Source organism: Spermophilus citellus, assembly GCF_964194105.1.
Source record: "Spermophilus citellus genome assembly, chromosome: 13".
Taxonomy (NCBI): domain Eukaryota; kingdom Metazoa; phylum Chordata; class Mammalia; order Rodentia; family Sciuridae; genus Spermophilus; species Spermophilus citellus.
Genome location: NC_138193.1, coordinates 90595568 through 90849868, shown reverse-complemented (window position 1 = coordinate 90849868; position 254301 = coordinate 90595568). Strand labels below are relative to the sequence as shown.

General features: G+C 38.5%; 2 protein-coding genes across 3 annotated transcripts; one reads left to right on the top strand and one right to left on the bottom strand.

Moving 5' to 3' along the window:
• The first annotated feature begins 11355 nt into the window (after positions 1 to 11355).
• Positions 11356 to 171528, top strand: TTC27 (tetratricopeptide repeat domain 27). Of its 2 annotated transcripts, XM_081264908.1 has the most exons (20): positions 11356 to 11640; positions 12923 to 13100; positions 15802 to 15931; positions 21628 to 21768; positions 26814 to 26916; positions 41253 to 41417; positions 43644 to 43777; positions 50176 to 50288; positions 52359 to 52425; positions 67010 to 67123; positions 90216 to 90311; positions 92533 to 92655; positions 111329 to 111556; positions 136405 to 136503; positions 141494 to 141546; positions 145308 to 145473; positions 161241 to 161438; positions 162702 to 162813; positions 166974 to 167074; positions 170466 to 171527. In XM_081264908.1, the coding sequence occupies exons 1-20, from the start codon at positions 11541 to 11543 to the stop codon at positions 170586 to 170588; spliced, it is 2544 nt and encodes an 847-aa protein (XP_081121034.1). In that variant the 5' UTR covers positions 11356 to 11540; the 3' UTR covers positions 170589 to 171527. The 2 variants fall into 2 exon arrangements, with proteins under 2 accessions (XP_081121034.1, XP_081121035.1); XM_081264909.1 differs by lacking the exon at positions 12923 to 13100 and having other exon boundaries at positions 170466 to 171528.
• Positions 35784 to 36405, bottom strand: LOC308633013 (DNA damage-inducible transcript 3 protein-like). Its single transcript, XM_081265452.1, has one exon. It carries the CDS (start codon positions 36289 to 36291, stop codon positions 35872 to 35874), a length of 420 nt encoding a protein of 139 aa, XP_081121578.1. The 5' UTR covers positions 36292 to 36405; the 3' UTR covers positions 35784 to 35871.
• Positions 171529 to 254301: the final 82773 nt, after the last annotated feature.

Here is a 254301-nt window from a genome sequence, read left to right as displayed (position 1 = left end):
GAACAGTCTGGGCCTCTCAGAACACACACTGAGCCCTGATCGGCTGAATTCAAGCTCCCGTTCGCCTGCTTCCCGCAGACAAACATCTGTGACTCAGCACTAATCCATCCGGCTGAAACAACTGGTCAGCCCTTCTGATCCTACGGAGGTAAATGCCTACCGAGCCTTCATAGGTAGTGGCCACAGGTTTGAAACGGGGCTTGGGAGAGACAGTAAGGACCCACCCGTTGCATTGGTCGCCCGGCAAAGGGAAAAGAACTGTCGCCATTTGCAAGAGACACCACCATGGCAGAGAACTGATGTCATCAGACTGCTGCGGAGGAGATAACTTCATTGAAACCTGCAGCTACAGGTGTGTAATTCCCTAGCCTTCCCTCTCCACACATCAGGGAACCTTAAGGGCCCCTCCCAGCTCTCCCGTAAGGGCCCCTCCCAGCTCTCCCGTGAGCGCGATAGCCAGCCCGAGGGAATCAGAGGTGGCGCCGGACCCGCGGCGTGGAACTACCGCTCCCACCAGGGCTGACTGCTGAGGTCTCTTGCACCAGCTACCGGGGGCGTGGCTACCGGAGGGCAAGTAAAATTCGCTGAGGATTCTCAGCCCCAAGCTCTACAAACTTAGGGTCTGAGGGAATGGCAAACTGGAAGAGTGTGCCCAGTCGTTCATGAAAACAGGGCTCCCGGGAGCAGCAGACCTGGCGTGTAGCCAGTATTGTGGTGAGCGGCACCCGTGAGAGGGGCCTGGCTAGAGGAAAAGTGGGAAGTGACTAGACACAAGAGGAGGCCCTAGGCACTCAGGGTTGGAGACTCGCCCAGTCTGGGAGGAGCTGCTGCACAGTGATTGGTTCCCGCGTATTGACAGGAGAAACTTGGCCTGGTGGACACAGCGCCACCTACTGGAAGAGAAGTTAATCAAACTCTAAGACTGCATTTATTAGTTTTTTTTTTCCTTTTTTTCTTTTCTCTTTTTTTTTTTTTTGATTTGGGTTTTTCTTTCATTTTCATTTTTCTTTCTTGTTGTTTTTTAAAATTTTTTTTTACAATTTTCTTTTAAATTTTTTTTCTTCTAATTTTAATTTTAATTTTTTTAATTATTTTTTTTTAAATTTTTTTCTTTCCTATTTTTCTCTTCTTTTGTATTTTCATTTCTCTTATCCCCCCTTCCTTGAATTCTACCTGCTTACTCTCATTCTATTTAGTGACTTCTTCCCTTCCCTTCTAATACCTTTCCTCCCAAGCATCAAATAAATTTATAGGAGTAAACAGTAACTCAGCAGTCAAACAGAACAAGAAGTAACATGAGCAGCTTCAAAAAGCAAGGAAGAAAAGGAGTACAAACAATGCAGGACAGCCTAAATATTCAGGAGGACCTAGAGTCATCAGAAAAATGGTCATATAAAGAACTCAAGGAACACCTTAGACAGATGGAATGGAACCTTAAAGAGGATACAAGACAGCAAATTCAAGCAGCGAAAAAACACATTGAGAATGAATTACATAAACAGATAAAAGAAGAAGTTAAGCATCTTTATCAGGAGATAGAGATTATAAAAAATAATCAAACAATAATTCTAGAAATGAAGGAAACGATAAACCAAATTAAAAACTCAATTGAGAGTATCACTAACAGAGTGGAGCAAGTAGAAGCCAGAACGTCAGATAATGAAGACAAAATATATCATCTTGAAAAGAGTCTAGCCAACTCAGAAAGGCTGGTAAAAATCACGAGAAAAACATCCAAGAGTTATGGAATAACATAAAAAAACCAAACTTACGAGTCATTGGGATAGAAGAAGGTACAGAGATTCAAACCAAGGGAATGAGTAACCTGCTGAATGAAATAATTACAGAAAACTTTCCAGAAATAAAAAAGGAAACAGATATACAAATTGAAGATGCATACAGGACACCGAGCACACAAAATCACAGTAGACCAACGCCAAGACACATTGTTATGAAGATATCCAATATACAGAACAAAGAGAAAATATTAAAAGCTACAAGAGAAAGGAGACAGATTACATTCAGTGGTAAACCAATAAGGTTAACAACGGATTTTTCATCACAGACACTGAAAGCAAGAAGGTCATGGAACAATGTATTTCAAACACTGAAAGACAATGGATGCCAACCAAGAATTCTGTATCCAGCAAAATTAAGCTTCAGGTATGACAACGAAATAAAAATCTTTCATGATGAACAAAAGTTAAAAGAATTTGCAGCCAGAAAACCAGCATTGCAAAGCATTTTGAGCAAAACACTACACGAGGAAGAAATGAAAAACAATAACCAAAACCATCAGTGGGAAGTGCCTCAGTAAAGACAGAGGGCGAGGGAAAAGATAATCATGGAGAAACAAACTAAGTTTTTTAAAAAAAGGATAAATAATCAAACATGGATGGAAGTACAAACCATATATCAATAGTAACTCTGAATGTTAATGGCTTAAACTCTCCAATAAAGCGACATAGGCTGGTATCATGGATTAAAAAAACAAATCCAACAATATGCTGCCTCCAGGAGACACATCTGATTGGAAAAGACATACACAGGCTGAAGGTGAAAGGATGGGAAAAAATATACCACGCACACGGTCCTCGTAAGCAAGCAGGAGTGGCCATCCTCATATCGAATAAAATCGACTTCAAGACTAAGTTAATCAAAAGGGATAAAGAAGGTCATTATATACTGTTAAAAGGAACCATTCACCAACAAGACATAACAATTATCAATATTTATGCACCAAATAATGGTGCTGCGACATTCATAAAACAAATTCTCCTCAAGTTCAAGAATCAAATAGACCACAACACAATAATTATGGGTGACTTCAACACACCTCTCTCACCATTGGACAGATCCTCCAAACAAAAGTTGAATAAAGAAACTATAGAACTCAATACCACAATCAATAACCTAGACTTAACTGACATATATAGAATATATCAACCATCATCAAATGGATAAACTTTTTTCTCAGCAGCACATGGATCCTTCTCAAAAATAGACCATATATTATGCCATAGGGCAACCCTCAGTAAATATAAAGGGGTGGAGATAATACCATGCATTTTATCTGATCATAATGGAATGAAACTGGAAATCAATGATAAAAGAAGGAAGGAAAAATCCTACATCACATGGAAAATGAACAATATGTTACTGAATGATCAATGGATTACAGAAGACATAAAGGAGGAAATCAAAAAATTCTTAGAGATAAATGAAAATACAGACACAACATATCGGAATCTATGGGACACAATGAAAGCAGTTTTAAGAGGAAAATTCATCGCCTGGTGGTCATTCCTCAAAAAAAGAAAAAACCAACAAATAAATGAGGTCACACTTCATCTCAAAGCCCTAGAAAAGGAAGAGCAAAACAACAGCAAATGTAGCAGAAGGTAAGAAATAATTAAAATCAGAGCGGAAATCAATGAAATTGAAACAAAAGAAACTATTGAAAAAATTAACAAAACTAAAAGTTGGTTCTTCGAAAAAATAAATAAGATCGACAGACCTTTAGCCATGATAACGAAGAGAAGAAGAGAGAGAACTCAAATTACCAACATACGGGATGAAAAAGGCAATATCACAACAGATGCTACAGAAATACAGAAGACAATTAGAAATTATTTTGAAAACCTATATTCCAATAAAATAGAAGATAGTGAAGACATCGATAAATTTCTTAAGTCATATGATTTGCCCAGACTGAGTCAGGAGGATACACACAATTTGAACAGACCAATATCAATGGATGAAATTGAAGAAGCCATGAAAAACTACCAACCAAGAAAAGCCCAGGACCGGATGGGTATACAGTGGAGTTTTACAAAACATTTAAAGAAGAATTAATACCAATACTTTTCAAGTTATTTCAGGAACTAGAAAAAGAGGGAGCTCTTCCAAATTCATTCTATGAGGCCAACATCACCCTGATTCCGAAACCAGACAAAGACACCTCAAAGAAAGAAAACTACAGACCAATATCTCTAATGAACCTAGATGCAAAAATCCTCAATAAAATTCTGGCGAATCGAATACAAAAACACATCAAAAAAATTGTGCACCATGATCAAGTAGGATTCATCCCTGGGATGCAAGGATGGTTCAATATACGGAAATCAATAAATGTTATTCACCACATCAGTAGACTTAAAGATAAGAACCATATGATCATCTCAATAGACGCAGAGAAAGCATTTGACAAAGTACAGCATCCCTTTATGTTCAAAACATTAGAAAAACTAGGGATAACAGGAACTTACCTTGACATTGTAAAAGCTATCTATGCTAAGCCTCAGGCTAGCATCATTCTGAATGGACAAAAGTTAAAGGCATTCCCTCTAAAATCCGGAACAAGACAGGGATGCCCTCTATCACCACTTCTATTCAATATAGTTCTCAAAACACTGGCCAGAGCAATTAGACAGACGAAAGAAATTAAAGGCATAAAAATTGGAAAAGAAGAACTTAAATTATCACTATTTGCAGATGACATGATTCTATACCTAGAAGACCCAAAAGGGTCTACAAAGAAACTACTAGAACTAATAAATGAATTCAGCAAAGTGGCAGGATATAAAATCAACACGCATAAATCAAAGGCATTTCTGTATATCAGCGACAAAACTTCTGAAACGGAAATGAGGAAAAACACTCCATTCACGATATCCTCAAAAAAAATAAAATACTTGGGAATCAACCTAACAAAAGAGGTGAAAGATTTATACAATGAAAACTACAGAACCCTAAAGAGAGAAGTAGAAGAAGATCTTAGAAGATGGAAAAATATACCCTGTTCATGGATAGGCAGAACTAACATTATCAAAATGACGATATTACCAAAAGTTCTCTATAGGTTTAATGCAATGCCAATCAAAATCCCAACGGCATTTCTTGTAGAAATAGATAAAGCAATCATGAAATTCATATGGAAAAATAAAAGACCCAGAATAGCAAATGCAATTCTAAGCAGGAAGTGTGAATCAGGCGGTATAGTGATACCAGATTTCAAACTATATTACAGAGCAATAGTGACAAAAACAGCAAATACCAAATGTCTTCTTTGATATAATGAGAGCATCTATGAACAGAGCAGGGAGGAAGAGCAGGAAGAAAAGATTAACATTAAACAGAGACATGAGATGGGAGGGAAAGGGAGAGAAAAGGGAAATTGCATGGAATTGAAGGGAAACCCTCATTGCTATACAAAATTACATATAAGAGGTTGTGAGGGGAATGGGAAAATAAACAAGGAGAGAAATGAATTACAGTAGATGGGGTAGAGAGAGAAGATGGGAGGGGAGGGGAGGGGGGATAGTAGGGGATAGGAAAGGTAGCAGAATGCAATTACTAATAGGATATTATGTAAAATTGTGGATGTGTAACTGACGTGATTCTGCAATCTGCATTTGGGGTAAAATTGGGGGTTCATAACCCACTTCAATCTAATGTATGAAATATGATATGTCAAGAGCTTTGTAATGTTGTGAACAACCAATAAAAAAAAAAAGAGTTGTAGTCCCCAAAGCAGTAGATCCAGCCAGAAGGGGAACTAAAATGGGGGTAGCCAGTCTATGTTGATAAGTCAGTGGGGCCTGGCCTTTTAGTAAGTCCAGGTGTTCTTTTCCTTTTACTCCATCAAAATAGTAAGTTACATAGTTCAGAGTTATTGACAGTTTGGAGATTTAGTCAAGTTGGGTTGTGGAAGCAAGTGTCTCTTTCTGGGAGATCACCCAGTGTAATCTTGGGAGTAGTTTCCCAGGTACATCTTTCTGAGCTAGACATATTGGCGAACATCTATATTGACCGTAATTTTTTTCTCGAATATTAGGGACCTCCTATTGCTGTAAGGGAAAAGGGCGATGACCGTTCTTGCTACTTCTAGCTGAAAGGGGAGCAATGTGCAGTGGGCAAGCAGTTTGGAGTCCCTTTTTAGAAACTGAGTGGGTCAAGGAGTCCATGGTAAAAATCTGGTTCAGGAAGAACAGGATGTAAATTCACCTGGGGTGGGCACTTCTATGAGAGAAACAAAAAGACATGAGTGCTGAAATAAGATTAATACAAAATAGCAGTTGTAGTGTCTGTAACCTGTCCATGAATATCATGAAAATGACAGAAATTAATAATTGTTTACCAAGAGGTGGAAGACCTGAGAAATCGTCCCCATAACAAGGCCTAACAAAGCCTAATTAAGGCACTTTTTTTTTTTTAGGGAACATAAATCTTTATGCTTAGTAGGAAAGCAACCCTGGGTTCAATCCCTGGTATTGAAATAAAAGGAAAAAAAGCCCCCTCTGGTCCAACACTCATGAATTCAGTCTTACTTAGGAAAAATATGTGAGCTATGCATTTGTCTGAATATGCATAGGCAAGGGAACATGTCTTTTTCACCTGTCCTAAATTATCCCTCATAGCTGATTTCTTTTTCTTTCTTTCTTTCTTTCTTTTGAGAGAGAGAATTTTTTAATATTTATTTTTTAGTTTTCGGCGGACACAACATCTTTGTATGTGGTGCTGAGCATCGAACCCGGGCCGCATGCATGCCAGACGAGCATGCTACCGCTTGAGCCATATCCCCAGCCCCCTCATAGCTGATTTCTAACAAATTAGGAAAATAGATCACTTTCTATTTAATGGGAAGGTAGATAGGAAGGGTATCATCAAATACAATTTTTTTTTAAAAAAGCAGAAGTCTTTTTTAATTACACTGACATGCTACTCATCTTTCTGTGACAGTTTTAGTCAGGTCCTGGTATAAACCGAATTGACATCATAGTGACTTCATATTTCATTTACACACATACTAGGAAATTAACCACATTGGAAGAATTTGTGGTGATATTAATGGGTTACTTTGCACAAATGCCCAGAGCAATCAAAACCATGGAACTGCAGTGTCTTTGCCCAACCATTCAATAGACCATGTGGAGGGGGGACAAACCTGCTAGGAGTAGACATTCCTGCCACTTACCTAGGCATATGGTGGACACTTATACTTCCCAAACTCCTAGTATGGGATGAACAAATAGTCTGATTTATTAGAACCAGAGAAGGCCTAAGAATGTGTATTTTAATGAGTTCCACGGGTAATTCTTATTCTGGGGGGTTAGGAGAATCCCTAGGTTACCCAGTCTGGCTTAAAACTTATTGGTTTAAGAAATTCTACTTCAGGGCTGCAGTTGTGGCTCAGCAGTAGCATGCTCGCCTAGCAGGTGCAAGGACTTGGGTTCAATCTTCAGCACTACATAAAAATAAATAAAATAAAAGTATTGTGTTCAACTACAACTAAGAAATAATTTTTTTAAAAATAAGAAATTCTACTTCAGCCTGACCACCATGCATGGCTCATAATAATTCTGATTCTAGTGGTCTCTGAACTTTGAGAAACCTTAGTACAGAAGACAGAATAAGGGCTTTGGTGTCTTACTGACTTGTTTGATTTCCAGCTGTATCATTTATTCACTTATTTACCAGAAGTCTTACTCTCTTTGCTTCTAAAATGAGATAATACTATGAGTAGCCTCAGAATTATAGTATTAAATAACACATCGGATGAAAACTAACTCATAGCTGACACACTGCTGGAGCAAGGTCAGCCACAGCTGGATCTTCTTACCTGGACTTTTCTTTTACCTTTTGTGTTGACACCACTCAGCTTCCTCTCAAACATTAGTACCCTCTTCTGTCTATGTCTGCTGTTAGTGTCTAAGGGAATAAAAGCATTCCTTCTCTTCGGGCTGCAAAGAGGCATGAAGCCTAGAAACACTCTCCTAAAACTTTCTCACATACTGCAGTCCTCTTTGTGGGGCCTCATGAGTATATCAAACCCCATCTCCACACAGTGCCAGTAGAGATGATTGACCCATCACAGAGAGCCTCATCACAAATGTCCAGTCCCATATGGTGTGATATATTGTCCAAGAATAATAAGACCCTATTCAATACCTGAAAGAAAAAAAAAAGCTGAATTTATTGCGTATTGTAGGAAGGGAAAGTTATGTAGGTCTATCTCAGTCTCTTCAGCACAGGGAGCACTCATCTTAGGCAAGGCTTTCAGAGTTCAAGTACTGGTAAACGTAGAGGCCTAAGCATTTGACATCATCTATTAAATTCGAAGCCATTGTGGACGGGGTGATATTCAGAGCCTTTTCAGCTGAGTGAATCTATCCCTGACTTTTATAAACAACGAGGCCATGGTTGGTTGACTTGCAAAAATATGTTTACTTCCAGCAAGTTATTCAATGACTGAACAGGTCTATAACTAGTTCTAGTCACTGTTTATCACCATGGCTTCAGAACATCAGTCTTTTCCCCAAGCTTATGGGAAGTTTTCAACATTAAGTCCCTCACATTGGTCTTCATTCAGCCACATCTGCAGGAAATACTGTCGAGGATGGTCCAGGTTTTAACTACCGTGATGATCCTCCGACAATGAGGGTTTGCCTGTGAGAGCTGATTTTCAGTGTATGTGTTGACCAGCATGATTCATCCTGGTTTTGTTTTGAGTCATTTGCTGAATCATCTGTCAGGACAGTGACTGCATGGAAGTGGTAGAGATTTGGACAGCAGCTATGAAACAAATGGGAAACAAATACACTGGAGTTTTGAGTGACTGGAAGAACACTGGAACCCACTGCCCATGATTTTCCAGGTTTAATCAAGAAAGAGTAAGTGACCCACTGCATCTACTTTAGATAACCAGTTTGCTTTTTTCTTTAGCTTAGATACAGTTTTAAGTCACCTGTGGAATAAATTCAGGCACAGCTTGAAATGCTAACCATATCACAGTTGGCCAAAAGGAAACTGAAGGCAAATTATTGGTCATATGCTATCCATTAAGTCTGTTATCCATAAATCCTTGTGTTAGGAAATCTGAATCCTTATGTCCCCAGGGCTTGCGTCATTCTATTTGCTACATCAGCCAAAGTGAGGAAACAAAATTTTGATGATCATCTCGAATCATTTAACTTCTATGTATAGGGACATTATCCTCAGGGGTCTTCCCGCAGCTATGGTTATATACCCTTTGTGATCTTTTAAAGAAGACACAGTCCACTGGGAGCTCATGCTTTTGGAATGACTTGAATAATAGACCTGCAGAACAGTTAATTTTGGCTTGGGATTAGCAATGAAGAGCTTTATTTTCCCGGAGGAGGAGAAAAAATCTCGGAGTAGCATAGGCGATGTGATCAGACTCAGTGGAGCTGTAGGTATTATTGTCTCTGGTTGATTTTGTGGCAAATAGTTATATCCTAAGTATAGTTACATCCACTTTTCTGGCATAAGGGCTTTAAAAAAAAACCCACATTGTTGTGGTTTGGATCTTGAATGTTCTCCAAAGTCTCTTCTGTTCAGAGGTTGGGGTTTGGGGGTAATGATTAGATCACAAGGACTGACCTCATCAGTGAATGAATCCATGGAATGCTGAATGGACTTCTGGGAAAGTGGGACCTAGCTGAAGGAAGCAGGTCACTAGGGGCATGCCCAGTAGGGTTCATCTTCTCTCAGCCCCTTCCTTCTTCCTCTCCTTCTCATTTTTCTCTCTTTCTCCTTTCTGTCTTCCATGGACTCAGCAGCAGTCCCCTCTGCCATGCCTTTCTCCTATTATGGTCCACCTCACCCCAGACCCAAACCAGTGGAGCCAGCTAACTATGGACTGAAACCTCTGTAACCATTTGCCAAAATACATTCTTCTGTAAGATATCTGTGTCAGCTATTTTGGCAATAATGATGTAATGATGAAAAGCTAACACTCACATATTATTAATTATTTTGTGGTGCAGGGAATTGAACCCAGGTTTTCTACAAGCTACACATGTGTTATACCACTGAGCTATGCTCCCCCTGCAGCCCCTATTAATTATTGTATGCAAAGATTATAATTTTTAAATTTTTTTTTTTTTTTTTTTTTTTTTACAAATTTTACTCTCCATAAACTGAGAACTTATTTATAGAACTTGTGTAATGATTGTCTCCAGAGAAGGCTGGATTTTGAGAAATAAGATTCTTTACTAATGGGAATGTGATAGGGTACATCAAAAGTCATACGTTTGAGAGCTTGTTTGGAGGTTCTAGCAGGGGAGCGCAGCTACTCGTATACCCTTGACCGAAGACCGGTCCTCCTCCATCCGGGAAGGTCCTCCTCTTAGACCGAGCGCGCAGCTTCGGGAGGGACGCACGCACATGGAGTGGTGAGGGAGGAAGGGGACACCCGCCTAGCCAGCCAGATCAGCCGAATCAACCCTGGCGATCAATGGGGTGACAGATGTCGCAGCCAGATCGCCCTCACATCCAAAAGTCATACGTTTGAATAAGTAAAAAAAAAAAAAAAAAATGTTTTGCTGGTGTGGTGGCACATGCCTGTGATCCCAGAGACTCTGAAGGCTGTGGTAGGAGGATTCTGAGTTCAAAGCCAGCCTCAGCAAAAGCCAGGCACTAAGCAACTCAGTGAGACCCTGTCTCTAAATAAAATACAAAATAGGGCTGGAGATGTGACTCTGTGGTCAAGTGCCCCGGAGTTCAATCCCCAGCACCTCCCCAGCCAAAAAAAAAAAGGTTTATTAGCCAGGCATGGTGGCACACATATGTTTCCACAGCAGATCAGGAGGTTGAGGCAGGAGGATATCAAGTTTGAGGCCAGCTTGACCAATTTAGTGAGACCCTCAGGAAATTAGCTAGACAGTATCAAAAAATAAAAATAGGGCTGGGGATGTGGCTCAAAAGGTAGTGCGCTCGCCTGGCATGTGTGCGGCCTGGCTTCGATCCTCAGCACCACATACAAACAAAGATGTTGTGTCCCCTGAGAACTAAAAAATTAATATTTTAAAATTCTCTCTCTCTCACTCTCTCTTAAAAAAAATAAAAATAAATAAAAGCGTTGGAGCTGGAGTTTTGGCTCAGTGGTAGAATGCTCGCCTGGCATGCATGAGGCACTGAGTAGGATCTTGAGCACCACATAAAAATCTTGTGTACACTTATAACTAAAAAATAAATATTAAAAAAAAATAAAAGGGCTGGGGCTACGGATGTAGTTCAATGGTAAAGTGGCATCAGGTAGTGAAGAGAGTTCTCACGCAAAAGCATTTAGAAGCACAGCTCTTGCCTCGCCTATGAAATCACTGTTGGCCAAGATCTCCGTTGTGAGTTGCTGTTTTACTTGTATTTTTTGCCAGTAGTGGGAATCGAATAAACACCCCTCCCACCCCACACCAACGCCACCCACCTAGGGGCGTGACTGAGCTCATCCCCGCCCCCACGCCTCGGGGCGGGACATCCCACCGGGCATGCTCAGTACCCAGACTCTGGTTGGTTTCCTACGCGGAAACTGGGTTAGAGAGCGCGTGTGTTTTTCCCAGGGTGCTCTGCGCTGCTGTCATGGCCGCCTCCTTAGGTCAATATCCACACATGGAGTTATAGCTCTGTGGGTGTCTTTATGATAATTGTTACTACTTGACTTCGGAGATTTTGGATCCGCTTTCTTTCATTATTCGTTCACTGCTGTGTGATCCTCATAGGAACGCATTTTGGCTGCAGCGATGTCCGGGCTGATACGGACCCCGGAGTTGGCAGTTCTGAGGGGCTTCCCCACCGAGGCTGAGCGGCAGCAATGGAAGCAGGAGGGGGTCTTCGGCTCTGGTGAGAGGCGCACCTTCAGGGTCTTAGGCCAGCATGGGAGCTGTGAGGATGTGGGATGCCAGCTCTGGATCTCATCCCTCCTTGTCTCCTCCAACCCCACACCAAGATCCAGGCTTTGAGGCTTGTGAGCCCTTGTCGTGGTGAGCGGGTCTTGGGATTAGGTGCGTCTGAACCCCAAACTGCTCAGCTCCCAGGCTCAGAATGATAACAGTGGCAACTTCCGTTGCGTTTTTCTTTTACTGGCTAGAACCCAGGGGCACTGTACTACCGAGTTCCATACTTAGCCCTTTATTTTTTATTTTAAGGCAGGGTCTCGGTAAGTTGCGAAGGCTGGACTCCTATTAACAGGATCCTCTTGCTTCAGCCTACCAAGTCGCTGGGATATAGGTTTAAAGGCAAAAGCTGCCTGCTGCTTTTGTAAGCCCTTAACATTATTCATTTATTTATTCCCTGTAATAGACATGTAAGGTAGATACTATCTTAATACCATTTTGCAAATGAAGACATCTGAATATAAATGCGTTATTTATCCAAAGTCACACAGCTAGTAAGTAGAAAAACCGAAATAAGGCGGTAAAGATGTAATTTTTATAAGCAATGCACATTTACCAGGGAGGTACAGAGTTAATTAAAATGGACATTTACTAGTGGCGTATAGTGTTTAAGTGTGTGTGTGTGTGTTTTCACACGTGCACGTGTGTACATACACAGGAGATCCCAGGAGGGAGGAAATCGATATCTAGTTGTGTCAAATATGGTATAGAATAAAGTTTCATGGGACATCAGACAAGCTGAATTTTAGTTTATGACTGGCACGTGTAGAAAAGTTCAGCAGGAAAAAAATCACAAATAGGAAAGCATTGAGGCAGAAATGTGCCTAGGAATATCAGGAGAACAATTAGTGAACCAGTATGTTTGGAGTGACTTCATGAGGGAGAATAGTGGGTGAATAAATGAGCCAGAGTGTAAAAAATCCTAGGACCCTGACTAGCAAAACTTCTGTTGTCATTTGGAATCTGTGAATTTCCAAGCAGGAGGTTAATAATACCTATTAATGAGGAATATTATTTTTTTGCTGCTCATAGTACAGGTGATCTCTAAATTTAGGAGTGGTGATGTTTGAAGAATGACAGATATTTGGTCAGTGCTTTGTGATTAATGTACAGCAAGCATTCGTTATGTATACCTTTTTCATAATAAAATTGCCTTTTCCTATAAGGTTCTCTTTATAGTATAAAAAAATTGTTCTTTTGGGTTAGTGGTCTAATTTTTTATATTACAGAGAGTGGATCTTTCTTACAATTACTATTAGAAGGGAGCTTTGAGGCCATATTCTTACATTCAGTGACTCAAAATATTTTAAATTCAACTATGATGGCTGAAGAAAAGATTGACAGCTACCTGGAGAAGCAGATAGTTACATTTCTGGATTGCTCAGCAGATTTGGACCAAACAGAAAGGTAGAAAATTTTTTTTAATTATTTATTTTTGGTTAGACACAATACCTTTATTTTGTTTATTTATTTATTTTTATGTGGTGTTGAGGATGGCACATGCCAGGCAAGCGCTCTACCGCTGAGCTACAACCCCAGCCCCAGAAAGGTAGAATTTTATTTAGGATTTTCATGGAGAAACAGATTTTGAATAAATATAATAACACTTTGACATCGTGGGGCACTGATTTTAGCAGTTGTTGAGAAGCCTGGACTTGAAGATATACTGAGTTATCTTTATAAGTTCTCTTGTTCAGAAGACCATGCAGAATGAAAAAGTAAAGTGATGTAGTAAATTTTTGAGACCTGCACATAATGGGTTGTTAATTGCTAACCCACTACCCACCGAACTTCCATATGGTTATGTTTGAACAATAAGAAGACCTTAGACCTGTCTCCTTTCAGCAGGTTAACAGTATTGTTATTTCTAGATTACTGAGTGACACTTCTAACTACTTTTATTATGTTTTAGATTGCTATCTTTGAAGAGATCAGAAAACTTAATATTTTTATTATGAAATCTTAGGCTTATTTTCTTCCATTAAAGTTTATGTAATTTTATAGGGTTGAGTGTAGTCCACAAGTTACATACTGTGAATCCTAAGCTTTTCGGTAGTCTGTATTTTACTGTTAGAGATTTGTTAATATGCCTTTTTCTTTTCTCAACTATCTGTGGCATCCACATCAAATTTTAATTATCTTGAAAAATGCATGCTGTTTCATTTTACCTTTTTATATTGGGAATGCCTTTATTTAGTTCTTCAACCAGTAAACCAACTACTGTATTATGTTGTTGAGATTGTAAATATAAGACATAACCCATATCTGTAAGTAGTTCACCCACAAATGTTACTCTAGGTTTTTTGTTTATTTTTCTTTTTTTTTTTTAAGAGAGAGAGAGAATTTTTAAAAATATTTATTTATTTTAGTTTTTTGGCGGACACAACATCTTTGTATGTGGTGCTGAGGATCGAACCCAGGCCGCACACATGCCAGGCGAGCACGCTACCGCTTGAGCCACATCCCCAGCCCCTTTTGTTTATTTTTCAATGTAATATAATTCCTTTTCATTTTGTTCAGGTTTTGCAATGGTTTATATTTCCTGCAATATCCAATCTTGATTCTTATTTTGCTTTCTGATGTATGTGTACCATAGGAGCAGCTTGCCTTGTATCCATTAACTCTCTCTCTTTCTCTCTCTCTCTCTCTCTCTCTCTCTCTCTCTCTCTCACACACACACACACACACACACACACACACACACACACACATTATTCACTGGTAGATTACAATTCTAGCTTGACAAGAGTCTCTTCATTTGACTCACTTTTAGGCATTGGAAAATTAAAATATTCTCAATTCACCTTAAGCACCTTAAGTTAGGATGGTTGTATTACAGCTTTAAGATGTTGTTATACACCTGTTTTTTTTTTTTGTTTTTTTTTTTTCTGTTTCCTAACTTCTACATACAGGCAGGCTCTTTTCTCGAGTGCCAGTTATTCTTTATTCTGTTGTCAGTTGAACACCTCCAGAGCTTTATATTCTGGGCTCTTATAGGCTTGTAAGTTTGATTTTTTTTTTTTTTCTCCCTCTCCAGTTAAAGAATTTTCCTTTTGAAAACGGCTTAAGGCTGGGCGCTCTGGCACAGTAGCTCAGAGGCTGAGACAAAAGCGAGGTGCTAAGCAATTCAGAGAGACCCTGTCTCTAAATAAAATACAAAATAGGGCTGGGCATGTGGTTCAGTGGTTGAGTGCCCCTGAGTTCAATTCCTGGTATCCTTCCCACAAATAAATAAATAGGCCTAGGGACTGTGGGAAGGAAAAGGTGACTGCTGTTTCTTTCTCTTCAGAATGAAATTCCAGTATTTCCTGGCTGTTACTTGCTGGATTTCAATGTTTTAATGTAGGGTTTGACAAATTATGTCTTTTAGGCCAAAACCCACCACCAACAACAACAAAAAATAAACAAGTGTGTGACATATAGGGCCCCAAATGTTTTATATCTCTCCTTTTATAGAAAATATCTATTTCTATCTTAAAGTAAAACAGCACAAAAAAATTAGAGATTTTAGTCAGATTTTCTGAGGTCTTTTCATTCTAGCATTTGGTACAGGATCAGTAAATGTTTTATGACCAGTTTTCTTTTGTATAAAGTCAAATTTTCTTACATCTTCTGATAATGTCAGAGCTATTAAATAGAATATAAGGAAAAGTTACAGGTGTTTGAGTAGGACCTATATCAGCACTGTTGGAAGAATTTTCTGTGGTTTTGGGAATGCTTTGTATCTGCTCTGTCCAATGTGGTAGTTGCTACAATGGTGTACATACATCAGACAGCAAAAGAAGACTATAGTGGTTATAGTTGGCTGTTGAACACTGGAAATATGGAAAGTGCTAAGACCAGTATTTTAAATTTTATTTAATTTTAGTCAATTTAAATTTAAAAGAACCATATGTGGCTCATGGTTATAATGTTGGTTATAACCACAGTTATAATTACAGATGTAAATTATTTTGTTTCAGAATTGATTTTTAATAGTACTTTAGAGTAGTCTCAACAATTGTTACTGGATATCTTTTTCTTAACACTGAAATGAAATAGCACGTTTGAGATTTTTATGGTGATAGTGGTTCATTTTTTTTCTTTCTTTAATCATCCTTACATGCAGGCAACAGCTGATATTCCTCCTTGGTGTGAGCAGTTTGCAGCTTTTTGTTCAGAGTAACTGGACGGGGCCTCCTACGGACTTGAACCCTCAGGATTTTTTACCATCTACTTTGTTACAGCAGTTCAGTGAGGTATGTTTCTTGAAAATGTCATATTTGTTATTGTTGTGTTATTTATTCATTATAAGCAGGTCTTTCTAAACTGAAGCTAATACTAGATAGGAAAGAAATTTTATGGTTTGTGCAAAACCACTAAGAATTCTATTCATTGATCAGATTTCAAATATTTCTATCAGATCCATTGTTAGTCTCAGACTGCTCTTCAGACACCCTCATTTTACCAAGCTTTATTAATTGCACTTTTATTAGAGCACACACAGCTACACCCATCACTTGGTTATAATATCACAGTTTCAGAAAGATCTTTTCTGGAAAAGCAGCAAATCTGGAAGTCTGTTTAATTTCGTTGCAGGTAAACTTTGCTGCTCTCCCTAAAAATGGCTCCCAGGGGTGGTTTTCCTTTCTATTACAAACATTTAAAGTTCCTGGCATATAGGTACTTTATGGTTATAATTATTATCCATCTTTAACAAGAATATTGACCTTCATCGGTAGGTCATCAGTAGAACTTGCAATTTGAGCTCCTCAGGAGATTTTTTTTTTCTTTTTTTTTTTAAAGAGAGAGTGAGAGAGAGAGAGAGAGAGAGAGAGAGAGAGAGAGAGAGAGAGAGAGAGGGGGAGAGAGAGGGAGAGAATTTTTAATATTTATTTTTCAGTTCTCGGCAGACACAACATCTTTGTTGGTATGTGGTGCTGAGGATCGAACCCGGGCCGCACGCATGCCAGGCGAGCGCGCTACCGCTTGAGCCACATCCCCAGCCCCTCCTCAGGAGATTTTTGAGCATTCACATCTAGGGCTTGGTGAGTCTGAGGTGATCTACAAAAGAAGTGTGGTAACTTCAATTTATCCAGCCACCTTAGTGATCTTGAACATATTGCCAGTTGCTCAGCCTGAAAATAGGGCCCTTTAGCATTCAAAGCTCATGCAGCAAAAGGGACTTACCTGTTTACCATTACCTGGTTTCTCAGAATTAGAAGTAGTGGAATGCAGCTAGTTAGAAATAGGTGTTAATAATTTGTTGGTAGAATGGAAAGAGAAGTACAAAAGCACACAAGGTCTGAAAACCACACTAGTTAGCTCTGTCTACTTCAGCTTAGTGAGTCACCATCTTTATTGCCATAGAATCATTGAAATTCATAGTGATGACTCTAAATCATTACTGAAAAGTTAAAAGGTTTTTTGTATCTATGTCTAAGAAGAGAACTTATAATTTTACACTTTATGAAGGTTTTCATCCAGAATTGGAGATATAACAACCCCAGTGATTATGGTGCTTAAAGAGATATGTTTCAATTATCTAGAGGTTTACATATATGGAATAACTCATTCCTTCTCTTATTGTGTATGAAACAGTTTTGGTTTCTATGGCCTTATAATGTAGGTTTGAAGTCTACCTAATTGTCATAGTTAAAAATATTTGCTGAGTATTCATGTCTGATGGTTTTTTACTCTCTTAGTGCTAGGGATTGAGCCTAGAGCCTTACGTTTGCTAGGCAAGCACTCTACCATTGAGCCACACCACAGCTCCTGTGCTGTTCTTCACATGTGTTTTGCTTTCAAAAAGTTTAAGAAATAACAACCTTAGAAGTCCCCGGTTTATGCTTTGTGATAGCATCCCCTGACCTGCTCTCATGAACCATTCTCATGGAATTTTGTATTCATCATTCCATGCATTTCTTCATGGTTTTAGCACCTATGTATGAATCCCTAGAAATCATGTTTAGTGTTGTCAGTTTTGATCTTTATGTAAATGAAAGCGTATATATTTTTTTTTTTACTTTTCTTGGTCAATGGTATACTATGAAATTACACGTTATTCAGTTCTTCTGTTGTATGGTATTCCAATTGTATGAATATACCACCATTTATATATCTACTATGATATATTTTTTTTTTGTATGGTACTGGGGATTAAACCCAGGGACTTGCGCATGCTAGGCTCTGTGTGTATACTCTGTGTGTATACTCTGATTATCATATAAGTGGTTTCTATATTTTGCCATTATCATAATGCCATTAAGAGCATATCTTCAGGATATCATTTGCAAGACTTTCAAAGTGTAGCATGCTTTAAAAAATGATATTGTTTGACATAATGCACTTATCAGTGGAAAAGACTGTTTTTATTGACCTGTAGGCTATCCTTTGCCATGCTGATGGCTGAGGGGAATCAATATTTCAACACACAAACTCTTTCTAGCACTGAGTTGGAAGTTCTGCTGTCATAGTCTGTTTGGGCTGCTATAACACAATTCTATAAACTGGGCAGTTTATCAACAATAGAAACTCATTTCTCATAGTTACGGAATCTGGACAGTCCACAATCCCTCATGATCTAGTCACCACCAAAGGCTCCACCTCCTAGTACCATCACCTTGGGGGTGAGGATTTCAACATGAATATTGGGGGGACATAAACATTTCTGCTATAATGTCTGCTGTGGTATATATATCTCTAAATGGCGTTTCTCTGCCTTTTAGAGTGTCCACATGTTGCCCTTTTCATGGTAGTGCTAGGTTTTTCTGAAAAGTTTTTATTGATTATACTCTTCACCAGTGATCTGAAGATGTTTATCTGGAAGGTAGAGGGAGTTGAAGTTTTAAAAGTGAAGAGTAGCACATCACTCTTTTCTAATTGTCATTTTCCTATACTGATTCATCTTCTTAGTTCTTACAATATACAAATGTCTGCAAATATACTTTATGGTCATGGAATATAATCGCTAAAGAAAAGTTCTTTTTCCTTGCCTCTAACTTATGACCTTTGCATTTGTAGGGCTGTTTTCTGACGAGTGGTGCTAAATAGCCCCAGAGGAATAGTACAGAAAATGCATGTATAAGCAGTAGGTTAATTCTTATACATAAAGGTTGATCTCATGGTAATCTGGTCTTATATTAAGTTTTTCTCAGGTTTCCAGATGTTGAATTTTTTTCATTGTTATTCTTATGAATATGTATTTTTATATGTCATCTGCTCTCTTGATTGAGGAATTATTCTTAAGGGAATTGTTAACTTTTGCTTTGTCTGTTTTTATTGAAAATATAAATAATCCTCTTTAAAATGAACCATTTCCCCAAATCTCAGAGCACATTTAGAATTCAGTTGGAATGTCAGTGTTATATCACAGGTATAAGAAGATTTCTACAGCATTTGACTTTTCTATGATGATAAAGGAGAAGCACTAGGAAGAAAACTTTATTTGTTTAATCATTCATTCACTCATGAATTTGTTATTTGTCTGACTTGTTCATACCATCTCTGGAGAGTTTTGGATTGAAGTGGGTTTGGTAACCAGACTCTGACTTTGAGTATCAGAGGTAATTATATCATGACTGTCTTGTATAATTTGTATTTGTTGCCCTGTTAAATTGCTAATTTGGGCCTGGGGCTGGAGCTCAGTGGCAGAGCGCTTGCCTAGCATGTGTGAGACACTGGGTTTGATCCTCAGTACTTCATAAAAATAAATAAATATAATAAAGGCATGCTGTTCATCTATAAGTACAAAAAGAGTTTGCTTATTTTTTATTTACATTTAGGGATTTTAGTTAGAATACACTGATCTAAAATTTCTACTAGAATAGGTAGATATATTTCTCATCACAAAGTAAGATAAGGATTCTTTTTCTTTGTGATTCTGGGTGTTGAACCTTGGGCCTCACGCATGCTAGGCAAGCCTTCTACCACTGAGCTAAATCCCCAACCCTTTTTATTTTATTTTGAGAGAGAGTCTCGTTAAGTTGCTGAGGGTGGTGTTGAACTTGCAATCTTTCTGCCTCAGCCTCCTGAGTGGCTGGAATTACAGGCCTGCGCCACTATGCCCAGCCCAGCTTAATTATTTTGAGTCTATTTCCTCACTTGTAAAATGAAGTTTTTTTTCTTTTTTTCCTTTTTAATTCCTTCTATCTTTAGACATTAGTAAGCTTTATTTGCAATTTGGTATGGTTATTCATGTTGTCTTTATTCTGCTATTACAATTCTCACTGATGATGAAAATGGAATGCAGGATTCACCTATAGCTATTTCTTTCTTCCCTATTGAATATTAATCATTATTTAAGATATACAGTATTTACTTACTATTCCAAATTTTGAATACTGAATTAGGTACTGATATTACTTAGACTACTTTAATCTTTAATAAGGATTCTATGAAATTGTAGTTTCAGTTATTTTATTATATAATTGATGAAACTGAGGCTTCAGTTAAAAATTTTACTTAAAACACAGTAAGAAACAGGACAGTATCTTTTATTTATTTATTTTTTTACCAGGGGTTACCAGGGTTTGAACTCAGGGGCACTCGACCACTGAGCCATATCTCTTGCTCTATTTTGTATTTTATTTAGAGACAGGGTCTCATGGAGTTGCTTAGCACCTCACTGTTTGTAAGGCTGGCTATTTTTTTTTTTTAATATTTATTTTTTAGTAATAGGTGGACACTATATTTTTTTTTTTTTAAATATTTATTTATTTATTAGTTATTGGCGGACACAACTTCTTTGTTTGTATGTGGTGCTGGAGAATCGAACCTGGGCCGCACGCATGCCAGGTGAGCGCGCTACCGCTTGAGCCACATCCCCAGCCCGGACACTATATTTTTATTTTACTTTTTAAGTGGTGTTGAGAATTGAACCCAGTGCCCCACGCATACTAGGTGAGCGCTACACCTCTGAGGCACAACCCCAGCCCCCTGAGGCTGGCTTTGAACTTGCGATCCTTCTTCCTCAGTTTCTTAAGCCACTAGGATTACAGGCATGTGCCACCGTGCTTGGCAGGATACTATCTTTTATTTTTATTTATTATTATTATTTTTTGTAGTTGTAAGTGAACAGAACGCCTTTATTTCATTTATTTTTATGTAGTGCTGAGGATGGAACTCAGTGCCTCACACTGCTGAGCTACAGCCCCAGCCCAGGACACTATCTTTTATTTGTGACATTAGAACCCATTCATAATGATTAAGCAGTCCTGCTGTTTTGGTGCAGCTTTTAAAATTCTATGGGTCACCTTTTATGAACACAGGTGCTTTGTTCATTGTAAAAGATCTTTATTCAGCAGAGAGTGGATTTTTCAAAGGCATCCTGTTTTTGGAGCCATCTGTTCACTCTGGTTTATGGTTGTATGCCTACTCAGCATTTGATATATAAGCCCTTGTTGATGGTTTGGTTTGATGGGCTTTGTGGAGTGGAGAGATATTGGTAATGATGTTCACTAGCTAGTGAAGCGTAAGCACAACATAGATGTTTAATATAAGTCCACTTAAGATGATATTTTGTTGTAGGTAGTCATCATGGCTTCTTCAGTGCTAGCACTTTGTTGAGTTCCTGGTTCCTCATTTTAATTTAATTTTAAAAAGGTTTTTTGAAATGAATTCTTGCTATATTGCTCTGGTTGGTCTTGAACTTGTGGCATATGCCACCCCCAGGTAATCAAAACTTTTTTTTTTTTTTTTTTTTTACTTTTGGATGAATTCCCTATTCCTCTAAAGTTTGAGCAGAAGGACAATTATGTGTAAGGGTAGAATGGATTTGTAGCTCTCTACGAATATTTGTAGTATTATAATTCTGTCTGGTGCCTATTGCTGTGTAATAGATTAATGTCCTTATTTCAAAGTATAATTAACTGGAAAATCTACATGTTATGGTAAGACCTGGAAAGATGAATAAGTTGTTAGATTATGTTACCTTAGCTTTGAAACTTTTTTTCAGGTCAAAGGACTGGATACAGTTATTTTGAGCCTGCTCATTCTAGATGGTGAATCAGTGTACAGCCTCACCTCAAAGCCTATACTGCTCCTTATAGCGCGCATTATCCTAGTGAATGTTAGACATAAACTGGCAGCAATTCAGGTAAGCCAAGAAAATGATCTGTAAGATTTATACCCAAGTGTGACTTGGTATTTGGTATTTGACTTGGGTGATTTATACCCAAGTGTGACTGTGAGTATTAGCATCAGACTTGGGATATTTTGCTTTCTACATCTTCGAGGTATTTAGTTTTGAAATAATAATGAGATAATGAATATATGCAACATTTTCTCCTTGTCACTTTCATCTAGCATAAAGTGAGATTATATTGAGCCTCTTTAGGAATTTCTATGCCTTGTGTGTATAAATGTTTTTTCTTAGAATCTTAAGTATAGGTTTAAAAATGTCATTAATATGTCTTATAAATTTTATCTAAGAATCATGTACAATAGCTAGAATGCAGCAGATCTTATTGCCTTCTGGCTCACATCCTCTCTGGTTTCATTTTTTGGGTTGGATTTGGTAGAATATTTGTTGAATATCTATTATTTGGTTTCTTCAGGTCACACATAAACTAGTGAGGAGAAACACTCATACATGCAGGAAGCTGATGTGCAGTAGGAGGGACAAAAACCACAAGAGAGATACAAAGGTCTTTGGAGGCTTATTGGAGGTTGACAGATATGTAGTGTGGGAGTCCCTGTCCTACTGCTCAGCTCTGCTACATGGAAGTTTGAAGGCAGCAAGCAACAGTATGTAAATGGGTGGGCAGAACTGTATTCCAATAAAGGTTTATTCATGGACATTGAAATTCAAATTTCGTATACTTTAAATTTGTTGTGAAATATTCTTCTTAAATATTTTCTTTTTATCTTTTTTTTTTTTTTTTGGTGAAACCAGGAATTGAACCCAGAAGTCTTCTATCACTGAGCCATAACCCCAGCCCTTTATTTTATTTTATTTTGAAATAGGGTCTTTCTGAATTGCCCAGGGTGGCCTCAAACTTGAGATCCTCCTGCCTTATCCTCTTTAGTTGCTGGGATTACAGGTATGCACAACCATGCTAGGCTTCATGATTTCAAAATGATGCATAAACTATTTTCAGTTCTTAAGCTGTATAAAAACAAGCAGTGGATTGGATTTGGCCTACAGGGTATAATTTGATAACCCTTGCTTTATTTATTGTTGCAGCTCGGTTTTATGCAAACCCTGTATTGAATTTTATGGGAAGTGTCCCAGTTTGTAAGTGTTGGCTAAAGTTTTTAAGAAACATGATATTGGGCTGGAGATATAGCTCAGTTGGTAGAGTATTTGCTTTGCATGCATAAGGCCCTGAGTTCAATCCCCAGCACCACACACACACAAAAAAGAAACAGGATATTTTAGCCAGGTGCAGTGGCGCACACCTATAATCCTAGTGGTTTGGGAAGCTGAATCAGGAGAATCATAAATTTAAAGGCAGCCTCAGCAACTCAGTGAGGCCCTAAGCAAATCAGTAAGATCCTGTCTCAGAATAAAATACAAGAAAAGGGGTGTTGATGTGGCTCGTGGTTAAGCACCTCTGAGATCAATTCCTGGTATCAAAAAAAAAAAAACAACCATGATATTTTATTTATATTTTAAATTTATTTATATTTTAAATTTAAAAATATATTTATTATATGTTTTTTATTATAAATGTAGGTTTTTTAAAAAAAGTTATAATTTTTTAAATTTTAACTGGTTACAGTGGCAAGTGTTCTGTCCTGGCTACTTGGGGAGGTTGAGGCAAGAGTTTTAAATGTATGAGAAATGTATCAGCAACTCTTGTGAGAACCAGAGGATTTGGAATCAATTGTACTAGAAAGGTGTTTAATAGATGGATTTCAACATGTCTTATGAAGCCCCTTTTTTATTTCTTATTGATAGTAGCTTGAATAAATAATTTGCACCGAGTTGATCTGAGTTAAATGGTTTTATAGTCTATTACTTTTCTCTAAAAACTGCATCACCAAGATGTGAGGCTGCTAAGTGGCATTATTTTCTTTCTAGTGAAACTATGGTCACTAATGGGTGAGACAGTTTTGTTGATCAAAAACTTTCGTCATCAATATGTTAAGCATCATTTGAAAAATAATATGCATATCATCAACAATTTAGAGGAATTAGTAAATATGTTTATATATAATCATTGTCTTTCTGTTATTATTATTATTTTTTTCTCCCTGAGGTTCTGAGAATTGAACCTAGGGCTCTCTACTATTGAGCTACATCCCTGGCCCTTTTATTTTTTATTTTGGGACAGGTCTTGCTGATTGTTTAGGGTGGTCTCGCACTTGTGATCCTCCTGCCTCAGCATCCTGAGTAGCTGGGATTGCAAGTATGTCTGGCCTTATGTTAGTTAATTTCTGAATATCCATTTCCTTATTTATGAGACAGAATGAGTTTGCACCCATTTTTTGGGTGCCTCTTGAATGCACTACTGCCATGGCCATCTATGAGCTTCTTCACTAGTGTGACTTCTCAGTCAGGACTATGATTGAGAAATTATTTGAAATAAGATTTCTGGTTTTCTTCTTTATTAATGCCTGATTTTTTTTATTAAGCAACTTTTGGCAAATAGAAAAGGGTCATTATATTTTCTAGTAGAAAAATCAGCTGTGCTTTCTATATTTATTTTACACTTTCCTCCTCCTTATGATAATTTTGGGTTAAGAGTTAATGTTTATAGATCTGATGTTTAAGAGTTTAGCATCTTAGGTCATATGTTTTCTTAAAAGGCCATTTTTTTTTTTACTTGGATGCATGCATCTAAATTCCCATAGCTAAAAAAGGGAAGACTTTGCTGCCAAAGATGACTCACTTGTTGCTGACAGCTGATACAGGATAGATAATTGAAATGTAGACTGACTTCATTAGCCTTAGTGATAGGAAAAAGAGGAAAACGAAGCGACACCTTAGGGAACTTAATTAAAAATGATTTGAAACTCTTTGTATTAGATAATTCCACCTTTACTTAAATGGGCTGAAGAAACAGATAAATAATTAGAAAGAATTTTATCATCGAGTTAAAATTCACTTATGGCTGCATCATTGTCATTGATGCAGTTGTGCCGGATAGCCATTTAGGAGGGAACCCCGTTAGTCAAGAAATTAAGTTCCAAGTTAAAAAATACTTTTGGGCCCTGCATGGTGGCTCTCGCCTGTAATAACAGCTACTCAGTAGGCTGAAGCAAGAGGATTGAAAGCTCAAGGCCAGCCTGGGCAACTTAATGAGACTCTGTGTCTAGCTAAGTGAGGATCTAGGTCAGTGGCAGAGTACCACTGAGTTCAATCCCTGTTACCACAAAAACAAAACATCCTCCCCCAAACCTATTATAACTCGATATATAGATACACATAGAGACATGCACACATAGAGGAAGGTCTAGAAGAAAATAAACTTTCTCATGGATTTTTCTAGGTAAAGAGTATGGCATTAGGCAATGCAGGTATATTTTTATACTGGCTTTGTTAATTGTTTTTTGCTCCTCTTCTTTTTTTTCCTAATAAGGATATATTTATTCTTTGTTTCTTTCGAATTGAACATAGGATCTTGTACATGCTAGGTAAGTGCTCTACCACTGAGCTACATTCCTAGTCCTTAATAAGGATGAATTGATTTTGTAAGAACAAGCATAAGAAAATATAAGAAAAATCTGCTATGTGCATTAGTCAAGTCACTGTATACAATGCAGTCTGGTTCAGATATAAGTTTTACACTTAAAAAACCAGTGCTGTGCAATGTGGTGCCAACTTCTAGGACCAGCATTGAGGTTCAGAGAGGCAGGAGATCAGGAGAAGGATTCATGAAGAGGTTTCACAAGGGTGTGGAAGGGATCTTCCCAGTTTTGGTGAATATCTGAATCCACAGTATTTTTTTACTGTAGGGCTGTGCAAAATACATTACTTTAAGGAAGATGCAAAGGTGAGTAAGACTTGATTTCTAATCTTGTTGGATAGATAGTGAATGGCATTGAAACTAAGGATGGCTTGTGTAAATACAGTGGAATGTGTTTATAAAGGGAAGGGCAAATAATGTGTTGGAAGTTCAGGCTGTGGAATGATTACACCTGCTGGGGGTTCTTGTAGGAGGCATCCTGCAGTTGGAATGTCTATTTGTTATGGTGGTGTTACCGCTGTTGACCGGTGACGAGTTCTTGCTTCCCCAATGTTGAAGAATAACACCAAAGAAGCACCCCGAGGCAAGGTCAGAGGAGAAATTAGAAGTTTACTAAAGGACAGCAGAAAAGACTTCTCCCGGAGGAAGAAGGGGACCCAAGAGGTGGAATCCGTGGAAGTGCGGTTGTTTCCCCTTTTTATAGTTAGGTTGGAAGGCCCAAGGGGTGGGTCACAGGTGGGCCAAAGTAATCTGGTCAGGAAGGACTTCATTATCACTTCTTTGGGATGGACTTTGGCCTAGGGCCTTTTCAAGGACTTCATTAACATTCCATGAGTTGTCCTGCTTTTCCCTGAGTCATTCTCAGCATGGTCTCCATTTTAGATTTCACTCGATATTAGATCTGATTTACCTAACTACACTGACTACCTAACTTTGAATCTGGCTTCAGTGGCAGAGTGCTACAGCAGAGCAGGATGCTCACAACAGACATTTTTTTCTTAATTTTAACTTTTAAATTTTTTGTGGCACTGCCTCAGGCATGCTAGACAAGTGCTCTACAACTGAACTATATTCCCCAGCACATTTTATTTTGTATTTTGAGACAGGATCTTGCTAAGTTGGTTAGGCTGGCCTTGAGTTTGTGATCTTCCTGCTTCAGACTCCTGAGTAGGTGGGATTATGGGCATGTGCCACCACACCTGGCTACAACAGACATATTTTAAAGCAGGAGATGGTAATTATGAAATAGCATCAAGAAGCCCAAGTGAGTAGGAAAAAAAATCTCAGCCTTTAAGAGAATGAAAATGAGGTATTTTCTTAATGAAAAACACTAGAAGTGTTTTTTGATATTATTAAAAACTTACCAGAGGGTGGGTAAACTTACTGAAGAATAAATTTCATGCATGTAAGAAAATTCTAAAAAATTAGTCTCAGTTAATGTAAAAGGTTTTTTTTTTTTTTTTTCCCCTAAAGTGTCCCTTTATTTCAGCTTACCTGTTTTTTCTAGAGTTTGCCATGGTGGACTCTGAGATGTGTGAATATCCATCAGCAGTTGCTTGAGGAGCGTTCACCTCAGCTTTTTGCTCTTGCTGAAAACTGTATTGATCAAGGTACGTAGTGGATTATTGTTTGATATGGATATGTAGCTTCATTCTAATTTCTTGGAAAGACATTCCTTGTTAGTTTATTCTTTGACAGGTAAGAATGAGTTTTTGTTTGAAGTTGTTTCTTTTTCTGTATTTTTTCTGGATATGAAATATTGCAAATTATTAGGTGGTATAATATAGAATTCCTTTTGATCTTTTAAATTTAAAAATGATAAGTCATTTCCATTTGTATTATCTACTTGGAAAGGTGATTTGCTCTATTCAGGTCACTGTGATTTCTTAAAGATATTTTAATATTTTCCTTTGTGTTTTAATTTAATAAGTTTCTTTGAAAGCAAATGTAAACTTCCTTTATTTTTTTAAAAGCCTAACTAACTTGAGTTGGAGTAAATTGTACTATATTACCCAGAGTAGGAAATTATTTATCTTGTTATCCTATTGAGAACAAGGAGCAAGGCTAAATTTTTTGTTTTGATAGAAAATACATTTTCTGAGAATAATAGTGAGTAGGAAGGCAGTTTTACATTTTTGTCTTATTATTTTTTTTGGTAATATATAATGTTAAATGGAAAAATGCCTAAAACAAATGAGAAATTTACCACATGATTGTAAACCAAACAAATATCAATATTGTAGATACCTTTCATACCCTCTAAGGAAGCACTTTGAAAAAGAAGAGAATCTTGGGTTCCTTCACCCTTGGGCTTTTAGAATGATATTTCTTGGCAAAAGTTGCCAAAAACAAGAACAGATTCTCTCATATTGAAGGAGTATTTGAACATAAATTAACTTAGACTTGGTAAAGAATTACTGAGTTACAGGGACGGGATTGAATTTTAGCTCTCTCTCTCTGATTCCAAACCCCTTACTTCTTTCCCATCGCAAGAGTATAGAATGAATGGGTATTCGTGTGCGTATGTCTGTTTAAGGGATGGGGGAGTGGTGGTTAGTATCACTTTCTGTGGAGAAGTAGTGATTTTTTACTTGACAGAGGAATCATATTCATGAAGGTATATGTCACACATACTTACATGTATAATTGCAAGAAGTTCCTGGAAGGGATCTTTTTCCTGGGATCTGTTTTCTTCAGGAGTAATCCATTAGCAACAAGGCAGCCCAGAAGCAGGGGGAGGACTACAGCTTGTATGGTAACATTGCTGAGCTATACATGATTGGTTGAACTTGCTTCCCCAATTTTATTTTATTCTTGAACAAAAATACATTAACATATACTAATCTTAGATAAAAATGAACATCTATACATAATTCAAAAAAGAGAAAGTAAGGAAAATATTATTCAACCAGTATAATAATTGATTCATTGATGTTGTTTTATATTGATATTCATTGTTAATTTTCATCGATATTGTTTCCCTGCCTCTTGAACCCCTTCCTCTTTTTTTTTTTTTCCTTTGGTACTGGAGATTGAACCACAGGATCCACTTTACCCCTGAGCTACATCTCACCTCTTTATATTTTATTTTGAGATAGGGTCTTGTTAAGCTGATCAGGCTGGCCTCTAACTTCTTATCCTTCTGCCTTAGCCTCCTGAGTGGCTGGGATTACAGGCATGCCACCATGCCCAGCTGTTATTGATATTCTTGATTCATTTTAACTGGAGAAAAATGAAATATCAATGTAGTTTTGATGTGTATTTTCCTAATTATTAAGGATCTTGAACATTTTATTTCTGTATATTTGTTGGCCATTTGTATTTCTTTTGAGAAATGTCTGTTTAGTTCATGTGTGTATTTATTGATTGGGTTATTTGTTTTTATGGTGTTGTTTTTTTTCTTTTTTCAAAGAGAGAGACAGAGATAGAGAGAAAGAGGGAGAGAGAGAGAATTTTACCATTTTATTTTTCTTAGTTTTCGGTGGACACAACATCCTTGTTTGTATGTGGTGCTGAGGATCGAACCCAGGCCGCACGCATGCCAGGCGAGCACACTACCGCTTGAGCCACATCCCCAGGCCCTATGGTGTTGTTTTTTGAGTTCTTTATATTTTCTGGATCAATGCCCTGTCAGAAGAGTAGCTAGCAAAGATCTCTCATTCTGTAGGTTCTCTCTTAATACTACTCTTGTTTCCTTGATTGTGCAGAAGCTTTTTAATTTGATACCATCCCACGGATTGATTTTTGGTTTTATTTCTCGGACTTTAGAAGACTTACGAAGAGGGTTGAGGCCTATGATGTTACTTTGACCTGTATTTTCTTCCAGTAGTTGTAAAGTTCCTGGTCTAATTTCTAGGAGTTTCATCTATTTTGAGTTGACTTTTGTGCAGAGTGGGAGAGAGGGATCTAATTTCATTCTTCTGCACATGGATATCCAGTTTTCCTAGCATCATTTGTTAAAAAGGCTGTCTTTCTTCAAGGTATGTTTTGGCTCCTTTGTAGAGTATCAAATGACTATATCTGTATAGGTTAGTCTCTGTATTTTTATTATATTCTATTGCTCTTCATGTCTGTTTTTTTTTAAATTTTTTTTTTTTGAGAGAGAGAGAGAGAGAGAGAGAGAGAATTTTTAATATTTATTTTTTAGTTCTCAGTGGACACAACATCTTTATTGGTATGTGGTGCTGAGGATCGAACCTGGGCCGCACGTATGCTGGGCGAGTGTGCTACCACTTGAGCCACATCCCCAGCCCCTTCATGTCTGTTTTCATGTTGTTTTTGTTATTCTAGGTCTATAGTGTAATTTGAGATCAGGGATTGTGATGCCTCCAGACTTGCTTTGCTTGCTCAGAATTACTTTGGTTCATCAAGGTCTTTTTTTTTTTTTTTTTTTAAATCTTCTTAGTTGTAGATGAACACTTTATTTTACTTATTTGTTTTTTTATGTGGTACTGAGGATCAAACTTGGTGCCTCACATGTGCTAGGCAAGCAGTCTTCCACTGAGCCACAACCCCACCCCAGCCCTCATCAGGGTCTTTTATTCTTCCAAGTGAATTTTGGAATTGGTTTTTTAGTTCTATGAAAAATGTCATTGGCTCTTATTTTTTAATTGACTCTTTTTAGTTATATATAAGGATTCATTATGATATAATTATAAAAGTATGGAATATAATTTGCTCTAATTCAGTCCTCAGTACTTTCTCTCCCCTCTTCCCTCCTCCTGTTTCCTTTCCTCTACTCTACTGATCTTTCTGCCATTTACTGATATAAGTAGTCATTGTTATTTTGAGGGGGACTGCATTGAGTCTGTAGATCATTTTTGGCAAATATGGCTATTTTAATAATATTAATTCTGTCCATTCAAGAACATGGGAGGTCTTTTCATCTTCTGACTCTATATTCTTTCAAGATTTTAGATACTACAAGGCTGTGGAACAAGCATGGCAATGGTAGATCACTTAAACATTGTATTTGAAAAAAATTGTTCTTGGGACTTACTGTTGTTTTATTATATGTAAGGAACTTAATACTTTTCTATATCATATTTCTTAAATAACAACTGGAAAACAACTGATCTTTTCCTGCAGAAAGACTTTGACTTAATACTTTTGGATTATGAATGATATTTATGAGAAAATTTAGCCTACTGAACCATGCATATTTCCACTAGGGCTGTAGGCCACTTTAAAGTTGTGAGCTCCTTGAGGACTGAAATTTTAAAAAATTGCTTCTCTCAGCATAGTGCCTAGAAAAAAGTAAATATTTGCTACATATTTATTGAATAATAACAAGTAATATTTATTGAGTCTGATATGCAATATTTAGGGAGAAGTTGGAGAATTTCCTCTAAGGAGCAATGTTGGTACCTAGAAGTATTTGTCCTCCATTTCTTTTCTTTTTTTTTTTCAATATTTATTTTTTTAGTATTTGGCGGACACAACATCTTTGTTGGTATGTGCTGCTGAGGTTCGAACCCGGGCCGCACGCATGCCAGGCGAGCGCGCTACTGCTTGAGCCACATCCCCAGCTCCTTGTCCTCCATTTCAATAGCAGTTTCTGTCTAACTTCTGAAGTTGGGTTTTTTCAAAAAGTCAAATATTTTAGAAGTTACGAGAAAATTGATCCTGTAGAGATACGTATGGAGCTGAATCTTGCTTAGGTGGGCATTCTCTTCAAAATGAAAAATGAAGTCGTACTTGGAGAAGATTTGGATTGGATATTCCTATTGCAGACACATTATTTTCCTCAGTACAATGAAAACTGGGTAGAATGTTTTATCCCAAACATGCTATTAAATATTTTTGAAATGAAGTGATATACATTCCATAAACAAACTAAGTGTGAGGGGACAAGCTTCTTGTTCATGAAATTAGGTGAATTTTTGAAAGCCAAGAATGAATTGAATGTCCTTAGTAGTAATGGAAAGCAAATTAGATTTTTCAGAGGTTAAGGAAATCATTTGGAAGGATATGGCATAAGAATTCAATCCATTATTTAATTTTATAAAGAGGTAGTTATATAATACTGCATAGGATATTATTTAATTACCTCTGCTTCATTGTACCTTTATGGAAAATTGGTTGTTGAAAAAAAAGCAAGGTGTAACTGGGAAGTTTTTCTTTCTTTCTTTCTTTTTTTTTAAAGGAAATCATGTGGTGTAATTACTGAATATATAAAACATTACGTTCTTTCCATATTACGCCAAGTTATATTTGCATACATGAACACATCTTTCCCATATCTCAGTGACTAATCTTTATAATAATGACCCATATTAAAAAGTAAAAGAAGGCTGGGTTGACTCAGTCGTAGAGTGCTTGCCTAGCATGCGTGAAGCACTGGGTTCGATTCTCAGCACTGCATATAAATAAATTAATAAAATAAAGGTGTCAACAACTAAAAAAGAAACTTATTTATTTATTATTGTTTTTAGTTGTTGATGGACACAATCTCTTTCATTCTATTTATTTACTTTTATGTGATGCTGAGTTCAAACCCAGGGTTTCGCATATGCTAGGCGAGCACTCTACCACTGAGCTACCACCTAAGCCCTAAAAAAGAAAAAAAAAAAAAAGTAAAAGAAAAACTTCATCCTTATGCATCTTTCTTTTAATTTCTTTTTTCTTTTGCTACTGGAGATTGAACACAGGGTGCTTTACCACTGAGTTACATCCCCAGCCTTTTTTATTTTTTATTTTGAGATAGTTTCAATAAGTTGCTTGAGGCCTTGTTAAGTTGCTGAGGCTGGCCTCAAACTTGTGATCCTTCTGCCTCAGCCTCCTGAGTCTCAAGGATTACAGATATGTGCCACCATACCTGGCACATATTTTTCTTTTTAAAAGGTAGGAACCAGATGGTATGTAATTTTATTCTTAGATTTAAAATTAAGTTCTAAAACAGAAATAGTTAACCAAGATATCTGGAAAATATGACTCTATGTGACTCATTCCCCAAGTGGCCTCAGTTCTTTTCTGCAATATATTTCAGCATATCATTTACTTTGCCTTGTGACTAAGAATTTTTTTTATGTTGCCGTTCTAGGCTAATCAACAACATTTTTTATTTTATCTAGTCATAAATTGGTGACTAGACATAATTAGACATTCTGGCTATGTCTAACTAGGTCTGTAGATATTATTAAACTATGATATTTCATAAACAATTTTATTTTTAAAATGTTTTGTTCTGGGATTTGCCCCAAATATTGACCAAATAGTCATAACTGAAATACTGTTCGAGGTCCATTATATTTGAAATGTTACCCTTGAAGGGTCATCAAAAAGTTGGCAGGGTTTTTTTCAGTGTATGAAACATATGCAAAAGATTTTATAAACAACTGTGAGCTTTAAATTTTTGTCCAGGAAGGTTATATCAGTATAACCTAATGAAATAGTGACTATTAGAATGTCAGCATTTCTTTGCTGGTCTGATCACAACTGTGATAGAAATAGGTTAGAGTCTTAAAAAATTTTTTTTTCCTCAGCATTGTCTAAGGCATTCTTTTGAATGTCATGCTAAATGGACCCACAATTCTCTAGAGACTACTTAAGGGCCTGATAATTTATTGTGGTATCTGATACTGAAAACGTGTTCCATATAGTGCATAAAGTGGAATATTACAGCTTGGAAATGAAGTCATAAAGTCACTTAGAGAAAACAGGTTAAAATGTTTTGTCAGTGTGTTCTGCTTTGACATCTCTAGGCAGCTGTGTGACTTTGAGGTTAGATTGTTTCCACATTCAGAGTTGTTCAAGAGCTTAGTGTCTTGGTGACTGATGTATACATTGATTTATTTTTCATAAATTTGATACTTAGAAATGAATGTTATTAAATGTACTACATATATGATTATCTGTAATTATAATTATTGGTAGGGGTTTCATTTTAACATAGCATTAAAATAATCTCATGAGAAGAGATTTTAATCCAGAAGGTCATGAATATTAATTTCCATGAAGAACCTACAGATTTATTACAATAATAAATATATATCTATTGGGTCAACATGCTCCTCTTTTTATTGAAACCTTGAGTCATCCAAAGCTTAAAACTTTGTGTTCATAGTTGACTCACTTTTTTCCATCACTTCTGCATATCTAGCCAGTTCTTAAATCTTATTAGTTCTTCCCTAAGGGTTCCGTATCTATCCCTCTTTTTCATTCCTAAACACTTATCCTGGTCTGAAATCTTTGCTTTGGAAAGGCCCTTTAGAGATCATCTTGTCTAACTAACTCATCTGACAAAGAATCAAGACTCAGAAGTTGCCCAAGCGCCAGAATTATGTCCTGGAGTTTCTGAGTCCAAGTCCTGTTCACTCTTTCCATTACAGTTCTAAGCTAATCGGCAGTGTAGTAACCAGTAATGATAATGCAGCTAACATTTCTAGGGTGTGTACAACTGTTCTGAATCTTTAACTAGTTTATTCCTTATAACAACTCTGTGAGGTAGAACTGAAGGTGGTATAGTGTGCCTGTTTTTTTTTTTTTTTTGTGATGGGATCTCCCTGTGTTGCCCCTACTTGGCCTGGAATTCAAGATCCTCCTTCCTCACCCTTCCAAAGAGCTGAGCTTTCAGGTATGTCCCACCTGGCCCAGCTTAGCGTGCCATAATTTTATATATGTAAATAATTTATTTTAGTCGTAGATGGACCCAATACCTTTATTTTATTTATTTTTTACATGGTGGTCGAGGATTGAAAGCCAGCGCCTCACAGGTGTTACGCCAGCACTTTACCACTGAGCTATAGCCCCAGCCCTTTAGTGTGCTTTTTTTTTTTTTTTTTTTCAGTACCAGGGATTGAACTCAGGGACACTCGACACTGACCCACATCCCCAGCCTTATTTTGTGTTTTTATTTAGAGAAAGGGTCTCATTGAGTTGCACTTTGCCGAGGCTTGCTTTGAGCTCGAGATCCTCCTGTCTCAGCCTCCCGAGTCTCTGGGATTACAGGCGTGCGCCACTGCACCTGGCAATCTAACACAATTCTAAGAACATATAGTAACTTAATAGATGTAGTTAAAGGTTATACAGATGGAAGAGAGGAAAATACTTGGGAAAGAGAGAGGCAGGAGAGGGATAGAAAAATTGAAGGGATCAGCAGTAGGAAATGAAGCTGGTGATTTATAGAGGTCAGAAGGAAGAGGATTTTTGGGGGGGTATAAATTAGAGTTGGTTAATGCTTATTTGAAATAAGGGTTACTTCTTTCCATTTGTTTTCAATATTTAGGGAATACTTTTTTCGTTTATTTCTTTAATTTTTGGATATGTAAAACAATTACATCATTCTAGAGTCAAAACTACATAATGAGGTGTATTTAGAGAAGTCTCCCTTCTGTTTGTTTCCCTTCTACCCCATTCTCTCTTTCTCCTTAGTTACTGGTTTTATTAATTTCTGGTTTAGTCTAGACTCCACCCCTACCCCCGCCCCCAATGGAATCTTTCTGTGTTGCCCAGGCTGTCCTTGCTTCAGCTTCCTGAGTAGCTGAGACTACTAGAATATACTAGTAGTACTGCACTTGGCTTATAAACTTCTTTATTTTTAACAGCTGTACAATATTCCAGTATGTGAATATTTTGTAATTTTTTTCACCCAGTCCTCCATTGACAAGAGAGCTTTGGACTGCTTGTAATATTTTCCTGCCATGTTTAGTGAGGCAAACAGGACCCTTTGGTTCCTTTGAGTGGCAAAAGCTTCCATGCCTCATCTAATTTATACCTTTCCCTTTTCCTACTGCAAAGTTTTATCGGAAGGGCTAGTTCTACCCCATCCATTCACATCCAGTTTTCCTGCTACCTGAGTATGGTAGATCCCAGTGACTCTGGAAGCTAAGGCAGGAGGGTTGCAAATTTGAAGCCAACTTAGCAAGATCCTCTCTCAGATTTAAAAAATAAAAAAGATCTGGGGATGTGGCTCAGTGGAAGAGCATCTCTGGGGTTCCTTAGTACTGAAAAAATAAAAAATAAACAGTTTTTGTGGCTAAATGAGGTCAAGTCAGGTTAAAGAACTTTGTTTTCAGAGCTTTTTGGATGTCATTACTGTTGATAAGGGTTTTGGACCTATAGGAGAATCAGATAAGCATCATCTTATATATGGATGACAGGTTAGTCTTCTTTTTTAAAAATTTTTAAAATATTATTTAGTTTTCGGTGGACACAACATCTTTATTTATTTTTTTGTGGGCTGAGGATCGAACCCAGCGCCCCGCGCATGCCAGGTGAGCGCATTACCGCTTGAGCCACATCTCCAGCCTGACAGGATAGTCTTGATAGTGAGCTTACTTTGTACTTTTTTTTTTTTTTTGTCTCATAGAAAGTCTTTAATGGATATGGACAGTTAATAAATAAATGTATTATCTCTACATACAAGCTGAGACCCTTTCCTTTTGTCTCTCCCAATCCTTCCCCCTACTGGACATGTGGTTGAGGGTTACATCATTGACACTGGTGTGGCCCCTTCAGGGTAAGGTAGGTAGTGGCCCCAGTTGGGGAGTGATGGTTCCAATTGTTCAGGCTTGGTGTAGATTAACCATTTGGTCAGTTAGAGCACTGCGTGTGGCTTCTACTCCCTAAGTCAGGCGCTCTATTTCCTGCTTGAGCCGTTCACTTTCTTCAGTTAGCTGTGCCACTTTCCTTTCATTCTCTTGTTCTTTTTCCTTCATATGTTGCTTTCCGGCCCGAGCTGGCCACTGGCCACTCTGTTTCCGTTTCCTAGTTTTTCCTTGGTCTTCCTCCTCTTCCTCCTGAGCTAGGGAGCTCTGACTGGAGTCTGGAGAGCGAGGACTCTGGGAGATGCTTGTGACTTCTGCTGGTCCTGGCTCCTCAGCCAGCCAAGCCAGAGATGCAGGATTAAGAGTGGTGAAGGTTTTTGATTCTTCCTCTTCGTTTCTAGAGGGGTGAGGTATAAGTCCTCCCATTTTCACATACCAGGCTTCCAGCTCCCAGCTGGACACTGTCCCGAAGGAGAAGGGCAATGACTCAGCTGCCATCTCTGCAGTTGGATCAGGTGATGTATGAAGATACACTTCCTTCTGGAACACTTTCTCCTTAGGTTCTGGAACTCATTTTGGCTCTGTCGCTGCCACCTGCTCATCTTCAACATGATATGCTCTGCGTCTTACACCCAATCTTCTGATTTACTTTGTACTTATGATGTTAAAAAGAAGTGCCTCTGTGAACCATGAAGGCTAGTATCATTTGTCTGAAGGCCTGAAGGAAGGCCATTGTAGCTAGAGCAGAGAGAGAACTGTGTGGGAGATAGAGGTCAAGGACTGTAGGACAGGATGGGGCGTGCTTGGGAATTTGTCTTTATCCTAACAGCAGTGAGAATTTGTTAATGGTTTTAGGTAAGGTGGCCTTGATCAGTTTTATTGATGATTGTGCCGTAAACTTCAGTTGTTTCTGTTTTATAGTAGTTGCTCAATAACCATGTATTGATCAAAGAAATCATGTAATTCTTTGCTTAAGATCACACTTTTGTTAGTTTATTTGTACCAGATCTTATAGTGGATGTCATTGTAACTCTAGTTGTAGTCTGATCAAGTTATCAGCTATCATGTTTCCTCACTTTGTGAGTTTAGATACATTTTGGACTATTTTGCATACCTACTGTTGTTTCTGAATCTGTCTTTATGGAGAGCAGAACGTATCTGAAAATAGTTCTTTGCTTTTGTTTATGCATGTCTAGATAATATTCATGAGATTCAGCTTCTTATGGGAATGTCAATTGGATAACTTGGATAATCATTGCTTTTGGTGAAACAATGATTTTTATATCTTTTAATTGTTCTTTACTCTTCAGATTTTTGCATATATTCATCAGTAGATTAATTAATATTGGAAAATGTTTCCTCTGAATACTTGGGGGTTACTAAAGATTGAACCTAGGGGTGCTTTACTACTGAGCCATGTCCCCTGCCCTTGCCATTTTTTTACTTTGAGATAGGCTCTTGCTAAGTTGCCGAGGCTAGCCTGGAACTTGTGATGTTTCTGCCTTAGCCTTCTGAGATACTGGAATTATGGGTGTTGTAACACCATACCTGGCTTCAACTCCTATTCTTTTTTTTTTTTTTTAATTTTTAAATATTTATTTATTTTAGTTTTTGGTGGACACAACATCTTTTTTTGTATGTGGTGCTAAGGATCGAACCCGGGCCGCACACATGCCAGGCGAGCGTGCTATTGCTTGAGCCACATCCCTAGCCCCCAACTCCTATTCTTAATCAGAAATTTCAAAAATAGATAAATGCCTCAACTCTTTCTTAAAATTTGTTTGTACAGTGACTCAGCTTTCTTACTTTCTAAACTTGAAAGATGGACAATTTTTTGAAGTTTGAAACTGCAAAGTTAGGTTGCTGTCTTTGGCTCTTTTCCTATCTGCCTGTGGGCAATGTTATTCTTTCTGCTTAGGGGAGGCAAAACTCAAAAGTTATGTTTTTGTATACTATAAGTTACTTAAAGTGATGTAGCAGTTACTCCACAAGTTTATCACTTGGTGATAAACTCTGTGGTTTTGTTTGCTTGAAGATGTTATTATTTGACCCTGCCTCTGGAAGCATTGGCTAAAAGTTCTAGGTAGCACCATGAAGATAATCATTGTTTTCTCTTGATTCCCTTTGTTGGTGTGCAGAAGTCAGTTATTGGTCTAATTGCTTTCCCTTGTGAGTAGTACATCAGTTTCATTTTGTTATTCTGAAGATTTTGGATTTGTGATTCTTTCACTTGACTGTGCTAGGACTAGGGATGGATTTCTCTTTATGTATGCTCAGCTTCCCAAGTGGTTGGAATTATAGACTTGTGCCACTGTGCCTGGCTTAATTTTTTATTTCTTGTTGTTTATTAAACATTTCATGTACTATATCTTGTAATTTCAGATTCTGAAGGTTCTTGGGGGCTGTTTCTCTTTTGTTTCTGCTAACTTTCAGGTGTCAGTACTTTATTTTTTAGGTTCTGTGGCTTTTTTTTTTGTTTTCTTTTTCTTTCTTTGTTTTTCTTTTCTATGAGCTAATGTTTCTTGGAAATTTACCTGGGTATTTTTTTTTTAAGAGAGAGAGAGAGAGAGAGAGAGAGAGAGAGAAGTTTTTTTAATATTTATTTTTTAGTTTTCGGTGGACACAACATCTTTATTTTATTTGTATGTGGTGCTGAGGATCGAACCCAGCATCCAGCGCATGCCAGGTGAGCGCGCTACTGCTTGAGCCACATCCCCAGCCCCTGGGTAATTCTTTGAATCCTGATTGAAGTTGCATTGTTTCAGAAGAGGTTTGGCCTTTGTTTCTGCCACTTTTCTGGGAACCTGTATGCTTAGCTTGAGAAATCATGGATTATATAGACACCTGAATTTGGCCTACAGATTTTCGTGACAGCTGGGTTATTATTTTGATTCTTAGGATGAATCTTTTTTTTTTTTTGCTATTATTTTAGTTGTTGATGGGCTTTTATTTTATTCATTTATATTCGGTGTTGAGTATCAAACCCAGTGTCCCACACATGCTGGGCAAGTGCTCTACCACTGAGCCCCAGCCCCAGCCACAGCCCTTAGGATGAATCTTTTTCCCTTCACACAGTGTTGCTTGCCGTCCGTCCTCTTTGTGTGGCAGCCTTATCTCTATTTTAACTGTACACTGAAGATATAATTCTCTGGTTTTCAGCCTTAGGAGTAGAGCTGCTGGATTGCTTACTTTGGGCGGGTCCACCCCTCATCCCTCATCTTTGAGGATCCTTGTAGCTGTAGAATGGAACCCTAAGGTCCCTAGGGTTTGGCAAATGGCTTCAGGGGAAAAAATGGTTGCACTGCATACTCACTTCCTAAGGTTGTAGTTTTTATTTAGTTTTTGTTCACTGAAGAATACTTACTTTAAGGGCTGGGTATATAACTCAGTGGAGAGAGTGTCTGCCTAGCATGTACCAGATCCTGGTTTGAGTCATAGTAATGGGAAAAACAAATTACGTATTTTGTAATGACCATTTACATGAAAGTATATAGAAAACTTAAATTTAGCTTTTTAAGTGTTCTTATTAAAGGCAGTATTTTGTTAAAGTATTTTATTAAAGGCAGTATTTTAGGAGGCAGTTGACTCTGCTGCTGGAATCTGCAGATTAAGCTACTTCTTTTTTTTAATATTTATTTCTTTTAGTTGTACATAATACCTTTGTTTTATTTATTTATTTATATTTATGTGGTGCTGAGGATCGAACCCAGAGCCTCACATGTGCTAAGCGAGTGCTCTACTGCTGATCCACAACACCAGCTCCTAAGCTACTTCTTATAGTAGACAAAACAAGAAAAAAAAATGAGGATCTATTTCTCTACTTTATTTAATCTGACAATATTTGACTCCTGAATACATGTGCAGAGAAAGCATAGGAGTACAGGGTCATCGCCAGTTGTATTCATGATATATACATATGTATGTGGATAGGTTGGTAGGAATTTATGTAGGTATGTAGGAGGGAAGGTAGATACGTAAGACCAAATTTATGCATTTATGTGACTTATTTTCTGTGTTATTAGGACAGTTGAATTTGATAGTCTTCCTTAGACCTGTGTAATTTAAATGCAGATATGGCCTTTTTGTGATATTTGAAAGAGTATTTTTAAAAACCTTGGATTACCTTCTCATTCCTTGATTTTTGTATCCAGAACCTGTTGTAGGAGATTGCTTAAAAAAGATTGTGTCACTTTCTAGTTGTGCTAAGGTCATAGAACATTATTTTATTTATTACAGTAATGTCTGGATCCTCAGAAATAATGAGCAGAACAAGTTATGAAAGTTAAGAGAAAGCAGCCCTTGAGAGAAGCATTGGGTATTATTAGGTTCAGCTTTTTGTAAGTTGACTTGCATGGATGAAATCTATTGAGGGGTTTTCATGGTGAGAAGTTCATGTTTGAATGCCTGTGTGTCTTTTGAGGTGAGAAAAGTATATCTTGACTTGTTTTCAGAGACCAGGGATTCTATTTTAAGGGACTGGGAGGAAATAGAAAAACACTGTCTTTGTTTTTCAGGCCCATTTTAATTTTAATTTATGGTAGGACAAAGGGGTATCTCTTTCTTTGCTATAAGTGTTTTGCTGTAGCCAAATGGCTCATTGATGAAGTACACCAGGCTTTTGCAGCATCACCTCTACACTTCTATCCTCCTTCCAACTCCCTGAAGTACATTTTCTATTCCTTCATTGTGCATTCATTCTTGTAGACTGCTTGGTGAAATGCTGACTATTCTAGTACTATAAATAATGTGAAGGATGGCTTCTCAGGGATATTGTAGTAGGGAATTCTGGTTTTGGGAATCAGTTGAATGAGTTGTTCTGTTAGACTTCTTTGTAACCTGGTGTGTGGTGTTGTACTATCTCCTTTGTTAATTTTGACAGCCATTTTATTTCAGATGCTTACGTTAGAAGTTGTTATCTCCCATTTTTTCATCTCAGGTGTTTAGAGAAATAGGTCAGAATTTGACAGTGAAGACAATATTGATTCATTCTCTATCTTATACTTGTAATTTTCTTAGATGTATATGGATGTATATATGATTCCTCTTTTCTTTAAAGGGAAAAAAATTTTAGGTATACTAAGCTAACCTCCCCTTCATGAGATTTTCTATGTTCTTTATAGATTCATTCAGTACTCTGTATTACCACCTTCTTTGCCATATTTTCGTAACATGATGAGAAGCATTCTAAGCTAAAGACCAAGGTTATGATCAGTTCACCTAGGACTTACAGAATAAAAGAAGCAATGTGTATAATGTCCTTAGCTGCATATTTGGAGTATATAAGTGCTCCAAGAATGCTAGCTCTTATTATTTTTGTGTTGCTTACTTTGCCCATTTAAAATTCTTCAAGAGCAGAAACTATAAAAAAAAAGAGCAGAAACTATATAATATATTCTTTAATATTGTAGGCTCAATATTTTATTTATTCTACTTTTCAATTTTCACCTTTTGTCTTGCAGTGATGAAACTAGACAATCTGTTTGTAGGTGATTCGGGTCAATATTTGGCTATTCAATTCCATCTGGAATGTGCATATATATTTTTATATTATTATGAGTATAAAAAAGCAAAAGATCAGTTCAATATTGCTAAAGATATCAGCAAGTTGCATATTGATTTGACAGGTAAGACTTTACCTTTTGTGAATAATTGATTTTATTTTTATAATAAAACCAGTGTATACATTGTCAGTTTTGCTGTATGCTGTATTTGATTTTCTATAGCTTGTTCTTTTCCTTAAAAAAATAGATTTTAAAGATTTTATTTAAAAATTTATATTTTTAGGACAAATTTATTTTCTTTATCCCCAGAGATTCCCATTTATTGTTCTAATCTAGTTAAGACACCTGTTAGTAATAGATAGCAGCCAGGCAGCTCACATAAGAACTTTGACCACTTGGTTCTGAGTGTGGGCCTCTAAAGGCCTCTCCTGACTCCCAAGTTTAGTTTGGCCTTTCTGCATTGCCCTTTCTTGTAAGTGCCAACTGTTGTGCTTGTTTTGTACCCCATTTTGTATTACTCAAGTGTGTGTGTGCAGCCCAGGGCATTCTACCACTGAGCTATATCCTCTGTTTTTTTTTTTTTTTTTTTTAAACTGGGGATTGAACCCAAAGGTTCCTTACTCCTGGGGTGTATGCCTAATTCTTTTTATTTTTTTATTTTGAGGCAGGGTCTTGCTGCTTGCTTAGTACCTTGGTAAGTCTCTGAGGTTGGCCTTGAACTTGAGAGCCTTTTGCCTCAGGCTTCCCAGTCACTGGGATTACTGGCATGTAATCTCATTTTGTATTCCTTATGAGAAGATTTCAGTGTCTTAGACCATTGTATGGCATGTAGTAGGCATTCAGTGAGTACATGTTGAATTAATGAGTGGATTATAGAATTTCTCCCAAAACCTGTTTCTTTTGAATGCCAAATAAGAAACATTGCTTTCTTTTTTTAATTACTGTATCCCTAATCTATGACAATATGATTGGCATTCAGTATTGAATAAATTAATTAAAGTCAGAAATCATCAATCAATCACCTCATTTATACTGTTGAACCTTGATTGAGCATCCCAGGATGTGATTGCCTATGCATTTATTGAAATGATTGAACCTATTTGTACTCCCTAGGCTAGGAACAAAGTCTAAGGCTCAGTCTTAACCAGAAAATTTGTTGTTTCTAATTGAGCTAGTGTATCCTTTAGAAATGAGTTAAATATGACTTTGTGGGCTGGTCTGGGATCTTAGCCACTTTTTACATTATTTGTGTGGGAAAGGTTATTTCATATCCAGCTTATAGCTTTTGGAACAATGCCATGTATAAGTTGGAATCTTGTCTGTATTTGAAAATATAGTTTTATTATTATTTTTTTTTTATTATTATTGAAAATATAGTTTTAAATAATGTAACTTGTGAGGTTAGTTTTCAGAGGTTGTTTTTAAATATTTTGGTCCTAAGGAGGCTTTCTGGGGATTATATTAAGAGGTTAATGATGTTGTACTCTTTATGTTCAGCTTTAACTATTGGTATATTTATGAGCTAGTTTTTCATATGTTCTTTTTCCAAATTGGGGTGAAGAGCTTAAAAATATAAATGTGGTGTTCACAAATACAAAATGAGAATCAGTCTTTTATTTTTTTCCCACTTAGCTATAATCTTATTATAAAACAGAAACCTGTGTTAAAGCATTTTGGTGATGATTTTTGGCATAATATGTTTAAAAGGTTGATACATAACTTAGAGCCAGACTCTTTACAGGATAAAAGCCAGACTTTTTAGATTGGTCTTTGTAATCAAGGGTCTTTGTAATGTGATATTTTCCAGAGAATGGATCTTGGAATTTTTGCTTCTCTTAAAGTGGTCTGAAACAGCTCTGCAGCACGTTATTTCAGAGACATTAAAAGAAATTTTTGGCCTATGTAAAGCCAGATAGAGTACTAGACTGGGAGATTTAGAATCCAAAGATTCTAACTTTAAATTCTAGCTCTGATATGGAGAAGTCCTGTGATCTTAAATAAGTGAATATACCTGAAAACCTCCTTCTTTTCATATGTTCTTAGAGATAATAATAGTTCCTCTACCTACAATACTTAATGAATTACTCATTTTTGAGGAGGGAAGTAGTTTGATGTAGAAATGAGTGTGGGGAATCTAGTGGCAGAAATCCTGAGTCTGAGTCCTGGCACTGTAGCTGATCTGCTGTATAATTTGATGTCATTTTACATCAGTGAGCCTCAGGTTTCTCTGATGTGACATGGAGAGAACACCTCATAAAGTCTAAAGCACTCTGAAAACATTATTCTTCATGATTGTACCGTGAAACTCATTGATAAATCCATAGACACAATTTCATTTTATTTTTTTAGGTGCTTTGGGAAAAAGGACACGATTCCAGGAAAATTATGTGGCACAACTGATTCTAGATGTAAGAAGGGAAGAGGATGTCCTTTCAAATTATGAGTTCAGTCCATCACCCACTCCTCAGGAACACTTAACCAAGGTAAGTTGGATTTTAAGTTATTAAATTCAATTAACATCTAAGTCTAATAGTTCCAACAGATGAGTACCATGGAAACGCTGAATGGGTGGGATTAGATTTCATTTTGTCCTCTCTAGAGCCTTTTCAAGGTAGTTGGGAAGATCCTATGTTGGAGCTTTTATTTTTTCACCCTTAAGTAGAGATAAATTTAAGTAGAGATAAATTTTTGTTTGATTTTTATTCTCTTTGAAGCCCATATTTTGCTTCTCTTTCTTCCAGAGCCAGCATGCAAATTTACCGAGTACAGTGAACACTAAAATTCTATTCTGTACTGAAAATAATGCCAAAGGGAGAGGGTAGGGATGAGTGAGATAAGTGGCAGCAGTCGTTAATCCCAGGGAAGGCCTCTGAAGAGCTCATGTGCCTTCTGGGCTTGTTCCAAGTACACTGCTTGGTTGAGTGCTAACTTCAGTGGGTACAGCTACTGATTCTAAGAAGAGAATGAATGAAGGAGGGGAGAACTGTGGGAACTCAGGAATCAAATTACACAGGGTATACTCTTCTACCTGAAAGATGTAGAGCCATGACTGAGCGAGTATGTGTACTGCTGTTTGTCGATGCTCAAAAGTAAAGGAACTGTACTCATGCCTACTTCCATCCTTTATTTCTTCCTTAAATGTATAGGATCCTCTTCAGGCCCTCCCCGAGCTTAGGTTAGCTGTAGTAAGCTTGACTTTTAGGTCACAGAGTAGCACCTTTGAAAGGAGATCTAATTCTTAAATCTAAGCATCTTAATCAGTAATACCTTATTGTTTGTTGGTTTTTTCATTATGTTCTCCTATTGAGAATTGTCTCCTGTGGTGATAAACAGGATATGATGGCTATAATAAGGAATGTATGAACTATAGTGTATAAGTTAATACAGAATTTATTTAATATTTTTAAATTTGAAATAAAGTACATTCAGATAATCTTGTTATCTTGTTAATTACAAGTTAAAGGTGGAAAGTATAAGTTGAGTGATGTAGGTATGGTGAAAACATTTATTCTCATGAATGGAAGATAGAATTGTTTGTTAATTAGTTATATATTTCCTGATAACACTATTTGATTATAAAAACTGTGTATTTAATAACTATTCTTCTTCAAGGAACAAAATGAAGCATTACTATACCAAATATAATGAATCCAAAATATGTCCTAATTAGAAATTTTTAGTGTGAAAATATGTATCTTAGAATTAGGAATATGAAGTAATTTTATTACCAGGAGGAACATAATATTTTCCCTTTGGGGTTTCCTAGATTTGTAGTCTGTCATTAATGAAAAATTAATAAAAGACTAAAGCTACTGGATATCAGGGTTCAGTAAGCCAACAACGATATGCAATCCTACTATACAAATCAAAAGACACAATCTCTGTTCTTCAGTAGTTCACCTGTGGGATGGAGAAGAAGGGAGAATAAATTAGAAGTGTGAATTCACAAAAAAATAGAAATATACATATGCTGCCACAGAGAAGAAATACACATTAAATGCTGAATATGGTATGTCCCACATACTGGTAGTAGATTATGTGCTGATTTCTTGATTCAATAGAATGTTTCAAGGATTGAGTAGGAGTAGGGTAGAACAATAGTTAAATATGGAGGACCTGTAGAACCGATAAGTTGGTACTGTAGCAGACTCATTTTAATTTCAGAAGAGCTAATGAGGAACATAGAGACTCTTCAATGAAGATTGAAACTATTTTGATCATTTCTTTGTATCTGGCAAATATATGGTCCCTATTGCTAATATTGATAGGCTCAGGTCTTGTGTGATGGAGGCAAAGAGACTGGGTTCCTCACAGGAAGGGGCTGGTGAGCCCCTGGGAAGGTTACTATATTATTTCCTAATTTGTTTTTCTCTATGAATGTATTATTAAACACTGGGTACAGAAAAGAGTTGATACAATATTGTAAAGATATAAAAAGGTAAGAGTTGTGGGGTACTCTAGGAATTCACTAGCTGGTATGCAGCCATTAGCCACATATGACAATTGAATACTTGGAGGTTTGCTGGTCCAAACTGAGATGTGCTGTAAAATATCTATCAGAGAGCAGACTGTATGAAAAAAGAATGTATAGTATATAATTAATAATTTTATATTGGTAATATTACAAGGATAGTATTTTCTGTGTATTAGGTTATCTTTTTTTTTTTTTAACATTTTATGTATGATGATCAGAAAATTTCAAATTACATGTTACTCCATTTAAAAATTCTGAAAGGCCTCAGGTGAAATGAATGGCCACCAGCAGGGTGTGCTGTACACCTGCCAGCCTTGCCTTTAAGGCTGCTGCTCTTCAGGGAGGAACTTTTTCATTAGGGACTGAGGAGTGGCCCCACGTTTTGTGTTTTTCCAGGTCCTCTTAAAGCCTTGTAGATCAAAGTGAGATCTCCAGTGAGGGTGAGTCCGAGGGTGGGCAGGGATAGGTGCTTCTTTGGCCTGTGATTCAGGGAGTTGAAATGCTTACCTTTTCCCCATTTCTAAAGCTTGATTTCTTAGCCACAGATAAATTTCTAGCCTTCTGAAACTGGGAGTTTCTGCCTACCTCCCTTTGGCTCCCAAAGTATTCCTTGTTTTAGCTTTATATGTGTTGAAATAGAAAAAAATTAAATCAGTGTATTGAAATACTTTATATAAAATACACCTATTTTAAATATAGTTTGATGAGTTTTGAAGAACACATAGGACCATGTAGTCCTTGCCATAATGAAAATGCAGATTCATTTTCATTACCCCAGAAGTCCCCTCACACTGCTTTGTAGTCACTTTCTCTCCTACTGATCTATTTTTTTTGTCACAAATTTGCTGCTTCTAAATTTTCACATCAATATAATCATGTAGTTGGCTTCTATACTTTTTCTTTTTTATTCTTTAATTCTTTTTTTTAAAGAGAGAGAGAGAGAGAGAGAGAGAGAGAGAGAGAGAGAATTTTTTTTTAATATTTATTTTTTAGTTTTCGGCAGACACAACATCTTTGTTTGTACGTGGTGCTGAGGATCAAACCTGGGCCGCACGCATGCCAGGCGAGCGCGCTACCGCTTGAGCCACATCCCCAGCCCTCTTTAATTCTTTTTTCCCCTGTATTGGGGATTGAACCCAAAGGTGTTTCACCACTGAGCTGTAGCCCTATCCCTTTTTATTTTGTGACAGGGCCTTGGCAGTTTGCTTAGGGTCTCACCAAATTATTGAGGCTGGCCTCACACTTGGATCCTCCAGCTTTTAGCCTCTGAGTCCTGGGATTAAAGGTGTGAGCCACTACACTCGGCTGTATTTGGCTTCTTTCATTTAGCATAATGTTTTTGAGATTTATCCATGTCATAATAACAATAGTTAGATCCCACTTATTGCTCAGTACTTTTCATTGTATGGGTAACTGCCTTTATTTTTTTAGCTGTTGATGGACACCAGAGTTGTTTCTAGTAGCTATTATGAGTACAGCAGTTTGAACATTTGTGTGTAGTCTTTGAACAAGTGTTTAGTTCTCTTGGGTAAATACTAGGAATAGAAGGGATGGGTTACCCACTTGAATCTAATGTATGAAATATGATATGTCAAGAGCTTTGTAATGTTTTGAAATAAAAAAATAAGAAAAAAAAAGAAGGGATGGGTTGTGTGGTAAGTGTATTTTTAACTTTGTGAGAGATTACTAATTTCTTTTCCAAAGTAGTGTCCAGTTTTACTTTCTGCCCATCAGTGCTGGAGAGCACCAGTGGGTCTCCCTGTTTGCTCGTATTTGGTGGTGTCAGTCCTGAATGTTTGCCATTCTGATGAGTTAGTTTGTAGTGTTATCTCATTGTGGTTTTACTGGTTTTGGGTGATTCATTTTTTAAAGAATCACTTTTATTGAGGTGTATCTTACAGAAAAGTTGACCCATTTTAATTATACACTTCAATATTTGGCAAAGAAATGTATATGCTTACTATACAGATAAGATAATCCCATTGCTCTAAAGAGTTCTGCAGTGCACCATTGCAGTCAGCCCCTCATTTCTCTGGCCCTGAACAACCTTTGTTTTGCTCTCTGTGACTACAGATGGTTTACCTTTTCTGGAATTTCATATGAACATAATCAGACAGTATGTACCCTTGTATCTGGCCTTTTTTCAGCATTTTTTGGGGGTTTATCTGCATGATTGCATGTGTCAGTAGTTCCTATTGCTGAATAAAATTCTGTTGGTTGAATATAGCATAATTAAAAAAATCTATCTGTTGACAGACATTTGGGCTGTTTTCAATTTTGGACGATTACAAATAAAACTGCTGTGAACATTTATGTGCAGATCTTTGCATAAACATATGTTTTCATTTCTCTTGAGTAATTACTTAGTAGAATTGGTACCTCAAATGGTAAATGTATAAGAAACTGACAAAGTCTTTTCTGTGGTGTATCATTTTGTATTTCTGTCAGCAATGTGTGAAAGTTCTAATTGTTCCAGGTCCTTGTCTACATTTACTATGTTAATTAAAATTAACATAAATTAAAAGTTAATTAAAATTAACTTTTTAATTTAGCCATTCTAATATTTATGTATTACTAGTTTATTCTGATTTAATCAGTATTTCTTTTTTAAAAAATTTTTAGATGTTGATGGATCTTTATTTTATTCATTTATTTGTATGTGGTGCTGAGAATTGAACCCAGTGCCTCTCATGTGCTAGGCAAGCACTCTTACCACAGGGCCACAACTCTAGCCCTTAATCAGTATTTCTTTGTTGACTACTATAGTCAAGGATTTTGTGTGTGTGTGTGTGTGTGTGTGTGTGTGTGTGTGTACTTACTGGTTATTTATATAACATCTTTTCTGAACTAGCTATACAAATTTTTTGTCCATTTTTTAATCAGGTGATTTTTCTTCCTCTTTGAGTTCCAAGAGTTCTCCCTATTCTGAGTATAAGTACCTTTGCAGATATGTGTTTTATCAGTACAGTCTTTGAGTCTCAAGCTTGGCTTTTCATTTTCTTAATATTATTTTCAAAGATGAGAAGTTTTTAATTTGATGAAGACTATTTTATAGAGTTTTTCTATAATTGTTTATGTTTTTCTTACATGTCTTAGTTAAGGACGACTGCCTACCCCAAGACTTTTAAGATTTCCTCTTATGATTTCTTCTAGAAGTTTTTGTTTTCCCCTGTTTTAGCTTCTATATTAAGGTCTGTGATCAATTTTGACTTATGTGATATGAGATAAAGATGGAGGGTCATTTTTTTCCAAATGGATATCCAGTTGTTCCAAAATAATTTATTGAAAATATTTTACCTATTGAATTACCTAGGTATCTGTATTGAAAATCAACTGGGTCTAAAATTTCAGACTGCATTCTCTTCCATTCATTTATATGTCTACCTTTATGTCAGGACCACACTGTCTTGACTGTAGAGTAACTCCTGAAATCAAATACTCTCTTGCAGGGGCTGGGGTTGTGGCTCAGCGGTAGAGCGCTCGCCTAGCTCGTGCGAGGCCCTGGGTTTGATCCTCAGCACCACATAAAAATAAATGGAATAAAATAAGGTATAAAAAAATACTCTCTTGCAGGTGCTAGGCAAATGCTTTACTACTGAGCCATATCCCAGCCTTTATTCTTTTTAAAATTATTTTGGCTAATCTAGGACTCTTCCATTTCTATATAAATTTTAGAGTCAGTTTGTCAGTTTGATATTTCTGTCATTAACGTCCTATTATTTGTAACACAGGTCACAGCTGATCACACTATACTGTTGAGAAATGGAGTTAGGGAGTTGATGTTTTATGTTAGAAATTAGAGGCAGAGAGAAAGACCAGGTTTTAAATCCTGATGCTGCCACATACTTTGTGACCTTGGATCAGCTTCTTAAAGTCTCTTGATTCTTTGTTTTCTTATCTATACATGGGAAAAGAAATACATATTGTTTATAATTCTTGTGAGGATGAATAAGCAAATGTTTGTAAAATGACCAGCAGAGGAGTTTTTGTATAATAGGCTTAGTCAAGGGTAGCTGCTATTCACTGTTATTTTCTTTTTTGAGAGTGGAGTCTCTCACTGCATCACCCAATCTGGTCTCTAATACATGGACTCAAGTGATCCTCCTGCCTCAGCCTCCCTAGTGGTCAGCAGAATAGGTGTGCATCATTGTACCCAGCTATTCCCTATTATTGTTATTGTTAGTGCATTCTTGGGGTGTAGATGATACATCTTCCCTTCTACAAGGTAAATTATTCCCAAATATGTATTTTATAAGAAACATTCTACTGACCATATGTAGACATTATGTAGTCGTTAACAAAAATGAAAGTTAACTTTATCCCTCCTAGTCATCTGTGACATACAGTCCTGTTAAGTGAATAAAATTTTACTTTTTGGTATAAATATTTTCTTTTGTATTCCATCAGAATCTTGAGCTCAATGATGACACTGTTTTGAATGAGATAAAGTTAGCAGACTGTGAGCAGTTTCAGATCCCTGACTTATGTGCTGAAGAGCTTGCTATTATCCTTGGAGTCTGGTAAGTTGATGACTGGCTTGGTTACCTCACATGTTTGTTTTCATGGGTTTGGGGAAATTTTTATTCAAGAAGGTCACAAGATTTTTGGATAAATAAGGTATTTGGTAAGTGCTTATGAAGATAGGAAATTCTTGGGCAGCCAATTAAAGAATTAAGAGATTAGGAATCTCCTGTTAGTTGTGTACTCATTCTTTTCTTTCCTTTATATGTAGAATTTGGGTAAAATTAATTTTTAATATTATAGAACCTTATACATAATGGAAATATTTTTAAAAAAATATTTTGAAATAAACTTGAAAAAAAGTTGCAATGGAAGGGCAGTGCAAAGAACTTTTGAGAACAAGCCCTTGAAAAAATTTAGTGTTTTTCCAACAAATACTAATGTTTTTGTGCATAGCCACAATACTGCTTTCAAAATATGAAAGTTAAACCAAGTGCCATGGTGCATGCCTATAAACCTAGCAACTCAGGAGGCCAGTGAAGGAGGATCACATGTTCAAGGCCAGCCTCAGCAACTAGTGAGACCTTAACTCAAAAAAAAAAAAAAAAAAAAAAAGACTGGTGATGTGACTCAGTGGTAAAGCACCTCTGGATTTAATGCTCAGTATCAAAAGAATAAAACAAAACAAAAACAACTGAAAGTTATTATTTATACTTTCTAATCATTTAATTTTCAGACCTCATTCTGTTTTTGCCTTTGTCTTGATAATCTCCTTTAGAACAAATGATCTAGTCTAGACTGTACATATTCCTTTTAGTTGTCATGTCTCTTTAGTTTTTGTCAATCTGCAATAGTTCCTCATATTTCCTTGACTTTTATGATTTTGACACTTGAAATTTATAAGCCAGTTATTTTGAATTTCCCTCAATTTGAGTTTGTCTGATTTTTAAAAATGATTAGATTCATCTTATACATTATTAGCAGAGATCAGAGATGTAAAACATTATGGTTCTCCTTGCATCCTAGGACCTGGAATATAATTTTTATTTGTCCTGCTCCTGGTAATTTTCACTTTGATCACATGATTAAAGTGGTGCTTACAGCGTGGCACAGGCCTATAATCCCACTGACTCTGGAGGCTGAGGCAGGCCAGGAGGATTGCAAGTTCAAAACCAGTCTTAGCAATTTAGCAAGGCTCTAAGCAGCTTAGTAAAACCCTGTCTCTAAATAAATAAAAAGGGCTGGGGATTAATAAATAGGGCTGGGAGATGACTCAGTAATTAAGTGCCCCCCAATACCAAAAAAGAAAAGAAAAGAAAAATAAAGTAGTGCTTGCTGTGTTTCTTCTACATGAAGTTACTCCTTTTTTATTGGTACCAGGCACTTAACCACTGAGCCACCTCCCCAGCCTTTTAAAATATTTTTATATTTTATATATGTATGTGTGTATATGTATATGTATACATACATCATATGTTTATATATACATATTTAATCTCATGTTTTGTAGGCCTGTAAGTCAGCTGCTTCATTTTGTTTATTTTTCAGTTTTATAAGTGGTGATATTTTGACAGGTAGTTCTGTGCAATGTCCTTTTTTTTTTTCTTACTGTGTTTTTATGATTCATGTCATTATCTGTAGCTTCAGTTTAATTTGAAGTGTAGTGTCCCTTTGGATGGATAAATCATAACTTGGCCTTTTCCTTTTGGACATTTGGATTGTTTCCATAGTTTTCTTGTTACATACAATACTACTATGGATATTTATGTATGTCATTTCCTGGACCACCCATTCATTATTTCTCTGGGCTTTCTATCTAGTATGGAATTATTGAGTTGAGAATATGTGAATGTCACTTTACAAGATAGTGCCAAATGTTCCCAAAATGCTTCTACTAATTATATTTTTATTAACAGGGTTTTAGAATTCATATTGTTTTCCATCTTTGACAACTGCTTAATTTTTACTTATCTAGTGTTATAATAATATTTTTTTGTGCCTAAATTTAGTAAATAGGAATGTGTGTTCAAATAAATAAAACATAGCTATTCATTTTGCTTTTAAAACTTTCATTTCTTTATCTGCAACATGCAATTTAGAATTTATATACTTTTTTTTTTAATTCAAAGCACAAATTTTCAAAAGAATAACCCAGTGCATAAGCTAACTGAAGAGGAGCTGCTGGCATTTACGTCAGTGAGTAATGTCCTTTTCCTTTCCATTTTGTTCATTTTCCTTGTAAATTATTTTGCCTCTGGTATGCTATTGCCTTAGATTGGTCATTTTGAAACGCTGCCACCTAAGGAGAAGAAATCCATATCATTTTAGTTTCCAAGCTACATTTCTTGCTGCTGACTTAAGCATAACCATTTTTCTTTGTACTTGCTTAGATTTAAAGACCGGGACCAAATATTTCTTGTTCATTTTTTAATCCCAGGGCCTATTCCATTATCTTGCATATAAAAGGTGCTCAATAAATATCTGTTGAACAAATTTATGAAGTAGCAGGCACAGGACAACTCATGCCTATGACTGAGGGCAATGGATGCCTGCATGGGTGAGGTTGAGCAAGAGAGCTTAGTGCAGGGGGAAGAGAGAATGGGTTGTAGAGACCAGGGAAGGAGGGGATGTCAAAAGATGGGGTGGTTCTCAGCATTCAGCAGCTGGAATGGTCAAGAGAGAAATGCAGACAGACAAGAGGCTGTGGATTTGATGGGAGACCCTCGCTTACCTGTAGCACGGATAGTCATCTCAGTAGAGAGCATTAGGGAGGGAATGAACGGTAAGAAAATAAAGCTGATAAACACCATAGTTGAAGAAGATTGGCAGTGAAAAGGGAAGATGGGGTAGTGGATATTTGAAGATTCATGATCAAAGAAGAGTTCAAGAGAAAGGGGTCAGTCAGTATCTTTTTTTGGCTTTACAGATTTTAAAAAGGATGCCTATCCTGTGTCTTTTCTTGTGTGTGTGTGGTACTGGGGATTAAATGCAGGGCCCCATGCCAGAGGATACATATTCTTTACAAGAGAAGATATGATAAATGAAGAATGATATATTTTCTTTAGTGATACAAGTTGATAAGATGTGTCACTTTTTCAAAAGTATTTTTAAAATTCATAGTAATAAAGTTAGAATTCTGATATTTTCATTGTTATTTTTCAGATAAGGCAAAAGAAAGGACTTTTATCTAGAAGAAAGAAAAGCTAGCTTTTTTGTACTGTCATGTAAAGTTTTCAAATCACTGTTTCCTACATACCCTCTTGGAACTGGTTAGATGTTAGCTGTGTGTGTCCTCTGGGTGCCCATTTTTTTTCCCCCAGTTCATTATTAGAAATCTTGGATATGTATCATTATATCATGTGTGTTTTAGGTAACTATGTAAAAATGCCCTTATTTTATTCATTATGTGTGCTATAAGGAATTTGGCAAGTAAAGTGGTAAAATTGTTTTAAAAGCATATAAAAAACTTTTGTACCTTCCATTTACTTGTTAAGCTAATATCTGTTAAATAGTTGATATATACAGGCATTGTGATGATCTTTGGAGTCGCAGCACTTAACAGTCTTCCCTTCCAGAGTTTACATCAATTTACATTCTCTCTCTCTCTTTTAAATCTTTGAGTCATTGGTGGTCCTTTATATTGTTCATTTATTTATATGTGGTGCTGAGAATCGAACCTAGTGCCTCACACATGCTAGGCAAGCGCTCTACCACTGAGCCACAACCCCAGCTCATCAATTTACATTCTTGTGGGGAAAGTACACAGTAGACAAAGAGAGAAATAGATCTTTAATACAAATGCTAAGGAGAAATATAAAGCAAGGTAAGGGACTAAGAGCGGGATGCATGTGATTTTTCTAGACAAGGTGGTCTTGGAAACATCTTACTGGGAAGGTGACATTGAACACAGATCTGTCTGAAGTGGGGCACAGGGGAAGCATACAGAGGGTGTGTGGTAGCCATGAACTGAGTCATGATAGGCAAGTATAGGGCTGAAGGAAGACACATGTCTAGGTTACAAATGGCCTGATGCTTGGGTTTCTTCTGATGGCTGAGGTAGATGGGTATGTGGCATGTAACAGGAAATATTCCTGCTGGTGTTCCTTAGGGAGGGTGAAGTAGTAACACCCTCTTGGGATTGGTCACATAAGAAGTTCTTTGTGTTGTGTGTATTATCTGCCCCTGAAAAGACCCTGTACTCTTGAACTTTTTATCTGTGCTTCTTTTTTGGCAAGGGTTGTGTTTTGGCATATTTTATAATAAATGGGGTATATGCCTTTCCATTACCAGACTCCCAACTTTAGTGACTGAGCTCTTCTTTTCTGGGTCTTTTACATGGCCTGGTAGAGTGCTTCAATGTTTTACTCCTAGTTATTGCTCAAAAAACGTATGCAGAAAAAGAGAATGAAAATAATATGCTGTAACCTTTAAATAGCGTTGATTTCTCTTCTGCATCTGCATTGCTCTGCTTATTTCCGTCTTTCAGGTGGCACTGCATGATAGGGATTGCTACTTGTATCACTTTCCTCTTCTGTAAAATGAAGGAAGGGGTGATGTACCCCTTCTCCAAACAAAAAATTTGTTTTGAGGATCCAGTTGTGCAGTGTAAGGAAAAGTACTCTGGAGAAGTTCTTGCAGCGTTCAGTGATGAGCCTGGCTGTCTGCGTCCTGGTTTCTGGGAGAGGATTCCTGTTTTCTTGTAGCCTCAGTGAGTGAGACGTGTGTGGAATTAGCTGAGGGAAGGGAAGAGAAAAGAACTGGGAGAACAGGAGTATTCTTGCTATCGCTTTGCCCTGGCAGTAACATGGTGACTTGGGACTGGGGTTTTTGAACTACTGGGGCCTTCCTTGTTGATAGAAAATAGCAAGTACAACAAAATTGTAATATTCTTGCCGTTGGAGGGACAGGTCCCATGGGTATTTGGCATTTGGTAAATACTTATTGAATAAACAAATGATGGCTTATTGGTCCTGAAGTTTGTTCAGTTTTAGTGAACTGTCCAAAAGTTGACTAAACTAATAGTGACTCTCTTTTTGGAAATATTTTTTGCCAGTATTTTCATGTTGTTTCAGCATATTGAAAATATGTGAGCTCTGTTGGGAAATGTTTTAATTCAGTAAAGTCGGAAGCTTGTCCTGAGAGGAATAGCTTTCCTTGTATAAGTTGTCATTTTGTGGTGCTATTCCTGAGAAATTACATCTACACATTTCAGGAAAACTGACTGAGTCATAGTAAAAATAACCCATATTGTTTTAGAGAACCATTCATGTTGTATCAGCTTGATAATTTAAAGTGAACTGTGAGATCTATGTTATTTCCTTTCAGATGAGCCAAGTCAGTGACTTTCACTAATGTTTTAAATTTCCTTTCATTGTTGAAAATGGGAACAATTTAGGTAATTCATACAGGTGTTTTAGTTTTCATTGGCAAAATTTCTGTTTAAGTGTGAATTGATACTGGCAGCTTGCCTCTCACTGTCTGCCAGAAGCTCCAACGAATCTATAAGTGGAAGAAGGAAAGAGTCTTTTGGAACTTTCACATTATTTGATGTATTTTTCTCTTTCTGCCATTGATCCCATCCTTTCCCCCTCCCCTTCTTTTCCCTCCCTCTCCCCTCCTTCCCTTCCCTTGCTCTTCCCCCTTCCCTTCCCTTTCCCCCCTTTTCACCTTTCCCTTTCCCCCTTTTCCTTACCTTTTCTTTCTTTTTTGAGACAGAGTCTCACGTTGTTGCCCAGGCAGGTCTTAAACTCCTGTGGTCAGTCAGTCCTTCCGCCTCAGCCTCCCAGGTGCTGGGCTATAGGCATGCACCACCATTTCTAGCTCTGCTATTGATTTTTTTGTTTTTTAAAAACAGGGAGGGGGGGGGGAGAGAGGGAGAGAGAGAGAGAGAGAGAGAAATTTTTAATATTTATTTATTTTTTTTTAGTTTTCGGCAGACACAACATCTTTGTTGGTATGTGGTGCTGAGGATCGAACCCGGGCTGCACACATGCCTGGCGAGCGCGCTACCGCTTGAGCCACTTCCCCAGCCCTCTGCTATTGATTTTAAAGTTATTTAATGTATACTTATCTCTGAATGTAAAATAGATAACTATTTTTTTAAAATATTTTTTTAGTTGTTATTGGACCTTTATTTATTTTTATTTATTTATGTACAGTGCTGAGAATCAAACCCAGTGTCCCACACATGCTAGGCAAGCACTCTACCACTGAGCTACAACCCCAGGCCTAGCTAACCATTTTTACAGATTAAAATGATCATTTTTTTTTCTCCTAGGAAATACTTATTTTAAATTTTTGGTTTCTTTAGGATAGGCAGTGTAACTTTGTGAGTTGGCACTGTTAATTCTGACAGTGTGTGTTACTGGGGTCACTTACTTCAGAGGAACCTCACAGTGCCTAGGAGCAAGCACAGCAAGACCTGAGCAACATAAACCATGGCTGTGCCTGGCGGAGTCAACCTGGTGAAGCGACCACATGAAGAAAAAACAGAAAAATGCCAGGTTAAGTGAGGGAACAGCTTCGCGCTGAGTGATCCCTTGCTCTGTCCTCTTTTCTAGTTCTGTCTGAGTCAGAACTGACCTGAGGACTGATCTTTTTTCCCTCCACAGTTAACTGCATCTTAAAGTCAGTTATACTTATGTACAAATTTCCTTTCCAGTCATGTTGGAATGACTGTTATTGCATTCAATTCCTATTGTGAATAAGGACAAAACTGGATAAAATATATGAAATAGCAGTGTAGAATAAGGCAAATGAGTCATGACTAAGTAGTGTTTATCTCAGGAATACAAAATTGGTTTAATGTGAAATAGTGCATTTCACTTTATTAGTATGCTGTAGAAGAAAAACCAAATAATGTATGTAAAATCAAATGGTATATCTAAATTCAACTACATGAATGATGATATTAAGTGTTAATGGATAAACACTCCAAATAATGGGGGGAAGAGACAGTTCTGTGCTCCCTAGGAAAAATGTATTATAAACATAAAAAGACTCAGGCTGAAAATAATTGGATGGAAAATAACCCATAAAAACAGCAAGTATAAAAAGACTGGATTTCAACATTAATATCAGATGAAATGGATTTTGTTTCAAATCATGTTTCTAGAGACAAAGAGGACTATTTCATAATAAAGGACTTAACAGGAAAACAGAATGATCACAGTGTGCCATGTGCCTAATAATAACTGTATATACATGAAACAGGAATTAACAGAATTAGAGTAAGAAATAGGTAATGTCACAATCATAGTTGATGCTTTTACAATTCTCTAATCTCAACTGATGGGATAAATAACAAAAACAGATATATAAGTAATTTGGACAACAGTATTAACCACCTTGACCTAACTGTTGTTTATAAAACATTATACTTGGAATACATGGTCTTTTCAGGTGCACATGATGTGTTCAGCAAGACCATTGCTGAAACATGAAACACATCTCAATGAATGAGTAAATAAAAATGACACTGTGTGGAGTATTATCTCTTTCTACAATGGAATTAAATGGTATAAATAGCTAGTAGAGATCCAAGAACCCTCAAATATTTGGTCCAAGCAGTTAAACAATTTACTTTGTCCATGGGTCAAAAAGGAAATGTATGTTTAAGTCAGTCATCAACCTAAATCATTGACCCCAATGTTACAAAATTTTTCTCCTATGTTTTTCTAGGTAAAATTTACCCCACTACATTGGGGTAGTTTGCAACTTTTAGCTAAGACACTAAGTATATGATCCATAAAAGGGAAAAAGTGATAAATTGGACTTCATTAAAATTACAACCTTCTGTTCTTTGAAAGATAACATTAAGAAAACGAAAAAACTAGCCAGATACTGGAAGAAAAAAAATCACAGTTTATGTACTTCACAAAGGTCTTGCTTCCAGAATAAATTCCTCATCTAACTCAGTAATAAAGGGTGAACCAAACAATTAAAAATGTATGAAGGATTTGAATAGATAAAGATACAGTTGACTGGTGTTCTGCATCCATGGATTCAACCAACCTAAAATAAAAAGTAATTGGAAAAAATTTGCACATGTACTGAACATATATAGACTTTTATTATTTCCTAAACAATACAGCATGATATTTATATTACATTACATTATGTTACATTTACATAACATTGATATTGTTTTAGAGTTATAAATAATTTAGAGATGACTTCAAGTATACAAGAGGGTGTGCACAGGTCATGTGCCAGGAATACATCATTTTATATAAGGCACTTGAGCATCAGTGGATTTTGGTATCCAAGGGGATCCTAAAACCAATCCCCCAAGGATACTGAGGGATAACTATATATTTAAGGCCATTGAAAGCATCAAAGATATATGATATTACTAATCATTTGGGAAATACAAATTAAAGGCACAAGAAAATACCACTGTATACCCTTAAAAAATACCATGCAGAGAGTTTCGAACTCTCCTACTTTGCTGGTAGAAATGTAAAATGGTACACCCACTTTGGAATACAATTTGGCATTTTCTCATGAGGTTAATCATCAAGTGCATCACTGGATATTTGCCCACAAGAAATCAAAGTATATGTTCCTATAAAGACTTACACACAAAGAAGGAAGGAGGCTCTCATGATTGTCAACAGAAACAGCAAACAACTAATGAAAGGACCCATTGTTCAGAATATAGAACAGGTTATGTGTGGAGTGTTTAAAGAAATAAGGGTTTCATCACAAAAATAGCCAAACAGCTTATACATTTGTTATACATTTATGATTTGGATAACTTGTAGGAATAATTTGAAATTAAAAAGTAGAATTTTAAACATTTAATCCATGTTTACTTAGCCACATCAGAGTGACTTAGTGTACTTATCAAGAAGTTTTGCATCACAGTGTTCTAGAATTTCCACTCTTAGAAGTATGCATGAGTAAAACTTTTGGGTCTGCATCAGTAGACGCATATAAGAGTGTTTAACAATAGCACAATGTGTGATGGCAGAAAAATGTTTGTTGACAGGAGGATGAATAAATCAATTATGACTTTTTTTTTTTTTTTTTTTTTTGGTACCAGGGATTAAACTCAGAGGGCACTCAACCACTGGCTACATCCCCAGCCCTATTTTGAATTTTATTTAGAGACAAGGTCTCACTGAGTTGCTTAGCACCTTGCTTTTGCTGAGGCTGGCTTTGAACTCAAAGATCCTCCTGCCTCAGCCTCCTGAGCCACTGGGATTATAGGTGTGTGCCACCATGCCCAACTCAATTGTGACTTTTTAACACAATTATGAAATATTATTCAATAGTAAAATGAAAATAAATCAACTAAATATGTAAGTAAAAATGTGGATGAATTTGTAAATATAACAAGTTAAAAAGCCAGTCTTAGATTCACAGGTATTTATATTATACCTCAAAATGTATATTTAGTTATTTTTAACCTTCCGCATATATCAAATAATAAAAAATTAAAAACCAGTTTTGATCAATAGCAAGGTCATTTCAACCTTGTTATTTCAAAGTTATTTGATTTCTTAAACCATTTTAAAGAATAGACAGTATTGACTTCATTGTGTACATTTTAATTTCAAAGTACTTAATGGGCTTGCGGTCCCCAGATATGGACTTAAAGCCAAGATGGCTAATATATTTGTATTAAAGTGTTTTCTTCAGACTTGTGCCTTTGTGCTTCTGGTTTTGGCCTGCATCGAAGCTAAAGCCCTTAGGTCTTTTAAATTTTTTTATTGTTTCTTTTTAGTTATATAAAACATTAGGATTCATTTTGACATAATTTAAAAAGCATGGGATATAATTTGCTCTAATTCAGTTCCCAATACTTCTCCTTTCCTTTTTCTCCTTGCTCTTCTTATTCCTTTTCCTCTATTCTACAGATCATTCTGCTGTTTACTTGTAGTTTTTGTTGTTGTTTTGTTTTGTTTTAGTTAACATCTTGTGGATAATGTACATGATGGTAAGATTCACTTTGAAACTATGAATTAGCACAGAGTTAAAGAATGAAGAGTTCAGTCTGAAGATAGCTCATGTGTTCTAAGAAGGCCTGCTTTTCATTTCCATACACTTAAATGAAATGATCTAGAGCAAATTCCTCTCACACAATTCTTCCTGCTGAACCAATCAGTGTAGTTCATGTTACTTATGAGCAAGAAAAACATGTAACATAATAGTACTATTCAGTACTACATAATAACCATATTATGTAGTACTGAATAGAAATCAGAATTTAGCCCTATCATTTTTATAGATGAAAAATGTGAGGACTCAGTGGTATATTTTTTGTGCATATATGACTACAACTACACGATCAATACAACCAGAAGAATGAGAAGAACTCCATGTATGTATGATATGTCAAAGTGCATCTACTGTCACATATAACTAATTAGAACAAAATTTAAAAGGTACTTTTGTAATTTTTTATTTAAAAATCTTGTCTTTGATGGAAGTGTGAAAGGTGTATCTGGCAGTGTTGATAAATTAGCATCTCCAGAATCAGGTCTTGTTTTTTGAGGCAGCCAAAAGACCCAACAGATTGACCACTCTGTTGTCTTTGCTTTCTATGTGAAAATTTGTGTAGCAGAGAAAAGAACTTTAAAAGCACTGTGATAGTGGAGCATCCAGCAGCTTAGGATATGCCAGGCCAGCATGGGTCTTGGTAATGGGGAAGAAATAAAGGTCTAAAACAATGGAACTTGCCTTCATGGAATTTTTAATTTAGCCCTGATTAGATTAATAAATAAATGTAATACAGAAACCAGGCAGTTTGAACCTCAGATTGGTAATAAATGTCCTAACTGTTAGGAAAAGAAGAAAATATTCAGGACTGAGCAGTCAAAGAAGGCTTTGTTAATATGGGGAGGATTTGAGTTCAGATGGGGTTTGGATCAGGGCACAGCAGGAACAAAGGCAAGGGGATGGGCGAGTATCAGCTCCACTAGAGTCCCTGAGCCAAATTGGAAGATGTGTGTAGGGCAGTAGTGAGACGGAGGGAAAAATAGGTTTGAGACAGATTTTAAATGTTCTATAGAGCAAGGATAGGGGATTTGGACTAGGGTTCTGCTGGGAGCAGTTAATAACTTTAATTTGAAATTTTTAACTTATTGTCATTTGGAACTGATTTAAAATGAGAGCTATTTTAAATAGATTACATAGAAAGGGGAATATGTTTACTTTTTATAGTATTTCTTTGTTCCTTGCTTTGTAAGGTCAGCCTGACCTGGGTAGGCATCATCCGTTTTGGCTTTGGTGTTGCCAGACAATTATACACCCACAAGGAGGGCTCTGAGCTGGCTTTGATTTTATATGGAAAAAGAACTTATCTGAAAGCTCCTTCATGTTTAAAGGAGTAGACTGATTGTCGTATAAAGGAATCCTAGTGACCTCTGCAAGAAGATTATTTGAAACCTACCATGATAAGAATGAAAAGGAAATTTATTTTTAGTAGAAACAATACTGCAGATCCTCTTTGATGGTGTTACAAAATTTTCTTGCTACTTTTCTGGGCCTGAGGGGAATGTTGCAATTAGTGGAAAATTGTTAGCTGATAAAATGTGTGTGTGTGTGTGTGTGTGTGTGTGTGTGCGCGCGCGCGCGCGCGCGCGCACGCATAATGGCCGGGGCTCTGAGAGAATCATGAAAATTCACTTTGTTACTGTGTGTGTGTTATATAGTTTACATATATATATATGTATAATATAATGTTTCCACATTCATGCATGTATATAATATAATTGCTCCATTTCAATCTCTAGTACTCCCACTCATCTTTCTTGCTTCCCTCCTCCTGATTCCCTTCCTCTACTCTACTGGTCTTCCTTTTATTTATTTGCTGATTTTTTTTTTTTTTTTTTTTTTTTGATACCAAGGATTGAACCCAGGGAGTCTTAACCACTGAGCCACATCCCCAGGCCTTTTTTGTATTTTACTTAGAGGTAGGGTCTCACTGAGTTGCTTAGAGCCTCGCCATTGATGAGGCTGCCTTTGAACTTGTGATCCTCCTACCTCAGCCTCCCTAGCCAATGGGATTATAAGGCTGTGCCACTGAGCTAGAACAAAAGTTTTGTAGCTAAAGGTAACCTTAGAAGCCATCAGATCAAATCCCATCATCATATAGTTGAAAAAAAAATGAGGTTCAAAAATGGAGAACATCTTTCCCAAGGAAACTAAGAAAGAGAAAATTCCATTCTCTGTACCCCCTCCTTTTTGTGGGGAGTACTGGGGATTGAACCCAGGGGTGTTATACCACTGGGTCCTTGTTATTTTACTTTTTTGAGAGAAAGTCTTGCTGAGTTGCCCAATCTCGCCTCACACTTGCAATGCTCACACTGTACTCAACTCTCAGTTCCTTTCTTTTCTTTTTTTTTTTTTTTAAATTGGTTCTTTTTAATTATACATGACAATAGAATCCATTTTGACATAATTATAAAAGCATGGAATATATCTTGTTGTATCAGTCCCCAGGACCTTTCCTTCCCCTCCCTGCCCTTCCCCACCCTGCTGTCTTCCCTCTATTGTCAGTCGCTTTCTTTATCCCTTTTTCACTTACCTGAAGTGTGCCAGCAGTCTCTGTGGGACTGGTGGACCAAATAGCTAGGGGTCTGCCCTGTAGGATCCAAACTGGATGCAGTGATAGACAGTTACTGGGTAGAGGTGGAGTTGTGGAAATAAGGTGCAAGAAGACTTTCTGACAAGCTAACATTGAAGCTGATACAGAGCCAGCCATGTAGATAGCGGAGTGATCACTTCTCAGATTCTACATTGAGTGGAATTCAAAGCAATGACCCACTTTGGGGTACATGGTGAGGACTGAATTGCTCTCTCCATTATGGGTGGCTTATGGTTTTTGCTTTTTCACCAACTGGGCTTGACCTTCTGCTTAGGCAGGTGAGGTTGGTTTTCTTCCCATTGGATTTGGTTGCTTAACTATCAGACTGTCACTTTCTTAAATGTAATTTTCTTCATAAGTCAATAGACCATATATAAACTTCTGTTTAGTTTTTTCTTTCCTTACCTAATGTTTCACATCATTGATGGCTTCTCACCTCACGGTGATGGTGTTGTAGACAATATACTACGTGTGGCCTGTCTGCAGTCACACAGGCAGTATCTAGTCTGTATCTCCCAGCTAAACAGATAAAAGATACATTCTTCAGTGATCGTTATCCAGTCAGGTTCTTCTTTCAAATATTAGATTGCATTTTACATTTTGTGTGTAATGAGAACGTGTTTTTTGACCTTCACATAAAAGTCTCACACAAACCCCTTGATCTCGTGGCAGTGTAGAAAACAGTATGACTTTGTTCTTTTTCTGAGGAAACCATTTCATCCCTCTGGTGTACGGATCTTTGGGTCAATCTTTCTAAAGGTGGGCTTTAACTCTGTTAAAGGTCTGTGTCTTGAGCCCATCCGTGTTCCTCACTGTGATTGTTGGCAAAATGATGGATGCAGATGGGAGGTGAGCAACCTTGTCCACCTGCTCTGGAGGGTGATGTTTCTGTTAATGCTGAGAGAAAGCTTTGTAGGAGGAAAGGCTCTGGAAGGGTCCCATGTGCTTCAGTGGCTGCTCTCATGGGCTTGTTGACCTTTATCTACGCAGACTTATTTCATGCTCACATCTTGGTGAGAGGTGGGAGAGTTATTCCGGTTTCAGAGAGGAGAAACTGAGAAGTGAGTATGAAGTAACTTCCCTAGGCTGCATGGCTAACTTGGTGGAGCTGGGATTCTGATCTATACTTGACTGACTTGGAGGACCTTCTCCACTGTTGGACAGTGCTGTTTCTCAGTGTTCTTCCATCCTGTCATCAAGAGTTTACAGATAATAATCCCTTTAATAGGGCAAAAAGAAAAGAAGACTGCTATTCAGCCAGCTGTACTAGTAGAACCAGGTTTGCAGATTTATCTAATGAAAAAAGTTCTTTCAAAAACTTTTGAGGGCTGGGGATGTGGCTCAAGCAGTAGCGTGCTCGCCTGGCATGCGTGCGGCCCGGGTTCGATCCTCAGCACCGCATACAGACGAAGATGTTATGTCCACCGAAAACTAAAAAAAAATAAATATTAAAATTCTCAAAAAAAAAAAACTTTTGAGATCACACTTTATAATAAAATCTTCTGCCAAGTAGTGCACATTTTAACAATTAGTTTTCTTTTTTTCCCCCTGGTACTAGGAATTGAACCCAGGGGTGCTATATTCCCAGCCCTTTTTATATTTTATTTTGAGACAGTCTCACTGAATTGCTGAGGCTAGCCTTGCACTTGTGATCCTCCTGTTTCAGCCTCCTAAGTGGGTGGGTTTACAGGTGTGCACCACCATGCCCAGCAAATAATGACTTCTGTTTTCTTTTTAATGCCTTTTATATCATTATTCATATCTTTATGGTGCCATATACACCTATTTATTGTGGTAAATGTATTCTTTTTGTAGGGTTAACTTAATGGAGTCACTAAGATTATACATTAATTTTGTAAGCTATATTTTAAGGAGATAAAAATGTTTCAATATTCAAAGTTAATTTAGAAGAATAAGATTATTTAATAAAATATTGTTTTATTTTATTTATTTTTTTTTAAAGAGAGAGTGAGAGAGGAGAGAGAGAGAGAGAGAGAGAGAGAGAGAGAGAGAGAGAGAGAGAGAATTTTTAATATTTATTTTTTAGTTCTCGGCGGACACAACATCTTTGTTGGTATGTGGTGCTGAGGATCGAACCCAGGCCGCACGCATGCCAGGCGAGCGTGCTACCACTTGAGCCACATCCCCAGCCCAATAAAATATTGTTTTAGATTGTGAGTTTTATGGGGGCAGGGACCTTGTCTTTATTTCTTGCTACTCTCCCTAAGCCCAATGCACACTGCCTTGTATACAGTAGATGCTCAAGTGAATTCATAAATAAACTTTTGTAGGGCCCCATTCTTTTGCTTTTGCTCTTGCTCTCTTATTTTCAGATTCTTTGCTTGCTCTTCTTCTATTTCAAGATTCTTTGCCAAGTCATCTTTATTGTTCTACTTTTGAATTTTCCTGGGTAGTTATCATCCATTTCTTTAAATATATATATTTAGTTGTAGATAGACACAGTACCTTTATTTTATTTGTTTTTATTTTTATGTGGTGCCGGGGATTGAGCCCAGTGCTTCATGCATGCTATCACTGAGCCACAACCCCAGCCCCAAGTTGTCATCCATTTTTGAAAGTTAATCATATCTTTTTTTTTTTTCCTGTGGTGCCGGAGAGTGAACCCAGGGCCTTGTGCATTCTAACAGCTGAGCTACATCCCCAGCCCGAAGTTGGTCATATCTTTTTTTTTTCATATTTATTTTTTAGTTTTAGATGGACACATATCTTTATTTTTTGTGGTGTTGAGGATCGAACCCAGCGCCCTGCACATGCTAGGCGAGTGTGCTACCGCTTGAGCCACATCCCCAGCCTGGTTGGTCATATCTTAATTTGACTATTTAAATTATCATAATTTCATTCAGAAAAAGTTATAAAATGATATAAAGATGTTCTAGCTCTCAGGAGACCAAGTGTAGGTACCAGTTTTTCACCATTACCGAAGGTGTGATACTGAACAGTTACTTTCATATGTTGGAGCTTCATTTCCCTCTTAATTGTAAGAGGTATTATTCTAGATTAGGGGTTAACAATTCAAATGCCTGGAGGGGCCATGCAGTTAGTACAAATAAGTGAAGAGAGCTGGGCAGAGTACAGTAAAGAGTTGTAGTGAATTTGATGTAGTTTATGCTATGTTGAAAGGCTTATTGCTAACCTTTAATGAATGAATTTGACTAAAGACAAACACTTGTGTTGTTTTAGCCTAATAATTCTTCAGGTTGTTTACACTTAAGAATTACCTGGGGAGCCAGGTGTGGTGTGCATGCCTGTAATCCCAGTCACTTGGAAGGCTGAAGTAGGAGGATGGAGAGTTCCAGGCCAGCCTCAGTAACATAGCAAGGCCCTGAGCAACTTAGCAATACCCTGCTTCAAAATAAAAAAAGAAGGGCTGGGGATGTAGCTCAGTGGTAAAGTGCCCTGGGTTCAGTCCCCAGTACATCTCCCCACCCCACAAAATGATTTAGGGAGGTTTTTTTTTTTTTTTAAAGCACTGATGCTTAGAGCCTGCTTTCAGATCTGATTTACTTTAAAAAAAAAAAAAAAAAAAAGGCCTGATGATTCCCAGATGCTTCTTAATGGGCAGCTAGGTTTTGAATGATTAATTGGACTTTAACTAGTTTGCTTTTCATACCCGGTTTTTGGAAACAAGGAAATATTTGTTTAGAAACAGACAACAAGAAAATGAAAGTTATTGTTGGGAGTGTCTACCCAGGGAAAACGTTAGATCTAAGTCACCTTCAAAGAGAGCTTAAATTGTGTTCATTATGGTAAGTTATCCTTGTTTATCACAGTTTGTTTCATCCAAACCATGCACTTTATTTCTCACTACTTGTCATATTTAGTGGTTTCTGCCATGCCCTCTGAATTGGTGGCCATTACAGCTTTTCTCTGGGGTTAAGTTTCATTATGTGCATATTCAAAGTTTTGTATAGGCCAGTGTTGTTTAAGATGCCTCTTCTAAGAAAGCATTTTAATTAATATAGGATCTTAATGCCAGAAAGCATTTTGATATGTTTTAGCATGATTTTCTTTAATGTAAATTGAAAAAAAGGAGAGCCTTTTGCCTGTGTTTGCTTAGATTGTCAAATATGCATTTGGCTATATTCTGATATTTTTGCAAGAGTTAAATTTCGCCTACTCACAATATGATCTCTAGCTTATCCTTCTTTCTTCCTCTTCTATCAGTGTTTGCTTTCACAACCGAAGTTCTGGGCCATTCAGACATCAGCCTTGATCCTCCGGACGAAACTTGAGCGAGGAAGTACGCGGCGAGTGGAGCGGGCAATGAGGCAGACACAGGTAAGGATGGATGTGTCAGTTTTGGATTTCTTCCACCTCTCTTGCTAGAAGTAAGCATGCATGTATGTGATGAGTAGAAGAGTGAGATGGCTTATGATTTATTCAAACACTTGGCTATTTATTTGTGACAGTGTAGGTTCTAAAATGTGACTGCTTGGCTCCAGAGCTCAGCTCTGTCACTTTGTAGCTCTGGTAGTTAACCTCTGTAAGCCTCGTTTTCATTTTCTGTAAGAGTAATAATAATTGTAATTATAGGCTTATAGTGAACTTTAAGAGAGATGATATAAGAGTTACTCTATAAGAGATATGTAGTCCCAAAAGTACAGGTTGTTTAATGAAATAAAATTCACCCTAATACAATATTCACTGGTGGTAAACTAGACACATGTAAAAAAAAAATCTACATTCAGGCATCATTTTCCCCTTAATACTAAAGTTTATTTCTGTCCATTTCTTTGACACATTATCTGATAGACTACTCATATTATAGATTTATTACCAAGAAAAAATAGAAAATGTCATAAAAGATGTGGGCTTTCATAAAGTCAAAGTCTAGTCCTGTGATACAAAATACCTGAGAGTAGATAATATATAGAGAACAGAAATTTATTTTCTCACAGTTCTGTGAGCTGAAAAGTTCTAGATCAAGGCACTGTAGGCTCATGGCCTGGTGAAGACCTGTTTTTCATAGATAATGATGTGTGTCTGTCCTTAAACGCCAGAAGAAGTGAGGACAGCAAGCCCATTCTCCCAAGCCCCTTTTTTATAACCCTTGCATTTTTTAATGGTGCAATATAATTATGCATAATACTAGACTTCATTGAGACATATTTGTGTATGCACAAACCTTCATGACTTAATCACTTTCTAAAGTCCCCACTGCTTAATACTTTGACATTGGCCATTAAGTTTTTTTTTTTTTTTTTTTTTCTTTTGTGGTGGTGCTGGGGATTGAACCCAGGGCCTTTGTGCATGTGAGGCAAGCACTCTACCAAGTGAGCCATATCTCCAGCCCTGGCCATTAAGTTTCAACATAAGAATGATAGCACCCAATAAAAATGATATTATTAAAAATTTATTTTTATTTTGATACAGTTTCAAACCTATGTGAAAGTTGTAAGAACATTACAAAGACATGCTCTTTAACTTTCACCATGAGACCCCTTTCAAGTTTTATCAATGTCCTAATAATGTTCGTCACAACAAAAGGATCTAGGCATTGCATCTAGCTTGCATCCCCTTTCCTCTTCTTCAGTCTGGAACAGTTCCCTGGTCCTTTCTTAAAGATTACTGTCTAGTTACTTTGGAGACTCAGTTTGAGTTTGTCTGATGTGCCCTCATGATTTGACTCAGGTTTTGCAGGTTTGACAGTAATGTTACAGAAATGTACTCTTCTCCTTTATGTGGCACATGATGTATCCTGTCACTGGTGATGTTATTTGGTCACTTGAATAAGCTGAAGTTTGTGAGGTTTTTCCCAACATTCATTACTCCTTTCTCATTGTAGTTAATTAATATTTGGGGGGAGTTACTGAGCTACAATTCTATTTGTTATGCAACTTTCACCCACTAGTTTTAGCATTTATTGAAGTTTCCTGCCTACAGAAGTTATTACCATGATAGTTGCCAGGTGGTAATTTTCTAACTATTTAATGATGTCTTAATTGGTATTCTACTGTTGGGAAGAGTGTTCTTAATTATTTCATCATATACTTATTTATTTGATTGTAGTATTTTATTTTATTCTAGGGTATATAATCTTATACTGCCGTTAGTTATTTATCTTATTTAAAATTTTTGTTTTACTTATTAATTTTTAATTGAATTTTTTATTTGTTTTAATTAGTTATATACAACAGTATAATACATTTATGCACTTTGATATATCATACATAGATGGAATATATAATTTCTCATTTTTCTGAGTATACATGTTATAGAATGATATTTGTTATGCAGTCACGTATATACATAAAGTAATAATGTTTGTTTCAGTCTACTATCCTTCCTATACCCACATCCCCTCCCCTCCCTTCACTTTCCCTCTACCTAATCTAAGGTAATTCTATTCTTCACTAGTGCCCCCCCCCATTGTGAATTAGCATCTGCATATTAGAGAAAACATTCAACTCTTTGTTTTTTGGAGATTGGCTTATTTTGCTTAGCATGATATTGCCCAACTCCATCTATTTACTGGAAAATGCCACAATTTCATTTTTCTTTAAAACTGAATAATATTCCATTGAATATATATACCTCATTTTCTTTATCCATTTATCTATTGAAGGATACTTAGGTTGGTTTCATAGTTTAGCTATTGTAAATTGAGCTGCTATAAGTATTGACTTGGCTGCATTACTGTAATACCTAGGAGTGGGATAGCTGGGTCAAATGGTGATTCCATTCCAGGTTTTCTGAGGAATCTCCATACTGCTTTCCATAGTAGTTGTACCAATGTGCAGTCCCACTAACAATGTATGAGTGTACCTTTTCCCCCACATCCTCACCAACATTTATTGTTGCTTGTATTCTTATTGATTGCCATTCTAACTGGAGTGAGATGAAATCTTATTTGATTTGCATTTCCATAATTGCTAGAGATGTTGAACTCTTTTTCATATATTTGTTGTTCGATTGTATTTCTTCTTCTATGAAGTGTCTGTTCAGCTCCTTAGCCCATTTATTGATTGGGTTATCAATAAACGTAATTGATCATATTAATAAACTTAAAAACAAGAATCATGATCATCTCAATCGATACAGAAAAGCATTTGACAAAATACTGCACACCTTCATGTTCAAAACACTAGAAAAAACGGATAGTAGGAACATATCTCAATGTTGTAAAAGCTGTGTTAAACCCAAAGCCAACATCATTCTAAATGGAGAAAAATTGAAACCATTTCCTCTAAAAACTGTAGCAAGACAAGGATGTCCACTTCTATTCAATACCATCCTTGAAACTCTAGCCAGAGCAATAAGACAGAAGAAAGAAATTAAAGGGATACATATAGGTGAAGAAGAACTCAAACTATCACTATTTGCTGATGACATGATTCTATATCTAGAAAATAAAAAAAATTCCACCAGAAAACATCTAGAACTAATAAATCAACTTAGCAAAGTAGCAAGATATAAAATCAACACCCATAAATCAAACACATTCCTGTACATCAGCTATGAATCCACTGAAAGAGAAATTAGGAAAACTGCCCCATTCACAATAGCATCAAAACAAACAAATAAACAAAAACCTGGGAATCAATCTAACAAAAGAAGTGAAAGAATTCTACAATGAAAACTATAGAACACTAAAAAAGGAAATTGAAGAAAACCTTAGAAGATGGAAAGTTCTCCTATGTTCCTGGATAGGCAGAATTAATATTGTCAAAATGGCCATACTACCAGAAAGCATTATATAGGTTTAATGCAATTCCTATTAAAATCCTAATGAAATTCTTCGTAGATATAGAACAAAAATCATGAAATTTATTTGGAAAAATAAGAGACTCAGAATAGCCAAAGCAATCCTTAGCAAGAAAAGTAAAGCAGGAGGCATCACAGTACCAGACCTTAAACTATACCATGGAGCTATAGTAATAAAAATAGCACGGTATTGGCACCAAAATAGACTTGTAGATCAATGGTACAGAATAGAGGACACAGAGACAAACCTACATAAATATGGTTCTCTCATACTACACAAAGGTGCCAAAAACATTCACTGGAGAAAAGAGCTGTTCAACAAATGGTGCTGGCAAAACTGGAGATCCATATGTAGCAAAATGAAATTAAACCGCTATCTCTCACCCTGCACAAAAATCAACTCAAAGTGGACCAAAGACTCAGACACTAGAACAGAGATCCTGTGCCTAATAGAAGAAAAGGAGGTCTGAATCTTCACCATGTTGGCCTAGGATCTGACTTCCTTTATAAGACCCCTAAAGTGCAAGAAGTAAAATCAAGAATCAATAAATAAGATGGATTCAAATTAAAAAGCTGCTTCTCAGCAAAGGAAACAAAATGTGAGGATAAAGCCTACAGATTGGGAAAATTTTTTACCACATGTACCTCCAAGAAAGCATTAATCTCTAGGATATATAAAGAACTCAAAAAACTTTTATATATATATATTTTATGATTTAATTATTTTATTGTACCCTTTATACTCATTATGAAAGTGGGTATGTATATGTGAGGAGGCATATTCTTTTTTATTATTGATTTTATTTTTTTAAATACACGACAGCAAAATGATTACAATTCTTATTACAAAAAAATGATGGGTACTCTTCAAAAAAAAAATAATAGAATGTGGATGGAGGTGATGAGTGCCACTTCTGGGTCTTTCTCTTAACATGAAATGTGTGTGCTCACCTGACACTTTGTCCCTTCCCTTTTTCCCTTGGAGATCAGGATAACTGGGGCTGCTATCTATAGTCAGAGATATTTTGAAGCTGGCAGAGCCTCTTTACCATTTCTGAAGCACTTACTATTGGATTTATAAATAAGAACAAATTCTGTCTTGCTTAGGCTTTTTTTTAATGAAAATAATTAGAAATTTTTTACTAATTAAAAAATTAGTAAATTTGTTTGCTTCTATCTTTCATTTGTTTAGTAAGGGATTGTTTTTTTTTGTTTTTTTACTAGTGCATTATAGTTGTACATGGTGATGGGATTTGTTGTCACATGTTATGTGTTTTTTTTTTTTTTAATATTTATTTTTTAGTTCTCGGCAGACACAACATCTTTGTTGGTATGTGGTGCTGAGGATCGAACCCGGGCCGCACGCATGCCAGGCGAGCGCGCTACCGCTTGAGCCACATCCCCAGCCCCACATGTTATGTTTTCGTATTTTTAAATTTCTTTGTTATAGTAACAGCCTGTATCTGAATTAATATTTTCTTATTCCAAAGTTTTGAAAAAAAATGAATAACATTTTATTTACTTTTAAGACTAAAAATAGTATCTTATGGATACTTCACTAAGTTTAGCACACTCTACTCAGGCTGTTGGAAATACAAAAATTATTTCTTAGGTTTTATATATTTCATAGCTCTGTCCACCGAGGGGGTCTAGAGGTATTTGCATCTCAGTAGCATTAACAAGCATGTCTAGTGTCAGGTCTTGATTTCTAACTATCGTTTTTCATTAATTGGAACCAGAGCTCCATGGATAGTTCTAAAAAAGAGAGAGAAAAGGGAAGAAGGAAAGCAAACAAGCTTATACAAAGGTCACAGAAGCTAATCGAAAGGAAACCTAATGGTCAAAGCTAGAACAATTTCAGCAACAAAATAAATAACATAGTATTTGAGTTTAACTTGGGAGTGTAAAATAAATGTTCATGAGTTGATACTTCTATAAATTGATTGAATAAATGAGGGAGAAGAGGCACATTTTCCACACAGAAGAATTCCAAGTAATTCATGTCCCCTTTAGGAGGTAGACTATAATACCCTCCCGCCTCCTTGAATGTGAGCTGGCCTCAGTGGCTCACTTCCAAAGTGGAGATTAAGGAAAGGGAAAGGTGTTAATTTTGATGGTAGAGAAAACTGGCACTTGGATCAGGTGGATCAAGGTTTAACATTGCTGGTGATGTCTGTGGATACCTGATGGGGTACAGTAAGAAGAGTGCCTCACCTGAGCAGCATTCTTCCCCTAAACCCACAACTTCAGTCTGATTATGAGAAAACATTGGGAATTCAATTGAGAGATGTTTCACCAAAAAAATGACAGGTACTCTTCAAAACTGTGGAGGTCATTTGAAATGAGGACCGAGAAGCTGCCACAGACCAGAAACACTAGGGAGATCTATTGATTAAAGGCAGTGGATCCCAAGATAGAAAAAAAGACACTTGTGGAAAAAACTGATGAGATCCAGATAAAACCTGATTAAGAGTAACGTCAATGTTAATTTCTTAGTTTAAAAAAATATGACATGATTAGGTACTAGATTAATAGTAGGAGAAATTAGGTGAACAGCTATAGGAATTCTCTGTCTTTTCCAAATTTCTGTAAGTAGATTTATTCAGAAATTATAAATTGATCTTAAAAAAATGGAAAGCAAGCAAACAAATTTATAGTTGGAAAGAAAAGTTGCTCCTGCCCTTCATCTAAATAGTGAAGACAGGATCCAGTGCATCTTCTGTCTCGGATGTTTGTTTTTCTTTTCTTTTGTGGGGTACTTGGGGATTGAACCCAAAGATGTTGTACCACTGAGCTACATCCTCAGCCTTTTTTGTTTTTTTTAATTTCAAGACAGGATCTTGCTAAATTGATGAGGCTGGCCTCAAACTAGCAGTTCTTCTGCCTCAGCTTCCCAAGTTGCTGGGATTACAGGTGTGTGCCACCAAGTCTGGCCCAGGTGTCCCCCACACCCCAGATGTTTCTTGTTTCGAGTCTTGAGTTAGATTGTTAATTCAGAACACTGTGAATAATGAGATCTAAAACAATACTGGATGAAATATGTTCAGATTTACTAGATAATCGTTCAGCAGAAGGCAGTACTGTCAATTCTGTCAGGTGGTTGGAAAGAAGATCAGATGATTTAGAAAGGTAACATGTAGGGAATAGAGAGCCCTTCTGCTAGTTCATTCACGTCCATTTGGTTCATGTTGGAGAGCAGCTTGGGATAAGGTGGGAAAGGCTGGTTCCTTCCTTTCTGAGGTCAACTTTATATAATGCAAAAGAATTTGGATTTTCTCTTCTTAGTAAAAGAAACTGTGGGCAACATGATAAAAGTCATAATTTTGAAGATAGTCTTAACTATCATACTGCAGTATGTACTGGTGAGAGTAGAAGCAGAGACCTAGTTCAGGAGCCACTCTACTGGGAGAGGATGCAGTGTAGATAAAAGACAAATTTAATGGATGTTTTTTTTTTAACATTTTTTAAAAAATTTTTTAGTTTTAGGCGAAATATCTTAAATTTGTTTCTATGTGGTGCTGAGAATTGAACCCAGTGCCTCATGCATGTTAGGCAAGCGTGCTACCACTTGAGCACATCCCCAGCCCCTTAATGGATGTTTTAATTAGCTTATTGTTTTAATTTAGAAAGATCACTTAAGTTGAAGTTGAAATAAAGGTACTAAAACTCAAAATCCTTTTCTTATGGCTGGTTACATTTAAATGTTTTAAAAAAGCATTTATTTTTCAAAGATGGATTGAAATCAGGAAGCTGAACAACTTGATCACTTATTGAAGAAAATCTTTTAACCTTTTTTTGGTCAAAATTTTCGCCTTTTTTTTTTTTTTTTTTGGTAGAGGATGCTGGGGATTGAACTTGGGCACACAACCATTGAGCCACATCCTCAGCCCTATTTTGTATTTTATTTAGAGACAGACAGGGTCTCACTGAGTTGCTTAGCACCTCACTTTTGCTGAGACTGGCTTTGAACTCTTGATCTTCCTGCCTCAGCTTCCAGAACCCATGGGATTACAGGCATGTGCCATCACGCCCAGCTTGCCTGCCTATTGGTGCAAATAGTACTAGAATACATTCACTTATTAATGAAGTACATATTGACCTAAAAATGATTTGCTTTGTATTCATCTCTTCCACTAACTTTGTCATGTAAAATAACCAGGTCTTCATTCAGTTTTATTTTGCTGTGGTGAATTAAACAAAAAAGTTTAAAAATAAATATTTTATGTGTTTATAAGTATATATTTTCAGTTTGAAAGCTGCATCAGTATGAATTATGAAGTATATTTTTCATATCAAATTACAAGAATGTGCTTTGAGTGGGGAGCATGGATTTCAAAGGATCGAATCCCCATATACTCGAATTTTGCCCTGTCCTTGGCTGTATTATTTGTGGATCTCCTCAACTTGTCACCTACCTGCTGCATTATCAAGGGAGTAGTATAGCTCTGTAGGATGGAATTAGGGACTCATTATTTCTGCCTCTGCAGGGTGAAACCTCAGAAAAATTGTTTTCACTTCCCTCAATCCATAAATTTTGGAAATTGGCCAAAATGTGACAGGATGAATGAAAAATTTATTTTTCTGTCATTGTTGGACCACTTAGGTCATAATCTTTCTTTTGCCAATTCCTCTGATTCAGATTTTGATGTGTTTGTTGAAGTTACAACATCCCTGAAGAATAGGGGAAATTATTTAAAATTACACACACATACACACAAAATAATTTTTAAAAAATTCTCTTTTGTGGCCAGGGTTGTGGTAGAGTGCCTGTCTAGCATGCGTGAGGCACTGGGTTTGATCCACAGCACCACATAAAAATAAAACAAAATAAAGACATTGTGTTCATCTATAACTAAAAAAAATAAAAAATAAAAAATAAAAAAAATTCTCCTTTTAAGTTTCTGTGAAAATCTGGTGCTTTCCAACTCTGTGTCACTGATAAAATGATAAACTGTTAAAACTTCGGGAAACAGAAAAGCTAGAAGAGCCCTTAGAGAAAAGATTAATCTTGTCCTGTTCATGTTGAAAAAAAAAAAATGCAGGTGTAGTGAAATCAGATGACTTGCCCAAATTTTTCTGGCCAGTTAGTCACAGTCTGGGGTATAATTTACAGTTATAGGCAATTAGTTACATTGAAGGGTCCAATAGCAGGTCCTAAAACACAGCAAATTTGGAAGGTATTTCTAAGTGAGGTATACTAAACTTACACACCTATTGGTAATTAAATGAAGACTATCAAATCCACAGAGGCCACCTGTGGTTGAGCATGCCTATAATCCCAGCCATTCAGGAGGTGGAGAAGAAGGATGGCCAACTTGAGGCCAGGCTGGGCAACTTAGTGAAACACTTTCATAATAAAATGAAAAGGAGTGGAGATGTAGCTCAGCGGTAGAACTTTCCTAGCATGCTTGAGGCCTTGGGTTCAATCCTAAGTACCACATCCTACCCCACTAAAAATCCACAGAGGAAAAAGTTGAGGAGGACCATCTACTGAAAAACACCCATCTCATGAAATTTTTCTAGTCTGGAGTTCTTTAACGTAATCATATTCAAGGCTATGATTATGTTAGTGATAATGAAGAAAATAGTGATTATGGAAACCCTGTTTATTATACTAGCTATGATTCAGAAGCTTCATGAGTTAAAGTGAAATTTTATATTTATATATATATATATATATATATGTATGTATGTATATATAAATATAAAATATATAAAATTTTATATATATAAATATATAAAATATATATGTGTGTTAAAGTGAAATTTTTAATATATATATATATAATTTCACTTTAACACACACACACACACACACACACACATATATATATATATATATATATATATTTTTTTTACTCCCAGTGATTGAACCCAGAGCCTTGTACATGCTAGGCAAATGCTCTACCACTGAGCCATATCTGCAGCCCCTTTTTAAATTTTGAGATGGGGTCTAGCTAAATTGCCCAGGCTAACTTGATCTTGTGATTCTCCTGCCTCAGAGTTTCAAGTAGGTGGGATTTTAGGTACATAATACCATGCCTGGCAAAATTATATTCTTCAGTAATCATTTATAATCTTTTTCTCCTCCCCTGGTGGAGTATAAGATAGTTTGTTAACATTCAGCTTTCCCTTTCTCATCTGAACCATCTGTATGATCAACATTTTCTTTATCATAGAATCACATTTTTCTTCTTTCTTTTACTATGGTGAAAATGGTATATTATAAATGTAATCTAAACGTGAAGCAAATTAATTGAAACCACATCAATTCAAAAAATACCATCTTATTTAAAAAATTGTGCAAACCAAATTTGTCATTGTCATTGCTTTAACCTAGTGTTAGGTAAAAACACAGTTCACTGTTTGAGGGTTAATGTTATAATTATTTTATGTTCGTTATTAAAATAATCTGACTAGCTGAGAGGAGTGGCATATGCTTGTAATCACAGTGACTCAGGAGGCTGAGGCAGGAGGATTGCGTGTTTGAGGTCAGCTTGGGCAATTTATCGAGACCTTTGTCAATATCAAAATAAAAAAGACTGGAATGTAGATCAGTGGTAAAGCACCCTGGGTTTAATCACCAGTACCACACACATACACGCACAAAATAACGTGACTAATGATCTTTAATTAGCAAGTGCTGTCTTTAACCTGCTAATTTAAATGGTGAAGGTCTGCTTCTGCCCAAATAATCATGCCTCTGAAGATGATTGTCCAGCAGGAATGTTTTTCTTTCCTGATTGAATTTCTGGAAGGTTGTTGCATTGAATTGGGAATTTGAGATTATAGCAGTTTTCTGTCACTAGAAACTGTTCATGGTGCTGTCTTGAATGTTTTCTTTCTTTTTATGCACATGTGTTCTTGATACTGTAGTGCACGCATTCATGGAGGAATAGGGGTTTTTACCATGGTTGATTGTGAAGGGAGGACCTGGAGCATCATAATTGTGATATTCTCCATAGTAATGTTTTGGAGATTATTGCTGCTGTGTGGGCCAAAATGTTTCTCTTAAAAGTTGGTAGTCCTTTTTTGGCTTGGCTGTTTAATTTCTAGTAATGATTAAGGGCACATCATTACAGAATCCTTAATTGGGAGAAAATTGGTTACAGTGATAGACTGTTGGGATTTGTACACTGACCCTTGGACTTATGTTTGAATAATTTGAGAAAGAGGTTCTTGAAGGTTTTTTTTTTTTTTTTTTTTTTTTTAAAGTATGGATGGAATTACCACACTCTGCAGGCATTACTTGAAACACCTGGACCAAAGCCCATGCATAGTGGAGGCAAAGTGTGCTTTGTTTTTTTAAATCACGTCACCATTCTTAATTATTTTCAATTATAGAACTAGTGCTTGTTCATTATTAAAAAAATTAAAAACTGAAGTATTTTTCCTTGCTTACCTTCCAGTCTTAACAATTTGTTATCTTTTAGACCTCTTTCTATGCATAACAAACATAAATATGCTTTAACATAAATGGGGTCATATAATCTATATTGCTTTATATCTTTTTTCCTCAAGGTAACAGCTTGGTCAACTCTGCATGCTAATACCTGTGGACATAGCCCATTCCTTCCAATAGCTGTATGTCCTCTGTTAAATAGAGGTGCTATAATTCATTTAACCAATCCCCTATTTTTGAAGGTGCCCTTTATTAATATATTTTGATTTTCAAGCTGCATATTAAAACTTTTAGTACTGCACATAATAAAAAGATTTACTTCACTCAGAAAGATTTTAAATGAAAGATATAAATTCTTTTCTAATTTCTAGTTCATTTTTAGCAGTTTCTCTCTTTTTGTTATTACCCTAGTGGTTTCCATTGTAACTTTAAATGTTTATACTTCCATTGGATGTCTTTAGATATTTTTTCCATTTCTTGATTTATCAACTTCAGATAGAATCTGCTGCCCCCCACTGTGAATGATGAAGCCATCAGTGCACCTCTCAACCTCTCTTCCATCTTCATTTATTTTTTCAGGTGTCAGGGATTACTACTCTTCTTTTTGTTGTGTAATTTTTGTCATCTGTGTTTGATCTATATGTTGACTTTTAAAACTTTAACCCTCTTTAGCTGTATTATGACTGAATTACAAAACTGAATGATGTGATTGGACCCACAGAAAAGGAAATGTAACAAGTGCTCTGTCTCTGTTTTAGCTTTTTTTTTTTTTTTTTTGGTGCCAGGGATTGAACCCAGGGGCACTCGATCACTGAGCCACATCCCCAGCCCTATTTTGTATTTTATTTAGAGACAGGGTCTTACTGAGTTGCTTAGTGCCTCGCCATTGCTGAGGCTGGCTTTGAACTCATGATTCTCCTGCCTCAACCTTCTGAGCCTCTGGGATTTCAGGTGTGCCCCTGCACCCTGCCCAACCTCAATGAAGTTCCTGGGGATTTTTTATGCAGTAAAATTTGAGTCTCTGCAATAAGTATTTTTCTACCATAATTTAATAGATTGGGCAGAGAATTCTAATTTCAAAATCTTCTTTCTTCAGGATTTTAAATGAGGTCAATACTTAAATATCTTCCAGCATCCCAGTTTGCTGATAAGTATGACAGTCTGATTCTTGTTCCATTTTAGATTGTTCTTTTTTTCTCATCTTGAGAATTTTTAGAACTCTCTCTCTCTTTTTGGAATTCTGGATGTGTCTAACTAAATTTGAGTGTGAGCTCTGGAGTCATACTGCCTGAATTCAGATCCCCAGCCCTGCCGTGTCGCACCTGCCTGTTCTTTGGACAGGCTACTTAACTTGTGCCCAGTTTCCTCTTGTATATAATGGGATAAACAGAATTTTCACGAGGATTAATGAGTTAATATTTAGAGCAGTGTCTCTCAGATGGCAAGTGCTTAATAAATGGTAGTTTTCCTATTTATTGTTTTTACTTGTTGGAGTACATATTGGGTTCTTTCAGTGTGAGCAATTATATCTAAAGTTCAGAGGTGCTTTCTCCTGTTATTTCTTTAATTATGATTCTGCCTTCGTTTTCTTAAAAACTACTTCTCCAATTTAATTATGCAGTTGGAATTATAGTAGACCTATGTGAAACCTCCTGGTCTACCTGTCTTCTTTGACTCTTCTTTTTCCCAACTTTGTATCCCTTTGTCTTCTTGCTTGATGTTATAGGAGATTTCTTTCATTTTTCTTTTCTATCACTAGTTTTGACCATTAGCCCAATTCCCCAATATTTAGCCCATCCATGTAATTTTTTATTTTGACTTTTTTTTAGAGGGTGTGGTGGAGTGTGGATACTGGGAATTGAACCCAGAGATACTTTACCACTGAGCCACATCCCCAGCCCTTTTTATTTTGAGACAGGGTCTCATTAAGTTGCTTAGGGTCCTCACTAGTTTCTGAGGTTGGCCTTGAGCTTGCTATCTTCCTGCCTCAGCCTTCTGAGTCACTGGGATTGTAGGCATGTGCCCCCACGCCCAGTCAATTATTATTATAATAAATTTTTTTTGAAGAGGGACTTCCTGTGTTGCCCAGGCTAGCAATGAACTTGTGATCCTCCTGTCTCAACCTCCCAGCTTCACCTGGGAATGCAGGCATGTGCCACTGTACCTGGCTTTTTGACAGTTATTTTTAATTTCCAGAAAGTTTATATTTTTCTGATTTTTTTCATAATAGTTTTCTTTTATATTATAAGTACAATATCTTATGTAATTTCTCTGCATATTATTTATTAGAATTTAAAACATTTTTCTTTCTATAAATTCTTTCTCCGCAGGGGTGAATTGTTTTGTATGTTCATCTTGGCCCCTCCTTTTCATGGATATTACTTTTCATAAATGCCTAATGGTCACCAAGTAGATTGTATCGACAGCTAATATGAGTTCCTTCTGAAGTAAGAGAGTCTTATCATCTGAGAAGTTTTTCCTTTGAATGGGAGAACTGAGTGCAGACTCTGCACCCCTCTCCAGGTGTGTCTTAACTAGTAGGCCTCTTTAGGGTTGGCAGGGATTTTTTTCCCTAAGTCTTCCCCTCAGGCCCTGAACTGGGAAAATAACTGAGCCATTGCCTCTAATACCAGAGATGCTTTTCTTTTTAAATAAACCCCATATCTCCTGATGCTTCATTCCTTTCTTTCTTTCCTTCTGAGATGTGAGGTGTGAGTGTCTCGTAGTGGTGCAAGCAGGCGGTGTGTGAGCCTAGGAGGCAGAGTAGGGTCCAGAGTTGCTGATAGCAGGACCTAGATAAAGTGCAAGGAATAAGGGATAGAGACCCTGGTGAGGAGGACCTCCTCTCAGGGCCAGTGAGACTGAGTTAAAGAAGTCTTAGTCTGGAATACTGGGTCATCCTCACCAGAGTGACAGCCTAACAGACAAGCTGTTCTTAGAGCAGTGAACTAAATACGTGTGACATATCCTTTGATCATTAAATTCAGATTGTGAAAGATATAACAGGTGTACAGTGGTTAGGAGAGGTACTTATTCATTAAGAAAAAGTTCAAAGTGTTTAAAGAATAGGATAAATTGTGTCAGAGAAAATCCTGCAGCCCAGGTAATGGGTAATAAGGTTGATTACATGGAAAGTTATATTAGCATTATTACATCAAATGTATTAGCATGGGATCTTCTTTTATGCCCCTAGAGCAGAGCCAGACCTCAGCTCAAAGCAGCCCATCAGAACTGCCTCTCTTCATGGAGTCATAAAGAGGAACACTTAAAGTTGGGTGCGGTGGCACATGCCTATAATCCCAGCCACTCGGTAGGCTGAGACAGGAGGATCTCAAGTTCAAGGGTAGCTGTAGCAATTTATAAGACCCTCAGTGTTTTACTTGGCTTTTTTTGTTGCTGTGACTAAAGACCTAACAAGAACAATTTAGAGGAGAAAATATTTGTTTTGGCTCATGGTTTTAGAGATGCAGCCCATGTTTTGCCTATTCCATGGCTCTGGGTCTGAGGTGAGGCAGAACATCACTGCTGAAGGGTGTGAAGGAGGAAAGCAGCTCAGGACATGGCAACAGGAAGCAGAGAGTGAGCTCTGCTCACCAGGGACAAAATATGAACTCAAAAGTAACACTGCCGGTGGCCTACTTCTTCCAGCCATACCCTACCTGCCTACAGTTATCACCCGGTGGATTAATTCACTTAGATTACACATCTCATAATTTAATTATTTTACCCCTGAAAATTCTAGCATTGTCTCACACATGAACTTTTGGGGGACACCTCATATCTAAACCATAATACTTGGCAACTTAGCAAGAGTCTATCTCAACAAGACCCAATTTCCAGAAAGAGTCTTCCCCATACAGACAGGCGTGGAATGCTATACGGAGAAACGGAACCCATAAACCTCGCTGGGTTTCCCTGCTCATTCCCCTTGTATTAGATCAAACCCTTTTACATTCAATCACATTTTGACCTGGTTGTCCATAGTAGTTACAGAAATTCCAAAGGACATGGTTCCGAGTGCTTTTGGACTTATGAACATCTGGAGGCTAGCCAGAAGGCAATTGAGAGCTGACCTTCTTGCAGGGAGTGTGGTGCCCCCAGGCCCAAAGCTCCTGTCCTTGGGATCCTTAAGGACCTGGTCCTGTGTATCTTTGCCTGGCTGCTTATTTGTATCCTTTAAAATCCCCTTTATAATAAACTGGTAAATGTTAAAAAAAAAAAGTCTGTGTCAAAATAAAAAAATAAAAAGAATGAGGATGTACCTCAGTATATATCCTGGGTTCAATCCCCAGTACCAAAAGAAGAAACATTGGTAGGAGCACAGTAGTTGGGGGCAGAGGCTCGCTTATGAGAATCATTTCAACTTGAGAATAATTCTGTAACCGTGGTTCTCTCAAAAGGAGCAGATAAGACTGTAAGAAAGAAGCTAGTAGATATAACTCCAAGTTGTAATATTTAGTTATACTAAGCTGGAGACAACACAGCATCCTCTCAGGTGCAGGTCTGGGCACCCCAGTTCCCCAGAATTTACCAGGAAGATGTCCAGCTATGGAGGATTCCTTTCCATGGATCAATAGTGTCAGAGAGTTCCCTTGGCATTCTCACAGGGTCAAAGAATAGTTTATTCCCTCCTGCTATCTCCTGTCCCACAGCCAGATTCTGATCCTGAGGGTAAATTTCCCATTAGCCCACCCATGTTCCTTACCTGTTTTGCTTCATGAAGTTCAGTTTTCTGTTAGCCAGTGTGTGAATTATGTTGCTTTAGGTTTGTCATCATTTCTCAGGTAGAGACTATTGTAATTCTGCTTACCGTCTTGTACTCACTGGTCTCCTTCCATTCAGGCTGGCACCTTCCTTGAAAAATCAGCTGCCACCATATAAGTGTAGTTTATTTCTGGACTCTCTTGTTTTCATAGTTGTATTTCAGCCTTTAATAATTATATTACATTTTATTTGGGAACCTTTCCTTCTTAGATCCTAGAAAATGAATTTCTTGAAGCATCAGGTTTTATATTTTACGTATTTAGTTTTCTCAGAGTAGATATACATTGGATATTTATTAAATGTTGGATTTGAAAAAAAATGAATATTGAATTTTTTGCTTTTTGATAGGATTAATTAAGAGATAACTAAATTAAGGACTGTTTTTATTTGGCACTTCAGTAATCTGAGAGCTTTAAGTACCAGCCTTTCTGAGATTATTACAAGTCTAAATTTTCAGGACTTGTAACGGGTCCCAGTACCAAGCTAATGGAAACTACATAGTCACTGAGCTCACATAGTCATTGAGTTCATTTCAGTTGGAGATACACACACACACACACACACACACAAAATAAATAAATAAATAATGTGTGTATATATATATATATATACACATTATTTATTTATTTTATATATATATATATATATATATATATATATATATATATATATATATGTTTTCAAGTGAAAGAAAAGGAGGTAAAGGCATGTCCATTTTTTCTGAGTTCATTTTTAAAAAATGTCGAACTAATGTTTAAACACTACCCTGTAAACTCCAGAAATGAATTAATAAGAGACTGCAGTTCATAGATTAACTCTTTAATTAACTGAATTTATGTTCACTCTGTATTTCTCAATGTACCTGATAACAAAGTTTTCCCTCTATATTTCAAAATGATCATTAGTTCTGCCTTCAAGACTAACTCTTTCTAACTTTTCTGACTTGGTAATGACCTTGATATGTAACTCTTTTTGGGTAGAGAAGGTACTATTGCCAAGGAGCCACTGAAGGAGGACAGGGAGGCAGAGCAGAACACATGTTTTAGTAGTAATTCAAGTTGGCTTTAGTAATTTAGTAATTTCAGTTCAGTAATTTAGTAATTCAAAAGGCTTGCTTAATGAGTGGGTGGCTTCAAAATTTAAGAAATTTAATTTGATTATCATATCATACCTATTTTAAATATCCTTCTCTTAAATATATAAGGTGCTTATGATGGGCAGATTAAAATTTAAAGCTTTTCAAGACCGTTGGTATTTGTGCATTAGTAAAAGGAAGAAGAATCTCAACAGTTGTAGAGGAGAGAAACCCAATAAAAAGTGGCTGTAAGGAAGGAAATGGATTAAGCATTATAACTGCAAGGCCTAGGGTATTCCAGTCTCCAAGATAGCTGGATTTAGGGGCTCAAACAAATTAGATCTTTCCCAGTCTGTTTTTCTTTACCTTAATTCTATCTGTTTTTCTCTGACTGCTTCAGTATCAGAAAGATTGTTGTCAGAATAGCACTAGAGTTTGTTATCCATAGACTTCATGCTCCAAAAGAGAGAGAGCATGTACCCCCTATGGCCGAGGTGAAGCTCTCTAACTTCCAGTGCTTTGCTTATCTGTAGAGTGGGGATAGCAGTCGTGTTAACAAACCTATGCTGAGGGATTAAGTGTGTTAATACTTGTGAAATTCTTGGAATAATACCAGGTGCATAGTAAATCCTTAGTAAATGTTGACTGCTATTATCCTTACTTCACTGGAGGGGAAGTTGAGGTGCAAGAAAAGTAAAACTGACCAACCCCTTGTAAGTGGTTAAAAGTAATGATTATAACTGGAAAAGCTGAAGAATAGTGAGATAATTACAGTGCTTCATGTATAGTATGTATTTCTCCTGCATTAATAACCATGTGCTTGTGCATTTGAAAGTAAGATTCATTTATGTGATTGTAGCTGAGCTTTCATTTGTTGGAATATAGTCACCATTGTTTGTGCTGAGCTGGCTATAGTTATTCCTATTTAATGAACTACATATCATTAATTTTATTTACTGAACAATCATATGCCATGCTAAATAATCTTACTAAATAGGCATTATCTATGTTTGTAAAAGCATGGAAAATTTAAGTGACTTAACTAAGGCTTTATAGCTAAACTAGAATTCAGAGCAGGTCTACCTAATTTTTAAGTATTGGGATTTGATTTTTCTAATGACGTCACTGCATGTAGCTTTTTAATATTACTTGAAATGTGGTTTGGAGATTTACCTCATCTTCCAAATGACCAGTGCATCATGTTACAAAATCAAGCATGGGTAAAAAGATCCATTCGAAGTACAAGATAGAGCAGTGAGTGCTTTTGTTTCAGTTTTTGACTGATGGATTTTAATATAGTAGATTGTTTAATATAATGGAGAAAAATTCATTGATAGGATTTCAGATTCCAAATTGTGAGTAACCTTTAAGAAACCACCACAGAGGCTGGGGTTGTGGTTCAGTGGTAGAGCACTTGCCTGGCACATGCGAGGCACTGGGTTCGATCCTCAGCACCACATAAAAATAAATAAAAAAGGGTATTGTGTCCAACTATAACTAAAAAATATTAAAAAAAGAGACCACTACTTATTGAATTTTGTGGTAGTATTGAAAGAATGTCCACAATTAACCATAAAACCTAGTAATATATTCCTCTGTTTTCCAACTTTATATCTGGGCAAAGCCAGATTTTCTTTGTAAACTTCAACCAAAATATATGCAAGAGCTTGGCTACAGAAACAGGTCTGACACTGCAGCTGTCATCTATTAAAGGCAGCAGTAAAGTGATTTTCAAAATTTTAAGTGTCACTCTTTATTCAAGACTTTTTTATTTGTTTTGGGAAATATCATTTAAAAATGTTTATGTTAATGTAACTGAATTATTATTTGGTATTAAAATAAATATTTTTGTTTTAATTTTTTTATATGATAAATAATGATAGGTTATAATACAGAGAAACAAAATTTCTTTTGAGTCTCTCAGTAATTTTTAAGAATTTAAACAGTCCTGAAATAAAAAAAAAGTTTAAGAACTGCTGACCCCAGATGTGCCTGAGGGAAGGGGACGCTCTGTGAGACCGTCTGAGCTTCCTTGAGTGCTGCCTCTTTGTTCCACTTTTGGTTCTGGAATCTTTTTTTTTTTTTTTTTTTTAAAGATAGAGTGAGAGGAGAGAGAGAGAGAGAGAGAGAGAGAGAGAGAGAGAGAGAGAGAGAGAATTTTTAATATTTATTTTTTAGTTCTCGGCGGACACAACATCTTTGTTGGTATGTGGTGCTGAGGATCTAACCCGGGCTGCACGCATGCCAGGCGAGCGCGCTACCACTTGAGCCACATCCCCAGCCCCTGGTTCTGGAATCTTGAAGAAAGCTGATTTGGTTCTCCCAGCTGCCAGTAGCACACCCAGTTCCTACTAGGACAGAAACAATAACCGAGCACGTTCTTGACAGGACACATCCTGATTCCAGTATTGTGGGGATTTAGGTGGAGAAAAGATGGTCAAATAGAGTTCTCAATATTTTTCTAACATGAAGCTGTTTTTTGTTTTCACAGATCTAATCATTGTCTATGTAATTACAAGGTTTTAACAAGAAAATCTTGTCTTTAGCATCAACCAAGCTCACCTGTTCTATCACTTTATGGCTTTGAATAAGTCCTCTTTTATATCTCAGTGCTGCCATTTCCTTCTTGTGATGTACAAGTGGATTAATGATAGATTTAATCATGTTGTTGATATTAGGAATGTCAGTTGATTTCTTCTTCTTTTCTTTTTATTTCAAGTTCAGGTCTTGCTGAGTTACCCAGGCTGGCCTTCACCTTGCTGTCCTTCTGCTTCAGCCTTCTCAGTTGTGGCATTACAGGCCTGTGCCACTGTGCCTGATGGATTTTAACTCTGATTCTCTTTGTTCCCATTGGAAATTTTCTTAGGCTTTGGAGTTTGAGGTGGCAGTTAACTTCACTGCACTATTTATAAATCAAAGCTGAATGATTGCAGGTTTGGTCAAAGAAAACTGTTGAGCCCAACTGTTAGATATATTTGATTAGGTACATATTTTTATAATAAATCCCATTCTCCTACACTCACATATGTGTACAAAGATTGGACAACAAAGCAAGGATAAGGTGATGTAGTATATGATCAGTCATACCTTTTAGATCATCAGCCAGTTTCTACTTGGTGCTTCAGAAGGCCGATAGAACACTTTGAAACCACATGAGAATGAATGGCTCTCAGTGAAAGGGCCCAGCTCTACTCTTTTTGAAGATACATGTGCCATGCTTTTAGATATGAGAACATAAGTAAAGTCTAAATCATACTAGACTTTGTTGAGAATTGTCCTTGTGTAGTAAATCATTCTCCATGTGCTAGTATTACAAAGTAGTCTTTACCTTTAGTATTTCTGGGACATTCTTTCTGTACTGAAACAGCATCAAAAATAAGGTATGTATTATTATTTTCCTGGTTTTATTTTATCATTCATGCCATAGAAATACTCCCTGACCTGTAATACTGTGGCTTCTGAGGATTTGGGAGTTGATTTTGCATGGGACTAGAAGCTCCATCTATATAAATGTTTACTCAGAGTACACTCAAAGTATAAATGCTTTTAGGTGGAGTTTGTGAGAAACACATTAAAAGAAAGTCTTGCTGGGCACAGTGGCACATGCTTATAATCTCGTAGACTCAGGAGGATCCCAAGTTTGAGGGGAACCTCAGCAATTTAGGGAGGCCCTGAGCAACTTAGTAAGAGCCTGTCTCAAAATAAAAAATAAAAGGTGGTAGAAATGTAGATCAGTGATAAAGTGTCCATGTGTTCAATCTCCTATGCCCCTCCCACAAAAAAAAAAAAAAGGAATCCTTAAAACTTCAAAACAATCTTATGTCACAGTAGTCCTTGCACCATGAAGTCTCTGATGTATCCAATAGCTGTGGCAGACTTTTCTGTGATTAGTTCCCCCATACCTCTGGTCTGTGTCCCAGAGTGCTCCTTGTTCTCTCTTCCTTATTTTTCTCCCCAGCCCTTTTTTGAATTTTACCTAGAGACAGGGTCTCACCGAATTGCTTAGGGCCTCACTGTTGCTGAGGCTGGCTTTGAACTCGCAATTCTCCTGCCTCAGCCTCCTGAGCTTCTGGAATTATAGGCGTGTGCCACCACACCTGGCTTTCAAACCATTCTTAATGATTGGTTTAAGCATATCCTATATCTGCGTGTGTATGTGCTCTCCCTCTCTGTCTGCAGTTTATACATTACCATCTTTTCTTAAAAACTACATCTTCATATCTATTTTTATTTATAACCAAGTGCCCATGACTTTCAGATGTGAAATTCCTGAAGTTTAGAAACTGGAAAGAAAAAAAAGTGGATTGGTGAAAGGACACAGTGCTTTAGAGACTGTTTACCAAAATTTCTGAGCATATGTGAAAGTTTGCAATATGTTACTTTCTCAGCAAGCACATTGTGTATGTTCTTGTTAATAAAACAATATATACAATAGTAACTGAGCTCACTTTCGTTCAAGCCCATTTTTCGTATCATTTACCTTCTACCATCGCCTTCCAGGTTATTTGAGCACTTGGTTTGCCCTTAACATAAGTGCATGATCCTTTTGTTCAACTAATGTGGCTGACAGTTAACCAAAAATCTCCTCAAATGCTTGAAACAGAACAGAACAAAACAAAACACTGTTTTGATAAAGTCATACTCAGATTGTTGACAGTGCAAAGATCATTTGCAAAATCATTTCAGAGGTGTGTGCCATTGTGATTAAATGGCTCACTTGTTGGGGATAGACCTAGAACAGAATCTAGGAACTTCACTACCAGCACTGCTTTTCCTATTTATCACTTCTGTAAAGGAATATAATGGAATTGTTTTAGAATAAGTTGCTTAAATATAATGGAATTGTTTTAGAATAAGTTGCTTAAAGTTATCCTGATCTGAAAAACCTGAAGATGTAGTAATGCCCTTGTATTTTTAGTAAATTAGCAAGTGAAAAAGAATACTTTTGAGTCCAGTGGAGGATATAAGAGTACATTGTTGCCCTGGCTATAATATTCTATGGGTAGGAGAATCTTGTTTAGGTGGTAGGCATGCTTATGGTAGAAAGAAGTACATTCTATATAAGAGTGAAATAGGTTTAGAATTCTGTTTTTTTTTTTAATTCATCTTTTTAAAATAAAAAAAAATAGTAGGGAAAAAAAAATCCCTGCCAACCCTAAAGAGGCCGACTCGTTAAGACACACCCTGGAGAAGGGTGCAGAGAAGGTATAAGTATAGTACAACTGTCTTTGTATCATAATGTATAGAAAAGTAAGTTGCCACATGGTGCTTTATCATTTTCAAATACAGCATGGACATTCTCCTACTGTAATCCAATCTGAGTATTAAAATCAGAAAGTTAACATTAACATGTTACTATCATATAATCTTCAGAGATAAGCCCGTGAAACTGGTAGAAAAAGATAATTTGAGTAATTCATTATGGAAAAAGTGTCATTATAATTCAGAGTTGAGAGAAGGCCCAAATATAACATCAGATAATTTTGTATACTCAATACAAATGGAATAACTAATGAAGACGGAGAGGAAGATGGTCAATAATGAAACTGCTGCCTACATGTTTGTCTAGGAACTCCATGGTGTCTGTATCCACTTAGATATTGAGTCTGGAGCTCTTTTGATGACAGATCACTTGACCACCGCATAGTGCCAGTTTCTGACTTTTCAGTTGGCTCTGGTTCCTTTTGTGAGTCAGCCACCTTAGTCTTCTTGGTCTGCTTCTTGCTATAGCCTCCAGGAGTTTAGTTATTTAGTACCAGGGTAGGAATTTCAGTACAGTGCAGGATTTCTTCAATGTGTATAGTTTGCAGCTGCTTGCTGCCCCATGTTGATGATCTTGCAAGAATGAATGTTCAACCTGATAGCCGCTGCTGAGGAGTGAGAGAACTCACTGTTTAGGATCAAACAGATATACTTTCTCCTTTCACTTCATTCCTGAGAAAATAATTTTAAATGCAGTTCTTTATATAAAGTCTCCCTGATTGAGAAAATTAATAAGGAGAGAAATAAACTACAGTGGATGGGGTAGATAGAGAGGATGGGAGGGGAGGGGAGGGGAGGGGGGATAGTATAGGACAGGAAAGGTAGCAGAATACAACAGTTACTAATATGGCATTTTGTAAAAATGGGGATATTTAAATGATATGATTTTGAAATCTGCGTTGGGGGTAAATATGGGAGTTCATAACTCAATCAAAGCTTATGTAAGAAATATGCTATGTCAAGAGCTGTGTAATGTTTTGAACAACCAATAAAAAAAAAAAAAAAAAAAAAGTCTCCCTGATTGATATCGGAGAGTCATATTGTCAAATATCACTTTGTCATTATGTTGTGAAACAGGTATGCTAAAGAACAGTTTTTCTTTAAAAAAAAAAAAGTAAAGGACTGAACAATAATAGATTGTACTTATTATCTGTGTTCTTTAGGCTCTTGCAGACCAATTTGAAGATAAAGCTACATCTGTATTGGAACGATTGAAGGTTTTCTATTGCTGTCAAGTACCACCGTACTGGGCCATTCAGGTACTTTTATTTGTCCTTGGAAATGGAAAATTCTTTGTATTAGAAAAGGATAATTTCAACTTATGTTCGAATATTCAAACATTTGAGTGAAAATAATAAAAGTAGCTTGGGATTGCTAACTACTTCAAGTTGTTTTGATTAAAGTGATATTAGACTTTTAAAATATTTTTTCTTATTGGTTGTTCAAAACATTACAAAGCTCATGATATATCATCTTTCATACATTTGACTCAATTGGGTTATGAACTCCCATTTTTACCCCAAATACAAATTGCAGAATCACATCGGTTACACACTCATGTTTTTACATAATGGCATATTAGTGACTGTTGTATTCTGCTACCTTTCCTATCCCCTACTATTAAAATATTTTTAAAATAATTTAAAACTGTATTGTAGATGCTAGAAGTTAAATATAGAAGAACCATGAATGTTTTCATTTTCAAAGTAACTTTTTGTATTTAAAAACTCCTTTAAGCTGTGCACAGTAGTAATCCCAGCGACTTGGGATGCTGAGGCAGGAGGATCACAAGTTCAAGGCCAGCCTCAGCAGTTTAGCAAGACCTTGTCTTAAAAAAAAGGGTAAAGGGCTAAGGCTATAGCTCAGTTGTATAGCACTTTGGGTTCAGTCTCTGGTACCAAATAAATACATACATACATAAAAACTCCTGAAGAATGAACCTTAAACAAATGTGAAAATCAAAATGAAAGCATTTATATTTGGTACTTTATTTATTCATTTATTTATTTGGTACCAGGGATTGAACTCAGGGGTGTTCAGTCACTGAGCCACATCCCCAACCCATTTTTTATTTTACTATTTTTTTTTTTTGAGACAGGATCTTGCTAAGTTGCTTAGGGCCTCACTGAGTTGCTGAGGCTGGCTTTGAACTTGTGATCCTTCTACCTCAGGCTCCCAAGCCACTGGGATTACAGGCATGTGCCACTGTATCCTGAGAGAGATGTCTAGCTGTTCTCTCTCTCTCTTTTTTTGCAGGGGAGGGGTACCGGGAATTTAACTCAGGGCCACTCCGCCACTGAGCCACATCCCCAGCCCTATTTTGTGTTTTAATTAGAGACAGGGTTTCACTGAGTTGCTTCCTTTCTCAGCCTCCCGAGCCACTGGGATTACAGGCATGTGCCACTGCACCTGGCTAGCTGCTCTCTTTCTAAGAGTATATGATTATCTTATGTAATTATAGAAGGACAGAATGCCTTTATTTTATTTGTTTATTTTTATATGGTGCTGAGGGATCGAACCCAGTGTCTCACGTGTGCTAGGCAAGCGCTCTGCCAATGAGCTACAGCCCCATCCCCTTTACATTTTTTTTTAATAGTTTGATACAGGGTTTTGCACAAAAGCAGTCATGACTCCATCAACTTTTCGTCTCGGACTCATGATTCTCCTGCCTCAGCCTCCCTAGTTGCTGGGATTACAGGTGTGCACCACAGTGCCAACTCCAATTTTCAGTATAAAAAAGATGTATTTAAAAGAGAAAACAATATAGCTCTCACTAGTGTGCAAGTGTACCTTTTCTCCTTTTTTTTCTTCCACTTTTCTAAATTTTTTTCCATTTCCATAGGATGGACCATTTATAAACCATAATACTTTTACTGTTGAACACTTGTCACCTTTTTTGACCTTATCACAATTTGCTCCTTTTTATATGCCAGGCTCTAGGAAATTAGGTACTAAGATAGTTAGAATTTGCTTAAAATAAATCTAAGAAAACCTGAGTGAGAAAGAGCTGGAGATGCTTTCATATAGAAAGTTTATGTGGACTGATGCATATGGATTTCATGTCATCTGCAGTACCTGCTCAGAGTTTAAAAAAAAAAAAAAGATTTTTTTTTTACCAGATTTTACCGTCCCAAATCAGGGATTGTCATATATAGAATCTTTAGGTAAGAAGGAAATATTAATTTTCTTTGAAGTTCTTTTAAAAGCTTGTAATAAAATCAACATATTGAATATTTTGAACAGGTTTCTATATTGTATTTCAATTTTTCATCCCCTCTAATGAAGTTTGCTAAAGTGAAGGTAAGTATTGGATCATTACAGATTCTTAATTAGAAGTTGAATTATAGAAATTTACATTTATTACAATAAGCAGCCCTTAAAAAGTCAGATTGGGTATATCTGCAAGTGAAACACGAATCTCACTTTTTACATTAAGAATAATTATCAAGAAGTGTTAATTATTTGAACTGGTTTTTCTAGCGCCAACTGGCAAGTTTGCTGTTTGAGTTGGGATGTACCAGTTCAGCTCTTCAGATCTTTGAGAAGCTTGAAATGTGGGAAGACGTGGTCATTTGCTATGAGAGAGCTGGGCAGCATGGGAAGGTATGTAGTGATAAAGTCCTGTGTCCTGGTGAGACCTGTCTCCCTTTGAACATCTTCTTCTTTGCTGTTTTTTAAACTCGCTTTTACCAAAATTCACTTATTTCACTTTTTTCCAGAAAACTTTTTAATTTTTTTTTAAATAGCTGTTGGGGCAGATTATTTTATGTGTCTACAAAAGAGAAAGAAGACTGATATTAATTTGATATTTAAATGAAAGCTTTGAAGACACTGCATTTTGATCTTCATCCTTCATTGACTCTTTTCTATAGGACAACTTCAAAGTGAAATACTAGGAATTATTTTAATTTTCACCAGGTTTCCTGATGATGAGGTTATGGACTTGAGGAGGTGACCCAGGCAGGCCATTAGCTGACTTGGTTTGTGTAAGATACACAGGGTGTTGCAGTCCCTTTTGAGTCAAAGAGTTGTCAAGTGTGTGCTGCATGTTTAATTCCACTGTCAAATTGGGTCAAGAGGGGGAAATGTTGCAATATTTGCATTTGTTAGTAATCTGTTGTTTTTCCACTTATATATGAGCAGAATTTTAAGACCAGAGACTCTGCATTGTAAGTGGTCATGTGTTAATTCTGAATTAAGTGTTTAAATGACTGAGTAAAGTAAAACCCATAAATTGGCTTGCTTATAGCTATAGACAACCTTTTGCCATCACTCTAAAGGTAAAGATTAGTTTAAGTACATATTGTTCTTAAATACCTTCCAAAGTATGTCTATTTTAGGCTTACGATTCTTTCATTAGTTAATGGGAGTGAAGGTCTTTGAACTGTTTTGGCTTAAGGTTTATCCAGCATAGGGCTAAGGTTTTCCTGTAGAAGGTTGTAAAATTATTAATGTTGTGATACTGGGGAAGGACTCCACAATCACTCATGCCAGATCTGTCCTTTTCTAAGTGAGAAGAGTCACTTTCCTTAGGATTTTTCCTCTGATCACAGCACTAGTTACTGTTATTTACTCTAGAGAAAGTGTAGCAGAGTGGTTAAGAGCACAGCCTCTGGTGCTAGGCTGCCTGGATTCGGATACCAGCCTGGCCATGTGCGAGCTCTGTGATGTTACCATATTCATCTGGAAACATGCAACCTGCTTACCTTCTAGGTTTCTGTGACACAGTATATGAAGAGCACATGGAATGGGGTTTACCTTATATGTGCTCTGGGATTGTTTGTTGTTATACTTCTCTGATTCTAAGATATGTATTTTCTCATATTTTTTGTATCTCATCAAGTTATTAATACCTCTGCATGTGTAGGCATAGTTACGGCTATATTCAGTACCATCATTTCAGTTGATCTATGGACACAGTGTCAGCACTCTGTATGTTGACTTTAATTGCCTTTTAAAATAACTTCAAAAAGGTTTAATTATGATTTGGCTTTGAAATAAAAAGTTATAGATTACAGAGAAAAGGACAGAACCTAAGTAGAGAGATGTAAATTTGGAATTAGTGAAATAAATACCACTGGAGAAGTCATGACTCCATCAACTTTTCTTTAAAAGCGACAATCAAATGCTTTGTGGGAGCCAAGAAAGGAAGAAACCCAAAAGGAGATGATGTTTTGTTTTATACAGAGAGGTGTTGAAAAAATAAAAGGCTGCCATTTAAAATGTCAAGTAATGTATTAAAGGGAGGAAGAATTGCCAAACTTTCCTGAGTAGATTGGAAAAAAATCAAAGCAATGAGAAATTGGTGTGATTCATTCAAACATTAGATCATAATTAAAAGCATTTTTTCTTTCTTTGTTAAGAGTTTGCCTTATGATTGATGGCATCTCAAATTTGATAAAACATCATGTTATGTTTCTTCAGGGCGTTATTTTATTTTATTTTATTTTTTTAGTGTCTATTGCCTGGTACTAAAGTAATACTCCAGTGTTTAATGAAGGAATGCATAGGTGAATGAATAGGTGACTTCCAGTCCCATTGCTTCGTTCTTTATTTGTTGGTCTCTTACACTGGTCAAGTAATAAATAAATGACTGTGTATGAGAATATGGTAGTTTTTGAAAAGTAATTTTTGAAATAATTAAGCAGATTGATGAATTGTGAATACCTAAAGCATGTTTTGAAACATTAAGTTAGCTTAATCATTTTAGGAAATATGTAAAGCTAGATTCCCTAGTTACAGAAAAAGAATGTAATGCATCCATTCCCCTCAGAGAAGAGGCTTGACTGTACCCTAAGCAGTTGTGATATTATTTTCTAAAATTTGCACATGACCTTGTAAGAATTGTCCTATGGTTAGGATAACTGCGTATGTTTCTAAATTCTCTTAGAAATGTGCATATTTTGTTTTTTAGAATGTATATATATATATTTTTTTTTAAAGAGAGAGAGAGAGAGAGAGAGAGAGAGAGAGAGAGAGAAAATTTTAATATTTTTATTTTTTAGTTTTCGGCAGACACAACATCTTTGTTTGTATGTGGTGCTGAGGATCGAACCCGGGCTGCACGCATGCCAGGCGAGCGCGCTACCACTTGAGCCACATCCCCAGCCCCAAATGTATATTTTGTCTAGACGTCTTTTTGTGAGTTCTAGCCAAGCAACCCCCCAAAATCTTGATTTTAAAAGTTGATTTTACTATTTTATTTGTTTCATAAAAAATCTTCCTTACCTGTTTTTTGAATGTTATATTTGTAGGTCAGTTTAGCCATATACCCTAAAAAGGTTTGCTTCAAGTTGGAAACAAATGTTTTATTTCTTAAACAGCTGAGATTCTTTTAGTATTTGGTCATGTGCCAGTAGTTTTCACCACATTTTGATTTAACTAGAAGTTTGTGAACTTTTAATTCTTGCATTTAATGCTTAATGGCATAATTTATTTTTTAAAAGGCAAATTCAGAGAATTGTCTAATTCTAATGATTTTATTCTGGTACTCTGGACACACACTGTGCTGCCGTAGGGGCTCAGACTTTCTAATTTAGAAATTACCTGCAGATATTCTCGCTGTTTAATGGTCACTGGCAAAACATCTAAGATTTATTTTGCTTGACCTTGGGATCAAAACTGGTTCTCATCTGTTAACATTTACTATTTTGGGTTATCCGGCTCCTGTAGCTGTTGGCAGATTCTTATTTTGTTGAGCAAATTGGCTCTCCAAGTGAGCAGCAAAGACTATACTGGCATAAGCTGCCTGGGGGATGGCAGTGAGGGTGGAAAGTGAGGGGGTGGGTGATATGTTTCTGGAAAGTAAGGCTTATGTGAGATTCCATAGCCAAATATTTTATTGTGCTACATTTGCAAATCATTGTAATTGTGGACTCTTTAAAAAATAGTTTTCATTTAAGGTGCAAGTAAATGTTTTACTTCTAAAACAGTTTTTTTTTTTTTTAAGCAGTTGCTTTTAATTTTTTGTTTTGGGGGTTGTTTTCTAAGATAGAGTTTCTTTTAATGATTTAAAAGATTTCCCATGCTATAGCCAAAGTGATCTTCCTAAAGACAAATATGACCATGTCATTCCCACCCCCTCAGCAACTTCCTTTTTTCTCCAGAGTTAAATTAGAGCCCTTGAGAGCAAATGGTTTACGGACTTTTCATGATCTTGCTCCTGGCTCCATTGCCAACTGTTTCCCACTACTCTTTGTCTGCCTCATGCTCCTTCATACTCTCTCATCCAAGTTGTTCCTGAAGTTCCAGCGAGATTAACTATTTGTAATTTTCTGTCTTTGCAGCACTGCCTCAGTCAGGGGCTTTTACATACTTCTTTTGTCTGTCTAGAGTGCTAGTCTTTCAGCTAACTCAGATTTATTCTTCAGGTTTCTCCTTGATTATTGCTGTCTACAGAGAACCTTCCTGATACTTACTTCCCAGATTTGGGGTTGCTCTCCCTCCTATGGCTTCCTATAGCATCCAGGACTACTCTTGATATATACTCCATTTACTAGCTTCTCTGACTTATTCATGTAAGCTTCTAAGACCCAGACCTGTGTCTGTATTATTTACAGCTATCTCCCCAGAATCTAGCACAGGCCTTGCACAGAGCAAATATTTGAAAATATTTGCTGAATGAATGACTGGTACGGGTTTGCTGAATGATTACTGCATTAAAGCAAATCTCCACATCCTTCATTCCTTATGGATGATTTTACATGTGGCAGAAGATACCTTTCCAACTGCTGCCACACTGTTCTCTCTCTGAAGACAAATTATGAGATTTCCCCCTTTTATTTGAACTTTTAAACTTTAGCAATAGAAACAGGAACCTTCAAGATTCTTTGATTCTTACTCAGTAAATGCTAAAGACACTGACCATGTTGTCATGTAATGTAATTTTTGAGTGCCTTTCTTATACTACATTCTTTATGTAATTATTTTGTAACTATCATATACTATTCATAACCACCTACAAAGTATGAATTATTCTTAATAAGTGGCAGATTTTGGAGTCTGATTTCAGACTTCCTTTCCTCTAAAGCCTGTACTCTTCCCCACACTTGCCTACCATCATGGTTACTGTTAATCCCTTAAAAATTTGATATTAGATTTGTAGGTTAAAACTTGTTGTGCTCACTTGAATGAGAAAAATAGGCAAAATAATTGAAAATACTCACAGCTTGGTAAAGCAAATAGGAGATGATCAGCTAATTGGATAACTAGGGCCTGTTTTAAATTACTGTTTTATCTTGGATCTGGAATATTTGTGTTGGCAAATACTCTGAAAAGTCAAGCCAGAGAGTATTATATGTTGCCACACATATAATATAAAAAGCAATTAGTGAATGGTTGGCTCTGTGAGAGAATGGATAGGACTAGGTAGCACCACAGACCTCGTCTAGAGGAGTGTCTAGCTGGGGTGGGGGGAAGTGCTTTGCACTTTTCATGTCCCAGTTGCTACTCACAGAACAAGGATATAGACTAGGAGGAAACTGCCCTTCTGTTAAGAGGAGGGTCCTCTACAGAGGAGAAGGTGCTTTGATGCTGCTTGGCTCTGCCCTGTTCATCCTTACTCTATGTCAAGAATGGTAGAGCACCTTCTCAGGAGTCCGTCTCCCTGTCTTTGAGAACCAGACTCTATAGTGAAAATCAGAATCCACATTTCTCTCTGCTTCAGGGAGAAGGGAATTTGACTACTCACCAATGGTTGTGAGTTCTAGGTATACACAGGCACATGTGCGCGCACACACACACATACACACTTCTTTTTTACTCCTAAAGCCATTGCCAAGGAGACCAAATCTGACTAATAGTGTGTTCTTAAATTGTTAGCCTGCCTTTTTTCCATCTGCTTGGAGCAGATCTCTAGTTAGTATGCCAAAGTCTATCATAACTAAGTCCTCAGAGACACTTTTTATAGTTGGTTCTATCTCTGAGTCTGGAGCTCATTTTTTTCTCTTGCATTTTTTGCCAGGAGAACTTCCTTTGGTTGTTAGTCTGCCAGTTCCCCTTCCCTGTGTGCTTCCCAGACACAAGGTCAGATGAGGACCATTGCTTATCACACATTAGAATTTTAATTCATCTTATTAATTTACAAAAATCAAGGCAAAAATCACAGCCATGAAGGGCATTTTGATAATTACTTCTGACTCACTGAACTTAACTTTCACCTGTATTCTTTACCCCAAACCCAAGGCCTCTTCCCTGGCAGAGTGCTTTCTGGAATCCTTATTTTTCTCCTTCCTTCGTTCGTTCGTTCGTTCCTTCCTTCCTTCCTTCCTTCCTTCCTTCCTCCCTCCCTCCCTCCCTCCCTCCCTCCCTCCTTCCGTGGTATGTGTGATGCTAGGGATCAAATTCAGGACCTTACACATGGCCGGGCAGGTGCTACCATTGAGTCACATCATCAGCTCTGAAATCTTAATAGTTCTTAGGGTAGTGTTTCCCTCCTTCAAATCTCAAATTTCTCATATAACAGCTTACAGAAGAACAGACTGTCACAAATATGGAATGTTTTTCAGTATGTTAACCCCTTTACTTGTATATATCTCAGGTTCTCAGTTACCTCTGAATGCTGGACCAATTGATCAAAAGGTGGATCATCATTCCCGTCATCATGTACAACCATAATGCACCACTTTAAAAATGTGGGGAAAGGGTTGTGGCTCAGCAGTAGAGCACTTGCCCAGCATGTGCGAGGCCCTGGGTTTGATCCTCAGCACCACGTAAAAATTAATAAATAAAATAAAGATAATGTGTCTAACTACAACTAAAAAATAAATATTAAAAAAATGTGGGGGAAAAAAGGTGCATCATCAGGGTGAGAAACTCCTTGGATACTTATCTCCTTTTAGGCCATCTATTTTGTTTTTCAGTGGTTTTAGTACTAAGAAAAGTTGTTTCCTAGGTATAGTCACTTGGTTAGGATAACTTGTGACATTCAGATTCTACTAGATGACTCTGTTCACTAGTATAAATTATTTATGATAGTGGGATTTGTTGTTACATATTCATATATGTACACAATAGAACAATATAATTTTATTAATTTTGTTCCCCAGTCATATAGTGATACTCAAACTTTGATTTTAGCCAGATTATGTCCCATAAAGGAGTTGATCTCTGCCCCCAAATGGGAAGAACCTTTTTAATTTTTCTTTAAAATCTGAAGGCCCTTGGAAAACACTGTAAACTTTTTGTGGTTTTAGTATAAGTATCAGTTGAATTACCCCAACACTTACATGGTCTGTGTGCTGAGGCAGTAATATTTCAAAGATGAATAACAGAGTTTACATGCAACCTGATTATGGTCTGATAGTACTGATATATGTGAATAGAATATTTGAGTTTGATGTGACAAGGGTTAAGATAGAAGAATGCACAGATTCCAGATTCTTTTGGGCCCTTATCTCTCTCTTTCTCTCTCAGCTATCCTTCTCTAAAGCAATAGTCTACTTGGTTTGTATCTCTTTTTTGTTTGTTCATATTTGTTGCTATTTGTGGTGTCAAGGATTGAACCCAGGGGTACTATTACTACTACTGAGCTATAATTCTAGTCCTTTTTATGTTTTTTTTTTTTTTCCCTCAAATTTTGAGGCAGGGTCTCACAAAGTTGCTGAGTCTGGCCTTGAACTTGCAATCCTCTTGCCTTAGCCTCTTGAGTGGCTAGGATTACAGGCATGCACCACTGCACCCAGCCAATTGGTATCTTGTACAGGACTCATCTTGTGATTCTCCACACTCATGAAAACCTGATATTTGGTTGATATTAGGCTTCAATGTGAAAATTTAGCTCTATTTATCTAATATTGGTAGTTATTTTTCTCTCTGACCTCACTGTATTGGTTCCTGTTGGCTCAGTTAAATAATTACCTACTTAACACTTGACGCAGCAATCTTCTATCTTTGAATAAGCTGTTGACTGGTGTGACTATTTGCAGAAAATTTTAGTGTTCCTCAAGAATATTTTAAGTCCTTTTCCTTCTTCCTAGTAGTGAAATCTCAAGCTTTTTTACTTTCCAGTTTTTTTCCAGTGGAAGGAAGGATAAACATTCCTTTTTCCAGGAAGAAGATAAGCATTCATTCAGGGCTTACCATGTGCCTCACATCGAATTCTTTCAACCTGAGGTAGCTAAAGTACACATGAAGATCAACCCCTCAAAACACCAGTTTCAATTGTTCACGGTCATGCATTTAGTAAATAACTGTCATTTGATCTGTTTTTCTGACTAAAAGCACCTACTTTCTCATGGATCTTCCTCTTGTAGTTGGTTGTCTGTTGTATGGATCATACAACACAATTTTCTAGGAATGTGTTAGAACTCTTTTGTTTTTTTAAAGAATCAGCACCCTCTAGCTTTGAAAAGAGGGGTATTCATTATTTCATTCAACTGAAATTCTAGTAGACATGACTTGAGAGCTGTATCCAGGGACTCAGGTGATGTCATCCTGACTTTGTTGTTCAGACATGATGGCCACAGGAAGCCCAAGTTTAGTAATTCCACTGGGAAACTATACTCAATTTCATATCTCTAACAAATGGTTTATAAAAGGCTAAGAGATCTGAGTGATGTGCTTTCCTTCTGATAGACTTTACCTGAACCCTCATGGACTGGATCTCTTCGGGGAAGAGGAATCCTGTTATAAGATCAGGGAAGAGCTGGGCGTGCTTGTGCATGCCTGTAATCCCAGCTACTCAGAGGCTGAGGCAGGAGGAGCACATATTCAAGGCTGGCCTCAGCAATTTAGCGAGGCTCTAAGCAACTTAGCGAGACCCAGTCTCAAAATAAAAAGGGCTGGGATATGGCTTAGCATATCCCTGCATTCATTCCTGGTCCAAAAAAAAAAAAAAAAGAAAAGAAAGATCAGGGAACAGATGCTGAGCAGGAGGAAATAAAGCAACTCAAGTCCACATTGGGTGGGAGTTCAATGCTCTAAATCTGGAGTAGCAAACTGACAGCTTTATGTGTGTGTTCATTGCCACAGATTATATTAAGAATGATAATTAGTTGTGTAGAATTGAAAAATAAGATAGATTATTGGGACAGCCTAGTTTTGTATATATACAAAAGGTAAGGGAATGACCTTTGGGGTTTGCATCTGACAAAATTCTTGCAAGCACTGCAGGTTCATTACAGCTTGTTGTCCCACTTAAATATCCTTTGCATTTGTGGGAATGTATTTTAAAATATTTGATAGACATTTAGGTGAAAATTTTCTAGTGTCTTATAAAATGTACATGACTGTTTTCCCATGGGGAAGTAGCATCCCATAGCTAGTAAACACCAAAGCTTTTACATTCTGTGAAGATTTCTGGCCACTCATTTTAATGTTGCAAGTGATGTTACACAGCCTATGCACAGTGGCCTTGTGTGTTATTTGTATTCACTGGGCACAGATTTTGTAGTTCTTTATTTGGTAATAAATTATGTAAATTTGGTGGATGAGAGGAGGAGAAAGGAGAAAAACTAGGACATTTTAGAGAGAATGAAAGCGACTGAAGAATGCATTGTGAAGAAAGGAAATATATTGCCTTTAAGCACCACCCTTGGGAAAGATCTTTTTTTTTTTTTTTTTTTTTTTTTTTTTTTAGCAGAAAGAAGAGTTATAAGATCTCAACAAGGAAGAATTAACTTATTTAACACAAAAATGTGGGATAGGAATTTGAGGAAAGAGGTTACTTCACAGCAAGCAGGGTCACTGCTGTAGTATGTCCCTGCCTTTTCTAGGAAGCTGCCCCTCCAGACCGTTCTTCCAGTGCATAAAATTGCCAGAACTGATCATGTTTGGTAAGGACAAGTTACATACCCCCATTGTGTGCCTCATTCTTACAAGAGTTGCAGTAGGTGGGGGTTCACAGAGGAAGTAACTCCAAGCTGAATTTTTGACACCTTAGAATTTCCAGAGATTTCTCTGATTATTATTTAATCTTCCATTTATTATTTAGTCTTTCCATTATTATTTAGTCTTCTTTGCAAAGACTGAAAAACACTAGGTCTTGAACCCTGGTGAATCTTTAGTCTATAATGCAGTGGAGTTAGAAGTAGAATAAATATTTATAGAAAGTGTTTTTTGTTAAACAGATGCTTTGAGAATATGATTTGATGTTCTGAGCCTCAGATCCTATTTTGAGTGTAAGGTACCTGTGGAGTGTGGTATCCCTTACAATTCTTTTTATTTCTGTAAGTTTGGCGACAGTATCTCTCCTTTCATTTCTGATTTTAGTAATTTGAGTCTTCAGGACCACTTTTTGGTTTATTGATTTTTCTCTGTTATTTTTCTATCCTTTCTCTTATTTATGCTGGAGTTCCTTCTTTCTGTTTTAGTTCCTTCTTTCTGCTTTTGGGAGTTTAGTTTGCTCTTCTTTCTTCAGTTACTTTTGGTGGAAACTTAGATTACTGATGAGAGATCATTCTTTTTCTACATAGGCTTGTATAGCTATAAATTTTTCTCTAAGCCTGACTTTTGCTGTATCTCATGTGTTTGGCATATTATGTTCCTGTTTTTATTTATCTGAATGTGTTTTTAGTTTTGTTGTTTTTTCTTCTTTGACTCATTATTTATTTAGGAATGTGCTGTTTAATTTTTACATATTCATGATTCTTCAAATTTCCTATTGCTGTTGGCTTTTAATTTAATCCCATTGTGGCTGGAAGACATACAGTGTATGGTTTCAATCCTTACAAATTTATTGAGACTTGTATTGTGACCTGACATACAGTATATCCTGGAGAACACGCACTTCAAGTATATGCACTTGAAAAGAGTGCATATACTGCTGTTCCGTGGAATGTTCTTTAACTGTTAGGTCTTTTAGATTATTCAAGTCTTTTAGTTCCATCTTCTGTATAGCTGTTCTATCCATTATTGAAAGTTATGTGTGAAGTCTCTAAATATTACTAAATTGTCCATTTTTTTCCTTCAGTCTTGTCAGTTTTCTTCTTATTTGGGGCTCTCTTGTCAGGTACACATATAACTATGTCTTCTTGATAGAGTGAACTTTATAAAAATATATTTTCTATTAACAATTTTTGTCTTAAGGCATATTTAGACTGATATTAGTATAGCTACTACAGTTCTCTTTTGGTTACTTTTTATGTGATGTTATCTTCTTTCCCCACATTTTTTCTTTTCTTTCTTTTTTTTTCTTTCAACCTTTTTAATGTGTTTGAATCTAAAGTATATCTCTTACAGATAGCATTTAGTTGGATTGTGATTTTTTTTTTGTTCTTGTTGTTTTTTGTTTTTCCTTTCTGCCAGTCCCTGCCATTGGAGTATTTAGTCCTTTTATCATTAATACTGATAATGTAAGATTTATAATTGGTTAAATGGACACTTTTAAATGTACATTTCAATTCCATTGTCCCTTTTACTTACCACCTCAGACAGCTGTGAAATTGCTCAGTGGTTTCTAATTTTTTGTCAAAGGCTTTTTACTGGGCAAGCTCAGAGTTAGGTCAAAGATACCTTGTGAGTGGCTCTTCCAGGCAATCACCAGATTGACATATAATGGGCATGTAATGACAATTTTCTGGAAATAAGGCTTTAAAGGAGCTCCAAGTCCATTCTAGTTTTTCACCATGATTTTAGGATATCGGTTTTCAAGCCAACTACAGAGCTGGAGAAGAAGGTATAGAATGGAACAAGTTGAAATGCAACAAAGTTTGCTATTCTTATCAAGAGTTGGCCATTTCTTTTGAATAACTGCTTCCTGTATTATTGTGTATCTTTGGTAAATTTTCAGAGTTATGGAAAAATAGGTTTGGACACTTTTTTGCCAGTTTTCTCTTGCCTTTTCTGGTAGAGCATTTTTTTTTTTTTTAAATATTTTTAGTTGTAGTCAGACACAATATTTATTTTTATGTGGTGCTGAGGATCGAACCCAGGGCCCCGTGTGTGCTAGGTGAGCGCTCTACCTCTGAGCTGCAATCCCAGCCCCTAGAGCATGTTCCTACATCATTTTTGCTAAATAGTATTTAGCCTGGAATCAAGTTCTTGCTTTTCCACTTAATGCCTTTTGGTTTGGGGCTGACCAATTGACCAGGAAATCTAAGCACTTCTTTCCTTATCTCAAAAATGGCACATTAATATATCTATTTCTTGGAATTATTGTAGAGATTGACATAATGCATTAACAATGGTCTGGATAAAAACTAACCTGTAAATCAAATGAAATGACACATGGAGTTTAAAAGGTAAAATTGAAAAATAAAGATTGTATCTCAGGCTTGCTTTATTTAAGGAAGTATAGTCACTTTGAATATTTTTGGGAAATGGAGTTTACCAAAGACTTTAGATATTACACAAATATGAGAAAAACCGGGAAGAATGAAGGTGTGTAAGAAGGAATCAGAGGATCAGGGAAAGATGATTTACTAGTTCACCTGAAGTGTTGGGGCAAGTGGACAAATGAGAATTTACAGGGAAATGTGAGAAGCCAAGCACTTCCAGTTATTGAAATGGGCCCGTGAAGGAGAAGCTTGTGTGTCTTTGTATGAACCAGCCTCCTGATCCTACATCAAAAGTCTAATGGGGACCTGGAGTTGCTCTTGATCAGCAGAGCCAGCAAATGGAAAGGCAAGGTAGACACATAAAACAAGGGCAAGCTGGGGTCTGCAGGACTCCTTGGTGTCTTGTTTGACATCTTATTTAACCATGAAAACTTTGCCATGTAAAGCTATTGCTTCACTTCTGCCTTTCACATCCCCAAGTTCCCCTCTGGGAAATCAGAGGGAAAAGGGATTTTAGAAAACATAGTTTCCAGGTTAAGCAAATTGCCTTGGCATAATCCATCAGGTATTCCTGTGCAAGGTTTAGCTCTTTAACTCCAAAGTTTGCTTGTTTGCAAAGTGAAAACTACTATCAGGCAGAGTGTTTTGCAGATTTTGATACATAGTTAAAATGTTTCTCAAAAGGGGTTTCTTTATGGAGCTATCCTTAGAGCAAATAAGATTTTTGTTTTAAACTTGCTTTACTTTATAGATGAGCTCCTTAGTGGTACTGTATCAAATGAATTTTTGTAAACTGAACATTTTCCTAGTAACAATCATGGTGTCAAGCATATGATCTCTTCCATTTGGTTTTTGGCCAATATTGACACAATTTATTATTTTGGTTTCTTGAATTTTATTAGCATGGCGTCCTCAAAATCATCCATCAATGAGGTCTGTATAATGGGATAGTGAGATCATCAAAGCCCTTGCAAACTTAATTATAGCATAAAGTCCATGTAATTCTGAGGCAAGATGGGGCAAGGGTACTTTTCTCTGTGCTGGGGAAAGCCCACTGGATCTGGGGTTGTCTGGTTATGGGTAGAGAAAGTATGTTTGGTGTATTGGTTCCGGCTTCCCAAGTGTCAGCAGCTCCAGTAGAGAGGTCGTTATCTTAGGTAGTAGCTATAATTAGAGCCACCTCTACATTAAGTTTATAATAATCTATGATGTTTTCCAGGACCCATGTGTATTCTCAGTTTTGGTGGGTAGTTCAAACTTCTCAAACCTCTCCCAACTACTTCCTAGTCTCTTTCAAGTTTTTGATAGTGGCACAAATCTCTGTGGCTTATATAAATATGCAGTACTGCTTTGGGTTTACTTTTTTTAATGGGGAGGGAAAGCTTAAGGGACTTTGACATGGCTCTGTCTGCTGCAGTAGCACTTACAAGGGACTCTTCTGGCTGCTCACTTACTATGTCTAATTCACTGTGTACAGGAACTAAGGCAATAATCACTGAGTGGGCTCAGAGATTTATGAGGCCTATTATGGGATGACTGACTGCTGTAAACCAGAGCACTCATCAGAGTTATGTTCTGGATTAGCATCAACTGACAGCTAACTCTAAAAGATTATATATATAATTTTTTTTTCTTTCCTGGAGATTAGTGCTCTCTCTGACGTGCATGTGGCAAAAATTTGCTCCCCAAATGCAGGCTCTCTCTTCACCTCATTTATTGTTTCTTTTTCCGAGAAGAAGCTTTTTAGTTTGAATCCATCCCATTTATTGAATCTTGATTTTATTTCTTGCCCCTTAGGAGTCTTAAGGAAGTTAGGGCCTAGGCCAACGTGATGAAGATTTAGGCCTACCTTTTTCCTCTGTTAGGCTTAGGGTCTCTGGTCTAATTCCACTTTGAATTGAGTTTTGTGCATGTGAGACATAGGGGTTAATTTCATTTTGCTGTATATGGATTTCCAGTTTTCCCAGCACTATTTGTTGAAGAGGCTATCTTTTCTCCAGTGTGTGTTTTTGGCACCTTTGTCTAGTATGAGATAACTGCATTTATGTGGGTTTGTCTCTGTGTCTTCTATTCTGTACCATTGGTCTAAATGTTTGTTTTGGTGTCAATACCATGCCATTTTTGTTACTTTGGCTTTGTAGTATAGTTTACGGTCTGTATTGAGATGCCTCCTGCTTCACTCTTTTTGCTGAGGTTTGCTTTGGCTGTTCTGGGTCTCTTATTTTTCCAAATGAATATCACGATTGCTTTTTCTATTTCTATAAGAAATGACATTGGGATTTTAATTGGAATTGCGTTGAATCTGTATAAGAGCTTTGGGTAGTATGGCTATTTTGAAAATATTAATTTTGCCTACCCAAGAGCATGGGAGATCTTTTCATCTTCTAAGTTCTTCTATTTCTTTCTTTAGTGTTCTGTGATTTTCATTGCAGCGGTCTTTCAGATCATTTGTTAATTGATTCCCAAGATATATAAAGAACTCAAAAAACTCATCACCAAATAAACAAACAACCCAATCAATAAATGGGCTACGTTGTGTACAACCAGACACTTTTCAGAAGAAGATATACAATCGATCATCAAATACATGAAGAATGTTCAACAGTTCTAGCAATTAGAGAAATGCAAATCAAAACTACTCTAAGATTTCATCTCACTCCAGTCAGAACGGTAGCTATTAAGAATACAAACAACAATAAGTGTTGGCGAGGATGTGGAGGAAAAGGCACATTCATACATTGCTGGTGGTGCAGATTGGTGTAACCAATATGGAAAGCAATATGGAGATTCCTTGGAAAACTTGGAATGGAACCACCATTTGATCCAGCTATCCCACTCCTAGGTTTATACCCCAAAGACTTAAAAACAGCATACTACAGGGACACAGCCACTTCAATGTTTATAGCAGCACAATTCAAAATAGCTAAATTGTGGAACCAACCTAGATGCCCTTCAGTAGATGAACAGATAAAGAAACTGTGAGATAGATTTTATATATATATACACACACACACACACACACACACACACACACACACACACACGATGGAATATTACTCAGCATTAAAAGAGAATAAAATTATGGCATTTTCAGGTAAATAGATGGAGTTGGAGAATATCATGCCATGTGAAGTAAGCCAATCCCCAAAAAACAAAGGATGAATGTTCTCTCTGCTATGTGGATGCTGATTCATAATGGGGGTGGGGGTCATGGGAAAAATGGAGGAACTTTGGGCAAAGGGGAGGGATGAGTGGGGAGGGCATGGGGGCAGGAAAGATGGTGGAATGAGATAAACATTATTACCCTAGGTACATGTATGAGACTGCACATATGGTGCAACTCTACATATCGTGTACAACCAGAGAAATGAAAATTTGTGCTCCATTTGTATACAATGAATCAAAAAGCTTTCTGCTGTTACAACCGAGAAATGAAAATTTGTGCTCCATTTGTATACAATGAATCAAAAAGCTTTTTGCTGTTACTTATAGCTGATTGGGACTAAAAAAAATATATATATATGAGCTATTTCTTTCTCCCCAGGATACAAATACCTCGTAAATAGTTATATTTACTGGTTTGGAGAAGATCAGAGAGAAGTTATCTGTATACTTGTTATGTTGTTGCAGTGCCCTTTCTAAGTGGTATTGGCTTTTCCTTTACTTTTATGTAAGAGGCTCTAAGACTGTGAAGTGACCTAGGGTTAGGAATTGGGTCAGAGGCAGTGTCCTGGCATGGAAATTAGGGCATCTGGTCTCTAAACTTAGGTTATTATTATTTTTTTAATGTTACATGTGCAGATCAAGTTTGAACTTCGTAGGCTGCCCCTCTGATTTTGGTCTTTCATGATTGGTCACCACTTAAGATCCATGCTAATGCAACCATTCCGATCATTACTCTGGCTGTGCCTATTGCTCTAGGAGTTCCAAGTATCATCAAGTCTTTACCACCCTGGGTTCTAATCCCTGTTGAAATCAACAGGAGGCCCTCCAAACTTTTCCCCACCTTACACAGGACATTTACTGTGGCCCTCTTCAAGTGTGCAGTGTCTCCTCCATGCAATGTGTTTATCAAAGCCAAAGTGAAGGAAGCATTCTCTAGGCTCTGTCAGGGGACAAAGTCAGGGGCGGGTGAGCAGGTTGCAAATGATAAATTAACAACAGCCTTTGCCTTCTAAGATGTTGGATTCTTTCCTCCACATTACACTAAGGAATTTCTGGTATCTTGACTTTGTTTAGTTTTGGCCACATTTGAGTCCATCTTTTAGTCAAGCAATTGAGCAGATAATTTAGAACCGTCCCCAGCTGCTTGAGTTAGTGCTTTGAATCAAAACTATCTGGTGAGTATCTAAATTCAGCCTGATTTAAATCATGACCCCATTTCTCTCTGGCTTAGCACTCTTAAAATCTCTTTCACCACTTGATCCCAAGGTTTTCCCTCTATAAATTAACAATATCTTGCAGTTCTTTTTGTAAGATTATCTATATGTCTGGAGACAGTGAGTAATGGAAACATGCAGTCATCATAGTGTCTTAAGCAAAGTAGCTTTAGTGTTATCGGATAGGACAGGGATACCTCTGCTGGTATAGACACTCAGTAGTAGATTTGCAGGGTTCTGTTAGCTGAGTTATCCCAAATTTGAAGTCCCTATTTAAATTCTTGGGTCTAGTTCCGTCATAATCTTTAGCTCTTGGCGATGATGAAGTACATTTTCACTGTTGCATTAAACAACAGATGCAGTTCCTATTGCTGTGTAGCAAGCCTGCTAGAAATGTAGTGGCTTAAAACAACAGCAGTCATTGTTTCTCTCTTGTGGTTTCTGTGATAGGAATTCAGGAAGGGCTTGATTGGAGCGTGGCTTGGGTTCTTGTCGGTTTGCAATCATATGGTGGCTGGTGTGAGGACCACAGGGGGTGGGACACTTGGGGACTGGCTGGGCAATTTTGTCTCCTCATCCGGATCTCAAGACCTGTCTCCATGTGATTTTTCCTCATGAATTAGCTTGTTTTTTTAAAGTATGGTGACCTACAGTAGGACTACTCATATGAATCACTCAGCTTTAAAAGCCACACTGTGTCACTTTCATCATAGTCACAAGCCCACCCAGAACAATCACTCAATAATAATAAAATGGGGGTATAGCTGGAAGCTAGTAGAAGTCTAAACAGAAGACTAAAACATATTCAGTTAACCCAATCAAATTCCTTTCACATAGAACTAACGAATCTGAATTCATCCTACATTACACTTAAGCAATTCTGCAGGAGTAGTATCTACCTATGTTTGATTTTGGTGTGTCATCTTATCAGCTATAAGGTAAAGTAAGTTCTTTGAGGTTATCATAGAAATTCCCTGGTTCTCTAACCTTGAAGAATTAAAACACTGAGGGTCATTTTTTTCCTTTGAGCTGTCCTGTGAATTTGGAAGCAGACAGCCTACCTCACAGTTATTTTATTCCCTCCTGGTGTCCCATCACTTAGTACAAAAAAAAAATTGTATTGGGTAGATGTGTTATGATAACTCAAGAATTCTTTTGTGACTGGATACCAAGGACTTTCCGTGTTGTCCCCCTTCATGATCACTGCATACTTGCTATGTTCCAGCCCAGTTGGATCAGATATCACTTACAAATTTCCATTTTTCTCCAGGGGTACTTTGCCTGCAGTCACTTTTATGCCCTGTTACTGTAATGGTCATTATTTAATTGTATATCATAAAATCCACTGTAACTCGCTAAAGTGGAAAGAAATAACATTAAGTGAATTTGCCTTCAGAATTTCTGGGGTAGTGTGTATACCAAGTTTTAGTGCCATGTCCTCCAGAGACATTGCCTCATCCTGTTGTACATAATTTTGGTTAAATGCATCTGTTTATGGGTGACCTTACTGGAGTTATGGTTAGATATATTAACTATTACATTATTTGTGGATAGAGGAATTATGTGCATTATATTCTAAAACCTCGTGTTTGTTTTGGCTATTTGGGACTTAGAATTATTTTCCCTTAGAAACTATTTTATAACTTCTGATTCCATTTTCCTACTAGGCACGGAAGCCTACATTATCCACACTGTGTCACAGATGCAGAAGAGCCAGCATCCAAAGACACTTCAGAAGCACATCCCTGCTTTAAAAAATTTCTCAAAAATTAGACAGCTTAAGAATTATGGATATGTCCAACCTAGAGGAAATCTAATCTGTTGACTTTTAGATTACTCAAGGATGGCTTTCCTTGGTCTCTGTACCCACTTGGCAGTCTTAGCATCTTTGGTGCTACTACTACTATTTGTGTGAAGGTATTATTCATGTGTGAAGATGCATAGTAGCGTTACTCCCATGTTTCTTGCTGTCTGTTGAAATTTATCAGAAATAGCGTTGCAGACATGGATGTGGGAAGTGGAGGACTAGTGGCAATGAGCATAGAATTAGCTTGAGTGATGAGGTGGCTCTGAATTGTGGACATATGGGAATAGAGCTCAAGCCCCTGCAGTGTATGGAGGATGACTTTTAACATCTAAAGTGAATGGACTGTCTGGAATTAGATAGCTCCTGTGCTGGCAAGCGTGTGAGGTGAGATGTGGTAGGTTTTTAGCAATGCCTATTGAATTGTACCCTGTGCCTTCTTTTGTAAATTCTCAGCAATCCCAGTCTTACCAAGCACAACATTTTAAAAAGAACACTCTTTTTATTGCTTTTGGGTAGAGTTAAATTAAAGGCACTACTCTAATAAATCATCACAGTGGTGGCACTATAGAAAGGAAAAAGGGCTCATTAGGCTCATCTGATACCATGAAGTGTCTTGGTGTCTTTCTTTGGGATTTCAGAAGGTCAGGAAATCAGGACTCACCTGTTTCTTCTTGTTCCTCTTTTACCTATATACCATATTGGTATATTTTCCCATCAGGCCTCTCTTATGCAGCCTGTGTCCTACCTAGATGCCTGGAATAAGCAAGTAATCTCAAATGTCAAAAATAAAATTTTGGATCATATGGAATAAAGGATGTATATAGGCTAAAAATAGTTTCAATGAAGCACTTTCATTATTTCTGTTGTTGTTTCAGGCAGAAGAAATCCTCAGGCAAGAGCTGGAGAAAAAAGAAACACCAAGTTTATATTGCTTGCTTGGAGATGTCCTTCGAGACCACTCCTGCTATGACAAGGCCTGGGAATTGTCCCGGCACCGCAGTGCTCGGGCCCAGCGCTCCAAAGCCCTCCTTCATCTTCGGAACAAGGAGTTTCAAGAATGTGTGGAGTGCTTTGAACGCTCAGTGAAGATTAATCCCATGCAGGTGAGAACCCCAGGTGCACTGTCCTCCTGAGTGAGTACCTGTTTCTGCCCTAATGACTGGTGAGTGTCACCTGGAGACCTAAGGACTTAGGCTCTAATCTACTTTTTGCTTGCCGCCAATGGTGGACAGTGGTTTTTCTCTTATTTCTGTCACTTTAGCTTTATATGTTTTAGTTGTTGATAGACCTTTATTTTATTTATTTATATGTGGTGCTGAGAATTGAACCCAGTGCCTCACACATGCCAGGCAAGTTCTCTACCACTGAACTACAATGCCAGCTGCTGTCACTTTAGCTTGGTGTTTCTTTCTCTTATCTGTCTTTTAACTCTAATGCAGGTATTAAAAGCACACCATTTTGAGCAGCTATGCAAGGAAGAAAATGAAACTCAGAACTGTCAGACTTCACAAGCAATTACTGAAGTCAGTTATATAAGTAGGCCAACATATAGAATGAATTGATGATAATTTAAAGGGATAAAGTGTATATGTAAATAAATATGAATGCTTCTCCTTCTTAAAGTTTGAAAAGCTAATACAAAAAGGGTGTGGATCTTTAACGTAAGTGACAGGATAAGTTCATAGGAGAGGACCTGATTTTGAGGGGAACAAGATTAACCTTATTTCATACTTAACAATATTCAGTTAGTAAAAATGATTTTATTATCAGAAAGTCATTTTCTTCTACCAAACTATTTGTAGCTGCTTTGTCACTTTATCACTGCACATGCAACTGTCAGTCAAGGATCGTGGCAAGCATGTGCATTAACTTGGTATTATTCTAGTTAAATTATTTAGTTATAATTAGCTACAAATGATTACTGAGTACTTACAATGAGCTGAGTACCTCTTTTGGCATTCTGCCAGTGTTTAAATCCAGAGATTTTGACTTCAATACTGACACTTTTCTTTTATTATAGTAAAATAGCATATAATTTACCATCTTAGTGTCTTCTAGATATACAGTTCAGTGGTGTTGAGTATATTCATATCGTTGGACAACCAGTTTCCAGAATCTTTTTCAAAAAAATTTGTTCTTTGTAGTTATACATGACAGTAGAATGTATTTTGACATATCATATGTACATGGAGTATAACTTCCCATTTTTGTGGTTGTACATGATGTGGAGTTACATTGGATGTGTATTCATATATGAACATAGGAAAGTTGTGTCTGATTCATTCAACTGCCTTTCCCACCCCACCTTCTTTCCTTGCCACTTCCCCCTGTCCAACCTGGTGAACCTCTATACTCCCATCCCCACCAATTGTGAGTGAGCAACTGCATATCAGAGAGAACATTTGTCTTCTCTTTTTGGGGGGATTGGCTTATTTCACTTAATATGATTGTCTTCAGTTCTGTCCATTTACTGGCAAATGCCATAATTTCATTCTTCTTTGTGGCTGAGTAATATTCCATTGTGCATATGGAATGTACCACATTTTCTTTATCCATTCATCTGTTGAAGGACACCTAAGTCAGTTGGTTCCATGTGTAGCTATTGTGAATTGAGCTGCTATAAACATTGATGTAGACACATCACTTATAGTATGCTGATTTTAAATCCTTTGGGTATAAACTTAGGAGTGGGATAACTGGATCAAATGGTGGTTCCATTCCAAATTTTCTGAGGAATCTCCATACTGCTTTCCAGAGTGGTTGCACCAATTTGCAGTCCCACGAGCAATGTGTAAGTGTATCTTTCCCTCCCATATTCTTGCAACATTTATTGTTATTTGTATTCTTGATAATTGCCATTCTGACTGGTGTGAGGTAGAATCCCAGTGTAGTTATAATTTGCATTTCTCTAATTGCTAGTGATGTTGAACATTTTTTCATATATTTGTTAACTGATCGTATTTCTTCTGTGAAGTGTCTGTTCAGTTCCTTTGCCTATTTATTGATTGGGTTATTTGTTGTTTTGATGTTAAATTTTCTGAGTTCTTCATATCCGGCCAGAACCTTTTCATCTTTTAATAAAAATTGAAATTCCATATCCCTTTAACAATAACTTCCCACTTTCTTTCCTCCAGCATGGAAAACCACCATTTACTTTTGATTTTATGAATTTAACTACATTATGTACCTCATAAGTGCAGAACTGCAGTAGTTGTCCTTCTGTGACTAGTTGATTTACCTTAGCACAACATCCTGGAGACTTATCCAGGTTGCAGCATGTGTCAGAGTCTCTCCTTCTGTAATGCTTCATACTATTCCCTTCTGTGTATGTATTGTATTTTGTTATCAGTTTACCTAGTAGACATGTGGCTTCCACCTTTTGGTTCTTATAGTGCTGCTATGAACATGAGTGTGCAGAAATGGTCATTTTTAAACAGGGTAGACTCAGGGCATGTCTTTTGCATTGAAAAAAATCACAAGTGCCTTTTTGTATGTGTGATGCTGGGGATGGACCCTCGACCTTGTGCTTGTGAGGCAAGCACTTTACCACTGAGCTATATCCCCAGCCCCAGCAGTGCATTTTTTATGGCAGATTGATGGGATTGCTTACTTTCCTCATTCCAAGTAGTGAATACATTCAGAAACTTCCAAATCAGGCGGCTAGTAAAATACAGGAGAAGAAAGTAGGACTGATGTAAGTACCGGATAGCAGCAGCTATTAGTGGGTGGTTTTGGCAGCAGGGATGCTTAAAGCATACTTAGGATCTAGTTTTTGTTGACAACTGGGGATGATTTTGTTCTCCACCCTGCAAAAGGCATTTGACAACTTCTGGGGACATTTTTGGTTTTTACAGTAAGGGAGTATGGGTGTGTGCCTCTTACTGTCTTCTAGTAGGTGGTGACTGGGGATACTATGCTCATAATGCATGGCACAGCCCCCCAGAGCAAAGAATTATCTGGCTTATGTCAGTAGTGTCATAGTTGAGAAACTCTGCTCTAACTTGATTACCACATTATTATTATTATTATTTTGTAGAAAATAGAACTAACTCAAATCAGTATTATTAAAAGCTTATTTTTCCAGGGTTAGGGATGTAGCTTAGCGGTAGAGTGCTTACCTAACAGATCCAAGGTCTGCTGGGTTCAATCCCAGCACTGAAAATTTTTTTCTTTTCTTTCCTTTTTTTTTTTTTTTTTAACTTTTTCAGAAAATTATTCTGCTAATCTTAGTAGCCTCTCTCCAGAGTGTAGCTAATCACAGGTTCTGTGTGAGTGAAGAAAATGAATTCCCTCCCTTGGCCTGCTGTAGTTTCAGTTCCATCAGTGGCAGGCACCTCACAGATGAATTGTTCTCTCGAGCTCTCATCTAGTCCCATAGCTTTAAATACCATCTGTAAGTGACAACTTCCTGGAAGCTCTCCAAATTTTATTTTCAGTCCTGTCTTCTCCCCTGAACTCTAGATTCCTATATCTGCTCCCTTAATCTCCCCACTCATTACTCTAACTCAGCATTTCCAATATCTGAAACATTTCCCCCTCCTAAAACCTGTTCCTCCCAAGCTTATCCCCATTCCTGTGAACAGCAGCCTCATTCAGCCGTGAAGTCATCCTTGATTCTTCTTTCCCCCGTGCCCCATATGCAATCCATCAGCAAATCCTAGTGCATCGACCTTGAAAATAATGCCCAGACTTCTTTTTAGCCCCTGCCAGTGCCCTGGCCCACATCCCCTCTGGCTCACCTGGTTAATTCATAACTTCCTTTACTGGTCTTCCTGCCTCTTTCCTTGTCCTCATTTGTCTGTTTTTAGTGAACATCCAAGGTAATCCTTCCAAACTCAGGTCAGATGTGTCACCTCTTTGCTCTGTGGCACTGGCGATGGAAGCCCAACTCCTTTAAAATCTCTCAAGGCTTTTCCAGTAAAGTTTCTGTTCTTTTTCCCTCCTCTTTCTTCCTGTTCCTCCCCTTTTTATTCCCATGTTCTTCTTTGTTCTTCTCTGAATAGACCAGATATACTCCTGCCTCAGAGTTAGCACCTGCTCTCCCTCTGCCTAGAACAATGTTCTACCTTGTTCCCTCATCTCATGTAAGTCATTGCTCATGTTACTTTCTTAGGCCTTCTATGCTCATTCTATTTAAAATCACAATCCTACCTTAGAGTCCTGATTTTCTTTCCCCACTTTCTTTTTCTTTGTAACTCTTAGTACCTTCCAATATCATATATGGCTTACATTTTTTAAAATAAAAATTACTCTTTTTCTTCAACTAGAATGTAAGTTCCACAAAAGCAAGGATTTTCACATGTATGGTTCATTTCTATTTTCCTGGTGCCTGTAACAGTGCCTGGCACATATGTGGTAGTTAATAAGTATTTGTTGAATGGGTGAACAAATAACATCTTTAACTGCTCAGTTCAAATATATACTCATCATTGTGTGTATAACACCGAACCAAAGGATGAAGAAGTAACAGCATGTCACTGCATAGTCCAGTTTGTACCCTCAGGTACAATATAGTGAAACGAACAGAGACCAGACTGACACTATGACATGTCAAAGAATACCCATTGGATTATTTGTAAAGCACTTATTTTTATAGAAAGGCCAAGGAAAACATTTGTACCTTTCATAGACAGTGAAGCGAAGATGCTGAATTTGGCTTTGAAAGACAAGTAGTAGTTGAACAGGTAAAGGAAGGTCAGTGGTGAGAACATACCAGGCAGGGGAATCCTGCAACCAAACTGTGTGTGCACGCACATGCGTGTGAGGGAGCAGAGTTGTTAGTGGGTAGGCTGGAATTTTCAGAGTGAGAGGAAATAGGGCAGTGACAAAGGGAATGCTAGACTGGATTCATTTTATGACAGGGCTTAAATATGAGGCTAAGTTGACCTTTTCTTTGGCAGTTAGGGAGCCACTGAAGGGTAAATTTGTTTGGGGCCTTATTTTAAATGAAGGGATGGGGCATGCAAGGAAGCAATTCGGGAGGTAATTCAGGACTGGCAACGCTCACTCATTGTGGAACATAGTAGGTGGAGACAGAGTTGGGAGACTATGTACTAGTTTAGTTTGGGCCATGACAGTTACTGGTGTGGGAGGAACACGTGGAAGGAAGGATGATGTGAAAGAAATTCCAAGGGAGGAATTGACGGGGCTTGATGGCTTCATTATATAATTTAGGACTAATTACTTAGACAAAGAAATGACAATTGCACAAAGCAGAGTCACAGTACAAACAGATGTTACGTGAGAATATTTTACAGTCTGTCATATGGATCCAATTCAGTCAGACTGTAAGTCATGTCAAGATATGCAGGCATTTGATGCTGCAGTTGTAGAGAGCTACTAAATACACACTCAAACACCACACACTTACTTTAACGTGCGATCCAGTTGGAACTCTCTCTGAAGAAGGAGCATTCCTCTGTGCCATGTTGTCTCCTTGAAGCCCCACAATGAAGGGAGATAGAAAATGGAATTTAAGACATTCTCTCTTCTCTTTTCAAACATACCCAAACAATTAGGCTTAATAACACACTTTAGGCAAACTGAGAGAGGTATGTGAATGGTTTTGATATAAAAATGTTTTGTCTTGCAGCAGAATGGGCTGCAAAGCTAAATGCATTGTCTGTGGTGCTTTTGTGGAGAACCAGAGGACGCATGCCATTTGGGTCTGCACTTAGAGATTGCTAGCTGACATCGAATTACACCCTCTTCTCTCATTTTCCCAGGCAACTTCTGAAACTCCTAAAATTCAACCTTAGACTTTGGAGGGTTTGGGGGTGTGTTTGAAACTAAAGAAAGTGGGAGAAATATTCAGTCAAATCTCCCAGGAAGGATTTCTCAGACCCAGGACCATAATTAAAACATAAATCTTACCCTTGGGGAGTTATTATTCTATTGTCCTCTCTATGCAAAATGTAAAAATGAAGAAATTAAGAAATTATCAAACCAGAATGTGTAGTATTGAAAAAGTAGAATGTTACTTCCTATGAACTTTCCCATCCCAACTCAATACACTGGTCACTCATCTTTGTAAGGTCATATGGTGTTACTAGCAGTGGATTCGAGGGTTCACTAAATACCTGGAACTGTCCCAATGCTTGCCTGTTATCCTGGTAGCCATGCAGTTTAGTGTTTGTTCCATATTTTTCCTTTTTAAATGAAGTACTATTTATTCTGAGTAGGTATATAGAAAGAAGATAGGATGGGGGCTGGGGTTGTGGCTCAATGGTAGAACGCTTGCCTAGCATGTGTGAGGCACTGGTTTCGATTCTCAGCATTATATAAAAATAAATAAAATAAAGGTGTGTGTCAAAGAAAAAAAAGAGAGAGAGAGAGAAGAAGGGATGGGTTTTCCTAGGTATCCATTTTGTTCTTCCATTTTCTGCCATAGTCTCATCTAGTACTGTCCTTAATGAGTGTGCAGTGAATGGAGCGCTCACTATAATATGCTCAGATCTGAAGAATGAGAAGTAATAGCTGTTTTCCCCTTACCCCTTTCCAGATGCATCTTAACTAACATTTCCCTTCCTAGGACAGCATGGAGGATGCTTGCTGGTAAAACCAACTATGTTTGCTTCAGTGGTTAAGGATAGCCATCTCCTTCAGGTCTTCAGTAGTGGTGGGACAAATATTTGAGCCAATGATTCTATGAGCTCCTTAGTATATAACAGACGATTAGTGCAATGCTGTAGTCTGTGAGGTGTGTGAAGTTGCCTGGCTGCCAGTTGGCAGGATTAGTGGGAAATTTGGGAATTCAAGCTTGATGTAAGGGATATGTTAGATTTCGGTCTGCGGTGTCTCCCTGAAGCCCATGTGTTCAAAACTTGGTTCCCAGTGCAGCAATGTCCAAAAGTGGAGCTTTTGGGATCTAATTGAATCAAAAGTAGATTAATCCATTTATAAATTAATAATTTGAAGGAACTAAGAAGAGGTGGAAACTGTAGGCAGGTAGGGCTGGGCTGGGGGAGTAGGTCACTGGGGGCATGCCGCTGGGGACTATAACTTGTCCCTGGCCCCTTCCTTTCTCTTTCTGCTTCCCTGCTTCCATGAGCTGAGCAGCTTTCCTCCCCACACCCTCTGCCTTGATGTTTCTGCATAGGAGTCACCTGATCATGGACTGAAACCATGAGTCAAAAATAAGTCTTTCCTCCTCTGAATTGTTTCTATCAGATATTTTGGTCATAATGACAAAAAGTTGCCTAATACAGTAAGAGAGGTAGAGCAGTCCTGCTTCGAATAAAGCATATGAAGAATAGTCTGAGTTCTGTTACTAAGTTTGGTTTCTTATTGTTATTTTATGCTGTGTTGTTTGGTAATTTTTAAAAAATATTGTTTTAGTTATAGGTGGACACAGTGCCTTTATTTTTATTTATTTTTATGTGGTGCTGAGGATTGAACCCAGTGTCTCACCTGCGCTAGGTGAGCACTTTACCACTGAGCCACAACCTCAGCCCCTTGTTTGGTAAATTTTTATAGTTTATAACAAATCTTTTTGTTAGCAATAAAACAATCAAACAAAAAACCTACAATTTTAGAATAATTAGAAACTCAGGAATGGTGGAACACATCTGTAATCCCAATTACTCAGAAGGCTGAAGCAAGAGGATCACAAGTTTAAGGCTAGCCTGGGTAACTTAATGAGATCTTATCACATAATAAAATATAAAGGATGGAGGTGTGGCTCAGTAGTAGGGTACTTGCCCAGCATGCATGAGGCCCTGGGTTCAGTCCCCAGTACCAAGGGGAAAAAACTTAATTTTTGCAGGTTAATGGATGGAGTTGGAGAAAATATCATGCTAAGTGAAGTAAGCCAATCCCCCAAAACCAAAGGCTGAATGTTCTCTCTGATAAGTGGATGCTGATCCATAACAGGAAGGAAAGAGGCATGGGAAAAATGGAGGAACTTTGGACAAAGGGGAGGGACGGGAGGGAGGGTGCACGGAGGCAGGAATGATGGTGGAATGAGATGGACATCATTACCCTAGGTATGTGTATGACTGCACATATGGTGTGACACTACATCGTGTACAACCATAGAAATGTAAAGTTGTGCTGCAATCGTGAACAACAAATCAGAATGCATTCTGCTATCACATATACCTAATTAAAATAAATAATTAATTTAAAAAAGGTTAATGAATGAATGTGTAATTTCACACAGTTTAGTTGACATTTACTCTCCACCTAAGAATCCGTGGCAATATCACTGACACACGAAAACCAAAACATCCATCTGTTAAAGAAACAGTAACATTTATGTCGAATGTTTGTGTGATTTTTTTTTTGTTTGTTTTTTAAGAAGGCTGTCTCCAAAGATGACAGTTTAACATACAGCTGTAGGAGGTGAATTTTCAGGTCATTCTTTGATGTTTGACTTTTTATGTAGTAAAAATGAAAATGAGTGAAATTAGTTTAGAAAATTAGGCAATATCAGGTTTTTCTTATATGTATGAAATATGAGAGCATAGCTGTTAATTGATTAGAATCTCTTGGCAAAAGTACTCTGTAAATAGTTGAATTTGCCAGCTTTGTATTAGTGACATCAGGTGCTTCAAATAGAAGATCCATTAATTTATTTCTTATAATGGTTTAATTTGTCTAACTCAATGGATTCTAAATAACTTTCAGAAATGCATTCTGTCATAGGGGAAGCATATGACATTACTCTGAATGCCATTATACACTCAGTTAAAAAAAGTTAAACATTGAAGATAAAACTGTTTATGATGGTAATAAGGATACAAATTACAAAAAATAAGGTGAAATTTTAATTTAATATATTTTTTACTATTCAGCAAGTAATTTTATTTTTGAAAATGTTCTTTGATTGAACTGATCTTATAAGTGCTTTGATATTTTGTGGACCAACAATTGGTTGGTCAATAAATAAGTGTTTAAAAAATCATCTAATTTAAATTGTGTTTTAGTGTTCCAATTCACCTTCAAAAATGTTGCAGTTTGAACAGTACATCATGTGAAAGCATTGTCCAGTGTCTGTTGTGTACCAGACGTGAGTGTAGCATGAATTAGGCTGTATTAGCCTATCAGCAGACAGCAGTGAGTTTATGTTGAGAAATGATATGGATGAAACTAGTTTGAAGAGGGCCTTAATGCCTTGCTTCAGGGTTATCTAACTCTCTGGATGTGGGAGTTTATTGTAGTTTTGAATAAAAGAGTGATATCACCAAAGTGGTATTATAGGAAGTTCAAGGAGTGAATTTCATAAGGGAGACTTGGTTACTTTAGCAGTGAGTATGAAAAAGATGGAACTGATTGAAGCCTTTTTTAAAGAAGAAATTTCTGGGTTTGGCATTGGGCTGGCGGGATTGATAAAGACCTTGGAATCAGAAAGGATGTCTAATTAAAAAGGAAAATGTCTTTTTTGTGCTATGTGTGTCTAGTGCTAGGGATCAAACTGAAGGCCTTGTGCATGCTAAAGGGCATATTCTATCACTGAGCTACGTGACCAGCAACAAAATATCTCTGTGGATACCTGTGGGGAATTTAGGAGGGAGGGGAAAATCTTTTGAGGGAAGATGATGTGATTTTGACTGGTGAATATGAGGAGATGGTGTTGTGTCTAAGCAGAGATGGCTGGTAGCCCATTGGAGATCAAAGCTCCTTGGAATGATGCTCCACGGTGAGGTGAACATGGAGCATGCAGATGGGGCTTTCTGTGGAAGAGTTGAAGCCCTGAAAGTGAACAAGTTCCTCATAGAAAACTGTGTTGGAAGAAAACAGCAGGCAGTGTCCTGAACTTTGAACATCTCCATGAGTGGGAGGAAGGTTAAAAAAAAATGTTACCAGTGAAATATGAATCCAGCAAAATACAACAGAGTCTTGGTCAAGGAAGGGGTTTGTGGAAACTAAAGGAAGAACATGTGTCGGTGAGTGGTGTTATATGTAGCAGTGAAGACCAGAGAGGGCCAAGAAGAGATTATTGAATTTGAGCTCACTGGTAACCTTCAAAAACAGATTCTGGAGAGTAACAAGTGAATGGTAGGTTAGGAAACAGATATAGACTATAGACTGTTGACTTGGGAGCATTAGGAGCATGCCAAGAGATGGGAGCCAAATATAGAGTGTTGAACTCAGAGAGGCCAAAGAATCAAGGAGAGCTTGTCAACATACCAGAAACCTTTATTTGGAGAAGACAGAAATGGAAGACTTCAGTGGATAAAGAAGAGAATGAATCTAGTGGAGAGATTGAATATTATAAAGAGAAAGGGGAAGAGAACTCTGTAATATTATTCTAGTGCAGAGTGGAATGAAGAGAAGGGATGAAGGTCTTTGCTCCAAAACAAGGACTTTCAAATGAGACTGGAAGGCAGAGGAGACCCTTAATATTATAATATGTATCTGTGTTTGTTTTTTTAAAAATATTATTTTTAGTTGTAGATGGACACAAAACCTCTATCTATCTATCTATCTATCTATCTATCTATCTATCTATCTGGTGCTGAGGATAAACCCAGTGCCTCACACATGCGAGGCAAGTGCTCTGCCACTGAGCCACAGTCCCAGCCCTGTATTTGTGTTTATTAAGCATCTATATTCTAAGCTAGTATGTTAGAAGTTGTTATAAGTTATTTTAAAGTATTGAGGAACACACAAAAAAATTATGTTAAGACATGAACTTTTACTGTCCTGTGATTTTTATGAGTTAAATGGAGAAAGGAGATATGACTAATGTGGATAACCAAGGGTTAGAGTAAATAAGCAACATGCTTTGGGTGCCTAGTGATGAAAGAGGATGTGAATGATTGGAAAAGTGTGATGGGAAAAGTGAGTATTGATGTGGACCAGGAGGAATGGTTAGGATTGGATAGGAGCGGGAAAATGGGAAAATGTGTTCCAGGAAAGGAGACTAGCAGATATAAATGTCAACCACATAGAGAGCATACTTTCTTGGTAACTAAAGGATTTGACTGTTCTCATTTTATTCAGTTATAACAATAATAGCTGCTGATGTTGAGTATTTGCTGAGTTCCAGGCACTGCTCTGTAAGCATTTTGCGTATATTTTTAATGCTATGCACAACCATTGAGATATTTATTGTTTTTATTCTCATTTCACAGATGAGGAAATACAGATCTAAGAAATTTGTTCCAAATCCTGCAGCATATGGGGGGTGGGAGCTAGAGGTGAGATTTCAACTTGAGTGTTCTAGTTCTTTTCTCTCAGAGCTTTTCTCTCAGCCTCTTTAGTGTTTTATGTCTTGAAGATATGATATTAGTAAGTAATCTGTTTTGTTGAGGCCAAGTTTGGAGAGCCCAGAATACTATACTATCAGGTTTGAACTTTTTTCTTTAATGAAGAGCCATCAGGGCTCTCATCAGAAGCAAAGTGGAGATGGAAGATCGATGGTTTGGAACTATCTAGCACATGATAGTGAGTAAGTCTTCTTGAGTCCAGGGAATAACAATTGAAACAAGGCCATCCTTCCCAGCCTGCTCATACACAGAAAACCATATTTCTATTATACAGTCCTCCATGATTGTATTCATCCTGGAGTAAACATTCTCTTTCAATATTTTTATTCGAAATGGAGTTAGATAGTTTCTGTTGTGCATTTGTATTATTTGTGGTGGGAAGACTCAAGGATGTTGGGTCTCACATTCCAGTGGAGAAGACACGATGAACATATGTGAATAATATGTCCAGAAAAAAAAGCATTTCTTTCCTTTTTGTTTCTTCTTTCTCATATTGGTAAGCAATGAAAAATGAAACTCTAGAGGTCTAATTTGCATAACTGCCAAGAAATTCAAGCACTGTGATAACATCTGGGCTGTAGCTGTGCCTAAAGTATGATGGGGAGGGAAAAGCTTCGTTGCCTTAGACCTGGTTCTGAATTCTAGGAACCCCAACGAGCATAAGGTAGGCAAATCTCTTTGTCTTTCTGAGCTTTTGTAAAATGGGAATTACTTTCCCTGTCAATTTACTGCTGGAAAAAGTAGAGACCGTGCATGTAAAGAATCTAGCATTGTCATAGGTTAGATATGAGGTGTCCCCCAAAAGCTTATTTGTGAGCAATACAAGAATGTTTGGAGGTGACATTATTGGATTATGAGAGCTTTAACCCACTCAGTGTTAATCCACTTGAATGGATTAGCTAGGTGGTAACTGTAGGCAGTGAGTGTGGCTGGAGGAGGTAGGTCACAGGGGGTGTGCCTTTGAGGCTTCGCTTCCTGATGACCTGGTCCTGAGCTGCTTTCCTCTGCCACAGTGTTCTGCCTCACCTCAGGCCTAGAGCAGTGGAGCTGGCTGTCTGTGGGCTGAGATCTTTGAAACCATGAGGCACACGTAAATCTTTCCTCCTCTAAAATTGTTCTTGTCATGTCTTTTGGTTGCAGTAACAAAAAAAAAAAAAAAAAACCTGACTAAAACAAGCATATGTCTGGCTATGTTAGTGACTTTTTTGTGGCTGTGACCGAAATACCTGGCAAGAAAAACTAAGAGGAGGAAAAGTTTATTTTGGCTTACAGTTTCAGAGATTAAGTCTATGGTAGGCTGACTCCATTGCTCTGGATCTGAGGTGAGCAGATTATCATGTTGGAAGGATATGGCAGAGAAAAACTACTCTGCTCTTGATAGTCAGGAAATGGAGCAAGGGGAAGGGGCCACCGGGAAGAACTTTTTCAGAGCACACCCCCAGTGACCCACCTCCTCCAGACACACCCTACCTGTCTACAGTTACCACCCAGCCAGTCCATTCAAACTGATTAGGGTGTGGCTATTAAGATCCAGTCATTTCACCTCCTAACATTCCAACATTAACACGAGCTCATATTCAAACCCTAACACTAGCCCATAGTAAGTTCTCAGTAATACATGTTGCAGCAGAGGCACTTTTTTTCTTACCTATTGCTCTGAGTAATGGTAGTAGAAAATCATTGTTGCCCCATTATGTATAGCCTAATAGGAAGAGATATGTAACAGGAGAGTCTTACATAGAGAGGAGATGTAAATACATTATGAATGTTCTGGAAAGAATGGGCAAATATAAGAACCAGTGGTAACCAAATCTAGAGGAGAATAAGAGAAGGGCATTAAATAATAACTTATAGTTAAAGAAAAAGTATTTATAAAATGTAGTTGATCCTTTAGTTTAAAGAAAAACACTAAAAGGAATTTATTTCTTTAGCAAGACAGAGAAACTGACAAGACTTGTGCTTTTTCAGGGAGGAGAATTTAGAATTTAGTAAAAGAAATTTGGTTATAAGAGTTGGCAGTGATGTGGGCTGAGGTTGGCTCAGTGGTACAGCACTTGCCTAGCACGTGTGATACTCAGCACCTCATGTAAATAATTAATAAAATAAAGGTCCATCAGCAACCAAAAAAAAAAAAAAAAAAGAAGAAGAAGAAGAGTTGGCAGTACACATTTTTAAAAATACGAGAATCAAGTATCACTTTAGGAAAAACCACTACCAAATAGCATTGATATCAGTCACTCTCAGATTTGACGTGTGTCATCCCTGTTTAATTAAAACACATTGACAGCTCATCTGCATTTGCATCATGGGAATGAGACAAGAAAGAATGGAGAGCATAGCATGGCTTTAGGATTCCATTCTGTTGACCCTTAGTATATGTGACAGAAAAATTCAAAATGGTTGACTCTGTAAGGGAACTTAGTAATAGGTATGAAACTTATTGTTTAAGAAAGAAATTTGTGATGTGTGTACCAGAGAGTGGAACCTATTACAGATATGCTTTAATATTCTAATAAAATTAACTTTTTAATTGTAAAAGTAATCTGTGCTCATTATCTAGTGGTGGTGCTTAGTCTTTGTTAGCCTTCACAGTATGCTATTTAATTTCTCTTCTAAATATTGAGTTTTAATAAGTACTGTAGTCACTCTTTTCATCATACATATTGCACACCAGGAATCAGGAACTCTTGGGTGGCTTCCAGCAAATTTATTTCCACTGTAGGCCTTATTTTCCTCTTGGCCTCTAATTGAATGGATTCCCTTCTAGTTCTTCAAACCTGAATTGAATGGATTCCCTTCTAGCTCTTCAAACAGACTCTCATCCTAATCTGTTCATATTGTCACTATGCTTATTTTGCCACTAGATGGCACAAGTGTACCTTTGAACCTTTTCACCTCTGGGTTTTCAGAATATGGGAAGTCAGAAGAGCCTTGGAATTTTAGCCTAGACCACCCCCCCTCACTTAACACTTGGGGGACTGAGACTCCAGTTAAGTGATGTGGCCAAAGTCATACAGTTTCTCAAAATCTCTTAATCTCTGTTGTCTGTCTTTCCCTTCTTTTACTCTCTAGGTGGCTTTGAGAGGAAAATTCAGGGACCATATTTCAACAGCATGTTTCTTTATTAGTGATTTTAGAACTAATTTTAGTCATTTTTAAGTATAGATATCATTACATTCAGAATAAACACGTGGCTCCTTGTGTTTCTGTGTTGGCTTCCTCAGAGATAAACAGGAGGCTGTTTCTACAAGTCATTGCTACCTGTAGTCGGCTTGCCTTCTAGATTTGCCCTGGAAATAAGCTCTGCATCTGCAGAGACTCTCACCAAGAGTCTTTCTGTCAAATGATTGTCTTGTTACATTCTTGCCCAGTTCCTTTGATAAAAGATTACCTTTCATCTTTTCCTTCCAATTAACTATGGTTGTTTCTTCCTTTGCTACTTCTTTGTCCACCTTTGTAGCCAACGGAGAGAGCCTTTGGGGGAAGAAGGATGCCTCTGTTTTTTAAAGCTTTTCTGTTTTGGGTGTGTCCAGCACATGTTTACTGCTCCATTTCTTTCTATATCCATGACAAAGGTGGTATTGCCATGAGTCATGCCTTGTTTTTTTTTTTATTATTTATTTTAATTTTTTTTATTGGTTGTTCACAACATTACAAAGCTCTTGACATATCCTATTTCATACATTAGATTGAAGTGGGTTATGAACCCCCAATTTTACCCCAAATACAGATTGCAGAATCACGTCGGTTACACATCCACAATTTTACATAATGCCCTATTAGTAATTGTTGTATTCTGCTACCTTTCCTATCCCCTACTATCCCCCCTCCCCTCCCCTCCCATCTTCTCTCTCTACCCCATCTACTGTAATTCATTTCTCTCCTTGTTTATTTTCCCATTCCCTTCACAACCTCTTATATGTAATTTTGTATAGCAATGAGGGTCTCCCTTCATTTCCATGCAATTTCCCTTTTCTCTCCCTTTCCCTCCCATCTCATGTCTCTGTTAATGTTAATCTTTTCTTCCTGCTCTTCTTCCCTGCTCTGTTCATAGTTGCTCTCATTATATCAAAGAAGACATTTGGTATTTGTTTTTAGGGATTGGCTAGCTTCACTAAGCATAATCTGCTCTAGTGCCATCCATTTCCCTGCAAATTCTATGATTTTTGTCATTTTTTATTGCTGCATAGTACTCCATTGTGTATAGATGCCACATTTTTTTTTATCCATTCATCTATTGAAGGGCATCTGGGTTGGTTCCACAGTCTAGCTATTGTGAATTGTGCTGCTATGAACATCGATGTGGCAGTATCCCTGTAGCATGCTCTTTTAAGGTCTTCAGGGAATAGTCCGAGAAGGGCAATAGCAGGGTCAAATGGTGGTTCCATTCCCATCTTTCCCAGGAATCTCCAAACTGCTTTCCAAATTGGCCGCACCAATTTGCAGTCCCACCAGCAACGTACAAGTGTACCCTTTTCTCCACATCCTCGCCAGCACTTGTTGTTGTTTGACTTCATAGTGGCTGCCAATCTTACTGGAGTGAGATGGTATCTTAGGGTGGTTTTGATTTGCATTTCTCTGACTGCTAGAGATGGTGAGCATTTTTTCATGTACTTATTGATTGATTGTATATCCTCCTCTGAGAAGTGTCTGTTCAGGTCCTTGGCCCATTTGTTGATTGGGTTATTTGTTATCTTATTGTCTAATTTTTTGAGTTCTTTGTATACTCTGGATATTAGGGCTCTATCTGAAGTGTGAGGAGTAAAAATTTGTTCCCAGGATGTAGGCTCCCTATTTACCTCTCTTATTGTTTCTCTTGCTGAGAAAAAACTTTTTAGTTTAATTCAGTCCCATTTGTTGATTCTTGTTATTAACTCTTGTGCTATGGGTGTCCTATTAAGGAATTTGGAGCCCGACCCCACAATATGTAGATCGGAGCCAACTTTTTCTTCTATCAGACGCAGAGTCTCTGATTTGATATCAAGCTCCTTGATCCATTTTGAGTTAACTTTTGTGCATGGCGAGAGAAAGGGATTCAGTTTCATTTTGTTGCATATGGATTTCCAGTTTTCCCAACACCATTTGTTGGAGATGCTATCCTTCCTCCATTGCATGCTTTTAGCCCCTTTATCAAATATAAGATAGTTGTAACTTTGTGGATTAGTCTCTGTGTCCTCTATTCTATACCATTGGTCCACCCGCTTGTTCTGGTACCAGTACCATGCTGTTTTTATTACTATTGCTCTGTAATATAGTTTGAAATCTGGTATCGCTATACTGCCTGATTCACACTTCCTGTTTAGAATTGCTTTTGCTATTCTGGGTCTTTTATTTTTCCATATGAATTTCATGATTGCTTTATCTATTTCTACAAGAAATGCCGTTGGGATTTTGATTGGCATTACATTAAACCTATAGAGAACTTTTGGTAATATCGCCATTTTGATGATGTTAGTTCTGCCTATCCATGAACAGGGTATATTTTTCCATCTTCTAAGATCTTCTTCAATTTCTCTCTTTAGGGTTCTGTAGTTTTCATTGTATAAATCTTTCACCTCTTTTGTTAGGTTGATTCCCAAGTATTTTATTTTTTTTGTGGATATTGTGAATGGAGTGTTTTTCCTCATTTCCGTTTCAGAAGTTTTGTCGCTGATATACAGAAATGCCTTTGATTTATGCGTGTTGATTTTATATCCTGCCACTTTGCTGAATTCATTTATTAGTTCTAGTAGTTTCTTTGTAGACCCTTTTGGGTCTTCTAGGTATAGAATCATGTCATCTGCAAATAGTGATAATTTAAGTTCTTCTTTTCCTATTTTTATGCCTTTAATTTCTTTCGTCTGTCTAATTGCTCTGGCCAGTGTTTCGAGAACTATATTGAATAGAAGTGGTGATAGAGGGCATCCCTGTCTTGTTCCAGATTTTAGAGGGAATGCCTTTAACTTTTGTCCATTCAGAATGATGCTAGCCTGAGGCTTAGCATAGATAGCTTTTATAATGTCAAGGTAAGTTCCTGTTATCCCTAGTTTTTCTAATGTTTTGAACATAAAGGGATGCTGTACTTTGTCGAATGCTTTCTCTGCGTCTATCGAGATGATCATATGGTTCTTATCTTTAAGTCTATTGATGAGGTGAATAACATTTATTGATTTCCGTATATTGAACCATCCTTGCATCCCAGGGATGAATCCTACTTGATCATGGTGCACAATTTTTTTGATGTGTTTTTGTATTCGATTTGCCAGAATTTTATTGAGGATTTTTGCATCTAGGTTCATTAGAGATATTGGTCTGTAGTTTTCTTTCTTTGAGGTGTCTTTGTCTGGTTTCGGAATCAGGGTGATGTTGGCCTCATAGAATGAATTTGGAAGAGCTCCCTCTTTTTCTATTTCCTGAAATAACTTGAAAAGTATTGGTATTAATTCTTCTTTAAAGGTTTTGTAAAACTCCGCTGTATACCCATCCGGTCCTGGGCTTTTCTTGGTTGGTAGTCTTTTGATGGCTTCTTCAATTTCATCCATTGATATTGGTCTGTTCAAATTCTGTGTATCCTCCTGACCCAGTCTGGGCAAATCATATGACTTAAGAAATTTATCGATGTCTTCACTATCTTCTATTTTATTGGAATATAGGTTTTCAAAATAATTTCTAATTGTCTTCTGTATTTCTGTAGCATCTGTTGTGATATTGCCTTTTTCATCCCGTATGTTAGTAATTTGGGTTCTCTCTCTTCTTCTCTTCGTTAGCATGGCTAAAGGTCTGTCGATCTTATTTATTTTTTCGAAGAACCAACTTTTAGTTTTGTTAATTTTTTCAATAGTTTCTTTTGTTTCAATTTCATTGATTTCCGCTCTGATTTTAATTATTTCTTGCCTTCTGCTACATTTGCTGTTGTTTTGCTCTTCCTTTTCTAGGGCTTTGAGATGAAGTGTGAGCTCATTTATTTGTTGGTTTTTTCTTTTTTTGAGGAATGACCACCAGGCGATGAATTTTCCTCTTAAAACTGCTTTCATTGTGTCCCATAGATTCCGATATGTTGTGTCTGTATTTTCATTTATCTCTAAGAATTTTTTGATTTCCTCCTTTATGTCTTCTGTAACCCATTGATCATTCAGTAACATATTGTTCATTGTCCATGTGATGTAGGATTTTTCCTTCCTTCTTTTACCATTGATTTCCAGTTTCATTCCATTATGATCTGATAAAGTGCATGGTATTATCTCCACCCCTTTATATTTACTGAGGGTTGCCCTATGGCATAATATATGGTCTATTTTTGAGAAGGATCCATGTGCTGCTGAGAAAAAAGTATATCCATTTGATGATGGTTGATATATTCTATATATGTCAGTTAAGTCTAGGTTATTGATTGTGATATTGAGTTCTATAGTTTCTTTATTCAACTTTTGTTTGGAGGATCTGTCCAATGGTGAGAGAGGTGTGTTGAAGTCACCCATAATTATTGTGTTGTGGTCTATTTGATTCTTGAACTTGAGGAGAATTTGTTTTATGAATGTCGCAGCACCATTATTTGGTGCATAAATATTGATAATTGTTATGTCTTGTTGGTGAATGGTTCCTTTTAACAGTATATAATGTCCTTCTTTATCCCTTTTGATTAACTTAGTCTTGAAGTCGATTTTATTCGATATGAGGATGGCCACCCCTGCCTGCTTACGAGGACCGTGTGCATGGTATATTTTTTCCCATCCTTTCACCTTCAGCCTGTGTATGTCTTTTCCAATCAGATGTGTCTCCTGGAGGAAGCATATTGTTGGATTTGTTTTTTTAATCCATGATACCAGCCTATGTCGCTTTATTGGAGAGTTTAAGCCATTAGCATTCAGAGTTACTATTGATATATGGTTTGTACTTCCATCCATGTTTTTATTTTTCCTTTTTTTAAAAATTTAGTTTGTTTCTCCATGATTATCTTTCCCCTCGCCCTCTGTCTTTACCGAGGCACTTCCTACTGATGGTTTTGGTTATTGTTTTTCATTTCTTCCTCGTGTAGTGTTTTGCTCAAAATGCTTTGCAATGCTGGTTTTCTGGCTGCAAATTCTTTTAACTTTTGTTTCTCATGAAAGATTTTTATTTCGTTGTCATACCTGAAGCTTAGTTTTGCTGGATACAGAATTCTTGGTTGGCATCCATTGTCTTTCAGTGTTTGAAATACATTGTTCCATGACCTTCTTGCTTTCAGTGTCTGTGATGAAAAATCCGTTGTTAACCTTATTGGTTTACCCCTGAATGTAATCTGTCTCCTTTCTCTTGTAGCTTTTAATATTGTCTCTTTGTTCTGTATATTGGATATCTTCATAACAATGTGTCTTGGCGTTGGTCTACTGTGATTTTGTGTGCTCGGTGTCCTGTATGCATCTTCAATTTGTATATCTGTTTCCTTTTTTATTTCTGGAAAGTTTTCTGTAATTATTTCATTCAGCAGGTTACTCATTCCCTTGGTTTGAATCTCTGTACCTTCTTCTATCCCGATGACTCGTAAGTTTAGTTTTTTTATGTAATCCCATAACTCTTGGATGTTTTTCTCGTGATTTTTTTACCAGCCTTTCTGAGTTGGCTAGTCTCTTTTCAAGATGATATATTTTGTCTTCATTATCTGACGTTCTGGCTTCTACTTGCTCCACTCGTTAGTGATACTCTCAATTGAGTTTTTAATTTGGTTTATTGGTTCCTTCATTTCTAGAATTATTGTTTGATTATTTTTTATAATCTCTATCTCCTGATAAAGATGCTTAACTTCTTCTTTTATCTATTTATGTAATTCATTCTCAGTGTGTTCTTTCACTGCTTGAATTTGCTGTCTTGTATCCTCTTTAAGGTTCCATTCCATCTGTCTAAGGTGTTCCTTGAGTTCTTTATATGACCATTTTTCTGATGACTCTAGGTCCTCCTGAATATTTAGGCTGTCCTGCATTGTTTGTACTCCTTTTCTTCCTTGCTTTTTGAAGCTGCTCATGTTACTTCTTGTTCTGTTTGACTGCTGAGTTACTGTTTACTCCTATAAATTTATTTGATGCTTGGGAGGAAAGGTATTAGAAGGGAAGGGAAGAAGTCACTAAATAGAATGAGAGTAAGCAGGTAGAATTCAAGGAAGGGGGGATAAGAGAAATGAAAAGACAAAAGAAGAAAAAAATAGGAAATAAAAAAAGAAAAAATTAAAACAAAATAATAAAAAAAATTAAAATTAAAATTAGAAGAAAAAATTTTTAAAAAAGTGTAAAAAAAATTTAAAAAAACAACAAGAAAGAAAAATGAAAATGAAAGAAAAACCCAAATCAAAAAAAATAGAAAAGAAAAAAGGAAAAAAAAAACCTAATAAATGCAGTCTTAGAGTTTGATTAACTTCTCTTCCAGTAGGTGGCGCTGTGCCCACCACACCAAGTTTCTCCTGTCAATACGTGGGAACCAATCACTGTGCAGCAGCTCCTCCCAGACTGGGCGAGTCTCCAATCCTGAGTGCCTAGGGCCTCCTCTTGTGTCTAGTCACTTCCCACTTTTCCTCTAGCCAGGCCCCTCTCAGGGGTGCTGCTCACCACAATACTGGCTACACGCCAGGTCTGCTGCTCCCGGGAGCCCTGTTTTCATGAACGACTGGGCACACTCTTCCAGTTTGCCATTCCCTCAGACCCTAAGTTTGTAGAGCTTGGGGCTGAGAATCCTCAGCGAATTTTACTTGCCCTCCGGTAGCCACGCCCCCGGTAGCTGGGGCAAGAGACCTCAGCTGTCAGCACTGGTGGGAGCGGTAGTTCCGCCCGCAGGTCCCGCGCCACCTCTGATTCCCTCGGTCTGGCTATCGTGCTCACGGGAGAGCTGGGAGGGGCCCTTAAGGTTTCCCGATGTGTGGAGAGGGAAGGCTAGGGAATTACACACCTGTATCCGCAGGTTTCAATGAAGTTATCTCCTCCGCCGCAGTCTAATGATGTCAGTTCTCTGCCATGGTGGTATCTCTTGCAAATGGCGACAGTTCGTTTCCCTTTGCCGGGCGACCAATGCAACGGGTGGGTCTCTCCCAAGCCCCGTTTCAAGCCTGTGGCCACTACCTATGAAGGCTCGGTAGGCATTTACCTCCGTAGGATGAGAAGGGCTGACCAGTTGTTTCAGCCGGATGGATTAGTGCTGAGTCACAGCTGTTTGTCTGCGGGAAGCAGGCGAACGGGAGCTTGAATTCAGCCGATCTGGGCTCAGTGTGTGTTCTGAGAGGCCCAGACTGTTCGCCCCAGATCCATGTCAGCTCAGCATTGCCTAGTGATCCTGAGCAAACAGATTTAGGTTGTTTACGACTCCCTATGCTTGCACAGCTGAAGAGGTCAGAGACTTAATCTCTCTGCGCCCGCAGCCATGTTGTAATCGAGTCATGCCTTGTATATGGTCAGAATGGTGCGGTTTTAGTGAGATGTAGCCAAGTGGAGAAGATGCTGGCTTTGGGTCACCTGATGGGGTTGAAATCTCTATTCCTTTGATATCGCTTAAATGAGGATGATAGTAACTACCTTACAAAGTTTTTGTGAGGAATACATGAGGCAATATATGGAAAGCTCATGGTGTCAGTGCTTAGCACACACGGTAGATGCTTTATTAAGTGCTAATTATTCTGATTGCTACTGTATACAAAGAAATGAGAATAACTATAGTATATGAACAGTGAGAGCTCACAGGATGCATTCTAGGGGCTATGAGTTTATTTCAGAGAAGTAGCATAGACCTGTGCTGCCCCCAGTGTAGCAGCCACCAGCTGCTTGAAATACGTCTCATCAAAACTGAGACATGCTATGTCAGACACACATGAGATTTCAAAGACTTGGTATAAAAAGATGAATATAAAATATCTCAGTAATTTTGTACATTAATAACACATTGAAGTAATCATCTTATTTTGTATATGTAGAGTTAGATATTATTAAAATAAATTTCATATTTCTTTTTAGTTTTTAAAATGTTGCTAATAGAAAATGTAATGTGGGCTAGCATTCTGTTTTTATATGATAGCTTTGGGCTAGTTAAGAGATTTTGGTACTCAATAACTTAACTCCATTTTGAGGACTTGTGGGAGGGTTTGAAAGGCTTCTTTTGATTTTTTTTAATTTAATTTTTTTATATTATTCTGTTCTTAAGAATATGACCTTCTGGGCTGGGGATGTGGCTCAAGTGGTAGCGCGCTTGCCTGGCGTGCGTGCGTGCAGCCCGGGTTCGATCCTCAGCACCACATACCAACAAAGATGTTGTGTCCGCCGAGAACTAAAAAATAAATATTAAAAAAAAAAAAAGAATATGACCTTCTTCAGTCCAGAAGGCAGTCATTATTGATAATAATAATTTAAGTAATAGTTTAAGATGAAAAAAAGAAAAAGGCTAAAGAGGTACCACATATTCTCCTTTTCCCCAAATTCTAAGGATCTCAATTGAGAAGCAAGATATGAATGATTCAGTGTGTCAGCCATAAGCTAGAAGATCCTAGAGTTTTAACAAAAAGAAAAAGGGCCTTGTACAATTTCAAAGAATAAGGTGTATACAGAGGTCATTGCCCATCATCATTATATGCTGTCAGTAGATGAAATCTAATTAATAGTTAACTGATTCTAGGATGTCCTTCAATGCAAATTATTAAGACAACTGCAGAAATAACCAAGAGTGAAAGAGTACCATGAAAATACTTTATAAATCATATGTCTGCTTTCTAGTACATTTGTTTTGATTTTAAGATACTGTTTACAAAACATTAACTAATTTTTAAACCCCAAAAGTAAAGAATAAATCTTACCACCAGTATGTTTTAGAGCTATATGGAGATTGCTAATTTGGGATATTTGCAATCTTTGTAAATCTTTTCAGGTGAACTGAAAAGTTAAAAAGTTCTTTACTTAAATCTTGATTTTTTACACTGGCTCGTTACTATAACAACTCATGGAAGAGATGATTTGTCCTTTGGCGATGTAGAAAACAAACAAAGCACAGGCATTTAGAGAACCTCAGGGCAGTTCTCACTGTTCTTAATCTAGTACCAGAAGGAGACAGCACTCATTCCTAGTAAACTAACTACCATAATTCATTGTTTCTAAGAGGCCATCAATTATAAGGGGCACCCCGTTAAGTGCTGCTTAATTTAGCGGGGAAGAAAACTGCCAATAAAACTCTGATGACTTGCATCTCTATTTCAGAGATGTTGGGAAAAAAGTATACCTGAAATTGATAAAATATAACCAACAGGTTTTGAAACTTTTCAAACACATTGGAAGTTAGAGGACTTGTTTTTTATTTTGGTTTTTAAGTTAACATCAGACTTTAGGTCCTATCAGAATATTTCATGTTCAGTGAGAGTGGTTAGGCACTGAAGCTCTTTTCATTTGGTTCTATAAATAACCAGAAGAAAGCTAAGTAGTGAGCTCATTTTTAAGTTGCTGGAAGTCCCATAATTTAGAAAAGTGAACTTGTAATTCTAGTTTCAACCTAGTCCCTCTGTTTCTCTCAACTCCCATCAGACATACATCTTCCTTCTTTTCAGGCATTACCTATGCCTCTAACAAAATCTGTCCTCTATATAGTAATCATTTATAGCCTCTTGTGAATTCATTGCAAAGAGTTAAATTGCCCAAGGATGTTTGCTTTCTAAGCCTTATCTCTAATTATCAGCTAAAAATCTTTATCTGCTTAAAGAACTTTCAGGCCTCAACTGGCCATATGGAATAAGTTTTGTGGGAATGGCTAAGTGAGGGGGGAAATGGAGGCAGCCTCCTCTTCTGCCTCTGAGGAAGGCTGGGGATAGATAATGGAGCACCTCATTTCCTTTCCCACTAAAGTGCCACTGCCTCTGTGCTGGCGGTAAGAAGGTAGACTTCCATCTGCTGCTGCCATACAGTCTATATCTGAAAGGAAAACAAACTTAACTGGTAATGGCTGCTTTTCTGACTAATAGGATTAAATTTTTATCAGCGTTATCTCCTTCTTGATAGGGGCTATTGAATTTTAAGGAAATTCTGTGATGGAAATAATTTTTTTTGTAGTTTGAATAGCTATTTTACCTGTTTTCCCAAGCTCAGTGTTCATTTTGCATGACTTTGATAATCCAGATTCTGAGCCAGTGTTGCCCAAATTATTTTCAGGGTCTGGCAGTGCAGCTCAGTAGTAGAGGGTTTGCCTAGCATGTGTGAAGCCTTAGTTTCTATCCATAGCAACAAACACACAAATCAGGCATGCTTACACAGATAGACTTTAGTCTAGTTTGGCTCTTGTTAAACTGCATGAGTTGTGAAGTAATTGAAGGTGAAAGCAGAAATTTGTCTTTTTATGTTTGTGATGTATTTATCAGTTGCAAACTTGCCATTTTAAAGAAAAAGTTGTATACTCCTTTTACATAGAAGATGCTCAGGAAAAATGTTTGATTAATCCACAATTTATAATATCAGGCTCCTAATATAAAGGCTTGTAAACAAAGCTCTCCTTTGCATCTAAAGAACTTTGTTAGCATCAGGTTTGATCTTTCTCAGCAAAAGATGTGCAATGACGTTGCACATGCTTTCATGTTATATTAGCTTTGCAAATTATATAGAAAAATCCATCTTCATTACTACTTACATTTAAACTAAATGTAAATTAAATGTTTATTATATAGCTCTGCATTCTTTATGGTAAAATGTTGAATTAGTATCTTTAATAATTTTCAGATTACATCCTGTAAATGTGTCTCTGTGCACTTGAATGACTATGTCTTTTGGTCTTTGCAGCTCGGGGTGTGGTTTTCTCTAGGCTGTGCCTATTTGGCATTGGAAGACTATGGAGGCTCAGCAAAGGCATTCCAGCGTTGTGTGACCCTAGAACCTGATGTAAGTTTGTTCCCCTATCTTTTCTTTGTTTCAGCTCCTTAATATTCTCTTAAGTTATCTGAATTGTACTGTATGATTCACAACAGTAATTTCTTTTGTGGTGGAAAAAAGTGTATATTTCATACAAGGTCACACCTCAAGATATAGGATTTATAAGTCTGGAAATAGATTTTTCTCATAAAAACTGTGGTTTCATTTTGAAAATAGTTTTATAAAACAAATTTTAGTTAAAAATGTACATTGCTGAGTCCAGCCAAATGTCATGTCTGTTTTATCATTTGCTAACATACGCTGCCTATGTTAATTGCATTACTAGTAGATTCTTTTATTGGGTAGTATTTTTCTATTTAACAGCTTTATAGAATTGATAATTTATGTATAATTGAGCAGATTTTCAGTACGTTCAGAATTGTGAATTTTGCAACATTTTTATTGCCCTTAAAAGAAACCTTGGTACCCATCAGCAGTCATTCCCCATTTCTCTCTCAACCCTTCCTGTCCCTCTCTAACTCTAGTCAACCACTGATGTACAGTCTTTCTATAGATTTGCCTATTTCAGACATTTCATGTAAATGAAGTCAATATTCGAGCTTCTGTGACTGGCATTGTTCACTTACATTACTGTTTTTAAGCTTCATCCATGTTACAGCATGTATTAGTACTTCATTCCTTTTTATTGACAAATAATATTCTATGATGTAGGTGTATCCCATTTATCCATTTATCAGTTGATTTGTTTCTACAATTTGGCTGTTATCACGACTACTACTATGATTAATATTCATTTACAAGTTTCTGGTGACACATGTTTCCATTTCTTTTGAGTATATACCTAATGGTAGTGTTGCTGGGTCATATGATAACTCTATATTCAAACTTTTGAGGAACTGCCAGACTGTTTTACAAAGTAGCATTTTATATTTTCACCAACAATGAATGAGGGTTCCAAGTTTTCAACATCTTGCCAGCATTTGTGTATTATCTGCCTGTTTTGGTTATAGCCATTCTTGGGGTGGTATCTCATAGTTTCAATTTGCATTTCTTTGAGGGCTAATTATTTTGAACATCTTTCTATGTAATAATTGGCCATTCATGTATCATCTCTGGAGAAATGTCTGTTCACATCATCATCATTTGCCCATTTAAAAAATTCAGTTAGTTGTCGTGTGTGTGTGTGTGTGTGTGTGTGTGTGTGTGTGTTGTGTGTTGTGTGTGTGGTATTGGGGATTGAACCCAGGGCCTTGTATATGTGAGGCAAGCACTCTACCAACTAAGCTGTATCCTCAGCCCTGTTAAATTGTCTTTTTACTGTAGAATTATGAGTTCCTTATATATGTTAGTTTTAAGTTCCTTATGACTTAGAAGTATTTTCTCCTATTCTTCAAGTTGTATTTTCACTCTCTTGCTAGTATTCTTTGGAGCACAAAAGTTTTTAAGTTTTGACAGTATCTAACATTTTTGTTTGTTTCTCATACTTTTGTTCTCATGTCTTGAGGAATCCATCGCCAAATTCAAGGTCATAAAGATTTACTCCTACTTTTTCTTTTATAGTACTAGCCATTACATTTAGAATTAGAGACCCCCTGAGGCTGGAGATGTGGCTCAAGCGGTAGCAGCGCTCGCCTGGCATGCGTGCGGCCCGGGTTCGATCCTCAGCACCACATACCAACAAAGATGTTGTGTCCGCCGAGAACTAAAAATAAAATATTTTAAAAATTCTCTCTCTCTCTCTCTCTCTCTCTCTCTCTCTCTCTCTCTCTCTCTCTCTCTCTCTCTCTCCTCTCTCACTCTCTCTTTAAAAAAAAAAAAAGAATTAGAGACCCTTTTAAATTAATCTTGTGTGTATGGTGTAAGAAAAGGAGTCCAATTTCATTCTTTTACATGTGGATATTCAGTTGTCCCAGAATCATTTGTTAAAAAGACTATTCTTTTCCCATTGAATGGTCTTGTCACTCGGGTCAAAAAATCAACTTACTATAAATATAAGGATTTAATTATGAATCATAAATTATTTGATAATCATAAATTATTTGAAACTTTGTAGTAAGTTTTGAAAGTGGTAAGTGTGAATATTCCAACTTTTTCTTTTTAAAGATTGTTTTGACTATTCATTGCTCCTTAAATTTTCATATAGAATTTTTGTCAGTTTATACAAAAAAATGCAGCTGGGATGTGATAAGGATTATATTGAATCTGAAGACTAGGACGGGGAATATTGCCATCTTAATAATACTAAGTCTTTCATCCCACAAATATGGAATGTCTTTCTATTTACTTAGCTTTTCTTTAATTCCTTTCAATATTTTATAGTTTTCAGAGTATAAATTTTACATTTCTTTTGTTAAAGTATTCCTAAATATTTATTCTTTTTATGGTATTGTAAATGGAATTGTTTTCACAATTTTAGTTTTAGATTATTATTTTTTCTGTAGAAACATGTATTTTGGTGGGATGGGTGGCAGGGATTGAACTCAGGGGCACTTAACCACTGAGGCACATCCTATTTTGTATGTTATTTAGAGACAGGGTCTCACTGAGTTGCTTAGCGGCTCTCTTTTGCCAAGGCTGGCTTTGAACTTGCGATCTTTCTGCCTCAGCCTCCCGAGCCACTGGTTTTACAAGTGTGCGTCACCACGCAGCCAGCCAACCAACCAACGCACCAGCCTTCTTTCTTTCTTCACTCCCTTCCCCTTCCCTTTCTCCTTACTCTTCCTTTTTTTCCTTCCTCCCCCTCTTCCTTCTTTTTTACTTTCTCTGAACGTAGGGCCTCATATGTGCTAGGCAAACATTCTGTGACTGAGCTGTACCCCCAGCCCTAGTCTTTATCATTTCATTTCTAAGTTTAGAGTGTTAATATCATATTTCACCAAAATTACTTTCTGTGAAAATTATGAACAAAAAGTAAAGTTTATGATGGTAGATCTTTGTTTAAGGTGTTAGAGAGCATTTACACTCCAGCTTTTTAATTATCACTTTTGGTCTTTTGGATGTGCATGGAAATTATTGCAGTTAGCCAGTTATCATAAGTGTTTAGATTATAAAGTAGTTTGTGTTTAAGGAAAAGGATTATTAATAGGCATTTACTTAATAGACTCTTGATTTTTGGAATCTAGCTTTCATCTCAAATGTAGACCAAATTATCTAAATATTTGTAATGGAATCCCAGTGCCACCTATTTTTTTTTTCCATTTCATTCTTAAAGAGCAATATAGTTTTCTTTCTCTCTCTCTCTCTTTTTTTTTTTTTTTAAATATGAAGTCTCACTGTGTTGGCTAGGCTAGTTTTGAACTCCTAGAATCAAGGGATCCTCCTGCCTCAGTCTTCTGAGTGCTAGGATTACAAGTGTGTACATACTACTGTGTCTGATGTAAGTGCAATATAATTTGAAGACTGCATGACAAATTCTAAATGAACATTTGGTTGGTTCTAAGAGATTCAGATTGTTGTTTTGTAATTTATGGCCCCTTTTGAGATGAAGAACCTTCTAGTCATGGCAAAAAGTTCCCTTGTGCTCTGTTGCCCCTCCCTCACTGTGAACTCTAACCCCTGTGTCCCTTAGCAATCACTAATTTATTCTTAATTTTTTTTCTGCATTCCAAGATATAGATAGATGCCTATTCTATATTTTCATATATAGAGTGCTTTAGTTAGCTCTTTCGCTGCTATGACTAAAAGACTTGACTAGAACAACTGTAGAGGAAGAAAGGTTTATTTAGGACTCATGGTTTCAGAGGTCTTAATCCATAGAAGGCTGGCTCCATTCCTTGGGGCTTGAGGTGAGGCTGAACAAACATCATGGTGGAGTGTGTGGCAGAGGGAAGCAGGTCACGTGGTGATCAGGAAGCAGATGGAGAAGTCTCCACTTGCTAGATACAAATATACACCCCAAAGCCACACCTCAATTCCCACCTCTCTAGCCACACCCTACCACTTCAATTACCACTCAGTCAATCCCTATCAGGGGATTAATTCAATTATTGGGTTAAGACTCTCACAACCTAATCATTTCTCCTCTGAACCTTCTTACATTGTCTCACATGTGAGCCTTTGGAGGACACCTCACATCTAAACCATAACATTAGAGTTATAGATAGTGAACTTTTTTTTTTTATTACTTTCACTTGACGTTTATTTCTGGGTTTTGCCTTATGTTGTTAGTTGTAATAGCATTTCATTTTTAAATTGCTGTATGGTATTGCATTATGCAAGTATACACAATTTACTATATGCCTTATTCTGATGGATCCCTGGGTATTTTTTTTTCCATTTGGTTTTTCTTTTTTTGTATTTATTTAGAGATGAGTCCCTAAATAAAATACAAAATAGGGGCTGGGGATGTGGCTCAAGCGGTAGCGCGCTCACCTGGCATGCGTGCGGCCCGGGTTCGATCCTCAGCACCACATACAAAGATGTTGTGTCCGCCCAGAACTAAAAAATAAATATTAAAAAAAAAATTCTCTCTCTCTCTCTCTCTCTCTCTCTCTCTCTCTCTAGACTCTCTCTCTCTCACTCTCTCTTAAAAAAAAAAAATGCTGCCAGTCTTCTATCAAGACTCAAATTCCTCTTAAAAAAAAAAATACAAAATAGGACTGGGGATGTGACTCAGTGGTTGAGTGTCCCTGAGTTCAGTCCCGGGGACCCAAAAAAACCCAAAAACCAAAAAACCAATATTCTGCATTACCTTGGATTTGTAATATATGAGTATATTATACAAATTGTGTTATAAATTTTCTATTTTGTAAATATACATTTGAAAATAAAATCTTAAATTATACATCAGTGCTATAATAGTTACATCATTGGTTCATTATTTTTTGACTGTTTATAAATTATTAAAGTTTGATTTCATTTTATACTTTTACTTTTAACCATCTTATTGATTTTTAATAGCACATATCAGACTAGGAAAATGTGTTATGTGTTTTGTTCCAGCAATTGTTTTACCAAGTGAAAATATTCTATAGTTCTCTATTATTCTCTATCATTTCAGAATGCTGAGGCTTGGAACAATTTATCAACCTCCTACATCCGATTAAAGCAAAAGTAAGTATATCAGACAAATCTGAAGAACTTTGCTTCCAAAATAAATGAGATTTTCTCCAATCACCATAAGAATCACCATGTCTTACACTTTATCTTTTTCCTTTCCACCCTCATACATTAGTTAGAATCAGTTAATAGACACCTTTGAATTCTAAGTGTACAGTTTGCTTATTAAAAACATTTAACATGGAATAAAATAAGAAATAGCATCTGAAATCTTTCTAATGCTGAGGTCTTACATCCTAAATTTCATTACATAATGAAAGCAAGCGTGCCTTTAGTTGGTTGACTTAATTGATAGTTTAAAAAATTTTTTTATTAATTGCTTGATTTAAACTAGACATTTGTTGAAATACATAAATATATCTGAATGAACTAGTGTCTTCAGGAAATGTAAGTTTAAAAAATAAAATATCCCACGTTATTTTAAAAAGTGATTAGCAGTATAAGCTATATTTGGTAAATATCAGATGAGAATCCAAAGAGGGCCATAATAATAATAGATGATATTTGTAGAACACTTGTTTTGTTTTAGACACTCATTTAGTCCTTTGAGAATCTCAGAAAAGAGAAGGTATGTGATCCTGGGTCAGAAATACTTATATTGAACTCAAGCTAAATTTGAAAGATGGATACAGGGCACATAGGATAGCTTTTTAGGCAAGGAAATAATGTGACCAAATGTAGATGACAGAAATGAATGGATTATTTTAGGAGATAGTCCAGCTATAGAGTAATGCGTGACCTGCAGTGAAAGATAGGTCAGAAAGGTAGGTTTGGGTCAAATTGGTGTGCATTCTGATTGTTTGACTCACAAGTTTGAGACTATCCCACATGTAATGGGGAAGTCAGAGATTTTGGTGGGGGTAATTTCATGAAGAAAGCATTTTAGGAAGATTTATCTGGGGGAAGTTTGTGACATAGACTAGAGAGGAAACTGGAGGTTGGGAAGCCAGTTAGAAAACAGCTGTTGTAACAATCCAAGCATGAGATAACTAGAGTGGAAAAAGAAAGGGCAGATGCCAAACAGTTTATAAAGGGGACAGCCAACTGGGCTTATTGACTGACTACAAAAAGCAGAAGGAAGAAAAGGGATAAGAATTGTTGTTGCCAGAGTTTTAATAAGTTAATTTAAGGATGAATATATTTACATTTTTATTTGGCATTATTTTAAAACTTAATTTTTCTTTGTGGAATCACAAGATAGTTCTGAAGATACCATTAAACCATATTACTGAGATCATGAAATGCTTCCTCTACTCTTGTATGATAATCTACATAAAGCACTATTTGTTTTACCATTCTCTTCAGAAAATAATATTATGTTCTTGATTACAACTGATTATGTGAAACCCACTAGAGACCCCTTTTTGGTCTAAAACATTGGGTGGGGGAAATCCCTGTCATAGTTGTAAAGTGATCTCAATTAGTTTTTTAGTAACCCAGATAATTTTGTATCTAGTGAGGGTCTTGATATTTTTACCTTGTGTTCCAACCCAATAATCTTAGGAATTCTGTAGAGATAGGTCCTGTAAATTGCTTCTCAACTTCTTTATAATTCTTTCTTGCCTTTCTATTACTCCATTAATAAGTTTTTGTGTGAAAACTGGGTTGCAAGGTCAGAGGTAAATAATTTCTTTATTCTTGCTTCTTTACTGTTTTCTTTCTGTTTCCTTTCCTTTACTGTTTCCTTTACCCATGGCTCCAGCCATGGCTAGGTTTTGTTTTGTGAAGTTGTTACTTCAGAGGTAAATTATTATATTTTTATTTTTAAAAATATTTTTAGGTGTAGATGTACACAATACCTTTATTTATTTTTATATGGTGCTGAGAATCAAACCCAGTGCCTCACACATGCTAAGCAAGTTCTCTGGCACTGAGCCATAACCCCAGCCTCAGAGGTAAATTATTACTGCTCCTCTCAAAACAAACATATTCTAAAGTTTAACATATTCTAAACATATTCTAGAAACTACATTTTTATCACAGGATTCTTCACTAGTGTTTTTTTGCACTTTTTTGTCTAATTTCCTGTATCAGTATCTTGGGAAAGTTTCCCATTTTGTATATAACTTCTCGTAATGCAGTATCAATATTGAAATGGATTTAATAAGTGAATCCTGATGTAAAGTTCCTTAAAAAGAAGGTATACTTTCCAGGAAGAAAAAAATAATTCATTTAAAAAATGTTGAGGCCAGTAGCTTATGATTAGAGTAGGCAAAGACATGAGGAAAAAGGATAATCTCAATAATTGTGGATTGCTGCTTATTGATTTCTTTCCAATAGGGTAATTTTATATTTACTCTCTGTAAATGAGAGAACTAAAGAGTCCCAATCCACTACTATTGAAGGCAGTTACTATTATATATTTGATGGTGGTAGGGGTGGAATAGAGAAGGAAAAAAATGAAAGAAAAAACTCCTAGAAACAATTTATATTTGATTTTGAAGAAGTGTTTCTATTTTTTCTTAATTTCCTTTTGTTTTTACAGGAGGGGAACCTTTTATAGTTCTTTTAGTTAGGGTCAGTAAGTGGTTAATCTTTATATATCTAAAAATATTTGATTGTGCATTTACTTTTGAGTGGCAAGTTGAGTTGGCTATAAAATTTTAGGCTGGCAGTTATTTTCATTCATCACTTTAAAGGAAATATTCTATTTTTTTAATCTTGTAACTGTAGACATACTTGCTAATCTTCGGTTGTTTTTCCTTTGTTACTTTTATCTTTATGTTCTACTATTTCATAAAATATATACGTGTTGATTTATTTTTATTTGTAATGTTTAGTATGCAAAATATACTTTTGATCATAGAATTTAGGTCTTTGTTCAGTTTTGGAAAATGCTTAGCTATTATTTTTGGATATATAGTGTCATATAATTTCTGCATTCACTTCCTCTGGAATATCTATCAGATGTATATTTGAACCTTACCTCATTCTTTCCTCTGTTCATAGTTCTTTCATTTTTAAGTTTGATTTTTTTGTGAAATCCTCATTATTATCTTGTAGTTGACCAGTTTTCTTTTGACAATATGCAGTCTAATTTTGGTTACCTGATGAGTTTTGTTTTTTTGCTTTGAAGTTTCTTTTAATTGTAAAGTTTTCAGTTTTTTTTCCTTGTCTTGTTTCATTTGTACCTGTTTCACAATCTCCTGTTCCCTTTAAATATTTCTTTCAGTATTCTGAACAAACTTGTTTAAAAATTTGATAGATTATTTTTTAAATTAATTTTATCTTTAGCAAATTTGTGTCCTCTGGTTAATTTTGTTGGTTGTCTTTCCTAGTGTAGATTCCCCCCCCCCCCCAGCATTGGTTGGGAAATTTTGGTTTATAGATTCATGTAGAATGTGAGGAACTTTTGGGGTTTTTTGACTTCCTTACCTCTGCTGTCTTCCCTACTGCTTTGCTTCCTACTGTTTGTCTTGCAGGTTTGCAGTTGTGCTTGCTTGACCACTCTAGTCCAAGTCTGGAACTTGAGTGGGCCTTTTCCTGGATGACATTTGAGGCTGACATCCAGTATAATATAATATCCTTATTACTAATAAATAGATTAGGGAAGGAGTAACTCTGTAGGTATGCTATATATATACCAAAGGGCCTGTCGTTGAATTTTATAGGGAAGTTTGAGGTAGATTGGGCGTTCTGTTTATTAACATGAAACTTGAAGGCCTAACAGTTCACACTAACATTCTAAATACTTATCTTATGATTGATTTTAATAAAAAGTTCTTTTGTTCTCTTTAAAATTTTACTTTCAATAGAGTAAAAGCTTTTAGAACATTACAAGAAGCCCTCAAGTGTAACTATGAACACTGGCAAATCTGGGAAAATTACATCCTCACCAGCACTGACGTTGGGGAATTTTCAGAAGCCATTAAAGCTTATCACCGGCTTTTGGACTTACGAGACAAATACAAAGATGTTCAGGTAGGATATTCATATTGTGTTGTTTCAGTTGGTGTTTTATATTAATCTTGATTACATGATATAAATTGTTCCATTGGATACTGTATGTTTTTGTTGAATACATGTAATAAATAGAATTATTTTTTCTTCATTCAGAATTCTTATGTTAAATGTATTTGTGCACCTATAAACTGAATATTACTGCGACTCAGTTATGATAATCTGACATGTGGTTTATATATATACTGTCAGTTTGCAGAAACCCAATAGAATGCTCTTTATATTATTTGCTACTTTGAGCAACTCAATGTATACTGTGATTTGTAGAGCTGGAGTAAATCCTATACTCAGTTGTTTAATCATTTCATAAGCATTTACTGCATACCTTCAGAGGGTATAAACAGTATAGAACTGATAGATAACCCTTTCTTTGCAATGTACAATTTTTGGTGTAATGAAGTTACCCTTACAGAAAGGATGGGAGAGTTGGCCACTGTGTTTGTTATCTAATAGAATTAAATAAAAAGACCTTTCAGGAAAAATGCAGTTGTGGATAATGTACAAAGATATGGTATGCAGGAGCTTATAGAATATGAAGTCAGGGCTAGAAAATTTAATGCTTTATATCTTAACACTTGTAGTAATCAACATATGCTATTTAGAATGATAAACTTCAGGGCTGGGGTAGAGTGCTTGCCTAGCACATGTAAGGCCCTGAGTTTGATCTAAAGGTCACATGTATGCAAAGATGAATTTGAAATCTTGAAAAAGCAGAAATAACAACAAATACATGATAATACCTTAGTAGCCCTAGGACATGTTATTTGTACCCCAGTTGTTCTAAAATGTAACTTATCAGGTCCCTGCCCTAGAGCCCCAGCCTTTGACTTAAATGCCTGGTCTTGGAAGCACAGCTGTATAATTGACCTAGTTATCTTTAGGCTCCAGTTCATGCAATCCATTTGAAAGATCTATGGCTTCTAATGAAACCGTATACCCACTTGGAGGAGCTATATTAACCCCTTCAAATACTTTTCTTTCTTTTCGTTGTACTTTCTAAATATTTCATATTGAGAGCATCCATTACAGAAAGAAGGCACTTGAATTTTACAGTGTGAAGGTGGCTTAAAAAGTGAAGAGTGGCACAGCAGAGTTTTTAGCAAATGAGCTTGCACAGTGCCCCAGCATTCTAGCACTTGTCCTGTCTACATGGCTGCAGTTCTCCATGGAGACATTCATTCTTCTTCACACCTCACCCCATGGCACAGGGCGCTGATATGGCCCAAAGCAAATGAGAGGACTGAGGATGCTATTTATCTTTTGTATACTTAAGTGGTTTCTAAAAAAGATCTTTCTTTGGTAAGAATGCTTTCTGAATTCTGTCCTAAAAAAACGAGATAAACTTGAAGTTAATTCTGTTTTCTTTCACATATAAAAATACAACACTTCTCATTTAGACAGTGCTGCTAACTGTCAGAGCATGAGAGGACCTTGGTGCTGCCCTCCAGGGCTGGGCTAGGCTAGCCTGCACACCTCATCAGGAGGACAGTATGCCGCTCGTTCCTTCTTGACCTGAGCAGACACAGGTCTCCGTGCCATCAGTTTGCTCTTCTCTCCCATTGGTGTCTGTGCTGCTCTTGGCTGTCAGCGCCTCCTTAACTGGCCTCATTGATCAGCTTCTGTCAGGTGCCTCCAGTTTCAAATCCCTCTGCTTGTCTTACTGATGCGAGTGGGATTTCCCCTCTTAATCTGTACTTTAGCCCACAGTAATCCTTCATATCTGCTAAGGATTAGTAACCATGGGCTCACCAGATTGGCGTTTTGGATCCTGAGAAAATCCCAATCATCCATTCATGCTTGGCATCAATATAAGTTAGTTTTATGTAAAGAACCCAAATGGCTAGGTCTAGGCCCTCACCCCCAGAAGAGATAAACTTGTGTTTGTTCTGGTATGTAAGCATCAGAGGAAAGGGCTTTCTGGTTCTCTGCCACTTATTCTTAATCTTGTTTTCCAAGGCACATAAAGCAGTCAAAGTGGGACATGATAAAGTAATAAAAACTAACATTTACCAAGAGCTCCCTGTGTGTCAGACACTATTCTAAGAGCTTGACTTGTATTAGCTCATTTAATTCTCACCATAGCTGCATGGGATAGATTTGTACTGTCAATAAGCTGTATCTGACTCTGGAATGTACGTGCTCCCTGCCCCCATTAATTTCCATATTTTAAGGGAACTAATGATACCAGTCAGAAAAACCATTCAGAGATTGTTTTGAGAGTTATAAAGTCACCAAGATAATGCTTTGTAATTGACTGCTCTATTAAGTACACTAAATCTTGCTAACTGAGAGTCTTATTTGAAACAAAGGCATGGAAATATAAAACAATTGCTTTATTGAAGGTGATTTAGAATAAAATAGACACCTTCTGGATCATTCCAGTCCCTTGCAATTGCAATAGTTGAAAAGGAATTAGAGAATTCTATTTATATTTCCTTTTTCCTATCCCCCGCAGCTTAGGAATGTCATTCGTTCTCAGGATGAAAAAATTTCTTATGAATGTTTAGGTAATACTTCTGTATTTGAATATCTGTAAACATATAGGAGAAGTAATGTTTAGAATAATCTTATTGTTAGTCACAATAGTAGACACCAACGGAGACAATTCTGGCAAAATAACCTGAGAATAGTTAGTTGATTCTAAAACTTTCAGTTGTAGATTTGGCCTGTTGTATACCAAGTTCAGTTCATTGTAATTATACCACTTGCTTAGAAATCTTTCAGCAACCCTACCTAAGAAAAAACAAACAGACCCAAAGTTCATGGAAATGTATTTTAGCATTTTTCAGAAGAGTGAAGCAAAACAAAACAAAGCACCAAACTTTCTCCAGCATGAATTGAGGTGCTTTGACTTTTACCTGAAATGGATTTTTCAGACATATATTGCTGATCATATTCATAGCTTCTCACCCCTTTAATCACAGGGAAGTTTCAACTCTAGCAAAATATGTTCTGATTCCCATTTAATTTTTTCTAATCTTATTCCTGTCTTACTACAATAATTATTTTATATCACTCTAAACCTAAGTGAAAATTGAGTTGTTTTGTAGATAAAATTATTAGGGTTTTGTTTAAATTCATGACAAGATAATATTTTAATTTCTTTTTCCTCCAATTCTTCCTTTGTTCCTTTGTTTCAGAATATGAAACAAACTTTCTTTTGTACATTACTATTTCATCTGAGCATGAATATTTTGATGAGCTTGAAATTAGTTTTTATCAAAGTTAAGTACTTTTGGAAACAATCAAGGGCAGCCTTTAGATTCTTGAGACTTCCCTCCTACATCCCCACTCCACACACAGGGACCAGGAGTTGTTCCTGTTCTGGGAAATGTTGCACATAAACAGAGCACTTAGAGAAGCATAACATGCCGTTGTAAAGGTTATGTTAGATGTTATGTAAATTCACATTTGGATTTATTGGGGAAATGTTACTGAGAGCATAACCAGGGACTTACTCAGGTCAAACTCTCATCTTCAGCACCAAGATAATAAAGACTGATAAAGTCACCAAGATAATGTTTTCAGGTATTCAAATAGGAGATAGCCATGGTGAGATAATTTGTCTGTTTATATTGTGTGCAAGCCCTGTCATTGGCTCCCTGTAGGGTTTTTGGTGAATTTTTGTTTATTTGGTGCTAGGGATTGAACCACATTTAACCACTGAGTCAAAGTTGCTTAGGACCTCGCTAAGCTGCTGAGGCTGGTTTCAAACTTGAAATCCTCCTGTCTCAAGCCTCCCAAGTCACTGGAATTATAGGCATGCACCCCTGTGTCTGATTCAGTAGCTCCCTTTAGAAGCAATGTAGAATTCTGCTGTCACTATGCAGTTTCTGGTGGGTGTGGGTGGAATCACTCTATAGTGGTTAGGTCGTCATTGATAGAAAGTCAAAATGGCTAGTGATAGGTATTTCCAGCTTTGTGGCATACTCTTCCAACTTGTCTCATACTCTGACAACTAGTTTCAGTGTGCAAGAGACAGTTGATAGATTGCCTGGAATATTTTTATCTTGGGTAAAAAAAATTGTCCTTAATTTGACTTTATGTGTTTGGCAACAGTTGTCTTTCAAAAAATCTCTGATATTTTCACATTTGACACTACCTGACCCCATTCTATTTTAATTTGGTTCAAAATTCTTTTTATCTGTTTTTTTCTATTTTTTTTATAGATACTGATTATAATGATGTTAATTCTTTTTTATTGTAAGTTTATGAGAATATGTAAATTTACACCCATTTTAATACAGACACAGTAAATTAGCCTCAGATCATTTTGGGATTTTTCCTCCTCCAGTGTTTGTAATAAAGGAATACCATTTTTGTTTCTTCCATGTCCTAATCTTTTTTTAAAAAATGTTTATTTTTTAGTTATATGTGGACACAATATCTTTATTTTATTTTCATGTGGTGCTTAGGATCAAACCCAGTGCCTCTCGCATGCTAGATGAGCGCTTTACCTCTGAGCCATAACCCCAGCCCATAATCTTTTTTCTTTTAAGAGAAGGAACCTAGAGAAGGAGGGGAATACCTTCAATATAGTTCTGACATTTCTTTTTCCTTTTTCTTTTTTATTTCTTATAGGTTCTTTTCAGTGAAAACATTAGGAGTCATTTTGACATAATGGTAAAAGCAGGGAATATAATTTGCTTTAATTTAATCCCAGTACTTTCCCCTTTCTCTTCTTTCCTCCTTTCCCTGGTTCCATTCCCTCCACTCTATGTGCTAATTTTGACTGAGAAGTAGATTGGTAAAATCAGGAATGCTTTTGTATAATCATACCTTTAAAATATTCATATTCCAGATTATACATACTTTTAATTATCGTAAAACTGATTTTCATATTCATGCATAATTAGCCCTTGTTCAGTTTTCCAGGAATATCCTGTACACATCCTTGTGTGTGTCCCTGCTTCTTTCTCAGTTTAAATGCTAATGTCGATTTGTTTATTTTTTCCTTTTTCTTTTCTTCTTGATAAGCTGGTAATCATTTTAGAAAAAATAATTTCAGTATTATATTCTTGACACCTAATTTGCTGTTTGTATATGGAAATTAACATATATTGAGTGCTTACTATTGTCCTGCCACTTACAGTGGATTATCTTTTATAGATCATAGTATTTGAGGTACATACAAAATATTCCTCAATTTACAGTTGATTAATGTGAGGCCCAGAGAGCTTATATAACTTGATCAGTCACATAGCTAGTAGGAACTGAAGATAGAAATCACATGTAAGCATGCCTGATATTTATCTTTGTGTCATACCTTAAGTTTGTGGGAAGATTTATGTTCAAACACATTTCTCCATCATATTAAAGTGCATGTGAACAGTACATAAAAGATTATATTAATTGAGATATAACTTATGTCTAATAAAACATAACATTTTTAATGTTAACTTGATGTCACTTAACTATTATATATCTTTTTATGTAACCATAATTTCCATTTTTATCACCACAGAAAATTTTCTTACATCCTTTCCATTCAAATGAACCACGACTCCTTTCCCCATAGGCAGCTACTTTCTGATTTCTGACATCACAATTTAGTTTTTCTTTTTCTTGGATATCATATAAATAGAATTATACAATATATATTTTTACATATTGTTAGTGTTCCTTTGTGTGGATTTCTATTTGATATTTTCTCTGGAGGCAAGACAAGGTGGTATCGATGTTCAGTGGGGCAGGTTGTCAGTCAAATTAAAGTGCAGCAATTGATGGCTGAGTATTACCTGAAAGGAAAGAGGGAAGGGAACAGATATATTTTATACAAATTATAGCTTTGGAAAATAAGTATTATTTTCATTTTACTGCTGAGGTATCTGAGGCTTAGCAAGGTGATAATAAGTCTGCTATCCTGCTATCTTATGCTTAACAAATAGTAACACCAAACCAAGACCTGTTTAACCAAAAGCCGTTTGCACTCTTAAGTTTTTTTCACTTGTTTGTTTAAGTGAGGTTTGGGGAAGCCAAGGGTTAGGGTTATCAGACCAGGAAACAGAGCAACTCACTTAGCTCCAAGTAGAGCAGAGAATTAGCCAAGCAGGGGAGATGGGAAATTGCTTCATTCCTGGCCTGGAGCCCTTCTGGAAGTTTTTGTAATAGGACCTAATGCAATCTTATTCCTTCCTGCTATGAGGACCTCCAGGATTCAAAGGGCTAACACTTTATGCGTTAGGCCAACATTTTGATGAAATTTGGCTAAGGATGTTAAGGTTAGTGTTGGGGAAGGGGACAGTTAGACTTTTCCCTTTGTGGAGATTTTCCAGCATTTATATTAGAATTGCATCACTGCCCCCCATGGGGGGGCAGTTCTGGAGATCAAACGCTTTCTATCCCTTTTTAGTTTTATTTTGATATAGACTGTCACTGAGTTGTGGAGGCTGGCCTCAAACTTGTGATCCTCAGCCTCCTCAGCAGCTGAGATTATAGGTGTGCACAAGTACACTTGGCCACTCTTCTGTATAAGAAGCCTTTAATTCTCTTCAGGGGTCAGTGTTGGTTCCTCACATTCATTCTCTGCTTGCTGTATTTCCTAAGCATGGTTTGTGATGGATGTAAGAAATAGATTTAGTCTAGGGAATGAAACAAAAGCTCTGTGTAAGTGAATTATAAATGTGGGTAAGGGGTTTATAAGTCATTACATGGACTCACTGATATAGCATTTCTAGGATAGGATCTGAGAGAGTACAAGGCTGTTTATATTGATTAAGAGGAATTTTTTCATGTGTCATATTAAGGAATCCTTAATAAGATTACTAGCAGATTTCTCAACAGAAAACTTTGGTGGCCAGAAACACACACAAACACACACACACACACACACACACACACACACACACACACGTCAACTGAGAACTCTGTATCTGATAAAACTTTCCTTCAAAAATGAGGGAGAAATTAGGGCATTCCCAGATAAACAAAATTCAAGAGAGTTCATTAGAATTAATCCTGTCCTGCAAAAAAAAAATGTTCAAGGGAGTCCTGTGCTTTGGGTAAAATGAAAGAACACTAGACAGTAACTCAAAGCAATATAAAGGAATATGGATCTCAATAAAGGTAAATACATGAACAATTACAAAAGCTAGTATTATTGCAGTAGTAGTTTGTAACTCTTTGGTTTAAAGACTAACACATTTACAATACACTTACTAGTTTAAAAGTTAGTATTATTGTAACTTTAACTTGTAACTCCACAGTTTGTTTTCTACATAACTTAAAAAATTAATGCATTAAGAAATTTAGTTTATGTTTTAGGTCATGCAGTATCTAAAGGCGTAATTTTGTGATGACTGATAGGGATGAGTATAGAGGGAGCAGAGGCTTTGTATGTTATTGAATTTTATAATAGACATATCTAGAACACTCTACCCAACAACAATAGCATACTTTTTTTTTCAAGTGCGTATGGAGCATTTTCAAGGACAGGCCATATGTTAAGCCACAAATTATCTCAACAGATTTAGAAAGATAGACATAATACAAATTATCTTCTCTGACTACCCCAGGATGAAGTTAGAAATCAGTAACGGAAGTAAAACTAGAAAATTAACAAAATTGTACAAATTAAATAATGCACTCTTAAATAATCAATGGATTAAAGAAGAAATTATAAAAGCAAATAGAACATACTTAGAGACAAATGAAGAAACACAACATACCAAAATGTAGGACATAGCAAAAGCATTACTAAGGGGGGTGTGAAGACCTCTACATAATTATTAAAACAAAGGAAAGATTTCAAGTCAACAACATAACTTTACAACATTAAGAAACTAGAAAAAGAAGAACAGACTCAACCCAAAGCTAGCAGAAGGAAGGAAATAGTAAGGATTAGAGCAGAGATACATGAAATAGAGAATAGAAAAACAATAGAGAAAAATGTATGAAACTAAAAGTTGGTTCTTTGAAAAGATAACAAAATTGACAAACCTTTAGATAGATGAATTAAATAAACAGAAGATTCAAATTACTGAAGACAAATGAAAACAGGGCCATTATCCATAATTGTACAGAAACAAAAAGGATTACAATAGTATTATGAGCAATTGTTTGCCAACGAAAAACCTGGATGAAATGGACAAATTCCTACAAACGCAAAACCTACAAAGGCTAAATCACAAAGAAGTAGGAAATTTGGATAGATTTATAGCTAGTAAAGAGATTGAATCAATAATCAAAAATGTCCCAACAAAGAAAAGTCCTGGACCTGATGGCTTCATTGGTAAATTTTATCAAAATTTTTCCAAAAAATTGAGGAGAAAGGAGCACTTCCTAACTTGTTCTGTGAAACCAGCATTACTGATACCAGAACCAGACAAAGGCACTACAAGAAAGAAAAATCACACATCAAAATCTCTTATGAACATTAATATAAAAATCCCCAACAAAATATTAGAAGATTGATATTAAAATAATAAAAGTATTATATGTCATAACTAGTTAGTATTTTTTCTCATAATGTGGGAGTGGTTCAACATAAGAAAGTCAATTAATGTAATACACCATATTAACAGAACAAAGGGGAAAAACTCATATGATCATCTCAATGCAGAGAAAGCATTTGACAAAATTCAGTATCCTTTCCTAATACAAATATCCAATAGAATAGAAGGAAAATACCTCAACGTAATAAAACCACCTGTGGAAAAACAATAATGATCATCATCATACTCGATGGTTAAAGACTGAAAGCTTTTTATCTAAGATCAAGGATGCTTGCTTTCACTTTAATTCAACACCATATTGGGAGTTTTAGCTGGAGCAGTTGAATAAGAAAAGCAAACAAAAGGCATCCAGATTGGAAAAGAAGAAATAAAATTATCTCTGTTTGTATATGATATGATCTTATATGCAGATAATTTAAAGATTCCACCAAAAGTGGTAGAACTAATAAAATTACTTAAACAAAGTAAAAAGTCAACAACAAAAATCAGTGGTATTGGGGCCGGGGCTATAGCTCAGTAGCAGAGTGCTTGCCTTGCATGTGTGAGGCCCTGCATTTGATCCTCAGCACCATGTAAAAATAAACAAATAAAATAAAGGCATGCTGTCCATCTACAACTGCAAAAATAAAAAATAAAAAAAAATCGGTAATATTTCTACACATTAACAAAAATCAATCTAAAGAGGAAATTATAAAAGCAGTTCCATTTATAATAGCATCATAAAGAACAAAATAAGTTAATTGAGGAAGTGAAAGATTTGTACAGTGAAAACGACAAGACATTGCTGAAAGAAACTGAAGTTGATACAAGTAAATGGAAACATACCCTGTTGATGGACTGAAGACTTAATATTGTTAAGATGTCAGTATTATCAAATTGATCTACAGATTTCAGTGCTATCTCTTTCAAAACCCCACTAAAGCTTAACAGTGTGATACTTGCATGTAGACATGTAGACTGATGGAATTGAGTAGAGAGCCCTGAAATAAGCCTTTGCATCTATGATCAAATGATTTTTGACAAGGGTTCCAGGACCATTCATCAGGGATAGGGCAGTCTTTTCAACAAATCATTCTGAGAAATCTGAATATCCAAATGCAAAAAATGAAATTGGACCCTCATTAACATCATATACTAAAACTAACTTAAATTGGATCAAAGACCTAAATGTTAAGAGCTGAAAACTAAAACTCTTATAAGGAAACATAGGGCAAAAACTTTGAATTTGACAGTAGTTTCTTGGATCTGACACCAAAGACCCAGGCAACAGAAGAAAAAACAGACAAATTGGACTTCTTGAAAATTAAAAACCTTTGTGCATCAAAAGATACTGTCAGCAGAACAAAAGGGCAACTTAAAGATTGGGAAAAATTCTTGCTAGTCAAATATTTGATAAGAGATTAATATCCAGAATATATAGAAAATGCCTAAAATTCAACAACAACGGATCAAACAACCCAATTCACAAATAGGCAAAGGACTTGAATAGACATTTCTCCAAAGAAAAAAGTGAGGGCTGGGTTGAGGCCCTGGATTTGATTCTCAGTACTGCATATAAATAAACAAAATAAAGGTCCATTGACGACTAAAAAGTATTAAAAAAAAAAAAGAAAATCAACAAGTGAACAATAAAATAAGCACATGAAAAGACTAACCATTAGGAAAATGCAAATCAAAACTGCATTGAGATACCACATCACACCTAACAGGATGATTACCAAAGAAAGAGACAAACCAACAAAAACCCCAGAAAATAACAAGTGTTGGCAAGGATATAGAGAACCCTTGTATGATGTTAGTGGGAATGTAAAGAGGTACAGCCGCTGTGAAAAACAGTATGGCTATTCCTCAAAATACTAAAAATAGAATTGTTGTATGGTTTAGCAGTTCCACTTCCAGGTATAAAGCCAATAGGTTTTAAATCAGGGTCTCATCCTGATTTGTACACCCTTGTTCATAGAAGCATTATTCACAGAAGCATTATTCACAGAAGCTAAAACATGAAAGCAACCTAGTGTTTATTGGTCTGGTCTATTGGTGGATGAATAGAGAAGCAAAATGTGGTATATTCATATAATGGTATATTCCAGCCTCAGACAGGAATGAGATTCTGACATGCTCCATCAGGGACGAACCTGAGGACATTATGCTAAGTAAATAAACTAGACACAAAAAGACAAGTACTGCTGAACGTGATGGCATACACCTGTAATCCCAGTGGCTCTAGAGGCTGAGGCAGGAGGATCATGAGTTCAAAGCCAACCTCAGCAATGGCAAGTTGCTAAACAACTCAGTGAGACCCTGTCTCTAAATAAAATACAAAATAGGGCTGAGGATTTGGCTCAGTGGTTGAATTCAATCTCTGGTACCCCCCCTACCAAAAAAAAAAAAAAAAAAGACAAATACTATATGATTCCACTTATATTAGGCACCAAACTAGCAAACATCAGAAACCCAGAAAGGAAAATGGTGGTTGGGACTGAGGAGAAAAGGAATAGAGTGATTGTTTAACAGGGCAGAGTTTCAGTTTTATAAGATGAAGAGTTATGCAGATGGATGGTGGTGATGACTGCACACATTATGAATGTAGTTAATACCCCTGTCCACTTAAAAATGGTTAAAATGGTAAATTATATGTTATATGTATTTCGCTACAATAAAAAAATTGGAAAAAGAAATCTCTGTAAAATCTAGGCCAAAAAAAAAATATTTAGACTATTTTATGATACACCAAATGAACTCCAAATGGACTAAATATATGCCAGGTTTTTTTTTTTTTTTTTGATCTCATAGAAAAATTAGGAATAGAAGTGGATACTTACCAAAGTTCTTGAACTCTGAAGCAGTAGAAGAAAACTGGAAGGAATTTTTATGACCGCATTAAAAAAATATGTGACAAAATATTTGTAACAAATAAGAAAGACAAAAAGCTAATAATATCCTTATTATATAGAGTTAACATCTGCTACAGGAATGAAATGGAATTGTATCGAGAATGTAGGAACAGATTCAAGTAGGTATGAGAATTTAGTACATGATAATGATGGCATTTTAAATCTGTGTGTAAAAATAGAACATTCAATATGTTTTAGAATAGTTGGCCCAAATGTTTGAGATGAAAAGCTAAAGCTCTGCCTTACTCCTTAAACCAAAATGAATTCAGATGGATAAAATATTTAAATTGGAGTTCCTTGAGAAGCAGATTTATGCTGTTGGTAAGAGCACAGGCTCTCAGCTAGACAGTCTAGCCTGGGGGCTTGCATCTCATTTTTGTCCATCACTAACTGTGTGACCCTGAGTGACTGACTTAACCACTTGGTGCCTCAGTTTCATAAAATAGTGTCTGCTCCACAGAATTGTAGATAAGATTAAATGAGTTAATACAAGTGCTATTTAAATGTAGCTGCTTTTGTCATCATCATCACAGAAAAGGTGAAACCATAAAAACACTAAAAGGAAAGTATAATAAATATTTTTATCAGCTTTAGGGTAGAGGAAATATGTTTTATCAGGACACAAAAGCCATTCTTCAATAATGGAGAGAATCAAGAGATTTGATATTTAAAACTTGTACACATGGAGAAATAATGACTTATGATAATGACCAGTGAGTGAGATACTGGGGATCACCAGCCATAGAAAAGATAGGCTGTGGCAGTGACATTTATTTTATTGTTTCCTAACCTGGAGCCAAAAGATGATTACTGTAAGTCAGCTGAGTGTCTTGGAAAGTCTTAATTTCAATGTTTTTAATGTTTTCTTGGTCTTTTTACTTAAAACTGCTGTATAGGTTTCTGAGGGCTGCTGTAATAAATTGTCTCCCAATGACAAAAGTTTATTCTCTTCATTCAGTTCTGAAGGCCAAAAATCCGTATCAAAGTGTGGACTTGCCTATTTCTCTGAAGAAATAGAGAAATAGTTCACCTAGTTCCGTATGACCTCATCTTAACGAATTATATCTGAGAGACCCTATTTTCAAATAAAGCCACATTCTGAGGTTCTGACTGGACACAAATTTCGGGGGACACTATTCACCCCACTACAACTTTCATGCTCCCTTTCAAGGAGAAAACAGCTGTAGACATGGCTTAGAGGAGAGTATAGTTGATAAAGGCAGGGAAATGGATCCAGCACCTTCTAGGAGCTGCCTTGGCCACAGAAGTGCCCCCAGGCAAGGCCACAGAGCCTCAACTAACCAGCTAAGGTCTTGCTTTTAGCAGACCATGTCAGAGTTTAGACCTCTCAGAGTGACAAGAGCGATATTAAGAACAGGGAGGAAGCTGACAGAAAGCTAGTGAAGCTTTTCTAAGACATTCACTTATTCACATGCAGGATTCACTGGGAGACAAGACTGGAATCCCAGACCATGCTCGACGAATTAGGATATGAAGGGCCTGCTCGTAGGCTTTAGGAGATTGTGAAATTACCTGAAATACCATGAAAACAATTTGTGTATATAGATCAGATAAAAAGTCAACTGGGCCTTTCCTTATATTTACCATGGATTAAAATTTACTTCTGTAAATTGTTATAGTACAAATGGGAAAAATGTCACTGAATACATTTATCTCTTGTGCTAACCTTTGAAAGTTATCAGTGTTTTCAAACTGCATATAAGTAATTTAGCCACAAAAACCTCACTCTGGCCTGTGTCTCTGCTGCTTCTTGCCACAGTCTCCAGCTCCTCTCCTTGCATCCTCTTTGGAGACTTTACTGCCACCAATCTACTGCAAGTGCAGTAGTCAAGGTCTCTGTTACCAGGCCCAGAGCACAGTTGTTGGTCCTCAGGTTACTCAGTCTGACAGCCTAATTAAGCATCCCTGATCTCTCCTTTCTAGAATACTTTCTCACTTGACTTTCAGAATTTCTCACTTCCTGCCCCCACCAGGTGCTGCTTCCTAACCTCCTTTGTAACTCTTCTCATCTGCCCCTCTTGAGAGTGAGCTTAACCCTCACACTCTTTCCTTCCCATGGATGAGGTGGCCCAGGGGATCTCACCATTCCTTTGGCTTTGGTTCATCCTTCCTGAGGATACATATTTTGAAAACAAGTTAAAAGTCTTCCTCCACCTGACCTACCAACAACAACAATCTTTTTCCCTCTCAAATTGCTAGCATTGCAGCTTTCCATTTTCAGTGTGAGAAAAGCAAAAGCTTTCTCTCTACCATCGTCCCCTCAAGTAGGAGAAAGTAAGGGGATGGGGTATTGAGTCAACCCTGAGATCCCAGAAGTAGCAAAGTAGTTCACTAATTTAGTGTGTTTCATTTTTACCTATTAATAACTATTTTAATATATCATCCCTTTTAAAACATCTTAGTTCATGAAATGCTTGTAGAATAGAGCTGGGAATGTAGCCCAGTGGTAGAGTGCTTACTAGCAGGTGCAAGGCCCCTGTGTTCAAACCTCAGAAACACCAAAAAAAAAAAAAAAAAAAAAAAGAGGAAAAAGAAAGAATGATTACTTGAAACAAGTAGTGCATATTCATATTGTTCCCCTGCATTGATACTTTCAGATTTAAAATCCACAAATGGGCTTATAATATGAATTTCATTACTTTTAGGCTTAAAACTACACATGTGTAATTGCAATGTGAATTTACAGGCAGAGACAATATGCTTTGTTCAAACAAGAGAAAAAAAGCACAACTGAATGTTCTCCTGTCCTGTCCACTTTTATTGCTATATGTAACAAGGACCACAAGTCATAGCTTACATTCCTAAAAGCAATTATATTCATTCTAGAGGAGCCTCAATTCCTCATCCACATTTCATGCATGGATCAGAATGTTCTCTGAGGAGGCAGAGCAGGGTGTCAGTTTGATTGCATTTCTCTTAGTAACACTTTCTGCAAGTGTTGCATTCCCTTCAGCCTTTCAGACACAAGTGTTTATTCAGTGCTTTGTGCTGGGCACTATGGTATAGACACTGGTGATACAAGGTGATGAAGTATAGTCATCTCCCTGAAGTTCATGGAAAGAAGGAAGATGTGGGCACCTGTCTCTTGGGCTTTGCTCCTCCAAGTGTAGTCTGCAGGCCATCAACATCAGCATCACCTGGGAACTTGTTAGAAATGTAGGATCTTGGTCCAGAATGGGTCAGCATCTTCACTTAGGGTTCTGAATTTCTGACAAGCTCCCACGTGCTGGCAGTTCATGGAGGGCACTGAGCAGAATGGTTTTAGAGTATTTCAAACTCGCTCTTTAGATGGGTCCAGGTGTCTTCATTGTTCCCTATCAAGGAGTAAAAGATTAAGGATGTACTTTCTATGTCTCCAAGCAGCCACCCTGAGATCAAAACACCTGGAATAAAAAGTATAAAGACTAACCAAGTATTATGTATAAAAGCACAAGGACTAGCCAAGAACAGGATAACCAAGAAGTTGCTAAATGGTGAGCTGACATGGGGTAGTTAACGGGAAAACAGATATTTTCTGAGCACCTATTGCAAATGCAGTAGCAATTTATCATTCAGTAATGAGGAAGAACCAGGACCCCTTTATTATTTTTAAAATATTTTTAGTTATAGATGGACACAAAACCTTTATTTTATTTTTTTTATGTGGTGCTGAGAATCAAACCCAGTGCCTCACATGTGCTAGGCACGCTTTCTATCACTAAGCTATAACCCCAGCCCCAGGACCCCTTTAAAAAGAGTCAGAATGTTGTCATAGCAGTCCAGGGGGAAATAAAAGAGGCCTAAACTAAGGAGAGTTTAGGATTCATAGGGAATGTTGAATGTTGAATCAGTTAGATGTGCCAAAAATGGTAGAAAAGAGAATCTAGGTTGCTGCTGCAGGTTCCTGGCTCTGGGAACTATGTGGATACAAGCTCAGAGAGACTAGAGGAGGGAGGGGGCTGAGGGTGTGATTCACTCTTCTGTAGATAGGTGTGAGATGACATCAGACCTGCCAGTAGGCACTGAGGTGACAGTCACGGACCTCTGGAGAGAAGCCTGGCTGAAGCTGTAGGGACACAATCAGAATAGAATTGATGACACATTTGAAGCCACGGGTATGAAACAGTAATCCAAGTGAGAAGAGCTAAGAGCCCTCCAAGGAGCCTGAGAAGGGACATCCAGAGAGGCGGTCAGCAGGTGATTCTATAGAGTGGTTCAGGATGGCTTGACTTTATGTTTTAAAAATGTATCAGTGATGTCCTAATTGGCCTCATGTGGTTATTCATCATCATTGTCTTTGTTGACAGGTGACGATAGCTCTTTATTTTTTGTTGCTGTTTTATGGTTTCTAGCTCACTAGTTTTTCTGTGCATATTTTAAGGTCCTTAAAATTCTGGTCAGGGCAGTGGTTGATGGGATGACTGATCGCAGTGGAGGTGTCGCCACCAGCCTCAAAGGGAAGCTGCAGGAGTTATTTGGCAGAGTAACTTCAAGAGTCACCAATGATGGCGAAATCTGGAGGCTGTATGCCCAAGTGTGTGGAAATGGGCAGAGTGAAAAGCCTGATGAGAATGAAAAGGTAAGGCCTCCCTCGGTCCTCCTGGCCCGAGCCTTTTGTTCAGTATGTGTGCAGTAGACCTGCTTTTTTGAGGGGTGGAAGAAGAGTTTAATAATCTTAAAGATACAATCAATATTCTCAGATCAGTTTTGATTTAGTCTTTAACATAAGCACTTTGAATTGTGTGCAGGTTAGGACTTGTAACAGTCATCTTTTGACTTTTCATGAAGTTTTCTGATGTAACTGCTGTTACCTGCAAAAAGGGTCTCTAACCTGCTACCCCTGTTGGATCTGCAGAACACAGCTGGCTCTTGTTCCTTGTTCTGCACCCCTTTAACAGGCTCATTGCTAAAGACTTAGGCAGACTGGAACAAGGACAGAAAGACTGTTGAGATCTGAGGCAGGAACTATAAAGGGGGAAAAATAAGGGACTAGATAAGTAGATTGAAGAAGAACTTATAAAGTCTAAACATAATGCTTTGTAAAGGTTGTCTTGCCCCTTTCTCACAAGGGCAATAGAAGGCCAGTTGTACTGTTAGCTTCTTATCTCTGAACCTAAAGGAGCTCCCAGTTTCCAAGGTTGGAATATTTGTTTTGTTTCTTTTCAAAACATCCACAACAAATCAAATGTACTCGTTGCGTGGGTTTGGAATTAGCCACGGTACAGCTGATCTATGGGATTCTAAGCCATTCTCTCCTCCCTTAGTGCACATAGCTGGCTTCTACCATCGCCCTGTCAACCCGGAGAAAACATCCCATGTGTGCATGCACACACTCCTACTTTCAGTCCTTCCATTTCTTCTTGAATTATGTACTCTCTTGGAATTAAGGGTCTGAATTCTCTGATCTATGACTTCTGCCTTGAGTTGGCAAGAAAATGAAAGAGAGTGTCTTAAGCTTAAGTGAGATCACATACCTACCAGCAGCTCCATAGTTTTCACCACATTCACTCCTCATTCTCTAAATGGGTTTCTTAAGCTGAGAGTTATAAGTGATGAAGAAATCTGTACACTGCTTACAGATTTGAAGTATGACCTTTATATTTTTTGGTTACAGGGAATCAAAAAACATAGATAGACATCTAGATGCAGCCATTGATTTCTTATAATTGCTTATTGCTGTTAGGTGTGCATTGTTGCCCCATCTTTGAGAATAATAAAGACTACTATACAGTGCAGATGCTGGTTTTTCAAGTTTGGAATTAGTTCCATATGACTTCCAGGAAACAATTTGAAATGTGAATTCTACTTATTAGTCTAAATATTGTTCTTTCTTTTTCCTTAGGCATTCCAGTGTCTCTCGAAGGCATACAAGTGTGACACACAGTCCAGTTGTTGGGAGAAAGATATTACATCATTTAAGGAAGTTGTTCAAAGAGCCTTAGGACTTGCACATGGTATTTGATTTCCATAGCCTATTTTAATGTATTTTTTACTGATTAAAAAAAAATGTGGTAGTTAAAAAGCAAAGTTCCATTGTAAGTAATCTTAGATAATTTCATTATATTAAAATTTATTCTTAATTCAGAAAACATAGACCAGCTACTCTGAAGTAGGTACTCTGGAGCAATTAGAAGAAACAGGATAGAGGCTTAAGCACAAAATACTGTTTGAATAAATGGTAAGAATTAGAAACTTTTGTGGAGATGCAAAATACCTTTTCAGCTATAAATAACCTTCACTCCACACAGTCTGTATTGATCATGTAGTACTAAGGAAATATGTTAACTTTTTCTTGACTCATATTCTTCATTTAGAAATAAAAATATTTATTCATAAAAATATGTAGATCTCTGGAGTACTTAGCAATATACAAAGAGCTAAAAAGAAATATAAAATATAATCCAGTCCCTATCTTTAGGAAATTTAGAGAGTATAATTTGAAGGGTAGCTGGCCTCACAAAAAAGTGTTTGCCTAATAGTTTAGTTAAAGACCACTTTTAATTATTTGCATTAATGAAAAAAATACCAGGTAAATGTAGTAATTCATTTTTATGTTTACATTTGAATATTAGTGTGTGATGCTCAGGTTCCAATGAAATAGCAAAGTCCCATTGTTAGGAACTAAAAGAAAAGGACATGAAGTCTTCCTACTTCTCTGCTTTAACTTCTTCCTGTCACTAATAGTGACAGCAAATAGAGAGCCACCAAGGCACAATGAAAAGGGCAGACCTTCACAATCTGGAAGACTAAAGCTCCAGGACCACTCTGCTCTGTGCTTGCTAGGTGACTACAGTGACTTAACTTCTCTGAACCTTAGTTTATTGCAGGTAAAATCGGGGTAATAACTCTCTATGGTTGTTAGGAGGAATAAATGAAATCATTTAAACATTTAACATTATTTTACACATGATTTGAATGTTAATCCTTTATCCTCCCACCCCTACCCACCCTGATTCTTCTGAAGTGAAGGATCTTGGGTTATATGATAAGGGCTCAAAATTAAAAAGAGAAAAATGGAGAACAAGGATAAAATTTAACTTGTCTGTAAAAAAAGTCCCAGAACACTCAAACAGTTTAGAAATGGGCTTGGTAGTTAATAATTCTTCTATGGCCTCTCATATCGTTGACTAAAAGGATATAAATTCCAATTTCCTGGACCATTAGTTATTGGCAGATAAGGTAAAAGTGTTGAACTCTGTACGGCTGAAATTCTGTATAGAGAATTTGGAGGCTGTTGCAGTAGATCAGTGGAAGCACACTTTAGGGTGACTAGAGTTCATGTGACTTGTGCTGGCCTTATGGTGGCTGGGCTTAGAGGGTTCATGCCTTTTGCCTTTGGCATTTGTAGATACAGGGTTATGTTTGGGGAAATCCACACTAAGGTGTATTATGCACATAATTAGCAGGGTGGGATTTACTTTGAAGAACTTATCTACTTAAACTTGCCATGTCTAAACATTCTGTGAACTACTAGTTCTGTAAAAATCAAAGCCAAGATATTGTCTGTAATCACCAAGTGCTGGTATTAAACTTGTCAACTTACAAATATGCAAGTAAAAGCAATACTGCAGGGGGAAAAAATCTTCATTTTGCAGCTTAAAGTTGTTTTTGAACTTATGGCACCATTTTTCCATTAGGACAGACTTGAGAAAAACAAGTGTGTATTCTCTGAAGTTCTCCTTGGACTTTAATGGATTATGGGTTGGTGCTCCTACATTTTAAGTATATTTGAATGGAAGCTCACCTTTAGTTTCTAATGTACTTTAGGTTATAAAGATAAATCTTAACCTTGTGTTTATTGCATTTGTGCATCAGTGTTCAAAGAAGGAGCTAGATTTCTGTTTTCTTTTTTGTCTTTCTCTCCACCCCACCCATGGTAAAAAGGAAATATAGCATTTTAAAAATCTTTGCTCCCTGTTGGGTTGCTGTTGGTCAGAGCCCCCGTGAACATTACAGCTTGAGTAAACATTGCAGTCTTGACGTGGCATTCGAGACCCATGTGTAACAGCACTGTCATTGTGTGCCCATTTGCATTGTCTGGGGATATTCATTTACAGTTTTTGTGATGCTGTTTTCTGGGAAAGGGTGGGCAAAAGCTCCTTTGTTCTTTGTCATCCTGGAACTTTCACAATAATAAATAATAGTTATGCTCTTTCTTTGCTTTTGGGTTTTTTTGGGGGGTGAGGTGGGGCAGGGATATATTTATGCTTTTTAACTGTCTTCAGTCATGAGGTACTTCTCATTTGGATTTTCTGATACTTTGAAACAGCAGGTTATTTCTTTCCTTCTCCTTCTCCCTTGCCCTAGCTCTGTCTCTATCTTTAATGCCTTTTGGAAATAGGATTGAGAAGGGAACTAATAGAGTGTGTGTTTGTCTTTTTGCTCTTTCTCATAATGAAAATAAAAAATTAAAGAAATATAGTTGTGTCTGATACAAGCTACTAAGTATTAAGCGTCCCACATACCTCTACCGTGGTAGTTACAACTTTCTCTATTAAAAGAAACAGACATAACTTTTTTTTTAAGAGAGAATTTTTTAATATTTATGTTTTTAGTTTTCGATGGACACAACATCTTTATTTTCTTATTTTTATGTAGTGCTGAGGATTGAACTCAGCGCCCTGCGCATGCCAGGCAAGCGCACTACCTCTTGAGCCACATCCCCAGACCAAACATAATTCTTAACTATCTCTGAGACAACTGATCTTTCTGAAAATGGGATTAACATTGCTAATTACCATGCATCCTTTCAACCATTAGCTGAGAAATGTTGAAGTTATTCTGAAATAGGAAGGTCAAACCTAGCTCTTACTAACCAAAGAAGATACTATTGATTAGTGACAAAACATTTTGCTAGGTACAGGCAGCCTCCACCAATTGAATAGAGTTTGCAGTGCAAAAAGAAATCTATTTTCAACCATGGTCTGTGATCTAGAGTATAAAGCAGACTTTAAATAATTGTACTGTATAGTGGAGTTTTAAAACAGGATCTGGTTATTAGTCTGTTTGAATTTAGTGAGCATAGCTTCAAGGAACAAAAGCAAGAACAAATCAGTGGAGAGATACCAGGCATTATGTTTGTGCAGAGCTCTTCATTTGTTGTTTTAAAGTATTAATAGCTGGGCCTTTTGCCAGGGAGCAGTATGCCCCCTTCATAAATCCAAGTTCTAGGAAAATGGGTTCCCCAGAATGCTGGAGGCAGAGTCATCTGAGATGAGTAATTTCACTTTCCTGCCCTCCTTGCCGATGCCAAGTATGGCTCAGGAACCCAAGAGCCTTGTTGTGGACAAATTCCCTAAATGGAAGACACATAGATGGTTGGTGTCAGTTCCTCCGGAAGCATGCTATTAACTTCTGAGTATGGACATGCAGTAAGCATTAAGCTCTACATCCCTGTCATGTCACTTGAGTTAGTGTCATCAGCAACTGTGAGTTCCCATTAGGGACTTGACACCGTGGAAAGCTACACTGAAATATGTTGCATCTGTTTTTGTCCTATGAGCATACCTTGTTTTTGATAAGATTTTTGTCTCCTTGCCTAACTTATTAGTCTGTGCACATTGTGTGTGTTTATGTGTTGATGAATTTAAGTTCTCTTCCTGGTGATCTATAACTCAACAGAGACCATTTATTTTCCTCAAAATTATTCTTAGCAGTAAACTTCTTTCATAAAGAATGGGATAGGAGGTTATAGCTCAGTGGCAGAGCACTTGTCCAGCATGTGCAAGCTCTAGGTTTGTTCCCCAGCATTAAAAAGAAGAAGAAGAAGAAGGAGGAGGAGGAGGAGGGAAGAGGTTAGGGAAAGTGCACATCATCATTATTTTTCAAAAGTAAAAACTTTCAGTAAAAACTTTCTGGCACTTTATGGCTCAGTGCTAGAACGCTTGCCTAGCACGTGTGAGGCACTGGTTTCAATCCTCAGCACTCCATAATAAATAAATAAAATAAAGTTATTATGTCCATCTACAACTGAAAAAAATTTTTAAAAAATTTTCCAGGTAGAAATATTTCTAAAGACAATTATCATAAATTCTAACTAAATAATTGTTTTTTTTTACCTATACATTTTCGTTGCCAATTCTTAATGGGTATTTTTCCCATCTTTATCTTGCAGTGGCTATAAAATGCAGTAAAAACAAATCCAGTCCCCAAGAAGCTGTACAAGTGCTTTCTTCAGTCCGACTCAATTTACGGGGCTTATTATCTAAAGCAAAGGTGAGAGTGACGTGAATTAATTAGAACTGTCAGATGGTAAAAAGTCATTAATCTTAGCTAACTGTTCTTAAGTCTTCCTTTATATCAAGGATAATTTTAGGCCACATTATATTTTAGATAACAGTCTCCAGGTGATTGGTTGTGTTGATGAGAATATTATTGGTCCCATGGCTAGATCTCCTGAATGTGAGGAACTTAGGAGTCTTTGAAATTAATGGTTATAATTAAACATTGCCCTTCTATTTATTATCACTTTTCCCAAGTATATGCTTCTAATACCACTTGTGATTTTTTAAAATTTATATATGACAGCAGAATGCATTACAATCCTTATTACACATATAGAGCACAATTTTTCATATCTCTGGCTACCACTTGTGAATTTAATGTGTATTTATTTCAGTGCATATTAGAAAAAGCATTACTGGCACATCAAACCTACAATTTCATGAATATTATCGCTTATTTTTCATTTATAATAATAATGATAAAGTGTTCCCTTTTAAAAAGGTTGTTAGGTATGTAACAATTTGATTTAGATAAAACTATTAAGTTTATGCTAGAAGGATTTGATTAAAAAAAAAACATTGTTATGGTAGATGGCTGTTTTGACAACTGAAATATGCCATTAGTTTACAAATTCTACCCTATGCACCAGGGCTGGGGTGGAGATGCCTAAGAATCACCCAGGGGGGATCATCTTTGGAAGATGATTCTTGGATTGTCTTTGGAAGATGATTCTTGGACTTTGTGACAGCTACAGATCAGATTTGGGATGGAGCCTGGAAATCTATTAGATTTCCTCGGTGATTCTAATGTGCAGTCAGGCTTGGATCATACCTCTGGAAGCAAAATTTAAAAAAATATAATTTCTTATACAATTCAGTACTTTGTTTTCTAATCTTACCTTGCTTTCACCATTTAGTCTTGGGTTGCAAACCAATTTGATTTACTTGTGAGAGAAAGTCTGTGGCACATGGAAGCCATTTCTAGATATTTTTTAAAAATTTTGTAGAACATTTCCAGAGTTTGTCTTTGTTAATTGTTTGATTTTTTTTAGATTAAGGTCTTATTTTTATTTATTATTTTTATTTATTTATTAATTATCAGTAGATAATTAATTCACTTTCCCATTCGTATTTAGCTGAGCTATATTTCCTTCCAGCTTTGCAAGAGTGCTCTGCAAGAGAGCTCTTGAAAGGCAAGGAAGCAAGCTTATTCTGTGACTTCCAGATCTGGAACTGAGTTTCCTGCTTTTGATTAGATCACTGACCCATCCATAACTGTTTCTCCCTGAAGGATGTACTCCTTCAGTTCCCTTATCTCTCCGCAAAGCCTTTTTTTTTTTTTTAATAGTTATTACTTTTACATAAATTTGTACCTGCTTGACTTAAATAGTGTTGTCTGTGAAGGTTGCAGGTACAATACAGCCTTCATATTGTAAATTCCCACCCACTAAAAATGAGACCTCAGAACATCATCTGTGGCTGGCTGTGGTGGTGCATGCTGGTAATCCAAGCAACTGGGGAGGCTATGACAGGAGGATTACAAGTTTGAGGCCAATCTCAGTAACTCATTGAGGCCATAAGCAACTTAGTGAGACCCTGTCTCAAAAAAGGGATGTGAGTGGAACTGGGAATGTGGTAAGGCCCCTGGTTCAATCCCCAGTACCCCTCCACCAAAATTATCTGTTTAGATTTTCTTCTCATTAGATCCTGACCAGATCATCCAAAAAGTGACAAAAATTTTCTCCTAAACCTCCTTTGAAGCACCTTCTTGCGTATTATATAAATGGGAGTCTGATCATGTGCCTAACTGATCATATTGCTAAACTGAATTACATTAAAAACACCACTTTTTAAGAACACTTTAAAAAATGGAAGTGCAATAGGTTTGGTTTACACAAATATGTGGTCCTTTCTTGCCAGACCAAGGGCTTCATGGAAATAAACTCCTGGAACTTTTTTTCTCCTTTTAAACAAAGAATTGCTTTATTAATACAAACAGACATAACCCGTAAAGCTCTAAGAAATTTAAATAGACTCATCTAACAAGTGACTCAGTTCATGCTCTCCCAGGGCAGAGTGACTCCTCTACCCTTAGCACCCCGTCATTGTACAGGGTTGCTGCCAAGAGTGGCGTGAGGCCTGTTGGTCGGCGGCCAGGGAGCCTGGAGATGGAAACCCTGAAGGAAGAACAGATTTTACCTCTTACACTCAGCAAATTATTCATTCTTTCTAAGCTTCAGTTTCTCTCCACTTCCTCCTTATCTCATAGAGAAGTGATGCAGATTCATTATGATTTGCAAGCACTGTGATTCTTAGCTGAAAAATACACAAGTTGAACTCAGATTATTTTCCTAACAGGTGTTTTCTCCAATGATCATGCTTTGGCAGTTCTTAGGTCATCCTGTTATGAAAAGCTGTACAGATCATCTAGTAGTCAAGTCTGATGAAAAAGATATATGGGCAAGCTAAATACATTATCCTTATTAAAACACATAGAGAGCCAGGCACAGTGGTGCACGCTTGTAATCTGAACAGCTTGGGAGGCCAAGACAGGAGGATCACAAGTTCAGAGCCAGTCTAAGCAAAAGCAAAGAACTAAGCAACTCAATGAGATCCTGTCTCTAAAAAAAAAAAAAAATACAAAATAGGGCTGGAGATGTGGCTCAGTGGTTGAGTGCTCCTGAGTTCAATCCCTGGTACTAAAACAAAAACCAAAAGTAAACCACATAGACACACGAAGCACACACAAACATATACATATATACACAATGGTCTGAAAATTCTAAAGCTGATTTTCTAGGGTGCCTGTATTGGCTCAGCAGGCAGTTCCTGGAGAAGCATTTCAGAGGGTGTTCAGCTATGGTAGCATTACTGAAGTATGTTGCAATAAACCTTCCAAGAGAATTCTTTTTCCAGGAGGGGCACACATTTATTTTTATTTTATTTTGTTGGGCTTTTTTGCTTTTACCAAATTTTTATAATCTTTATGATCTCTGATGCATACATGAAAACTAATTTTCAAATAAGTAGCAAAAGGGTATGATTTATATGAATTTGAATATAAAGTATTTGTTCTGCTTGCATACACAGAAGATTTTTATTTGAATGAATGATGTTTGTTCACTGAAAAGCCATTGAATTACTTTGAAATAAATCAACAGTACTTAAGGAAATTGAAGAGCAGAGTTTGTTTGAGTTTATAAGTTCAGGTGTGTTATTTGGACTCACTGTTTAATTATTACAGCTTGTATATTTCCAGGATAGTAAACAAATGCTGTTTTAGTATTTTAAGAAAGGAAAATTTTGATTCTATATTTGTAGCCATTTTATTTGAAAGAAATTTTCATTGTTTTGATGGTGATGCTTTGTTTTTTATGTTGCAGCAACTTTTTACAGATGTGACAAGAGGAGAAATTTCTGGGGATTTAGCAGATGAAGTAGCAGCTATGGATGCCTTGGTCACAGAGCTCCAAGACCTAAGCAACCAGTTTCGAAATCAGTATTGACTCTGCTGGAAGCATTCTGGAAAAGGTGCCTTCATCTTTTGGAGTTTCTCTTATACTGTATATATCTGAAACACTGAACTGATTTTTAAAATAAATTTCTGTTTTATGACTAACATTCTTGTTTTTGTGATATTATTAAAAGTTTGCACGTTCTAAAGAACATAAAAAGATCCTTATTTCTTTAGGCCTTAATTATGGTTAATTTCATGATTTGTATTATTCTTGAGGTATTTCAGCACAAAAAGAAAATAGTTTCCTTTTTAGGATAGTGTTTAATTCTCTGTCAGCCTAACATGAATTGGATCATTCCTTGGAAAAACAGTCTGAACCGGAAAAAAAAAAAAAAAAAGTACTACAATTTGTGGAATCATTAGATTGGCTGCTTTATTGTCCAAGGGTGATTAAAAAAAAAAAGTGGATTTGGTGATGGAAACATTTACACTTCTTGAGATTTTATGTTTGTGTCAGAAAGATGCGGGCTTGGCAAAATTGGAAGTGTGAGCATGGTCTAACTTTTAAATCAAGAAAATGCAAGAGAAAAAAAATGACATACCAAATTATAATCCAATCATGAGCCACTAGTAACCAGGCTGTTACCTCCTCCTCATGGTGTATACTGCCAGACCTAAAGATTTTGTTTAATAAGGTTATTATGGGTGAAGACAGCTATAAATGGTGCCATATTACAAAAATGCCTAAGTAAAATGCTTTCTCAGTAATGTCTATGGGAACAAATATTGAAGGCAGCAGCTGAGGTTAATAATCTTAGTACAAGAGTCATAGCGAGGAATTCTTAGGTTCCTGGCTTGGCTTGCTGAATTTTGGGTCTTATGCATAAATCACTCAACCTTGTTTTTTTCCATGTTCTTATTTATAAGATGTGAACAATTTCTATTCCTAGCTGCTTTATTAGTTTCAACTGCCTTTGGAAATTTAACATTTTATAATCTGTAAATGTAAAGTCCTCTGAACATTAAAAAGTCTTTAAAAAATTCTCATCAGTGAATTTTGCTTATGAATGCTCACCCATGCTAAAGTGCTCTTTCCTTAACCACCTACTTCTTTTTTCTGTTATCATACCAGCCTTAAAAGTAAAAGTTTATGTATGCCTCAAAGAACGTTCTGTTAAAGAAGATACCAGACTTGCGGGAAAGTCCAGTAAAATGAGGTAGCAGCAGAAATTAACATTTAGGGTCCATTTAATCTTTCTGGAAGCCATTGAGGAAAAGGTGAGCAAATGAATGATGACTGGATGGATAAAGCAGGGTTTTAAAGTTAATTCTTTATCTGTAGTGAACTGTGAACCCAAGTAGAAAATGGGTAAGACAGAACTGAAAAGGACAAGAATTTTAGGAATTAAGTGGAAGATTGAGGTAGAACTTCAAAGTTTTGGAAATTTTTAGTTCTATTCAGTGTCCTAGGGGTTCAGATTGAAAGACACCATGATTGGGATAGTCAGAAACCATGTTACCAATGGGTTATCTCCTTTCAATCCTGTTCTGCACTGCTATACTGGGTTGAAGTCTGCAGGAGCTGCCCTGCATCCTCTTTAACAATGGGATGAGCTATTGATGTCTCCTTTTAAAGGCCATAGACCCCTGAGCGTGATAGTGCACACCTGGGATGGCTAAGGCAGGAGGATTGCAAGTTTAAGGCCAGCCTGGGCAACTTAGCAAGACCCTACCTCAAAAGAAAAAGTAAAAGAGCTGGGATGTAACTCAGTGGTAAAGTGTCCCCTGGGTTCATTTCCTGGTACACTCCTCCCCCCCAAAAAATTAAAGGACATAGATCTATTAGTTATGTTTAATAATCTTATTTAACTGTTTAAAATTGAAGAAAATGTGTGGGAAGGAAAAACTTGAAGTTTTCTACAAAAATCTCATCTCTACCATCTGTGAACACTGAACATTTAGCTGTTTGACTTCCTCATCTGTAAAAAGGGTGTTGATAAATAGTATCTTCCATCAAGTTCTCAGTCTCAGTGAGGAGACTGGGAATTTTTTGTTTGTTTTTTTAGTACTAGGGATTAAACCCAGGAGCATTTTACCACTGAGCTGTATCCCTGCCCTATTTATTTATTTATTTATTTATTTATTTATTTATTTATTTATTTATTTATTTATTTATAATTTGGGGTAGGGTCTCACAAAGTTGCCAAGGCTGACCTTGAACTGGTATGCCTTCTGCCTCAGCTACCCAAATCACTAGTATTACAGGCGTGTGCCCTGTATCCAACATGATGCATGCATGTTTACAAAGAGGTCTGTACCCTTTACTATAGTGTCTTAGTGCTTTGTGTCTGTCTATTGTTGCTAAATACCTGTGTTTCCAAATGCCTTACCTTTTATAAGTTTCAAGTTTGTTTTTCTAGTGGTAATTTCATTTTCAAAATTATTCTTTTGCTTTGTCAATTAGAAAAGTAGGCTGTGATCCTCTAACTTTTTTATTGAGTTCTCACAGTTTTAATAATAATAATAATAATAATAGCTGTAAGTTACTAATTTCTCATTATGTGCCAAGCACTATGTGTAGCGACATCTTCCACTCTCAAAAGAGTCCTGCTAACCCATAAATCAAATATGTTTCTGTACATCAGTGATGAATCTACTGAAAGAGAAATTAGGAAAACTACCCCCCCCCAAAAAAAAAAACAACTTGGGAATCAATCTAACAAAAGAAGTGAAAGACCCCTACAATGAAAACTACAGAACACTAAAGAAAGAAATAAAAGAAGACCTTAGAAAATGGAAAGATCTCCCATGCTCCTGGATAGGCAGAATTAATATTGTCAAAATTACCAAAAGCATTATACAGATTTAATTCAATTTCTATTAAAATCCCAATGACATTCTTCATAGAACTAGATAAACAATCATGAAATTCATTTGGAAAAATAAGACACCCAGAATAGCCAAAGCAATACTTAGCAAACAGAGTAAAGCAGGAGGCATCACAATACCAGACCTTAAACTATACTACAGAGCAGTAGTAACAAAAATGGCATTGTATTGGCACCAAAACTAGGTAGATCAGTGGTACAGAATAGAAGACACAGAAACAAACTCACATAAATACGATTATTTCATACTAGACGAAGACACTAAAAACATTCATGGAGAAAAGATAGCCTATTCAACAAATAGTGCTGGAGAGAGGAATTCATATGTAATAAAATGAAATTAAACCCCTATCTCCTCACCCTGCAAGAAACTGAACTCAAAGTGGATCAAGACGGCACTAGAACAGAGACCCTGCACCTAATAGAAAACGTAGGCCCAAATCTTCACTATGTTGGCTTGCTTAGGAGCTGACTTCCTTAAAAAGACTCCTAATGTGCAAGAAGTAATATCAAGAATCAATAAATGGGATGGAATCAAACTAAAAAGCTGCTTCTCAGCAAAGGAAACAATAACATGAAGAGAAAGACTACAGAATGGGAGAAAATTTTTACCACATACACCCCAGAGCATTAATCTCCAGGATATATAAAGAACTCAAAAAACTTAACACTGAAAAACAAAACAACCCAGTCAATAAATGGGCTAAGGAACTGAACAGACTCTTCACAGAAGAAATACAATCGATCAATAAATATCTGAAAAAATGTTCAACATCTCTAGCAATTAGAGAAATGCAAATCAAAACTACTTAAGATTTCATTTCACTCCAGTCAGAATGACAATTATCAAAAATACGAGCAACAATACATGTTGGCAAAGATGTGGGGGGAAAGGCATACTCATACATCGCTGGTGGGAGTGCAAATTGGGGCAGCCACTTTGGAAAGCAGTATGGAGATTCCTAAGAAAACTTGGAATGGAACCACCATTTGACACAGTTATCTCCCTCCTTAGTTTATACCCAGAGGATTTAAAATCAGCATACTATAGTGACAGGGCCACATCAATGTTCATAGCAGCTCAATTTACAATAGCTAAGCTATGGAACCAACCTAGATGCCCTTCAACAGATGATTGGAGAGAGAAACTGTGGTATATATACACAGTGGAACATTACTCAGCCTTAAAGAAGAGTGAAATGAAGGCATTTGCTGGTAAATGGATGGAGCTGGAGAATATCATGCTAAGCAAAAAAAGCCAAAAACCAAAGGCTGAATGTTTTCTCTGATGTGGATGCTAAATCACAATAAGGGGGAAGAATAGAGTTACTTTGGATTAGGCAGAAGGGAGGGGAGGGGGAATCAGGGCAGGAAAGATAGTAGAATGAACTGGACATTATTACCCTTATGTGCATATATGACTACACAACCAGTGTGACACTACATCATATATAACCAGAAGAAGTTATACTCCAGTTATGTATGATGTGTCAAAAGTGCATTCTAGGGCTCAAGTGGTAGCACGCTCGCCTGGCATGCATGAGGCACTGGGTTCGATCCTCAGCATCACATAAAAATGAAGTAAAGATATTGTGTCCACCTAAAGCTAAAAAAAAAAAAAAAAAAGTGCATTCTAGGGGCTGGAATTGTGGCTCGGCAGTGGAGCACTCACCTAGCATATGTGAGGCCCTGGGTTCGATCCTCAGCACCATATAAAAATAAATAAATAAAGATATTGGGTCCAACCAAAAAACAAATAATAAAAAAAACTGGGGGCTGGGGTTGTGGCTCAGTGGTAGAGCAGTTGCCTAGCTTGTGTGAGGCACTAGGTTCAATTCTCAGCACCACATATAAAAATAAATAAATAAAGGTCCATCAATAACTAATAAAAATATTTTTTTAAAGTGCATTTTAGTAGTCAGGTGTAACTAATGAGAACAACAACGAAAGAGTCCTGCTAGGTTGGTTTTTGATAACACTAGGAAACTAAGGGTCATAAACTGTAGAAAGAGAAATAAGCAAGATCCAAAAACTTCTAAAGTCTGCATTTTTTTCCTCCTTGCTATGTTAAAGCTTCCAATAGTCTTTTCTTTCTAACCATGGGATACCTGGGCAGTGTGCCTGTTCTCATTCATAAAGTTCTCCGGGAGAAATTTTGTGAGGTCTCAGTTGAGAATAGTCTGTGATTTATTATGATTATTTACTCTTTTTAAAAAATTATTTTTAATAAATTCCTTGTCAGCATTTTTCCAAAGAAGTAACATAGTAAATGGGTCCTTAAGTGCAGAGGAATGAAAATAAACTCCAACGGAATAAGAGATCCCTTCTCAACACCCAAAACCAAACCACAGGAAGCTTGGAGAACTGGGGCCAAGTCTGGGAAGCAGAGCAGCGGTGTGTGTTGAGGGGTGGGGAGGAAACGGTGGGGCTCAACTACAGAACCTGAAATGGACTGTGGGACCCCTATTCAGGGGTGGTGAGCTTGGCCTTAGTTCAAGTGAAGCCTCAGTCTGGTAATGAGGACCCAAACATTGAAAGCGTTGGCTCCTTTAATTGTGCATTGAGACTATTCTTCCCATGCTATATACCCGTTTCTTTCAGACATGCTATTGGTGTGCCATTCATAGGTAGAAATGGAAAACAGAATTGATAACAAGTATTTGTAGTAAATCTGCTTACCTTCCAGATTTCAAAGATATGACTTAAAGGTCTGGCTAACTGGCACTGTTTGGGACCATTTATCTAAGTTATACTATATCTACTAGTTTAAAACCCTGGTGAGTCTGATAAAAAGTGTTTCTTTTCTTTTTTTCCCCCATTCTGTTTTTCTAACATCCACGTCAATAAATTGCTGTTTAGATAAGGTAACTCTACTTTACTGGCCAAGAGTGAGGAGTAAAATCAGCTAAGTGGATACAACACACTTCCTTTCTGCCCGTTCATTTAACAGGCCCTATAGAGAAATGGCAAAGAACCTTTATTCAAATTGTGGGTGCCATGCTGTGGAAAACACAGATGGATTTTTCACAACATGCTGAAGTGCTTATAAATAGATAGGTTTCAATCAACAAGTAGCTTATTCAGGCATGTGCGCAAATATAGTGGCTGCATTCATTACACAGACATTTCCACTAATCCCAAGACTATACTAATAAAAGAGTAATCCCTTATGGGCTGAAGGTAATGCTGGTTTGCTTTTAACTCTTAGAGTTCTTCACAGTCCAAGTCCTAATAATAATTGTAGCTGCATTTGGTTTTCACCAAAGTAACTTAAAAGCTGAGCTTACCTTGAATTTTTTTTTTCTTCTTTGTTTTAGGTTGCAGTGGCTTAGTAAACAAAGAGGTACTTTTTACTCTGGATATGTAGCCAGTAGCAAAACCAATTATTTAAAAACCAGTTGTGTGTGTATTTGTGTATGTGTCCTCATTACTTCATGATGAAGCACTTCTCTTTCATCCTGGTTAATGGAGAGTGTGTGCTTGAGCACATTCTGTTTTTTTCTATGACTTTAGGATAAGTAATGGTAATGGCCCATTTTGAGAGTATGTCTGCAAGCTGCTAATATAGTTTGACTTTATTTGTAGACTTGTTTTTCCTTGGGCTTAGTTTGGTCCTACAAGCTCTTTAGTCAGAGCTAGTTGTAATTAGTTCTCTTAGCCCAACACCAGAAATTTTTCCCTTGCCAGTGATGTCAGATCTGCCTTCCTTTTTATTATTCTGACTTCTTATAAACTGCAGTGACCCATGAGTCAACCTCACCATCTCTTGGCCCTGTGCCAACATTGTGATCTGTGAAAAAGGAATCCTGCCAAGGGCTACAAGGAGGAAAACTGATATCATTAAAGTGGTCTTCTGAATGGTAAGTATCAGCCGATTTTTAATCTTTTACAATATTATTGCCAGAAAGGGGTGGGGGAAGGGGTCATTCGTGTCATTGCTGTTAAAGAGCTAGCCCATGCATTGCTAACTTTTTCCAGACTGAGGGCTAAAATGAGCATCGGTATCTGTAGACATATAGAATTATTACACAAGCCTGCTCCTGCAAAGAGGTATGCTTCTTCAAAATTCTATTACTGTGGGACTTCAAGAAGTCTTATAACCTCTCTGGGCCTCTCTTTCCTTAAATGTAGCCTGTTAGTGATTGATGTAGCACAGCGGTGTTTATTGAGAAGATGCATATGAAGCGGACTGAAAGTGAAAGGGTTTAATAGATACACAATGTGAGTAAAAGTGTCTTAGAAACCATTTGATGACAGAAACTGACACAGTCTTTTCTGTTCCCGCCTCGAGAGCCTTATGATTTTCAGTGCCGCTGGGCCATGAAGCCAGTGTTGTGATTCTCCGCATTTTTGTTCTATAGCAACCCTTTCCCCATTTCTGGGCCACAAGTAGGGATAAGGAAAGGGATAAAGAAAAAAAATTTAATAGACTTTTATGAAGTGAGGGAGAAAGAGAACCAAATTCCTATCATTAGGAATTCAGAAAAGGAAAGAGAAATATGATAGGAAAGAATAAGAAAAAAAAACAAGAAAGAAAAGAAAAAAATTGCAATGAGGAGTTGCCTTCCCAGGATGAACAACTCCAGGATGAACATGGAGAATCGGAAGACCTGGTTGAAGTCCCAGCCTCAACACTTCCTAGCTGTGACCACACCTGAGCCTGTCTGAACCTCTCTGCGCCTCAATTTCCTTAGCTATAAAATGCAAAAACCCATCCTTGCAAACCAGGCAGAACTTATCCGATGATGTATGTGAAGTATTTTGTGACCAACTGTGCACAATTAGTTCTTGTTATGATTAAGAGAAAGAGGCATTGTGGATGGTCTATCAGTTCCCAGGGGCTGGTGGAGTTCTGGGATGAGGGCAGCCAGCAGCTTGGCTCCAGTTTCTGTAATCCCCATGGGGGTCACAGCCCTGTGGTTTGAGAAACAATGCTGCAGAGTATCTTTCAGTCTTCTTTGTGCCCTTCGTCACTACTTACTGAAATCGGTTTGGCCTCTAGTGTGTCTGGTGCCAAGACTGATAAAAGCCGTCTTGATATTTTTACAGTGGTCTGGCTGGAAGACCTGCTTGTGCCTCAACAGTTCGTTCCTTCTCTCTCTCTCTCTCTCTCTCTCACACACACACACACACACACACACACACACACACCAGTGACAGTAATGAAACTAGAGTGCACTTCACATACTGAACCAGTTAAGGCCAGAGTGACTGTAATCAGTAGGACATGGGTTTTTTTTTTTTTTTTTTTTGGTGGGGAGTGTAGGTATGCCCTGATTGGTGTTCACCTTTCTTTTTTAATAAATTACACAAGTGTTCCATGTTCAATTATAAAATACAAATACATAAGAAGAAAAAAATTGTCTAAAATCCTACCTAATGCTTAACATTTTTCTAGACACACTTCCAGACTATTTTTTCTATAAGTAAATATAGAGATGGGCTCTATTTAATGATATTTTTTATTTTACAGTGGTGTAAAGGAAATAGGCATTCAGTAGAAATAGTACTTCAAATTTTGAATTTTGATCTTTTCCCATCGTAGCAGCATGTAGTATGATACCCTGGGAGCTCGCAGTCAGCTATGGGATCAGGAGGTGAGCAGCCTGGACTCCACAGCAGAGTGTGCGGCACGTCATGATGTTTGGTAGGTTAGGTGTATTAAGTGTCTTTTCAACTTAGGATGGATTTACTGGAATGTAACCCATCATTAGTTGGAGAGAACATTTACACATATTAGGAAGAGACAGTGATTTTAAGATTTTCAATAAAATACATGGAAGCAGACCTTTCTTTTTTATTTTTTTATTGTGCAGTACTAGGGATTGAACCCAGGGCTTCAAACATGCCACTGTGCTACACCCCCAGCCGTCTTATTTTATTTTGAGACAGGATCTCGCTAAGTTTTGGAAGCTGGCCTTGAACTTGGGAGCCTCCTGCTTGCAGTCTCCTTCCTTTAACATGGGAGGAACTGAGGGCCAGAGGACAAAAACAGGCCCATGTACCATGTACTGACATATTTCAAAGTTATAGATTGAGCTAAGATACATAATAAAACTTGTTCTTATAATGACTTAGAAGTTCATATTTTAATTTAGAGTTCTCAAACATCTCAGAATTGCAGACCAGAAGAGGGGAATACAGGGAGCTTTGGCCCTCTCGCAGCTCCTTCCTGCTCAGTGGGCCTCTGTGCACTCAGGCCTGTCCCAGCTATAGGTGTGCCCACACCACCCACAAACAGCGCTCCATGGCTACCTACCAGACCTAGGAGTGTGTAGACCAGAGTCCACTCCACCCTCAGGAACATGGACCCAGGGGAGAGGTACATACAGCCTCTGGATGCAGTCTTTGGGGCTTTCAGCAGGAACTCTTAGGGTCCCAGGTATCTGAGCATGGTCTAGAAGATGGGGCTAGTACAGGTTCTAGCTTGGGATTTCCCCCTTGATCCTTCAAGGAATGTCAGAGAAGAACTTTTTGTAGTGAAAGGCCTGGGGCATAGGCACCTCTTGTTTTGGTTTATGGGTGGTACCGATGGGAAAATTGTGTCAGATAAAAGTGTTCTTGGGAGGAACACTCATGCCCTGCTTCTGATGAATGCTTCTTAGAGAAAATTTCTCTTCCATGTCCTAGAAGGAAAAGAACAAGAGGAACCAATTCAGCCTCTTTCCAATCCGTATTTATTCCATAGGAAGAGTGACAGGGAATTAGACAACCCCTTCTCCCTTGGTGCTCTTGTGCACTCCCTTCTCTTTCTCTTTTAAACCAAGATTTCTCAACCTTGACACTACTGATGTTTGGGCTGGATTGGTTCTTTGTCATGGAGCTGCCTTGTGCATTTTAGTGTTTACCAGCAGCTCTGACCTCTACTCATGAGATGTCAGTAGCATACCTCTTTCACTTAGGACAAAAAAAAAAAAAGTTTTCTCATGTTGCAAAGTAGCTCTTGGGGTGTGTGTATCAAAGTCCCCTCTTTTGAGAACCATTGGGTCAACAGATTAGACAGAGCTGATGAGAGAATTAATGAAGGGAAGGCTAGCTCTGAAGATAACAGCACATTCCATGTCAAAAAGGGAGAAAAATAAGAGAACTTAGGAAACATAGAGGATAACTTTCCAGATGATATATCTAATCAAAATTTCATAAGAGTACTAAGGAGAATAGAGAAGAGTTATTTGGAGAATTAACATCTGAAATTGTAATGAATTGATGAAAATTATTAATTCTCAAATTCAGAATTTTCATATAGATTTTAAAAATCACTTTTTGGTTTACACATATACATAAGACTGTATTAAGTGATATCATTTATAATAGCACAAAAATTTAAATACTTAGGAGTCAATCTTTCTAAAGATTGATAAAGGCAAATATTACAACAAAACTAAAACATTTTCAAAGAAATTAAAGAAGTTCTAAAGAAGGGCTGGGGTTGTAGCTCAGTGGTACAGTGCTTGCCTAGCACATGTGAGGTGCTGGGTTTGATCCTCAGCATCACATGAATAAATAAATAAAGGTTACAAAAAAAAAAAGAAGTCCTGAAGAAATAAATGGTGGGAAATACTATGCTCATAATTTGGAAAAACCAATATAATCAAAATGTTTCTCCCCAATTGATCTATAAATTTAATATAGTCTTGATCAAAATTCAGAATTCTAGTAGTTAAGAATCATTTTATGATTCCAAAATGTATGTGGAAGTACAAGAGAGTAGCCAAAACAATCTTAAAGAGCAAAGCTAAGACACAACTAGATATCAAGACTTATTAAAATGACAGTAAGACAGTGTGACATTGCTATGAGGACAAATTATTTTGTTCCATGGGAACAATATAGAATACCGAAATATTTATATACAGATATTTATATACTTGATTCACTATAAAGCCGACACTGCTGAATATTAGAGAAAGAATTATCTTTTCAGTAAGTGATACTGGGTCATTTAGATACCCATGCTAGGAAAAAAGTGAATCTCGATCCCCTACCTCATACCATAGTATCAATTCCAAGTGAATTGTAGACGTAGATGTGCAACTATAAAGCATCTAGAAGATACTGTGGGAGAATATCTTCATGATACTGGGGGAAATGAAGGAGTCCTGAAAGCCAACACTAACCCTGGAGGAAAAAACTTTATAATATTGGACTGCATTAAAGTTAGAAGCTTTGTTTATCAAAAGACATGATGAGGAGATTGAAAAAGCAAGCTAAAGAGAGGGGTGAAGGTATTTTCAATACATATAACCTAACGAGGACATGGATTTAGGATACTTTTTTAAAACCTGTAAATAAAAAAAGAAAAAAAAACCCAGCTAACAAACTAAGCATTACTCAAAAGGGGATAACCAAATAAAAATATGCTCAGATTGAATCATCAGAGCTCTCTGATGATTCAAGAACTATTACCACATACTCAACAGAATGGCTAATGTTAAAATGACTGTGCATAGCAAATGTTGGTGAGGATGTGGACTAACAGCAACTCTTAAACATGGCTGATGGGAAGGTAACATGATATATATACTCTGGAAAGCAGTTGGGCCAGATCTGCTAATGTTAAAGCTCTGCATGCTCTGTGACCCAACAGTATCATTCCTAGACATGAACACAGGTACAAATGTATGCAATTTGCTCCAGAACTCACATACAAGAATGTTTATAGCAGCTAATTACCCATCAAAGCCCCCAAGTGAAAACAATCCAAATACCTACTGACAGGAGAAATGGATCCGTAAATGGGTCAGCGTGCAATGGAATAGTCTGCATCAATGAAAATGAGTTTTCTCCATCTATACCATAGCAATCCCATGAGTAGATCTCAAGCATGTTGAGCAAAGAAGCCAGATGTGGAGAGAATGCCCACTGTATGTTTACATGCACACAACATTGAAGTTCAAAATGGATGATATTAAACTCTTTTTTAATGATGCATGCTTGGTGTTAAAGCTGCAAAGAAAAGTAAGGAACTGATTGTTACTGGGATGGGATAGTGGTTACTCTGGTGGATACAAGCCAGTGATGGCGGGAGGTGTGTAAATGGCTTTGGAGGAACAGCAGAAAGTATACTGCTTTTTGAGGTGAAATATGACAATAGAAACCCCAATTTTTACCTTGTATAACTTTAACTCCCCAGCCATCCCACTACCCACCACTCCCTTAAACAAAATATAACAATATTTAAAACTAAAGGAATTTTTTATCCTAAGGCCAAAATGTTGATTATTTGACATTATGTTATAAATTCTTAATTTCTTTAGTCTGAAACAGCTAAGATCCTGTGCCTTTCCACATCACTGTCTGGACAAATAGTGGGATATTAACCTAAAGAAGCCAGGCTAGCCTTTAGTCATTGATTGAGTGTGGTCATCTCAGTGACCAAAGCCAGCTTCTCACATTTCTTCTTGAAAAGCATGGTGTTGACATGTTTAATATCCTGTGGCATTTCCTCCAGGCTCTGTAGCCTGATGGAAAAAGTCCCTGTTAATGTCTGAAGGCCAAGTTGAATAGCAAGGCCTTGAGACCCTCCACTTCACGGCTCTGACTGTGTGGTGATTTCTGAGTTGTAACAGAAATACAGATAGTCATTTCTTGGCAGAATCCACACATAACCAATTAGAGGGAGAGCACTTAAGTGTGCCTGGATGGTTTTTTAACAAATAAAGGTGAGATCTCACCCACAACTTCATAGGGAATGATAAATCAAAATCCAGTACACTACAAAAAAGAAAAAGATAACCCTAAGGTTAAGCTTTTCTGGAAGAATTCCAAAAATGTATATTTCAAGGAAATGTCTCAGGGCAACCTTAAATAAACTGGTGACCTACAGATCAAAGACGCTATTTTATGAGCCGTCTCCTGACCTGGCAGTCCTACTGGCCTTCTCGCACTTGCACACATCCAGTTAGACCCTCCCCGTCTGTCTTTACTTTCTTCCTCCCAAGAATCACAAATCAGCCCTGACAACATTTGGTTTCTCATCTTCAGGAATGTAGCTGGTACATTCTTTATGTGAAGGAGGCAATCCCAGGAAGGGGTATGAACAGACAGAATGAAGAGTATCTTATTTCACCTGTGCAGAACAAAAGAGTGTCTCTCCTTTATGGAGTCTGCATACGTCTGAGGGCTTAAATGAAAGAAGATTGGGTGAGCCCAGTCCCAAGGACAGATATGTGGCTGGCAGGCAGAGGGTTTATTGGGATAAAGAGGGTCACTTTCCTTCCTCCATGGTTGTTCTTCTAATAGGGTCCCATTTGGCTAAGGGACTTAACATGCGGTTATTTATCCTTGACTGTAATACTCCACCAAATAAACTTCTTCCCTGCACTGATCCCAAGTTCTAAAGGTTTATTTGAGACATAATTATTTTTAAATGTTATGAGTTTCTCATCCATTTACTCTGTTCTAGAACTTTGTAAAATATGAATGCAGCAGGCAGCCACCAAGATGGTGCCCAGTAATCCCTGCCTCCTGTATTCACAACCTTGTGAAATCCCCCTCCTTGAGTCCTTTGTTTCTACAATAAAATATTGGTGATATTGAAAGGATGTTATTTCCATGGTGAAGGATAGTGATTTGGGGGGCTGGGTTTGTGACTCAGCGACAGAGCGCTCACCTAGCATGTGTGAGGCCCTAGGTTCAATCCTCAGCACCACATAAAAATAAATAAATAAAGATACTGTGTCCAACTTAAAAAAAAAAGGATAGTGATTTTGATCTTTCAGACTCTCCCTGTCTGCCTTTGATAAAGCGAGCCACCATGTTGGAGAGGCTCATGTGGTCAGGAACTGAGGGTGGCCTCAGGCCAACAGCCTTCAAAGTCTTAAAGGAAGCAAGGAACTGAGGAAGTCCCCCGGTTCATCAACCCTCAAGGAATTGAACCCTGCCCACCAGCACATGAGCTGGTTGAGCCTTCTAGTGAGACCCTAGCCCTGGCTGACACTTTGAATGCAGTTTTGTCAGAGACCCCAAAGTAAGGACTAATTCACCTATACCTGGACTCCTGTTCCTCAGAAACTGAGATAATAAGTGTGTGGTTTTAAGTTACTAGTTTATCTTAGCAGTGTGTTATAAAGCAATAGATAACTAACAGTAGATTCCTCTGTCACCTATAATGAATATCTAACAGTCTAACAATTATAAAATATATATTCTTTGGATATATTTTAGCTATATTTTATATTTCAAAGGTGGTAGTCTGACATTCAAATTAAACTCAACATGTTTTCACTGTATACCATATTACATGAAAATTTCTCTCCTGAGAGTTATTATTAAGAATTCTTCTTAATGCTATCAGTTCATAAATACAACTCCAGTTATGTCACTCCTGTGCTTAAAGCTCTTCCAGAGTTTTTCATGAAGTACATACTTTTGAGTACATTATCAGAGTGTGACCCCACAAGTGAGACCGTCTTAAAGATTTCTCCCCATTATATGACTCAGCTGGTACTTCATGTTTCAGTCAGAGTGACAGTGCCTAGCCACTTTCCCCTTGTAACAGCCTATCCCTTCCATGTCTGTTTTCTCTCCTGCTGCCTGTCAAAGTTATCAGAATCAAAATGGAGTTCTTTGTGCCAATCTTAATCAAAAATAAAGCCAGGAGGTTATGAAGAAAAGGTTCTTTCGCATGACTGCCTGTGATAGTAACTGTCACAAAAGACTCTGCCACAACCACAAGCTCACAGAAGCCTCTGCAACCTTTTTTTTTTAATTGATTGTTCAAAACATTACAGAGCTCATGATATATCATCTTTCATACATTAGACTCAATTGGGTTTTGAACTCCCATTTTTACCCCAAATACAGATTGCAGAATCACAACTGTTACATACTCACATTATTACATAATGGCATATTAGTGACTGTTGTATTCTGCTACCTTTCCTATCCCCTACTATCCCCCCTCCCCTCCCCTCCCCTCCCATCTTCCCTCTCTACCTCCTCTGCTGTTGTTCAATTCTCTCCCCTTTTTCCCCCCCTCCCCCTTGCCCCTCATAACCTCTTATAATTTTGTGTATCATTGAAGGTCTCCTACCATTTCCATATGCTTTCCCTTCTCTCTCCCTTTCTCTCCCCCCATTCGTCTTTGTTTACTATTAGTCTTTTCCTCATGCTCTTCCTTCCTGTTCTGTTCTTAGTTGCTCTCTTTATATCAAATAAGACATTTGGCATTTGTTTTTTAGGGCTTGGCTAGCTTCACTTAGCATAATCTGCTCTAATGCCATCCATTTCCCTGAAAATTCTATGATTTTGTCATTTCTTAGTGCTGCATAATACTCCATTGTGTATAGATGCCACATTTTTTTATCCATTCATCTATTGAAGGGCATCTAGGTTGGTTCCACAGTCTAGCTATTGTGAATTGTGCCGCTATAATCATTGATGTGGCCGTATCCCTATAGTGCGCTCTTTTAAGGTCCTCAGGGAATAGTCCGAGAAGGGCGATAGCTGGGTCGAATGGTGGATCCATTCCCAGCTTTCCCAGGAATCTCCATACTGCTTTCCAAATTGGCCTCACCATTTTGCAGTCCCACCAGCAGTGTACAAATGTACCCTTTTCCCCACATCCCCGCCAACACTTATTGTTGTTTGACTTCATAATGGCTGCCAATCTTACTGGAGTGAGATGGTATCTTAGGGTGGTTTTGATTTGCATTTCTCTGATTGCTAGAGATGGTGAGCATTTTTTCATGTACTTGTTGATTGATTGTATGTCCTCCTCTGAGAAGTGTCTGTTCAGGTCCTTGGCCCATTTGTTGATTGGGTTGTTTGTTATCTTATTGTTTAATTTTTTGAGTTCTTTGTACATTCTGGATATTAGGGCTCTATCTGAGGTGTGAGGGGTAAAAATTTGTTCCCATGATGTAGGCTCTCTATTTACCTCTTTTATTGTTTCTCTTGCTGAGAAAAAACTTTTTAGTTTAAGTAAGTCCCATTTGTTTATTCTTGTTATTAATTCTTGGGCTATGGGTGTCCTATTGAGGAATTTGGAGCCCGACCCCACAGTATGTAGATCATAGCCAACTTTTTCTTCTATCAGACGCTGTGTCTCTGATTTAATATCAAGCTCCTTGATCCATTTTGAGTTAACTTTTGTGCATGGCGAGAGAAAAGGATTCAGTTTCATTTTGATGCAAATGGATTTCCAGTTTTCCCAGCACCATTTGTTGAAGATGCTGTCCTTCCTCCATTGCATGCTTTTAGCCCCTTTATCAAATATAAGATAGTTGTAATTTTGTGAATTGGTTACTGTGTCCTGTATTCTGTACCATTGGTCCACCCGCCTGTTTTGGTACCAGTACCATGCTGTTTTTGTTACTATTGCTCTGTAGTATAGTTTGAAGTCTGGTATCGCTATACCGCCTGATTCACACTTCCTGCTTAGCATTGTTTTCGCTATTCTAGGTCTTTTATTATTCCATATGAATTTCATGATTGTTTTATCTATTTCTACAAGAAATGCTGTTGGGATTTTGATTGGCATTGCATTGAACTTATAGAGAACTTTTGGTAATATCGCCATTTTGATGATGTTAGTTCTGCCTATCCATGAACAGGGTACATTTTTCCATCTTCTGAGATCTTCTTCTATCTCTCTCTTTAGGGTTCTGTAGTTTTCATTGTATAGATCTTTCACCTCTTTTGTTAGGTTGATTCCCAAGTATCTTATTTTCTTTGAGGATATTGTGAATGGAGTGGTTTTCCTTATTTCCATTTCAGAGGTTTTGTTGCTGATATACAGGAATGCCTTTGATTTATGCGTGTTGATTTTATAACCTGCTACTTTGCTGAATTCATTTATTAACTCTAGCAGCTTCTTTGTAGACCCTTTTGGGTCTGTTAAGTATATTATCATGTCATCCGCAAATAGCGATAATTTAATTTCTTCTTTTCTTGTTTTTATGCCTTTAGTTTCTTTTGTCTGTCTAATTGCTCTGGCTAGTACTTCGAGAACTAAATTGAATAGAAGTGGTGATAGAGGGCATCCCTGTCTTGTTCCAGATTTTAGAGGGAATGCCTTCAGTTTTTCTCCGTTTAGGATGATGCTAGCCTGAGGTTTAGCATATATAGCTTTTACAATGTTGAGGTAAGTTCCTGTTATCCCTAGTTTTTCTAGTGTTTTGAACATAAAGGGATGCTGTACTTTGTCAAATGCTTTTTCTGCGTCTATCGAGATGATCATATGGTTCTTGTCTTTAAGTCTGTTGATGTGGTGAATAGCATTTATTGATTTCCGTATATTAAACCAGCCTTGCATCCCAGGGATGAATCCTACTTGATCATGGTGCACAAGTTTTTTGATATGTTTTTGTATTCGATTCGCCAGAATTTTATTGAGAATTTTTGCATCCAAGTTCATTAGAGATATTGGTCTGTAGTTTTCTTTCTTTGAAGTGTCTTTGTCTGGTTTGGGGATCAGAGTGATGTTGGCCTCATAGAATGAATTGGGAAGAGCTCCTTCTTTTTCTATTTCTTGAAATAGCTTGAAAAGTATTGGTATTAATTCTTCTTTGAAGGTTTTATAGAACTCCGCTGTATACCCATCCGGTCCAGGGCTTTTCTTGGTTGGTAGTCTTTTGATAGCTTCTTCTATTTCTTCCTTTGTTATTGGTCTGTTTAAATTGTGTGTGTCTTCCTTTCTCAATCTGGGCAGATCATATGTCTTAAGAAATTTATCGATATCTTCACTATCTTCTATTTTATTGGAATATAGGGTTTCAAAATACTTTCTAATTATCTTCTGTATTTCTGTAGTGTCTGTTGTGATATTGCCTTTTTCATCCCGTATGTTGGTAATTTGAGTTCTCTCTCTTCTTCTCTTCATTAGCATGGCTAAGGGCCTATCTTATTTATTTTTTCAAAGAACCAACTTTTAGTTTTATCAATTTTTTCAATGGTTTTTTTTGTTTCAATTTCGTTGATTTCTGCTCTAATTTTAATTATTTCTTGTCTTCTACTACATTTGCTGTTGTTTTGCTCTTCCTTTTCTAGGTTTTTGAGGTGTAGTGTGAGTTCATTTATTTGTTGGTTATTTCTTTTTTTGAGGAAAGAACTCCAAGAAATGAATTTTCCTCTTAAAACTGTTTTCATTGTGTCCCATAGATTCCGGTATGTTGTGTCTGTATTATCATTTGTCTCTAAGAATTTTTTCATCTCCTCCTTTATGTCTTCTGTAACCCATTGATCATTCAGTAACATATTGTTCATTTTCCATGTGATGTAGGATTTTCCCTTCCTTCTTTTATCATTGATTTCCAATTTCATTCCATTGTGATCAGATATGGTGCATGGTATTATCTCCACGCCTTTATATTTACTAAGCGTTGCCTTATGGCATAATATATGGTCTATCTTTGAGTAGGATCCATGTGCTGCTGAGAAGAACGTGTATACACTTGATGATGGTTGATATATTCTATATATGTCAGTTAAGTCTAGGTTATTGATTGTGATATTGAGTTCTATAGTTTCTTTATTCAACTTTTGTTTGGAGGATCTGTCCAATGGTGAGAGAGGTGTGTTGAAGTCACCCATAATTATTGTGTTGTGGTCTATTTGACTCTTGAACTTGAGGAGAGTTTGTTTTATGAACGTTGCAGCTCCATTGTTTGGTGCATACAAATTGATAATTGTTATGTCTTGTTGGTGGATGGTTCCTTTTAACAGGATATAGTGTCCTTCTTTATCCTTCTTGATTAACTTAGGTTTAAAGTTGATTTTATTCGATATGAGTATGGCCACTCCTGCTTGCTTCCGAGGGCCATGTGAGTGGTATGATTTTTCCCAACCTTTTACCTTCAGCCTGTGTATGTCTTTTCCTATCATATGAGTCTCTTGAAGGCAGCATATCGTTGGATTTGTTTTTTTGATCCAGGTTACTAGCCTATGTCTCTTGATTGGTGCGTTTAGGCCATTAACATTTAAGGTTACAATTGAGATATGATTTGTACTTCCAGTCATGCTTCTTTATTTATTTATTTTAGTTTGGCTGGTTTTACTTTTTGGTTATTTTCCTCCCCCTTTATTGAGACACCTCCTGCTGTTAGTTTTGGGCACTATTTTTCAATTCCTCTTCTTGTAGTATTTTGCTCAAAATGCTTTGCAGTGCTGGTTTTCTTGCTGCAAATTCTTTTAGCTTTTGTTTATCATGAAAGATTTTAATTTCATTGTCAAATCTGAAGCTTAATTTTGCTGGATACAGTATTCTTGGTTGGAATCCATTATTTTTCAGCGTTTGAAATACATTGTTCCAGGATCTTCTCACTTTCAAAGTCTGTGATGAGAAATCAGTCGTTAACCTAATTGGTTTACCCCTGAATGTAATCTGCCTCTCTTCTCTCGTAGCTTTTAATATTCTCTCCTTGTTCTGTACGTTGGCTATCTTCATAATTATATGTCTTGGAGTTGGTCTATTATGGTTTTGAATGTTTGGGGTCCTGTAGGCTTCCAGGATTTGGCAATCCATTTCATCTTTCATCTCTGGGAAGTTTTCTAGAATTATTTAATATGCTGTCCATTCCTTTGGTTTGAGTCTCTGTGCCTTCTTCTATCCCGATGACCCTCAAATTTGGTTTTTTTATGACATCCCATATCTCTTGAATAGATTGCTCATGGGATTTAAGCATCTTTTCTGTGTTGACTATATTCTTTTCAAGTTGATAAACCTTGTCTTCATTATCTAATGTTCTGACTTCTACTTGATCAAGTCTGTTTGTAATATTCTCGCTTGAGTTTTTATTTTGGTTTATATTTTCCTGCAAATCTAGGATTATTGTTTGATTTTTTTTAAGATCTCTATCTCCTGGTAGAGCTCGTTCTTTGCCATTTGAATTTGTTTGTTTAATTCGTTTTCAAAATATACTTTTATTGCTTGGACTTGCTGTCTCATGTCTTCCCTAATATTCCTTTCCATTCAAGTTAGGTAGGCCTTGAGTTCATTCCCTATCCCTTCTTCTGATGTTTCTATGTCCTCCTGTAGAATTAAGTTGTCCTGTATTGTTTGTACTCCTTTTTTCCCTTGTTTTCTCATGTTGTCCACGTTACTTTCCAGCTCTATTTGATTGCCGTGTTTCTGCTCTCTTCTATAGATTTGTTTTGGTTCTGTATTACTCTGTTGTTTCTTCTTTGTGTTGTTAAACTGTGCCTGCTAACGTGGATTCTGCTGGGAAGGAATCCCGACGGCCGAGCTCCAGTGACGTCACTACTCTGCTATGACGGGCCCCAGGCTCCTTGCTGGGGTGTCCTAATGGGGCTGTGTGACTGGACTGTCTCTGTTTGGTTTCAGCTCCCCGTCGAGGCAGGCGGGCAGTCTCCAGCCGCCCAGTATCTCAGGCAGCGGGCAGGTGATCGGTCGCCAGCGGGGGAGTGGACTTCAGCCACCCAGTCGTGCAGGCAGCCGGCCGGCTGTCGCCGGTGGGCGGGCAATCTCTAGGCACCCCGTCCTGCGGTCGGTAGCCAGCGGGCGGGCGTTCTCCTACCGCCCAGTTATGCGGGCAGTGGGTGAACTGTCGCTGGCGGGCCTGCGGTTTCCAGCCGCCCAGTCGCGAGGGCCTGGCCTCTAGTCCCCTAGTTTCTCCTGCTAGTCTTGGTTTCTCCTGCTAGACCAGATTTCCCCTGAGTGATGGCTCTCGGCAGTTCAAACTGTACTCTGGACCTGCCGTTTGTTGGGTGTGGAGGGTGTCTATTGGGGACCCCGGCACTCTATTGTTTTGTTCCCGTTGTGGGGGATAGAACTGTACTGCTTCCTTCCCCCTCTGAAATCCCGCACTCAGCCCAGGGGTCAGTGCGGGCTCATCCGGCAGGATTCCACAGAATTGCAGCCACTTTTCTCCCTGCTTGCTAATTAATTACTTCTCTGCGGCGCCCTGCCTTCTGTAGCCATGGGGAAGGCCGGGCGAATCAGTCAGCCCAGATCCCCGGGGTCGCACAATTGGCTATTGGGATCCCTGGCACTCTATCGTTTTGATTTTTTCTGCTTGCCCCTCCCCCAGCGCTGGCTAGACAGGTTTTGTTTTGGCTGCTGATGGGAGGGGGAGTTGAAGGTCAGGTGTCTCTAGTTTTCCCCTAGTCTTTATGCGGGCTCACTCTGATACTCCCTCCCCCGGGAAGCCTAGGAGGGGTTTTATGCGGATTCCCCGATGTATGGGGGATGGGCTGAGTGACACAGACCTGTTTTATTGTTGCAGTCTGTTGGAGAGTGGCGGTGGATACTTCAGCTCTCCAAGATGGTGGCCGCTGATTGCCTTGGTGGAGTTTCCGTTGTGGGGGACAGGACTGTATCGCTTCCTTCCCCGTCTGAAATCCTGTACTCAGCCCGGGGGTCAGTGCGGGCTTGGCCGGCGGGGTTCCACCAAATGGCCCTCTGCCACCTTATACAAAAGGACATTTGCCCCGCAACTGTCTGTTCAACCTTGGACTTGCACCATTCTTGTTATTAATCATTGTGGCCAAGGATTCTTGTTTCAGAATAGCTGACGTAATCCTCCTCCTCGTTGTTGTCTCTTAAAACTTCCCCTTGCCTCGCCCTCTTTGACTGTGCCCACAGTTTGCTGCTGCACAGTCCTCCCGTTACAATGCTCTCCTTTTTTCCAATCAGCATCACTGTTCTTTGGAGAATCTCTCTGGTTGTCTGTTTTTTAGACTGGTGCTCTCCTTTCACCACCTCCTATCTACAGAGAAAAACCCACCCATCCAGGTAGTTTCTCCTACACCACTTTGGCCTTGTTTAGTTCCTGGCTTGCTCTCTGCCCCTCTGCTAATTCTGCCTCCTCTAATCTCCCAAGTAAGACTGAAAGCTCCCCAAGGACAGAGACTGTCCTTCACTCTCTGAGGTCCTTTCTATACCTAGCCCATCATCCTGGGCATAATGAGGAGGTGGTCACCTGTAGCTTATGCAGCTGAATTTAGTGAAGGGCACATCGTGCTGTGGCGCAGCATTGTCTAGATGGTGTCGACAGATGTTGTACTGAAAAGGGATTCTGTGGCCGAAGAGGTGTGGGGAATGGCGTGCTCCGTCCTTCCTCAGAGTGACTGCAGCCTCTACAAAGCCCAGCTTCCAGCTCTGGCTCTCCAGAACACGGTGACTGGGGCGGGAGGTTTGGAGGCGGCCTAGTCATGGCTCCCATTGCAGACCCCCTCAGAGTAAGCACAGCATGCTGTGGCTTTTGACTTTGGGGTTTCTCAGTAAGGCTGTGAGTTTCCCACACTAAATGTTCTTTAGCATGAATATTCATATTCATTCCCCTTGTTTAGTCACAGGTGATTCTGGAATGATTTCAACTGATGGTGCTTTAAATAGATACTGAACTCCTAAAAGTACACAAATCTTACTGTTAGGAGCTAAGCCATGCATTGAGAACCATGTTTGATAACTAGTTTGACATGACACAATCCCTGTCCTCTTGGAACTTTCTGCTCAAGGTTGCCGAGACTGTGTTTAAAAGTTTTAGGTATCAGGTACTCACTTTTCCACCAAAGTTTACAGATTCATTTCTGTTTGGTGTTTAATAAGCACTTCCCATGTATCACCTGTGCTAGGTGCTTAAGGCATAAAATTCAATGATAATATATTCCTGTAGTGTACTGATCCATGAGTGCTAAAACCATTTATCCCTTGTCCCTAAGTAAGGGGACTGGGAGGCACAGACACAGCCTAGAGGAGGGAAGGCTAGGAAAAGTTAGACTAAGATGGGAATTAAGGTGGAAAACAAAATCCAGTTCAACAAACTTTTTTACTGCTCGATGTCTGCCAGCAGCTCTGTCTGCCGGGTCCTAAGGGCTCCAAGACGAATGAGCAAGCTCCCTTCCTTCCAGGACTTTAGCTGGGGTGGAGAGAGGGGCCGCAGAGGTCAGGTGAGGCTCATAGAACTGATTAATGGAATAGAGAATCCAAGGACTGTGTGATGAATTCCAAGTATAGGTCATACTTTCAATCTTAAATAATCATTTCTTGCCTCCAAGCTTCCCCCCACCCCCCTTTCTTTCTTTTAAGAATTAGCATCATCCCTCTGGGTATCTTAAGCCTGTAGCCCTAAGAGCTGTGAACTTAAGAACAACGTGGTCACATAGTCCCTCACTCCCTGCCATAAACACTGCCCTCCCTTCTCTCTCATGCTTTGCTTCCATGAAGGGGAGGAGCATTAGAAGAAAGAAAAGAGCTTGCCTCCTGTGCCCTCAAAGACTGTGCTGCTAGCATTCCTTTTGGAGGACTTCTGTAAAGAAAAGGCAGGAGCTTCAACTGGAATCTAGGTCCCCAGCTGAAAGAGCTCCTGGTTCTGCAATCAGGGACCCTTATCCCTACCTCTCATTTTTGTGTGTGTCCCTTGGCCCCTTTGCTGAGGCTCTGAGCAGGTTATACCTCACTTCTGAGATGGGGTAAAAAGATTTCATTCCTGAGGCTGCGTGCAGATTAGTGCTTATGTGCTGAGCATGCTGTCTGCACGGGGCTATTTTAGGTGCTTAGTGAATGCCAATCCCCCTCCCTATTTTACTTTAAATCGGGGAAGCCACACTCGTTCCGCGTATATAAGAAGAACATTTAATTTCCAGCTCAGGCGTTCGGCCATCAGGACCATTTATTGTAGCTTTGAAAGCCAGCTTTTTCTACGATAGTCCTGGCTGACAGATGCTGCTCCCTTCTCTCTCTAAGTGCAATTCTGATGCCCAGTGGTTGAGAAAATTTGGTCATTATATTTGTACCTAAAACAGATGCTCTGGAAATTTTTGTTCCATTCTTGGAGAAGTTCATCTCATTTTCTCCAGGTTACCTTAAAAAAAAGACAAGGGGGTGTTGGTATTTATATTGGCACGCAGGATTGGAAGAGAACATAAAAATGGGTGGGACGTACATTCAATGATGGATGGACGTGAGCATTTTTGGCTTAAAAATCAATTTTCCTTTGCTATTATACTCAAGCCAAGGAAGCCCCAATTACTTCAGGTCTTTCCTGGTATAATTAATTCACCTGGAATGCCTTCCTCTCCTCCCTTCCTGTGGCCCTTTCCCAGTAACTTGTTTTTCTTTATTCAAGAAAGGCCTGTTACGGATGCAGGCTGTCCAAGGGGCAAAGCTGCCAGACAAGATGGCAGGGGCTGAAGGAAATGGGGAGACAGACACACGTGCCCTTGCACCCCTGCTTCTTGTCCTAGTTGGATGTATCTGTCATGGTTCTCTAAGGCACCCCACAGAGGCAGTAAGAAGGAGAAGGAGAAAAAAAAGGCCCTGGGCCCAGAAGGTCCAGAAGGGAGTGAGTGGGCACCAGCCCCACAGGATGGAATATGCAGTGAGGACTGAACAGTGGCAGAACCAGCAGAGATCACCATGGGGACACTGGGTGACATTTAAAGAAGTAACCCAGGTCAGCAGAGCTGACATGGGGAAGTTGGAGGGAAACCCAGTGTAGGTGGCAGTCAGCAAGAGACCTCCCTCCTCACTCACCTCTCAGGTTCCCACCCCTTTCTGGATCATTTTATTTCTCAAAAAGGATAAGGAGCTTCCATTGCTTCATTGAGAAAAGCAACAGCAGAGTCCAGCCCTGTTCTGGGATCAAGGTTGCACCACAAACAGGCCCTGTCACTGCCCCCATGTTGCAGCCTGGTGCTGTGTCCTAACCAGGGTCGTGTGTCAGACCCACCCCAGAAGTTTTTAAAATGAGCACCATTCAGGGATTCAGATTCAGCAGATGGAGGCAGAGCCACCATTTCCCCACTGGAGAACATCTGGCTGTGAAAACACAGGGACAGACAAGAGTTCAGCAGCCCTGCCTTCCAGGCACTGTGCTAAGTGCTTTAGAGAAGAGGAGGTGAAACTGAGAAGCAGACCAGCCCACAGAGGCAATTGTGCATTTCTTCTCAACTTGACTTTCAGGGACGTCGTATTGGAACTTTGAAGTCAGTCATGGTGGGAATATTTATACCATAGAAATTGACAAATAGTAAAAGTCAAGGCAGTTCCCCCTATAGGAAGCCAATTGTTAAGCATTTACCAGAACACCACTGGATATGTGAATGTAAATGTATTCTCACTTAATTTAATCTTCATAATAAGCATAGATTTTAACTATGGGATAACGCTTGACAGTTTTTGAATCATTTTCAAATATTTTACTCTCAAATACCTCATGAATGGGAATGGACAGGGCAGAGGTCATTGCCTTCCTTTTTAGAGGTTCCAAGAGGCTACACTGCCAGGAAGGGGCAGACCTGACATTGAGCCCAAGTGTGACTCCTCTCTGTGCTCTTCCTACTATGGCAGACACTGGCTTAGCGCTCAGATTTCTGGTTCTGAGCCAGTGCCCTGGTCACAAGGGATGGAGAGACCAGCCCTGACCCCGTTCTTGGATGCCTGATAACAGGAAGTTTCCCCCAATATGGGGAGGCTTCGCTTAATAAATGACCTTCCTGCTCTGCTTATTTTTGTACACTGAGTATTCTCAGGCTAAGTTCAGGGCCTAAATAGGCAAGCTCTCAGAGGCTTCCAATCCAGAGGATTTATTTTTTGAGCAGGGGGTGTGGTGTTGTGCCAGGGAAATGTGCCCTTGGCTGGCATGGAAAGAAGGGAATCAGAACTTTTTAAAACCCACCCCATTAAGGTCTTGGCCAAGGCCATGGGAATTTCCAAATACTTCACTTGTTCTAATTGAGGTAGCAGTGAGTATTTGCTAGTAGAGGCCTAGAGATTTATGTTACCATGGAAAATCCCCAGCAGTGAGGGTGCTAGTTCTAAAATGATAAAGAGCAGTAGCGAACCCAGCCGGCACACATAGACTGTGCCTGCTGTGGAAACAGTGTGTCCTGAGGAAGAAAGGAAAAAGAAGTCCCCAGGTCCCAAGGTGTTTCTCTCTATACTTCTGGTTTTGTCAGGACCTACCCGGTATCTGTTGGTATCTGAGTGAAGAACTGGTCTCATCATGGAAAACTCACTGTGAAAAGATCTTTTTGAGGGGCTGGGGCTATGGTTCAGTGGTAGCACACTTGCCTGGCATGTGTGAGGCACTGGGTTCAATTCTCAGCACCGCATATAAATGAATAAAATAAAGGTCTATCAACAACTAAAATATAATACTACAAAATTTAAAAAAATATATCATTTTGAGAGAGACTTTTCCTTTATGTCTGGGGTTTGGGTGACTGAGACCATTCCACTTACATGAACAAATACTGCTATGATTTCAGTGTGTCCCCCCAGGCTCATGTGTTGACCACTTAAATCTAGTCTCCAATGCAGCAGTGTTGGGAAATGGGACATTTTAAGAGGTGATTAGGTTGTAAGGGGTCTGTCGTCATAAATGGTCGATGCTATTGTCACTGGAATGGGTTAGTTACTGAGAGTGGGTTCTTGATAAAAGAATGCCTTTAGATCGTTTCTCTCTCTTGCCCTTCTGCCTTCTGTCATAAGCTGATGCATCAAAAGCCCTTCTCTAGAAACTAGCCCCCCAATCTTAGACTTCCCAGCCTCCAGAACTATGAAAAATAACTCTCTGTTCTTTGTTAATTACCCAGTATGTGACATTCTGTGATAGCAGCACAAAGTGAACCCAAGACAAACACACTTCAGGTTGTTAGTTTGTCTCTCACATTCACTGACTCCTACTTGGAAATTTCCACAGAAAATGTGAAATGGAAATTCCTTTACTTTCTGAAGAATGGTCTGTGCATAGCTCAGTTTTTGGTGCTATGATGGAATACCTGAGCCTACTTTGAAGAAATAGAGATTTATTTAGGTTACAGCTTTGGAGGCTGAAAACCCAAACAGCATAGAGCCGGTCTGGTGAGGGGCCCATGGTGGGTGGTGGAGTACATAAAAAAAGATCACATCTTGAAACAGGAAGCCAGAGAGAGGCCGGGTTCCCACAGTCCCTTCTGAGGACACCCCCCCCCCCGCTGTCCCCTAACCCCCTGACTTAAGGACCTCCCAATAGGTCCACCTCTCAAAGGTTCTACCACCTTCCCTAACACTGCACTGGGGATCAAGCTCCCAGCACACGAACCTCTAGGCAGACAACATCCAAACCATAGAATCCTGTCTGATGTTTCTCGATGGCACGAGTGGAAGACTGGGAGAGCAGTGGTTTATACTGCTGTGGGCATGGGAGGTGACAAAGCTGGCAACAGGGTTACAGAAGTTTGGGAACAGAAGGACTCAATGTCCCCAGGGCCTGCTGGTGGGAGGTGGGTGGTAAATGATCCCTCACCAAACGGTGCCCCGCACCCTTCCATGTGCCCCACACCCCCAAGTGCGTGGCTCCAGAGTGAGCATTTCTTTTCTTCTGAATCCTAATTGCAAGTGCTCTGCTGAAGTGTTTTTCATGATTCAGGATCAGTCACAATGCTGTTTGTGCAGAATCCCACAGCACTGAACCTGTTAACAGGACCATCGTGACTGAGCGTCCCCAGGTGTCTGAGTTCCAGATGAGCTCACCTGCTCTCAACCTGGGGAAGCCACCTTGGTAGGAACTTTAATGTGGAAGTGAGCCATGTGGGTGAACTGAAAATGTCAGACCCAGGGCACAAGGGTAGGTGGAGGGGAGATCAGGAGATCATGGGCAACTTGTGTAAATATGAGAGGCAGCCACAGGGAGGTGTGGGAGAAAGTAAATGCTCTGGCCAGAATGCTCAGAAACTGCACCACAGTGTGGCTCCCAGACCAGCAACATCACCACCACTTGAGGTCCTGTTAGGAGGCAGTCTTCAGCCCCACTCTGAGTCTGCATGTTAACAGGGTCCTAGGGATTCCTTCAATGCAGGGCTGCTCTGAATGAAGCCATGTTTTGCCAGCTCTTCTGCATCTCTGTGAAGTAAATCGAGGTCAAGGGCACCTCCATGGGCTGGACTATCACACAATAACTAAAAGATGCTTACAAAATAGAGTGAAGAGGGAGTGTGAGTCTCTCTTTTTCTCTTAAACACACACACACACACACACACACACACATATTTATCACAAAGGATCTGGACTCACAAGAGATTTAAATCTCCAACCTGGCATTGTCAATTGATGCTTTGGGATCTCGACCACGTCACTGGCTTTTCTATTCTAAAAAGGAGATGGTGGACGACCTCACTAAGCAGAGCTCTGACAGGTGTGAGCACTAAATGTTTGACACCTTTACTCACTGTTATGACTCTCACTGACAGGTGAGGACCCTGAAGCGCACATGCTAACCACCTTGCTGGAGATGCCACACGTGTGCAGGGGCTGGGAACCTGGGTGGTCTCCTCTTGAGCCCACACTCTCCACACCACACTGTGACATGGTGGGAGCAATGAATAGAGTGATTGTGCAGAATGATGGACACAAACCATCATCCCAGCGCCTGACCTGAGCTGGCCCGTTGGTAAACTGTTACTTCCATTCTTACCCATGCAGGGATGATGCTTGGGAGATGTATTCCTTAATAGGTGTCCACAGTGATTTTCTCTAAGATGATGGATTTCTAGGTGCCTTTGTTTTTTCTTACCTGTATTTTCTTACAATTCATATGTTCTCTCTTTCTCTTGGGAAGTCAAATAAGGGGGAAAAAACCACGTAGTTTACAAAAATCCCTCTTAACTTGTGTATCAGACTTGCTCATAGGACTTGCTCATTTTCAGCACAAGAGAGGAAAGGACAGAAGCCTTGCAGAGCCAGAGTCCTGCCTCCAATGGGAGAAAGACTTGCTCCACCTTTGATGAAGCAGCCCATCCCCCCACCCCCAACCTGCCCTCTAAAGGCTACTACAAGCAACCTGAAAGGGACAGAACTTGCCACTCAAACCAGGGACCAGGACCTCAGGAGGATTTCTGTTTCCCCGCTCCATCCAGAATGAACATTCATAGTAGCAGAGTCTAAAGAAAGGACACAGAAAAAAAAAAAAATGTATGGACTGGAGACTTTGGGTTAACGACTTTTTAAGTGTAGAAAATTTTCCCCCAAAGTGCTTCCAAGTATAGAAAACTCACATAAACGACAGGGGCTCACAGACCTTGGCGGCTGCAGTAGCAGGGGTCAAAATGAGGAAGGAGAAGGAATTCCCAGTCCCCAAGACCCCTCCCACACTGTCTCTGGGCTTCTGTGCTAGCAACAGTTTCATATCTGCACCTACCCAGGGGCTCTTTAGATACAAAGAGGGATTGAAGTGGGAAATAAAATGTATCCCCTGTTTCAAAGGTCACTGACAAAGTCCCTAGAATTGATGGCATTTCTCTGGCTCTTCTTCTGGACCAGGCTGTTCTGGAGGCTGGGAATGTGCCAGGCCCCATGTTGTTTTCTCTTGGGTCTCTAAGGAGGTTTATTGTCTCGGGTTTGTTGGTGCTTGTCAATTATATGCCTTGGGCACTTAAACTCCTTGTTATTGGACCAAACAAACAAACTTCCTAAGCCAAAGGCTGCTCCATTCCTCCCAGTTGCACCATCTTTAGCATCCTGACAGCTGTCAGTTCTGCCTGCATCCCTGTGAGTGGAGGAAATCGGAGGGGGTGCCCTAGATGGAAGGGCTGTATCTTTTTTTTTTTTTTTTTTTTTTTTTAGTGGGGTAGTATTGGGGATTGAACTCAGGGGCACTCAACCACTGAGCCACATCTCCAACCCTATTTTGTATTTTATTTAGAGACAGGGTCTCACTGAGTTGCTTAGCGCCTCACTGTTGATGAGGCTGGCTTTGAATCATCCTCTGCCACAGCCTCCCAAGGTGCTGGGATTACAGGTGTGTGCTATTGTGCCTAGGTAGGGGCTGTGTCTTTTTAATTCCTAACCTTGGTTCTGGCCTTGGCCCAGAAAGGATACTCAAAGACACATCAAGAATGCTCAAGTGGATGGCAGTTATAGCCATAGGATCACAACTGCCAAATAGGTGAACTGACACTCTGGCTAGTGCTGAAGCACAGGTACCCCTCAGAGACTCCCAACGTGTTTCTTCAGAAATCCTCAAAGAGGCCCCAGAGGAATCCCGGGCCCTAAGCAAGTCTCAAGAACAATGACTGGATTTTCTGGCCTAGACAGATCCCTTATCTAGCATCAGAGACCCAACGACTGCATCTGGACATGGCTACTGATTGATGGCCTAGATTTTCTCTTCGCCATTTTCTCCCTCTCATTTTATGAACATGGTAGGTAGCACTCCCCTCCTGAGGCTTCCAGGGAGCCTGGGCTTGTGTTTTGACTCAAAAAGTCCTAGAAGAGTAGAGGAAAAGGTCACCATGTTATTTTAAACTCAAACTTGATACTTGGGCGTAGTAATGACCTGGCATGCAAGAGTTGAGAAATAACTCCCCACTCCCCTTTCCGTGGCTCAGGCCTCACCCACATGTCCCTGTTGGTGTGGGCTCTACATTTTGAGAAAGTTTAAAGTACCATACCAACAAGATCCCAAGAAGAAGGGAAAGGATGGAAACTGTACAAGAGAAAGGATGGAAATTGGGCCTAGGCAGGATGCATAAATGCATTGTGGTCCCTAAACTTTGGAAGAAAGCAAGCCACAGGACAATGAGATCTCTGTGTTTAGGTAAAAAAAAAAAAAAAATGGCTATATCCAGATTGCTGATCTGTTTTCTCTTGCCAGCTAATTAAGTGATTATTATTTATATCCCCCGAGGATCTAGCTTGAGCAGTACAAGCACTGAACAAGAACATCTTAGGGGAGAACTTGACAGTTCAGTTCTGGGGAAGAAACCTGAGGGACAGATTCAACCCCATGGCCCAAGCCCACAAGGGCCTGTCAGGTTTCAGTGGTCCTTCCAGAGCCTAACTGGTGACCTCAGGTCTAAATAAATCATGGGGAGTCAGGGTTCCATTTTAGAGAGGACGCTTGGAAGACATACTGGTTGAGAAAAAATTAAGGAAATGCCTCATCTTCAGGTCAGTTATCTTTTGAATAAAGGCTACAAAAGAAACCCCCACCCCCCAACTTCCCGCAGTAGTCTTAGGAACAATAACCACTTTCCTTGTTTAAGGATCCTCTTGCCTGGAGAGAGGAGGCTGTACCAGGTGTCTTTTAAAAGGTCCACTTATTTTCATGTGTCTCTAGTGTAGTAGAACTCTGAGGGACAGAAATCCAACTATGGCTAGCTTGGGAAAAGACAGATGTTCGAGGTTTCCTAGCCAATCTCCAAGGTGTAATGGTGTGGTTGGTCTGAGGACACCTCGAACCAGGAAGTGGCCTGCCGTCATGCTCTATCTCCCTGTCTCTCCATGTTGGCTTCAGATTTTTGTTTTTATTTTCTCACGACAGATAACAAAGCCACTGAGAAGCCTGACTTTACATCTCACTCTCCACTATTAAAGAGGATCTGCTTCTTTTCCTTAGTTCCAAGCCAAAACATTCCAGAAAAGGGCTAGGTCAAGTGTGTTCCTTCAAGGGCAGGTGGCCAGGGTCTTCACTGCGAACCATGTACTTGGAGCAGAGGGAGAAACAGATCCATGAAGAAGAACTGAGCAGACACAGTCATGGATGTCCAGCATGGTACCACACAAGATGCGTGAGGTAGGTCATGGAGCCAGGGGAGCAAAGAGGAAGAAATAGAAAGAAGGTGGGAGTGGAGTGGGGAAGGGGTAGGGAAGGGTGGGGAATGGTCATTCCATAGCATAAGCAAGCTAATTGAAAGGACATTCAGTTCTACTCTTGAACAAAGCTGCCTCGGGCCATACACATTTCTTGCCAATTTCCTTTCAACCTTAACTAATAACTTTTCCTTTTTAAATTCTATCTGAGCAAGTTGGCAATGTGTAATAACACTTTCTGTTTATTTGTACTTGGTATAGCTGGAAAGGTTCCTGTAAAGGTTTTTTGTTCTCATCATTTTGTCTATAAATTTCTACCCAACATGAACCCTCTCTTAATAGGCTATCTAAGAAGTGGTAATACTTGTCAGGAGTAACTACGTCTTTTTATTTGGTGGAATGTGTCTTCCAACTGTGAGCTCTAGCTGTGAGTGCAATGGAAACATGTTTGCCATTAAAAGTGGACACAACAGGGGCTTCATTTTTCCAGAATGGACCGTGAGCCCGACAGTGGTGGTAACAAGAGGATGCAGTAGAGATGATCAGGACTTTGGAGCTAGAAAGACTAAGATTTGAACCTAAGGTGTAAAATGAGAATGGAGTGTAACAGAGGCTATGATGTACCACCAACCCCTCCTTCTCTACTATGGCATTCACGCCCCCAGCTGTCAAGGACATTGACTGCCAATGGCCCATAGCTGAGTCCCTTCTGGGGCATTGCCAAGGGTGAGGAACCACCTCACCTAAGATTGCTCTTTTACCCTGAATGGACTGGGCTGATTCAGGGGTTCAGAAGCCCAACAATGATCCCTCAGTTTAGGGAAATTCTGAAGGCACCCAGCTCAGAGCTCCTGTGGATCTGCCATGGTCTATGTTGTGATTGTACCAGTGCACAATCCCTCTGCCCCATCCCATTTCCTTGCTCTCTAAAGGTGTTTCAGAGAGCACTCCCAGCAAACCCCCCTACATGTAAATTTTGATCTCAGCATTTTAGATAGATACCTACCCTGTACGAAGTTTTCTCATTGGGATTAAAGCCAACACATGTATCGAGAAGGTGCTCAGTAAATTATTATTATGCTTTTAAAGCCATGATCCATGTAGTCCAATTTCAGAGTTAAGCCACAATGAAATAAAATGCAGTATATTTAACCAGAATGATTTCAAAATTATTCAAGTCCTTTATTTATTCTATTAGGAGCAAGACTCTTAGCTGCAAGGTACAGAAAAGCATATTTACATATGCATATGGTTGCTAGGGAAGGTTCATGAATCTATAAAGTTCAGGGATAGACTTTTATATATATCTGGATCCAGGGGCTATCAGCTATAGCCAGAGTCATCTGGAGGTACATCAGGGACAATAACATACCTGAGTCTTTATTCCTCTCCATGTCAGGGCCACTTCTCCTTGTAGTCTAATGCTATAGCTAGACTTCTTCTGAGGTAGCTCAGGGCTCCAAAAAGTGCAATAGTCACTGCATGTATTGACATGCAGCTTCCTATGGTCTGACACGCCATCTTAATGTTTGGCTTCTAAGTCTCAGAATGTCACTTCTAACATCTTCTGTAAGTATGGTTCTTTAAACAGGACCAAAAAGGTACTAGGAGGCTGAGAAATCCAAGATCTGCAATTAATGAGCTGGAGACCAAGAAAAGACAAAGCTGTAGTTTCTGTCTAAGCCCCAAAGACAATTGTGTAAGTTCCAGTCCCAAATCTATCAGGCTTGAGACCCAAGAAGAACTGATATTTAAATTCAAGTCCAAAGGCAGGAAAATCCTAATGTCCCAGCTATAACACTCAGGCAGAAGGAGTTCCCTCCTTACTTAACCTTTTTATTCTATTCCAGGTCTTTAAAAAAAAATCTTCTATTGATTAAATCAAATCATGGGCCAGAATAACAAGACAGAAAACCAGTGTGGAAATAGAAAACCTGAACTATACTACAAACATATTGGATTTAACATACATCTGTAAAACACTCTATTTAAAAACAGCAGAATACATTTTCCAATGTACCTATGGAACATTCTTCAGGATGAATCATATGCTAGGCCATAAAACAAACCTCAATAAGCTTAAAAGAATTGAAATCATACAAAGTGTGTTCTCCAATCACAATGGAATGAATTTAGAAACCAATAACAGAAAGAAATTTGGAAAATCCCCAAATATGTGAAACTTGAACAACACTCTTCTAAATATCCAATGGGTCTGAAAGAAATCACCAAGGAAATTAGAAAATACTTTGAGATAAATTTAAAAATGAAGATACAGCAAGGCCAAACTTAAGGAATGCAGCTAAAGCAGTATCTAGAGGGAAACATATAGCTGTAAATGCCTATATTAAAAAATGTTTAAATCTAATGTTTTACCTTAAGACACTGTAAAAACAAACAAACAAAAGAGCTAGTTAAACCTAAAGCCAGCAGAATTTTAAAAAGTTAGAATGGGAATTAATCCAATATAGACTAGAAAAGCCATGGAGAAAATCAGCAAAACCCAAAGTTGGTTCTTTGAAAAGATCAATGCAATGAATAAACCTTTAGCTAAACTGACCAAGAAAAAGAAAACTAAGATTAGTAAAACCAGGAATGAAACAAAATATTACTATCAACTTTACTTAAACAAAAAGGATTATAAGGAAATCTATTGGCCATTGAATGCCAATAAATTATATAGATGAGATGAGACAAATTCTTAGATGGAGCGGACAAATTCCTAGAAAGACACAATCCAATGAAACTAACTCAAGTAGAAACAGAAAATCTGAATAGACCTATAAAAGTAAAGATATTGAGTTAGTGATTATCATTGTGTTCTCAAACCTAAATGCCTTCACTGGTGGGTGAATCTATGGAACATTTACAGAAGAATTAATACCTGTTCATGAACTCTTCCAAATCACAAGCCAACTCTGTACAAGAGTAAGAATATCAGGTATTCACTGAGGATCATCTTTGGAGATCAGCTCCCAAAGTCCTCCCTGTGCAAGACAGACAGTCAACATAATTTTGGCATGAACCTGGCTACTTCCTGATAGTCCCTTGGCCAGAGGTTTTCAATGTTCAGGCTTTGAATCTTGGTTAAATATGAAGTCCTTTGAAGAAATAACACACTAAAACTTCAATCAGTCATTATGTCCTTATAAAACCAAGGTTCTAAAAAAATGTGATACCTAGTGATGTTATAAAAGAATGAGATATTTCAAAGCCTTGAGTTGGACAAGATCAGATTGAGAAACATCCACATTTTAAGATTCCATAGCACCAGGCTTGCTAAGTCCGTTGTAGATAATAGCCCTGTGTCTCTCCTTGAGAGGGTCTGTATTAGGAATCTAGTGTCCAGTCCAAAGCCATAAAGCTATAATAGCCCAATTTTGGACAGGTACCAGCAGGAAGAGAATGGTTTTGTAGGCATCAGAGCCTTCCTAGTGCCTATAATCAGTTCTGTAGCATGGTCTGCGACAGCCTCCTAATGGACTCTCAGGCTACACTTACTAGAACAAAGATTCTATCCTATTCCCTAAAGATGGTGCTTCTTTTAGAGATTGGAGAAAATGAATCTTTGGAAAGTGCTCTATAAATATTGGCATCATAATGGTGTTGACTTCAGTAACCCAAAGCTATGGCCGAGGAGCCAAAGGGTTCAACAAAGTTGGCCAGGCTGATGGTTGTTCTGTTTGATTTCAGAAAGCAAATGATTCCCTAAGTGCAACTGGGAATGAAAACCCTAAACAAAAACCATGGCTTTCCTCTTATGTGGAGGTCTCTCGTTTATACTCCATGTTTGGTCTTACCTGTACTTAGCACAGCCTTTGGCAAGAAATGTCGTACTGAATCAATTAAAGTTTTAAAGTGGCTTGCTTAACTCCAGTTTTCTGCACACATTCAGTTAGTTAATTCTATTAGCAAAGGCTGAAGATGGCTTAGGAGAAATTGCAGGAGTTCATCTCTGGCAAAGATTCCTCATTTGTGATGTTGGTGGTTACCGCACCCTGGGTTTCCAAGTTAATTGGAAATGATGGTGTGTAATTTCGTTGTGGTGGTGTCTGTAGCTGTTAATTTACCTGATTTAAATTCCATTAAGGTTTTAATGGAAACAATTCCACACTAATTAGCCAGGCACCTCCTTTTGCCAGGAGTTGATTTCAGGGAGGATATGCTGAGTACCTCCTTCACTGGCTATTTACAAGGGCACCCAGCCCCAGCTCTGGCTGCATTTGGCATCTAGAAACAGATATTCAAAACTGCTAGTGTTTATAATCAAAACCAGAGTCTAGCCAGTGAGTGAACACTAGAACTGCTTGAATTTTGTTTTTCTAGCTGCATTTCCAATGACAAAATTTTGAAGGCGTTTTGTTTGTTGGCTCTTCCCCAGAGATCTGCTAAGATAAGATGAAAGCTTTACAATGCTGTTTCAAAAGAGAAGTTAGCATCTGAAGAATCTTCTTTTTTTAAAAACAATAAAGCAAATATTTTCCACTTCATTATTTTATTAAGACTTCGGTGATTTTGAAAATCTGATATTTTTGCCTGCTTATTCTTGCAGACTGTGGTTTTTCTAAGTTTTCCATAGGACTGTTCAAGCTGATCAAATAGTCCCATATTCTAAAATATTTACAAGGCACAAATTATGATCCAGCCAGTCGTTTCCCAAGGCCTGGAGCTGGGCTCAGCCCAGTTCTATGGGAATAAACCTGAGACCCACTATCCCTGCCGTGGACAGTTCTGGTAGCCTCTTTCCCTCTTGGACAGTTAACTCTATGCCACACAGCCCCCAAACAAAAGCTTCCTCTATGAGGTCATGGCCAAATGGAGTTAATTGTAAGCTGCACATTTGGCAAATTTCGTAGAGATTAGAGAACTCTGCGATCGCATTTCCTGCGCCAGCACAGTCTTCGCCCCTTGCAGCAGAATCTGGTGGGAGTTCCTCCTCCGGGTCACCTGGGTAAGAACGCAGGGCCTGTTAATTGTCTGCTTTCAGGGACAGGTCAGATGTTGGCATAGCTTAAATCAGTCTGGGACATGGAGTCAGCAGGTTCCCTGCTGAGGTGCATTACTGCACAGCAACAGAAGGGATCCCTGCACCCAAGGGGTGAGGGTGGGGTGGGGGGAATCCACCGCAGCTTCACAGTCGCATCACGTGGCCTGCCTGGGATAGGGACTCCTCTTAATTCCTGTTTTCATCAGGCCATTAGTCTTTACCTACATGCTTGTCTCCTTTCAAAATTCAGAGTTTATCTTGCAGACCGTGGAGATCTAAGGATTATCACTTCACTATACTGTGGAAAAATAATTTGTTCTCATTCTCTTGTTATTCAAACATTTACTGTGTGTCTATTCAGGGACCAGATAGATTAGATTTTGTGGGATAACCTCACTTAAAGAAATTTGGATATTTTCCATAAAGGTAACTTATAACTACATATTAAAATGGTCTTAATACTTAAGTTCTCATACAAATTAGGAAAACAAGGTGGAGGGCTTGAATTATGTGTTCCAATTTGGCTATTTGATCTCCTGGATTGTGTGTTAAAGTCTTTCTTGGGAGTGGTTATGAATAAGCTGAGATTCTCACACCTGTTCATTGTAGCAGGAGGTGTCTATACCAATAACTTTTTGTGGTGGGGGGGGGAGGCTAGGATTGAACCCACAGTCTCATGCATGCTAGGCAAGCACTCTACCATTGCAGAACCTCTGCCACCCTGCTGCCAGCCCACCAATAAGCCTGATAAAAGGTGGAAAGAAACAAGGAAGAAGACACTGGGCAGTTCAAAAGAAGATTACCTGGAGCTGAAAAGGCCACCCAGAGGAAGCATTTTATCCACTGTTAAAGGACACAAAAGCTTTGTAATAGCAGAGGCATGTGGTTGGGTGTTAGAGGCAGGCGAACCCTATGCAAGAACCCACAAGGAATAGTAATGGAGTTCAGGTCATGCAGAGGGGGGGATACAGTGTGACAGAAGAAGGACTGACAATTAGCCAACACCCCCAGACCAGGGAGATTGGACATCATGTCGTCAGCAGTGGGGGAAGGGTAGAGCTGAAGGTCATAAAGATAGTGGGACACCATCAGAGAGGCTGAGATGGTGGTCTGAGTAGAAGGCTGAGGACAAGAGGAATGCAGGGACCTTCCCTGGTGTGCAGCAAATGGTCAGGGCCCTGCGAAGGAGGCAGAGCACTGTCTTAATTGGGGAAGGGTGTTTGGCATCTGATAAAGTATGTGCTATTGGTTTGGTGTTTTGTTCTTGTGGTACTGAGGATTGAACTGAGGGCTTCATGCACACTAGGCAAGAACTCTACCACTGAGCTACAGCCTCAGTCCTGATGTCACTGGTTTGGAAAAACCCTCTGGCCAAGGAAAAGGGACTCTGGGTGAGTTAGTGATTCTAGATTTTAATGTGTGCACAAACTACTTGGCATTTTGCAGAAATGGGATTCTGCATTTCTAACAAGCTCCCAGGTGAAGGCCACGCTACTGATCTAGGAACAGCTCTGAATGGCAAGGAGCTAGAACTACTCAGATTGGCTGGTTTTAGGCAGAGATCTATAACAGCTCAAGAATCTGTGAGACACTGACCCAATTGTTCCTAAGTGTTTTCATTTCTTTAAATCTCATTCTAATTGCAGCAGGAAGCTGGCATGTGGTTAAACTGGTATTTGTATTTTAGGTTCTAATTTGACCCCTGGAAACTGTAGCCCTCTCCTCAGGAGGTGTGTCAACAGGCTTTCTGGGTGTAGACCTTGTAAGCAACCAATCAAGACAACCTACTGTCCTCATTGTGGTGGGAGGCAGTGGGATACTTGGAAGGGGAAGTGGATCCTTCTGTTGTTCTAGGAGCCTCTTTTCTGTATTTGGGGGGCGAGGGGAGCAGCTTTGGGACTCTGCAGACATCAAAGATGAAAGGATACCCGTCAGAGGTGGTAGAGCCTCAAGCCCATCCTGCCAGTGTCTGCAGTCAGTTTGCAGCCTGGGGGCTGCCTCGAGGTGGCGTAGGCCTATGTTGACCACTGCAATGGCAGCAGGAAAGCAGGCCATATTTGGGCTGGGCCTTGCAGGCTAACAGGCCCGCTGGCTTTGAGCTGCTCTTCATGGCTCAGGGGAGTACTGCCCATTCCCTGTTACTCCATGAGGTGTTCATTTGTGGGGAGACCAGCTGTGGCTTCATGCCAGCTACTGGCAGCAGACCCTGGCCTGTGTGAGTCAGGAGAGCTGACCTTGAGCTCCTCCTCTGGTTCTAGAAAGGGGGTGCACATGCTGATCAAGACATTTTGGGTCATCTATTTATTAAATACAAAATAACCGTTGTTCCTCTTCATCATCTTAAGCCACAAACAAGGTCATATTTCTGTCCAAGATCAAATTAGTAGGATCTGAACTGCCATTCACAAACATGGGTCATTTTAAGTTGTCCTTCTTTCTTCTCTTGGAACATGTCAAGCTGTTTATTTGCTTAATTTGACCCTGGCCCTACCTAGCCTCACCTCTGAAGTCAGAGGTCCAGGTGGACCTGGTGAGGCTGAAGAGGACTGGACACCACCCCACCACAGTGGGGTTTGAGGTCCTGTGCATAGCCCATGTCGGTGTTGTCTGGCCTAAGCATCACGTGGGTTTCTAGCACCTTCGGGAGCTGGAGATTCAGCCTCACTGTCTCATGGGATTTTTGCTTAAAACTCATTGCTTTGCAGAGGGAGGCTGAGAGGCCCCAATGGACAGAGCAGCTTCTTGGGGGTGGGGATGAACAGAGTGGTTCCCTCCCAAAGCCCAGGCCATACCGCTTCTGCAGCCAGTTGGTTTCACTCACATGGGTCACTAATGTCCGAGCCCCGTCACATGACTCAGAGCCCCCACTACATCGGTCTCCATCCCAGTTCCCCCTAGACAATGGAGTGAACTGGCATTAGGACTGAGGTCAGGGACACCTGTCTGGCTTCCCTCTCTCTTATAAGTCTCTCCTGGTTGGGAAGTTCCTTGGGATCATTTTCATGCATTGATCAGGAGTTGGACCTAAGCTGTCATCAGATATTCTAATAATTAGAAGGCTGATGTAACATGGAAGTTCTAGACTTAGAAAACAACGGTTCAAATCCCAGCTCTGCCTAACGTTCACACGGCTTGCTGATCAGGGCATACATTCTGGGGCCAGGCATACTGCCATCTACATTCCATGTCCTTATCATCTCCTTGTGGGGCCTCAGGCAGGTCATGCAATCCCTGGGTTCCCTGGCCATAAAGCAGAGCTGATGAGATTCCCCCACAGGCTGCGGAAAGAAGCCAGCACACACCTCACACTGCGTGTGGCACACGGGAGGCACCCAATAAATATTAGCTATCACCATGCAATGATACTTATGTAATAAGTAAGAAGTTGTGGGTTTTATTGGAAACAAAATAAGTCAGTCTGCTTCTTAGTACCCGTGTCCCTCTGGGAAGCCAAACCACGAGCTCATAAATGCTGAGCACAGCGTCCACCTGGTGGCCGCATCCCCAAATCTCTCATCAAAAACCTGGAGGAAATGAAAAGGCTTGTAATTTATAAACCCAGGCTCCTCCGGGGGCCAGCAGAGGGGCGGGCAGGCGAACACACTCTGGGGGCCTCAGTGGGGGCCGCACAGGCGGCCAGGAAACAAAGCCCCACTTTGTCCTGTGACTTGGCTGTGCTTTTTGTCATAATATTGAATTAATTTTGAAATTTCAAATAACACTAAAGTAAGATATTTACATCTAGTAGAGAAGTGAGAGTGGGTTAAAAAGGTTGAGAAAGCATCTATAACCTAATTATAATTAGAAGGCTGATGTAACATGTGGAGGTTCTGGACCCAGCTCTGCCTAATGTCCACATGGCCTGATGATCAGGGTGTACATCAGGGTAGACACTCAGGAATGTGACAAGCACAGGAGGCGAAGGCCCAGCACTTTCTGCTCACCCTGCCAAGCGCCCACCCATCCCCAAGGTGGCAGTGGGTGGGTGGAGCCCACCAAGTCTGCCTAATTGGAAAAAGCTGGCACATGCACAGGGCGCTTCTGTGCTCCAGGACCCTTCCTTTTGCTTTATAATGCTAATGAATGAAACGTGAACAAATATTCATTAAAATACGTGAAACACGATGCCCCTTCCTCCTCGGGCTTCCAGTATTCTTCCAGTTAGCCCTTCAGATGTGGAGCATACATCCTTTATTCATTCTGAGGAGTCTGTTTGCAGCCCTGCCTAAATAAAACTCCTTGGTGAATCTTTTCTCCTACTTTTATTTATTTATTTATGCTTCAGACTTAATAAAAATTTTAAAGTTAATAAAAGTGAAAAATGTACTTGTAGAAAAGTGCACACGTGTATGGCTTATTGAATTGTTACAGAGTGCATTTGACCAATTACACCCAGAGTATTAACACTGACCCCCACCCCATCCTCCCTCCTAGCTGTTAATGACCCCCAGAGGGTGAGCACAATCCTGGCTTCTCGCGGTACCAAACCATTTTGTTTGTTTTTGAACATTATGGAAGTGAAATCATATAGGATGTAGGATGTCATAGGGGAGATATATGGTTATTTAGGGAGACTCATTCATATTATTGGCTGATGTTATAGATCCTTCTTTCTCTTTGTTGTATAGTATTCACTGAGTGGTTCTTCATGATTGGAGACATCACCAGAGAGGTGGGCATGTGTCCCCTGATGGGATTGGTTCTAGGGATGAGCATGTGACCTAGGTCACCCAGTTGAGTTTTCCCAATAGGAAAGCCAATAGGCATCTATCTCTCTCCCTCATGAGAGCAGAGTATCATGGTAGATCCTGGAGTCTTGCTGTGTTGGGTCTAGTATGCGTTACTTAAATTTTATGTCCCATCTTAGTGTCTTCATCTGTAAAAAGAGATAATAATAACAGCACCTACTCCATAGGGATATTGCAAAGATTGAACTAGTGCTTAGAGTCATACCAGCCACAGATCAAATGTTAAAGGATTTCTACTCCTCAACTATGAAGGCATGAGGCTGGAATCTGGTAGCCACTGGGCTGCCCACAGTATGAACACCTGAGGTCCTCTGTGCACTCGGTGTCCATCTTGCCTCCAGCCTTTGTACCTAGTCTGTCAGCTTCCCTTTTATTCCCACAGAACCTTCCCTCCCTCTTTTGTGTCTCAACCCCAAGGGATGGACTAATGTTCTATGGGTAGCCGTTCCACTGTCACCCAAGCAAACACCATCCCTATCCCCCCCAGCTGTACCACAGCCCTTTCAAGGTGTGTTCTGCAGACCCCCAGGGGAGCCTCCTAAGATGTCATTCACCTTGTTCACCAGGTTCACGTTTGTGCTGAAGCTACAAAGGCATTTCTCTGTGAGGAAACTGATAGCTGCTTAGCTCGAATAGAGACATGACATCCAATGGTAAGGTTAAATATCTGTTATCCAAATGCTTGGGACCTAAAGCGTTTAAGATTGCTGCGATGTTTTTAGTTTCAGATTTTCAGCTGAGGGAAGCCTACCCTGTCCTAGTAGTTACTGGATTCTTCCTCACAGCATACTCACTGGAGAAAGGATGGAGGAGGGAGGAAGAAAGGACCAGTTTCATTTAAGAATGCTTTTGATGAAGCAGTAAAAGTTGTTCATTTTTGACCCTTGAAGTCATGTTTGTGCAATTTCAAATATCATGTGATGAGATGGGATTATGCATGAGACATGTCTGTCTTGCTCTGATAGCCATTATCTACTTTCCATTTCTAGGAGAGCTTTTTAAAATTCCATATATAAATGAAAAAAATATCATAGAGTTTGCATCTGAAACATCCCCTAAAAATCCCTGCATTAAGGCTGGACCTCCAACCACGGTGCTATTGGAAGTGGTAGAACTTTAAGAGTCTAGTGGGAGGTCTCTGGTCATTGGAAAATGCCCTTAAAGGAACAGTGGAATACTAGCCCTTTCCTCTTCTCTCTTTTTTTTCATGTTCCAGCCATGAGGTGACACATATGTTTTACCATGATGTGTCCCTTACCCCTCAGAGGCTTAAAAGCAATGTTTCTACCTAATCCTGGATGGAAACTCCAACACTATGAGCCAAAATAAACTTTTTCTCTTCATAAGTTGATTTATCTCAGGTATTTGCTACAGTAATGGAAAGCTGATTAACACACTGAAGTAGGAGAACACCCTGTGTGAATAAATTATAAGGTGAATTAGCTACTTTTTTCCATGGAATCCCATTTATACTTCATGGAACAACTGACAGACCATGGCTATGTGGACTTGGCTAGTAGGCAAATATTTTCTTGAAAATGAAAAGAGCCTGTCACATTAAGGAAAATAAATGTCAGTACTTATTGCCAAAGATAAAATTTGAACTTTTTTGGTGTGATGCCAGGGATCAAACCCAAGGGTCTCACACATACTAGACACATGCTCTACCACTGAGCTGCCCCCCTAGAATCTAAACTTTCAAGTGAAGGTTAAAATTTTAGAAAACATGTAAATGCCACCATGAGCTGAACAGAATCTCACCCCTATTGAGTTTTCTGGTGAGGTAGGTGAAGATGTTAATGAATGTGATTGAGCCAGAATCTTATGTTTCAATCTTTAATTAATTAATTAGACTACTAATGATATATATATATATATATATATATATATATATATATATATATTTATGTGTAAAATGGATTATTTTAATATATATATATATTTATGTGTATAATGGATTATTTTGATATATGCATACATTGTAGAAAAAAATCAAATTAATTAATATCTCCATGCCATTACCTACTTTTTTTTTTGTAGTGAGAAAACTGAGAATTTTCCGAGTAGTTTAGAAATATCCAATATGGTATTTTATTATCACCTGAGCTGTGTAATAAATCATGAAAACTTATCCCTTCTGTCTGAGACTTGGGGCCCTTTGACCAACACCTCCCCTTCCCCCTTCTCTATCTCAGCCCCTTGCTCTGATAACCACTATCTACTCTCCATTTCTAGGAGAGCCTTTTAAAATTCCATATATAAATGAAACCATAGAGTATTTGTTTTTCTGTGCCTGTCTTTTTTCACCAAACACAGTGTACTCCAGGTTTTATTCATGTTGTCACAAATGACAGACTTTCCTCTTTTTGAAAGGCAGAATAGTGTTTTGATGTATGTATATACCATGTTTTCTTCCATTGATGGACAGGTACATTGTGTTCAGTATCTATATTGTGGATGGCCCTGAAATAAATATCAAAACAAGAGTGTAGGTATCTCTTCTTTGTACCAATTTCAGTTCTTTTGGATGTACACCTAGAAGTGAGATAGTTGGGTTGGATCATGCAGTAATTCCATTTTTTAGTTTTTTTGAGTAATCTCCACACTGTTTTCCAAAATGACTGTACTCATTTACATTCCCACCAATTGTGGATAAGGATTCCCTTTTTTCCACATTCTCACCGGCATGTTTTTTTGGGGAGGGGGTTTATAATGGCCATTATAACAGATATGAGATGGTATGGCGTGTTTTTTAAAAATATTTTTAAATTGTTGACGGACCTTTTATTTTATTCATTTATTTGTATGTGGTGCTGAGAATCGAACCCAGTGCCTCACACATGCAAGGCAACTGCTCTGCCACTGAGCCACAACCCCAGCCCGATATGGTGGTTTTAATTTGCATTTCCCTGATGATTCGAGGTGTTGAATATTTTTTTCATCCATCTGCTTGCCATTTGTATGTCATCTTTTGAGAAATGTCTATTAAAGTCCTTTGCCCATTCTAAAAATTGGGTTGTTTTCTTGGTATTGAGTTGTCTGAGTTCCTGGTATATTTTGGATATTAGTCCCTAAGAGATGTATGGTTTGCAAATATTTTCTCCCAATCTGTGAAACTCTCTCGTTTCCTTTGCTATGAAGATGCTTTTTCGTCGGATGTAATTCTCCTTGTCTGGTTTTTGCTTTGTTGGCTGTGCTTTTAGGGTCCTATCCAAGAAATCACTGCCCAGTCATGTCCCACTCTCCACACACCCCTTCCCCTCTCCAGACTGTGGCAGTCCTGTTCCTAATACCAATGCCTTTCCACCCCTCATCTTCCCCTGCTCCAGTTACTGTCTTGTACTTTATCCCTAGACTCACCTGCCATTACTGATTGACAGATGAATCAACCCCGGGGAGAAGGAGCTGGGCTGACTTCCAGAACAGCTGCCTCTGGGCCACAGCCTTGGAAGATTACACCTGCTAGCTGTTGATTTCTTTGCTTAGGGATCCAGGAGGGATTTGGATGCTAATAGTGGGAGGCTGAAACCAATTCAAGAAGGGAAGGCTGGGGCCCTGGAGAAAATGGTGGGGGCAGGTCTACATCACAAGGCTCCTGTATGCACATCTGCCTAGAATTCCATGTTGGGAAGCAGTTGTGAAAAGGAGAAGGGCAACAGGAATGTTTGCTTCCACATTGTGGGGGTGGGGGGTGGGGCAAAAGGGACAGGGTTATTGGCCCCAGTATAATGTTATTATTTCCAGCGACAATGATTATAACTTAGGGCCCACCATAATCTCACATCTTTAGTTTGAAGGGGAAAACGGCTTGCTTAGCTCTCAGCAAATCATAGAAAAGCATTTATATTAAGTTCTTAATCTGATCTTTGACTAATATTATTCTTTAGCAATTATTTTAAAATACATTTTCAATTCCCCTTTGAAGATTATATTTTAAGACATCTGAATCTCTTATGTCTCTTTACTTTTTGCTTTAAAATTTTAAATGTATTGTTTTGAAATACAACTTTAGACTCAAAAGAGTGCAAAATAATAGGTGCAAAAATAAGGCAGTGGGTAAATGCTTCTGTATCTGTCACCCAGCGTCACTTGATCATAACACCTCACATAAGCAGAGCACATTATCAAAACCAGGAAATGAACGTTAGTACAATATCATTAACAAAACTACAGATCTTATTTTATTTTGTTGCCAAAAAAGAAACACTCATGTGGTATCTCTTTATAGTTGCACTCCATTTATCTTTAAAATACGGCTTTTGTTTTAATGTAAATTGTGCTTCATAAACATATCTAGGGTTTGAGTCACTGGAGCATAGTGTCATGCAGACAGTGAATTGTGTGGGATTTAATATCAAGGAGCTATAAAGGCCTTTGTGTGGATGTCAACTTGGAAGCTCTCTTGTTGGGTGATCTTAGGCAAAGAACGTGACCTCTCTGAACTGTGGTTTTGTCTTCTATCAAATGCAATTAATAATACTCTCTATGTAGAAAGGCTACAGGTGTTACATACAAAGCATATGAAGTGCTTGTTATATCACAGGGGCCCTGTCCATGGTCAGTGTAGCCTTTCTAGGTAGCCTAGGAAACAAACTCAGAGATGGAGATCTGCTTGCAGGTAGTTATCTGGGAAGTGCTCACAGGATTCACGCCTGTGAGTTGGGAGGGACGCAGGATCCGACAGAGGGAGAAGCTGAATTATGGTGCAGGTACAATGTGCGGCCTCAGCTCATCCTAGGGGGAACTGGGATGGTTCTTCAGAGTTGGCCAGGCCTTTGTCCCCCTCACTGAGCAGCCACTGTGTGTGGGCTGCTCTCAGGCAGGGGCTCACTTGGCTGCCATCGGCCCAGGGAAAGCCCGGAGTTGAGACTCTGCCCTGAGTCTTAACAGTTAGTGATCTGGCAGCTGCAGGTCTCCAGCAGAAGGGGGACCTGGGGGGGTGCATCCAGGCAGCCACCATAGTCACTATTATGGTGATGGCCTTGAGGAAGGGGGACATCAAAACGGGAGACAATTAATCATCAACTTTTCATCTTCCCCAAGCTAGCCACTCAGCCCAGGCACATGTGGATGGCTTGATATTCCCAAAGAATGACTTCCTTTTCTGTTTTAGGGCCTTGAAGAGGATCTGTTTACATGCTCGAGAAGAGCTAATTTGGGGGAAAGAGAAAAAAAGCAAACAGATCCTATTTGCTTTATTGCTGCTGAAGGGAATTTCCTAAAATTCCTGTTGCCAGTTCTGTAAAAGAACCCCATCTTGTACAATCCTGCCCTATAGGAGGATTGCCTCGAAGTGAGCTGTGGAATCAGACATTTAATGCCTTTTCAAGAAATTCCCTCTCCGGCTGCCAAGGACGAGTTGGTATCAGTAATATAAAGTGCTATGCTTGTTTAATAAGAGCTGGAAGTCTCCTGGAAGGCGCTGAGCCAAGCCTATGGGCAATACTAAAGAAGGATGCCAAGTCTCTGACTAGAAAGGTTTATTTGTATCTTTTCTCTCTGTAAAAACCAGAGAGTGGGATTTGGAAGCACCATAATAGGGCTGCAAGTTCCTAGTAGATCTCCCATAAATACCTGCAGACCTAGTCTCTGATGGCTGCTGAGCAAGGTGGTGCACAACTGTGATTCCACTACCTTGAGAGGTTGAGGCAGGAGGATTGTGAGTTGAAGGCCAGTCTGGGTGACTTAAAGAGACCCTGTCTCAAAATAAAATAAAAAAGCCCAGGGATGTAGCTCAGTGGTATGGTGTTTGGCTAACATGGGCAAGGCCTGGGTTTAATTCCCAGCACCATGAAGGGAAAAGAAAAAAAGACTCTGTGTAAGCTTCATTTAATACAGTTTGGTTTATAAGTATTGCAATGTCACGTGTCCTTTTACAAGGGAAAGACATTAGGGTGCATGAGTTTTTCTGATCTGTTAAGTCTCTTTGGAGAAAATGTCTTTGGCCAGTAATCGAAGCAACTGTATGTCTTCATTGACTCATAAAGATGCAGCCCACAGCACATAATAGTGAAATAACAAAATCAAGAATTTTCATAAATTGAGAGGATTTTTTTTTCTGCGAGAAAGCTTGATAAACACTTTTTGTCTTTCTACAATCACCCATCTGGGTATTTCAGGAACACACTCCTCAGAGCTGAGGTTTATTTAACCTGCAGGGTGCTGGTCACTTCTCTCCTTCTCTGTCTTATTCTCTGACCAAGGGAGGAGAAAGTCCATCACCCCAAGGGAATTTAAGTGGCCCATATCGCCTTGTGTCTTCTTGCTCCTAGGAAAGTCTGGGGCTAAGAGGCAGATCTGATTTCTCTTTGTATCCCCACAGGGCCTTGGACAGACAGTTGGAATCCAGTAATGGTTGGAGACTGGATGGATTTTTCTGTTACTCCCTATTAACAGTGTCAGAAAGTGAAGATATGAGCTAATCAGCAGTGACAAACTACAAATTAGTCATGTTTAGAGGCAGCAGGTTTTTGACGGTTACATCAGCCATCTGGGTTCATTCCTAGAAGCATTACTGAGCAATTTTGCTTTTTAAATCAGAATCTTTGATGAACTCATCTGTTGGATGGGTTAAGATACACTGGTCTGGGAGGCAGAGGAAAATTGGGTTCACAGCCAGGTGACCTTAGGAATGTGGCCAAACCACCTAAAGGCCCAGTGTCTTCATCAGTTAAGTTGGTTGATACTAACATTTCCTCTTCCATACGCTTGTTTTATGGATCAGATGAACTAATGCCGGCCGTGCTGGGCTCAGAGCAAGAGCTCAGTACAGACACTTGTCGACTTAGGGACGGGTTATGCCTAAGAAATCTGTCATAAGTTGGAAATACTGTAAGTTGAAAGCACATTGAGCATCCTAGCAGCCAGTACCCCTCAGTGTTGGTAGGTGGCTGATTGCTTCCCAGGCTGACGGGGAGCTGCTGCTGAAGCATCTTGAGAGAGGATTGGGCCACATATCATAAGACCAGGGGAGACCAAAATTCAAAATTCAGAATATGGCTTCTGCTGAACACGTATTGCTTTTGCACCATTGTAAAGTTGAACTGGTCTAAGTAGGGACATCTATAAATGGTGGCTGTGGTCATCACGAGGGTAACCATATAATATGGCACCAAATCAAGATACTTGGGACAGTAGAGAAGAGCATAAAAATAATTCATATGGTAACTTTCCTGAAGACTTTACTTATTGGCCAGTAAATTCATTTCTTATATTGGTGGACCTTCAAAGTGGTTCCATTCAGAAGCTATTTAAAAAAAATTTTTTTTCTAGTTGCTGATGGACACAATACTTTATTTATTTATATGTGGTGCTGAGAATCAAACCCAGTGCCCCCACAATGAGCCACAAGAAGCTATTTTTAAAGATAAAGTTCTTTTGAATAAATATCATGTATCTGTGTATATTCAAGCAAATTTGAAATTTTTATGTTCATTATAGTAATATTTAAAAAGTTAGAATAATTATTCTTGATATGTATTTGTATACTTTGAACAGTTTCTTGGTTAATTTGTCATGGTATTTTTTCTTAAGAATATATGTTTCAGTAAGATTACATTTTTTCTTTAAAATTGCTGCAATTGAGGATTAATAAATTTAGAATTGTTGAAACTTCCATTGACTCCTCCCTGTAGACCATAATATATTTAGGGAACACTCTACAGGTGTACAGGGATACTGTAAGATGAGAACAATTCTGCAAAATAAAGGCTATCTTCAATTCTTATTTTTTTTTTTCTATTTGAAATAGAAAATGATTCAACCTGCATATTTTCTCAAGTAATTTTGGCTTCTATTCAGAGTGCCTTTCTTTGATAAAAATGTCTATGATACAACTTGCCAATAAGTTGTCTCTATTTATAATTCTTTTGAATGGTTCACCAAATTTAGATGATTCATAATTGTAGGCCTTCTCAATTACATTCTATTCTAGGTCATAATTTAAATTTATCCAAATAAAAATAGGAGTACTATCAAAATATTCTTCTCACAGGTTGAGATAATTCAGGACACATTATAGGATTTCAAAATTAAATATTAGGCTTCATTGACTTCCCTCCCCCACTTCCCCCTTGATTTCTTTTATTTATTTATTTCTGTGGTACTAGGGATTAAACCCAGGGGTGCTCCACCACTGAATTACATCCTAGCCCTTTAATTTTTTTAAAATTTTAAATCTTTTTTTTTTTTTTAAATTTTAGATAGGCTCTTGTTAAGTTGTCCCCACTGGCCTTGAACTTGTGATCCTCCTGCCTCAGCCTCCAGAGTAGCTGGGATTATAGGCATGTGCCACCAGACCTGGCCAGCTAGGGATATCTTAATGATAATTCCATAGTGGGTGCTAGATGTCAACAAAAATTTTATGCAGGTTACACACTTATTTATAATTTTGATATTTAAAATTTTTGCTGAATATGTCCTTCAAATTTTCAAGTTGATCACTGCCAAAAGGGTTTATTACAAAAGAAAAATGTTGCCAAACAATGCAATAAATGATATTTGTTGATAAACTACCTGGATAATGTAAATGACAAAAACCACTGTAAGCAAGAACATCCAAACTTTAGTGTGTGCGCTCTATGACGGGCTGGCCAGCCTTTGTTTCCTGCACTTTCACTTAACCTAACCTCTACTTTCTCACATTTTCCACTGATCCTGCTGATGTGTGGCCAGGCAGCTTCAGGGGCCTCCCAGGTCACCAGGGACCAGTGAGAGGTAGCTGGCAGCAGGGTGAGTCCATCTCCCTCCACCACTGGATTCCTAGGAACTCAAGGTCGGGCACGCTGCACTTTATCATGCCATCCTTTAAAAGAAGTGCTCACTGAGCCATCCCAGAGAGCAATTGAGGAAACAGAGAAGGGTGCGGCTGGTCATCCTTTAGCTTCTATCAGGAGTTGAAGTGAGAACTCAGTTTATTGCACATACGCCTCATCACTATTCAAGACCTGGTAAAGGCTCAGAAAGTTGAGCAGAGATCAATGAGCCCCAGCCCAGTTATTAATAATGTTTTGCTTTATTATTTTTTTTAAATAAAAGATTTGATCTGTGCTAACTGCCTGGGACTGTCCTGGGAAACGTGGATGTTCGATCACCCCAGGTACCATCCATTGCTTTGGCTATCTAGGACTTCCTGGTGAAACTTACTGTTGTGCTAATTTTATGAACAACTTTGACATGATAAAAATAACCTGGTATTTAAATATAAAGGAAAGAATGAAGTTGGTGCCATCTAGAAGTGACAATGTAAAGCTAAAAGATGATTGGCCCAAATTATATTGTTATATTGTATGCATGTAACTACAAATTCCACCATTATGTACAACCATAGTGCATGAATAAAAAAAATGTGGATGAAAAAAATGATAAATGGTGCCGGACATGGTGGCGCATGCCTGTAATCCCAGCAGCTCAAGAAGCTGAGACAGGAGGATCGTGAGTTCAAAGCCAGCTTCAGCCAAAGTGAGGAACTCAGCAACTCAGTGAGACCCTGTCTCTAAATAAAAGACAATATAGGGCTGGGATGTGGCTCAGTGGCCGAGTACCCCATAGTTCAATCCCTAGTACCAAAAATAAAAATAAAAATAAAAAAAGGTAAATGGCAACCCAGCGGGCTCATTCAGTATCCAAACCTATATCTCCTGGAAGCCAAAACTCAGGGATAAATTTGGATCATTTTCTTACTGGTCTGGAGTCATTTTCAGTTGTAGCAGGCTGGGTTCTTGGGGGTGAGGGGGAGAAAGAATAATTTATCTTACTCTTGCTTCCTAAGTCCAGGGCCTACATAAATCTGGGCCTATAGCACTATGGTGCCCTTTTAATTGTGCCCCAAGTGAAGTTTCAGGAAACCACTTTCTTTGCAGGGAGGGATGTTAGATGTCCAAAGTTGTATTGGAGACCAGCTGTATACAAATTGTGTAAAGTTTATTGTCTGAGGGCTTCATCACCTGTAAAATGGCCCTCCCAGCAAGGGCCGCCAACACATCTGGGTCAGAACAGCTGGGAACAATTTTTAGTTGGAAAAATAACTTAAGTGAAAAAGGAGCATAAACTTTCATCATATACTGGCTGGTTGTAAACTAAGGCATGTCAGGGAGGAATGCTAATGGCTTGTATTTCTATTTGGTTGTAGGCAGACTTTTCTGAGGCACATTTCCCAGGTGACAGGTCCCTATAATAAAATGAACTGGATCACCTTATTAGCTTTCTTGAGTCCTTTACTAGTGGGTTTTGGGAAACAGATGCAAAATATTTAACAAAACTTACGGATGGCCTTGTTGGGGCTTTTCCACAGGAACCCTAGCTATACAATGTGCCAGTAGGAAAAGAATGTCAAAATCAACAAGTATGACCTAATGCAGACTAAAGTCTCCTTCCTGACTCTCCCACAGTGCCATGTAGACTGGTGGATGACTGTGACTGGAGATGTCTAGATAGGAGAAGACAGCAGAGAGGGCACTGTCCAGAAGCAGAGTAGAACCATATTTTAAATTTGGAATCACTTATAGTTTGAATCATCAGATATCCTGCTCTTTCTCTGGTTGAGAAAGCAAAAGAACTTGAGTGGGCCTTAATCCACAGAATGTTTGAGAAATGGAACTAAATGTGGTTCTTGTAAACTTGATCTTGTCCACTCTGAATGTGCTTTCTGTTTGCCCAAAAGCCATGATAAAAGGTTGGTTTTTAAACTTTTCATTTGACCTATTATTCAATTAATCTTCAAATATTTTTGATTTCTAATTTAAAATTTTTTATTGTGGTAAAATGTATATAACATGGGGCTGGGGTTGTGGCTCAGTGGCAAAGTGCTTACCTAGCATGTATGAGTTACTGGGTTTGGTTCTCAGCACCACATATAAAGAAATAAAATAAAAAGGTCCATCAACCACTAAAATAAGTAAGTAAGTAAATAAATAAATGTACATAACATAAAATTTACCATTTTATTCACTTCTACGTGTACAACTCCATTTCATCAAGTACATTTTCAATGTTGTGTAACCATCCTTTTCTATTTCCGGATGTTTCTAATTTTTTAAATTTTTCCAAGTTACAATACTTAAGAAGTAACAGGGGAAAATATATGATTTTGCTATGATCAAGCAATTGTTTGCTTTCCTCCTGCAAAGGAATGTAGACTATTCCTGACACTAGCTTTTGTTAGGTTTGTCTGTATCTGTCCACAAATTGCATTCTACCCTTTTCTAAACTTTGTTCTTATTCTAGGATGGTTATAAACTCAGGAACAATTATAAAATTCTATAAATGCTCTAAAGAGAAATTTCAGCAGGGATTATGTGGCTGACATGGGAACTATGAGAAACTGTATGATATTTATATTTCAAAGAAAAATTTTCAAGCCCCACAATGATTAGGTATGACTACGTGGGTTAATTAAATAGGGAAATGGAGAGGAGTTTAGTTTCTAAACTTCTTCAGTTCAAATTACGTATGATATTTTATAAAGTGAAGATCCTTGTAAAACAAAATCTTGGAATATACATGCATTAAAGAGAATTGACAAAACACAGACCTGAGTAACTTTAGAATCTTCACCTTCCTGAAGTGTGTGACATTCAGATTTAGTCACTTTTCTGTTTACAGAACATTTGTCTCTTCTAAATGTCCCAAATGAACCTATATAGACTTTCTCACCAGTACAACTCAGCTGCAGGTAGCAGCAAAATCTTGTCAAAGTCCCATTTAGAGTATTTATGGTCTATTCTTGGTCCCAACTCTTGCACAGTTGCAAAAAGCACAGACTTGAAAGCTTTAGTTGTAAATGACCCCTGGGCTATTGGTCAAACTTAGCAGTTTATTTTATGAGTCAAATAGAGATATCATTATAATTATATATGATGCTAGTTTGGCAAAATGGTAGCATTTGTAAAATCATTATGTCTATACTATATGATTTTATTCTCTCTTTTGTGGAGTTAACAGGGCTCCTTAATCCCAAGCAGTTGTATCTGCACATCTTTTGGAAAAAAAATTAATTGTTGCTTCCAGCCCACAGCAGGATCTCATAACGTTGCTCCAGGGGCTCTCCAACTCACAGGGAAAGAACATTTTAAGCACGGACTCAAGATTGTCCCCATGCTGTCTGGTTCAGAAACTATAGTGAGTGAATGCAGAAAATAAATTGTTCTGATTCTTTAGAGCTTTGAGGCTTTGAACAAAATAATGAATATCCCTTAGTAATTAACATGCCTTGTTTGTTTTTAGTTCTTTTGAGTGTAATCAGGGAAAGGAATGGAAGGGAAAGAAGTACTCAGGAGGCCCCAGAAGAAGCACTTTGGCACTCACCAATGCAGCGAGACGATGAATAACGCAGTGGGGGTAGGTGGCTAAGTGGGTCCTATTTGTGTGTTATTCAATAACACCAGGAAACATGCTTTAGTTCAAAGCACTGGTTCCCTTCAAGTGTCTCCAGTCAGCATCATATAGCTTTACAGAATACTTTTGGAAATGCTAGAACCATTTCAATGTACCAAATGTCTTTGAGTAGTTGTCTGAGGGGATAAAGCTAAGGAAAGGAAGAGGGCAGACAGAGGGCATCTGACCACAAAGACGGAGCATTTCATTGGTTTTCGGAGGAATTTCTTGGCGAGTGCGCCTCTGGGAATTGGGGTGGTTTATAGCCAATTCCCAGGCATAGATGTTCTTAATAACAAAGAGGCTTTGGGGCTGCTATATCAGGGAGGGTGCTTTGAGCTGCAAGTAACCACAGACCCCACTCAGGATGGCTTGAGCCTGAGGTGATTTGTTATCTGGTGTAACAAACCCTTGAGGAGCCTGCTCCGCTCAAGGCCCACCAGGGTGGGCTCCCTTGTCTGTGGTTTCTGGGTTTGTTCTCTTCCCTGTATTGGCTTCATCTTGCATCAGGACTGAGCATCACATCCATTCACAATGGAGTCTTACAGTCTGCTTGGGCCAGCTCTGTCTGATGAGAGAGAGAAGGTTCCACACCAGCTCTGCCGTGGACTGCCTATGGAACCCTTTTTGTAATAGACACTGTTTCCTCAGGTGTTGTGAGAATTAAGTGAACTAATATTTAGAAAGTGCTTAGAATAGTTTCAGGTCCATGGTAAGCCCCCAGGAAGTGCTATTCAGTACTATTTTGACCATTTACTACATTCCTAACTTCTATCAGCCTCATTTTCCTCTTTTGTGAAATGGGGACCATGAAAGCTCTATATACCTTTTTGAGGATTGAATGGACAATGTTTGTTCCATTCTTGTGACGTCAGGCAAAAGCGGTAAGAGCCTTGTCAAAGGTCACTATAGGGTAGGGGTTGTGGCTTAGTGGTGGAGTGCTTGCCTCACATGTATGAGACACTGGGTTGGATCCTCAGCACCACACAAAATAAATAAATAAAATAAAGGTACTGTGTCCATCTATAACTAAATATATATATATATATATATATATATATATATATATATATATTTAAAGTCACTATAATTTTATATCTATTTTCAATGGGTTTTATTTTACAAAGTTATTCTAACTCCCATAGAATATTTGATCCCCACAATAACCTAGTGAGAGAGTAGGCCAAATATTGTATCCCCTTGATAGCAAAGAAAATGAGGCACAAAGCAACTAAATGTGCTTGCTCAGCCTCACTCCATAGGCAAATGGTAGAGCCAGAAGTCAGCACAGCAGTTTCTATGATTCCCAATGCAGATCATCCACCCTGTAAGCATTTAGGCAAAGACTTCATGGCGGGAGGGGGCTTCATTGAACAAAGTACAATATTAATTCAGGAATGCAGTTCTTATAGAGGCTGAGATGGAACATTTCTAAGTGAGATGGTTTAGGGGAAAGAGGGAGGAAGTGACCAGGGTAGGACATAACACTTTCAAAGAAGTGCTCTTAAGGGAAAGGAGAGAATGATCTGTGTGGTACTGGATTTGACTGGAGACTTGGCATAAACTCATGTCTAGTTTAGCACACCTACAGATGGCCACATGTAGAAGTATTTGAGGCTTTGTATAAATGCCCGGGGTAGTGTACCACATACATTTCTTTGTTCTGTCAACTCACAGGGACTTGAAGCAACAGTACCCCAGAAGCAAGGAGCACACCAAGTACCCAGATCTTGGTTTCTTTTTCTTTTTAAAATTTTAATTAGGTATATATGACAGCAGAATGAATTTTGATCCATTGTACATGATTGCAGCACAACTTTACATTTCAGTGGTTGTCCATGATGTAGAGTCATACCATATGTGCAGTCATATATGTACCTAGGGTAATGATGTCCATCTCATTCCATCATCTTTCCTACCCCCATCCCCCCTCTTCCCCTCCCTCCCTTTTGCTCCAACAAAGTTCCTCCATTTTTCCCATGGTCCCCCCGTTATGGATCAGATCACTTTGGTTTTCTGGGATTGGCTTATTTCACTTAGCTTGATATATTCTCCAACTCCATCCTTTTACCATCAAATGCCATAATTTTATTCTCTTTTAATACTGAGTAATATTCCATTGTGTATATGTACCACAGTTTCTTTATCCATTCATCTATTGAAGGGCATCTAGGTTTGTTCCATAGTTTAGCTGTTGTGAATTGAGCTGCTATGAACATTGTAGTGGCTGTGTCACTGTAGTACGACGATTTTAAGTCCTTTGGGTATAGACCGAGGAGTGGGATAGCTGGATCAAATGGTGGTTCCATTCCCAGTTTTCTAAGGAATTTCCATACTGCTTTCCAGATTGCTTGCATATATTTGCAGTCCCACCAGCAAGGAATGAGTGTGTCTTTTCCTCGCCAACATTTCTTGTTGTCTATATTCTTGATAACTGCCATTCTGACTGGCATGAAATGAGTTATCTCTTACTAGACAAGGGCACTAAAACATACATTGGAGAAAAGATAGCCTCTTCAACAAATGGTGCTGGGAGAACTGAAAATCCATGTGCAGCAAAATGAATATAAACCCCTATCTCTCACCATGCACAAAACTCAACTCAAAGTGAATTGAGGACCTAGGAATTAGACCAGAGACCTTGCATCTAATAGAAGAAAAAGTAGACCCAAATCTTCATCATGTCAGATTAGGCCCTGACTTCCTTAACACGATTCGTATAGCGCAAGAAATAAAATAAAAAACTAATAAATGGGATGGACTCAAACTAAAAAGCTTCTTCTCAGAAAATGAAACAAATCAGTGAGAGGAAGAGACAGCCTATACAGAATGGGAGCAAATTTTTGCCACACACATATGATATAGAGCACTAATTTCCAGGACATATAAAGAACACAAAAAAACCGAACACAAAAAAAAGAACACCAAAAAATCCTAACAACCCAATCAATAAATGGGCTAAGGAACTGAACAGACACTTTTCAGAAGAAGATATACAATCGATCAACAAATATATGAAAAAATGTTCAACATCTCTAATAATTAGAGAGCTGCACATCAGATCTTGGTTTCTACTACCATTCTCCTGGTGAAGGGACCAGAGCTCCCTGGAGAAATGGCTGGTTCGAGGGCTGGGCAGATAACATACGAGAGGAGCCTGTAGTGCCAGAAAGTAAACAGCACTTAGAAGATGGGAGTGTGTCAAAGGAGTCAAGCAAAAAGGCTCCCAGGGGTCAAAGCTGCAACAATTTGAGCAACAAATAAATTATAACAAGATAAAAAATAAACAAGCATATACAAATATAAACAAATGATTGAGTCAATAAACAAAGGAGGGAAACGAGACATATTGCCCTGCAGAAGAATTCCAAATGATTTTTGCAGAGGTATTCCTCCCTCAGGGAGGTGGAATGCAATAAGCGTGTTCTACGTGTAATGACTTCCTTCCCAAACCCAGGATGGGAAGAAGGGGAAGGAGCAACATTACAGGGAGAAGCCCGGCAAGCACTTCCTCAGCCAGATCTCAAGATCCCCATCAACAGTGATAAGCCATCTGGACAGTGTGTAGCCCTCATGGGATGCTGTGAGATGGTACTTCTCTATGACCTTCCTCCCCAAACCCATAGGCCCAGTGGAACCAGGAGAAACTCAAAATGAAGAACATTCTGTAAAAATCTGATAAATGTTCCTCAAAACCATCAAGGTCGGGGGGGGCTGGGGTTGTGGCTCAGCAGTAGAGCGTTCGTCTCATGCGCAGGACCTTGGGTTCGATCCTCAGCACCACGTAAAAAATGAGTGAAATGAAGGTATTGTATCCAACTATAAAATAAATATTAAAAAAAAACGTAAAGGGCATCAAAAACAGGGAGAGTCAGAGAAACTGTCATGGCCAAGAGGATCCTAAAGAAATGTGGCAATTAAGTGTAAAATGGACCAGGGAGGAATTCCAAAAATTATCTGTGCAATGGCAGCCTCGTTAGTGTAAGACTATGGTCTCCCAAGGGTGCTACATAGAATGGCAAAACTCACTTGAATGTGTAGCTTTCTTTTATATTGTTTAATAAATAATTATTTTGCATTAGAAACTCATGAATTATATAGCAGTGTTCCCTTGCCTTGGGTTTGAATGATGATCATGCAGATCATCACTAGATCCTGCAGTAATCGCTAGGAATTTCAGTGATGAAAACAAGGTCACCCAGAGGAACTCGCAGCCTTGCAGCCCTGATGGAGAGGGAATCAGAGCTTTGTAGGGCTTACTGATAATTTGTTAATCTACAAGCCACCAACTGTTGTTGACTCCAGAATTTTGAAATATAGATTTAATTCATGGGTGAAAATTCTGCCAGGTCATAAGTGACTCCTGTGGTTAGGGAAAGGCAAAAGGATTGTAAGGAAAGCAGTCAACGCTTTTGGAAGGAGCTGCTTTCAGCATTAGAGTCTGGGCTAGTTGAATGGGATGTTGACGCAGTTCTAATCCTGAGCTATTGTGAGGGCTGTAGTACCTCTTCCAGACTGGGTCATGAGGGACCCTATCCTTTGACCTAAGCTTTAAAGGGCCATATTTTAGTCTTTTTCTCTCCATGAGGAAAGCAGTCCACAGGGCCAAAGTGATGTGCCCACCTTAAGCCCATTGCAGTAGGAGAAATTCTAAGATGGCACCCACCCCAACCTCTGCATCTTCTTGCTTCTTCAGTATGGGTGAGATTCATGAATGCAGTGGATTCACATCTGAGACTAGGTTATGTTATATAATATGGCATAGGCAAAGGAATTTTTCAATTTTTATAGCTCCTGATCAATTGACTATAAACTAATAAAAAGGATTGTCCTGGATGGATCTAACTTAACCAGGTGAAATCCCTTAAAGGATGACCCAGCCCTTCCTGAAAAGAAAGACACTTACGGGCTGGGGCTGGGGCTCAATGGCAGAGCACTTGCCTAGCATGTGTGAGGCACTGCGTTTGATTCTCAGCACCACATATAGGTAAATAAAGTAAAGGTCCATTGACAACTGAAAAAGTATTTTTATGAAAATAAAAAAGAAAGAAAGAAAGAAAGATGCTCCTTCTGGCCTTGAGGAAATAAGTAATGAATTCTGCCAACAATCAATGAACTTGGAAGAGGACTCTGAGCCTCAGAGACTACAGTCCTGGCTGACACTTTGATTGCAGTCTGGTGAGACCCTGCAGTCTGGTGAGCAGATGATCCAAATAAGCCACGTGTGGATTCTCGACCCATGGAAACCATGACAAAGAATCTGTGTTGTTGTAAGCCACTAGACTTGTGGTGATTTGAGTTGCATCAGAATACTCACTCACCCGTGCTCATCTTCTAATCCACGATTCACAAAGTGTGGTCTGCTCACTACAGACTCATGATGAGCTAAGTACAGAAAGTGAGAGCGAATGTCCAGTACTTTCTCAGGCAACATTTTAATTATGTTTTACAGATGTACAGATCCACAGAGGAGCGGGCATTTTTGAAAAACAACAACAAAATCACTCTTCATCAGAGAAGTACTATTCTAGTTCATGATCTGCCTCCCTAGAATCCTAAATTCCCTTACCAAATCCAAACCAGCTTCCAAGGCCTGGCCCAGTCCTCTCTCTTCTGTCTGCCTATGTCAGAGCAGACAACGCGGGCTGGGATTGTAGCTCCATGGTAGAGCACTTGCCTTGCACACATGAGGCAGTGGGTTCGATCCTCAGTACCACATAAAAATAAATAAAGATATTGTGTTCATCTATGCTTAAAAACAACAACAAGAAGAAGAGCATAAAATGCTGTTGCTGAGCTAACCCCTGGGCCTGAGTATGGCTGAGGGGCAGGTCTTTATAAGGGGTGAGTATGGGAATAGGATGATGGGTTGATGTGGACCCTCAAAGTGCTCCACCCTAGCCCGGGCCCAGAGGCTGCTTAAATGTAAGGTTTCATTTGTTTGTTGACTTTGTTTTTAGTGATACTATGCTACACTGTAATTAACACAGAAGGGTTTTCTGCACCGATTATGCTTGGGGTTTTTTTTACCCTGTTTTTCTCCATTGTTTGATAGTGGATTCTGTGGCTTGAATGTGCCCCCAACAGGCAGGTATTGGAAATGGAATGCCAGAGCACAGTGTAGGGAGGTGAGGCCTAGCCAGAGGTGGTTAGGCCATGTGGGTGACGTGAATGGGTTCATGCCATTATCAGGGGAGGGGGTTCACTATCAAAGGACAAGTTTGGCTGATTGCCTCTTGTCTCTATGTCTCTCTTGCCCTTCTACCTGCTGCCATGGAATGAGGAAGCCAAAAGGCCCTCACCAGATGCTAGACTCTCGATCTTAGACTTCCCAGACTCTAGAACCATGAGACCCAATAGGGTTTTATTCATTATAGATCACCCAGTCTTGGGTATTCTGTTATTACGAAATAGACTAAGTCAGTAGGTTTTCCTGGATCCACAATGTGGCAGCAGGAGCCCAGGCATGCAATACTGTGTACACCACTGTTAGTTTTCTAAACACTGTTCTAGAGGCCAGGTATCATGAAATAGGCCGTATAAGTAAGGATGAGGAAGGGAATATCATAGGCCAAAAGGGCCTGCTTTGAAAACCATATGGGAAGTTGGGTCCCAGCTAACACACCAGACCCAAAGTGTATTCTTCAAAATAATGCTGAAGAAATTCGAAAAGGAACACTTTAAGCATTATTCCCACAACTGGCATTTATGACGTATTGGTCCCTGTTCATAGAAGCACACCTGGAGCATAGTTTAGGGTGGGCTTTGGAGACTAGATAAGAATCAAAAGTTGAAATCGAGCAAAGGAAAACTCAGAGAGAAAGTTAGGGCACAAACGTTCCTGACCCCTACGTCAGAGCGTGGAGTAAAGTGTCGGACGCTGGGAAGTGGTGAGAAGCCCTGTATCTGGATCACTGGGATGTGCCTGTTGGAGTCATGGGAAGGGTGGGTGGCAGGTGGATGGGAGTCTTTCCCACTTCTCACTTCATTGTTCTCCAGGGAAGCCTGGGATTGCTACCGAAGCCTGTGGGTGCTGGGGAGGCCCTGCAAGTGGCAAGCCGTGGGAGGGAAGCTCCCCTCTCCTGGAGCTCGGGCCATGTGAACACAGCTGCTGTGCTTTGTCCAGATGGCCTCTCTTTGCTCCTGTCAACTCCAAGCCCTTGAACTCATTCCTTCTGTTTTCCTATTTACGCAGGTGTATGTTTAAGCCCAGACTGGAAAAGTCCTGCTGAAAGAGGCTTGGGTAGGGTCTGAGCATCCGAGATGGGCTCGCTGCTGCTTGCTTTCATCTCTTCTTGACAGATGGGTTGTTTTTTCTCTGAATCAGACCTTTTAACCATAGAGTTCTTCAAATAACTGCAAACCCAACTGGCTTCACTAGTCTAATTTCAGCTCTGTTTTACATCAGAATGAAAACTGTTGAAAATAGAGCTTACTACCCCCGAGTACTACCTCTGCTACCTGCACCAGAGTTCAGTGTTTGCTGGTTGTGAATAACAGTGATCTCCATGGAGAGAAGTAGCCCTTCTTCCTGGAGTCCCATATCTGGTTCTTTGGGTGGTAAACACTTTCCACCAGAGACATTGCTATTTGTGCTTTTCTTCTCTGGTGACAGAGGAGCCCCTCTGAGTAAGGGAATATGTCCCTTGCTTCTCTGCACCTCATTTCCCCTGCTTCTCTGCACCCCATTTCCCCTTTGGCTCTCCACCAACACTTAGGCAACAACTGCCCTAAGTGGGCACTTAATAATCAGGCCAGTGAGTGAACAGAAACTTTGAAACATGAGTCATTCAATAAATTGGTCACAAAAGTATCTTGAATACTTTCAGCACCTAACCATTTATTGTGCTTTTGAATCTAATGCCTCGTTTTGTCTCTCCAGTATCCCTCAGTATTACCAGTAGTAATAGTTTCATGAGAAAATTGAAGGGATTGCACCTTACTGGCAGAGTTCATGTTTGAAATTGTTCTCTACCCTGTTGCCCTTGACATCACACGATGGCACTTCTTCCCATCTGGTTGGCCTATGGTAAGGTGCCTATGGTGAGGTGCTTTTGCAAGTGGGGAGACAGGGACTCCAGGCATCTGGATTTCAACCTGACTAGGGCATGGGAGGAAGACTGGCTTCTCTACTGTATGAGCCTAAAGTGTCTTCAGAGAGGACCTGAGAACGGTGCAGCCTGGGGAGACCGGAGGAGAACTTCCAGGGACAAGAGGAGGATGCCTGAGGCGTAAATGTTCCTGACCCTTATGCCAGAGTCTGGAGTACGCATTTGGCTTACTCTGCAGCACTGCTACCAGGAAGTAGCCAAGAGGGATTGAGGAGATCCCTTTAGGCTTAAAATTAAGTGTAAGGAGTTCCAGAAATTTCCTCAGGGTGAGAAGTTCATGCACTTGATGTTAGTATTTGTAAACTACGAAAACAAGCTAACGCCTCAAGTGATGTCAGATGTGGTAAGTCAGTGGTTCTCAACTGGAGTAATTTTAATCTCTAGAGAGCTTTTGGCAATGTCTGGAGACATTTTTGTCCCAACCAGAGGGGGTTAATACTGACATCAAGTAGATAGAGGCCAGAGATTCTGCTGATTATGTATAACACACAGAATTAATTAATTATTAATTCTATAACAAAGAATCATGTAGCTCAAAATGTTAGACGTGCTGAGATTGAGAAACTATTTTAAATTTAAATTCTAACACCTTTCAAAGAAATAGCATTTTTTTTTCATGCCACTCTGAATTCCTGTGTTGCAGGCCAGAAACTCTTGATTCTAACTTCCTTCCAACTTTACTTCACTCCTTCTGGAATCTTTTAGGCATTAGGATATAGGCTGCTATTTCCAGTCCCCAGGGGGATGGACATAATTGCTGATGATGGGCCTTCCCTAGCTCTGAGACCTGGCCAGGGCCACAGGCATCTACCTCAGCAGCCTTTTGGTCAAAAACTTGAACTCCCCCCCAGGACAATGGTAAGCAGCGCTCCTGGAGTGGAGCATCCATTTCTGATTGAGATTCACTGGTTATTCTGTAGGATACAGTTGGGACTGTTCAAATATGAAGAACTTTTTGAATATCAGACTACATCTAGGCTGCTGCATATAGTGGTGCAGGTCATGCCCTGGGGAATGATTCAGGGCTGAAATCCCTTGTATCATCTGATTTATGCAAAGGTACTGGTGAGCTGAGACCCAACATTTCACCAAGTGAAGTGTAACTTTTCGATACTTTTGATTGAGAAAATGTACCATAACCCCTTTCTTCAATTCAGTAACAGGTTAAACTTCTATTTACTAATCATGGTGATATCTACACTTTTGAAAAAGCTGTAGTAAAAGTATAAGCTAGAGCTTATTTAATCAGCCTGCAGACAGTGCTTGGCCAACTAGATTTGTGGACCTTGTGAAATTACTTGGAGTTATCCCAAGAGTCTGGGGCTGCAGGCCAGACGATCCTGCCCTGGCCCACTGCATGCAAAAGACTTTCTATTTCTTTCTTTTTTTATTTCTTAAAATATTTTTAGTTGTAGATGGACACAGTACCTCTATTTTGTTTCTTAGTTTTTTATGTGGTGCTGGGGATCAAACCCAGTGCCTCATGCATGCTAGGCAAGCACTGTATCACCGAGCCACAAATGCAGCCCAAGACTTTCTATTTCTTAGTTTAAGAATTCATTTTAGGGGCAGAGGCCAGGTGACAATATGTGAACATCTTATTTTAAATTTTATCATTATCCAATTTAAAAATTCAAACTTCCAACATTTTCCATTATCCTGGGCAATTAAGCCTTTGAAAAAAATGAAAGACATTAGGGCATCTGTGACTCTGTGTCCAGCCCCACTCTGCTGGTCGCCACAGCTTTGCTATTCCTGCAACTGAAGACCTTCGTTGTCCCACAGACAGGCACCATCCAAAAGAATTACAACACAAGCCACATTGGAATTAAAATTTTCTGGTAGTTTCATGAAGATAGTTAAAAAAAAGTGAAATTAGTTTAAATAATATGTTTTATTTAAACCAGTATATACAAAATATTGTCATTTCCATGTGTACTCAATATTTTAAAAATAATTAGTGAATGCTGGGAGTACTATGTATGCCAACAGGTGCACTATAATGCTAATATCTTACATGAAACAAAAGTCAAATGTAGTCTTTCTATAACAGTGAAGTGTATCTAACAGAAAAATAATTTAAACTGCTCCCATTGGTTTTTGTGTGTGTGTGTGTGGGGGGGGTTTGAACCAGGGCCTTGTGCATGTGAGTCAAGCACTCTACCAACTGAGCTATGTCCCCAGCCCCTCCCATTGTTAATTTAAATGTAAATTGATATTAAATAAAATTTTAAATTCAATTCCTCATTTACACTGGCCATATTTCCAAGCAGGCAACAACCAAATGTGGTTAGTGACCATGATATCGGACTGTGTAGCTAAGGACCTTCCATGTATTTTTGAAAAACTTTTAACTTTAAAATACCACAATTATAGTTTGCATTGTTAACCTTAAAATCCTTTGGTTTTAATAGACCTGTATCTAAACCTCATAGGCTCCACCACCACATGTCAATAGTTGGAAGAAGGTTTTAGAGCCTTCTCTGGGTAGCAGCAAATCTGTAGTAGTTGTTAGGACCCTCTTGATTTCTGTTTAGCTTTAAAAGTTCCTGTGGTGTCAGTTCATTTCAGGATGGTGGTCCTTTGTGGGGATGAAGAATAATGTGCTATTTTGGATCCTCTAGTGATTGACATCCACATTTGAAGGTCATTCCCAAGCAGACTGTTTCTAACAGGGTCAATGCTCCTCTGACCTTTTCTCCAGGAGTGTGATTTTTCAAAAGGATGAAAAAAAGCTGAACTCCTGAGAAAGGATTTCATGGGTGAAGCTCAGGCTGAAGCCAAGCAGGGTAGAAGAGTGAAGGATGAAGGGGCTATATTCTCTGAGGGATACCCACCCTGGTGCTTCAGGGAGGCATCAAGAGATGGTTAAAGCTGGGAGGAAGAAAGGGGATCCTTAAGGAAAAAAAAATCCAGGCAGAAGAGTTTAAATGGACACGGAGAAGCAAATCCAGGACTTCCACAGCTAAATGAAATAGTACATGGTCAGTACCTCTACTGACCTCTCTTTGGTATTCCAGAATATTTTAATATTGAGACACATCCACAACATGTTTAGCATCACACCACCTGTTCCTCATGGCCAGCATTATTGGTCATCAAACCTGATCCCAATGTTTGCCATATTATTGGATATCCTATGAAACAGAATCTAAAATTATGCCTTTTTATTCTCTAAATCAGTCTTAACCTTACAACTGTGGCTGCAATCATAACATCGTTGCCTATTTGGTTTCACTTCCAGGGATTAGATAATACTATTACATTCCCCATCGCATGTTAGTCTCTATTTGAACTTGGCTTGGTATTTGAAGAACATATTTATGAATTAAAGCAATGCTGCTTTTTATCCCATGCAAAGTGGCTGTGGTCTTAGAGATCTGTGGTATCTCACAATGTTTTCTGTCTCAAACTGAACACATTCAATCTATATGAACTGAAGTTCCCCAGCTGAGGTTCTTTTCATGGCAGCATTTCTTGGGAGCTGTTTCTGTTCCGGAGGATAAAAGGGACAGGAGACCCACAGCTGCCCAGAGTCAGGGCCTCTTGCAACCCAGGTGCCACCTCTGGGGCTTCGTTTCTTCCTTCCAGGCAGGGCAGCTCTGCGGTCAGCAAGGGCAGGATTTAGGCAGTGGTAGAAGTGGCAGCCCTGCCTGGGCTTGTGCTGGGCTCTTGTGTGGCTCGTGTTAAGGACTTTCAGGCACGTTCTAAGAAAGCCAGCTGAAGCCTAAGAATCCCTTAGAACCCAGTCTATGACCCCCAGGTGCCTGTTAAACTTGTAACTTTCAGAGAGCAGCTCTGGGCTTCCTGTTCCTGTAGTACCAGTTCCTTCATGCTGCCTTTGTGTTTCTGTCACATTCTTGAAAACTCTTGTTATATTTATTTCAGGGAAATGTATTTATGAGGAATAAAAAAAAAAAGCTGAAGCACACATTTCTATTTTTTTTTCAGATTCTGCAAAGCACATAATTATATATGATTGTTGTCAAGGTCCATGACCACGCATTTCATCTATGAAGGATACATCGTTTACTTTATTTCTGTTTGATTTCAACTTTTTTTTTTTTAAAAAGAAACAACCGATTTATTTTCAGAAATGAGAATCACCTCTGACTCAAAGCTTTCTGCACCTGATTTTACTCTTGCCTTTACTTTGTCATAGCCATGTGTTCTTTTGTCTTATTCTTTTTTTAAAACCTTTGTTTTATTTATTGATTTTTATGGGTGCTGAGGATCGAACCCAGTGCCTTATACTTGCCAGGCCAGTGGTCTACCATTGAGCCCCAGCCCCAGCCCTCTTTTGTCTTATTCTTTAGAAAGAGTTTAACTTCTTGTAGACATTAACCCCAAATGCAAATGATTTGGCCAAAGGCCTAACCTTGTTACTTATGAGGAACACAAGGCTCTAAGGTATTCTGGCCTTTTTAGAGTCATCGCAGGATTTGCTCAGGAAGCATGACATTGGCAGAAAGGGAACATAGGTGCCTTTAGTATATTTATATGGACATGGATTCTGGGTTTTTACAAGTAGAGCAATATTGCATAGGTCTGTGGGGATGGGGAAGTGAAATGGAAAGAGAAAGAGTGTGAGAGAGAGAGAGAGAGAGAGCTTGTTGTACTGCAAGCTTGTAGTACAGCCAAGTCAGAGGAGTGCGGGTACCAAAACAAAGGTATACGACAGGCTGGGGACATCGCTCAGTGGCACAGCACTTGCTTAGGATGGGCAAAGCCCTGGATTTCATTCCCAGCAACCAAAAGAGTCTTATGATATTATATTCTTTACTTCTTTATGGGGCATCTTGGGGAGAAAACACAATCTCACAAAATGATTGGAAAGTATTAAATGTTTTTAATTCAGAATAGCCAAAATTACCTTGAAAAAGGAGAATAAAGTTAGAGACTCATACTTCCCAATCTCAAAACCTACTTGAAAGCAACGGTAAGCAAGACAGTATAGTACTAGTAAGGGATAGGCACACAGACCACTGAACTGGAATTGAGGATCCAGAAGTAACCTGCACCTCTGTGGACAATTATGCTAAGACTCTTCAGTGGGGTAAGATTTTTTTTTTTTTAAAACAAATGGTGCTGGTACAACTACTAATGCAAACCAAGAATCTGGAATACCACCTCACATCACATGCAGAAATTAAGATAGATAAAATACTTAAGTTGGGGCTGGGGATGTGGCTCAAGCGGTAGCGCGCTCGCCTGGCATGCGTGCGGCCTGGGTTCGATCCTCAGCACCACATACAAAGATGTTGTGTCCGCCGAAAACTGAAAAATAAATATTAAAAAAAAATCTCTCTCTGTCTAAAAAAAAAAAAAAACTTAAATATAAAAGCCTAAAAGAGGGGCTGGGGTTGTGGCTCAGTGGTAGAGTGCTCACCTAGCATGTGCAAGGCCCTGGGTTCGATTCTCAGCACCACATTAAAAAATAATAATAATAAAGGTATTGACAACTACAACTTTAAAAAAAGCTTAAAAGATAAAACTCTTAGATGAAACTATAGGTGTAAATCTTTGGAACTTTGGATTTGGCAATATTTTCTCAGATGTGACATCAAAAGTGTTAAAACCAAAGAAAAAAGTTAAATTGGACTTCATCAAAATTAAAATTTTTGATCATCAAAAAACTCTATAGAGTGTGTTTCCCCTTACAGAACAGGAAAAAGTATTTATAAATCCTATCTGTACCTGATAAAGGTCTAGTATCCCAAATATGTAAAAGATACTTATAATTAAAAAATAAATAGATGATCTGATTTAAAAATGGACAAAGATCGTGAATTGGTACTTTTCAATGTACAAATGGCCAGTAAGCACATGAAAAGATGTTCTGTATTACAAGTTACCAAGAAAATGCAAATCAAAAAACACAATAAATGCCTGTAATCCCAGCTAATCTGAAGGTTGAAGCAGAAAGATCATGAATTCCAGCCCAACATAGTGAGACCCCTATCTTAAAAAACAAACAAGAACACCATTTCATGTCCACTAATGCTATAATCACAATTATTAAAACAGAAAATAACAAGTGTTGGCACAGATGAAGAAAATGGAGCCCTCATTACTGATGGAACTAAAAGATGGTGCAGCCATTTTGGAAAAGAGTTTGGCAGTTTCTCAAAAAGCTAAACATAAAGTTACTCTACAACCCAGCAATTCCACTCCTAGGGATATACCCAAGAGAACTGAAGACATTCATATAAAATCATGTATACAAGTATTGATAGCAGCATAATTAATAATAATCCCAAAGTGGAAAATTTCCAAATGTCCATGAACTGATGAATACACATAATGTGGTATATCTGTGACAGACAATTAGAAAAAAGAAAACTCCTTATGCATTAGTGGTGGGTCCCCATTCCTCCTGCCTACAGCCCCTCATAACCCTAATCTACTTTACAGAGTTGCATATACTGGATATTCATATAAATGGAATCATACAGTGTGTGGTCTTTTGTGTCTGTCTTCTGTGTGTGTGAGTCTGGCTTCTTTCACTTAGCTCACTGGTCTCAAGTTTTGTCCATGTTGAAAAGCATGTGTCAGTATTCGAGTCCTTTCTATTGCCAAAGACATTGTAGAGATAGACCACATTTTGTTTACCAGTACATCAATTGATGGATGTTTGGGTTATTTCTACTTTTTTGGCTCTTATGAAGAATGCTTTATACACATTCATGTACAAATTTCTGTGGTCATATGTTTTCATTTTTCTTGTTTTTTTTTTTTTGTGGTGGTGATGGTGGTATGTGTATAGTTTAAAGACTGTAAAAGGTTTCCTGATTTAGAGAACAATAATTCCTTTATTGACATGTGTAAAACTTTCTCATCAGAAGGCAGATAATGGACTCCATTTTCTATTACAACATCACATTTTTAGAATATTTAGAGCTTGAAGCGACCTAAGATCCATGCAGGGCAAGACCCTGATTCTATTGACAAGACCCAGGGAGGCAAGGAGACCATTCCAAGTCAGCCAGCCTTGGGTGACTGAGACATAGAGTTGTGTTCTCCCATACCCACCTCCCACCTAGACGAATTCTTTAGCTCCATGAGTTCTTTAGCTCCATGAGTCTTTCCAGAGTGAGCTGTCAGTACTGCAAAAGTTGGAGAGGGGGGAAAATGACTTCCCAGAATGGGACCTAAGTGGGTAGCTGGCCTCCTCTACCTCCCCAGACCATCCTTCTTCTCTATAACATACTGCATTGCTTTGATTCCAAAAGCAGCCAAGCTCCTGTTTAATGGAGGGCCCCCAAAGGGATAGTTTACGAGGGCCAGTGAGTAATGAAAGAGAATAAATTGGGCAGGCAAGTAAGCTGGAAAGCACATGCCCCTATGAGAGAGCTTAGGACAGAAGTGGCAGGAACTGTGTACATGAAAGACCCTCAAGGCCTGGACTTGAGCAAGTGGCTTCTGCAGGCCATGCTAGCTTCCCTGACCTAGCAGTCCAAGGGCTGAGAGACCCCTTAGAGGAAAGCCAGGCATTGCAGGGCAGAGACCCCTTGGAGGAATGCCAGGCTCTGCGGGGCAAGGCTTTCCATAGTGGCTTGGGACTGAAGTTATATGAAGGGGTAGGCTTGTTACTGAGTACCATGAGATGCTGCTAACCCCTTTGTTAGCTGGGGAGAAGCTTTGAGGAGGTGGTGGTTACCATCCCATGTAGGGGCTAAGAGCCATATAATTTGGGCCATAGTACTGTGTACAAGGGCCTGGGGAATTTAGAATTAATTTCTAAAGTAATAATCTCTGTTTAGCAGCACATAGGCTATTTTATAATCCAAATGGGATGTTCATCTCTTGGCATCCATTAGTGAGATGCTATTGTCTCAGTGAGCATAAATCTACTGGGATAGCTTTGAATGCAGCACACAACTCATGGGGGCCTCCGCTTGCTGTTGCTGGCCTCGCGAGGAGTCTTGCTATGAGTGAGCGAATGCACAGATGACAAGAACAGATGTCAGAGCCCCCAGAAGATCAAAGTGCTGGCACTGCCTTAGAAAATCTGCCTATGCCACATAGTTCTCTGAATCTGCAGGAAGGCTGTAGTAAATATTCAATACATATTTGTTCAATCGAATGAACTCGAAAGCACACTTACTCTTCACCAGTCCTGTGGAAGACAAAAGCTGGTGTCCAGGCAGCCAGGACACATAACAGGCAGAAGTCTATGGGGTACGGCCTCCCCTCCCTTTAGCATCTATTTGCCTAGTATCTTAATTAATTTGCTGCAAGGAGAATTTTCTCTCCTTTATACCATAACTAACCTAAGATTGTTTTCATGGCTGTGTCTTTTTTTTCTTCTTTTTTTCCTCTTTTCTGTTTTTAACTGCAAACAAGAACACACTGTTTCTAGCACTGTGGACAGTGATTCCAGACCAGGGAAAACCAGAGGGTTTGATGACTCAGGAAGAGCAGTCCCCGAGGGGCTCAGGCTGTTTCTTTCTTGTATCCTCCCCCGTTACCATTCTCTGAATCTCTTTTTGATTATTTTTAAAAAATTTTGCAACTTGCCCGGCCACATTTCTCACTTTCCCTTTGTGGTCCCTTCTCTGATCTCCCCCTGGTCTCTTCTCTGTCCTCTGTGGCTCTGCACTTTGGCTGGCCTGGTTTTCTCACATTGACTCAAAAGCTCATAATTATTATTATTGTTTTCTAGTGGGTTAAAAATGACCAGAATACCCACAGCATGTTTTTTTTTTTTTTTTTAAAGAGAAACTTCCCAAGTGCCCACTCCTGACGGGGTGGAGCCTAAGGAGGGCGAGCTCACTTGATTGACAGGGCATTGTGTGCAATCTGTCCTTCAGCCCTGACTCCCTCAGCCTTTAAAAATTGTGCCCTTTTCTATGAAGATGTCTCACCAGCACAGCTGGATAGAACAAATGTTGAATGGGGAAAAAAATTCTAAAGTAGATATTCCTAAGATCTATCCTAACATCACTAGGGTTATCACTGCCAAAATCAGCATCTGGTAGTAAAATCTTTCTTTTTCAAAAATTGATGTCTCCAAAGAACTATCCAGAAGTTGCTACTGTGTGAAGGCTCTTTAGCCATTTGTATTTCGTGGTTTTTAACAAGCGTGTCTTCAGGCAGACTGGTCTAAGCCATCACCCATCACTCAACGGGCACAAAATTCTGATGAGTTCATGACATTTGGCCTAAGAAATTACCTGTGGCCAAGGATTGTAATTGACATGACTAGAACATTTTACCATATGGTATGTGCTATCTCTGTCCCCCCCATATGCAATTCTTATGGTGTGACAAATTGTGGGACAACACATATTATGGACCAGACAGCCAGACAAAACACCTCTTTGGAGTTGAAACCACAGTCTATGGCCCTGAATAAGAAATATGCAAAATCACACCTGCCAGCCAACTTTGCTACTTGTGTTTCCTTCTTCTTTTTTTCAACTTTCCCACAAAGAAAATTAAATGTAAAATGAATATATGTTGAGAAAAGGACCTAGGATGAGGTTCCCACATCAACTTAATTTGGACATTGATATTCTGCATGGCCTGGTTATAGATAGCTGTTGTGGTATGCCTGAGTTTAAGGGCTTTGTGATTTGGCCTTGAAACCCTGGTGTTTCATTGTCACCAGACTGAGGCAGCAGACAAAGACCGGCTGCAGAGCAGATGTAATCGAAACAGTTATCTGTGGTTTGGGCCTTGTGATCTTTCAAAGATCAACAGAGTCTAACAAAAAAATTCTTGCTGCAGTTAAATTCTCATGCATTCTGCTGTTCGTACCCAGTATTTATGATACTTGAAGGTAGGAATTTTTCCATACGTGGAAGATGAGATTATTGGGAGTGGAATAGGGATGGAGGGGGCTTATTTTTGGAATTCATTCTGACATGAAAAAGTCTTAAGATTATTAAATTTCAAAACCATCTTCCCCCCAAGGGATAGTTTTTCCTGATGATGTAGCAAGATGGGAATGTTCTTATGGTGACTTTAGTAAAATTTGTGGTATTTGTGTCTGCCGGGTATTAACATGTGTTATGTGCTTTGGAAGCATGGGTGCTTCCTATATTTTAAGCTATGAGAAAACGTCTACAATTTTGTAGGCTAAATGTATATGTAATCTATATAAATATAACAAAGGATATATGTGACATTAATTTCTCTGTTGTTTTCACTGGGAGCATCGTAAGTTTCTATAGCAAGGATTTATTAGTGGCTGTGACAGGGTGTACACCTGCTTACAGTTTAAGAATTGTGCCACATCCAAAGCCTATTTTCTGGAGTTGGTGGTCGACCTGCAGCAGGGAATTGGTGCTTGACACATGTTTTTAGGAGCTCTATCGTCATCACGGAATCAAATGCAGCTGTAGTCTTTCCAGTCCAGCCGGTCAGCTCTGTCCCAGGTTCTATTTTGCAGCCTCAGGCAGTCATTCAGTGCCTTTCAGCCAAGTCCATTCTTGGATCATTCTCATCATTTTTCTTTCTATTCCTCAGACTTCATATTCAGTCCATCAGTAAATTATGTCTCTGTTACTTCAAAAGCATTTTGAGTGAATTTCTCTCCAACCCAACTCTGTGCCCTCAGATGGCACCAGGCCCACCTCTACTCTAGAGACCATAGTAGCCTCCTGTGGAACCACAATTTGACCCAGTTATCCCGCTCCTTAATATGTACCCAAACGACTTAAATCAGCAATACTACATTGACACAACCACAACAGTGTTTATAGTACCTCAATTCCAGAAGCCAAGCTATGGAACCAACCTAGGTGCCCTTCAGCAAATGAATGGGTAAAGAAAATGTGGTGTGTGTGTATATGTGTATATATATATATACACACACATATATACATATATATACACATACATACACACAATGGAATATTATTCAGCCATAATAAAGAATGACTTTGTGTTGGGACTATAGTCAGTTGGTAGAGCACTTGCCTAACACATGTGAGGCACTGGGTTTGATCCTCAGCACCACATAAAAATGAAATAAAGGTATTGTGTCCATCTATTATAAAAAAAAATTTAAAAAAATGAATTTATGACTTTTGCCAGATGGAACTGGAGACTATCATTCTAAGTGAAATAAGCCAATCCGAGAAAACCAAAGGCTGGATATTCTCTCTGATATGTGGATGCTAACACACAATGAGTAGGGGTGAAGAATATAAATTCATTGGATTAGACAAAGGGGAATGAGAGGAAGGGAGGGGGGATGGGAATAGGAAAGACAGTAGAATGAATCTGACATAACTTTCCTGAGTTCATATATGAACACACCACAGTGAATCTCCACAGCATGTATAATAACCATGAGAATTGGATCCTAATTAGAATAAATTATGCTCCCTGTATGTATAATATGTCAAAATATGCTCTACTGTCATGTATACCTAAAAAGAACAAACTAAAAAAATTTTAAAAATAGCCTCCCAAATACTTTACTCCCTCTCTGGCCCCTCACTGATCCAGTGATTGCAGAGCAGTTGGAGTGATCATCAGAGCATATGCATCCGGTCATGTGACTTCCTGGTGCAAAACTTTCCATGGTTTCCCACATCTCTCAGAAAACATTCAAAGTTCCTTAGAATGGTGGCATCTTATTCCCTGATTCCTGTCTCTCTCTTCTGCATTCCTCTTTCTTCCTCATCAAATCTATCATCCTGGCTCCTTTCAGTGCCTAGAACAAATCAAGCTATTTCTAGTTGCAGGGCCTTTGCGTCTGCTGTTTTCTGTGCCCCAAAGTGCTCACATAAGTCAACCGTTGTTGTCATATAAGTCTCAACTCAGATGTCGCCTCCTCCCAGTTTTCCCTCACCATTTGAAAAATTGACACTTCCTGTCATCCTGTCTTTGCCCTATTCTTTCCTTTATAGCTCTTGCTAAATGTGTGATTATGTTACTTGTTTGCTTGTTTATTGTTTTCCCCATAACTTCATAGATCTCATGACAGTATCCTCAATGCTTAGCACAGTGTTTGTCCCAAAGCAAATGCTCAACACATGTTTGCTGAGTGAATGCATGAACAGAAGATTCTTTAGAACCTTGAAATTGGCCTCCTTACAATTCCTGCTCTTTGTTCTGGCTGTTTTCCAAAGCAATGTAAGATGGTTCTACAACTTTGTGTATGTGGTCATATTTCAACTCTTTGATATCCTTAGGGCACCTTATTTCTTTTTTTATTAATTTTTAATTATTTTATTTTATTAGATATATATGACAGCAGAATGTGTTTTGATTCATTGTACACAACTGTGGTGCAACTTTTCATTTCTCTGGTTGTACATGATGTAGAGTTGCACCATATGTGCAGTCATACGTGTACCTAGGGTAAGGATGTCCATCTCATTCCACCATCTTTCCTGACCTCATACCTCCTCACTACCTTCCCTCCCCTTTGACCCAACAAAGTTCCTCCATTTTTTCCCACGTATCTCCCGCCCCATTATGGATCAGATCACTTATCAGAGAGAACATTCGGCCTTTGGTTTTTTGGGATTGGCTTACTTCACTTAGCATGATATTCTCCAACTCCACCCATTTACTATCAAATGCCATAATTTTATTCTCTTTTAATGCTGAATAATATATATCACAATTTCCGTATCATTTGTCTATTGATGGGCATCTAGGTTGGTTCCACAGTTTAGCTGTTGTGAATTGAGCTGCAATGAACATTGCTGTGGCTGTGTCACTGTAGTATGCTGATTTTAATTCTTTGGGGTATAGACTGAGGAGTGGGATAGCTGGGTCAAATAGTGGTTCCATTCCCAGTTTTCTAAGGAATCTCCATACTGCTTTCCAGATTGCCTGCACCAATTTGCAGTCCCTCCAGCAATGTATGAGTGTGCCTTTTCCCCCACATCCTCACCAACACTTATGGTTGTCTGTATTCTTGATACTTGCCATTCTGACTGGCATGAGGTGAAGAGACAGCCTACATTTTGGGAGCAAATTTTTTCGGCACGCACATCAGATAGAGCAATAATCTCCAGGATATATAAAGAACTCAAAAAACTTAGCTCCAAAAAAGCAAACAACCCAATCAATAAAGAGGCTAAGGAGCTGAACAGACACTTCTCAGAAGAAGAAGTACATTCGATCAACAATTATATGAAAAAATGTTCAACATCTGTGGTAATTAGAGAAATGCAAATCCAAACTACTCTAAGGACACCTTATTTCTGTGCTGTGTTCACCTCACAACCTCTGCTTGAATGGAGGCTTCCAATGTTCTCATCCTGGAAATCATTCTTTTGAAAGACTCCAGTTTGGCAACAGCCCTCATAAAAAATCAGATATGTTCTGACCACTGCAAAGCCCAAGAGGACTTACCCTCTGGATCTGTAGTTTGCAGGGTCTATTGTCCCCCCCCCCCCAACATACTGCAAAGTAGAACATTTCCTGGGGTTCTGAGCAGCGTTCCCATTGTCCATGATTTCTCAAACTTAACTGCTAGTGGCTCTGAGATTACATCTGTGAATTTCTTTTGTACTCTGCCCTGTAATTCGTCTGCAGCTGGGGGTTTGAAAAATAACTTTTGCTTAGTTTTTTCCTTATCCCCTATCTTATTGTGGGCTCCCTTTTCCTCTTTTTATGGTCTCCTTTGCTGCACATTTAGGATTCAGATTATACTGTCCTTGCTGCAGAGGATGGAATTTGAGTGTTTGGTACTTGGGGCATTTCTCACCTCCTGACATTACACCCTCTTCTTGAGCCTGTTCTTCTCTTCCTTCTGCTTTCCTTCTCTCATTTTTCTTCTTTTGTTCTCTCCCCTCTCCCTCCCTCCTTCACTCCCTTCTGACCTCTCATACCCTATTCTCTTTTAACTGAACTTACCGTGAAGCACCTTGTTAATCTTCCTTGTTTCTTGGATTTTCCATTAGTGTGGCTTTAGCTTTCCAGAAAAACCTTCATTTTTTAAATTTGGTTTTGGGATATGTGTCCTTCATCATAGATTGTGAACATGTCCTTTGAAAATCAGGAGTTCATGAGAAAGTTCTCTGCGTGGCCACACTGGCTTATGAGTTTACTGATCCTTCTCCTTTTCGCTGGGATTGTTCATTATTACATTGCCTTGGAATTCATGTAATGCTGCCTTTCCTTGCTCTTATGGACTCCCAGAAGACCTGGTCACATTCTCCCAAGGTCCCTATAATTTCTATATTGAAACCAGTTCTTTCTCATTGGTTAAAATTATATCCAGAATACCAGTTTCTCCTTTTATCCAAGAGCTGATATTGTTAGCTAGGAATGTCAAAATTCTTTTTATAAGCGACTCTATCCATTTTTATAAGCTAAACTATTCGTTGGAGGTTAGCAAACTCTAACCTCCAACAGATAGCTAAGTCCTTTTCCCTGTCACTGCCTGCTTGGAGTTATATAGTCTCCTTCAGGAACCTAGTCCACCCCTGGACATCTTTGGCAAACCCTCACCCTAGAAAAACTCTAGTTTATGTCGCACCTGCAATTCTAGCCCGCTTCCACCTCCATTGAGATACTCTCTATACAGGAGCCTGATACCTTTGACATCCACTTTTCACATACAAGAATGCTTCTTCCTTTTTCTTTTTCTGCAGGAGTCCCCTCTCAGCTCCCCGAAAGTGCCACACTTCTTATGTTAATATCCCAATTTTTTCCCTTGCATCTCATGCTTTGTGAATCAGTGTTGGGTTTTGTTTTTTGGAGGTGGGGGTGGGGGACCAGGGATTGAACCCAGAGGTGCTTACCCACTGAGCCACATCCCCAGGCTTTTAAAATTTTGAGACAGTATTCTTGCTAAATGCTCAGGCCTCACTAAGTTGCTGAGGATGGCTTTGAACTTGTGATCCTCCTGCCTAAGCCTCCCAACCTGCTGGGAGTACAGGTGTGTGCCACTGTGCCCAGCTAGTGTCAGGTTTTTTAGTGTGTAAGGGGTTTTCCCTGATGAGTTTCTTTCAGTTTCAACTAAGAACCGTGAATGAGGTAATCCCCCAGGTTCTCATTCTTCTCATGTTTGACTATCATGTTCTCTTATCTTTGAGAAGACTGATTTATTAGTGTTCCATCCTCTAAAATGTCTTTATTTATTTTGCTAATAATCTTGTATATGGAAAAACCTTCCTCTTGGGCTTCATCTGCTCCTCTGCCAGCTAACAACCAAAATAACTGGTGATCACCTCAGGAACAAATATAATGCCTCCAGCTCAAGATGGCAGGAAAAAGATTTATAGATATCAGTTTGGCAGACAGTGTGATTTTGATAAAAAACTACACAACACGTACAGACACAGGAAACCAACTATAATAATAGCCACATGCAGATTGTAACGTGGCCCCCTTCGCAGTATAAAAAGAAGCTTCTGCTTTGTCCTTGGAGTAGAGAAAGTGGCTGCGAGTAGGTGAGAAGCAGGTCCTAGGGAGGAAGAGGGATTGGACTAGAGATGGTGGGGTGTGGAGAGGGCGGAGGCCTGCAGATTCCCCCTCCACCATCCTGTCCATCAGATGAACCTCATTGTCCCTCTGGCTCCCTCGGGGTCAGGAGGGAAGTCCTCTGCAGATGCTCTGACACGCCTCCCCTCTGCCTGCAAGGGTTATGTCCCACCCATATGCATCCCATATCCTGCTCTTCCCACCTTGGTGGCTTCCCAGGGACAAAACTGCTTCCTCTGCAAGTTGCCCAGGCCTGTGTCCACTTCCTGGCCACTCCCACCCAGTCTCCTTTGCTCCTCCTGAATCTCTCTGGCAGCCATGTTTGTCCCACCTTGCCTCATAACTTACACCTGAGGATGCAGAACTGGGGGGTGGCAGATGATTTTTGAGGCTCATTAAAGGCCCGTTTGAAGACAGTGTGATGTGGGCAGTCACAACTAGAGGCCAACCTGGGTACTGATCCAAAAATTTCCACTTTTCCAACACTCATTTAATCATTCAGAGTCTCAGGGTCCCTGTGTACAAAATATGGATAATAAACTTCAGTGTGCATACAGACGGCACACACACACACACACACACACACACACACACACACGCACGTGCGCGCTTGCGATTCCTGACACTCAATGTATGCTCAACAGATGTATCAATGTTTCCTCATTTACAAAAAGGATAAAATGGCACCTACTTTTTGAATTTATTTAGAGGGAAGATCAATGGGAAAAACAAAGATGATAAATTGCATTCATATTTAACTGCTGTTGTGGGGGAGCTGTGTGGGGTTTTGAGGGTTGTTGGTTATGACGATTAACTTTGGAGTCATATTAAGTTTGAGAGTGGTTCTGTCACTAAGGAGTTGTGTGATGTGGGGCAAGATACTTTACCTTTCTAAGCCTCGTTTTCCCCAATGCTACAATAGGGCCAATTATAAACCCACACTATAGGATTGTCAGTGTGAACCAGCTGACCTGTGCCAAGTGTCCCATCCTTCCTTTGGTGAGGGCTTCAGAGTTGTTGTTACTGTTACTAGTGGTGTGGGTCATTTTATTCTTCCTGCCTCTCTCTCCAGCTCTGGGTCAGGAAAGACTTTAGTTGCCTGGTGGGGCAGAGAGGAGGACAGTGAGCCAGAAGAATCCAGGAGGCGAGAGAGGGAAGGGCAGAAATGTCCAGGTGGGAGAGGAAGTAGCTTAGTCGGGGTGGGGTGAGCATCTGGCTGATTCTTGTCTTAGGCCTCTGCATCACGGTTCTGGGCTGCAGACATTTGCTCCAGGGCTGTTCCACCTGGATCGCATTGAGATTGTGCAGCCTTTGCCTTCACTCAATGTTTTTCTGTCCCAGTAACTATATAAATGTTCCATTTGTGATGTAATTGTTCTGCTTCAGATTTTCTTTCCTAAACTAAAAACTTGGGTTATCCAAAACATGCACAACAATGGCTTGACTGTAACGCTTGTGTGATGAACTTTTTATTTCCTGTGGTTTACATTTATTTTTCCTCTTGAGTCGCCTGCTTTCCGATTCTAGGTGGAGGCTCCAGAGGGCAGGGGTTGCATTGAAGAGGATGGAAAGATGCAGAACATTACTTTTGTAAAAAAAAAAAAAAAAAAAAATTCCACTTTCTGGAGAGAACTGGTTAGCATAAGCTAAACAGAGGCAAATTTTACTTGTTTGGAAATATAATCATGATCCTTATTTTGGTCATTTAAAATTCTACAGAGAATAACCAGATTCTGCCAAAATCACTTTTTTTGGGGGGGGGGGGAAATCTATGGCATTAGCTGCTTATGACAGTGACTTCTCTTAGGAGCCATTGAATTCACCTCCTACTTCTTGAGTCTGCTGATAACTGCATGGGGGAGCGGGGAGGATTCAAGAGAGGGGCAGAGTTTAACTCTGGCATTTTAAACAGAAAACAGACTGTATCTTGTTCAATGAGGAGATGAGGTAGAGCATTAAATTATGCAACGTGGTGAAGTGAAGGGGAGCGTTTTCAAAGCCCAGGGTGTGGGGTCAAGCCCCATTTCTCCTATTCACTTATTTTTACGAGGTGTAAATCTCAGTGTTCTTGACCATAAAATGAGAAGATAATGCCTAGATAGTAGGAGTGGCCGAGGCTTGGCAGACACTGTAGTGCAAGTGACCCTCCTCTTGAGCTATTGGTATGAGTGTGGGAACATATATGAGAATTTACCTTTTCTGGCTGAAAGAATAAGAGGCCTTTCTGGCTCTCCTGGAATTAGGGGGCCAGGAGAGATGACAGGAAGACAGTGGAAGGGCAGGAGGGCATCTGTGTCCATGTCCTTGTCCCCATCCTGAGTAGAGGTTTCTGTGTCCCTCCTCCCAAGTCTGATAAAGTGGGGTTTGGAGTAGAGCACAGCCTTGGGGCCCAGGTGACAAAGTCTCTCCCGAAGATGGGGCAGAACCACTATTCCCTGATCCACCACAATCCTGTGACACCCAAGGGCTCACGGCCAACACTAGCAATAAAGTGCTGCTGTCTAGTGGCTTGTGGGCCACCAATGGATAGTGACGAATACAGGAGACAGAACACCATGTGTGGACTTGTTCATGTCTAATCAGAGACACCTCCCAGGACACAGAGAAGGCCCTGGAGGGACTTTAGGTAATGGGGGGTGGAGAATCAAGGCTCTTGAGGGCCACCTACACTTTTAGGCCTATAGGTGGAGCCTGATCGTAATGGGACCTCGTGAGTCGGTGAGGCCTGGGGTCACTTAAAATACCTGTACCTTATAGGGTTTGCATGTGGCTTAAAATAGGGCAAGTCCACGGGAAAGTACTTTGCACATATTAAAGTGCTGTAGAAAAGTGAGGGATTGGTATAAAGGATAGGGCCTCCTGGAACCCAGTGAAACCTGATGGTAGGGTATTCCTGGTGGCTCTGCCAAGCCAGATATAGGTTGGAAGTAGCAGGTCTGTGGGACATAGAAATGCCTCCCAAGGAAACCTGAGAGATTTTACTGTGCACTTGCTATGCCCGTTTAGGTTTTGAAGACAAATAAGTCTCAGTCTTTGCTTTTCAGGAGCTCACAATCCAAAGAGGGTCTCTGTTTCCAGACTCCCACATTCTAAGGCCTGTGGATGTGAGTGAGAGACAGACCTCAGCCTGGCCAGATCCAGGTTGTGGGGAGATCCCTGGGTCCAAGCAGTCAAGGTAGGAGGAGCACCATTGCCCGCTGCAGCTACACCAGCAAGGCTGCAGCTACACCCCATCAGCAGGATGCAGGTGGCAGAGCAGAGTTTACAGTCACTAAAGGGCCACCCACACACTTTTAGCTAAGATAATTCATCTTTTCAGCTTCAGACCCTCATTGTGGTTCCCTAACCTTTCTACAGAAAATCACCAGCTTCTGCCAAAGTTGGTTCATTAATACAATGAGCTGTCCAGCAAGTATTTATTGAGCAGCTCTTGGCAGGGTGATGTGTCATTCTTCAAGCTCATCACACACAGACTGGACATGCTAACTGTCCCCAGTGACCATCAGTTGGTTCAGGGATTCTTATATTAAATTGGAGCCCCCAGAGAAGTTTGTTAACTGGATGCCTTGAGTCAAGGATGGGCCTCTGTCCTGAAGGGCCTCTGTCCTGAATAGGAATGCACCTCTATCAGCCTTTCAGATGGGAAAGATGGTTCTGTGTTCCCTGTGATCACTAGCATGCAGAGACCTGTGGGACATCTCAGAGGAGGCCTTCAACCCAATTTCACAGGCATAGTGAACAAGTGCGAGGCCCCAGGCATGCGTGGGCAGATCCAAAGAGGAAAGAGTTGCTGCTGTCAGGAGCTCATAGCTAGCTGCAGGGGTTAGCAAAGTACGGCTTGTGGATCCAATTTGGCTTACCACCTATTTTTGTAAATAATGCTTTATGGGAATCCAGACAGACCCATTTGTTTATATGTTGCTTATGGCTGCTTAGCATCCACTCTAAGGGTAATCTTAAATAGCTGAGACTGTGTGGCCCACAAAATTTAAAATATTGACTCTATTGAAAAACTTTGTCAACCCCTGGTCTGTGGAGAGAACAGTCATGCCTAGTTAACTTTAATTGTTGTCTGAAACATTTTGAAGAGGCTCCATGGTGTTGGTGGTGGTGAGTGGGGTGATGGCTGGTGGCCACCCAGAGGCATTGATAATGACGGGAAGGCCAGCCCTCGACCTTGTAGGTCCAGAAACTGGACTGTAAATTTACCTGAGAGAGACCATCATGAACTATCTGACACCCAAATCACAATGATGTACAAGCTAGAAAGGCCTGAGCTGTGGGTTTGCCCTTTCAGGGACCGGCTTGATTTCTACGGGGTTTCCCATTGGACATCTGTGGCATGTACCCTTGAGATTCTGGGATAAGCACAACAGACAAGAAGCCTCCAAGATAGATCAGATCAAGGTGAGAGCCGAGGACAAAATGGCCCCATGCCTGGCTGGATGATACCACTCCAGTGCCTAGAACCTTACTACCTTCAGAATAAAGCCCAAGCCACCTTTTACATTCTGATCTACTTTCCTTGTCACTTCCTATAATCCTTCTGCATAGCCCCCACTCTGCTATCCTCTGACCTTCCATCTCTGACCCTAAGGGCCCCACCAGGCATCTGGCTGGTCAGCCCTCCCCTTCATGCTGCCCAGGACTGCTCATGACCCCCAGCAGCACGGTCCTCTCTTGGAAAAGAGGGAAGTGCTAGAACCTCCTTCTTTGGAGTCCAACCCCAAGCTTTTGCAAAAGCAGCTTTTCTGAAGCCACATCCACAGCCTTTGCTAAGGGCCACAGCTGGGGCTGGTAAAGGTGTTGTTCCGTGAGCCTCGCAGGTGCTTGTTCTTTTCCATTACATGCTGTTTTTATGGGTTCTCTCTAGGAGGGAAACGGTGCCTCCCTTGGCTCAGATTCCCGAGGGCCACCTTGTTGTCTCCCTTGTCCACCCACCTGCACCTGCTAGCCGGGGGATGCGCTCTAATGGAGGCTGGTCAAGATGCTATCAGACCCAGAGGAGAGGGACATTCATCCTGATTGAAGGTTTGGGAAAAGGGTTCTCATAAGAGGCGATGCCTGATATAGGCTCTGCGGGGGAGGAGGGAGGCAGTCACTGGGCAGGGTGACGGGAGTGTTGACCCACCAGCCAGAAGCCGGTGGGGCCCTAGGAAACAGGCACCGAGGGTAGCAGAATGGGGCTCTAGGGAAGGGAGGCGAAGCGGAAAGATCAGACTTGGAGGAGCCACGTCTGCAAGGAGCCTGGTGCGCTTGGGCTTAATTCTAAAGGCAATGGGAACATTAAAAGTGTTTTTTGTCAGGAGGGAAAATATTGAGTTCCAAGGCTTAGAAAATAAATCCAGCCATCAGGGGAAGTGCAGATTCACACAAGGAAATTGCCAAACCCCCAGGGTTTGGCAATGGTCATGGCAAGAAGTGGATCAGGTGAGCCGTGGGAATGGAATAGAAAAGAGGGATGTGGTTCCTGAGAGATGGCAACACCAGGTAGGAAGCTGAGCTGCGGGGAGTCAAGTGTCCTCTGAGCTTGTGTCTGGAACATCGAGGGCGTGGCACTGGTGTTAATTGAGTTGGAGCTCATAGGAACACTGACTGGGAAGAATATGATGAGTTTGCTTTTGGACAAGTTGACTATGAAGTGCCTGCAGGTCCAGCTGAAAAGCAGTTGGAGGTGCAGATGAGAAATAAAAGATGAGGTAGTGTTGAAAAGTTGGGCTCGTTTTCAAATGAGTGTTAGCTAAAGCAAAGGAAAAAAGGTCCATCCAGGAAAGAAGTCCAGAATGATACACCAAGTTAACTGAGAATGTCCTCATTTAAGGGTGAAGAGAAGAAGAGGATCCCACAAATGAGACCGAGGAACTGTTCATTTGTTCATTTATTCATTCAACAAATGTTTATTGGGCACCTTGTATGGACAGGTCCTGGCACTAAGGGTGCCCTGCCCTCCAGAACCTATAGTGCAGCCCTGGAGAGAGACCAGGAAAAGAGGGGAGTCAGCAGAACAGGATCTGATGGTGTTGACTGCAGGGGAGGCTTAGAAGTGGGAAAGGGGGAGACAAATGGCAGGGGAGAGAGGACAAAGGCACAAAATGGCTCATGTGTCTGACTCAGCCCTGAGTTCTGTCCCCTCACCCCAGAAGGGGGAGTGAATGCCCACCCAGTCAGGTGTACCTCCATCTCCATAGCAACCTCTGAGTGTTGCACAGTTTTGAAACTTTAAGTGAGAAAGTTACTTTACATCAAATAACCTACTAACTTAGGCTGGTGATTTTCCTGTCTCTTAGAACGTCCTCTCAAAGGCTTGAGGTTTTCTTTTTCCAGAATTCATTTTTCACACATTTTTCATTTATTGGGATTCTTGACCAAAATTCATATAAATGCACACAGTACTAAAGACATGAAATTATTCTGTTATCTGATTATAAAAGTACTCATTGTAAAAAAAAAAAAAACAACAACTGAGAAAGTAGAAAATACAAATCACTGCCTTCCCATCACTGTTAGTATTCTGATATTTTCTCTCCTTGCTAGGCACATCTTGCTACATTAAATATATTTACTACTGTGTGTTTAGAATTTTGTATTTATTTTGTTTGCTAATTAGATCATGGGCATTTCTTTACCTATGTCATTCAAATAGTTATAAAACCACTTCATGACACGTATGCTTCATGTTTTGACATTCTTCTATTTTAATGCAATTGTTCACTTTGATGCATATTTTTTTTGTCCCTGAATCTTAAAAATAGATCCATTCACACTTCAAAACTATCTTTGTAT

Coding starts and splice junctions, on each gene's coding strand:
- TTC27 (XM_081264908.1), top strand. CDS start 11,541: ATGTCCGGGCTGATACGGACCCCGGAGTTGGCAGTTCTGAGGGGCTTC. Junction 145,474..161,240: donor ACAAATACAAAGATGTTCAG/GTAGGATATTCA, acceptor GCATATTTTAAG/GTCCTTAAAATTCTGGTCAG. Junction 162,814..166,973: donor AGCCTTAGGACTTGCACATG/GTATTTGATTTC, acceptor TTTATCTTGCAG/TGGCTATAAAATGCAGTAAA.
- LOC308633013 (XM_081265452.1), bottom strand. CDS start 36,291: ATGGCAGCTGAGTCATTGCCCTTCTCCTTCGGGACAGTGTCCAGCTGG.